The following is a 288,358-nucleotide window of genomic DNA, read 5'->3' on the forward strand; positions in this document are numbered from 1 at the left end:
AAAGTTCTGAAAAGACTGCAGCTTGTAAAATAATTACAAATTGATTTTCTTGTTCATGGACAATTAACTGCTGATATCACTCTTTGGTTCCAGACTACATCTGCCACTCTAAAGAATTCACAGATGAAGAAGTGAATAACTCTCCATCACCTCACTCCAGGACCTCTGCCCTTGCACCTTGCCCTCCTCTCAGCTTCAGCCTGGCAGAGGCTTTGTCCTGGGCTTCCCAAACCACAAAGCTTCAGCTTTGTAGTGTGCTAGAATATTTTTAAGTAAGGGTCAGATAAAAATAAAGATGTTTTCATACAAAGTATTCGCAATCATTCTAACGCCTACAGTATTTATTAAAGGTACGCATTCATTTGGTACACAAAGAAAATTCTGGGGTTTAAGAATTATTTGAGCAACACCTACCTGAATATGTAAAGAGATGAAAATGAAGCATCAAAAATCATTAGATACTTAAGCAAAAGAAGCAGTATATTTTTTGCTGGCATTTGATGTTATACCGTAAATAGCTTCCCAATATTCCTTAAAGGAAATATTTTATGACTGAATAGGAATAGATGCTGGAAAAATAGTTGTTTCTTTACACCTTCAGAAATTGGAGTTGTTATTTTAAATGTTTACAAAGGCATGGACTGGAATACAGTTTCACAGTTTCTAGTGAACTAATCTAGAACAAAAATGATTGCTCATTTTCCCACAGGAAGAAATCCTTATGTTTCACCCATGCTCCCTTTCCTGCATGATTAATGGATACTTCTGAACCAACAACAGATGACCTCCAGTAACCATTCACAAGGGGCTAAAGTCATAAATAGATACAGACTTAAAAACACTTATCTAAAAGAAAAACAACTCTCAAATCAGCTGAGTGACATGATAGGTTTGCTTGGCACGTATTAAGATATAAGGACTGACTCTTCCCACAGCTTAGAGCCTGTGCAATTTTCTCAGCTAATCCATGCAAGAAAAGCAATAAAAGATCTAACAACTAAGAAAAACAAATCAGATACAGTTATAAATATCTAAGCTGGTAATGAATACAAGCTGGTTATATTTCACTGAGAGCAAAAAATAAAATTGCAGAGAAGCTTTATCATGACTTTCAAACAGTAGTGCAGAGCGCATTATTAAGCTCAGATCGCAACATTAACAGAAAACTCATTTGTATCAGAATCAACAAAGTCTATATTATATATACATCTATTAATAATAAGCAACTACACCAAAGGCATAGATAAATATAGCAAAAGACTATAAATAAAAAAGACTGCATATAACTGCCCAAATAGGCAATGCTGGAAGTTAAATCTTATTAATGCCTTAATGAAATTAAAGTTACTTTCTATCAGCACAACAGTCTCTAAAAGTTAGGAAGCACCTGGAAATGCCTGTTGTGGGTACCAGCTGTCCTCTGAAGAGGCAATCTATCCCCAGAAGCTGTATTCCAAGCAGATCCATTTTTTCAGTTTTTCCCTTAATTCTATGATTGTTGTGGTGACAAAGCAGAGTTCAAAGGTTTGCACTGCCCCAGTAATTCACTCTGGGCTTTATCCTGTTGCCAGTAACTCACATGTCAGGGTTGCTGGCTCTTCTCTCCTTTATCAAAGTGAGGCAGGAAGATCTGCACAGGCAGGTGCTATGAGTGCTGCCTTGATTTGGTTTGGCAGAGAAGGAGTAATGAGTAGGGGAAGGTTTGGGGACCTTCTAAGATATTAGAAATATCTTCCTCTCTAATTAAGGAGCCATATATGTATTCCAGCTCAGCTGGAAAAGAACTGAGCAAGAAAACTGGCCAGGCTCAGAGAGGTACAACAGCATTTACAGTGTAATTCACATTAAATACTGGCTGGTGGGACACCAAGATGGAACTTATTTCACTGATGCTTGTGGAAGGAGCTAAACAAGTAGGCAAAGGACAGAAGAGTAAGACTGTCATGTCCCTGACTTTCTCCTATCCATCTTTCACATTCAAACTTTAGAGCCTGCTTGAATTTAAACCATGGATCTTGAAGCTTTCTAGTACTTATGGCAGAGGTGACATCAGATGTTAGATGCAATCATCCTTTATACAGTGAATTATGAAGGTCTGCATACCGCAGATGTCTGGCATCTATTCAGGAATTAATTGAAGTATTTTGTTGAAAATCACAGGAGACTCAGTGCAAAGTTTAATGATTATGTAGCTGGCACTCTTCAAGCACACTCGTGGACTGGCTGATGAACATGTCAAACAATGCAAGATACATGAATTTATGCAAAACATAACAAAGAAAGTTAGGTCCGGACTTTAAAATTAAAATCGTCGTATTCCACAACCTTGAAACTAGATTTGAAGTAACTTCTGTGCTTAGAAGTAATCTAAAAAGTAATTATTTCTTCTAAGGAAAGAATTGAACTCCTAAGTATAAAATGTGGCTTGTATTTCTGCTATCAGCACACTGAACCGAACTGTGTCTGAAAAATAAAGAAAGTATGGAAAAGAAACCTGTCCTGACTAAGGAAAAAGATTTCACAGAACTAAAAGGAGTCAAAGGGTGAAAGGACAGGGGTTCAAAACACTTGAGGGGATAAAATGTAAACTGATGTATTCAAAAGAGCCCAGGGAAATTAGACTTTTGTATTCAAACACTGTCAGAAAACTAATTTTTCTGTTGCCATGGAAATTGAAACAAAACCAAAACCCATTCACAATCACAATGGAAGGGCAGGATTTGGAAATTTCCTCTGGAAGAAAGCTTCCAGGGAAAAACAAAAAAACTAATTCAGAGCCATAAAAATACATTGCTTCTGGCAGATGAAACACATACAGGTAAGGCTCAGGATTTCTTTTCAGTAGTCCAGCTCACCTCAATTTACATAATTAAAATGTTAATAGCTATATGATAACAAATAAACTATAAAAAATTTCTCAGTAGTACATGCAAATATGTGCATGATAAATTGAACAGATCAAAAAGAAGGGGATTGATTGCACTTTGACTATTAAAATCAGAGAGGAAATAGGATTCTTAGTGATTCCTTACAACTGTGCTGAGGGCAAGACAAATCATGTGTGTATAGTGCTCACATACCAAAAATCATCTATAGCAAGAAAAATTAGGCAAATACATTGAAGACTGGTAGTAGCTGTAGAATCTGCTCTCATGGCAGATTGTCCCTGTGTCTCACTCAAGTTCCCAAGGACCGTTTTACTGATTAAAAAATTATTTCACTTTTTATCGAAATGTATTCCCAGTTTTATCCTCAAAAGTCCTTCTTCCTTTTCCATGGGAAAATACTGGCCCATACCACCAAGTACATGAACTCCTCCCTCGGAGTCAAGACAGAGCGACAACAGCAATGCAATGTACAAGGCTGGGTCCCATCATCCACCTGTTTTATCCTGGGCACAACTCAAGTTCTGAGGCCAGGGACACCTCTGGACACAGGTAGGTAGCCCAGTGAAGTCCTTACTGAAGCCACAGAGTCAGAACCTCAGTGGCTCAGTCAGAACCACATTTTCCTACCCCCACTAAACTGAAAATTATTCAAGTCATATGTCAGACTCAATGGTCCTGGTCAGAGGTGTTTTCCAACCTCACTGATTTTGTGATTCTGTAATTTGGTCTGCTGCTGCAAGTATGGAGTCACCGAAAAAAGAGTTGGGTCTCCATCAAGAAGGCAGTGATCCAAGGCCTTTTCAACTGTTCAGACTCACACCTGCCTTCTCCCACTCCGCAGAGAATTATTATTGTTATTCTAAACGTGGGTCATTGCAGCAATCTGCTCTACCTTTACACAGATTTGGTTCAGCTTGACTGAGATAGCGAGCAGCTGGAGCTGGGGCTGAGCAAGGGGCCCCAGGCAAACAGGAGGAGTTCTTGAGCCATTTCTACCACCAACCCTACATCTTCAGTCTCCTTGGCTTGAGCTTTGTGCCCTAAACAGTGCAGGAAAAAACCACAAACCTATCGTTTTCTTGCAAAAGGCTTTCATATACAACAAGATTACACTAACTGCCCAAGCCTTCTCTTCTCTAGACTAAACAGCATGAGTTTTAAGTAATAATATTATAACATTCCCTCTTGAGCTGAGACATCCATTTAAGAACACTACAGTTTACCAGCCATTAAGCAGTTACTGGTTGGTGCAAGTTTATTTTCTGAAGAGTACTCTATTCAAAACATACTTGCTAATTAATGAAGAATACACATACCCATTTGTAATTATTACTTAAAAGAAACAATGAATTTCTCTCTGATCAGCCTTCAGTTATATTCCCATCAGAGGAATCATATGAACAGATGGGGTCCACCAGGCTTTTCATGTGTTTTCTTTTTTTTTGCTTCATAATGAAGCTCTCCCTCATAAACTTGTTAAAATGGACTCACTTCCTTTACCAGGATGTGATTTTCTGGTAACTGCTTTTCATTTTCTGCCTTGAACAAAGCAGATAGTTCATTTCTCTTTACCAATAACCTGAGTGATTGGTAAAGTGTCACAGACATCAATGGATCCATGACAGCAATCATGGAAGGGACCAAGATTTTCCTTTTTTTTTCTCTGACTTCTCCAAGGAAAATGAGCATTGTCCAAAGAATACAGCTAAAACTGGATGAGAACAATTTTTTGTGAATAGAAAATTCATTGAAAAAAGCTGTGACAGAGAGAGAAACTGTATCTGAATCCAGCCCACAGTTGGTGGGAATTTTCTACAAAACAAACAAACTGAACAAAAACAAAACAAAAAAGGCAGGAGGGATTTTGGAACAGTGCATATTTCATTGTGAAATTTTCTGAGAGCTTCTTGTTTCCAATGATGCTGAAATCTTGCATTTCAACATATTCTAAAAAAAATACTTTTTCATTGTGAAACTTTTTTTTTCATGTCAAACCAGTCTAAGTTTAATTAGATGCAAAAGAATTAACTCCTCCAAATCAAATGAAACATTGAATCAAAGAAAAAAAGCTCAAAGGGTCTTAAATTACAGATTTTTTTTTAATGAGTTGGTTCAGCAACCAAGCAAAAAGAAAAAAATCTATTGTATGGTGTAATCAATTATACTATTTTTTATATAACTATGACAGGACAGCACAATTACTTTTCTTCCCCCTCAAACTAGTATGTCTTCCTTTTTTCTCATAGACATTTCATTAAAGACAGTTAATGTTAAATAACTTGGGAAAAGCAAAAATCAGTTCTTCCAATAAGCATTCAACCCTTTCCACTTCTCTACACCTAAGTCACCGTTTTCCCAGTGATGAGCACTTGACTGCCTCACGTTGGAGCACCACATACCCCTGCTAGGGATGGAATGCACAGACTGAGATCACGGCCACCCTACGTAGCTCAAAGGTCAGAAACAGAGGCAGAAGACGTGACAGAGACCAGAAGTGTGAGATGACAGAATGGCTGGCACAGGATCACATGGAACTTCAGGCAGGGCTGCAGTTTGGTAGCCCTGAGCTGTCTCACCATGGGAAGTGATCCTTGTTCCGGATCTGTCCTGATGCCCTGAGCCGCTGTATCGCAATTCCCACCGTGGTCTCCTCCTGGTGGAAGCAGGATTGGCTGCTGATCCCTTCAGTACTCTTGTTCCCAAAGGACCACAATAAAATGCTTAGTGTCCACTTTTCCAGCAATTGAGCTGCCCTCACTCTGTCAAAGATAACTTTTAATTAAGGTGCCAAAAGCTGACAAGATTGATCGCAGAGGTGGTTTCCTCCAAGCTGAGCTGTCTCAGACTCCAAGCTCCTCTTTCAACTATACCTTTCAACCACTTAATTAACAAGTGGTTCATCATCAGACTTGCCAAGAAAAAGGAATCTCAATCTCCACAAAAGGAGTCAGAGAGAGAAAAGAGGCAGCAATTTTTTTTTTACTTTTCCTTATGTTTATGTTCAAATGTCTATATAGCTTCTTTTTTGATGATTTCACCAAACAATGATCACTTTCATAACTGTGGAATTATTTGGCCATGAGAGTTACTATTCAAATATTTTTGCTTGCCTTTTTGCACCCCGAAGAAGCCAAGCATTTTTCTTCTCTTTTTCATCTTCATCTGCAAATAAACAATCATTCAGCCCATGTAAGGCCTATTCAAATTTTTTTTTTTTTTTGTATGGTGGACTAGATTTTTGATGGGGAAGTCATCTGCATTTTAAACGAATGGGAAACTGAAATTATATGCAGAACAGGATTTTAGCAATACAAAGCATTTCTTCTGACTTTATTCTCTTCACTCTTTCTTTTAGTTTGCTGAATAGCTGGGAACATTGGATGGATTATAAAGCCTGGCACATGCTGCAGGCAAAGAAGGGGAGTGTTTGTTGCCAAAGCCCACTTGGATGCAAAGAAGTACAGAGGCAAAAGGAAAACAAAGACCACAGAGTGAGCTAGACTGTTCCCTTCCCAAGACAAATTTATCTCCCAGGTTACATTCCACAGTGGTTTATCTGTTCCATAATGACCATAAGAAGGGAGAAAGCACTTTGCAAAAGCTGTGCTAAGACACACAGCCCTTTTACTTCCAAGCACAAGTGCAGGCTGGGCAGAGATTGGATTTAGAACAACCCCAAGGGGAAGGACTTGGGGGTGCTGATGGATGATAAGCTCAGCATGGCTCTGCAATGTGCCCTGGCAATGGCCAATGGCACCTTGGGCTGCAGCCAAAGCACTTTGGGCAGCAGAGAGGGAGGGCAGCTGTGCTTCACTCTCATGACACCCCACCTGCAGGGCTGCATCCAGCTCTGGGGTCTCCAGCAGAGGAAGGACATGGACCTGCTGGGGCAGGTCCAGAAAAGTCTACAAGGATCATCAAAGGGCTGGAGCACCTCTCCTGTGAAGACAGAGAGAGAGCTGGGTTATTCAGCCTGGAGCAAAGAAGGCTCAAAGATGACCTTAATTGTGGCCCTGAGTAGACAAAGGGGAACTGCAAGTGAGCTGGAGAGGGACATTTTACCTGGATAAACAGGATCAGGGAGAATGACTTTAAACTGACAGAGGGTAGATTTAAATTGGATGTAAGGAAAAAATTCTTTACTGTGAGGGTGGTGAAACACTAGCACAATTTGCCCAGAGAACCTGTGGATGTCTCATCTCTGGAAATGTTCAAGGAGAGATTGGATGTGGCTTTGGGCCACCTGGTTTAGTGGAAGTTGTCTCTGTCCATGGATGGGACTGGGAACTGGATGATCTTTAAGATCTCTTCCAATCAAAACCACTGTTTGATTCTGTACAGAAGATGAAGAAAGGAAAAGCTTCAAGACATAGAAGATAGGATTTTCCAACAAAGCATCTTTGCAGCATGTCCTCTCCACAGACATGGCTCTTGCCATCAGCCCCTCTTTACTACTTCAGCAGCCTTTCATCTCTTGTCTGTTTTCAGGTCTGAGGAAGCATTTTAACACTTGCAAAAACTGGCATTGGACTGAGAAGGACATTGTGGAGAGGGCTCAGAAGGCTGCAGTAGTCAGCGCCACCTGAGCAGCAGAAATCCAGTGGTGCAGAGATGTTTTCTTCCCACCCATCACCTGGAGCACAGAGCACAAAACAGCTGTGTGGCACATCCTGCACACAGATCCCCTACCCCAGTCCCCAGATTCCTTCACTGCTTATTTTCATAGGGAGTCTCAGTGGCCCTAAAGTCTCTTGGAACTCTACAGTTTGTTATGCCATTCCCTTTCTTGCCCAGTCATTACTCCTATGACAAGGCAGAAAAGCCAGGGCAAGAGAGTTTTGAGCCACCTCTCCAGCCTCAGGTCAGTATTTGATTTCAAGGAACACTTCTGTTTTATAAACCCTTTCCAGATACCATAAATCCTCTTGGGATTAATTGACACATTAAATGGAGAACAGAAATGTCTTCAGCAGGTGACAAGACAGCGAAAGCAGGCCAACAAAACCCAGCAGTTCTGCTGCAAGTGCCTTTGGCAAAGCCCCACAGTCCCACTTGCCTGTTCTCCCTGCACACCTCTGGAATGCAGCAGCTCCTGGCAGAAGAGCAGAGGTTACCTTTGCTGACAGGCAGCTAAAAGCCTGCACAATAATGCTCTGACAGCTGTCCAGTCAGTCTGTATAAGGCTAGATACATGAAAATCCAGAAGCACTAGACTCCCATTTAGAGGCAGCCTAAGAGCCAAGAGTACATTACTGCACCAGAATATGCAACTAGAACAGAACCAGATTAACAGCTGAATTTTTATTAACCTTTCATTCACTGAACACTGCCAGAACTTTAGCTTTGTGGCTTGAGATACATTAAATGTGTCATACTTATGTGTAAATTTTATGTTGCTTAGGAATGCTTCGGATGAATTTTTAAATTCACTGTCAAGACTGAAATGCTGAAATCTAACTTTTCCTTCACATTCAGTGGCCTAAAAAAAATCTACAGATAAAGACTGTCTATTATTTATTTTGATTCTTCAGCCAATTAAAAAAAAATCCAGTGCAAAAGTGTGTGATGCCAAAGGCAAAAGCATTGAATATAAAAATAAATTATAAAAATTCCACACACACATACCCCCCCTCCCTCCTACCCACCAGCCAGCTCTCTTTCTATAACTCTAACTGGAGCTAATTTAATCTTTAAAATACCCAGCAAGGAAAACCAGTGGGGGTTTGGGTATCTGTGTTTTTGCCTTAAAGAAAAAAAACCTTGGAACAACATGAAAATTACTGTCCCAAGGGAAGCAAGGTGTTTACAAAAAAGTCATGCTCCCCTTTAACCACCTTAAGTTCATTGTGCCCTTCATTTCATTCAATGTTCTCCATCACCACAGAACAGCAAGGGTGTTATTCCACACCCCCAAGATATTTAGAGAAATAAGGAAAGTGTTTTGCTTTCCACAGAAGAGACTCATAAAGCCATGCTGTCTGACACCAGGATCATTCTGGTTCACAAGGAATTTGCTCAATGTGCATTCAACCAGCTTTTTGGCACTTGGAATTATTTATTCACTACTTTTTCCCCCAAAAATACACAATCCAAACATGTAAGTTTGAAACTGTGTAAACTGAAGAAATGAATACTTAGCTGTGTACTTGAGGTTACACTGCCTGGAATAAAATTACATCTCAGGACCTAAGCTGCTCTTAAAATACTTTATTTTAAAAAATACCTAATGTACAAAGTTCAGGAGCAGGGAAAATCTCTTTCCATGAAATGCATGTCATTTGGTGCTGTCAAAAAATAATATTGAACCAGAGAAACTACTTTGCGCTCTTTCATGCTTATAGTTTCCAGGTTTCTAGGAAATGGGGTAGAAGCTGCAAGGATGATTTATGGCACATGCAACGCTTCAGAAAGATCCAAAGTCCAGTCAGCCTAAAAGGCAGCAACAGCATCACATCTAGAAACTGGCTCAGAGAAAAGCACATACTGTAGCTGTAACTCAAACACTGTGGGAAGACAATACATTATTCCACCTCATGGAATGGGTTCAAGGCTAAATACAGAATTCTATATTACCTGTGATTCAGTAAGAGCCCTTGGATTAACATAACACAAAGTCGCCTTCAAATGGCTGCTGTTAAATATCTGACCCTTCAACTTCTTCCTCATTTCTGCTTTCTCTCCCAGGTCTCATAGGAGGGTGGCAACACCAAATTCAGTGATACTATTTTACCTCCCCAAAGGCTATTTCATACAGACCTCATTATTTTCCTGCACAAGCACATTCCTCACTAGGGACAAGTGGCTCCACACTGGGCCCCAGGAAGGGTCTGCTGAGCAGCCCTTGATGCTACAGGGGTCTCTGAGCCTGTATGTTCAATGTTAAACAGGCAATGGAAGAAAGGGAAGCCTGCATACCACTTGTGCATTGTCCCTTGCTCCTTCTCAACACTGATGCAGCCGACGCAGCTGCAACAATAAAACAGCAGTGGCAGCTAAACAGTATTCCTGCAATTTCCCCAAGCCAAGATTTTTTTTTTCCCCATCTTTAATGCTGCAATTCCAGGACTTGGCTCCATTATTCTATTTGTATTAATGCACAGTGGCAGATTTTGCAACACATGACAAAGTAAGAATATTTTATATGGCTTACAAGCCAAGAAACAATGCAAATTTGGTTCATAAAAGTATTGTAAGCATATTGCGCCTGCCTCTTTGCCAGCACCAGTTTGCTCCCTCTCATATTTTATTATGTGTTTTTTAAAATTACTACAGGAGGCTGCAGTAATTTCCTACAGGAGGAATTTCCACTTGCAGGTCATTACTGACTCTTAACAGACAGCTTGCTTTTTGGGGGAGTCCAAATGAGATCACATGAAACCACACAGCATTGCTTCTCCCTCACTTAATATTCCCCCCAAACCACCAGCCCTCATCCTGGGAACCCAAATCTTTGGCTAAAGGTTCATGGAACTGTTGGGGATGCTGCAAAGTCTCTCCCTCCCAATGTGATTTGGAGAAAACTGATGGATGTGTTATGAGAAAACTGATGGATTAAAGAACCCTTGAGCTACAGTCCTTGACCTGATAAAACACAAGCAAAGGTTTCTCTCTGCAATATATTCATTAAAAAGATATGAGATGTAGGTGTTTTCTCAGCAAAAGTGTCATACCTTATCTGATACTATATACCTAAATGAGCTCTGTCCAGAGGGCAGATACAATTACATATAAATTACACCCATCCCCAAGGAGCCCTGCCTTGACTCACCTACCTGTAACAGCCATCAGCCCATTCCACAGTGAATTACCACTCTGTGCACCACCTGAGTTGTGCCAGTGAGCCGGGAGGGCATTGCCCTGAGTTAAAGTCAGGAACATCTTTTAACTTGTCTAGAAAAGGTCACACACAGTGACCTTTTCTTCTGCTAGATTGTGCCTGGACCATAGGCTCACCAGAAAAAAATAACTACAACTATGCACAAAATTAAAAGAGAAGGTCTCAGCAAGCCATGACATTTTGCTGTGCTTGGAAGAGATGCTGCAATTCTTGTGCAGCTGGAAAGTGCTGAGATGGTTTTAATGGCATCTGCTGTCTCTTGATTGACAGAGCATAAACATTTCAGAAATACAGGCAACAGCACTGCAGCCACACAGCACCAGACAGCATTATTTACTGACTGTGACCGAGCTCCTGCTATCAGTCACAAACTGCACATCCAACTCAGGGTTATTGTGATTTCATTTGAGAAATGTCCTCTTCTGGATGAAGAAGTATTAGCAGCTTCACAAACACTGTCAGCTAATCAAAAATTATTAGAGAAGCTCTCCACAGCTTAGTGGTTTTTTGTCACTTGCTCTAGATGTTAGGAATATGGGGAAATGAATAAATGTATTAATACACAGCAGCCTGTCAGGAGCCCTTGGCACGCTGTGAGCCCATGGACTGCATTTGCCAGTCAAATCTGCCCAATACTCTCAGCAGTCCCTGACAGCAACCCATTCACATGGGAATCAACAATAAGTCTGCTTTTAAATGGCAATATCTGGCATTATCACAGAATCACAGAATCAGCTGAGCTGGAAGGGACACACAAAGATAATGTAGTCCAACTCCTGCCCCTGCACAGGACACCCCAGTTATCACATCCTGTGCCCAAAAGCATTGTTCAAATTCTTCTGGAGCTCTGTCAGGATTGGTGCTGTGACCACTTCCCTGGGGAGCCTCTTCAGTGCCCAACCATGTCTCTGGGTGATAAACCTTTTCCTGATATCCAACCTAAACTTGCCCTGACACCACTTCAGGCCATTCCCTCTGGTCCTGTCACTGTCACCAGAGTGAAGAAATCAGTGTCTGCCTCTCCTCTTCCCTTCAGAAGCAAGTTGTGGACTGTGAATTTCTACCTAAGCCATAAGTGGTATTTCATTTACAGGCCTGACACAAATGTGATGTTTATTTACCCCACATTTATGTTCCACAATGTGAGCAACACCCTGACTCTTCCTACAAAAAGCACTGCCTCTGCTTGCTAATTACATGCTGATAAATTCTGCTTGCTGCTACCCGGGTGGATGGAACATGCCTTTCTGGATTCAGAAAGACATACATGTATTTTTGGACATAAACAGACTGCTGGAGTACAGGCTGGTTGGGAAGGGGGGCCAGGGCAGGAGCAGAATGGGATGGAAGGGAGAAGGAAGGAAAGGGGAGAAAAGCACTGGTGAAAAAACAAAGGAAAACAGGAAATAGTGAAAACAGTGAAAAAATATGAGGACTCTTTCTGTCAACTTCTTCTTTTCCTTTCTTCTGAGGTTCTCTCATGCTTCTCTACTACCCTTATTGACTGCTTCCTGCCTTCTCCCACTTCTCTTTTCTAATTCCTTTACACGGAATTTTTTTCCTCTATTAACATACCCCCAAGACCAATGCCAATGCCAGAGCCTGCCCCAGCAAGGCAAGAGCTGTGGGCAGTGGGGTGATGCCCCTGCCAGCTGGAAACCTCTCAAAGAGAGCTGCAATGCACTGCAGTGCTGCCTTCCCTTTATACACTAGGGAAAGCCAGGCAAAGGTGGATGCTCCTGTGGAAATGATTTGTGGATATCAAAAGGGAAGAGTTTGGCATCAGAACAAAGAAAGCAACAACATGCCAGTAAACTGTTTTATATAAAAATGAACAAATCTCTCCCATACAAAAAGGGATGCATGTCTAAATGGAAATCTCTGTGCTTTGGTGTCTGAAACAGAGCAGCTGGGTGGTGAGAATTTAGGAAGCATTTCTAAAGCAAAAAATGTTGTTCAGGAAAAAGAAAAACAATATCCAATATACTTCTGTTGACAATGATATCACAAATCAACAATATGCCACTGTAGACCAGGGAAGAAGAAAAATTCAACAAGAAACAGCCCCCTAGAATGTGCAGTATCTCAGATTTTGCTCTCATCTCTTCCTTCTGGCACTCGAGGCTTGTGGCACTGTCTAGCACTAGTGCATGTCAAGCACTGCAGTTCTGCCTTGAGAGGAAAATCCTTTGGCATGAAACACAGCTCACATCATGCTCACAGTCACACCTGTGTGAAAACAAGGCGCTGGATTTATTCCAGCAAGGGGTAAGGATACAAGGAAGCCATTTTTAAGGTACAACTGATTTGAAAAAGGCCAAGATCTCATCACAGAAATCAAAAGAGTGTACACAAAATGATACATGGATATGTACTTCACCTTCTGATGTGTTCCCAAAGATATCTCACTTTGCTGCAAGCTGTATCAATGCATAAAGTCAGAGCACTTAAAAAGTGTAACAGCCTTAGAACTGATTCATGAGATCAATCAAAAGCTTATCCATTTTAGGAAAAATTGCCAGTCATAAAATTTAATCCACAAACTTGTATATTTAGTGAACCTTGAGTAATGCCTGATACACAAAACTAAATTTTTCAGTAGCACTTTTTCAACTATTTAATACAATTTCTTGCAGGTTTTATTGCATTACAGTATTTTCATCACTTTTGATCTTCAGTGGCAATGTAAGATATATATATATCTATAAATATATCTTTACATGGACACCAAAGAAAGAGATTTTCTTTGGACAGTAACTTTTTGCTGTTATTCTGTTGGTTCCTATTAGATTCACATGAACATACATATTTAGTATTTTGTTATCATTGCATCTTTTTAATCTTAATTGTTCAGCAAGAACAAATCACATTTAGGCTAACTTTGCCTTTTGCTATTCCTACAAGAAATATGGGAAGAATTATCTTTAACTGTCTGTGAAGCATCACATACCCTTACAACAGTCAGCAAGTAACAAACCAAATTTTGAGATTCCTCCAAAGCTCAAAATATTTTCTTTAAGTTCTACATCACTACATTGATGCACAGCAGTCCTGAGAGACACATCTTTACAATGTATAGGTTGATCCTGTTTTCTTGTTTCTCCATCTCAGAAAGAGGTTAGAGCTGGTGTCTCAGCAAATTTAAGTGCACCTCAGTTACTTACTTAATGCATTTTGCAATAGAAAATCTGGCAGATACACGAAAAATCAAGTTTCTGCAGTGGCCAAAATCGTCATTTTCTGGCATCTTACTCAGTTCTGAAGTCAATTCCTATGGAGCTTAATCTTCTTGAATAGAAGTTCAGTACAGGCTTCTATATTTGACCCAATAATATTTAAAAAAATAAAATAGTCAAACCTCTCTTCAAGGCAAATATTGACATCACAGTGTCTTCGTTTCTCCGTTGCCCAGCATCTGATTTAGTCACTAGACAAATGAAAGAAAATGAGTGTTCAGAAACACTATGGACTATATGGTCCGTCCACATGACACTCTAAGGTCCCTGAGCTTCTCCAGCACTGCTTGAAACAGAGCAGAGCAAGCTGGCTGCTTAAGAAATCCCTGGAGAGGAAAGGAATGCACAGAGCTGCAGGACTCTGCCAAGCAATGAGCACTGCTCCAGCACATGGCACACAACAGGAAAGCTGCCACCACCAGCAGATGAGCTTTAGGAAAATGAGCTGAAATAGTTCCAATACAGATGCCCAGGTGCAATTCCCACCCTAGGTCCCTGATGGGCAACACATGGCAGAGAAGAGGATGTCCCGCATCTCCACTGCTCGGCACTTCAGCCCTGGACAGAGACCCAGCACAGCGGCCGAGCTGCTGCTCCCACCACCGAGGCAGCAGCCCCCAGCAAGGGGCAGCTGGGCTGGTACTGGGGAGCAGACCTTTAAAGACCAGCACAGATGTTTGCTTCAGTGCCCAGAAATCAAAGTCCCTGGGGAAGCCACCAAGGTGGCCTTAACCACAGCGGGATCCCCTCCAGGCACCAGAATCGCTCAGGGTCACATCAGCATGAGAGGTGGCTAAATGGAATAAAAAGCTTCTATCCTGCTCACACTTCATGCTGGGACTTATGACTAAAAACCTTTAGGACCTGATAGAGCTTGGCCATGGCTGGATCCTAGGAAAAATACAGGCACAATGGGAATAATTTATTTTAACAAACTAAAAATGTATTGTGCTTTTGGAAAGAAATTAATAAATATTATGCTTCCATGGAGTAAAAACAATATGTACCAATATATTTTCTGCCCCAACTTAGGAAATGGGTTCCCAACTCTAAAATTACACAAATTTGTTAGTGAACACAGTTTTACATGTACACAATTCCTTCATTTATCTAATGTATTTGCAGGTGAAAACTTCACTAACTTGTGCAATAGTTCTTACACATTTTTAATGTATCTCTACCAGAAGAGCAGCAAATTATAAAAGCAAATTCTGTGTAAGATATGAGACTGCTGCAGGGGAAAAACAATGAACAAATCAAACAACAATATTCACAAATCAAAAAGACCCCACTTATGTAAAACTCTGTAAAACTCTTTTCCCAGCTTTTTGACCCCAAAAATGCATAACACTATAGTTGTGTAAAAACTAAACCACTATATGAGGCATATTTTAAAACCTCATATAAACAATGAAGCTTTTATGGCATCCTCAGAGCAAAGAATGTCCAAATATGGCTGAGAGTTAAGTACCCTGAGAATCAACTGCTCTTAATGAATTCATTGAAGTCTGTCAGTCCACATTTACCAAGAATCAGAAGAGAAATAAAGAGAAGCAAACGTGATCCAACTCATTTTCCTGTACCATTCTCTAAAGATACTGTGTTATAAGCATCCTCCATATCTTGGATACTGGAGGCATCTGTTGACTCTTGGTCGCTGACCACAATTCCTACTGAAGAAAGGCTAGAAATGAAGGAGTGCATCTTTTTTGCATAAATATCCCTAATGTTAAAATAGGGTAGGTCATTGCTTTTCTCTTTGCAATCATTGTTGCACTGGTCTCTATCAATAGCTTTTTGCTTTTGGTAGTACTTAGAAAACTTATTGAAAATAATGGTGATTGGAAGTGCTACCACCAGAATCCCACAGATGATGCAGAGGGTGCCGAGCAGCTTTCCAGCAAGCGTGACCGGGTAAGTGTCCCCATAACCAACAGTGGTCATGCTGATGGTTGCCCACCACCAGCAAATAGGGATGCTCTGCAGCTCTGATGAGTCATCATCTTTCTCCACTGAGTAGACAAGCACTGAAAAAATAGAAATCCCAACTGACAGAAACAAAAGCAGAAGTCCAACTTCTTGGTAGCTGTGTCTCAAAGTGGCGCCCAAAGACCGCAGTCCTACGGAGTGCCTGGCCAGCTTCAGGATGCGAAATATCCTCATTAACCGCAGGATCTGAACCACCTTCCCCATGTTCTCAATATCTTCACTCTCTTCTTCCTTCGTGTCCACAGCCAGTGTGGCGTAAAATGGGATAATAGAGACAAAATCAATGATGTTCAGTGGTTTCTTCCAGAACTTCTTCTGACTTGGAGCAGTGAAGAGCCTGATCACAAGCTCAGCAGTAAACCAGATGATGCATGTAATCTCCACAGCTTCCAGCACCGGGTCTCCAATCTCCCTGTCATTGGCATCCAGCCTTTGAAATTCTGGCATGCTATGAATGCACATGGCTACAATTGATGCCAGAACAACACTCAGGGATGACACGGCAATTAACTTGGCAGACAAGCAGTATGCAGGATTTTCCATCCTGACCCAGATCTTCTTTCTTATTTCACCAAAACACAGATTATCAAACTTTTCTAGCTCTTTGTCAAATATGGATGACTCTTCATTGGAGGAGTCCATACTGTCGTTGCTCTTCTGATCCCAGTCTTTTTCAGGACCTTCCTCTTTCCGTTCTTGGTACCGATTGCTGCAGCAGGAATCAATAAACAGCTCGTTTATCCCCCAGTACTCTATTTCCTGGCAGAAGGAAAAGACACAAAGTTCTTCCATAACGTGAAGTTTGCCCGTATAGTAGAAGTTCAGAACATATCGGAACAAGGAAGGATTCCTGTCAAAGTAATATTCCTTGTCTGCCACACTATAATCATCACACAGTTCTAGAATAGCCTCTTCTGAATGGCATTTGAGAAGTTTTCCAAGTCTGGTATGGGGAAATCGGAGCAAGGTGCTTTGATCCACTGATTGCTTAAAGCCACCCACATTCAAATTGATAAGTTCTGCATCTTTGCCAGGTCTGCGGAAAAATTCACCATAAACCATTTTGGACAGACGAATTCCACTGCTGTTGCCCAATGAGATTACATAGAACCTGAAAAGAACATAAGATATTGTTAGAGCATTTAATTCAGTTTTGCTCTTGTGACACATTCTTTTCTCCATCTCTGGGTACTGTGAAATGCTGTAACAAAACAAATAAAAAAAGAAATAAAATTAAGAATACCCTTATTCAGCATTTCACAGGTGTAGTTTTAAATTAGGTTGGTTTACAGCTTTAGCAAATCTGAAAGCAGTAGGTTCTGGTTTAGGTCTCCTTTTCACCAGGGTAAAGGAAGACTGCCAAATTCATCTGCAAACCAGTCTCTGTTTCACTACCACACTGAAATTAATAGTCACAAAATCCATGTACTTCAGTTATGCAAAAAATCTTTAAAGAGAAAACTTATCAATCAATCAATTTAGGATCAAACTTTTGAGCAGGTTTCTCTCAATTACAGTTTCAGCTGAGTTGTATTCATTTACATGATGTTGCAATTTATAATCCACTAATTCCAATGTTATTTCCTTGAATGTAGACTGCAATTACTTTTGCTGACAATTCATTTACTTCTAAGGTGATCCACACATCAGCATTCTGTGCTCTTGAAAACATATCACGACTTCTTTTGAAGATTTTCAATTCCTGACTTCAGAATGCTGTGGCAGATATTTGGATATCTGCACTCCCTCAGGTATTTTTCTATCTGCCTTCCTACTCACCTGAAGTGTCACAACCCTCTTACAACCTTGGTCAGTTCCAGAAGCAATTCCTGTTCTGCCACAGCCTAGCTACAACCCTACAGCAATGCTGAAAAGTTGGAAATATCATCTCTGGAAAAGGGGCTTTCAGAGATGGAACTTCCACAGTAATTCTTCCTCAACAACTAACTGTGGACACCTGCAGATGGACAGAAGGGCATTTAAATGTTTCTGTAGTTTACTATCAGTATAATAAATAAATATAAATATAATTCAGCTGAAACTGAATTCAAAAGGCAGTTACAGTTACTAGTGAGTAAGTTAACTTTTACAGAACTGCTTTCTTGCTTTCCTTCCAAGGAGAAGCTGTTGTAAAGCCAAAACTGGCAGTTCTTACACTTGCCATCAGATTATATGTAACTTAAGATCATGAGGAGAGCAAATGTTTTTGATCTCTGACAGGTAAACACTAATTGATGCACACTAAGCTAATTTATTTCAATTTAGTATGCAAATCAATTCATTTTAAATGTGACAAGATAGTATCAAAATTCTCCTGTCCTAAAAGAAGACACCTTATGGTGTCATGCTCAGCATGTAGAGCTGGGGGAAGAAGAGGGAAAGAGAGGTGACACTCGGAGTGATGGTGTTTGTCTCCCCAAGTCACCATTAAATGGGATGGAGCCCTGCCTTTCTGGGGATGGCTGGACACCTGCCTGCCCATGGGAAGGGGTCAATGAATTCCTTGGTTTGCTTCACTTTTGCTTTACCTATTGAATGCTTTTCATCTCAACCACAACTTTTGCCATTTTACCTCTCTGGTTCCCTGCCCCATCCCTCAGGGGGTGGGTGAGCATGGGGTTGAGCTGCCAGTTGAGATTAAATCATAACAACATAGAAATGATTTTGCACCTTTAGATTTAGTTTGAAGGCAGGTATTTGCTAGCTAATAGAGTGGTTGTAAGACACGTTTGCTCCAGGCATTTCCCAAGGCTCCAGTTCTTAGGAATCATTAAGAGGTCAAATAAGACCATTGATCTCTCCTCACAGAGGAAGGGCAGCAAGACTCATCTGATAAACATCACCACACTTCACTCATGATCTAGAGCCAAGCTCTGTTTTATAGCACTATAAATAATAAAAAAAAAGACATAAATCTGGACTGGGGTGACTCGAAGTCAAAGTATATTCAGACCCAAGAAACCTCTAGTTATTGATTCATTTTAGTCAATAAAATCTCCACTTCAAGCAACTCATTAACATGAGAACCCTGGCAGTGTAAGTGAGCACTATAAAAACCAGGCAAGATCTCAGATCATGGAGTCATGGACCAATAGAATGGCGAGGGTCAGAAGGGACCTTAAAGATCATCTCAATCCCACCCTCTCTGACAGGGCCAGGACCACCTTCCACTAGACCAGATTGCTCAGAGGTCCATCCAACCCAACCCTGAAGAATTCTGGATGAAGTAGGATGAGACATCCACAGCTTCTCTGGGCAACCTGTGCCAGTGTCTCACCAACCTCACGGTAAAGAACTCCTTCCTAATACCCAATCTAAATCTACCCTCCTTCAGCTTAAAGCCATTACCTTCCTGTCTGGGGACACTTCTGATCATGACAAATAATGACAAATACAAAGCAAGTTTTACTCAGAAATAACTAAATCAAGAACTTAGTGCCCAGTAAATTCTTAGTACACTACACTGACTTACAGTTGAGACAGCAATATAAAACCATATCGATGATGCAGATTATATTCATAATGGTGCCTCCATGAAATTGTTCTGTATAATAAATTCAGTGGGCAATATTTTACTGCTTTATTTTGAGGGTACTGTAGTCATAATTTGTGCAAGATACAGAAAGAAAGTGGATCTTGCTTAGTAAGACCATGGTCCAGAACCTCCTTAATGTGTTACTACTATGAAGTGATTTTTAGACTACAGAAAGAGTGTACAGGAAAGATTCACAATAACTGTGTCAAGAGGAGCTTGATCCTCTGAAGAATGTGTTGTTTGACTTGCAGAGACCCTGACTCCTCAGCCATGGACCGGGACATTGTTCTGCTAGTTACTATCAGAACAACTTTAACAAGTGACTCAAGCCACAGGGCAATGACCACAGATGACAACTCCTGTCTCAGCACAAACTGCTCTCTACTTAAGGAAACCCTTCATTCACTCAGGAACCTTTTTTTCCTCAAGGGTAAAACTGTGTTCAGCTGGAAATGGTATTTTCCTGGAGTGCCAAGGCCTGTGTCATGAACATCCTAAGAACACAGAACTACCACAAACTTTGCAAATCTCAACTTGATGTGCAACATTAACCTCTTTGACCTTCTTCAAATATAGATAACATAATGAACTGGAAACCATTCCAAATCACACAATTCTTGCCCTGGAGAGAGTATAACAGAGCAAATAAACACATACCAGATGTTAGTTACTTGTTTGCTTTAATTGCTTCAGCTTTTTCAAGGAGCTACTGGCTAAGAATTCATATAGAATAGAAAATGAAACAAGACACAGAAGAAAGATGGTAACTGGAAGAATGAACATTATTTTCCATGATAACGAAAAAAACCCCAACAAATAGAAGTTCCAAATGTTAAGCTTCAGGGCTAAATAAAAGGCAGTCATTAGGAAAGCTGTGTGAAAAGAATACTAACTTTAGAATAAAAACCAGAATGACAGGATCTTCCCAGTCCAATTTGGAGATGGGCTCTAGCCAGTGCTTCTGCAGTCACACATGGTTGGTGAGGCCACAGGCCCATTGTCTTGGAAGGGGAGTTGCAAATTTCTGGGCTTTTAGCACACTGTGAAATCCCTAAAGCTCTCAAAAGAGGAGTCACAGAGACAGTTTGCAAATACAGTCCCTTTGAGACAGCTATGCCACAGATGTGTAACACATCACAAAGTGCTGTGGTTTCCAACCTCCTCTGGAACAAACCACTAAGAGATTTTTACTGACCACACGGATCCCCATACTACACATTTATTTGTCAGCAAAGTTCCTCTTTCTCAGTTATGTTTTGCATAGTATCTGCACACAGTCTCCATTCTTTGTGAGGTCATACACCACAAGCTTCAGAACATTTTTTTTGACGAGCTGAATTTTTGAGCATGGTACCACTTTGGTACCACTGGTAACTCCAAATTGGGGCAGTTTCATCTTTTGTTAGCATTAATCTGTGATTATCCAGGCACAACAGAAAGGAAGTTAAACTGGTTTACAATGGTTGAGCTTGGCTACTTAAAATACTCAAAGAGAGCTCATGCCTACAGATTTTCTACCGGTTTCTTTCAAGGCTATGTTGTCTTAGCCTCACCTCCTTCTTCCTGCACAGTTACACTCCATAAAACTCTCAAGATTAAGTTCACATTTTAGCATGGTTTCCTCTAAGTTGAAGGAACATTAATTAAAGGGCCTAGTCCTGCTCACAGTGAAGTCACAAGGGATGTAACACTGATGTGAACCTGAAAGGGCATACAAATCCTGGTAACTCTACAAAGTATTTCCACAGCTCAAAGACATTTTTTCCCTAAGGAATCTGATGATCTTGGCAGATTTCCATTTTAGGGTTCCAAACTCAGGAAATTCAGCTGTGAGTAAATTCCCTCTAAAGAATCTTACTTTGACGCTCAGCCGTGCCCAGGATGCAGATTTTGTCTCCTAATGATGCAGACAAGCACCCAGGCTGTTACTTCTGCTAATTTCCCCAGAATTGAGAGCTTCTACCAATCATCCAAGCTACACACGTGCAGATTTTGACACCAAGTACTTCTAAAATGCTGTGGATAACAAACCAAAACAACCTTCAGCTCAGGATCAACATTTCACTGATTTTTTAAGTGTCTGAATTTCTCCACTCATCATAGGGCAAACACTTGTCTAATGCACCACCTAGAAGTACTGCCTACATTTTCTGACTCACTGAGCAGAGAAAAACATTTAAATGCATGTATAATTTACTTGATCAATCACAATTAGGGATTTGGACTGAAATCCAGTTAGCATGACTTAAGTTGTTGTCTGTCAGCTGGACAGTAGTAACTGCTTTAGCACACTTAATTAAGCCTGGAAAAAAAAAGTAAGGTAATACTGGCACAGCCTCTTTCACTATGATATAAGCTGCAACACTCAATTCATTGTAATACTTGACACAGCTAATTGCAAAGTCATTCACAGACTATGGAGGTGGAGGTTAACTTTAAAAAGTCATCTAGCACAAATAGCAAGACCATCTGAAGAAACCACTCTGTGGTTATGGACACTCTGTGAGGCAAAGAGGATAAATTAGTCAGCTAAATTATTTTCTCAGCTGTAATTTATTTTTTTGTATTCCACTGGCAGTGCCATCCTTTATCCAGAATATTGCATTAAAATGCCATGAAAATAATAAAATTATGCAACTACATTTCTTTTAAAATTGATTCGGTACAACCTCCAGAAGACCTCAGGTAAATAAAGTTTGAGTTGAATTTTGTTCTGATGCTACTCCCATGTAAGCCTATTTGGCTATAGTCACCCCAGTACAATTCTACTGTCACCAGGCTGTTTCAGACACTGAGCGTGTGCCAAATGTTTGTGCAACTTTGCAATACAATGAAGATCAGAAAGAGATGATCATCATCTGTAAACAACTACAGCTGTTAGAAGCACTACAGACATTCAAATGTAAAATTATTTAAATATTTATACCATTTTATTTAAATATTCATACCTGTAAAAAAAAAGGTCTTCAAATATAGGGGGTTAAAAAAAAATCACTTCCACCAAAAGACTGATTAGGAAGAAATTAAGCTGTTACAACTGAGAGTAAAAGAACACAAGCAAGAATAGAAGAAGCATCTCTAGCCCATGGTTCCCACCACTCATCCAGGCACAGGTTTTTGGGAGTGAATCACCAGAGGTGGGGCTCACCTCTGCCATGACTAGATAAGCAGCCTATATGAGCAGTGCCATAAGGGGTGTAACTTCCATGGGACTAATACAACGTAAAACGAATCCTCCCAAAGTGAAATTCTGCTATTTCCACTATGAGGACGCTGGTAAGGACAGAGGATATGCCAAGGGTTGGATATGAGAAAGGGGCAAGGGAAAACACACCAGCTGTAGCCTGCACATGACAGAAGCTCCTTGGGAAAGCAGTATGTGATCTGAACTCCTTTCTCATATACATAAAGAACAAGGAGCAACACCTAATACCACCCAGTTATCAGAATGTCACCTTGTAAAATGATTAAAGTAAAAAAAAAAAAAAAAAATTAAAGTTATTCTCTGACTTGAAAAGGCTCTGGAGATACACATTATGAGAGTTAACAAGGCTTGCACCTTGCAACATTCCCAAAGGCTCTGCAATTTATATTCTGTTCATATAAATTAAAAGATCATTATCCCCAACTAAGTGGAAGTGACAGATTAAAATGTGCTGGCTTGAGAACCAACCTGTAAATCCCCACACTGAAGCACAGTTAGAATGCTGCAGTTCCCAAACCTGTTCCACAGCCAGCCCAGACAGACAGCTGGCCACACTAAACACTTCCTTGTGTTCTATCATCCCAAGGGCTGAAGTTCACAGAAATATTTGAGAAGATACCAAAGGCATTGTTACAAGCAGGTCAGCACTGCTGTGGTTGATGGTGAAATAAATTGTTTCTCTCCAGGTTATTTTGGCAATAATCTTGTTTGACAGGTCATACTAATGGCACCCATCAAGAGCACAGCCTCAGAACACAAAATACTATCTGAAGTGGACATTGCAACTTGTAGGTCTAGGTACCTCTGTAATGAGCACAATTTCAAAGGATCCCTTCCCCAAATTATTTTTTGTACCCCATTTTCCACTGAGTTCTCAATTTTTTCCATTCAAGTACTTCTCCAGTGATCACAATGAACATAAAATCCTATTGTTACACTTACTGGAGTAATTTGTTGTCAAAAATATTTGATACATGATCCCAAAGTCAAATACTTCCATATAGGAAAAAATGATGCAGAATAAAAATATATCATTATACTTCTTAAAAATAATTCTTCATTCTCCATCACTGATTAGTCTAGAATCTAAGAAGAACCTCAGTGAAACTGTAATTCACTTATAAATGTTGTTTGATTTTGGAAGGTTACCTATCTAAGCAAGGAAAATAATGCAGATACCCAGACACAGAGAGCAGTGTCCCTGAAGTCACACAGCAGATCAGCTGCCCACAAACAAGCCCACATCCCTCTCACACCATTAGCTCCTTCACAGTCTCCCTGAAAGCTGTCACACACCACTCCAGGTACTGGTACACTGAGACATGTGGGCCTAGAGCTGCATTCTGACAGTTCAGCTAATAAAAAACAACAGAAACAACAACAATATTTATCTAGCATAGAAAATCTAAATACCATTCCTGTATTTACAGGGCTGTTACAATGCCCATGGTTGTATCCAGGGGCTATGATGAGAGAGGTGAGAAACTGCTCCATCTATCCCACCACAACTCCTCCAGGTCTAACATAAAGGGATGAACAATTAGACAGGATGTATTTTCTCCAATACACAGGTCCATGAACCACTGAAGACTCCTGAGTTTTTAAGGAGGGTGTTAATGGTTCACAAGCACAGTGACAAATTTTACCCACATAGAGCCATAACTCTTCCATGTTTAGGAAAGGAATGCTGACCTTGGTGCAATTCAGAATACTCTTATCTCTTGTGAAAGGCATACAGAGTGTTGAAAATAAGATTTAGCTCACTGCCAAGAAGACTGATCTGATACTCAAAATCTTCTATTTGTTTGTCCATCATACACTTTCTGATTTCTCATTCTGGAGTCTGAGGACCTGTCCTCCTATTCCTAGTACAGATGGCAGAGCTGTTGATCAATTCTGCTCCCAAATTATCTCTTCCCACTCCTAATTTCTTTACCTTTTTTTAAATTTTTTTTTTTTTTTGGAAGCAAGGTAATATTTTTAAAGGACACAAATCCAATCACAACAGTCAATTGCACTGGGTGAAAAAGTTGTTCTGAACAATCTAAAATCTATACAGCACATAAAGCAGGACTTCTCCTCCTTAAACTGGGAAGAGACAATAACATAAACAGCAGGATTATGTTGCAACACATTACAGCAGTAAAAACTGCAAGGGGACCTGAAACCAGTCCTGTCTGTGCTACCACAACACCTCCACTAGCAGCAGCCACAGGAGCAGCAAAGCTAAAAGGGCAATTCAGCTGCAGAGCACTCACCTGGCTACACATGACTTTTGAATCCATTAAACCTTTATTCTGCAAAGTCCTGGCTTTGGGATAAGCTGCTTGAACAAAATTTATCTCACTGCAATTCTGTTCTGGGTGTACCTCAGCCCATTTGTTGGAACCTTTTTAATTTATTTAGAAATAAGATGCTTACATTAGTAACATACCCCTGAATACAGAAAACAGGCTTAGAAGGGACCTTGAAGAGTAATATAATTCAGCTTCTCCCCTTCCTCAAGGCAGGATCAGCTACTTCTAGACCAATTTTGGCAGATGTTTATTTTATGTCCAATGATAAAGCCTCTCCAGAGAGGTTTTGGAATCTGGTCCAGTACTCGAATGCCTTTGTTCTCCCAAAATTATTTTTCTAACATCTGTTTAAGTACACTGTGCTGCAGTCCAGGCCCATGGATGTGTACATGTCCAGCAGATTTGGAATGGGATGGAGTCACTGAGGATGGACAGCAGAAACTGACTATCTACAAATTCTCCACAAGTCAGTTCCTTCCTTTGCTATATATTTAATTTTACTTGGCAGCCCAAGTAGATAAAGTTACGTTGTATTTATTTTTTAATGTGTTGAAAAAATTCTATTAATTTCAGAGATAAACAAAGGTTTTCCTGACCACAGTGAAGTTCTCCAAGATATTCATAGTCTCTTAGGCAACAAGAACACAAGCAATTGTTATTGTGAATATTCTGACTGAAACCTTCAGCTGAAAATCTGTAAAAACACTTGTGTTTGCAGCATGTTAATCTCACTAAAGGAGTCAGTACTGTTCAATATAAATTCTCTTGACCCCAGACAACTCTGAAGCAGAGCTCTAAATCTCACTCATATAAAATTTCTGCAGTCTGCTGTGATCCAACATTCACTTTCAAAGCATCCAAGTAAGTTTTACAATGTGCTGGTATGCGGGATTTGAGGCCACAGGCTAAGGAAGGATATGTGGAGGCAGCTGGAAAAAAATATCTGCAAGGGACATAGGGTTCAGAGCCACACTGCAAATCTTACCCACACTGAGGCCTCTAGGAGCCTCCATTTCTTGGAGCACTCAGATTTTGGTACATGCTCAGCACTCAGATTTTGGTACTTGCTCACTGCTCCTACACTGGACATCATTTGGTTACACCACTCCCCTTGACTTTCCAGGAAGCATAACAAACGAATTTGTGGTGAAAGGATCCTTTGGAGGTCATCTTGTCCCACCCAGTCTCAAAGCTGGTTCAGTGAAAGAAGGCTGCTCAGGGCCAACTGTTTTTTTTTAACATCTCCAAAATTTCCCAAACTCTCTGGTACCCTGGTCAAGTCAGACCTCTCTTACAGGGAAAATATTTCTCCTAAAGCCTAGTTAGACACTCCTCTGCTCCAGTCTGGGTTCAGTGACCCCTTCTGTGGACCTGCTGGCTACAGCCTTGCTGACAAAGCCCAGGAGGCAGCTGGCCCTCACTGTGAGGGCACAGTGCTCACTTGAGTTCTGCATGCTGCCTACCCCAATGCTCATGTCCTTCTCTGAGAGCTGCTTTCCATTCAGTTAGCCTCCAAACTGCTGCATGGGGCTACTTCATCCCAGATGGAGTTTCTCCAGGTTGCTGACAGCCCTTTTAACAGCATCCCATCAGTCAACCAGTGTATTATTAGTCATCTCAGTCCCCAAAAAACAAAGGTGTTTTCCCTGTTTGTTTCAACAGGGAAACAAGGCTGTGCCCACAGAGCATTCAGGAAAAAAGGACATTTGCCAGAAAATATGTGAAGTGAGGACGTGACAGGCTAAGACACAGAATTGCACCACTATTCAATTGAATACTCACAGAAGCTGAGGCATTGTCATTGAACACAAAAAGGAACAGCCAGCAAGTAAGTTTTTTTCACAAAATAAATGTCAGTCCTAACTACTGCAATTCATTTCAGCACTTGTCAGCATTATTACCCATTATTTTTTCAGGAAGTGTTGAGTGGACACTATCACCTGGATTTACATATGCAAAGTAATATCACACATTGGCACAATTTGTAAGGTACTGGGGGTGCTGTGTGTGTGGGCTGGATTCTGGCTAGTACATGTGTTAGCACAGCCCTTAACAATACAGCCATTTAACTCAAAGGCAGACCTTATAAAATTACTCTGGTGCCATTTTCGCTATTGTCTTCCAATGGCAGAAAGTTTGGAACGGATATAAAGCCCAACCAGATTAGAAGAAATTTCAGAAGTCACAATCCAGCCCCTTCTCTCCTTACTTCTCTCAACTTTTTTTTGCAAATATATTTTTCTAACTTTTTAAATGACCCACACAAATGTCCAGAGAGGGAAAACTGAAGGTGTGTGGCTGCATAAATCCTAATCCCACAAAATTAGCAGATGTTTTGTGGAAGACTTTACCAGGACAAGGGATTTCTTAGGTTTTTGCCTGGGCTAAACATCAACAGATAGATTCATAAACTCCCACAACAGGCCCCCAAGATTTTGAAGGCACCACACACCAAGAGGTCCAGAAGAAGATTTGAGATCCTAACTACATGTCTTCCAAGAAAGAATTAAGAGTTTATTAAGCATATATGCAGTGCATTAGAAGAAACTAAGAGCAAAATAGATTTGGGAGTTGTTGGTAGTTCCCCTTAATAAGCAGCTGATGGAAGCAAAGCACCACTGAACATCAGTGTAAGCAAAAACTTGTTTAGCCTTAAGGGCAGTGCTAATCTAAAACTCTCTAGAAGAAAAAGAAGATAGAAAAAAAGTATAATTTCAGCTTTCTATCGACGTTTGAATGAGGTACTTCATTCAAATTCAATGAGGTACATTCACTACAGTATGTGCTCAGTAAAACTATGGAGAGAAAAATAACAACTTCTGCTTCTCACTTCATTTGTGAGGCAGTTTTACCACAGCCCTCAGACATACTGTCTGAATATATAAACCCTTGATATCATCTGAAATCAGTAATACTCATCTAAGAGAACATGTCTGATTGCCTAAAACCCAAGTCTCGAGGCCAGGAGCTTTTAAAGATGCCAGCTGAGACTCAGTCCAAATTTTCCAGAGAATTGGTCCACGGTTTTCAAATAGAGTTGAATACACACAAGCAAAAGGAGACTTCAAGTCACGTTGGACTTCTTACAAGTCTGTGCTTGAGTATTGCCTCAAGCCAGGGCTTTTGCTCAGCTCCAAGGATAAGTGATAGCCTAAGAAGACTGAAACACATCCCCTGCCTCTAGCAGTTACAGAAGACCTCAGGAAAGAGTGGCTTCATGGTCAGGAAATGGAAGGAGCATGTCAGAGAGCCAGGACCAAGCACTTTGACTACCAGCAACTGCTTGCAGATTAAGCTTTTCTCACTTTCAAGATTCACAGGTTTCAATGTGAATCCACAATAACTCTTATTTGACCACCAAACATGCCATGAGCTAATTTTTCCTTTGTTTTGTTCTTTTCTGTCATCGTAACAAATTAATCAAAGTAAGTGGGAAAAACTTCTTTCTGCCTGGCCTAACATCCAGCAAACTGTAAAACAAAATCATGACTCCCTAAAAAGAACAGCTTACAATGAAAACATAAACACCATTACTGTTTCCAGACTAATAGCACTGAGCTAAAATACCACCAAGAACTCATTCTATCCCCCTTGTCCAGCTCAAGCTTTTACCAATTTCATGGGCGAATTAAAAGAGCAATATTGATCTATGCTGGCTGCCCTTTTCAGAGCAAACATTGCACTGGAGAGGAAGACACACAGATCTTCTTAGCTTAAGAAGAATATACAAGGCAGCATCATTTTCAGCAGCTTATTCAAGGGAAAAGGTGTCTGCCCCTAAAATGTGATGCTGAAACCATCATTCAATGCTTGTCACTAGCTACAGCTAAACCATGGAGGGCTGATTTACATTTGTGCTGCAGTAATGAGTGAGCTGTTTACAAAATGAAAACCTAACTTATGGTTCTATTTGCTCTTCTCTCAATGGGCAATAAAAGGAGTTCATAAAATTACCAAGCAGCTTTGGAATGGTAACCCAATTAAATAAGCAGTAACTGATTGAAATAACTGAAGAATTATATATATCTATATAAAAGATAAAGCCTTCAATAAAAAGGAGTCTTCTTTGGGACATACCCAGTCTTCCACCAGCCCTGTTTTAAACATACTGATTGACAACAATTGTCCACAAAATAAATAAATATTGTATATTTATAATTGCATCTCACAAACTATGAGGGTGATTCTTCTCTCACTGAGGCCAGGAATGAGAACCCGCTTGCTCCCTGTAACACACACCACCATGGTACCAAAAAGGTTTTAGAGCTGAAGCCTCCACAGCAGTTAACACCACTGGAAGCAGCAACAGCTCCTGTCTGCTGAAGGAGAGGAGGTAGAAGAGAAGCAAGAAGCATGGCAGAGCAATCAGAAGTGCTTCCAATTTTTATGAAACTACCCAGGCTGTGTTGTAACTCCTCCATGCAAATCAAAGCTGTTATAGATTCTTCCTGAGTTGGTTATCTGCCTCCCACAGGTAACCTGCCTGTACTTATATGAACATCAACAGTCAATTTGTTAGGCTCAAACAACAAAAAAACAGAGAAATATGAAACTCTATTTGGGGCACAAAATTGCCAATACTAAGTTTTACAAGATTGATGTACAAGACAGTTTTTGTCCCTAAATCTCATAGCACATTATTAAGAGCTGTGAGGCAGATGCCTTGGGCTCCATGCTTTGGAAGCTGCCCCTGAGACTTGAGATGTGACCTTCTCGATGTCATGTAGCAGGTCAACATGTTCTACTTCAACATTGCCAAGTCCATGAAGTCTGCCATTGCTTTGAGGAGAACACAAGCAATCTTCTGCACAAGTTGAGCTCTGAGCCTGTCATTAGAGCAGCACTGGGCTAGAATGACTAAACATGTGGAAGAATCAACCAGTTTTTAAGACATCAGTTGGCATCTGAACTGCTTGTCCAAGCCGATGAACAAAGGAGAAAAACATAAAAAAGGAAGAAAAAGGAGGAAGCAACATTCTGCCTCAGATCATAAATAACCTGTCCTCCTTAAACCACCCACACTCCATTTTGTCCATGTGGCCTTTGCTGGTTTTTACTGACAGGCTGGTAAGACCAAAAAATTCCAAAAAATGGAAAAAAGAGAAGTTAATTTCTTAGCCTTTACCCTGTTCAGAGCATACACAGCTCCAGCTGCACAGATGCACCTCCAGAGAACTCACACAGCACAACACCTCACAGGACAAGAAGGGACAACTGCATCTCTTGCTGCTGCTGGCACAGGACCCAGGACATCCCCTCTGGCTATCCTGAGTAGCCAAGACCCCTGCCACGGGGCTCAGAGACCCTGGCACAGGGCCCAAAATGCCTGTGGTTTTGATTATGACCCGTGGAGCAAGTTACCAACCTTTGATGAAGATCTGCAAGCCATGACAAATTAAATAGAATGATAGTGAATTTAACTCAAGGTGAAAAAGTAGATTTTGGGGTTTTTAGAATGGGGCTCCAGAGGGGCAAGATGGAGGGATCTGGGCATGTCCAGCCTTTCTTCTTCTTCTTCTTCTTGGCCTCCATCTTCTGCTGTGATGTTGGCACTTTTAGATTGGTTTAGAGTAGAAGCCCACTGTCTAACATAGGTGATAGATATTGGAAAGCAATTGTAAACACTGTATATGTAGTTTTTAGTATAAAGACATAACACTGCCCCGGGGGCAAACAGGATGCCTCGGACTGTCTTGCTGAACGGACCTCGGCAGGCCAGGAGAAAGAATTTTATAGATAACGTACAATAAACAACCTTGAGACTGAGAAATGAAGAGCCCTGACTCTTTCTTCAAGTGCCGGGATGGGAAAGAGACTTTCTAACTTTTCTCGGGGTCACTCTGAGCATCTAGAGATCCCGACAAGGATGGTGCCAGGCTGCCCATCTGCCACCATCTGCCCGTGGATTGATTCTGGATTCACAGTCCAGCAGCTCTGCATGTCCAACATCAACCTTTAAGACATAAACCTTCCTGGAGGAGATGGCAACAGACACTGCAGGCCAAAGTCAGGCTGATCTCTGCAGCCAGGGCAGGTGGCTGCTCTGAACAAAAGGGAGTCTGAATGGCTGAGCTGCAGTGGCCTCTCCTGGAGCCCCCTCCCAGAAATTCCTCAGCAGCTATGAGAGCTGGTACACCAAGACCCCTCACCTCAGTCCCCACTCACCTGTCAGGGATGGGAAGGCAAAATGGGTAAGACACCTTAGTGTGAAGGGCAAGAAGGTGAGTTGGAGAGTTTGTGGACAAAAGAAAGGAGAACAGAAATTTATGCTATGACAAGGGACATCAGGAATATCCAGCAGACAGACAGCAGTGACATAAACAATTTAGAGAGGGCAAAATGACTGAACCCTTCCACACCTTTATATCAACCTAACCAGCACACAGAGACCAATATGTTTACTCCAGACTTACCTGAGCTCCTTGCTGAAGAGTGCAAGAAAATCAAGGTCTCAGGCTTTACCTGTAACACAGCAAATGGCCCCAAATGTGCAGCAAAGTAGGCAGAACAAGAACAGTGACCACAATGGGACCTTCTAATACAAATCATAAAGCTCATCTTGCCAGAAGACAGATGTCTCTTGAAAATTACTGTGGAATGAGCTCCCTCAGAAACTAAGGACCAACACAGTCAACATCATCTTCCTTTGCAATAGAGATAAATATTCTAGAAGTCATCTCCTTTAAAATAGAATGAAAAAGCAAAAGAAAACCATTACAAGCAAGTGTCACATGCAGAACACCCTTGCAAGAGAAATGAGCCAGTTATCCACAAATGACAGATGACAGCAGTTTAACACACTGCAGTTAGATCGTCAGGTACAATATGAATGAGGCAAGACGAGCAGAACACATTCCCATAAAATGGAAAGTACAGTAATAAGGAAAGAAGCATCAGTAAAATATGGGAAAATGAAAAGGACCAGAAGGAAATGAGGTATAAAAAAGAAAAAATGGTAAAGAATGGAGCAACATACTGAGGTAGCATATTGAAGCAGATGACCCTCTAGCATTAACTGGTGCAGAACCATTGTCTGGAACAGGTCAAGGACAGTTTCTGTCAGCTGAGCATTTGGTCCTCCACACAGAACCAGGCAATGGCAATGACAGCATCCTGCCTGGTTTCCTTGGGATGCGTTCCCCCTCAGAAAATGAAAAGACAAGGCAGGAAGAAAATAAGATGATGCCATAAATTAAAAGGCAAGGCTTAACAGAAATAAAAAAAATATATGAAGAACAAGAATAAAAACAAAGGGATGGGGGAAAGGCAAGATAAAAAGAAAATATCCACAGATTAGTGGAGTACATTTTATTTATTCATGATCTCTGTTTTATTATGTGTCCTTGGCAGATGTCCCACAACTGAAAATTTGCAAGGCAGATATTGATGCGAGTTTAGAGACTTGAGCCTTGTTTCTAGTCATTAGCCTTGGGCAGATCTTTTTAATAGATGTGCCCCAATAGGAAGTAAACAAGTTCCTTAAATCAAGAGTCTTTGGACAGGAGACACGCTGCAAACAAATGGGCTGAGACGGGGACTCCAGGAGGTAAGACCAAAAGCACAGTCTCGACCTGTTTTCAAGTAACCAAGCTGAAGGTCAGGCTGCTCATACAGATATTGCCTATCAGGATACAGACTGCTCTGACAAACTCACAGCAGACCCTGCCTGTCACACACCCTCCCTGTTAAGCAGCACTTATTTCACCTGAGAGGTGCAGGCTGAGCCTGCCCAGCTGGCAGGACAGGGATGCCAGCACAGGCGGCCATGGCAGCCGTCTCTGGAGCCATCCCAGCAGCGAGGCAGGACACGGCAGGACACTTCAGGACACGTGTCCAGCACCAGCCTGGCCAGGGCCCAGCCAGAACAAAAAGCTCACCTCTGGCAGAGGCAGCAGTGCTGAGAGCAGAAAGCTCAGCTGCCTCACTCCTCAGGCAGGTTTAAGGTGCCTCAGCAGCCCAGTCACTGCAGAACCTTGTTCTGCACTGAGGCTGGATGGCCTTGGCACTGCGTGTGAGTAGTTGATTTTATCCTGCCTGTGGGTGTAATTGCACAGCTAAGGTGATACTGGTGGCCAGACACCCATTTACCATATTTTCAGGTTTAAGGTGGTTTTATTCTTCTTGCACTGGGCAAGTTGCTAAGTGCTAGAGAGGGTGAGCAAAGATCTGCTCCTCCTTCAGGACCTCTCTGTTTCTACAAAGGGCATTCTAGTAAAACATCCGACCTCACCTGTCCCAGGAACAATTCCAGGGGTCACACTGCAGTTTGTATCAGCTCAGCTGAAAGCTGATTATTGATTTTCTTTTGCCCACACTCGCAAATAGGAAGTTGAAAGGCTGCTACAACTTCTGTGGGTTGCCTTAGTGCTGACACAGGTAACAAGACACAGACATTTATAGACAAGGAAAAAGGTCTCTCAAAAAAGAGCTTTAATGTCCTCTGCAATGAATACATATAGATTTACTCTTTTTTTAATTGCAAGACCCACTTAAATCTGTCCAGACAGTATAAAGTACATCTAATAGACAAGTAAAGAACCGTAATTTAGGAAATCTGATATTACTTCTGGACCTTCCCCATACTTTAATTCCTGAAATTGAAATAAAAATCTAATCATACTGTGCCTCTTTTTAAAGAAAACCGTTTTGAAATCTACAGCTAAGAAACACCCTTGTAAAAGCTAGGTATGACTACTGTCAATTAAAGTTCTTTTATCATCATTTAACTACCTACCTGTATTTAAATAACTTACACAATTTCAGAACATAAAATCATTTTTGTCTACCCACAGTGCTATCTCAGCAGAAATTTAGATACAGAAGCTAAAAAGTTTCTTCCTTACAAGCCTTATAATTGTCTTTCATTCCCCCAAATGACTACTGGTTTCAACACTACTGCAATGGGCAGCTTCCCCCCAGTAGCAGATATTAAATACATCATGCAAGGTTGAAAAGCCACCTCTACTTCATGGCTTAGGATATGAACTCAGATCAATTCCTACCAAAATTCTACATTATTTAACCCTAACTGATTAGAGTAGAGAAAGACTATGGGAAAGGCTGCAATTTTGACTGAGGAAAGCAAGAATGAGTGGTCCAGGACATGTTTCTGAAAATGAGGCCTGCCCCAGGTATCCCAAGTCAGACACCTAGAACTTGACTCATTCATCCCCTGTGGAACTCCTGGCTCCCTACAAAAGGCATCTCTCTGCTCCCTCTGTCCCCTCAGGACGGTAGCCTGAGTGCCTTATGCCATCTATTGGCCTAGACCAGTGACAGGCGCTCGGAGGAGAACTTTAATTCTGGGAAAGCGACTGTGTTAAAAGGAATCTGTCGGCAGATCTGTAAACCCCGCTAATGGAATCAATACACTGCCGCTGCTCAGATCTTGAGATCTACCTTGCCTAGCAGACACACTGAGCTCAGCTCCCAGAATAACCAGCAGCTGGGCTTTGCATTAGGCAAATGAAAAATGGTACACAGCGATCTCGCAGGCAAGAAAATTCAGAAAATCCAAAAATAAGCAGAGAGAATTTTCACTGTCCTACACATGAACATTTAAAAAGTCATTCATAAAAAGAGAAAGTTCCTTCAAAGTCCACTTAGTTCCAAAATCTCGTTAACTATCCCAAACTCAGTAAAGTCTACTTTAAACAGGACGTGCACACTTAACAAACTTCTTCCACGTTTCCTTACCCACAGAGGCTACTGTAGCCATTCACGGCTGCTTAAATCTAGTTTACTTTTTAACCTAAACGAGTTTCTAAAAGAGAAGGCAGAGCTGTGCCATGCGAAAGGAGTCAGAGGCATCGCTATTGACCCTCTCCCGCGCAGGCCATTACAGAGCAGCCGCGGAGACCCCGGCAGGACGCGTCCCCTCCGAGGGCCAGAGCGGTGCCCGCGCCCCCGCTCCGCAGCCGCCTCCCTGCGGAGGGAGTCCCGAGCAGGACGGTGCAGGGCAGGACATCGCCGGGGCAGCGAACGCGCCGAGGCTCCCCCTCCCCAGGTGGCTTCCTGCGCACCCCTCTTCTTCCTCCTCCTCCCCCGCCTGTTTGCCCCGCGAAACGCAAGGAGAAGACACCGCGCCGCACTCCGCGCTGTCCCCTCCGAGCCGCAGCCGCTCCCGGGGCAGCGCTGCCTACCTGGAGCCGCGGCCGCCGCCGCCCCGCCGCGCTCCGCCAGCTCCGCGGGGCCGCCCGACGTGGGAGGGGAACACCGGCGGCGGCAGGCGGGCTCAGCCGAGTCCCCTCCCCGGCCCGGGCATCCCCCGGCCCCGCTCCCGTCCCGCAGCCCCCTCGGGGGCCCCGCTCCGCTCCCCGTGGTTCCGCACCGCGCCCGAGCGGTGCCGCCCTGCCGGTCGGTGTTCCCCCCCAAGTCCCGCTCCAGGCCCCGGGGATCCCGCTCTCTGGCGGAGTCCCACCCCCACGGTTTCCTCTTCTCTCCCGGAGCGTTCCCGCACTTCGCCCGTCGGTCCTGCACAGCACCCCTGGCGTCTCCCCCGCTCCCCGGGCCGTCCCGCTCGGTTCCCCGGGGCAGTCCCGCAGCCGCCCGGAGCCCGTGCCCGGAGCCGGCGTCGCCACCTACCAGGCACGCCCAGGCGGCCCCGTTTCCCCGCGGCTCAGAGGGGGCAGCCGGTGCCGAGGGGCGATGCTGCCGAGGCGGAGGGGCAGGGCAGGGCTGGGCTGGGCCGGGCGCCTCCCGCCCGGGGCTGCGGTAGCTGTGCCCGCAGTGCCAGCAGTGCCGGCCGTGCCGCCCGTGCCGCGCTCTGGCCGCGGGGCTCGGCCCGTCCCGCTTTTGTGCGGCGGCGGGGCCGGCGCTGCGCGCTGAGCTGTCAGCGCCGGGGGATTGATCTGCCATCGATTCCCAGGCGCTGCGCTGAAGTGGCACACGCGGCTTGATTAGCTGGCGGTGCAGCCTGAGATGCGGAGTGCCCTCCGCACGCTGCAGGGGGCTCCGTTTTATGGTTTGTGCTCCGTGTTATGCCCCAGAGTAGTTGCCTGCTTGTGTCGGGGCTCAGTTCTGCCCGAGTTAAAGTCAGAGGGCAATGGGAAGCCAGGCCAGCTCCCAGCGTAACTCGAAAGCACAGCTGCGACAGCGTTCCACGATTAAACACTTTGTCTGTTTCAGTGGTGTCGTTTCGAAAATTGCCGATAATGAACGGGATGGTTTATTCCTTCATTACAATTTCTGCACTTTTGCCAAACTTTTCAAAACTTTTCACTAAGAAACTCTAAAACATCATCATCATCATCATCATCATCACTAACTGCAGGATTAGGGGGGAAAAAAATCTGTTTCATAACTATTTCTGTCAGTTATTTTTCTAATCAATTTTAGCTTGAAAAAAAATCTTGCACAAATATTGCATAAAATTCTCCTCTATTTTAGGGGGAGATTTTGTTGTAGTGATTGTTTTTAGAATTCATTACATATTTCAAGGAGAATAATTCAACAACCTGTTTTTCAGAAGCAACACAAATACTTACTATGCTGATGTGTTCTTGTTGCGGTAATAATTTTTTAGTCTTATAAGAGTCCTCAGTTGTGAAGACTGAGGAGAGGGAGGATCCTAAGAGAATACATTTCTCTCTGTGTTTACTGTTGTTCCCTTAAGATACTATTGCTCTGCAGAGGGAATTCATTTTATTACATGTTATGGTGTATAACAGCATTAATAAATTAAAAATTTTATATCATTTCTCTTTCATTAATCACAGAAGTTTTAATCACTGCAGAATATGTCTTGTCCAGATATTACATCAACCCTTCAATGTTTTGTACAGCAATGTGCATTTATGCTACACATCTTTTTCAAAAACCATAATTAAGCAGGAGTACCAAATGACATTTAGTTACAGAAAGTTCGTGAGAAAGCCATGCCCTGAGTGCAAAGTGAGTTCCTCAGAACTGTTCAAATACAAGAATGTGAACAGAATACTTCCTGAAGACGAATGAGGTCATCTTAGTGGGTCATTTGGAGATTTCATCATAACATTTGAAAGATCCTGCAGAAATATTGTTACTGACTCTTGGAAATGACACTGCAGCACTGCAGCCCATCAGATGGTTACACAACCTCAAGTCATCACAGGCAAGAATGAGAGATGCTGGAAATTGCCCAGGAAGGTAAGAGCTGCAGCTGCCTGGGCAGCAAGGACACACATGTTTCTAACACACAGGGACATCTGTAGTGACAGAGGGGCAAAAGGTAAGTTTATTGCCTGTGTCAACACGCCTGGTGACACTGGTGACTGTCCTCAGAGCCTTTTGTGGGCACTGGATGTGTCCCATGGTGCTGCTCTGCCTGGCAGGGAGGGCAGAACATGCTGTCTTGGCTGCTCATCAAGCCTGTCGAGCTGCAATCTGCATTATCATAACTTAGAGCTCCTTACATCAGCATCATTCTGCACTGCTGTTTTCTAAACAACAGACCCAGTCCCCTGAGGGCAGCACATTTAGAAAAGCCAGTTCTTTCCTCCCAGTGTTCTGCAGACCCAGGCATCTTCTCTATTTTATCTGCATCAAGAAATACCACAAAACATAGGGATTGCATTTATTTTTGTATTTGATGCATCATGGTTTCTTTTTACATAAGCAGTGTCTGAGCACTGAGATGTCTGAGGAAATATCTTCCCTTTTAAAGCAGTTTTTCACGTGCTTCCTCTAAAACACAGCAGCTCCTCTGAGCTGTGATCATGCTTTTACATGGAGGGCTGACTTGTGGGGTTCTGGCAAGTTCTAGCAACTTCATTTTAAAATATGCCCTGGAATTTGCTTGACTCAATCATCTGGAGAAGGAGAGATTTCTATCTTCCTGATGCAGAAAAACTTATTGGCAGCTGTTTATGGTGGGCATGAGCCTAGTTCCTGGCAGTGAGAAAAAGAACTGAAGGGAAATCTAAGCTATAACACCATCATCTTCATTGCCCTGCAGTGGTTTATAATATTGCAAAATGGTGTTAACTGTTGCTCACCAGCTTAAAAGGACTGTAAGACAAAGGCTGTTAAGGAAAGTGGCATGCATAAGGATGGCTCATCTTGTGCTCTAGCCAAGGGTCAACCAGAAATATTATTCAGGAACAAATAATTACAAAATGTCCAGATTAGTCTTTAAAAATATTAACTCCTTCAAAGTTGCTGTAAGAAGTTAATTCAAGACAAAACTGTTGCTTTAAATTTCTCTTAAGAAGCTTTTCACCAGTGGAGTGAATGGAGTGAGGAGTGAACATATGGCTGCATGGGAAGGGATTGTGACCCCCCATAAAATAGCTTACATCCTTTTTATGGCTCTTTAAAGCACGCAGTGGGTCTATCCAAAGTCAAGCTGCCACTGGCTAATCTAAACTGGAAACAGCAGTGCCCTGCCTGAGCACTGTTGTGCCTGTGTTTGTTGTGTTTGTGTAACATTTCCATCCCTAGGGACTGGCCATTATCCCCCCCCCCCCCCCCCATTTGTTTTCTTCCCTGAATTGCCTTCATCCAACCAAAATATGTCAGCAGTTACACCAGGGGGACTCTATTAAAGACAAATGGACTCAATGTTCTTCCTGAAGAAATACTCATAATTTAAGCTGCACAGCTGTGGGACAAATTTAGAGTAACTCTGCCTTAGGTACTTTCTTGGAGGGAAAAGAAAAAAAAAAGGTGATTAGAATGGCAACCCTCCTGACAGTGAGAGCTGAATCTGCTCCACTCTGCCTGCTGCAATCCCACCCTTTCCAGCCTGCCAGGGACACATGGGACAGGGACTGCAGCACCACTTGCAGCCCCTGCAGTGACCATCCACAGCCACCACAGCAGCCAGCACAGGGATTTCCACTTGCTGCACAGAAACAGACACAAATAACAGCTTTTCACATTCCCACTGACTTACCTGTGCCTCAGTGCAGGACTCTGGCTTTCATTTGCACCCTGTCTGGATGAAAACCATCTCATTCAGTGGAGTTTTAAACGGGGTTTGCACTACCTCCTCCAAAAGCTCAGTCCTGCCTCTCATACAAATCAGAGGAACTGTTGTTGCAGTATTTTGTTTTTGCATTGTCACAGGTAAACTGACCACAGGTAAACAGAGGTAAACTGAGCCCTCTTGTACTTGCTTTGGTATTCCAGACCCAGGGACTGTCTTACGCTGTTTTGATTTAAGAAAGTCAGTGGGAATTTTCAATTCATTTTATTCAGTTCAAGAAGATAAAACTTTATCTGTGAATGGCAGGGCCTCTCCTTAATTATCCTGAGAAAATAACTTCATATAATACAACATAGTGCCTTCAATTCATTAAATAGAATATTTCTAATAATAAAAAAAGTATTACCAGAAGAAAGTCAAAGGGGTTTAAATGGTTTGTGTGGCAGCATGATCCAGTAACTTGAGGAAAACCTGCATCTGCTGCAGAGCCAGGAACAGAACTTGGAGCTCTGGGGTTTTTTTTACTATTTTTTAATGCTGAAATTGTTAGTAAAGTATGAATAGTCGGAGGACAACACTGCATTTGAATTTAAAAGCATCTGCAAGTGTTGCTAGGAATATGTGAACCATAACAGATCTTCAATTAAGCAGAAGGTAAGAAATTTATCAGTGTCAGCTCCCTGGTTACCAGGCGATTGACACAGTTCTTAGAAAGATAAGTCAAATGTACATGTGCATTAAACATATTGCATTTCTGAAAATTATTTTTTCCATTAATTATGAAAACATATTAACACAGAACCTTGTTTAACAAAAGATGAACAGTAAATTACTGAATCACTACTCAGCAAAGTAGGTAGGAAATTCCTGGTACATTTTCTAACTCAAAGCAATCTCAAATTACAATGTGACCTGTAGCAGGATGTGTCTAAAGTGAGCACAATGTATAAACAACTCCTGTGGAAATGTTGAATGCAGCAGCTGTCATTACACAGGCTACCAGTACAGTAATTACACTTCAGATGTGTAACCTGACTTGCCTGTCACAGCTGAATTCTTGTTTACAACAAATACACTGGGGTTTACAGAGCTGTGCCTTTTTCAAAAATAATGGGAAAACATAGTTCCTAAGGTAAAAGATGAAAAGGTCTTTCAGTGGGAAAAGAATGTCTATAAAGAATGGTGAAAATGGCTTGTATGTAATCTTTTAATTCCTATTTACGCATTTATGGCAGGGGAAGGAGTGGGTGTCTGTGCTTAGGAAGCTGCAGCAGAAGGTGGGGGCTTCTTTTGTCAACCTTTTTTCTCTTACTTTTTCTTTTCTCCTTTGCTGTCTTTCTTGTCCATTTTCAACTCCATTACTATTTGGCATTACTAAGGTAGTCCCACAGGAACCTCAGTCCAGGCACATAATTTCATTTGGATACTTGGGATACAGTCAAGTACAAAGGAAGAAATTCTGAAGATTGAATAAGACAGGGCTATATAAGAAACTAAAGATCAGGGTTTGGAAGGCAAGATAATACTAAAATGAATAGAACAATAGTAAAGCTACAGCAGTGTTTCAATTTTCCTTAATTATTTTCTTTTATTTCTCTTCAAATCTATAATACTTTTTCTTCTAGTTTCTTTTCATTCCTTGTGGGGATTTTTCATTATTTTGCATTTATGCTCAGCTCCAAAGTCCTTGATATGTCCATTTCTCTGACTTTCTGTCACCACCTGTGTAGGTGAAAAATAGGATTGCAAAGATTTTCTTCAGTACTTCAGAGAAAAATGGGCCAGGAATCAATATTGCTATACTGGCATAGTAAGGGTATTTACATCTGAAAGCATTCTACCTTGCTCTTCTCATGAATAATGAAAGAAATCATGGCATTTTTGTGGGGCTGGGCTAGCCAAAAAAAATCTTTGGAGAACATGAAGGGACTACTACATTTTCATTTCCATCCTTTGTTCACTTATTGTGTTCTGGGAAAAAAAATAGAACACTAAAAGGTAAGAATTTTGTCCCCATTTTGGAAAGTTTATATTCTGAAGAATCTATGGATGCAGACCATTGACACCACGACTACAGAAATTCCAAAGAGGTTTGATACAGAAGTCTTTCAGTTCTAGAGACACTGCATTTTAGTGAAATGATAAGAAGTTCTCCTATTTGCATCCCTTCAAAGGCTAGGTCTTCAACCTAAGATAAACAGGACCTTATTTTTATCAGTGATAAGTGGTTTATGTATTCTATGTATCTTAAACATGCCCCTGATAAGAAGAATTGTTTTTTTGGGGGGATGCTCATCTTCATGTGATTGAGTACAGGACAAGCTTTAGCCTAATGTCTTGGGCTAGGAACTTAAAATCAAAGGATTAAAAGTAATGTAGAGGAAATCACGGTCTATGTGATTAAAAAACAGGGAAATCTTTTTCTGATTAAGACAAAGGATATTTACATGACTTTGTTTTTGTAATGAAGCAGTTGCACAAGAAGCACTCTCCAAAAAAGGCAGCATCAACAAAATGACTGCACAGCTCGTTGCAGATGAGACAGTAACATGTTCTTCATGACAAAAGAAGAAACACTGACATTCAAGAAGGAATGCTTGTTCTGCCCTCAAAAGAATTGATAACCATCGTCATCACTGTATCTACAAACAGGGTTAAAATGTAGATGTTGAGTGGAGAAAGTGGATTAAATGAGGTGTCTTACTCTGCTTTGCCAAAGTCTCCTTTAGCTGCTATCTAATTTTCCACCAAACAGCAGTATAATCTGTTGCATTATGCTTTACAGTCTCCCCAGAAATCTCCCTGAACCCAGGACATGAACATTTCTGAAAGCCCAGCTTTAAACTCGTGTCAGGTCGAATTCCCAGCAAAGAATGACTAAGCAGGACACAGTCTGGTGGTCAAAAGGACTTATAACTGGCTTGCTTTACATAGTTCACATGATTTTTTTGTGGAGCCTCTCTGTCCCTTCTTGTGTAAAGAAGCTACATTTCATACAGCTTTATGTTTAGCACAGCATATAAAATGTTTGTTACAGTTTTGTGCTGCTTGAAGGTGGGAACAATTTTTCATGCAGCAATTCAAATGCAATTAGTGGAAAGGCCTTTTCAGGAACCCATCTGCTCAGAGTTTAGACTTGAAAGAGTAGAGAAAGGTGTCATTAAGGTAACTGGTCACCCCATGGCTATGAGCCATGAACAGAACATGACCATAAAAATCCCAAGGTATCTTCAGCAGAGAGAAACTTTCCTATCATTATGCACTGTTCTGGTAAAACCTCATCTGTGCTCTAGTGAACTCTGTTACAGAGAAACATGCTACTAGGATGCTCAGATGAATGGAGAATCAAGTGTAAAACAGGATATGAAAAATTAAGGTGCTTCAGTCCACAAAATGAAGAGTAGCAGTGTGAGTTCTCCTATTGAAAATGAGGCAAAAATCAGGAGGTGAATAAGAGTAAATTGGACTCACAAGCTGTATTGGTACAAGAATGAATCAATATAAACTGCTCAAGAACCCAGTCTAGAAAAAATTACAACATTTCCAAATGCCAATGAAATAAAGGTCTGGAACATTCTTTCATTAGAGAATTTGGGGGAGGAAAAAACTTTAATGGTTTTTTGAGTGGATTTTTTGAACGTGGTGAAAATGATTGTCTAGAGGATTGCCTATAATATTGGGGTACTAAGTAGAGGGATTTATGCACTCACAAACTTCTGAGATTTTTAAGGATTCCACTGCAAGCAAATGTAGAAAACCTCCAATTTAAAGTAGCACCATAAAACATTTGCACAAAGAAAGCTGTGATTTGTCAACATGATCAAAAGTGCTTTTAATGCTATATCCAATTCCTTGTCCTGGTAAAAATCAGGTACTTTAAGAACTGCTTCCTTCAGCAACAAGCATCTATTTATATGCCCAGTTTGAGTGTGAAAGCACTAGATAAACATAGATGCAAGCAATACATCTAATGAGACTGGTCTTACCAAAGTCAAAACAGGCAGGCCAACAATAAATCAGGTATAGAGCAACCTGATTCCTTAATGGAAAGACAGATGAATCCCACAGTGAGCTTGGGTTTAATGGCACTGTAGCACCCTCCTGTACAAATGCAATAAATAGTACAGAACTCAGTAAAATATTTATCTGAATGAATTATGAAGGTTCTAACACAGTACCAAAACATGAGCTTTCATACCTTTCAAGTGTGTGAAAAATATTTTCCCTATAACATTTGGATTTTTCCAGCTGTCTGAGTTAAAGTAGTTGCAGCAGAATCTGTTATTTTATTAATACTTACTTGAACACCAGCCACTGCTCATTGACTGCATGAGATTAAAAAAAAAAAAGCCACCTATCACCTTAAGGGGATGAAGATATTCAAAGCACATTGAAAAAAAGTAAACATCAGTGCTGCTTCCTAATGCTGAGCTATAAAGAGGCAGCAAGGGAGTTTAAAGCAAACTGCTTTGCAAACACAGAATTCAGTTGCTACGCACAGAAATTCTAAAATCTGGGACATCATCTGGATTAACATGCAATATTATCAGGATGATGGATAGTTTTGAAAGCTCCATCCTTACTTTGATGCAGATGTCAGAGTGCTGCTCTTTAATTTAACTATGGTACTGGACAGGATTTCACCTTATGTAAAATTAAGTCATATTACAAACTGTACCATGATTTTGTTTTATTGTAGTAGTCTTGTCTCTAATATGTATAAAATCTAGAATAGCATACTTGTGTGTTGTTCAGGGCATGGCAATGGTACCATAAAAACATCAAGCCAGTACTCCCCAGCTGGAGCCCTCCCTGGCCAGGGCATTGCTGCTCTTTAGTTCTGCTGTACTGAGCAGGCTAGAACTCCAGTGGGAACTTGATCTGAAGGGACTGTGGCATGAATGAGCCCATGATGGAGCAGAGATCCACCTGCAGTCTGTGGAGAGTCCCCCACCAGAGCAGGTGGATGCCTGAAGGAGACTGTGACACTCAAAGGATGAGATGGGGATGTGTAATGAAGTTTTATGGAACGGTTTGGGACCTGGGCATGATGCAAATAGTATGGAATAAGGAGTGGAATGTGCTGGTTTGGGCTGGAGTAGAGTTAATTTTCTTCACAATCCCTGGTGTGGGGCTGTGTTTTGGATTCCTGCTGAACACAGGGTTGATAACAAATCTACTTTTGTTATTGCTGAGCAGGGCTTACACAGACCCAAGGCCTTTCCTGCTTCTTGTACTGCCATGCTGTCAAGGGGGTGAGGAGTACGTGGGAGGGTGGGAGGAGACACACCCAGGACAGGTGACCCAAAATGACCAAAGGGATATTCCAGACCATGTGGCATCATGTTCAGTATATAAAGTGGGGGAAGAAGGAGGAAAGGGAGGGATGTTTGAAGTGATGGAGTTTGTCTTCCCAAGTCACTGTTACCTTGATGGGGCCTTGCTCCCCTGGAGATGGCCAAACACTTGCCCAACCATGGGAAGAAGTGAATTAATTCCTTATTTTGCTTTGTTTGTGGATGTTGCTTTTGCTTTCCCTATCAAACTGGTTTTATCTCAATCCACAAGTTTTCCAGCTTTTACCCATCTGATTCCCCAATCTCACTGATGGGGGAGTGAGCAAGCAGCTGCAAGGGGCTTATTTGCTGGCTGGGGTGAAACCCCATCAGGGCTACTGCATGAACAACCTCCTGTTTAATTTGTTCAAAAGTTTGTTGTTGTTCAGAACCCCACTTTAAATTTTTCTCCCATTCCACATGATAGAGCAGGTTTACAATCTGACTCTGTAGTATGCATCCTCCAAAAACCCTCACTGCCTAGGAAAGTTTGTCTTTCCTGTTTTCTGTTTGGTGAGGGCATAGTTGCTATTTCATAGATCATGTCCTTTAGAGTCTGGCAACATCCATCTTGTCATTTTACTCGTAAAAACTGAATCACCTGGGGAGGTCCCTTGACCTTATTCTGCTTTATGGCAATACCAGCCTTTGGGAGACTCTGGATTATCTTCTCCCCTTTCTCAAAAACTTCTTTTGTAGTGTTGCCCCATATGATGGTGTGGTCAATTCACCGCAAGTGTTCTGGAGCCTCCCCCTTTCCCTGCAGTCTGACTCAGCTGCAGCCATGCCAGCCCAGCTGCTCCCTCCACCTCAGAACCAGCGTTACCCCACAGCTTCCCCTGCCACATTTGCTCTACCTGAAGGAACCCCTTCTCCCCGGAAGAGACTCCCTTTCCCTGCTCCCAGCAATGACCTGAGATGGCAGAATAACCTCCAAGTCCTGGCCATGCTCCCTCCTGGCTACTGCAAAAATTAGCTCAGTCCTGGCCAGAACCAGGACACTGCAAAACTACTAAGTGTCCATGGAATTCTGAAATTATTGGTATTGGCATTCTATCATCATCCATCATGGTACCCTGTGAGAGCTGTGGTTCAGTTGCTGAATATCTTCAGTTTCTCTCCATGGAAAGGAGATTGGACAAGATGGGGATATTCCCACACCTTATCCATGTGTTTCATGGTCCTGCATAAAGGTCATTCATCATTTGGTTTTTATTATTAAAGTCTCTTTCCACAGAAGAAGGAAATCTGGCAAAAATACAGAATTGTTTCCTACCCATCATGAGAAAATGCAGTGAAACCTTTAACTTAACCCTGAACAGGTGCCAGTTCCAGGAACAGGAGATGCATCATCTGAATTTAGACTTCTGCTCTCCCCACAAGCAATATGGAGCTCTGTAAGCAATGCAATACAGACAAACACTGATGACATTGAAGACAGTTATTCAAATTATTCAAATTTTCAAAAGAAATCAACCATTGAACCCAAGTTTTTCACTGATTACAGTGTGCTAGGAAAACATCCTCCATATTTTGGGACCCTAATCTGAAAGTCACCAAAATCAAAGAGGATCAGATTGTTTTTCATTCAAGACTGTAGTATCAAACATAAGACTTCAATAAATAAGCACAAAAGTGTATTTAAATAAATTACAGTTAGACTTACAAGTTACATTTTATGAAGACACTCTGGGAGGATTACTCTTCACTTGCTTATGTATGTTTTCATTTTAATTGCTAAGAAGAAATGGAATTACTGGAACAGATGGATCAAATTTGTTTATTTGCAGGTGATTACACACTATTTTCACTTGCTACTTCTATTGCTACAAAGTCTAATTAGTACTGGTGTATGGTTGTACACCAGAGAAAATTTCCTAACTTCTTACAGCACCAAAGACTTACTGGAGAACTAAAAGATATTACAAGGTCTCCAAGATTCTACATAAATAAAGACAAGTTTCCAAATCAGTGAAATATGAGTAAAAATCCAGAGAAGTATTGATAGTCACCAAGGAAATCTGTCTGAAGAGGAGGAGGATTGAAGATGAGCTAAAAATACTGAAAGGTTCTGTCTGTGTGACCCATCTGTATGACAGGAGCTACTTTATGTGTCCGTTAGTTTGAGGGATATAAATGTGCAATAGCATCTTTAAATATAGACAAAGAGAGAGAATGGAAGGGAAGAGTAAAATATGTTTGTCTATATTTGAAATGGAGCTAGATCATAGATTGTATTTTCAATTTAAGAACGAGCCATTCTTTCCTTGTTTATTACACTCATCAAGTAACCATATATAACTACATATAGACAAAGAGAGGGTTGTGTGGGGGCAGCAATTATTAATGGACATTACTGAATGATAAATAAAGAGCTAGCTCAGAACTGGTATTCATTGCACACAGATGTCTGGATCATGGGCAGATGTCTTAAATCGTCTACACAAAGCGCTTTTGTGCTATCACAGTAATCTAAATTGCTTTGCATTCGGTTCCAGGCATTTCCACACTCGGCTCTCCACCACACATAAATTCCTATTCTCAAATCCCATCTAGGCTTCAAGGACCAAATTACTTCCTGGTGTAACTCTTTGGCTTAATTTGCCTCAGTTTTATTGATGCAGACAAACGTTAGCCTGGTGTTCTCAGTTACAGGAGATGTTGTCCATAACTTAGGTTATGGTGCTGGCTCTGGGGAGGGCATCCACTGCTCCATGTTGGAGGGCATGAAAGCACAAGCAGGAAGGAGGAGGGGTGATGCCCTGGCTTCTTGTGTGCTTTGTGTGAACTGTATGGTCGTGACCAGCACTCCTGGGGGAAGCTTGCTTCAAAAGTCCTGCTGTTCCCTGTTCAGAGAAGAAAGGACTGCCATAGCCTGCCTTCTAGAGCTTTAACTCAGAACCTCTGTCCTTTTAAATTCTGTCAATCATCATACCTACTGCCCTGGGCTACAGGGGAGCTCTAAGAAAACCACTCATAACTCTGAGACAGGCACTTTCCTGACTCTCTGAGGTCTTAGAACTACTGCACTCCCACAGCAGGACTGTGCTTCACTGCAAATCAAGTCAGTGATGATTTAGGAAATAATTTGTATCCCCAGAGGAGGCATATCTTGCAGCAGAGACAGCCCACCATAAGTTGCTGAGTTTTAGTTAATGGCCTGAGTCTATCTAATGTGTCTGCTCTTAGAGATTTCACTTACAGATGAACTGTGTGTTTTCTGTCTCCCCGTTTGTTTTTTACATGGAAAACATTTGAATTAGGCTAGCACATAAACACACTGTCTAGGAACAGAATTGTGGGAGGAGGAGTTAACAGAGAGAGACAGATGGAGTAGTAGTTTGAATATATTATTTTGCACTGCAACCCTGTGAAGAAAATAAGTCATGCATTTCCTGGTGCGCATTTTACAAGGGTCACTTTATAAGGGTGAGATTGCAAAATCTCTCTCACTTTTACTATTCCTATTAACACAGAATTATCTTTGTTGTTAATTTAGCATGCATTTTGGCATGCAGTCAGAATAACTTTCAAGGTCTATTTAACAGCCATATTAGATTGTATGGACTGCCTTTTTTCCTTCTTGCTCACCTGCTTGCTGTGGGAGAGCTGCCAGGTATCAGCTGAAAGGCTGGTAATTTTAAGATACCCTGTACATACTTGTTGTTAGCACTGAGAGAGTGTATAACACCACATCCTTTCTCCCTCTTCTTGTCCTGATACAGATTGAAAGGCCGAAAGGAATTCCTTTTCTGTTATGCTGGACATTTTGACCATACAGTTTGAGTAAAGCCTTTTAGATTTCACTTGATCTTTAGCAGCTAAAACTGTGACAGACAAGACTTCTTGCTTTCTTCCACAACTCACAAACATAACAGTGTACAGAAATTAATCTACAGTTGATAGGTTAAAAAAAAAAAAAAAAGAAAAATAAGAAAACAAAGACTGACTGAAAGTGACTGTGTGGGTAAACTAGCTGTGTGATGTTTTCAGTAACTCTGTGATGAGGCTGTGCTGTAGCAGACTACTGCAATTCTTCCATTCTGGTAAATGGTTGTTAATTATTGTGATGCTGTTTAAACTGCAAGGAGTGAATAGGACACCTCTAGAATGCCATTTTGCTCTATAACCTCGGCCTACATGTGAAGAATTGAAGAATTGAAGGCTGGTTGAAGAATTAAAGGAAACCTGGCTGGAATCTGTTTGGGATGGAAAAGCATGAGCAACCTTGACACTGCCCTGAGCCAAGGCTACCATGACTTGTGATGTGCATGTCAACAGTGCAAATCTTCAAATGTCCAGTGGAGTTCTTGCAAACTAGGCAAAATCTCAGGCAGTTCCTTGATGGTACCTAAGATCAAATTCAGGAAAAACTGAGTAACTCTTTTTTAATATTGTAAAAGCACACTGCACAGTGAAACAAATCCACAGCTCAAATGGTCTCAGCTCTAACAATAGTAAACAGGGTCATGCTGTCCAATATTTAAGACCTGCCTGCCTAATCATGGGCTTATTTATTATTAGAACTCATTATTTATATACTACCCTTGGTGGATAGTGCTTCTGAGGAAAACACCTTCTAAAGTTAAAAATCTATCACATAGGGAATTTCAGAAGGAAACAACTGCAACACAAACCAGTTGGGAATAACACTTGTTTCTGGAGCACGGCAATTTTGAGTTTCACATTCAATTAATTTTTTTTATACTCTTGAAGATGTGCGAGAGGTTCAGTGAGGTTACCTTGATAGCAGCACAAATACAGGGCAGTTTGAAACGATGCTGTGCAATGTTTGTCGGGACCAAGAGCGAGCCCCGAGCAGCTCCCGCCGCCCGGGAAGGCGCCGGGAAGGCGCCGGGAGCGGAGGGAGCGGCCGGGCGATCCTGCGGCTCCCTCTCCAGGACATCGGGCTTAATTACAAATAAACCCTCCGGCTCTGCGGCTCCTGCAGCCTTCTCACGGGCAAAGGGAGGAGCAAACCCCGAATGTCACAGGCGTAAGCCCAGGACAGGAGTATCCCCAGTATAAGGTTCATTTCGATCCGAAACGCAGTGAGAGAGGGATGCAGGCAATTCTGAGCACTCCCTAGGAAACACTGCCGAGCACCTGCAGTGCTCAGCACTCACAGACAATGTGAACAGACACCACAATAACCCCTTTGTTCACTGTGTGACCTGGCCATGCTCTGAGCATCAGCAGCCCCAGGAGCATCCTGGTCACACACGTCACTCACCTGGTCCCATCAGGTCACTCCTGCTCACACGGTGGGATACTGTCACTCTCCTGGACTCAGGGCCCAAGGTGTAACTTCTCTGCCTTCAGCATGCAGCAAAGCCAGGGTCCTTTTCTCAGATCTGTTTGTGTTCAGATTCACTTCTCCATTGGGTTAATTTTCTCCAAATTTGAGGACCATTTCCACTCTAGGTGTTCTACACATCCCCCAATAAGATAGTTTCTTCATTTAGTTCTTCATCAGTCTCTAGCTATGTTCCCTTTTACTGTTAGTTTTGACCTCTTATTTTAAAGGTCAACTGTTTCTTCCTATTTTGTTAACCCAATTGCCTTAAAACTGCATTTTATTCATTTGCTTCTGGCAGACTTCAGCTGTCCAGAGAAGGCTATGCAAAATCCTCCACAGAGGAGACAGGACGAATTGGCTCTGGGTAACAACATTTTCCTAGCAGGAGGACGACAGGGGTGCCTCCTGTGAGAAGCTGCCAGAAGTTCCCCTCATGTCCAACATCCAATTCCAGCCAGCTCCAGGACACATGTGCTGGCCAAGGCTGAGCCCATCAGGGATGATGAGAGCATCTCTAGCATAACAGAGTTAGGAAGGGGAAAGAAAGCCCTATGCCACTGCAGCCAGGAAGGAGGAGTGAGAACATGTGAGAGCAGCAGCCCTGTAGACCCTGGAGGGGCAGGAGGTGCTCCAGGTGCCAGAGCAGAGATTTCCCTGCAGCCCCTGGTGCAGCCCATGGTGAGGCAGCTGTGCCCCCAGAGGTCCTTGGGATCGGAGAGATTCACCTGCAGGAGGATCCCACCTGAGCTGTGGGTGCCTGAAGAGGAGGCTGTGACCCTGTGGGAAGCCCCTGCTGGAGCAGGCTCCTGGCAGGACCTGTGGCCTATGGAGAGAGGAGCCCACACTGGAGAAGATTTTCTGACTGGCACTGTGGGGGATAGTCTTTTCCTGAAGGACTGCATCCCCATGGGAGGGACCACATTGGAGCTGTTTGCAAAGAACTGCAGCCTGTGGGAAGGGCTCATGTCAGAAAAGTTCACACAGGACAGATTTCTATGGGAGTGGCAGAGGGGAAGATTGTGAGAAGTCCAGTTTAGGAAGGACATTGAGACACTTGAGTGCATCCAGAGGAGGGCAATGAGGCTGATGAGGGGAACACAAGCCCTGTGAGGAACGACTGAGGGAGCTGGAGGTGTTCAGCCTGGAGAAACGGAGACTCAGGGGTGACCTTATCACTCTCTACAGCTTCCTGAAAGGTGGCTGTAGCCAGGTGAGGGTTGGTCTCTTTCTCCCAGCAGCAACTGACAGAACCAGAGAACACCATTTTAAACTGTGCCAAGGGAAATATAAGTTGGATATTAGGAAAAAGTTTTTACAGAAAGGGTGATAAAGTACTGGAATGGTTTGCCCAGGGAGGTGGTGGAGTCACCATCTCTGGATGTGTTTAAATAAGATCGGATGTGGCACTCAGTGCCATGGTTTAGTTGAGGTGTTAGGGCTGGGTTGGACTCAATGATCTTAAAGGTCTCTTCCACCCTGGTGATTCTGGGATTCTGAATCCTCCCCTGAGGAGAAGGGAGTGGCCACAGCCACCATTCTCTGTTGTCCTGTGCTGCTGGTGGGGAAGAGGGAGAAAAATTGGAAATGGAGTGCAGAAAGAAGGCATAGGTAAGGGGAAATTACTTTTAAGATCTAGTTTTAATTTTTCATTATCATACATTGATTTGATCAGCAGTAAATTAGACTAATTACCCCAAGTCTAATTTTTTTTCCCAAGACAGTCACTGGTAACTGATCTCTCCCTGTCCTTATCTCAGCCCAAGAGTCTTTCCTTATATTTTCTCTCCCTTGTCTAGATGAGGAGGACACTTGGCATCCAGCTAGGGTCAACCCAGCACACAAGAGCACAGTAGCTGCAAAATGATGGATTACCTTGTGCTTTATCAGAACAGCACCAATTTCACAGAATACCTCTGAGTAGGAAGAGCACCACAAGGATCATCAAGTCCAACTCTTAGGTGAATATCCCATAGGGGGAATCAAACCCACAACTTTGGCATTATTAGCAACCTGCTCTAACCAAATGAGTCTTGAGAACTTGATAGTTAGGAGCTGACAGACATAAAAATAGAGAGACCTGGGAACCAAGTAGGAGCAGATTCAATCAGTGAAACAAATAATCAGGTGATGTGAATTACAGGTTCATAATTAGGAGGATAAAACAGCTGAAAAAGGGTCTCATCAATATAAATGTGGCAGCCTTTCTATTTAACCCAAGACTGAAAACTCAGAAGGGCTTTCATTTCTATGCAAAACTGTGAAAGGAGATTTTTTTTGTGTGTGTGTGTGGTACTATAAAGGAAAAAGCACCACACATAGAGGCTGAGCAAATGAATGATGAAGCTGAACTTGGTGCAGAGGTGAGAGCTCTATGACTACTTAACATAAATGATCTTACTTAAGGCATTAAATGTATTCACTTTTCTGGTTTATCTTCCCTAATTTTCTAATGATTACTAAGGAAAATTCATTTTTCCAATTGCCTAGTCTAGAACTATTGGCCTAAACTCAAGGCTAATTTAATATTCTGAGGAGAACTTTCTGAGCAAGAAATTTGTTATCAACTTGTCACAGCTGAAACTGCTGCTAACCCCTGTCTTTTCTTATAGGTTATCACTAATAGTGATATTTTTTTCTGGGGTATGGACTCAAGAGACACAAGGTAATGTTGCTGCAAACTGATTTCACATCAGTTTGCAGGCTTTTCCATAGGTGTTATCTAGGCTTATGTATGTGCTTTAGAAGAGTGAAGCTCTTGTGGCAGCCTTACTTGCATGTTTTTCTGTGACATTTTTAACATGAAAGGATTTGCTGGAAATTGCATTTTTTAATTTAATGTGTCACTATATTAAGCAAATGTTTCTACCTTTCCTCACTCTGGTAACAAATACTGATGAATTAATAAGGAATTTATTTTTATTCTCTTGAGTGTAGTTGTTGTTAGTCTCCATACAGTATCTAAGGTCTTTTATCATAATTTAATCTAGCTAAGTAGAAGGCAGCTGTTGCTCATTCCTCATCCCCTCCCACTCCAGCAGAATGGGGAGGGGACTCAGGAAAAGCCTCAAGGATTGAGAACAATATTTTAATAATTGCAACCAAGTAAAATATAACAACACTAATTATAATTTTATTTTTTAATGTTATAAAGCCTAAGAAAAATTTGTGATGCACAATAGTCACTCATTACAACTGACGCCCAGTCTGTCCCCAAACAGTGATTGGTGCCTCCAGCCAATTTCCCCCAGTTTATATACAGGTCATGACAGTCTATTGTATAGAATATACATTTGTCTAGTTCGGGTCAGTTGCCCTGGCAGTGCTACTTTCTGGCTTCTTGTGCAGCTCTTCCCTGACAGAGCATGAGCCATTTAAAAGGTCTTTGCCTTGATGCTAAGCACTGCTCAGCAGCAACCAAAACTTCAGTGTGTTATCAGCATAATTCTTGCACTGAATCCAAAATACAGCTCTGTACCTGCTACTAGGAAGAAAATGAACTCTATCTCAGCCAAAATCAGGACAAAATATTATAAAGATAGCAGTGATTCATCTCAGAGGAAACAGTTTTCCTAGCCAAAAGTCTTTCCTTACAAAATAGAGCTGGAACTGGAGCAGCAGATGCAGAGAACTGTTTCTAGGACTGTCTGCCCTACTCACTGTGGGTCCTGTATAAAATGCATTGGCCATCCCCAAAGATCAAAGTAAATAGGTACTGGAGAAGGTTTTATCCCACTTGGAGCAATTATCTAGCTTCTGCCCTGAATCCAGTTGGTAGCTTGGAGTGGAATAGGGTCATGTTCACCAGCATCTGTCTGTGCTCCTCAGAGTGACCATCTCTGACATAGGAATTGCAGCACTAGTAAATGTCAGCCTATGGTGCTGAACCCTCTAGGAAAAAGAATCCTCTCAGCTCCTAAAATGCACCATTATCATAAAAGGTCTACCTAGTGTTAGCTCATGATGCCATAGAAACTCCCGTTGAGGCAACAAATCCCCATTTATCAGATGTGCATGTCAAACAAGAGGCCTTCTCTAGTCCTGCACTTAGGACATTGTGTTCCTGCCTCCTGCCTGGAAGAGGTTTGGGAGCCATGGCCTGGTTTATGCTGTGGTGATAGCTTGGGACTGGAGCTGTTCAAGCCATTTTCTCTGTTCCTGTGTGGTCCTTTCCCAGTTTGAGCCAGCTGGCTTCTGGTCCTGGTACTTGGGCAAGTGACCAGAGTAGGCTGAATGAAGGGCACAGCTTATGTGGCTGCTCTCCACCCAAACTGACTTTTTGCTCTTCTGAATAGAGGGGTACAGGTGGAAGTTACTGGTTATTTTGTGGTTGGTTTGTAGTGTTTTGTTGGTTGGAATTTTTTTGGTTTACAGGTTGGGTTTTTTTCTCTTTTCAGGAGTGCATGGGACTTTAACATTTTGTTTTACTTCATCTGAGGTGTTCAGATTGGGGCAGCCAATGTAGTACCTTTTTGACCATGTTCCAAAATTCTATTTCCATGACCAGCTGTTGCAGGTGGCATTGCCAAATCATTGAATGCCATTAGTAATAGGATACTAATTTTGGAGCTGGCTTTTCTCCTGGAATTACTGCCAGTATAAACACAACCTCTCACCTCTCCTGACCAGAGATGTATGACTGTCACAACACTGACTTTACAAAGCAATCTGGGAAATAGCAGATTTGTTTGTATTTTATTTTGAATCCCCATCTTACCAGCTTTTCAATACATCCAACACAGGACCCATGAGTTCAGAGTGCTTGGGGGACTTCCTGAGGATAACACTGAGTGCAGAATACTTTGAAGACAAATACTTATCTCTTTTTGTTGTTGGTAAGTTGATGTAGAAGAACTTGGTGAGAGAATTACATATGGTAAAATGTTTCAAATACTCTGAGGTGCTTCTATACTAGAATTCCCTAGATACAATGCTAGATTATTCTATTGTTATAGAGCTTAGTAGGCTGGATCTCATTGTAAGTAAACCAAACTGCTACCTTGATTTCTGAGTAATCTATGTTGTTGACTTGTTTTTTGATACCTTAGCCATGATCAGACTTGATTTTGGGCTCAAATTGAAATGCACATGGTAGTTTCTAGGCATGTTAAAGCTGGATCTCATGGGTTTTCTTTGTTGTAAGAATGTTTTTTGTTAACAGCACACATACTGTTCTGAAAATTCACTAGCTGAAGCTGGCACAACATTATTTATTTTTGTACTAGTGGCTTCAGCTTGGTGGAGTCATATACTTAATGAAGTTTTAAGAAAAATTAGCTGGGGCCTCTAGCTATGGACTTAGTAGTCAGCAAGTGGTACATTTCTGTGAAAAGCATCACAGAATGCCCTGGAAGGGCACAGTGATGATACTTTTGGGATATAAACACCTGCTTTAAGATTACATGTATAAATGTAAATTTGGCCTTGAAAAAGCTCTCCATGCCATCCATTTTTCTAGAAGTGGGTTTTGTGTCAAAATCCACTTAAAACGCTCTTTGTTCAGACATCACACACAAAAACGCTCTGTAGCTGGGATACATATATCTTAAACCATAAAGAGATTATTTTTTTTTTAAGGAAAAACCCAAAACAACTAAAACACAAAACACTAAAAAGCTCAAAATCATAAAAATGGTTTTTATACTCAAAACATCCAAGCTAATCTTTAGTGTGTTCAACATCCTGGTGGTGTGTCTCCTGAAGAGACTGTGCTGGGCAGGCATCAGAGAAATATGAGCTGCACCGGCCACAGGTCAGGGTCCTGATGTTGCTGTTGTCATCGGTCACCATATTGGTGGTTTGGGGTTTTTTTCCATCTCCAGTGCTTCAGCTGCAAGTGTTTCCTGTCTCAGTGTGCCTGTAATTTTACCACTCTTTTTTTCTTTACACTTAGTCACAGCTCTTTCCCCACTTTGCAATCCTCTGAGCCCAGGAAATACAGCTGGGCTGTATCACAGCAAGTTCGGCTGAATCCTTATGCCAGAGCAGGTTTCTCAAGGAGTTAGCAGAGCAGGAGTTGTACTTGTTAGTACAGTTAACACAGTTCTTTGCTCTCTGTTTGCCTGTAGATCAGTCTGGCACAGCCTGGGAGCTGGATGAGGCCATGGCAGCCCAGTGTGGCTATACAGTAACTCACACCACCTGCAGGAGCATTCAGCTCCGTGCCTCTGCACTGAGCTGCCACTCTCACTTAGAGGTGAGTCTGTTACAGACACTTTGACTACAGTGCTCTTGTACACTAACTTTATGTGAGAAATTACTGAACTAATAATGGACATTAAATGAGGCGTCATAATGTGTTGAGTATCTGTTAGCAGAGAATAATATCATTTTCTTCAAATGTATCCAGAGGTCTGAGAATATTCCATGGTACTGCCATTTGGAGTACCATGTACAGAAGAACACATGAAGTATATCATATGTGTCCTTAAAGGGCAACTATTTTCCTGTGGATTACAATATGGAATTGCATCTGGCAGCTGTGTTGCACTCTGCCCTAACAATATTTAATGTCTTGAGGCACTTCACAGTAAAAACTAAAACTTTGGTTGCTGGCTCACTTCAACTATGTCATAAACCACAAAATCAGCTATCTCTTAGGTTTGTTTGTTTATTTTCTTATTGTTCAGTTCTGGGCCTGTGCAAAAGGAAGAAACCTGCTGCCCAAAATATTTATGTTGCTGTGTAGCAATACACCTATGTGCATATATCTTGTGCAGTTAATGAAATTTTAAGTGATAATGCTTCAGTATGGCCTTGCTCTTTTGTGCAGAGACTGGTGGGTGTATTTTGTAATTTAATTTAAAGTCACTAGGATGGGTGGTGCCCAGCTAGGGAAAAGCAGTCTAACAGGCAAATGTTCCGTTTGTCCACACAGAAAGATGTGTTCACAGTAACTGTACAAATCAAAGCATCTCACACTCCTGATATGAGCAATGCTACAACTCATCTGAAAAGTGCAAGTTGCCATTATGGTCTGTGGAGTCCCAGAGAGATAAAATGTGAAAATAACTACATGGAGGTAAGTACTTATGGGAAGTGCTAGAAGTAAAGAGGTAGGTACTGCAAGATGCTCTCTTAGATTGTGTTTCCAATGCATATTCCTAGAATTTTGTCAGCTTCAGACTGCCTCATCATGAGCAGCTTGTTAGTGAGTGCACAATATGCATCTTAAGTGACACATTTATATTTTGATTGTATAAGTTATATTAGCAGTAATAGTTAATAAAGCTGTAAAATCACATCAAAAAGGTTAAGCTTGTAGATTGAACTCCTTGAGTGTTGCCCCAATAAATCTTATTTGAGACAACAGAGAATGTACACCTCCTGAAGGAAGTTTGCCTGCTGGGGAGGAATGCAGAAGGGGAAATGGACTCCTCTTGGAAGAGGATGTTGGAGTCAAGAACAAACTCTGGTCTTAAGTGGAAATAGAAAGTAGAAGATAGGTGGAAAAATAAAAAGAAAATTAAACTAAGCAGATTATAGGTGAATCACCAGGCATGGTGGCATCTCTGTCTAGGAAATTCTGGTTTCCCTTGAAAAAGGCTTGTAGGGTGTTGAAGACAAGGAAATAAGTGCTATCAGCAAACCCCTTACAGATGTTTTTTCTCCTCAGGTTTCTGTCAGGAGGGAGGTTCCACAGACCATAAAAGACTTTGTTCAAGATGAACCTGAGGACTGGGCTCTTGTATTTCCAGAAGTAAAACTACAGGTTTTCTTTCTAGCAAAAGCTAGTGCTACCTCTGGCACAACTATCTTTCTTTTCATTAACCAGGCAGTACTTTCAAAAAGTACTTAAGTAACAATAACAGAACTTCTGTATCAAGTGGTTTTAGTATATTTTTATAGATTAGAAGTACAGTTGTAGGCTATGTCTCCAAGGAAAAAATCAAGTCTTCCGCAGGCAAGAGATTGTTTTGGTTTTAGTTTTAGTAAAAACTAAAACTAAGAGATTGTTTTTGGTTTTAGCTTGTCTTTTGCACAAAAAAAAAAAAAAAAAAAAACAAACTAAAATCCCATGGCCCATAAAACTGTGAAGAGGCTTTTTTCTTCTTGGATTCTTGTATGTGCAGAGTCTTCAGCAGTGCAGTTAGTGCCATCGGTTATTCTCTGTTGCTCTTAATATGGAAAGTTTTCTGTACGCATGAGGTGGGGAAAGCTGGAGGGATATCCCACTAGTAAAGTTCAAAGTAAGGCAACAAAACTGCTGGGCAATTCAACGCAGTAAATCATTCAATGCTATAAATATGTTATTTTTAACATTATGTTTAAACTATTGATACATTTCTCTGGGTAGGCAAAGGCAGAAGAAGCCTCACTATGGCAAATAGTATTTCATCAGCCAGAAGAAAAAAGGGCTCTGCTCGTGAGCAATGCTTGGAGTGCAGGCTATGGACTCAACACCTCAGACTCCAGGGTTCTGCTGCGAGTGCCATACACTGCTGCCCAAGTTCAGCTGGTTGAGGTTGGTGTGCACCTTCTGGCCCAACAACCTGCCAGGCTGTGCAGGTCTAACCAGATTCCTTCCTTACAGGATCAAGGAATTACCTTTTCTGTGCTGAGATCAAGTACGTTTTACAAATACCAGTGGGTGATCCTGATGGTGGATACTGCTGTGGCATGTCCTGTAGGTAAGGAGTGTGGTACCATGCTCCAATGCCAAAATGTACAGGGACAGAATCACAACCAGTGAGCTGAAAGCTTTCATCTCTTGTCCCTAAGATGGTGTGGACTACACAAACAAAACAATCACCTGGACTGTTCCAAAGTATATTCCACCACTGTCTGCTGGAATGACTGGCTTTAAGGATGTGCTTGTGGAAGCTGGTGTGGATCTACACAGGCTCTCTGCCAAGGAAATGGCTTCCAGGAAATATGTGTTATTGAATGAGTTAACAATTACAATGAAGATTCCAATAGGTGCAGAAGGTGGTTATTACAAGGTTGGTTACTTATATTAGGTGCCAGCAATATGCAAGCAATATTCTGGGATGTATGTTTGTTTTCTGATAAGGAATAATTCTTCATCTTGTGCCTTTCAAATGCAAGATGGGAGTGAGGGAGAGCAAAGGATATGTTAAAAACTCCAGAAGCCCTGACCAAAGATAGTATTTGTAATCACCACTTTATGAAGAATTTCTTTTCTTGCAAGCCCAGGTAGACAGAACACTACACAGAACTATTGATTCATTAATTACTCAGGTCAACATGGAGCTTTCACCTATTCCTGATGTCATACTCCTCTGAGATGGTTCTAACTGGATTGTAAAGCATTGATGGGTTCTGTTGTATTTCATACAAACCACTTAAGAGAGTGGGAATAACCCATTAGTCCAGCAGACCATGTGCTCTTGGATGGGTTGGGACTACACATCTAAATCGAGCTGCTTGGGGTGAACTGAATCCTGGGCAAATGTAGCAACTGAACTTCTGGTGAGGTTGCATAAGCAACCCTATTCACTGTGAAATAGTCCCCTGCTGCTTAGAATCTTGGGGAGTGGGAGATAATTTTCTAAAGGAAGTCTTCTGAGTATTCTGAGATAATCTAAACAGGGATACCAGAGTTCAGGATTCCTGAGCAAAAAGAGCAATTGGTTGGGGCTGTAGATTTAGCTGACCTTGAGATGCTCCAACATAACTTTAATGCAAAATCAAGCTATACTAAAGGGTACTGATTTGAATTCTAGACTTCTGTGAGCAATGGACAGTTTGGAGTAAAATACACCATCAACCTGCTCTTGGAACACCAGTGGGAAGATAACAAATGGGGACTAACTAAATATACTATCATCAAGGAAATAGAAACACCATTTGAACAAGCAGAAGTTGCTATAACCAATAGTAAGTAGCTGAACATTGAATTTACCAAAGGTTTTAGTACATAAGGTTAAGAGCTTAAATGCTATTTTTTCCTTTTCAGATTTAAATCTGAGTGCAGGACTAATGAATGTTACAGTGGGAACATTCCTCCCAGATGCAGAGCTTTTGAACTTAACCATTGAAGGGGTTGTTGTGGCTGTACCTGAAGCTGTTCAGCATGGCTTCTTAATACACAGGACCAGCTATGCTAATGGAAGCAAAGCATATGTACTACAAGTCTCACTTGATGCACCAAGTGTTAAAAAAGAGGTGTGTACTAAGGCACTGCAGCATCCCATGGTATAGAAATGATGGTATCATTTGGTGATTTTTCATGTCTAAATATGATTTTCCTAGTATATGGGAGAGGACATGAGAGCCTACACCCTGAATGTCGCACTCACATTCATCACCTATCCATCAAGTGAGACCTTTGTTGTCCCAGTAGTTGCACTGTCAGCTGTGAAAGATGCAGGTAAACGTTGTGGAACTTAGACAAAACTGCACCAACCTGGCTGTGAACTCTGGCTGTGAGCTGGGCTGATTTCAGCCAGGGATGCTGCCAGGCCCAGGGAGCTGCACTGAACTGATGGCAGCTGGCTGACTCTTGGTTGTTTTGCAGTACTGCCCAGTGCCACAGGGTTTTGTGATGGGAGGAACCTTCATCTCATTATCACTCGTGGGAATGTGGACCAAAACTGGCTCCCTTTCATCTCAGACTGGCACCTGACCCAAGAGGCTGCACAGAAGTACAATTACATTCTGAGGGACAATGGCACTCACCTGGCAATCTCTGTCCCTTTCCTTTCTCCTCATGTGAGCTATGAGGTAAGGCTGCCAACATGTAGCAATTGAAAGGCATATTCTAGCTATGAGATATCAACAAGGCACAGTATATTGCTGAAAGCACAATAAAACTTCTCTTTGAAATAGTCTCCTAAGGTATAATGGAGGATTATTTTCTGCCCTTGTAAGAAAACTTTAATTTCCCGTAGTTAATATTGGCAGAAACGGGCAAGAAAAAAAGAAATGTGTTCTGCATTTACTGTATGGCTGAGCATTTTTAAGGGCAACTATACATGCAGTGGAGTTTGTATTGCATTCTTCTGCAAAACAACTGAAAAAGCTCACCCTGTGAGCTTCTGGATTAAAATCATCCTGTTTAAATACATCCTGTGGATCTGACTTTGCTCAAGCACCATTATCTTTGGCTTGTGATAACCTGCCCTCTTTAGTTTTTGAATGCTTTAGTTGAACAGTGTGTATTCTCTTGTTTAACCTGTGATTGTCATCTCTAGGGCTTTCATACCTCTGCAATAAAGGCTTCATTCTACTTAACCTTGAAGGATGACATCACCTTGGCTCAGAGGAGAGATTTCTCAGTTTCCTGCTTATTTTCACCTTCAGAGCTAATACGTAATAGCATGTTGGGGATTAGCTGTTAATGCTATTTGAGTTGCAAAACTAAGCCATGCAGTCTGAAATGTTTCTAGGTTTTAGAGTTGTGTGGCACTCTGTCTGCTTGTCACATTTCCTACCAGTTAATATGCCACAAGGCAGGTATAATTAAACGTTGGAGTGGCTATCCTGCCTAGTACAGGAATGGGGGAAGGAAGTGGGAAAGTCTACTTCCCCACACACCTCCAGAATCAAGAAGCTATGTAAAGGGTTTTTGTGGTTGTTTTGAGAGTTGAATGAGGTGGGGAGGGGTTTGGTGGAATGTGGGGAGAATCAGCATATAAAACAGTCATTCTAAAGATGTTAGAACCCCAGATACTAAGAGTTTTAACAACTCATCAGTATTAAAATGTATGGAATATCTTGGCTAGAAAAATCCTTTTGAAGAGAGTGAGAGCTCCTTGTGGGCTGCCAAAAGAACTTGCCAGCAAATCTATTCGGAACTTTGTTGTTAGGCTACAAGAGGAGGTTGAATCCTGATTTGTGTGAAAATGTATATTTCTCTTTCAGAGTGCCTGCCCAATGGCACTGTGATTATTACTGCAATCAAACTGGTAGGTGGTGAAGATCTGGACACTGCTCTGCTTGTCTTGAGGGACAGACAGTGCAAGCCCAGTCTAGTGACAGAGAGAACTGCAACCTTCAAGTTCAATGTCAACACTTGTGGAACAAGTAGAAAGGTAAGGACTTGGTCACATCAAGTTTACTCTGCATTGGGGTAGGGTTATTGCTGGACCTGGCAGAATTTCAGAGATGAGCTCAAAGCTGCATGGAAGTCATAGCTGAAACTAGCACAGTAGTACATCTATGCTCTTTCTGAGCTTACTAAATTCAGTTGAGCAGAATTTCTTACTGAGTGGTAAAAATGTTTTTTCAAGATCAGAGGTGCTTTCTGAAACTTGCCTTCGGTTTGACACCTCTGAATTGTTTCATGGTTGGCTTGAATGGGAGTTTATGCTGATCAGATGTACTTGTGTGCCTTGCAGAAGCTCTTTGGGTATTGCTAATGACTACATGGCCAAAGACTAGAGTGGGTATTATTTGTACCACCAAATACTGTACAAATAGAAAACAAATGAAACAACAAATAACCAGAGCATGCCTAAATTCAGATCATCTTAAATGCAGTTTGTTCCTGCATTGTTGCACTTCATTCTACTCACTGATTCAGTAAATAAGCTCAGCTGTTCTTTATCTCAGGACCCATGCACTCCTTTTCTACGGTGCTCTGTCATATTCAAGCTAATAAAGTTTCTTCTTGATGGCACAGCTGTCACTTATGGTCAGCTTTAGTTCAGTGGGCATTGGGCTTTTGGCTTGTAATTTCTGCCTATTTGTAAGCATACTCTGCTTAGTGCAATCTGGCAGTCAAGCAGAGGGATGTAGATAATGTGCCAAACACAAATCAGACTCGAATGTGACTGTCCTGTTTGTAATGATGTACATCCTTCAGTTCAACAGCACAACTGTGACATATGAGAACGAGGTACTCTATTTCAGACCTGGCGATGATATTCCCATATACCAGTAAGTGTCATTCCCTAACAAAAGGTTGTACGTGTTATTTTGGCTGTAAAACATCTAATGCTGAACCCTTTCTTTCAGACTGAAATGTCTCTGCTTGTATCCAGTTGAGCAGACTGCTGATGTTCCATATGAATCCAAGAAGAACCCACCACCCAGTATTCAGCCAGGGTCTGGCTGTCTCGCCCTTTCATTGAAGCTTTTCAAAGGTAACAACTATGATTAGACTCTATAAAATCACTGAATGGCTGAGGCCAGAAAGGACCTGAGATTAATCTTGCTCATCCGCTTTACTCAAGCAGGGCAGTGTAGAAAATGTTCCCCAGCACCATGTTCAGATGACTTTTAATTGTATCAAAGGATGAAGAGGAAAATTTTTAAGGCCTCTGACGGGACTTTCCTCTTCCAAAATTGGACACAAATGGTCAAATATCAGTAGAGGAGCAGACTTAGCATCACTGACACATGTATGGTTTTCCTGCTTTGTCTGGGCATGATGTAAGTTTTGTGTAGTGAATGTGATGCCAGCTTCTCTGTCCTATGAGCTCCTGAAGTGTTGCAACTCCCTGCAATGGCTGTAACCTGTGTCAAAGATACTGCTTTAAAGTGGTACCTATGCCAGCATAAAGGGTTAACTGAAGCCTGAACCAAACATTCATGATTACTGGAATGGCCATTATGATTTTTTTTTTTAATTCATTTTCCCTTCTCACTACCTTTGAGACAATTTTGAATAACAATATTAATGGCTTTTTGCAGAAGGAGTGTTTCATTTTTGAATCCTCAGAGCTGGGGAATATGTTTGAGATTTTTCCTTTCATGGCTGATCTTGCTCTCTTGCCATTCTATCCCCAATTCTTGACATTTGTATGCTGTCCCAGGTTTTAGTATTACTGTATCAGACTAAATGGTAGTGGAAAAAAGAGTGAAGCAGAAAGGTTGTGAATATTTCCTCCACAAAAAGGAAGCTCCTAATATCAATACTCTCTTGCAGAGAAATCCTATTCAGAGCCCTACCAGGAATCAGAATATCCTCTGGTAAAATACCTGAGGGAGGCTCTGTATTTTGAAGTTGAACTGCTCCAGCCTAAAGATGCAAGACTGGACCTAAACCTGGATGACTGTTGGGCTACCCATTCCCAAAGCCAGGACAGCCTCCCCCAGTGGCACATCCTTATACATGGGTGAGGAAGGCTTCCCTCCTCTGTTTGGTAACTGCTCAGCACAGGGTGCTGACCTCAGGTGGGAGGAAAAGGCAGAGGTGCAAGTGGCAGAGGTCACCTTGGAGGCAATTACTGCTAATCTGTGGGGCATGTGTTAGTGTCAGCACAGTGGCTGTGCCTTCTGGGGCCAGAAGGTCATGTGGGTGGGCAGAAGTGCTTCTAGCTAACAGTTCTGGCTGGAAATAAAGAGCAAGAAGCAACCCTGACTGTGGGCAAAGGCAGGGATCATGAACTGGGGAGATCCTATTCATTCCCCTACAGCCCAAGGAAAATGGAGAGGGAAGCTCTGCTGTATTTCATCTCTTTGCTGTGTTTGAAGATCTGGTTGAAGGTTTAGATCAAATACATTTCCTCTCATATATTTCCCAAACAGGTGTGAAAACAACAAAGACTCCTACAGAATTGTCTTCCACGAAGTTAATTACAGCCTCAGAGTAAAATTTCCCCAGCACCTCAAGAGATTTGAAGTGAGGATGTTCACCTTTGTCCAGGGCACATCTCTGTCACAAGAGCAGGTCAGATGTCTCTGTTCTGCCATGAGCTGTTGGCAGTCCTGACGGGTGAGCCCAGGGTGATGCATGCAGCCAATGCTGTGTAAGGGTTCAGCTGGCCAGTGCTGCCTGGGGCTGCTGGACACCTCCTTGAAGGCATAACACCCTCCCAGGGATGAATAAAGGCCATCCACTTTTGTTCGGTTCACAAAACAAAATTATAGACTCATTCAGGTTGGAACAGACCTCCAAGATTCTCAAGTCCAATCTTTGACCATCATGCCTACTAAATAAATATTATGAAGTGCCACATCAATTCATTTTTGAACACTTCCAGGTATAGTGACTCCACCACTTTTCCTGGGAGGCTGTTCCAATGCTTTGTCACCTTTTCAGTGAAAAACTTTTACCTAATACCCAAGCTGAACTGCTCCTAGTGCAATATGAGGCCATTTTCCCCTTGTCCTGTCGCTAGTTGCCTGGGAGAAGAGGCCACCCTCCACCTTGACACAACCTTCATATCCTTTGGGATCAGTACACATTGGATTCCAAATAAGACTTCCCTAAATAATCTAAATATTCTTGTCTTGTAGTTGTACTTCCACTGCAGTGTGGTGATCTGCAATACTAAGCAACAGCCTTTAGACCTCTTTTGTCCAAGGAGATGCAATCCTGGGAAACACAGATTTGGTAAGAAAACAGACATGTCTCTACTCTCTCCTGTGTTTTTGCTCAGCAATTTGGCATGTGCTCTCACTAATCATGCCAGGTTGCAGACTTCTAGTCCTAGGTTATGCTGTCCAGGGAATTAAAAGCTGAAATGTCTTACAGCCCACAGTGCACATCCACATGGGCAAGTGTCATCTGGACCAGTGCTTCTTAGGAAGTAAAACAATAAGGACAGGTTGGTGTCAGTCTTAAATTTCACTATTGGAACACCGAGTGTACTGCTGCTGCAAGGTAACAGATTTGTACGTACGTCTCTTCTCCCTGCAGGTGAATGCACCAACTTCTGACACACTGAACAAGAACTACTTCATTTTATGAAGTCACAGTTAGGTGGCCTAAGCAACCACAGCGTGCTGCCCAGATTCACAAGTAAAATTGTTTCTGTGGTATCTACTGGGAAAATAGATTATCAGAGTCTATGGAGAAAAGGGTCAGTTAACCCATATTGGGTGTAACTCTAAGTTAAATTATTGTATTGTTCTTTTCTGTTCCTCTACAACATTAAATTCTTAGTCTTTTGTGTGTTCATCTGACCTAGTCTGCTCAGCTAATATGTCTGAATCTTGTGTTGCTTTGTAGTTGGAAACATCTGTTTTGGAATAGGGGAGGAAGATGGCAACAAGTGTGAACTTAATTGTAAATTACTTCAAGCTTTTTTTTTTAAGCTTCTGTATGAACAAAGGACTGGGAGAGCTTAATGTCAGTAAAAGAATGTGGGTTTTTTTGGAGTAAGATGGGATGAACATCCTTGATTCTGTAGTGGCTGTTGACAGGAAGGCTCTAAACTGAAATTCTTGCAGGAGTGTTGTGGCTCTGCAATGTCAAGTTGCCTTCCCTAGGTGGGTCAAACAACTCACAGGTAACATCAGTGACTGCTTAGCTCAGTATCCTCACTGAGGATTAGCTGAGGAAAAAAAATTTAGCAAAGACTTGTGATAGTAATAATGACAGTACATGGACTCTATCTGCAAAGTGTTAAGGATTTTTCCTTCCTAGAGAATGTGATGCTTAGGGGCTCCTGTCAGATTTTCCTTTGTGTGTTTTGTTTTGGTTTTTTTAATGGATAAAAAATTTCTTGGTTTCCTCTTTGCCTCTGAACAGTGGTGTGAAAAGAGTTTGGATTCAATATTACATTTTTCCTGTTCTAATGAAAGTTACTGCTTAGCATGAATCTTGATCCCTTAGAAGGAAATACACAATAATGGGTGTCTGCTTTTTAACTTTAGATTAGGAAGAATTATACAAGAGAAACTTTCTGGGAAAGGTAACGAGCAAGAACATGTTTTCTGACTCTATTAGCACTTTGTGAGACAGCATGGAGTAGGAAAAAATGTATCTCTGTTGCTACCTGTACAGAGACCTCACTAAACAGTTTGTGCTGTAATTTCAGCTCATTTAAGTCTTGTCTTTTAGTTGCCTGCTAAGCATATCTATAGTAGATGTCTTAGTGTCATTTCTGGAGAAATCTCTGTGGGCTTTGTGATGAGAAACATGTCACAACTGTTTTCCAGCAGAGAAGGCTATTGTGATGAAGGATTCATTTTGCTACCCCTGTTGTAGGTGAAGACTAAAGCCACAGAGTTGTGATATTGAGGAATAGCAACATGGGAATAGTGGGAAAATGCAGAACACATAAGCCTGACAGCAGATTTTACAAGTCAGTGACTTGGTGCCCAGTGCTTTCCCCTGTGTCAGCCCACTGGTCTGAGGACTGGGTAATGCTCCGTCTGCAGGGAAAACCCATTAGGAAATCAAGGGAGACACCTCTACTGTGCTGCCAGGGTTTTGCACCTAAGAGAGCGCAGCCATGGGAGCTTTAGGTGGTGTGGTGCCTTCCCTGTGTCTTACCTCGTGCTGACAACAAATGAGAAACCTTGTGTCTCTCCAAGAAATTAGACTGTTAAGCAGTGTTTTCTCCAGCTGAGTGAATGACAACCTTCATCTGCCTTCACCAGCACAGCAGAGGCTGCCTTGGGGAGCCTGAGCCACTTTCTTATATTTGTGTGGGGGAAAAGTGTAACATTTAGAGACTGCTGTGAGAACCAAGCCTGCAGTTGGGCAGCCCAGTTCAGTTCTGTTAACTCTTTGTTATGGCTTCCTGGGTTTACAGGTTTTTTCTTCAAACCAAGACTCAAGGACATAATCAGGCATAGAAATCTGGTAATTACGATCTTGTCTAAGACATGTTCATTTATTTTCCTAGCTTAGTCAACACCTTGACATGCTTTATCTATTGATGGGCTTTCAGGAGTTGTAGAAAAGCAAGGTGATGCCCAGGTACATTGTGGCTCTACTCTTCAGCTCTTCTAAAAGCACTGTTTAGTGCCATTTTGAAGGATGAGTTATGTAAAGAATCATCTTTTCTATTAACCTTTCTGATATGTGGGAAAACTCAAGGACATTTCCCTCTGTGGCTGGACAAGGATTTATATAAAGCTTCTCGTCAGATGTTCCAACAGCCTGTGAGACACACAAAATCTATTTGAATATCAGTAAAATCTTTTAAAGACATGACAGTAGTACTCTCTCTACCTCAGAGGTGTCTGTTTATACTAAAATTCAGGAGCTGCCTTCCTGGTTATATATATAAAAAAGAAAAAAAAATCTTCAAGTGTTTTATCAACACCTCTTTGCCTTTTAAGTGGATATTTTATGACCACATGCTTTTCCCCTGGTATTTGGGATGTTATTTTTATATCCCTGTTAACACAAGTTGAAAGCAGATCAATCTTCTTTGTTTATGCTTAAAGTCCTCTGCAATTCAGCAGGTGAATGACAAAAGTGGTAAGGGAAAAGACAAGTCTGGTGTGATTTGTTTTTATAGGAAAATAGGAACAATAACAGAAATATACTGCAGATAGTTATTTCCATTTCAAGTAAATGTTGATAAATCACTGCTAATAAGTAACCTCATATCTGGTTACTGATGGGCAGAAATCTCATCTGTATTCACTCATCTGTAGTCTGTATTCAATGACAGCCAGTACTTTAAAACTTTACTCTTTTGGTGACTTAAAGTAGCAACCACTTAATATTGAAAAACTAAGAAAAGTGCCATCTACTTTTTTGTCCCAATTAATTTTCTCTCCCTGGCATATTCCTTTACTTTCTTTTACATGCCAAACTCTTCAGTAAATGCTATGCACTTCCATCCAGAGGAAAACATGTTCTGACAATGCTCTAATGATTTGGAAAGCTTAAGGAAATTTAGCTCCTGGCTTCTGCCACAAATCTATCTGAGTTTTTAGCCACTTCCACATCATTTCTTCTCTTATTTGTGCCTGTGAGCCTAGAAACACCTACAGTATTGGTGAGAATGCTGGAAGGACATGTGCTTGGAGAGAAATGCTTTAAAGCATAAATAAGCTGAGTTTTCCTCCTTATCATGACATCAAGCACTGTAAGAGTGCAAGCCTAGGCTGATGTTGGTGTATAAAGAAACAAAAAGTCAGGGGCTTGATCAGGGATGGAGGCTCAGAAGGATCCAGCTTCTTAGAAATAGACAGATTTATTGGGATCTGTGAATTCTTTCCAGTTTCCTGCCTGTTAAAGGCAATAAGAGGATTTGTGGTTGCGTGGCAGATAAGTTGGGGAGCAAAACTCAGTCACTGGGCCCTTAGAAGCTGGAGGTGTATTTATGTTGCTGTGGAGTATTTTTTAGCTACTGCTAGGCAGAGCTGAAGCATAGCTTCTGGCTTCCCTGGTCAGAGAGGATATGGCAGCTCCCAGAGAAGCAGCTCTCCTAAGGAACTGGCTGAAGCCCATTTGCAGGAGGTTTTCTTTGTCCCAAGCACACCTATGTGCAGCCCAAATGTGTCACCATAAAACCTCTTGGCACCTACATGGTGCTCCTCAGCATAGAATTTCAAAGCCCTGTGTGTGTGCGGGCGGCCCTGGGCTCGCCTCTGCTTTGGGGGGTGGGGGGTGAGTTCTGTGGATCACAGAGCTGGGGCTTGCCTGGGGAGCTTCTTCCACTGTGAGCCCTTAACCACTGGGGAATATTCTCTCCAAGGTACCTATTCCTGTCCTCAGGAGGTGATTTGACCTCCTTGCCCCCCTCAGGGTCTATGTCTAGGTGTTGCTGCTGCTGGCAGCCAACACTGCTGTACAGTCCTTTGTACAGAGTGGGCAGAGAAGCTGTGGGTTCAGGTGGAAAGCCTGTCCTGCTGAGTGAGGCTGTGCAAGCCTCCTGAATCCTGGGCTAATCCTGCCTGCAAGGCCGCCTCCTTTGCACTGCTGTGCCTCCTGCTAAATAGAACAGTATCTTCTCCTTCCAGCTGCCCCAGAACAGCCCCTGGTCCCTGAGGTAGGAAATGAACCCAGAGTCTATTGTCATATCCTTGGTACCAGCAACTGCTCCTTCCAGCAGCAACAGCTGGCTCACGGCACCAAAGGAGTTAACTGGTATAAAATCCATTATATGTAACTGCCTGTTCTGCCCTTTTTCTTCCCTAATAAAAGGTTTAGGAAGGATGTGGGGCTGCAATCCCTCTTTTCCATGGCTTTTGAAACTTTAGCACTCTGTGGTTACACCTGGTCCCCCCTCAGCGATTCAGCCAGAGAGGAGGCAAGGGCACAACTCTCAGCATGAAGAACAGCTCAGGACTCAGCTGCTGGGGTCCAGTTTTCTCACCTGATTTGGTGCCACTTGCTCATTTCTCTTGCCCTCAGCCTGCTTCTGGGCTGGTCTCTGGCTCAGTGAGAAGTGTGTATTTTAAAGTGTGGAAATACTTGTTTAAAAGGCAGAAAAAGGCACTTATGTTCAGCAACTGATGGTAATCACCTCCTCAGTAAACTGAGAGTAATGGACTGGTAGTTCAACCAAATTGCAAGGCTGCCTGTATCTGAAGGCTTCTCCTGAGGTTCTAAAATCCACTTCAATTAATTAATTTCTGTAGAAGATCTTATAATGGACTTTATCCATTTTCTCTTTAGCACTTAAGGATTGTCCTGCTGTCCTTTCATTTTTATGGCTAGTATCACTTAAGAAGTATGATTTCATGTACCTGAGAAGATTTGATACAGTAGAAAACTATATTTTAGTGCTGATGGTTTCTTCTTTAGGATCCACATTCTGCTCTCCAAGTCACTAAGGAATTTTAATGACATGCCAACCTGCAAAAGAGTGAGCTCTTGGGGACAGAAGAGTTAATTTAATTGTGTAGAACTAACCCCAGTTGCCTCTCCTGTGTCTTTGCAGCATGCTGAACTCTATCAGACAGAGTATAAATTAATTTTTCAGCCATGGTCTTTCAGCTATTTTAGCTTTCTTTCCATGTATATTTTTAACACATGGTGTTGAGAGAAGGTGCTTGTATGTGAGAGATGTTCTCTACTTCTGCGACTTTTTCAGACTGAGGTTCACATTTTTGCCTCTTTTCTTCAGATTATTGCTGTTAGAATTAAATACAGCTTATGGACCTTACTCTCCTGAAAGTTAGATCTCATAACCATAGGTGGGGAATCTCTTGATCCCTTTCACATCACTTGGATATCCTAAACTCCTGGGCCTAAAGGAAAAAGAAGATGAACCTGAACTGTATTCAATTTTATTGAGAATAACAAAATCCAACGTTTAATAGCAGCAAGCCTTGTACCATCTTGTACTGTGAATACAGTAATTCAGATGATTTTCTCTGGATCAGTGAAATGTGTGTCAAGGGGAAGAGTTACAAAAAGTGGGGCTTATAGAGATGTTGCATGTTAGGCAGAGGAAGAATTAATTTCTTTCTGAAGGGGAGGAACAAATCTGTCACATCCATGGGCAGTACTAAACCTACTTTCTCCTATTCCCACACCTAAGTTGGTCCCACTATCCCCACAGGTGAAAGGAGAGATCCCCTGAGAGAGGATCAAACAAATTAAATTGTGCATGAGCAGAACCTATTCTAATTAACTCTCTGCATTGTGGATGTGGGCTTTGGCCCCACTGTGGCACAGGGAGTGATTCAGTGCAGCTCCTTCCCCAAGGTCAGCTTAGATGCAGCCCTGTCCTGCTGGGGCCATGGGAGTAGACACAGCCAAGGTCTGGCTCACTGACACAGAGCCATGTCCTTCTGGGACTCACAGCCTTGCCTCATGGCTTACCTAGAGCTGCTGTTCCACCTTGCACTTGCAAGGAGAGGAACTTCTTGGGCATGTAAAAAGTTACAGCTCAGCTGCTTAGGGCCTTTACCTCCCCATTTCACTGGGGTGGTGGGGAATGATGACTGAGCCACTTCTCCAAGGTGCAGGGTACCTCTTCCTGGGCCTTTCTCCATACAGCATCACCCAGCTTGTGAGCAGCAGCTTTGAGGCCATTAGTCTTTGTTTGCAGATAGGTAAACTGAGGCAGCAATGCTGAATGACCAGCCAAGGTCATTAATAAAATAACAATTAAAGCAGAGCCTTTTAACTCCTTGTTTCTCTGTTTTAACCATGACCTTATAGGCTTCCATAGCTGGAATAATCCCTACCTGTAGTTTCAGGTGTAGAACATTTAAAGGACAAGGTTAGAAGTCTTCCCACAAATATGTCTTTGAGAAAGAATCTGTGATCAGACTTTCAGTTATAGTTCTATGCAAGTTATCATGCAGTTTCAATCCTTTGCAAAATATTCAGATTGACTTTCCCTATGTGGCAAATCTGCTGAAATCTGGATAAGCTGCACAGATTTATACTGAGGAATGCTCTCCTGACATCGGTGTTGCCACCTCATATTTCTAATTTGACAATTTTATAAATTTTATAGGGCTTTAAAAATTATTCTACTTATACTCTTGCTGGATCACTAAAGCCTGTAACAAATCTAACATGGGTTAGTTACAAACAGAAGCATATGGGATGTGCTTAAATGTGGATACATCTGAGTGGCAGTAGTACCTGCATAAATTTGAGGGTAGTTGCTTATTTGTGATAGTGCTGGATTTCATTCTGATTGCCCCAATATGCACATACTATGTGAGAAGAGGAATGAATCAGCCTAGGCTGATCCTTGGAAGAAAAAATGTACAAAGATAATTGTAATTCCTTCTAAACAGAGGGGAAAAAAAGGGGAATGAAGTTTTAGCTTTGTGGTTCTCTGCTACAGGATTTATCCACAAATCTAAACCAGCTGTCCCACAGAGACAGGCTGATCTGTGGAGAGACAAACCTGTTACCTTCCAGCTGCTGTGTGCTCCATGCCTTACATCTCCCCTAGCAGAAAAAGTTCATATTACTTTTATGAGTAATTAGCTCCCCACAACTGGGGTTTGCTCCTCTCTGGCTTCTTTCATAGGCCAAGTCTTATGACTCAGCCAGGCAATGAGATTTACAGAGCAGCACATACTTTCAGTGGTGTGGTGCCCATCACCTGGAAGTCGAAGTCATTAAAATTAAAACCACATCCCCAGTTGTTTTGTTTCTTTGGGGTTTTTTAATCCTTTGTGTGCATGTGTTACAGGACTGTGACTGGCTGTAGAAAACAGCTGATCTTTGATTGGCTTTTAATAAAATTACATGGTTACCAGAGCCCTCCTAGCTTTCAGGACACTTTGAGAATAAAACTTCACATCTTTGTGAAACCTAAATCAATTTATTTCATGTCAGAGAGAAAGATATCTCAATATAATCTTATTTGTTTAAGAAATTTGATGTAAAAGTCTTCCATCATTTATTGGCATTGAATAAGGGGTTTTTTACACATTAAATACAGAAAATTATATACTTCTGTATATATTAATAAAGAAGAGCGGACTTAGCAGTTTATCTATACAAAATGTCAGTTTGCTTATATTTAATTTTCAATATTTAGCAGTCATCACTAGATTTTATTTATCTATCAATCAGATTTATAATACAGGATACAGACTATGACATATTTATTTGTTTACATGCAGAGATGTTCTCAGTTACTTCATTTTTAGGTACAGCGGACAGGTGGATAAATAGACAATACATGAACTAAATACATGTTTTTCCTCATCCTATGATTAAAGTGCCTACAAATCAATACACTTAGTATTCTTGTGAAGCTGTTGTCATTTCTTTAAAATCCAGTTTAACACCTGTGGATTTACTATTGTCCTTATAAAACAGGCTCAGTCAGAAGAGTGATACGTAAATCCTAGGAAGATCAGCTGCCTCTTTTTTTTATTTACTTTTGTATCGGACTAGGTTTAATGTTTCTCAAACGCTTATTAAAACAAACAAAAAAATTGAAAAAACAAAACAAAAACCAAACAAAAAGGCAGAGAGCAAGAGTTCTGTCTCAGCAACCTGCAGCTCAGGTTTTCAGGCAATCCTACATCACCTTCCAGCCTCGCGTCCCAGGTACGGCGGCGCTTCCCCGTCCCTCGCACCGTCCTCCTCTCGCACCGGGCCCCGCCGTTCTCTGACGAGGAAGAAGTTTCGACGTTTTCTGTTTGTAAAGACCCTGAGCGTGCCGGGGCTGGCGCTCCCGGCCGGCTCTACGCCCGCTTGACGCTGTTGAGGAGCTCGGTGAGCTCGCCGATGTACTTGATGGTGTACTTCAGGGTCTGGATCTTGGTGAGGGGCTGGCCGCGCTGGCTGTAGATGGGGGGCAGGTAATTGCGCAGCGTGTGCAGCGCGTCCGCCAACGTCCTCATGCGCAGCTTCTCCCGCTCGCTGGCCTTCCTGCGCCGCTGGGCCGACATCCGCACCTTGGTGCCCTTGGGCAGCCGGGCCTGCCCGGGGCTGGGCAGGTAGGCGGCGGGGAACTCCACCAGGCCGTAGCCCGCCAGGCCGCTGCCGCCGCCGCCGCTGCTGTAGGGCGTCTCGGCCGCCGGCGGGCACGGGGACGAGGAGCAGGATTCGAAGGAGGGCGTCGGGGACAGGCTGTGCGGGGGCGAGATGGGGTGCAGCTCGAAAGGCCCAGCGGAGCTTTTCCAGTCCCAGGCCGACAAGCAGGCGGGGTGTTCCGAAGCCAGAGCATCTTCCATGTTGATCAATGTCTCGTGCAGCTTGTCCATGCTGGAGGAGCGCTCGGGAGAAGCGGTGCCCTCGGCCCAGCAGCAAAGGCTGGAGCCGCCGGCCGCCGAGAGCTTTTTATGATGGAGGGAGGAAAGTGACAGAGTGGGAACACGGGCTTGGTGCGAGGAGTTCAAAGGAGCGCCAGAAGTGCTAAGATAGAAAATGAACTCCTGATGTGCTAGTATCTTCTCAGTGATAATTATCAACCTTCAGCTAAAAAGCCTTTAAGCTAACAGGCAACAGCAAGAAAGGGAGAAAAAAAGATTATCTTCTCGCAACTAAACCGATTAAGGCTGCGCATCTACATTGAGCGTTGGGCTAGGGGGAAAAGCGCTGAGAGAGGAAAAAGAAATTTAATCATTTTGCAAAACAGTTTACAGATCTAGAATTTATTGGTCGCTAACACAGACCCTAAATTTAGGCCGTTGAGCCCTGATTTCTGGGTGACTGAAGGTGATGGCATACAGCAGTGATATGTGACCCATGCTGACTGCTGCTGGGCTATCTCTTCTCTGCCTGTTAATTGTGAAAGTCAAAGATGGCTTGTTTGGATTTGTGTGTGTTATGGCTCTCTGTGGATTTTTCCTCTCATGAGATTGCAACTCACGAGAAACCAATCACTCTGGTTTTCAATATGAGAAAGGATGAAAGAACTGCAGTACATTCCCCTGCAGTTTGTAGCTTTATATGCTATTTTAATACATGACTGGGAAATCAAAAAGGAAATGCGTAATTGTAAACAAGGTCAAAGTCCCATTAAAGAATAGGAAAATGTAATTAAAAAGAAAGATCTAGGAAGCAAAATATACAATGTATAAACTTTGGGTCCAGACAAATGTTTTCCATGGAAATTTAATTCAAAGTAATATACAGACTATATGTGTGTTAGAGAAGAGTAGAAGCTACTTCTGTAAAATTTTCTACCTTTAGGAATCTGTTCTTCTGGCAAAAAAAGCCCTTTTGCAGCCCCTGTTCAATGCAACAGTAGTTATATGTTACACAGTTCAAGTGAAAATGTATAACCTATAAATTAATATCATTAATAACAAGCACTTTTCATCTCTAGGCTTCAGTACAGCTTCCAGTGATGATTAATGGTCTCAATTACTCTGGGGAAATGGATAAGTGGAGGCAAGGAGGAGCTTTCCCCAAATCACACGGCAAAGCATTAGGAGAGCCAGGAAAACTGTCCAAAACTCCTGAGCTCTGCAGCTGTTGAGCAGCTTGGTTGCCAGCCATGACTTTGTGTTGGCACACAGTGGAAGCAAAATGTAATATTTAATGAAAAGAAGGGGAGAAGGAGTGTCAACCTGGAGGAAAAATAAAAGTAAGATTTATTTTAGAGTTTCCTTCTGTGTAGTGATCTCTGTATGCTCCGTAATCCACTCCGAACAAAGGCAGGCAATGCCTCAGAATTGAACACAGCCTGCTGAGGTTTTCTGGAACATGCCACATCTTTCTGTGGAATCCTCACTGCAACCACATAGAAAAAACCCAATCCAATACTCAGCGTAGTCACTGGGAAGGCTTTTGTGAGTTTTTCTGAGTTAGGTATCAAAATGTTAGGAGGCGTCTTATGGTTTAAAACTTACTGGGTTTATCCTGAGATGAATAAGAAAGTACCAAAAAGTGAAGGATTTTTGCATTTCAACTAGGACTGAGAAAGTTTGACTATTGTGACATCTACCCCACACAAGAACTCACGGCACAGCTCCTGCAGACAGGATTGCTTTGTGTTTTCTGGGTACCTCATCATATTCTGAGCTCTTCTCTGGTCCTTCTTTAAGGAAAATGACATTAAACAGTCCTAAGAAGTACAGAGATGCTAAAACTGCTAAAAAATAAAATTAAGACAAGATGACATGTATTTTCTGTAACTTCAGTGATCTAAATGGTTTCACCAAGTATCCAGACAATATCACAATGTCACAATTTAGACATAGGATCTAATTTTACATAAATAGGGAACTTGTTCTTTCCCACTCTTTTTCCTTCTTCCTCTCTGTATTTGTGTTTATAGTGTCTTTTTCATTTGATAGGGCCCCTGCTCTTATTTCATGTCTTTTTTTTCCCCTCTCAACACAGCAATTAAAAGACTACAAATACAGAAATATAAGGAGGGGGAGGTGGAAAAGGAGGCACTTTTGTCAGGGTGTGAAAAGGAAAAGAAGCTTCCCAATGTATGTGTTCATATATGTGTATATACATGTCTACATGTGCATAATATATACTTACGGAATATATAAATTTATTATGAATACACATAGTGAGCACATATATAGACTGTTTTGTACAGCAGTTTCATTTTGGAGCCAAATAGCAATTAAAGCAGTCAAATTTAGAAGCAAAAACATCAACCAGTCACTTGTTTGCTGACTATAAATAATGTACCTCATCAGTTAATTTGTGGGTTAATCATAGAAAGTGTTGGTCAGACACCAAGGGGGGAAAGGATTTTGTGCACATCTAATATTTTGTACAGATTTTTGCTGTGAATGAGAGATTAACTCATTCTGATTTCATCTCTCTGTTATATATTGGGATTCAGATGAGATTAGGCAGGGAAGAGGAATGCAAATTATAGCAATAGCTATATGTTTTCTTATGTCTTATGAGTAAATGTTTAAAGCAACCAAGGCAGGTTATGAGAGTATGTAGATGATTATTCTAATAATTGCATGAAAAATCACTGGATCTTTTAAGTTTATGCTCCTGTGAACTGTTATGCATGCGAGAAAGTTTACAGGCTTTTCTATATTAATAGATATTATGGGGCTAATGCCTTGCAGTTGTTGTGCATCCTTTTTATGACACTGTGCTCCCTGACACTGTTTTAGCTTGGGCACACCTATTTGTGTCCCAAAGGCTGCCTGGCTATGGTCCAGGAGAGGCCACCAAGGGCACAGGGGTCAGCAGAGGGCTTCCCCAGACTAAAGCAAGCCTTGCCACAACACATCTTCAGAGCCAAAGGCAGGGCTGTGCCCTGTTTGCTCTGCTGGTGGAGATGCAGACAGAGGTTCTGTTTGGAAAACCAGCCCCCCATTTCTGGCCACAGCCCCCATGTTCCCTACAAAGACTCAAATGAAGCGTGCCTCAGTTTGGGCTGGATTGGGAAGTTGTGTAACACCTCTCCATGATCTTGGTGTGATCCACAGCCTGGATAAGTCAGCAGTGTCTCGTGGCATGTGGCTGTTCTTTTTGGACAATTCTACATTTGCACCCACGAGAATGAGAATTCTCACTTAGGAAATTACTTTGCAAAATATATAAGAAAATTATAACACGCAAAAATCGATGGGAATGGTAGAGCAGTTCTCAGTGTTATTTATAACGCTTTAAAAAGTATTATACAGAGGAAGGTAAGGCTACAGGCTGGATACCAGGTTTATTTTTCTAAACCCTATGACAACTGGCTGCTCTCATTGAAGTACTAAGAAAGTCTAGTATTTCAGGTGGCCTCTTCCTAGACATTAAATACACAGAAAAAGGAAAAAAACAAAGTTTTGCAATCTTTATTTTATTCTGCCTCCTCAAAATTTTAGGAATTTCCTTTTTATCCATTAATAATGTCAAAACATTGAAGGAAAGTGAGATACTAGGCTAACACCAGTGAAATATGAACTGACAAAAAAACAATAAGGCATTTTCTTCTTGACTGTTAGTTTGGATTTTCATTTCAATAATCTATTCTGCAGTACAAAGGCTAACATCTCAATCTTCATCTCCTTTAAAATGAAATGTTCCTTGCTCATATTTTTGAATTCATCACAAGAAAATGGATGCATGAAGGAGCAAAAATTTTTTCATTTAAAAAACCCAAACCACCGATGGCATAGAAAATTTCTAGACCTTCAGGTTTTACATTTAAAATAAGAAGTCAAGGTAACATGGTATTATTATGTATAGTAAAAAAAATGCATTTTTTTGTGCAGTATTTTACAACTGATATATTTTTTCTATATTAGAATGTATTTCCACCATTCTGTGATTTTGATAGGAGAAACATATAGTGAGTAAAAAACTATAGTGGCTGGGAAGAATGCAGGCTGAAACTGAGATAACATGGATAAAGATGTTTAAATAACACTAATCTCATCACAGTCAGCCTCCTTCACAATCAGGACAGAAGTCTAGGCTTATTATTCACAAGAAGTAGATCATACTAACATCCTTGTATGTTAGGATGACATCCTTGTATGTCATCCTTAGATGATACAGTCTCATCTTGCAGTTTGTAAGGTGAAAAAAAAAAAACCATCTCCCAGAAGCTTTTAAAGTCACTTTGCCTCCTCTTTTCCAAATGGCTCCCCAAGCATTGGCTGCAGCGCTGCCCGCTCGCTGTGGAGCTGTCTGTGGCCTTCCTGCACAAGGAGTCAATCACCACATATAAACTGTGGGGCAAGCAGCTGCAGGTCTCACCAACTTCAGCAGACGCAGCAGGTGTTCAACACTTCTGAAAAACAGTCTTGAACACCTCTGTTTACATCCAAGCTGGCAATAAAGGAAGGAAAGGATCCATCACATTTGTTATCCAGACTCACCATTAGTCACCAGACGATGCTTCTCTCCTTTTTAAGACTTTGCCTCTGTTTGGGTAGAATAATTTTTTTTTTTTTTTTTTTACAATTTTTAGACCTTGAAGCTCCCTTCCTAGTTGTGGAAGAAGGTTTAATCCGGGTCCAGCCTCAACTGAAACAAATAAGACTTCTGAATAAGCAAGCTGGTCAACAAATCCATATATTTGGGGCTTTTTTAAGGTCAGTATGCTGAAGAATGCAGATGCATAGCCATTTACAGTTCCCAAAGAGAAAAAAGGCAGTAAGAGTACAAGGACCAATTCTAAGTCCAGTCGTATAACAGGGAGGCCAAAACCCTTCCTATAATCAATGAAAATAATATGTAAATTAGATATCTAATTGTTAATAGACAACTAGATTTGGTCACGCAAATCTGGGCTAGCACAAAAGAAACTGTTGTTATTAATTTGTAGTAAGATCAGAATGCTGTTAAAAATGTTCTAATGCTGTTAAAAAATTCTGCCATAAAGATTTAAAACATTTAATGTTCTCAAGGGTGCTACTCCAAAATACCCAGACTGGACTCTGCTCATGGAGAAGAAACAGTCAAGTGAGTGATCACTGATTTCTCCAGGGCTTTGCGTAGTGAACAAGCATCTCTCTGGTGTTGGGTTGGTAGGATCAGAATTTATCTATTTGCTTTACATCCTTGAATGTAAGTATTTGATCCTCCAAATAGTGTCAGTCCCCATCGACTGACAAGTGACATCAGCTCCGCAATTCATTTAAAACATCTGATCTCCAAGCAACTGGCTCCCCAGATGAAAAGCCCTACGTGTGGAATTTACACCTACCCACCTTTTAAGTAGAGAGTTTATTACCTAGTGGTTTTCAGCTGATATTTAGGAATGTCTTTTTAATACCCCTGTTAACAGAAGTTGAAAGGAGTTTCGACTATGTGGTTGGTCTTTAATGTCCACTGGCTACTTCAGCCAGAAGGAAGGGGGCAAAGCTGGGGGAGGAAGGAGAGCCTAATAAGATTAATTTTGCTCAGAAATGAGAAGTAACAGATACTATCAAAATAATCAAAGCCGTTTCTGCAGGAAAACTCTGTTAGCACTTAGTGCAGCTAATTATGTCAGTTTTCATATTTAGTTTTAAAAACTGTTGTGTGCTGTAATGGAGGAGATATATCTCAATTTTTCATGGGAGAGGTGGAGGGTTACCTGTTGAGAGTATTTCAAGATCAGCTATACCTCCTTTCCTACCCAAAAGCATACATTCAAATTTAATAAATTGTGAAGTACAATATATTTTATCCCCAAGTCTTTCTCTACTGTCCCATGAACAGTGGGATGATTGCCTTTGGTATGTGTAACAGTGGTTTCACAGGCCTTATTAAAAACTGGGATAGCACCTAAGGGTTTGCACTCTTGTTTTCCTGCTATTAATATGGGCTTTCATACATTCATTTTGCAACCTGATGAATTTTGCAGAACTAGGTAAATATTACAAGAAATTCCAATAGCCAAGAAAATTGTATTGAAAGCTCAGTTGTGGCTGTAGTTGAGCTGCAGAGCTGTGTGTTTGTGAAGGGAGCTCTTTTTCAATTTCTGTGATTACATTTCAGCTCAGGCTGTTCCTTTTTGTACAATGAACCTCCTCATCAGTGTCTGCTCATTTCTTCCTCCCCCACATCTCAGCACTGATGGGCAGAATTGCTGTGTGCTGCTAACAGAAACCATGTTTCATCTCCATGCTAAATGAAGTTATGCTCTGGGCAAAGTCTCAATTCAATAATTATAAAATGGATCAATAGTCTGGATAAGAGACAACATACAAGTGTTAGATTACAGATTTTATTTAGCACTTACATATTTCACATTCTGAAATAAAATGTTGTGTGTCTGTCTGAGCACCTTTCAGAGCACGTGGTTAGCCCTGGGTGAGGACCATTAATTTCAAACTGCAATAATAGATTTCTTGACAACTTGCTAAATCTTAATTTTAGTCACATTCAATCTCACCAAAAAGCCCCCAAGTCTGTCTTTCAGGCTATTGATGAATCTAAATAGGATGTTAATTTGGGTTTGTTTTTTTTTTTGCATTTCCTCAGAGTGCTTCCATTTTCTACCCCTTCTCAATTTCTCTACTTCTAGTTTGTTCCATCTGTCACTAAATATTATTCCTTTTCCTCTTTGTTTGTCGTTTACTCTCTCTCTCTTTAAGATTTCATCTACTTGATTTTCTGTGTCTCACTCTTTTTGGTTCTTCTTGGTACTGACAGTAGAAAATTATGCCTTTTCTTGACATCTGCTCATATAATCACACATCTCTCTTTATCTACTCAGTTGCATGGATAAAGTTAACTTAGAAGCAGGAAACGTGTAATTATCCACTTGAAACAAGTTTTTAAGGCAGTTCTAAGCACAGCTTATCAAAGAGGTATATTGTTTTAGCATATAGTTACAGATAGGGACTCAGTTAAGGTTGTAAAGTCGAACATAAAATTTCTTTAGGTCACTGTTGTTTAGAAAAATATTTTTTAATTTCTGTTTTAAAACACTAAACTCCAACCAAGAATACTTAAGTATGGGCCAATAAGTTAAACTTAGGAATCTATCATCAGGTCAAACAGAAGGTAAAATGTAGAACTAGAGGGAAAAAAGGATTACCCATCAAACCCTCAGCTTGCCTTCATTCTGAGAGCCCATTTAGCTGTGTGCTGCTGTCCCCATCACTCTGAGGAGACACAGACATCTGGTTTGCACCCTGCCTGAGTTCCTGCTTAGTTAATGGTAATTGGATGTGTTAAAGTGGTGCATGCATGAATAAGCAGGTAGATCTCACAACAGCAGGTATGCAAATCCGGGAGGCAGCTGGTCCTGGCTACCACTCCACTCCCTGAGCATCCACTTTGCTGCAATCCAGGAAAAACAGTAAAGCACTTTCTGTGGAGGCAGCGCAACCAGGTCACAACCAGGATGGGAAATCAGGTCACCAGTGTCCCGTTTTCCGCCCTGCCACTGACCTTCATGATCACAAAAAGGCCCTGTCTTCTGCTCTTGCTCCCCAAATCTCTCCCTTCCTTGGATGGAGGCTGTGCCAGGGGAGGGATTGCCTCTGCAGAGATCTCCACAGTGCCCACCACAGCGGTCAGCTTAAAAGACTATAAAATGGAGACGGAAATAGAAAGCAATTAAATCTAAATTCTTCGTTTGATACTGCTTTAAGCCAGTTGAGCTTCCAGAGAAGTGATTTTCTATAGTAAATATTGGCAAATGGGTTGTAGCAAAAATAAAAACAAAGGGGAAAAAAAAAAAAAAAAAAGGAGAACGTTGATTTCCCTGACATTGACCTGCCCTGTCAGGCCGGGATGTGCATTCATCAGTGTCTCGCTCTTATCTGGTATCTGACATTCTGTGATCAGTTGAAAGCAAAGTAACACAGATGGATGGCGTTCCCTTTTGAAGAACAAAATGTACCGAGCACTGAATTTTCAAGTACATTCAACTTGAAGTTAACTCTTAGATTGAAGGAGCATCTTTTAAAGGAGAGGCAGGGAAAAAACAAAACCAAAACCAACCAGGAACTCAGAAGGGCATTTGGGGTTTCCCTATTGATGTGCACCAAAGTAAGCTAACATTTACATAGTCCCTGCTACCTTCAGCGTGCTCCAGACAATGGCTAATCAGTACTCATTACACAGCTTTAAAAAGGCCGAGTATTCTGGGGTGGTGACCTGCATCCTCCCAAATAAAACCTGGAGCCTGAGGCTATTTGGCCACACGCCTCCATCCTTGGAGCTTTCCTGAAATCAGACTGGCTGTCCTCCTCCAAGGAACCTACCAAGCCTTGTATTCTCTCAGAGGAAAAGATCAATTTGTAGAGATATCATTTGCTAATGGAACAGGAAGGAATTTGATCCAGGGAATTTTTAATTAATGAAAAGACTACTTTAGGAATCAAATAAGATGAGAATGAAATGGAGCACTGGCTCACACACTTGGAATTCATCATTACGATCCAGCGAAGGAATCAGCTAGTTATGTGAAATTTTAAAAGATCATGAGGGATACAATGTTCCTGTTTCAAATTCTAAGCTATGTTCCTACTAAATCCTTAGACCTCCTAATTACATTAGGGTCAGATAGTAAATACTAAGAACATCTTTTATATATCCTAGAGTTGTGTGTTAGATTATGCTCATGGTGCCAGGAGCACCCTGATTTTTTATTTAAACGCTTCCTCTTCTAGCCCAAAGATAGCTCTCGTCCAGAGAGTTAATTTTTGTTTTCTTTTTTTTTTTTTAGCAAAGCGAAAATTTAAATAATATTTAATAAGTGGCTCCATGGCTGCCACAGTCTTTTCTCACTTGGTGTCAAAATTCTTCAAGTGTTCTGCAGCAAAAAGTTCTTTTCAGTGATAAATTCAAACCTGTGGAAGAAGCCAATCTTAATAGCTAGTGGACCACCAGATTGTATTCTTTAAAATTTTCCATGAGGACTTTCTCTAATTTAAAATAAACTCTAATAACAGAAGTCTCAATGTCTTTTATTTCCAGTATTATATAAAGGCCACTCAAATTCAGCAATAAAGTATTTTCTGGACACAAATAGTTTAATTATTTTTTCTAGTTTAGATCTTCAGGGTGACTCTTAGAGCTACTTTTGCTCTTAGATCTTCCACCTGGTAAAACGTGATCCTAGGTGTCCGGCCAGGGGCACAAGCACTGAGGGGAAAAGATCAAAGCCTATAAATGTGTCAAACTTTCAAATGCAAATCACCTGCCATAACTCTGCTGAGAACAAATCCTTCATTATCACCATTCTGTGAAAGGCTTAAATTAGCCTGAATTAGCTGAAAAGAACAAGAAAAAGAAAGCCATCTATCTTCCTGTGAGTTTTATTACCTTTAGATTTATTTGGCTAATGGTTTGATAGCCCACTAATCCGAATATCTGCATAACCGATTCTTCAAATAATCCATAAATAAAATACACGATCACATAATGTTGTTATTAAAGTGAGATCTGTGATAATAAATTAATAAAAGAGCACTTAAAATAAGCCACTCCTTTTTATTGCCAAACTATGAGCTACTGTGATTGATATAATAGTAATTATCAACTGGCTTCTTAGTTTGAAATACATTTAGAGGAATTTTTTAATGTGCACTTCCTAAATTGTGTGTTCTCCAGACAGATGCTGCACTCATCTTTACTATTGGCTGTCATTCTGCAAACATAATTATTTTTCTAAGAGGTACTATGTCTTGGAGTTTTTTATTAATAGTTTTAGTGATGTCATAGAATATTTGATCAATTTAACTGACTAAAAGAGCAGGAGTTATAACCCCCCACAATCACACTGTACTTTATTAGGGAAAGTCCTAGCACTGTATTTTGTTAAATGAACTGGAGAGAGGTTTTGTTAAGTGAACTTTATTTGGAACTTGAAAGAGGAGAGACTGCTGTGAGAAAGCTCTTGGTTGGGTTGGACAAGGCAATGTCTGGGAGGAGCTGGGTGGGGACCCTGAGCTCCACAAGCTTCTTCACAAGGTGTCCTTGGGTGAGTCTGGTGGGACTTCCCAGAATATCTTTCTGGTAAATTCTGCCTGCACCATGGACACTTTGTACCTCACTGGCTCTTCTGTTGGTCAGATTTTTAATATATTCCCTCCCTGAAACATTCATCCCACAACAGTCACTTGCTTGGGTTGTATTTCAAGTTATCAGTACAGTTAATCACAATATTCCAACTCGGGTCTTTTCTCCAGGCAGGAGTAACAAGGTTCTAAGATGTTCATATAAGAGGGCTGTACCAGATCATATGGATGAGGACCCCACAATTTTGAAATCTTCTTGTTCCCTGTCATGTCAGAGCAGCTCCAAGTCTTTGGCTTTTGTGGTGGGAGTGGCCTTGCCATTGGAAGACACCAATGATTGTTGATAGTGATTTTTCCTGAATCTGTAACTTAGAGCTTCCCAGCACAGTTTGTGTTGTAGTAGAAAAGAAAAAAAAAACCACACTTAAATTACTGGTATCTTACAAGGTAAACATACTATCACAAAGAAGTTTTTGCAAGATAACACCTCTGTTATTGGTAGGAATATAATCTTGGTGGACTTGTTCAGTTCTCTGTAAAAATTCCAACATTTTCAATGCCAGAGCCACACATCCATTTTACACAGTTATTCTTCAGATTATCACTGTGGGGAGAGGAATGTTCTCTCAGTAAAACCTCAGTGGTGAGCTGTTGAGAACAGAACAAGCAAAGAATTACTAGCCTTTTAATATTTTTTATTAAATATGCTGGGTTGTTATACAGAAACCAATAGGTTATCACAAGATATTTTTCAGCCCAGTTTCCAAACCACTAACACCAGAGATTACAGTGTGGAAGGTGCTGGATTAGAAGGTTCTGGATAAAGGTTTGTTTGGTAAATAGAAACTTGGCCTTTGAAGTTGAAAAAGTCACCATGAACCCCAAATAGAAAATATCACTGTTCATCCTGCTTGGTTTCATTATTGTATCTCAGAACTCCTTATCTATCTGATTATTGTAGCATTTTCTTCTGGTATTGCTAAAAACAATATTCTTAGAACAGCAGAATAACATGTTCTATGAGTTTTACCATTACCATCCTAGAAACCATAGCAGCCAGCAACTGACTGTAATAGGGGGGAAAAACAACAAAATGCCATCAACTGAAAACAGTATTTCTTTAGAAATCACAAACAAAAATCATGAGGCTACAACTTTTCCCAGATATCTTTCTTGCAAATTCTAAGAAATCTGCAAGAAGAAAAAGGATTTTTAGAGAGGGAAACAAAGTAACATCCCCTTTGATGATGGCATTTCAGTAGGCACCAGAACAATGTTGTATTTCTGCTTGGAGATGCTTGAGCACAAAGCCATCACCTTCCCTTGGACATGACTGATAGGAAGAACACCTACAAATCCCACACATCTCATAATAAATAATAAACACAGAGAACACAAATCACTATCTGAAACCATGCCATAAAATCTTGTATTTTTCAGGTTAAAAGGTAATAGAAAAGCAGGGGTCGATACTGGGCTGTGCATGACTCACTAAAAATCATTGTAGGAGCCATAGACAGTGAGGACAACAGTTTGGCTGGGTTTGTACGAAGGAGTACAGAGCTGCTGATCTGCATGCCTTGGGCTTTGCCGGGAGGTTATACCAAATCTGGCAACACAAGTGCTTGGGGATGCAGGATTCATATATGCCCTGTGCCACCCCACTGTACTATTTCCTGCTTTTCTATTGGATTTCCTAAACTTCTCTCTAATATCAGCACCCTCTTTTTCAGTTTTTTGATTACTCCTCAAGGCAAATCCTTTGCATCCTCATGTACCCCTGCTGTACCCTCTGTATTCTTGGATGTGACAAGACAGCCCAGACACAGCCCACATCCCAGCTTAGGGCAGCACATGTGAGCTGGCTGCCCAGCAGACTGTCAGCAGAACCACTGCTGATTTCTTTCCATTAGGAAGGCATGGCCCTAATTAGCAGAAATCAGACTCTACTCCACATTTCTAACTGGCAGGTCTGATTTGGTAAAAAGCCACTCAATAATTAGAAAAACAAGTACCACATTAGTCTGGAGATAAAGTCCTATGAAGCCCCTGTACATTAGGTATGCATGTGGATGTCCATTTTTCCAGTTTGTTCCATTAAACTCCAGGTTTTGGGGATTCTGAGACTGAGTTCAGGGCTCTTTCCCACGCAGCTGTAGATCAAGCAGCAAATTTAACTCTCCAGTGCAAAAGCTTCAAAGCAAATGTCCACAGTATACTGCAGTGGGCTGAGAGACAGAAGCTTAAAGGCTAAATCTGCTCTGGGATGCGGCAGTCATGTTGGGCTGAAAGATAGCCTGAATTCAGCTTCAAAGGGGGCCACAAATTTCATGGTTTTGAGGCAGTTAAAACTTGGACTGTTTCTAGGGTTTTGAGGCAGTTAAAACTTGGAGTTTCTAGAGTTGTGCCTATCTCATCTGTTGTTATGTGGTGTCACTGCCAGGGCAACACTGGGATCTTGGCATGGACAACTAAGCATGCAAGGGCTCATCTAGTTTGCCCCTGAAATTATCCAAAACAGACCACACTCACAATTCCTTCTACCATGTACCAAATAATACCCAAAACTTACCACAGATCCAATGTTTGTGAAAAATATTTGGTGAGACAACTAGCTGAGCTTCAAGCTGGCTGCAGAGGTGCTCTAGGAGAGCAAATCGCATTTTAAAATAAGATATTCAAATAACAAATGCTAATGTAGAGCTACTTCTACACTACATTGGCATTTAAAGTATTCCTGATTCTTTTCCTTAATTGATTTTTATTCAGGCAGCTACTGAAAATTAAATATCCATCAGGAATTTTAGTAGGGCTAGCTGTTTCTAATGGAGAAGATTTTCAAAGGTATGTCCCTTTCTCCAGTTATGCTCAGTCCCTGAAGTGGCAAAACCTGTACAACTTGGTCAAGGGATATTGGGGTAGGGGTGGACACAAGGCTTGGGCTTAAAGAATTTTAAAGTTTCTTATGTGATGAAATTAAATTCAGTACTGATGGTAGCTGTAATGCAGGATACACGAGCAGGAGAAATGTGCAGAGTGGTTCTGTCACCAATTGTAATTTTGTTTTCTTGAAACAGTTAAAGTGTTTTGTTTCCTGAAGGAAAAAGCGCCAAATCTAGCGCCGAGTTTACGGTTTTGTCAGTAGCACTTGGGTTTACAACAACTCCCAGTAATATTCTAACTGCAGTTTCCTTTTATCTGCTGTTATAATATGGCAGGGCCTGACACCTTTTTAGACATGAAAAGACTATCTTGTCTCAAGTAACAGCTGCCATTAGTCGCTTTTGCCACTCCATTTCCAAGGATCTCCCTTGACACAAGAACACAGAGCCAATGCTGTGTAAAGTTAAATAAATCCCTTCTCAAATTAGGAAATTTCTTGGTTGACTATCAAAACATTTATTATATTCATCAAATTTTTGTGTTTGTTAGGTAGGTTCACATGTGGGTAAGTATTTCAGTAATCTCCACCTATGGAAAAATGACAATGGGATACAGAGACATTGAGAAGTGATCTTTTAAATTATATTTTTTTTCTAGCTCTCTATGTATAAAGTCTATGTAAGCAGCATTTATTTTCCTTTCTTGTTGATTGTGGACAAGAAATAATAAGTTACAATCCTGAGGAATGCCAAGTAAATGTTTCCCTTTGTCAAGCTGTGCTGAACAAATGAGCTGCATTTAGTGTTTAGTACTGTTTGTAAGTGGAAATATTTACCCTGCTAAGACGGAACCTATGGCTCTGCTCTATATCTCTGTGAGCATCATTCAAGCTAGAGGGATGCCAGCAAGAGCAAAGTACTCAGGCTGGGACAACAGTTGTGCAGAAAACCTTTCAGAAAATGACTTTAAGAAGGATGAGCCCCTTACCTGCCCCACCTCCATGGTAGGTACATTTTTATTACTTTGTATGAAGCACCCTGGTAGAGCCATTTCACACAGATCAGGACAGATGATAAATGAAAATCTGTTCAGGCTCATGAAGTTGATGCATCAACTGATTTATTCTTACAGGCAGTTTAACACAATCCTGGAGAAACATTCTCTGCAGAAGAAAGTTATGTTACACCCCCTCAATTTACTTAAACATCATTCTCACAAGTGTGAGAGGTTGCAAAGCAGTCAGCACAGTAAAAAGCTCCAAAGAAAAACCATCCCTAATCTTTAGATTGAGTAAATTACATAAAGATGAGAAACCAAAACAATTTAAAAACTGTAATTACCCTTCTGTAATGAATCACAAGTTTAATTCAAGCAACAGTCATCCCCAATGATAAATGTTTTTATTTACTGTAATGAGCAGCTACAGCATAAATAGAGGGAACATTCTACAGTTTTTTTTTTCCCTACATCTATCGCTGCTTCTACAGCAGTGGTAGAAAACTGGCACAAAATTTGGATGCATTACATATGAAAAAATGGAAAATTTTCTGCTTTTCATGCTTGACCCGTACTTGTGAAATCCAATTAATTAGCAGGAAAAATCAGCAACATAATATTTTTTCCTCTGCAGTTCTTAATATATCTCATTTCTGACTTTCATAATTCACATAATTCTGACAGTATTTTCACCTACTCATCCACTGAAGCAGTCATCTCAAGCAGACTTGGAAAACAAAGAAAATTCCCTCCAAAATCCACTCTGGCCCCTCGATTCTAAAGAAAGCTCTAAATCACAGAAATCCACACATTGTGGATGAAATTTAATAATCCCCCCAACAAAAGAGCACATTCTCATACCCTGGGAGGGAACAAAAGTGAGTGTGTTCACATGATGTTGGCATTTTTATTAATCAAAATTTAAACACTTGATTTCAAGTTTCAGTATTCAAAACCATCAGCAAAAAAAAAAACAAAAAAAAACCCATACATAACCAAAACCAGTGTTTTTCCACAAAAAAAACCCCCACTCAGATCTCTCCATTACTGACCACTGCATAAGGAATTGTTCCCTGCCCATAGTACAGGGGTTGGAACTGGATGTTTTTAAGATCTGCCCCAACCCAAATCATTCTGTCATGCTATGAATCTCTCCCTTTAAAATTCCCAGGTGACTCTTACTCTCTTTCACAACTCTGTTCTTCCAGCTACCTTCTCACATCAGCTGGGTGCTTAAGAGGTTCCAGAAGTCAAAGACCATCTTCAAAACTAAGTTTCCATTATTTTCGATTTTTTTTCTCATTTCCAGAATACATCTCTCATTTGGAAAATCGATTATAAATAAAACTTTTCCATCTTCCCACAGAGTAAACTAAGAAAGTACCATTTTGTCTAATTACAGACTATATTGGCTATAGGCTACCTATGTCTTCCTTATACACATCTGGAATTCAACTTTCAAACTTGGTCCTTGACCATGATGAAGAACTGACATTTTTACTAAGGCACAGATATTCTAATTTCTCTTGTTAACAATATGTCTTGGCAAGAATTGTTTTCCTTTTGGCTGGTGCACAGAAGTTACAAACACCTAATACAGACAAGGAGGTATTCCTCCAACAGGCAACTGTTGAGAACAACTTTTTTTGGTGTATGAACAGAGACTGCTTCTGCAGTAAAGAGGTAGGAAGAGCACTTTCAAAACTGTACTCAAGTTTCCCCTTTTAAAAAACACCCAAACATGATATTCAAAGGACTTGCAATATGATAACTAGATTGTAACTTAACTTTCACTCTGTTATGAATGGAAGTGAATTTTAGATGAGATTTCAACCTTCTTTAAGAAAAAATGCCCTAAGTAAATTGAATTAAATTAGTCATCAAATTTCTTTAAATATTAGATATGACAGCTACAACACCAGAATATCCTTACATGGCTTATCCCACTCTTTGGAAGAGGTGCACCTCCGAAGAACAGCTTATTATGGCGCATGGCAGATATAAATTCAGCTACTCTCTGAGGTCCATCTGCTGTGTGTCTCTATCTGGTCCTTCAGAGATGGTCAATACAACCAGAAACACAGGATTTCAAAACCCATTTCAAAACTTGCAGAATTAAATTAGTAGAGGAGAATGGAGAATTTCAGTTTAAAAATGCTGCATCGTTTTGTCTTATTAGGAAAGTTCAACAGCACTGCAGGCACTGTTCTAGTAAGTGTTTTTGTAAGCAAGACAAAACCTGCACAACTGATTGGGAAAAAAACCCCTTTTTCTTAAATAAATCTCCCTCATCCTTGCATACTGTATCCTGATGCTTATGTATCAAGTTCAGAATGTAAACACACACAGAATGACTGATACTTGCCTACAATCAACCGTTTGGCACTTTTGTTAACATTTTTGTTTCAAACTTCAGCTCAAGTGCCAGCACTTCCTATTCATTAAAACTGTGTCCACATAAGATTGATAGAGCATACTGCAGAAACTCTGAGAAAGAACTCTTCGAGAACTGACAGTTAATTGCTATCATAATCTATTTTATGGAGAACCTAATTCATTTTGATTCTTCTTTTCAGTCTTTCAGACAGGGGAAGGGGACTGTCTGCCCACGCAGAAGTCAGAGCAGCGCTTTTCTCTTGCTGTGTGGGATCAGAACCCAATCTTTCAATTGGTCTCTCTGGACTTTGGGAACAATTAACTTCCTCTAAAGAGGATGGTTTTGGAGCTACTTGCACTGAGAAACCATTGGCAGCTTTCTCTAAATTGGTCATTTTATTCTTCCCCTTAATTGTAAGGGCTGAGTCACTGTTTGTCCTCTTGCTAGTAACAATGCTACCCTTTTTCTTTGTAAAACATTTCTTAAACTGGCCAGGGTTCAGTTGCCTTTTCTGCTGCTCATAAACCAGGATTTTATCCACGTGCCCATCATCACTGTCTTCGCTGGAAGAGCATCTGTTCTGACAGACACTCTTCTTAGAAGAAACTTTCCAAGTAGTTTCAATACAAGCTTCTTTAATGTGACAGCCAGTTGCATCTGCTGGCTTTTGAGATGCTGGAAGCATTTCCCACCCAGGATGAAGTGTCTCTGTTGTTTTCCCACTGCAGGCTAGAGATGCTGAACCACTTCTGGAAGGGTCTTTTTGCACCATTTTAGCCAGGATGTCAGCTTTTTTGTATGCATCTTGATAGATATGTAGGCTGGATTCACTAGCAGAGTTTTCTGATAGAACATTTTTATTATCCTGCACTGGATTATTTAACTGACATGAGGAAGAGACATGATTTCTATCAAGATTCCATGTTTCTTTTGTTTGTTTAAAACAATTCAAAGACTCCAGTTGCACTGCATTTTCAGACAAAGGCTGTGATGGAATGGAAGCCTTCTTAAGTATTCTCTCGCTTAAAGACCACTCCTGAATTTGTCCCACAGCGTAATTTGTGAACAAATCATCTTCACTATCAGAATGCATACCAGACTGTGTAACATCAGAATACTCTGAGCTGTTTCTTACTGTTTCATGACTTAGTGGATGTGAGTGTTTTATGCATGTGGTTAAGTCAGCTGCTGGATCATAGTCATCACCTCCATGGGCTGGTGTGGTGCTGAAGGAGGGTCCTTTCCCACCAGTACTGCTCAGTTTCAGACCAGGCACAAAGGAAGAGGATGACATCCCTGAATACTTAGTGCACTGTGAGGGCACAGATGAGTCAGCAAGAGCAGCTGCTGATGTTGACACATGAACTGATGTTATGCAGGAAGCTGAAGGTAATGCTACATCTTTTGATGCAGTACTTCTCTGCTGTGTCTGATCTTCTGGAGGAGATTTTGTATCTGACATGAAGTATTGCACAGGAAGAATTCTGTGTGTAGGCTTTAAATTAATTTGAGACAGAAGGCTGGTAATTTCAGCATAAGAATCTGGCAATTCCTTTTCTTCTGATCTGTCTTTCTTTTCTGAAAAGAAAAATAATAAAAAGTGCACTTTGAATGGCATATAAATCACATATTTCTTAGTGCAAAAGTATAGAATACTAAGATTAAACCCAGTCCACTCATCTTGCTTTGGCATTATATTGTTCAAGAGTGGAAGAAATGTTTTTTGCATTCTGGCAAGACACATAGATTCACATGAAATAAGCTTCTGGACTTACTTTTCTGTTTCTTCTGAACAATGTCTGACTTTTCCACTTGATAGAGGGCAACAACATCAGGATAAGCAGCCTGAAACAAAGACTCTTCTTCTACTGTGACTACAAACAACTCCACAGGCTCATCTTCTGGATCAACATAATGTTCTGAAAAAATAATGAATGTACTTTTGATATGAATATACACATGTCAAAGTCGGGAATGAAAAACCAAACAGCAAAGACTTGAATACAAAGAAGGTACATAAAAAGTAAATAGTATGATAGTTGAGATTTATCTACAAGTGAGGTCTTTCTCTTCCTGCCAGTCTCCTGGCACAAATGCACACACTACATGGAGGAGTCTGGCAGCACAGAAAATTTTGTGGCTAGTAAACAGTGACAGCTTCAGGTACATAGTGAAATAAGGTATGAAATACACAGTTTAGGTCTTATTTACAAGTACCAGAACAAGCAGCTGAAGACTGAGTCCCTTGCTTTCTAGGTAAATTTGTTTTCTTTAAAGCACTGCTTTTTCTTTCAGGATATGTGGAATTTGATGCTTATTTCCTGTTATTTCCACAGAACAGTTTCCAATCTCACCCACATTCCATTGCCTTAGAGTGTTGCCAAACTCTTGTCCTCTTTAAAGCTTGATTTTATCTTTTTCTATGAACTGTTTTGTTCCATAATGTACATAGAAACCAGACCCACCTGGTTTTTGCCATTCAATTTCAAAACAAGGAATTCCATTTTTAACACGTGTCTTAACAATCCTGTAAGAAGAGGAAGTCCATTAAAAGACTGAAATCTAGACTTAAATCTAAAAATATTTCAATATTCTAATTTGGAATGATTGAGAGAAATAAAAAATCTTCTCATGAAATTGAAATTACTACATCTTTAAATAAAATACACTACTCTGTATACAGCAAAATCTGGAGTATAGATTTGACCACTGAAACATTTTTATTTGACACTCAGAAGAGCATTCACACAAAATAAAAAAAGTTTTTCTGTAAGATACAAACATAATGCAGTCTCCTACAAACATCAGTTTGGTATCTTCAGCTGACCTGCCTGAAATGCATGTCCTGCTTGCCAACCTGATCTCCTTCTTTGACAGGGTGACCCATTTAGGAGATGAGGGAAAGGCTGTGGATGTTGTCGGCCTAGACTTCAGTAAAACCCTTGATGCCATTTCCCTCAGCTTTCTCCTGGGGAAACTGGCTGCTTATGGCTGGGATAAGTGCACTGGATTAAAAATGGCTTGGATAGTCAAGCCCAGAGGGGTGGTGAGTGGAGTTAAATCCAGCCGGACATCAGTCACCCATGGGGCTCCCAGGGCTCACTACAGGGGCCAGTCCTGTCTAATGTCTTTGTCAGTGACCTGGATGAGGGGATCAAGTGCACTCTCTGTCAGTCCACAGACAACACCAAACTGGGCAGGAGTGCTGACCTGCTGGAGGGCAGGAAGGCTCTGCAGGGGGATCTGGACAGGCTGGACTGAGGCTGAGGCCAATGGTGTGAGGTTCAACAAGGCCAAGTCCTGCCCCCTGGGTCATAACAACCCCTGCAGTGCTACAGGCTGGGGAAGCGTGGCTGGAAAGTGGTCAAGAGCAAAAGGATCTGGAGGTGCTGGTCTGAGCATGAGCCAGAGTGTGTTCAGGTGGCCATGAAGACCAGTGGCATCCTGGTCTGGATCAGCAATAGAGTGGCCAGCAGGACCAGGGCAGTGATCATCCATCCACCTGCACTGGTGAGGCCACATCTCAAATCCTGTGTCTATTTCTGGGCCTCACCACAAGGGGTGGTACTGGATGTGCTGGAGCATGTCCAGAGAAGGGCATTGGGGCTGACGCAGGGTCTGGAACACAAGTGTGAAAGGAGCAGCTGAAGAAGCTGGGGGTGTTTAGTCCTGGGAAAACCTCATGGCTCTCTGCAACTGCCTGAAGGAGGCTGAAGCCAGGTGCGGTCAGTCTCTTCTCCCAAGTAACAAGCGGTAAGAAAGGAAACGAAACAGCCTCAAGCAGTACCAGGAGAGGACTAGATTAGATATTAGAAACAATTTTTTCATGGAAGGGGTTGTCAACCATTGGAACAAACTGCCCAGAGCAGTTGTTGAGCCACCATCCCTGGAGATATTTAATTTAAAAGATGTGTAGGTGTGGAACTGAGGGACACGGTTTAGTGGTGGACTTGTCAGTGTCGGGTTAATGGTTGGACTTCTCCAAACCGAGTGATTCTTTGATTTTAAGCTACTAATGCCAGAGAAGGCTGCTGCCCTGGACAGTAATGTTCTGAATGATCAGACAGGGTCATTTATCCTCATGCTCTCATGCAAAAGATAGAGACAACTTGAACTGAGCACGGGACAGTCAGTCACTGAGGTTTTTCTAAAAAGTCTATCTAAACCCCAGTTTAGTAGCTTCCTGTGCATGAAGAGTAGGATCATGCTGATCCTGCTGAACCATTACTGCATTTTTAAACACTTGTTAACAAAAGAAATCTTCCAGTGCATGCACCATCTCTCTTTTAAACTCTTGAAACACCAGAAAGTGTTATAAACAGAGAATGTCAATGAATTAATTCATAAAGGTAAATACTAGTAACTTATCTTGCCAATCTATTTTAAAAGCATTCTCCAACCAATCTCCCCAATCTTTTGAAAGGTAACACTGAATACATCAGCATTTCTAAAAGTACTAATTCAAGACTATGACACATCAACCTAGAAGTGATACTATCACACTGCTATTGATGGTTCTCCTGTGCCCCAAAATTAATGTCTAAAAACCGCGACTAGTGTGGAAAAATTACTAACCTTCTTCCAATAAAAGAATTAGGGAGGCAGGGAGAATTTGGGTTTCATTTGGAAAACAAAATCATCAGATAAAGTTAAAATAAGTCACAATTCCCTTCACAAAGTGAAGTTCAGATTTGCCAACAGACACTGTAGATTCTAGAAGTTGACTTAAGTTTAGGAAGAGATTAGATCATTAAAAAAATCAATTACATTGAGGGCTGACAGAATAAGAAACTGCTAATTCTGGCTCAATAAATTCCTAAGTAACAGAAATCTGGATGGTGGGAAAGTATTCTGGGAGAAAGTAACTGCATGCTTATCTTGCTTTTTCTTCCCTGCATGTCCATTTTTAGTAACTGTATACTTGGCCATTTTTCCATTCCTCAGTGTAGCAGTCCTGAATGAAAAGTAGCGTTGACACATAATACAATGACAGCTGGTAGGTCTGATAAGCAATCAGAGACTATGACTAATTTTGCTGATGTGCATTTCTAAGCCTGAACCCTTATTTTGAGACACAGAATTCAATCAAATGTATGCTAAAAACCTGAGAAGAGGACTGAGACAGATCTAAGGAAAAGGAACAAAGAGCAAGCATAGGAGAACACAAGCACTGCCAGTTCAAATGAAACTGCTCTATGTATTTGTGCAGTAGTAGTAGAATTGGTGCACTGATCTGAATTTTTACCTCTATTCAAAACAACCACAAAGCCTGAAACAAAGATGGAAGAAAACCATATTTTTTTTTTTCAGAAAAGCTTTGTGGTTTTTATCTGGCATCAGAAGTAAACATTTTAAGTTCAAGAAATCAAGCCACATTACCGTATTGCCTGCAGTTGTTTTGAATCAACGTTTCCAGATTTTCTCTGGATCATATCATAACGTGTCAAAAGTGCTAACAGCTTCTTACAAGCATAATGCTTGGTCCATTCCATCTTCTCTGCAGCAAATAGCTGTTTGTATAAAAAAAAAAATCCCAAACTTTAAAACTTTCTTTATTCTATTAGATAACATACTTAGATAGTTATGTAGTTGGGACACTGGGTTAAATACTTAAAACATCTACAGTACTTTTGTATATTGGTGTAATGCCCACCAACACCTCACTGCCAAGGGAGGGAACAGCCACCCCTGGCAGGGCACATTCATCAGCTGTCAGTGACAAGCCAAGGGAACAGTTGTGTGGTGGCAGCAGCAGGGATAAGACAGTTGTTAAACACCTTCTCAGGTTCACATCAGCTCTACCAGGAGCTGTGAAAGTTACGGATTTCACATGTGAGACAATGAACGTGGATTTTCCTTAAAGCCACATTGTTTAAGTGATCTACTCTACTATCTGTAATTCTTACACTGTCATCAAACCAAAAAAATGAAACATTGTAAGAGATCTGATTTTGCCAATCAAAAATAAGTAAAAAGCCTTCCTAGAAAACAATGCTAATGTACATATATTAACACCCTCACCCCCACCTAGCATTATTGGACAATGAAAAACAAAACAATGACAGGTGAGCTTTCTCTTTCTTCTTCTTTTCTATTTAGTTATTTACAGCAACTGATTTTTTCCAAAGTCTTCAACTTTAGGCTTTCAAAACAGTGAGGTATACTAGGATGTTGTAGCAAGATTCTTTAATTCTTATTTCAAGTAAAATTACCAATGAAGATCACTATGATCACTTACTTAGGAATAAATAAAATACTACAAAGCTGAATATTCAATATTTTGTTACATACCTGAAAGGACAATAAATTTGGCCTTCGACATTCCATGATCTTGATCAATTTATTCTTGTTTACAAGAAACTCTTGGATAACCTTGAGATACAACATAAAAGAAACAATTTATGAGAGGACAAATAGCTGAAATTTAAACTAATTGATTAAGGCAATTGATATTAAGCAGGCTTGTTTGTTACCTCAGAAAATGGAAAGCCCTCACAGCTCATGGCTTTTCTGGAGGTAAAAACAAATGTGTTAGGAACTGAGAAAAAATGGAAAAAAACGATGCATCTAAATGCTCACCCTGCATATGAATGCAGGGAAAAGCAGTTAAATTTTCAGGCCATTCCTACTTTCTGATACTGTCCTCCAACGCATTTGCTTGTTTCACTCGCTCCCACTGATGCCATGCACAGGGGCAGCAGTGTTTGGAGTCACTGGGTTTGCAGCATCTCACACTTGCACAGAATTTACATCCATTGTGCTCATGTTCCTTGTGAGATCCTATAGCAACAGACACACAAAGTGAGGAGGAAAGGGGTTCCCAAAATCTCCAAACCTATAAAGGCAGTATTACAAATACAACACTCAGAACAAGTATGAATGCGATGTGAATGGCAGCTGTAAGCAGATCTGCATTAGTTGCATTTATGAATCTATAGTAAAAACTGAAAAAGAAATGCAGGCTTCCATTTTTCTGAAGACTTTTTCCCTCAACAGTTCCAGCTCTTAAGCTGGAAACTTATTATCAAAAAACTACAGAAGGAATGTGTGATAACCTGTAAAACACACATAAGTAATATATTTGAATCAGGCTTCTCCTTCACCAAATGATGGATTTGAATGAGTTCACTGATTAAAGATGATACCAAAATCAGGGTACTTGGGATTAATTTCTTCTTGAAAAAACACTGCCACATACCTCATCAATGATGAGATTTGGTCCTCTTGATGCAGGACCAGTTCAAGCAACTAAAAAAATAGCTGCTAGGCAATATAGAGTACAGCATGCTGTCTTTACTGATCATGTTAAAAAGGCAAATATCTGGGATCTCACAACAGCATTATGACAACATTACATCTGCTCTCAACTAGTTTCACATTTGAATAAAATTAGTCCCAAGCCTTGAAAGTGTTTATATAAGGGCACATATACACAATATTGAAAACGTGAAGATGGAAGCTGAAAAGCGCTTTTAATGCTAGCAGAAAATACCCCAAAACCCAGTAAAACAAAATCCATCATCCCAAAATAAAAGTAAACAATGAGACTAAAAGTACAGCTCAGCACTTTTCACACTGACCTGGATGATGGCACTCTGAACAGTGAATTACCCTTTTAACAACCAAATGTGGATTATCATCATGCCGAAATTGTTCCTTCCACTGCTCAAACCTGAAAGGATGATGTTAAAAGGATCAAGAAATATTTTTGGCTTTCACACTTAAACCACTGAGAAATAATTTCTTTATACTTGTCAAGCATTTATCCAAGAGACAGTGTTTCAACTTATGAAACAGGGGTCTTTTACAGCATTTCATGTTGGATTTCTAGCAGTGACACACACATTATGATAACATAGAAAGCACTTGGTATCTCAAATCCTAATCCACAACCCAACTAAAAATCAGCAAGTCTCATCAGTCCCTACAACTTCCACTCCAATGTATCAACTTATACCTGCTAGATCAAGACTTAGGAGCCAGCTCATGTTTAAAACAAATATGAGACTTGCCTAGCAAAACAATTCCTTTAGCAAACAAAAGGTATGGAATGTGGTAATATTCTCCCTAACTTAAAGTATTACAAACTTTATCTTGGAGTTGAAGTACAACTTAGTCTTAAGTCTTGGAATAAAAAACACTTAGGGAAATTTCCATTTTACCTTTGCAATAAGTTTTGACCTTGCAGAGTCTCAATTAACTTTAAAGCTTGCTCCTTCCCAACTCCTGGAACCCCCTATAGTGAAATATGAAATATTATTTAATTACAAACAAAATATTAATATTCTCACAAAAACATCTTTATTACATAGTGCAGAGGAATGACAACAAGTGATTACAGATGTTGAAAATAAATTGAGAAAAAAATTTTTGACCAAGTTTAAGGGCAGAGAAGGTGACAGATTACAGCTGTATTGCCAGTGTAACACACAAGCTGTTCTTATGCTGAACAGCACCTGAGATAAAACAAGGCAAAGGAAGTAGAAAGCAATAATAAACTAAAAGAAGTTCAATTCAAAAAAGAGAAGTTACAATGAAGTAGAGAACACTGGCACAGGTTTCCCAGGGAAGTGGTGGATGCTCCATTCTGGAAATATTCAGGGTCAGGTTGGAATGGGGCTCTGAAGGACCTGTTTTAATTGAAGATGTCCCTCACTGCAGGGGGGTTGAATTAAGTGAACTTCAGAGGTCCCTTCTGACCCAAACTACTGTATGAGTTTATTAAAACACACACATATTGCTTGCCAGCTCTTTCCATCTTCACCCTTTTTTGCAAAGAACCAATGCACCTGATTATGAAGACTGTATTGAGTGTACTGCATCCAGAACTGCTTTTACTAATAACTACAGCTCAATACCATCACTACTAAGTCTTCCAAAGAGCACAGACAAAGCCCTTTCTTCTCATTTTCCACAGCTCCTCTGCCAGGGATGTACTTTTATGTGACTTGTTACAAAGCATCCTCATAAACAATGGAGTTCTCACACCTTGCCTCAATGTAATCAGCATCTAAACTTCTGCCTTCCCCTCCATTATAGAAAAGGTTTGGAACAAGACAAAACACTCTTTGACTGATGTTCATGAACCATTTTTAATATCGTTAGCCTTTTAGAAGGCTAAAGAATAAAATTTACAAATAAAATTTACAGTGACTTCCTACACTTCTTCTGCTGGATCTCAGTAATCATGCATTGCATAAGCTTTCCCAGCATGCATATCTCCCTTGATAAATTTTGTTTTTCAAGACAGTGTAAGCACCAAATAAAAAATAATTATATTCCTTACCTTTGGAAGATAATCACAGCCCAGAAGAACTGCTAGCCCAATCAAAGACTCTCTGTCACAACCAAGTTTCTCTTTAATAGAGGACATTGTGTAACTGTCAAGATGTGGATCCTGCAAGAGAAATTTATTACATATTATTTCTGTTACAGGGAAGGAACTGCCCTGAGTCACATTCAGTTGGAATTGCTTACTCACCCTATTCACCCACATCCAGAGCAAAGGGTTCTACCCCATAAGAGGGTAAATAGAAAAAAAAAAAAAAATTGCCATTAAAATTTATAATGTAATACATGGATACCACATGAACAACTACAGTTCTGGAACTTCAAGTATGGGCATCAATTGTTGAAAGAAACTAAAATAAGCCAAGAGGTTCAACACACAGCTGGATAACCATGTTACACGAGGGGTGAGCACCTGCCTCACCGGTCAGGCACAAAGAGCCACAGTGGACAGGGCTAAATCAAACTGGCAACCTCTACAAGAGGAGTTCCACAGGGGTCTTATCCTCAGCCCACTTCTCAACATCTTCATTATCATCCTGAACTTGATACCAAAAGGGTTAACTCAATTTCAGGACTGGAAGGAATACTAAACAAGTTTACCAACAACACTAAATTAGGAGGAGTTGTTGACTTCCTGAAGGGCAGAAAGACAAACTGGAGAGATGAGCATTCACCAATCCTATGGAGTTTCACAAGGGAGGTGCTGATTCTGCACCTGGCACGGGGTAACCCTGGCTGTGTGCACAGAGTGGGCAATGAGAGCCTGGAGAGCAGTGCCGGGGAAAGGGACCTGGGGGTTCTGTTTGATACAAAGTGGAACACGAGCCAGCAGTGCCCTGGCAGCCAGGAGGGCCAAACCTGTCCTGGGCCATCAGGGACAGCATGGCCAGCTGGGCACGGGAGGGGATTGTCCTGCTCTGCTCTGCACTGGGGCAGCCTCACCTCCTGTGCTGGGGCAGCTCTGGATGCCACAATATGAAAAATTCATTAAGAATTCATTAGAGAGAATCCAAAGGAGGCAACAAAGATAGTGAAAGGCCTTGAGGGGAAGCTGTAGGAGGAGTGACTGAAATAATTTGGTCTGTTCAGCCTGGAGGACACTGAGGAGAGACCTCACTGCAGCCTTCAACATCCTCACAAGGGGAAGGAGAGGGGCAGACACTGATCTCTGATCTTTTCACTCTGGTGACAGTGACAGGACTCGAAGAAGCAGCATGAAGCTGAGTCAGGGGAGGTTTGGGTCAAGCATCAGGAAAATGTGTTTCACCCAAAGGGTGGTTGGGCACTGGCACAGGCTCCCCAGGGAAGTGGTCACAGCACCAAGATACACCTGACAGAGCTCAGAAAGGGTTTGGACAAGGCTCTCAGGCACATGGTGACTCTTGGGCTGTCCTGTGCAGAGACAGGAGTTGGACTCAATGATCCTGATGGGTCCCTTCCAACTCAGTATATTCTATGACTCTAGGTGTTTTTATTGTTTCTTCCCTGTAGAAAAAATGTGGCAAAACTAACATTATCAGATCCTAGTGGCTGTGCCAAGTCGTTTCAGGAATGCATGTAATCCTAAATATTAAAATGCATGTAAACATTTCAATGTACTACTTAAGTAAAAGAAAAGAATAAAAATGTTATCTAACATATTAGGCATAAACTAAAGCAATATTTGAAAGGTAAAGGGACTCGAATACAAAATGGAATCAAGATTAACATGAATTAAAACATAGGCCACTGTCTCCTTCCTCAGTCATGACAAAAAAATCCCCCCAGAAGCCAACAAACCAAAGTGATCCATTTTGCTGGAACAGCTGCCCCTGACAGTGTGGCCCCTGCACATTCACAAATTATTCTTTATGCTGAACTATATATGTACCTAAGTACACCTGAAAGATTGAGCTTGCCTTCTTCACTGTTGGTGATAAATGACAAGGAAGCTGAATGGAAGAACCATGTCAAGGAAAAACTCAAACATGGTGTCACCAAAGCAAATAACCTTCCATCAACCCTAATTATTTTTTCGGAGTTAATTATTTGTAGTGCACTTCTTTTGTTCTATTGATTTTCTCATATCTCCAATGTATTTTTTCAACAATTCTTTCAGATGAACATTGTAAATTACAGAAATCTGGAGCAGCCTTTCCCTATTTCTGGAAAATTGTATTCTTAACAAATGAACACTTCAGTTTAAGGCCATAAATTATTTGGTTTTTCAATGATCACAAAAATTGATTGTCATACAGAGATACAATCCCTACACTATTCACATCCAATTGGGGCAAACAGCATTAATTGCAAGTATATTAATAATAAAATGATCCTGTAAGATGCAAGTATGTGAACACTTATTAGACCCAGGAGGCTGATCACTCTCATATGACTTAAGGGTAAAATTTATAGGAAGTAATTAAATCGCTCAACTTCTCCACAATAAAGAAGGAAATAGGAAAAAAATTGCAATTTAACTTTATATGAGACACCACATGGTACTACAAACACAGGTAATATTACCCTCTTCTCAGTAGTTTTCCTCTCACAGCCAATATAACAATTACCAGTGAATCAAATAAAATGTTCCTGTCTTATATACACTATTTTAAACAAACCCAACTACTACAAGGCAAGTTTAATAACATAGAAATATTTTTTCAAGTCCTTTCCTTCTATTTACATTTTTGTAAAGGGTCTATAGAAAGGGTGGGAACAGGGTGAGATACATTACCTTAGCATTCATGGCAAAGTTTCTATAAACTGTTTGAGCTCCATACAAGAAAACATCTCCATCATTGGTAATGCAGCCATCAACAAGTCCTTTTGCATTTAGGTAGGCACACATTGCCTCTGCCTCTCCAGCTGCTTGAACCCAAGGGACACCTAAACACTCCAGCAGTTCAAGACACTAAAAGAAGGAACACAAAAGGAAAGAGGTTGAATGTTGAGCTATTGAATTCACTTATTAGCATGCATTTTCTCAGACACAAGTGCCTCTAAAAACTGCTGCTGTTGTTCTGCTTATGTAACACCTCATCAATGAAAGCACTACTTTAGCAAAAAGTAATTTCCTGTAACAGTGAAATAGTAGATATCCACAAAGAGCTAAGTATTAATTAAAGGACTTGAACACAGCATGATTAATGGCCACTCCTTCACAAAAATCTTTACACTTTAAATAGATATTTAGGATGTTTTCTGAAGAGTAGTATCAAAGGAGTATTTATCTTTGAGAAGTAATGCTGTTTACTCAAGCAGTAATGCTGAGCCAGAACAAACATCTTCCAACAGGTGCCAAACTTCCCAAGAGTATCAAGCAGAAAAGTACAATGCTGTCATCCTACCAAGACTAGACCACTGTGCAAGACACACCGATATATACATACAAATTTCAGAGAAAATACTTTATTTTAGGATTTTAGAATAAAGCATGAATTGGTATGTACAGTCCAGTGAAGCCCTGAACGCCCATAAATTCTACTTCATAGAATTTTGAATAGACAAAAATGGTTAATGGGGTTGGGAGTATATGAAGCAGTATGGATACTAACACCGTAAAAGAACAGCAAAGTTAAATTTTGCAATAAATCCTGTTATGGTTGTCAATCACAACAGCACAACATGCACAGGAACATATCAATAAGAAAATTATTCTGACACTGTTTGTCTTCTATAACACTTAACAGATGCTGTAAGGCCTGACTTCAAAGGTGCACATTCCTTCAAAACATTGTTTACATTTGTTGTGTATAAAGCTGTGAGACACTGAAATATTGGGGGTTAATAACTCAAACAACTGGTCACTTGAAAAAGCAGCAGGTGCTTTGCTGAGGCCATGTTTGCACCCCCAGCCAAAGAGCAGGAGAATTTTTGGGTGTGTGATGGTGAAACCTCTGATGCAGTATGACACAGGGGGTGCACACCCACCATGGGAGGATGCCAACAATAAACCAGCCTTTGTTTAGCAACAAGCTGGTTTTTGGGCTGGGTGAGGCCAACAATAACCAGATCCTGTGAGGTGGGATAATGCTTTTTTTAATCTTGCCAATTTCCTCCTTTACACAACTGGCTCAGATGTAAAAAATGTACACACCAGTCATTCAGTGCCATTCCACCCTACTCTGCCCTGAAGCAATCTCTTAACAAGAACCTCAGTTACCTGGCCTTCAGGGGTGGGTTGTAGCAAAAGCTATCAATTATTTCAAGCTCCTGTATTTAATTTGGTTAAGATTTCTGTCTATCACATTAAAAATACTTCAACACTCAGTTACCCACCTCTTTTAACATGGCTGTAAATAAAGATCTCCCTGTTCTTACAGCTCCAGCTTTCTTCGAAGGCCCATAGCGCATCTCATTCCTCTTGCTCATGGTGTCTGCTTTCAGCCTGGGGGCCTCTCCCTCCATGACAAACACGAGTTTAATTCCCATTGATGTAAAGAAAGAGAACCGAAAAAATAGGTTTCTGCAATAAAGCAAAGTGTTCCATAAGCTGAACTATTTGTGAAGACTGATTTCTTCAGACATTTTCAGACCCTACCACTGGAAAAATCCTAGCATTGCCTTTACCTCTAATGATACTCTCAACCCCAATCTAAACAAACCTCTGATCTATATTCCTGTCTTTGGCTTGTGACAGAGTAAAAATCCATTTTGAATTAGGTAAAATGTCTAGGAGAGGTGAAAAGTCTGTGGAGCCAAAGCTGAAGGGAAAAACTGCAGGACAGAGATAGTGAGGAGACAGAGAGAAAAAACCAGAAAGATCACAAGGTCGATCTGCCCTGACCTACAAATTCTTTTGATAAAGAGGAACTGGTGATAAATGTCATACAGAATGAATATGTATGAACCTACTGTGAAACTGTATGCATATGTATTTGGAAGGGGAGATAAAAGGAGATCTGAAATCCTCAGAGGTACGTGTGCCTTTTAAGGAGAGCATTCTCCGCATGTGTCCAGCGCCGTAATAAACATACCAAGCTTTACAACTTTTATAAAGTTGTGAGGTTTCTTCTTTTCTCCACAAAACAGGCTGAAATTGTCATACTATGAAATTGTAGCAGCTTTACAAAACTCCCAAGAAAATACCATATAAGGACAGAAAGGATGTTTTTTTGGGTGTAAAGATGTAAGCAAACTTAAAAGGCTTAATAAAAATATATTCACTGCCCAAAATCTGCCTCCAAACACGTATTTACATTGATTATTTTATATCAAATATTAACCCCAGATCTATCAATACAGGTACACCCCAAGTGACTGAATGCTGTAGTATTGGACTGACTTCTAGATACCATTACAAAGCCAATTTTTCATATGCAAACCAGCACCACTGAGGGGTGGAGTTTTACAAGGCTGCAGTAATAAATACTTGGACCGTAACAGTAAAATTAACAGCAGTCATATCAAACAGCCTATGCTTTAACCAGTAATTCCACTATCAATCTTTCAAAAGGAGTAGATCAAACATTTATATCACTTTGACAGACATGGAGAGACCATGACACTAGATTTAATTTTGTAGATTTAATTTTACTACTAGCAAAAAACAGTAAGCTGGTCTTTTGAGGTTAGTTCTATTTTCACAAATTATATAAAAAAAAAAATCACTGTAAACAATAAGTTACTTAAAAATAAAAATTCTCAAAAAATAATATTTTCAACTGTCTGAAATAATTTTTTTGGTAGCAATCTGTTCAACTCCTTGTCTTGCTTTGGAGGTCTGGACTGATGCTTCCATTCCACTGCACACAGGACATCCTACCAGACTAATGTAATGACTTTGGTAATCCTGCCAGTTTTATAGTTAATTATCCATCTGAGTTTGTAAGTATAAAACATTTTAATACATTATACTCAGAAAATTCTGAGATTTTGTATCATGCTGATATTTTACATCGTGCTGAATTCAACAGAAGTCACAGGAGTGTATAACACCATCTAGTAACTTAGTATTCTACACTGATAATTAACAACAACCACTTATGAAAACTTGTGTGTGTTTTCATTATTATTAGCACTGTTTGCAGAGAACAGTGCTTTGAAATTACAGATCCTTAGACATGCTCATTCCTTAGACAACTCATTTAAATTAAAAATATATCCATTTTCCTTAAGTTTGTTCAAATGCCTGAAGAATGATTTAAACATATTTAATTCAACATGGGGGGGGTCTACTTAGAACTAACTTAAAACCCTTTACATATATAGCATAAGTGATAACTGAATCAAAACACCAGTCATATCAGAGCTACTCTTAGAATTCTATTGAATAAGTAACATATTTAAATTATACAGCTCAAAGACATTTGGCTCAAATAATTTATATGGATACCTGAGATGTGGCTTGGTAACTACTCCAACCATCTTTTTAACAGTCTGTGCTTCACAAACCCACAAACTTAAATCAACAGCAAGTGTTTTCCCTCTGAGACTGCTTATGTTGACAGGCTGCCTCACAGGTTCAAGGATTTGCCACAGGTAAGTCACTCCCATTGTTTTCGCTTCCTTGTTGTCAGAAGGTAGATTTTAACTGTGGAGACCAAAGAAAATAAAAGTTTCAGCATATGGCATGAAGTGAAGCATTATGACTGTGAGGTTCAGAAGAAAAATATATTTGCCACTAAAAGTTCGACTCTTTTGAGGCAAGAACACTGGCAAGTCCAAGTCCATTTCCAAATCTTCTAAGTATAGTGACTCCGGTTCACAGATGGTTTATTATCATCTTTGGATGGAACAGTTGCATTACTGAATAAGCTGAATAATAAATAAATATAATAATAAGCTGAACATAAATAAAACCAAACTCAGGGAAAAGAAAAAAAATAAACAAAAACTTATTCATTTCCAAGTCTTACGTGTCCCTTACACAAACACAATCCAAGTTTTATTAAAAAAACAAACCACAGAATTCTTAAGGAACTTACATCCTGATTTGAGGTAGGATTCGCATTAAAATTCTCTGTTAAAATAGAAGTAGCTTAAAGCTACTTAAGGAATATTTACAATGACAACAGAATTTAAACTTTCCTTGCATTCCAAGATGATACAAGAGGGGTCAACACCCAGAGATTCTGGCTTAGGAAATTCAGGTTGGAGTTCAGGAAAAAAAAGATGGTATTGCTGCTGTGGCTGCTCACAGGTTGCAGACATTCTTAACATCCAGCTGCCATACTGTCCTACTTTCAATCCAGTGCTGATGGAAGCCTGTCTGAGCCGGGAATCAGCAGTGACTGAAATTTGTGAAGAGACCTCCAATGCAGTATTAAGGAGGCAGTACTTTATTCTGGCCCTGGATGCCTGGGGAATAGCTCCCTGCAACATGCACACCTGGCTCAGGATGGTGCACCTCTTTCTTGGCCAGCACATCCACGTTCATCAGAAAATTGTTACTTTTCTCAACTTCTTACTTAGGGTACAGAGTCCAAACTTATCACTTCAGGCAATCACAGAGCCCTTAAAAGGGACTGGGCCAACTTGTTACTAAGCTCTCAGTGCAACATGATGACTTCTGAATTTGCCTTCCAAACAAATGTCCTGGCATTTCTAACACTGTGACTGCAGGAACACACCAGTGTGTTTCACTGTGCCAGCTTTGGTACTGCGGGACTAGCACTGCCTATAATGCACACCAGTGGAAAACATACACCCACTAGGAGGTGTATCTCTTTGTCTTATGTAACTTTACTTACACAGCTGCACTCTCCGTGGTACCCCACTACCACACTCATTTTCTTGTTTTCATTATTCTTCTGGTTTTCACATCTTGCCAGTTTTGTACAAGGCCTCGAGCACGTACTCTGCTTTCCACGCTCACAATACCAATTTATTCCTGCACTGTCTTACGGTACAAAGTTTGTCTCATGTTTATTTATTTTCTCTCTTCTCTCCAAATATTAGAATATAAAAATCAAATACAACGTAGAATGTTTTGTATTTCTTTCTTCTTTTGACACTACTGTACAATCAGATAAATTAAAATGCTCCTTTGAAAAAATCAGACTAGATGACCTAGTAGTGCTCAGAGATCTGCTTAAGACACATGAGGAGCTAAGCCACTGTGTGGTCTCACAATTAACACCAGAGTCTGTCAGGACAGCAAGCCTGCCTTTGGAGGGTGCATTCTTTCATACTCTAATTCTGTTTTAAAGCAAGGCAGCTATTCAATTCCAGGTTGTTTTTAAACCAAGTTGTCATATTAAGATTTACTTTCAACAGAATCCAGACCTCTAATCCATTTCTTTAACTACTACAGTGACTGAACCTCATTTTAGTTGTATGCAGACAGAGTATTGTTATTGTTGTTGTATGTCAAGCACATAAAAATTAGTTAAAAATACAAATCAAGCATACGGCTACAAAGTGCAATTTCTTGAAGTCCAGGATAATCAGTTTCTCTGATGCACAGGGGAAGTATCCAAACCTTCCCAAAAGACAGGCACAATAATTCACTTTCAGTGAGAGAACACCTAACAAAGAAGGGAGATGTCTTTTTGGTGTTATAATTTGGTTTCTGCTAGTCTGCATCAATACAATTTCTTAAAAAAACACCTGTTAGTTTCTAAATATTATTATGGAGTGTCACATAGCACTTAATTAATGGGAAAGACAAATACACTGCAAACACCCTACATCTGGTTAGATTACAAATGATAATAAAAAAGCATAAAAATTGAAAACTAAAAAAAAAAGTCGACTTTTTTATTGTAATAAAGTATAGCTATTTAAGGACTTAAGTTTTTCACATCACATTGAATATATATCTAACAGTGAGTTATGAAAGCCTGCAAGACTGGTAGCAGTCTTTGGTTTTTTTGAGTGTATTTAATAAAATATTTAAATCTGAATTCAGTGTGCAAATAGCTCAACTACTCTTAACATGAATGATCTGTCTACTCGGATTTTATTTAACAGCTTCCTTCATCACAAGCCTCCGACCCTAGAGAGATGGCAACTTCCAGAGAAGCAAGACCGAACTTGATTTATTTGCATATACTTAGAAATCACTGATGGTTAACAGTAAAAATAACCACTCACCTACAAAAGCTTCTCAATGTCTCTTCAGGCCAGAATGTGCTAAACCTATGAAGCTTTTATGCCGTATATAGTGCTTTAAGACTACATTCTGCTCTACTAAGTTTTTTTACACTGCCAGAAATGCCAGTTACTTAAAAATAACCACAGAAAGCATTTAGCGCTGAAATTCAATTCATACAGAGATACTTTCACACATGACCAAGGTAACTTGCAAAGACAGCTAAGCATACATTTTACGTCTCACCCTTTAAAAAGGAGGAAAGACACGGCAGACGAAACACGAAAGCCCTGACGTTTATAACAACTTTCCCTCTCTCGGCGTTACCCCAGCCCAGCTTTGCCAATAAACCTGCGCACCCGAAGGACAGCAGCGGCGCGCTCCAGCATTTGCCGATTCCTCCTCAGCGCCGGCGGATCCTTGCGGCGGGACGAGCACAAACAGCCCCGAGCGCTGCCGGCGAGCCGAGCGCGGGCTCCCCGCACGCAGCGTTTGAAACTCCCGCCCCGCCGCGCCCACAGGAACACGCGTGCCCGAGCTGCCCCGGGCTGCCCAGCCTCGGCCCGGGAGCGGGCCCGCCTACGCGGGGAGCAGCGGGACCGCCCGAACCCGTGACGGCCCCGTGAGAGCCCCGCCGGGCCCGCTCGGAGCGGCTCCGGAGCGGCGGGCGCTCCGCCCCCCACACCCGAAAATGGCGCGCGCACGGAAACGCGCCCCGCGGGATACGGAGCGCGCAGGCGCCGCACTCGCGGAGGCGGCTCTTCCGCCCGCTCCGGCCCGTCCTGCCCCGTCCGCCCCGCCGTGTGGGCATCGGGAGCTGTCCCAGGTAACGGGGCGCGGAGCGGGCGAGGGGCGGAGGGAGGGCAGACGAGGGATGGGCGACCCATGCCGGGCGAAGATGCCGGCGGGCGCTGTCCGGGCGCGCCGCGCTCTCTGGACGGCTGGGAGGGAGGGCGGCCTGGCGGCCGCAAGGCGGGGGGCAACCGCTCCTCCCGCTGCCCCCGGCCTGGCTCCGCGCTCCTGGCGCAGGGCGCTCTGCGGGGCCCGTTAGCGGTCGGAGCTGGCGTTTGTCACCCGCTGCCCAGCGTGGGCGCCCCGCCAGGTGTGAGCGCTCCCTCGGGTGCCCATCTCTGACGGCGGAGAGCAGGAGCGGCGGCCGCACGCGGGCGTTCCGGCCGCCAAGGGACCCGTGTCTCTTTTCTGGGGGGTGGGGGAGCCTTCCGGGTCGTGCCATGTTGAGAAAAGCAACAGGTAATGGTGGACTTGAGGGGATGTGTGCCCCGCTTTCGTTTTCGCTGTCCGTAGAGGAGGAAGAGCTGCCCTGTGTGCTGCAGTGCAGCTCTGGGCTCCTCAGCACAAGAGAGAGGTAGAGGTCCAGTGGAGGGCTGTGAAAGATGATTACTGGACTGAAACATCTCTCTTATGAGGAGAAGGCTGAGGGAGTTGGACCTGTTCAACTTCGGGAAAAGACTGCTGAAAGGGGACCTCAATCTGCGTAAATGTTTAAAGGGAGGGTGTCAAGAGGCTGGACCAGGCTCGCGTTGGTGGTGCCTAGCCGTAAGACTGGAAGCAACGGGCAGAAACTGATGTTCAGGATGTTCCATCCGAACACGAGGAGGAATATCTTTGCTGTGCAGGTGAACACGAGCTGGAACAGATTTCCCGGAGAGGCTGTGGAGTCTTTCTTACTGGAGATATTCAGAAACTGCCTGGACACAATGCTGTGCTATGTGCTGTGGGAGCACCCTGCCTAAGCACGGAGGTTGGACCAGATGTTCAACCTGTGAACACTATGAATCTATGAACGTTATGTTCACTTCCAGCCTTACCCTTTCTGTCATCCTGTGGGTCAGGCACTGCTTCTCTAGTGTTTGATGGGATGGTATAGGCTTCTTATGTACTGGCTGCAAATGTGTTAGGAGAGGAGTTGTCAACGTCAGACATACAGTCTAACATAGAACATCTGGCTCAGATAGTCCCAGAAATGTAGAGTGCTCCACTCTTGTGTCCTGAGACTGGGCTTCTGACTTCAGCCCTCTGTCATACCTCCCTTTAACTTCTGTTTGTCTGCTGTAAACCAAGTTGTCACTCCTGAAGTTAATGTTACTGAAATTCCCTTAGAAACCTCCTCCCCTCAGCATCCCCCTCACTGGTTCTATGACCTGGATATTAATTTGTAATTTCATTGGTATTTTTGTGACTGTTAAATGTAGTGTGCTATACATCAGCTAAAGACCTCAACTGTTTTCTTCCTCTCCTTACCATAACTTGTGTTCATCCTGCTGTAGGTCTGTTCTGATTTCTTTGCTTTACCTCTGTTTTGCCAACTGGGTGGGAGGCAGGGTTAGCCTGGACTCAGCTGGGCTGTGTCCAGAGTGTTTAAAGTGGATGGTCCCACAAGACACGTGGGATACTTTCCTACCTTATGTGGACACCAGGCCAGTGAGGGCTGCTAGAAAGGCACTCGTGTGGGTTTGGTGACAGCAGGTTGGTTGTGTCAGCCCTGGATGAGCCGAGCTGTGACCAGCCAGGCAGGGAAAAGGGAAACAGTTGTGGAACTCCATAGCAGTGAATACTTTGGAAAGATAGGCCATTGATTAAGTTGAAACATGGGTGAATATCAGTGGATGCAGCCTCTGCCTTCTTATCCTTTAATGTGTACAGGGTAAGTACTTTTCTAACATGTAGCAGTCATTTTATAGAGGGCATTTGGGGCTTGCATTTTACTTTTGTGCTTTCATTATATGCATAACAATTGCTTGTTGTAATTTGGAGTGATTCTTTGATTTTATAATTGAAGCTGTCTTGCTCCCAATTTGCTCCCAATTATAGATCCAGTTTTTATACCTAACTGTATACTCTTTACATTCCATGATAGTGAAGTTTATTTTTATTGAATCAGTACTCTTGATTTCTCTTCCTGAATGACTGTTGGATTCTAGTTTGAATTATTAACTTGACTTTGTCATCACAAGTTTCCATTAACATATTCTTACTTTATATTGTAATATACTAAAGTATATTTTATACTTTAGATTTTAGGTATGATACTTGTTCCACTAAAAAATCCTTTTGTTAACATTTGTCAATAATGTCCTTTGTTGGCTTCTCAGTAGTATATTATATGTTTTAAAATGTATTGATGTATTTTTTTGCCAGTTTGTTTCCAGTATAGCATTGCATACTTTAATAACCTTCAGAAAGCTTGGATCAGCTGCTTTTCCTTTGCCTTGAATAGTTATTCCCAAACTGTTGTTAAAGTTAGGCTAAGTAGTGCAGAGACTGAAAGCAACATTTTTTCCAATTAAAAACTTAATGTAGAAAATTAGGGGTGCCTTGGTGCAGGAGTTTTGGGAGCAATTAAAGTTAAAAAAATTATTTTCTTGTCAGAAATATCAAGATGACATGAAGAAAAAATTGAAACATGTCATTTTCTATTTATTTATTTTTTAAAATGTTGATTATTTCTTCCTGTGCCTTTTAAAACCTTGTTTCTTGTAAAATCTTATTAATGGGTTCATTGTGGTTGCGATCAGTTTCTTGCTCCTTTTGGGTTTTTTCTACTCAGGGAAGGTTCTGCATTCACTGATATTTGTCATAATTTCTGGGGCTGAGTTTGCTTGTAGTTCCAGTTAAGTTTTGTTTTCAGTACTAGCTCTTTAACAGTTTTGAGGTGCAGATGGTTCTGGCTTTTGCTTTCATCAAAGTTAGATTACATGAGATTATTTTGTTCTGTGTTTCGCTCTTATACTCTCTTTTCCTTAAATGTTCAAATTGTATAGCAATGGAACTCATAGCCCTCATCTTTAGTTTGGATGTTATTAATTAAAACATTTAAAGCTTATGTTTATGTCTTCATATTTGGGTGATGGATGCCAAGAGCTTCCAAGTGACTGATTCCTGGTCTCAGTAATTTGGCATGAAGGCATGTTTTTGTAGTAAAGCCAGAGTAGCATAACAAAAGGTATGTAAGCTGAATCATGAAGTGTATTTGCTCCTTGATTTCCTTGTGTGTTGTATTAAACTACATAACATAAAGTGGATATGATAGTTTTGCTGTAAATACTTAATGGGCATCATCATTATAACAATAATTGTAATAATAATAATAATCAGTTACAAACATCATCTTCCTTCTTCTCTTGCTCTTCTAATATTTGATAAAGAAACACCTACCATACAAAATTATTGCAGGAGTGTCAGATGGCAAGTTTATTGCATTTCTGCATTTGCTTTGAATTTTGTTCATTCCACATAATGGAAAGGGATTGATACTGTTTTTTCTTTATATTTTAGATGCTGTGTCATAAAAATTAATGAGGGGATCATAAGGCACTGTATTTTATAAAGCAGCCAACAAATATGTACACTAGAAATTAGAAGGTCTTTCTAATGATGTAGAAAATTTTGATGTCTTGTGTATCTCTTACAATAAATGCTGTTCTCTGTGGTACATGGTAGTATAAGCTTTCAGACCTCTCATCAGTTGAATTCAGGCAATAGTTTGACCAGAACATGAGGCTGCCATGGGGAGACTGCTCAGAGAAGCCACTTGTTCTCCACAGTGACCCACAAATACAGAGCTTCATGCTGAGGTGGTTAGGAGCTCACCTAACTAATGTTAAAAGAAAGAAGTTCTTTCCTGCGTTACTTTTTGGTAGAATCAAAGACTTGAGGTGATTTATTATTTTGTTGTGTAAAGAGCTGCTTGCACTCAGAGGAATGAGAGGAGGGAAGAAAGACTGCTCCCCTCCATTGTAATACAAGTTCTTGTGACTAAAGTTGTACTTCAGCAGTCTTTATTTAATTCAATTCTCTGTAGATTCTCCAAGTAACTAATCTTAAAACAGAGAGGATGTGGAGCAAGACTGCTGAGAAGCTCTGGGAGAGCTTTGACAAGGGGGCCCCTGGGGATCCTGAGGCTGTGCACTGCACAGCTGGACCTGCTGTGCTGACCCACCCAGCTTTCTCACAGAATGTGCCACCTCCCTCAGGAGATCGTGGTAGGGACTGTCAGGCTGACCTGTATGACTTCTCTCCTGGATTATCCCATCTGTCCTGAGGGACAAGGAAGTGCTTGCTTGTTGTCATCACCTGTATTCATGACGAGAAGTCTTTTGACCTCCAAGTCCCCAGTGTGTTACCAACTTTGGGCATGCTAGGTCTCTAATGCTGGTCATTCTTTCCTACACCAAAACCAGTATTTTTATTAATTTGTTTTTATAAATAAGCAGCTCATTCTTAGGCCATGTGTCATTCAGTGATCTTTCTATAGGAGTGAATGTTAAGTACATTTATTGCCTCAGAATTTTCCTCGAACTGGTGCTGTGCATTAGAGTTGGTTGTCATCTTTTTTACAGGGGAGCTCTAGATGAAATTCCAGCAAACAAAGCTGAGTAGGAGAACATAATCCATTTCAGAAAAGTTTTGATGTCAGAAAACTGTGCAGCTGGTATTAGTTTTGGCCTGTTTTAGGTACTTAGCATAGCTGACTTAACTGCTGACAAATAAAAAGATTGTGTGTTGCATTTGTGCAAATAGCACCTTGCTTCTGCTTAGGGCAGGTATGTCAACTTCTGTATTTTGTGTAGGTCTTTGGGTCTGTAGCTATGAAGAATGTAATATGTACTTTGAGGGAATAAAAACGATGCCATAAGCATATGATTACAGAAAATCTGAGATTTTTGTATGTTTTAGTAAAGCTTGTTACTTTTGCAAGATTTGTTTCAGACCAGTCCTATTAGTGCTAGAAGTCTGTGCATTATTTATTGATTTATAGAGGAAATTTATACATGTGTCCTCTTTATAGAAAGAATAGTTAGTTACCCTTTATTAGGAGCATTTTGTTTACTGTGATCATGTTATACTACCTTGTAGTGTAAGAAACAGCTCAGGAACAGTGCTATGAATCTAAATTTCCTGTTATTCTACTTTGAGGTTGATTTTATTTATTCAGCTTGATTAGAATAATGAAGCTGTGTTTCTTTTGTTTTGATGCAAATCCTTCATAGCAAGCATAGCCTTAAATTACTGAGGTTTCAGTTCTGGGAAAGTATTTGCTGCAGTGTTTGCTGTGATTTTAATATTTGTTTTACTGAAGTAAATAATTTGGTATTTCTGTGTTATCACCTGTGGGTATGTTGTCACCTAGAAAACTGAAACCTATAATATTTCATTACTTTAATTTTTCAGTACTCATGGGTAAGAGAAAGGAAGAAAGTGTTCTAACTCCTGGGTCCCAGAAAAGGCAGAGAAAAGAACACACAGCTATACATAGTGATGACTCTGATGAAGAAGAAACTTTAGAGTTCTCAGCTAGTAGCGGTGCCCTTTCACAGGCGGTAAGTACAAAAAGTCATAGAGATGAAGATACAAGAAAAGTTCTGTGCCTGTTGAAATAAATGTCTTGGATGTAGGCATCAGTAAAACAGAGATAAAAGAAACTAGGGATACTGTCTGTGGTGAGGACTTCTGCATGAGGCTGTTCTTACCTTATTTCTTTTGGGTCATCTAGTTATAAGAGTCAATCATAACAATATTCTGATTTAATAGAAGGAATACTACTGCAGTTGTGAAGTAAATGAAGGAAATGGATTTGGATAGAACTATGGAATGTTTCATTTATGGTTGTTGTAAATGCAGAAAAAAATATTTGCAAAACTATTTATTTACTAAAAGAAGTGCCAAATATATGTTTCTTTTGCATTTATCTGACACTTACAGATATCTGAAAAAGATCTAGTATTTGAAATGCAAATTTTGATGGAAAAGAAACTCGAGAATGGGAATATTATTATTTTCTGCTTTTCTTTTAGTAGTTGAACTTTAGCTTGATGGAAGACTTAAAAAAATATTTTTGAGATTGCAAATACTGTCCTGTGTATTTCGATTGAACATTAGGAAACATTTGTTTACCAGTGGTAGGACACTGGACCAGGCTTCTCTGGGAGGGTTGAACCTGTCTGGGTAACAGGTGTGCACCAAAACCACTTTCACTGCCCTCCTTTCCTGGACAGGGGAGAAAAAATACAAAATGCTTGTGGTTGAGATAACGGCAAGGAGAGATCACTCGCCAGTGACTGTCATGGGCAAAACAGCCTCAGCCTGGGGAAAGTAAATGAATTTATTTACAATCAAATCAGTATTTGAGAGACAATGAGAAATGAACCCAAATCTTGAAACACCCTCCCTCCTTGGCTCTTCGTCACTCCCAATTTTCTTCTTCCCCCAGCCCAACAGCACAGGGAATGGCGGGGCTTTGGTCAGTTATTTACATGTTGTCTCTGCCACTCATTCCTCTTCAGAGGGAGCACTCACACTCATTCTCCAGTGTGGACCCCTTCCAGAGGATGCAGTCCCTCAGGAACAGCCTGCTCCACTCTGGGTCTCTCATGGGCTCACAAGTCCTACCAGCAAACCTCCTCCAGTGTAGACTTCCCATAGAGTCACAGCCTCCTTTGGGAATCCTCCTGCTCCAGCACAGGGCTCTCCATGGGCTGCAGATGGATCTCTGCTCTGATGCCTGGAAGACCTCCTGCCCCTCCTTGGTGTCTGCAGAGCTGTTCCTCTCACATGTTCTCACTCCTCTCTTCTCTGGCTGCAGTTGCTGTAATTGCAATTTCCCTTTCCTGGCTCTTAGCCTGGAGGCACTTCCACTGTTGCTGATGAGCTCAGCCCTGGCCAGCAGTGGGTCTGTCTTGGGGGTGGCTGGGGAATGGCAATGGCTCTGTCAGACATGGGAAAGCTTCTGGCAGGTTCTCACAGAAGCCACCCCTGTAGCTTCCTGTTCCTGCTACCACAACCCAAAACCAATACAGCTTCCCAGAGAGATAGTTGGTGCCCCAAGTCTGTCAGTATTTACAAGACATTTAGGCAATGCCCTTAATAACATGCTTTAACTTGGTCAGCCAACTATTTTGGACCTTTTGCCTTAATATTTTATGTTGTATTGATGGTAAGTTAATAATAGGGAGAACTGTAAGTTACTGTGTGTGAGACATCAGCTTTGGTAGCTTTTTATTTTAATAAATAGTTGCTCTATAGCAAGTGACTTTACACAGTGTCGTGAAACCCTTCTGTTTCCTTGTGGCTTATATCAACCAATGTTTTATATCATACTGTCATTTTAATTCCCATTGTCTTTAAAATATACAAACTTAATCTCATTAAAATGCATATATAACTTGAGTTTTAATTGTTCATTCTTTAGTCTGACGGTGAGGTTGGGATAATTGAAAGTATCCAGCTGAAGAACTTCATGTGCCATTCAAATCTGGGGCCTTTTCAGTTTGGATCAAATCTCAATTTTGTTGTTGGAACCAATGGAAGTAAGTATTAATTGCATAGAATCTTTTTCAAATAACACGTCTTAATAATGTAGAAGATGTAGATTTTTATTTGAAAAAGAATTTCTGGCCATCTTTTAGGTGTGGACAAAGATTCACTTTTGAAATGAGGTACCACACAGGTCTATCCCAGTAGTTAAAGGCTGGTGAATTAGATCTTAAAATTGGAGATTTTTGCAAAAGATAATGTGAATATAAATATTTTAGTAGCTAAATAATGCATACATTTTTATTTGAACTAAATGTACTTATTATTAAATGCACTATAATTGTCCAAGTGCCTGCAGTGCCCATCGCTGAGTTTGGAGGAACCACCGTGGTTGTAATGGGGGTTGAAGTACTGCTGATAGTTGCTTAATGCTAAACTAGACCTAAAAGCACGTTCAGCAACATGCTGCTTCCCGAGGACATCCAGCATTTTGAAAAGCTGTTGGGGTTGAGGAGGAGGCGTGTCCTCTCCCGGCTGGCTCTCGGCAGGGCGGAAGGTGCAATTGTGAGCCTGTGCCGCTAGATGGCTCCCGCAGCCCGGGGTGAGGGGTGCCGAGCGCACGGACCCGGCGAGTTCCGCGGCCGGCGGGTCCGTCATGTCATTTATTACATCAGGTCATTTACCGTGTCATATCTTATCAGCCAGCATTGCACAGTACTTCAAAATTATTGCCTTAGCCCAGGCGCCACGGGTGATAAACACCAAAGCAGGGAGTGCTTGCTGTGAGGAAGGTGTTACATAACGCAGCTCTGAGAGCCCGCACAACAGCTCTGAGAGCAAATAAATCAGCATTGTGATCAGCAGCTATTAAGCTAATATCATGAATGCTCAGAGCAAATTTGTTTTAACATACTCTGGTCAGTTATATCAACCCTTTGAGCCCCACAGTGGGTGCTAGAAAGGACTGTTGTCATTTAATCCCTTTTAGCAACTAAATATGATGCAGCCACTCACTTCCCCATGTCCTCCGGTGAGATAGGAAGGAGAATTGGAAAAAGGTAAAACATGTGGTTTGGAATAAGAACAGCTTAATAATTGAAATAAAATAAAATACAGTAATGATTGTAATGACGAACAGAAAGAAGGAGAGGAATAAAACCCAAGAGAAACAAGTTATGTGTAATGCAGTTGCCCACAACCAGCCCATCCGTGAGCAGCAATCAGTGGCTCCTGGACAGCATTCCCCAGTTTATGCACTGGGAATGATATTGTATGGAATATCCCTTGGCCAGTTCCGGTCATTTCTCCTGGCCAGGCTCCCTCTTGCCTTCTTGTGCATCTCCTCAGTGGCAGAGTGTGAGACATTGAAGTGTCCTCAACTTTGCTACTTAACAACAGCCAAAACATGAGCATGTTATCAGCATTATTGTCATGCTGAACCCAAAACATGGCACTGTACAAGCTACTGGGCAGAAAAGGAGGTCTATCCCAGCTAACCCAGGACATAGAAACTATTATAGGAAAAGGAAGTGATACCTATTTATACAATCCTGTTTCTTCTGGAGAAATAATTTTTAAAAATAAACATAAATTTTGAAAGAGAGCTTAAAACCTTTCAGGTAGTTAGATAAATGGTAATGTGTGTTTGATTTCTTTTGTAATGTATGTCTTTTCAGTATGCTTTTAAGAAAGAGGAGGTTCCTTCCTTCTGACTTATGACATGGTGGATGCAAATTGCTAAACAGAAGTAACACAAGTTTGGGTCAGCATGTTGGGTTTTTTTTAGGGAGACTCTTGAAAACGGCGTTTACTAGCATTATTGTTATTTTATATGTTCAATAAGGACAGAATTTGGACTTCTAATGCATGAATATATAACAAGTCAAAAACTGTAATGTGGGTGGCGTAGAAATTACAATATCTTCTCTTTAAAACAAGTTCAATGCTTCAATTACAGGTGGAAAAAGTTCTGTATTAACAGCACTAATTGTTGGACTTGGTGGAAAAGCCACTGCAACTAACAGAGGTTCCTCATTAAAAATGTTTATTCAAAAAGGAGAGACGTAAGTTAAACTTTAATCTAAAAGTTGCATTTGTAGTTTGCTGATTGTCATTGAGGTTAGCTTACTAGTTTTCTGTTTATGATAATTTTCTGCATCTTCTTATGGGATCCAACAGACTTGAATAAAAAGCATAACATTTAAACAACACTCCCCTCGCACAAAACCCCCAAACCCTGAAAACAAAAAACTTCAGAAGTTTTACCACTTGTATATCATTATTCCTGAATGTTGTATTTTGAAACCAACTGGAAATTAAACTCCAAACAGTTGGTCTCTGTCTCCTCCAGTGAGAGAGGGATAAAGGTGGAGATTATGTGTTGAAATAAAAATGTATTGAATAAAGCCATCAACGACATAAGGAAAACGAACAGTAACAGCAACAATACTAATAACAGCAGTGTATAAAAGAGGGTGATTGCAAGCAAAAATGCTCACTGAGTCTGATGCAAGGTGACTGCAGCACAGCCCAAGTCAGGCATCTTCTGAGACAAAGAAGAAAATGGCAAGTGGAAGTATTTGTGCCCATGTTGTGAAAAAAAGAAACAATGGTGGACAAATGTCTGCACCCACACTCCCTCCCCAAGCCCAAGATGAGAAAAACAATGACATACCAACCCCATTGTAGGACTGGAGCCACTCCACTGCTTCACTCACCATCCACTTTCCCTGGAATAAAGGAACAAAATGGTAGCAGTTCCACTTTGTGTTCTCCTCTTCCAGCTGAAGCTGTGTCCCCAGGGATGATGGGTGAGGTATAGAATAACAGCACTCACATGGCTCTGGGCTCTGCCCTTCACAGTAATGGCAAGAAAATTACCTCTGTCCTACCTGAGGCTAGCACACTGAACTAGCTAACATAGTGATGTGTTCTCTATATTCCCTGCTCTTGTGTATTACTTCCACTCTGTCATTGAATATCCTACAGAAAAATGGGAGTCCACTAGAAAAATTCATAGGTAACTAGTTATCATTATTTTGCAAGCAGTGAGGTTAATTATTTTTCAGTCTTTCTGGTGATGTGAGTGAATGTAAAGACCTTGACTTACAGCTGGATATTTGAACATGCAAGAAGTGGATTCATGTCTGCTGTGAGATTGGGGGTAATGTGTTCAGGGAAACCAATAAAAAGATAGGAGGCTTATGAGTTTACATTTACATGAAGCTGTTATTCAGAGTCAGATATCCCAGTCTTTTCAGAGGTGCTTAAGAGTAAAATTTTGGTAGTACTTGCCTTGTATGTATTAAGTTAATGTTTCAGCACTCACTTGAGAAATGGGAAATAGGAATTTGGAACTGAAATCACATCTCATGTTTTCTAGAAGAATGGCTTAAGCATTCTGCTGTATATTACTTTGCTTAGGCTGTAGAAGCCAGACAACTGTTTCATACAGAAGCCAATTTGAAAAAAGGAGAACTACCAAAAAGCAGCTTGATTCTGCAATGTAAAATGAGCGTACTCAAGATGAGGAGGGAAGATGGAAGAAATCTTCTCTCACAAATACTGCTTTTGGCTCTTTATTTAGGTGAAGCATAGGAGGTGCAAGCAGTCAGTGTATGGCAGCAATGTGTCGTGGTTATGGAGAAGAGGGCTGGACTTTGTGGCGGTGTTTGATTCCATACCACCGATGTCGTGGCAGGGCTGTGCTGTCAGCACAAGGAGGCCGGGGCCGGAAGAAGCTTCTGCTGTCCCCAGGTTCAAGGGAGGGGGTGTGTAGGTGTCAGGATCAGCCCAGCAGACTTTGCCCATCTCTGCCACTGGCAGTCTGTCTTGGTTTAGGGACAGATTTAGGAAAAAACACTCTGGAATGAGTGTCTTCTCTGAAGAGAATGGCTTCAGTAATTCTTTTTGCCAATAGGAAAATGAATACCAGCGAGTGAAAGTAAAAAAACCCGTTTATTAACCAGCAAAGTGCCTGCACAGCATGGAAAAAAATTGAACAAATGCTAGATATTGAACTTCCAGAACCTTGCCTCCCCACCCACACCACAACAAGAAAACCTCAGAATGCCAGGGGAAGAAATAAACAGTCTGCCTGCATGGCAGAGGGGGGACAAAATGGTGGCTGGCTTTTGTCTCAGGGAAGAGGAAAAATTCATGCAGTGGCTTAGGCAAAACAGATGGAGCCTATTAGCTGGCATTGATCCCCTCCTCAGAGCAGATGAAGCTGATGGATTTTGGTGTCCTTTCTCTTGTTGGTCCATCTTTGCCTGAGGTTTCAGGCTGGCTGGAGTGGCCCCCACTGCTGGTCTTGGCAAGTATCTGATCTTGGACCAAAACCAAGCTGAAAAAGTTCAAGAAAAACTAAAAAAAAAAACACCTGCAGAAGGATTGCGGCTGCTGTCCAGGGGAAAGGTGGTGGGGTCGGGGGAAAAAGGAAACTTATTGCTTAGCTACTAAAAAATCGAGTTAGCTAAGCAACAGAGCAACTGCTGCTCTCTGCAGCACCCAGCATGCTGGGGAGTGAGTCTTGAACATGAAGTCTGTGCAGGAGCCCCCCAAAGGCTCGTGCCCCTCCTCTGGACCCACCTTAAAGCCACAGCAGCCATTTCTGGGCATAAAGCAGACAATCAGGAATAGAGCATCATCATGAAATCACCCCAAGACTGGGCCCCTTTCCCCGTCCTCCGAGCCACGGCTTTTCTGGTTTGGTGCTGAAAGACAGCGCCGGCAAGCCCAGATGCCACTCAGAGAAAAAGAAAAGGGAGGGAACAGCAGCAGCGTGGGGCAGAGCCCAGCCAAGCTGTGTGGAGCCCCAGCCACCGTGACTGCAGTGCTGCAGCACCACTGCTGCCAGAACCACTGAGCACTCCAGTCCCGTTCATGCACAGTCTAGCCCAGGAAAAGCGTCCCCTGACCTGATTGAGAGCCCTGTCAGATCCCACCAGGTTTTGTCTTGTCCCTGTTTTCCTGTTGTTTTCAGGCTGGGGAAAGGGGAAGTTAAGCCATGAGCATCCCTGACACAGTATCTTTGATTTATCATACACTACAGGGCCCAGCACAAGGCCAGTTGCCGTTTTGCCTTTGTCTGAGAAACCATGCCAGGTGCTGTCTCAGGGACGCATTTTTGTTTAGTCTTGAATACCCTTCTGTGGGTGAAACACTCTCTGTTTTGTACAGTCTTACTAATACTGTTGTGGTTTTGAGATTTTGCAGTAAATTGGGATTTCGTTTTATAATCTCTGCTGTTGTTTCCTCCACTGTGGGAAGGGGGTGGAGGAAAGGGGACAGCTTGAGTGAGTTTACTTTTCCCTTTAATTTACTTTTATTTTACTGCTGGGTACTGCTTTTCCTTTTACTTTCCCTTTACTTTACTCCTGAGTTTTAAACCAGCAATGCTTCTAATGGTGTTATGGCTCAAACCAAATAAATATATGTTTTTCTGACTGGTACTGTGACTGACTTGCAGTTGTGACCTGTAGTATACATGACAGTTTGTATGGAAAATTAAAATGTTCTGACTTTTTTTGTTGTTTTTAGATTTGAAATTAATTTCAGGGTTTTAAAATTATTTTTGTTATTTTTTTTAGCTCTGCAGATATTTCCATAACTTTGCGAAACCAAGGAAGAGATGCTTTTAAACCAGAATTGTATGGTACCTCTATTACTGTGAATCAGCACATTAATCAGGATGGAAGCAGAACTTGCAAACTGAAAAGCAAATCTGGTTAGTGGTAGTTTGCTTTGTTCTCAGTCTTAGAAGTTCTCTAAACTTGTTCATGTTTGATGATTTGAATGCCTTGATGTCAGTAAAGGATGTTGTTTTTCTTTTCATAAAACCACTCAAGGATGATGACAATGTCCATTTTTCTTGTTTTTATCCCAAACTAAAAATATTTTAGTATGTCTAAAGCAATTATGTATTTATTGATATGTATTATTTAGTATGTCAGATGTAACATTATGTATTTGTTTTCACAAAAATCTGCTTGTGTGATGAGGCTGAACATAGTTTTTAGTCTTTTTTGAAGTTTTACTGAATTTGCTGATTTATCTAAATTCTGTCACAGAGGGTTTATGAGGCAAAGAGGGACTTCAAGTAGAAGTCTTTCTGTGCAAATGAAAATGTATTGAAAAAATATTTAAAAAACCCCTGATGTTTCTAGTTCAGGACTAAGTCTGTGTGACAAAGAGATGGAATTCATTTCTTAGATTCTCTACATTGAAGAAAGTACTCCAGGGCATTGTACCTACTGATATTTTTCATTTCTTTTTTTTTTTACCACTAGGGACCATAATTTCTTCAAAGAAAGAGGAACTCATAGGAATACTGGATCACTTTAATATACAGGTAGTTGTTGTAGTGTTTAAATTCTGTGCAATTTAGGAAGACATTGGTATGTGATATTGTAATTCTTCAATTAAAAAGAAATGTACTATTCCTTAAAGGAGAGAGTTGCACCTCTTCCATATCATTTAAAGATCAAATTCATCAGCAAAGGAAAATTGAAATATATGCCTCATGCAATGCAGAATAGGATTCTGCCCCAGACAGATAAGTATTTGCTGTCATTTGTGAGCTGTGAGTCATGTGTCCTGTTGATAAAAGTCTTGACATATGTAGGTTTCTTTTGTATCTGGAGAGGTTTTTTCTGCTGATTATTTCAGTTCTAGCTGTTTCAGAAATTTGAATGTGATTTTTCTGCCTAATTGATTAATAAAAGATCACGTAGTGCATATGAAGTTTAAAATATTCAACTGAGAATTTCAAATAATAGGAGTTGCAGTTAGTATGTATTGATTTTATTTTGTGGCAACATCTGTAAGAATAATGAGTCAATTAATTGCATTTATTGCCATACTTTGACACAACAAGAATTTCTAATGCTGATTTTGTTAAATAACTGGAACTTACAGGTACTGTTTTTATAGAAGTCACACATCCTCTTGGAAGCAGTTCCTTAGTTGTCCTTGCTGTGGTTCTATTTTATATTAGATATAGTTGGGATTTTTAATTTTCTGTTTATTATTGGTTTTGTTTGTTGTGTTTTGGTTTTTTTGAAGATGTGAGAGGATTAGCAAGCTTGATTTTACCACATTAGCTTAGTAATAAGTTGCAGGACTAAAACAGGGTTCTCACTTCCATGGATTTGCAGTTACATGGTAACTTGTAATTAAAATAAAATGAAAATTATTTATTTTTGCAGGTAGATAATCCTGTGTCTGTTTTAACCCAAGAGATGAGTAAACAGTTTTTACAGACCAAAAATGAAGGGGACAAGTACAAGGTAAGAAAAAAATGTAGTGTAGTCATAAAACATTAAAATACCAATTGCAAATTTTTAGAGCATTTGAAAAAAAAAATCAAATTCCTCGATTTTAATCACCTGTTTTGTGCTAATTCAGGTCAGTAGCTAAATACCACACAACTGCTTGCTCACTTCCCTTCTGTGCTGCCCCCAAGCTTGGGCTGGGGGAATAGGAAATAAAGAGTAAAATTAAAAAAAATAAATGAGAGGGATGAGATAAAATTTGTGTGATAACTGAAGTGAAAGCTGGAAGGAGAGAGAGAGAAAGAAAGTGAAGCAAAATAAAAGATGCAAAGGGAATCATTCACTACCTCCTGTTGGTAGACTGAGGCCCAACCAGTGCCCAAGTAAAAGATGGCCAATCCCCCTAAACCCTCTCTTACCTGTTTTTATTACTGAGCATGGCTGTGCTGGTTTGGGCTGGGTTAGGATTAAGTTTCTTCATGGCAGCTTGTACAGGGCTACTTAGTGGGTTTGTGCTGAAAACAGAGTTTATAATGGGGAGATGTTTTCCTTGTTGCTGTTTGGGTAACTGCTGAGCAGGCCTTACACAGTCAAGGCTTTTTCCTCTTCTTTTTCCACCCCACCAGCAAGGAGGCTGGGGGTGCCCAAGGCTTTGGGAGGGGTCACACCAGGACAGGTGACCCCAGCTGACAAAAGGGATATCCCCAGACCATGTGGCATCATGCTGAGCATATAGAGCTTGGGGAAGAAGGGAGAATTGGGGGATGTTTTGCATGATGCATTTGTCTTCCCAAGTCACCATTAGGCATGATGGAGCCCTGTTTTCCTGGGGATGGCTGAACACCTGCCTGCCCCAGGAAATGGTGAAGGAATTCCTTGTTTTGCTTGGCTTTCATGTGCAGCTTTTGCTGTTTTAAACTATTTTTGTCTTATCCCATGTGTTTCTTGCTTTTACTTTTCTGATTCTCTTCCCTATCACACCCCAGGGGAAAGTGAGTAAGTGGCTGGGGCTAAACCATCACAATGACATTTTCTGAGGTGGCAGATCTTGTTGGCTGCTTGGAATCATTTGCCTGTTTGTATACCTCCCCAGCTTCTTGCACACCCAGCTGGTCTATTCACTGAGAGGGCAGAGTGAGAAAAAGGAGGCTTCCATGCAACAGCTAACATATGAGTGTGTAGTCAGTATTTTTTTTGATCACATATCTAAAACAAAACACTATAACAGTTCCTGTAAAGAAATTTAAGTCCACCCCAACCAGAGCCAGTGCACTATCTGATTGCACCAATTATCCACTTGCACAAACAATGTTTTTGAAGATTCTTCTCTCTAAAGAGATGGATAAATTTAAATTTTAGGGCTCTGCTGAGTTAGTTCATTGTTCAGAAGTACCCCTATGGGAAATGAGTGTTCTAAGTCACCTGCAGAACCACTGGCACAGGTATCAGCAAAAGCAGGTTTAATATTAAAGTGAAAGTGTGGCTAGGTTTGTTGGCAAGGTTCACTCTCCTACTTACATAGATGCACAAGAGGAAAATTGGACTAAAACCTGAAATTACTAAATCTAAAACCAAAATCAACATAAGTTATCTATATGGAGGTTGGAATGGGAAAAAGGTATGGATAAAAAGGAGTAAAGGAGACCTTCCCATTAAGTCCCAAGGTTCAGAATGGATCCCCTTGCCAAACCTAGCTCTGGACTTGACCACACTTCAGGCCTAAAGGTTTTGACAGTGCATTAATTTGACAGTACTTAATTAGTAGCCTGTTTTAAACAATTTGACAGATGATTCTTAGAGAGTTTACAATACTACAATGGTAACTCACTCATAGGCCTAATTTTCTTACTAATCTGAGTACTTCAGAATCTTAAAAAACATTCATAATACAGTTGCTATACCAGATGCACATGTCTACATATGCAGACCTAAAGACTGTGTACAAGTTGTATACCTGTGAAAGATTTCCCTGCAACTCAGAGAAAGTACTTATCTCAAATGCCTTTGGATCTTCTCAGAGGATGAAGGCTGATCCTTGAGGAGTGGGGGTATCAGCCCAGGATCTGGCAGCTTCTGGCAGCCATTCTCCAAATAAACGTGAGGGTTCTCTGGCTCACAGTGGTGTCTCACTCAGAGAGAGATGCTATAAATGTGAGGGTTCTCTGGCTCACAGTGGTGTCTCACTCAGAGAGAGATGCTATAAACGTGAGGGTTCTCTGGCTCACAGTGGTGTCTCACTCAGAGAGAGATGCTATAAATGTGAGGGTTCTCTGGCTCACAGTGATCAGAGATGCTGCCACAGCCCATTGTGGTCCAGGAGAGCTCAGGGGGTCTCGCTTGCGACCATTGTTCATAGGGTCACAAGAGGGTGGGCTTTAGTCATAGTAATTTTTCACCCTGACCACAATCCAAGTCAGTAACTTTCTGTAACAATTCGATAACAAAAATGTTGTTCTATTTGGGTTTTTAGTCAGGCAAGAAAAACAAGTTTCAAAAGCTCTTCATTTAGAAAGAGGAGCTTGTCAGACAGTGTAAGTTCCTGAGAGTAGAGAGTGTTTCTAATAAACTCAGGAGGGGCTGATCCCAGCTTCTGTTCATCAAGGCTGGGGCTAACAAACATTTCAAATACCACATTGTGGCCTGAGGAGGGGTGGAAGTTGTACCACCACAACCTGACCAGTTTTTTCACTTTGGATATCATTAAGCATGCAGGGATCTTGGGATGACTGGTCATTCTGTCATAATTATTGAAGGTCCACTTAGATAGGGTGCTGATCTCACATCTGCATCTTTTTATTCCTTTTTAGTTTTTTATGAAGGCAACTCAGCTGGAACAAATGAAAGAAGATTATTCATTTATTGGGAAAACTAAAAAAAATACCCGTGTTCAGATAGAACAAGGGGAAGAGGTATGTAAAAGTTAAAATAATTATTAGGATAGATCTGAGCAGTGAAGGAAGTACAGGAGTTAAACTGCGTAGTTTGGTTTTATTAGATCTCAGTGACATTAAATTTCAAAAACCCAAATATTTCCAAAATTTCATGTTATATCACAGCTTTTCACAGTCATGATTGAACCCTTATTTTCTTTTTTAAGCGTCTTGAAGAACTTAAGCAGCTTTATTTGGAAAAGAAGGAATCTTTCAAAAGCATCACGTTTGTGAATGACATGCAAACTCGTCTCAAAGATTTGAAACATCAAATGGCGTGGGCAGTGGTAAATGTCTTGCTAAAATATGTTTGTTCATGTGAAATGTGCTTCATTCCCAGTCTCCTGTGCATATGCTAATACGGGCTTTTTTAGGTGAGTGAGATGGAAAAAGAAGTAGAGCTGCTCAAAGATGGTGTCAGAGCTGAAGAAGGAAATACAGAGCTCCTTCAGAAGGTCGAAGAATGCCAGGTAGGTGTATGGTCTAAACCATATAGCACTCTAGCTGTAGTCACCCCCCAAGTCAGAGATCTGTTGTGAAGGTTTTCGTGGGTATCATTGCCTTTAGAGAAGAGCAATGATTTCAGGAGACATCTGGAAGTTTTGGGATGGTTCTTAAGACTTCTGTAGGTAGCAAGAAAAAATAATTTTGTCATACATTCTGATTTGCATATGAAACACATTTTGTGCAGAGAATCTGGCATCATTATTTTGAATCTATAATCATAGAATAGTTTGTGTGGGAAGAGACCATGAAGATCATCCAGTTCCAACCCCCCTGCCACAGGCAGGGACACCTTCCAATGGATCAGGCTGCTCAAAGCCCCATCCCACCTGGCACTGAACACTTCCAGGTATGGGGCATCCACAGCTTCTCTGGGCAGCCTGTGACATTGCCTCACCACCCCCACAATAAAGAATTAATTCCATATAGCTAATCTAAATTTTTTTCTAAATAATTTTCTTTCAGTTCAAACCCATTATTCCTTGTCATATCAATACAGATAATGAAGAATCTCTCTCCAGCTTCCTTCGCCACCCTTCAGATACCAAAAGGCTGCTATGAGGTCTTCATGCGACCTCCACTTCTCCAGGCTGAACAGCCCCAGAACTTCTCAGTCTATTAAAAGTCCTCCAAACTGTCCTTGTAGCACTTATTTTCCTTTTTTTTTAAATGATTTTATGGTTTTTTATGTTTTTTTTTCTTTATTTTAAAAAGTACGTGCTTCACAATTTCACATTTTTTGGTTTCTGGTCAGCATGTCTATGTAGCAATGAAGGAACACTGTCTTGACACTGGTTTAATTTCTTTTGGTGTCATGGTACTTGACCTTATTGTATTAAAAGTCCTGAGTAAACATTGAGATAGGAAAAAAGTTTGCTATCTCTGTCACAGATTTGGTAGCCTGTTGATTCCCCAAGAATGAACATTTTTGAGTTTTCATCTTAGCATATCCATGGTGGCAATGTCTTGCTCTTTTTTTTGAAACCCAACAGAATTTAAACAATTGAAATGTGTCTGATGGATTCTTTTGAGAGATATTTGTCTTGTAACATTAAGATGTTTTGAAGAAAATTTTGTTCCATTATGACTTTTGTTGTTTTTTTCACCAAAGGAAAAAGTGAATGAAGCAGAAAAAAAGTACAAAGCAATACAGGACAAATTGATAACAGTAAGTGAAGAAGCACAAGGCCTTCATCCTCAGTGTATTTCTTTGAAGGCTGAAGTGCAGGCAAAAAGAAAAGCAGTCAATGAAGCTGAGGTAGGCAAAAAAAATGCTTTCAAAGTTCATACCAATTTAAAGCTATAAACTTATCCATGCTCTGCCCATCTCTAATTCTACACCTGTATCTTGGCTTCTTAAGTCCATGGTGAGTTCAGAACAGGTGCAATTTCCTGCCTGACTGGCAAGTAGTGTCTGTTCAGGAGCTCTGGTGTTTATGCCTTTACATAGTTACTAAACAGTGTTAAGCTTAGGTCAAAATAAATAAATAGATGTAATTTCTGAAAATCAAGTTATGTTTGTCTGATTTGCTGCAGTTCTGTATTTACTCAAAACTGTACTTCTTTCAGAAATTATTTCTTCTATTTCTTAAACCACTGTATCCTGTTTCCTTGATAGATCATTTATAATCGCTCCAAAACGGAGTTAAAACGTCTGGAAAAAGACAGGGAACAGCTCCATAAGCAAATTGAAGAACTGAAAAGCTGGTAAATATGGTGTATGTTTATTAAGATATAGTTGGAAAAGAAGTAAGCTTTTCTGATTACTGAGAAAACCTGCAGTAATAGAAAATATTTATTTAGTCTTTAGCAGGGTCCAGTTAAATACCTGAATATTTCTGATCCTGCTCCTTTACATACCAAGATTTTGACTAAAAGGTCAAAAGAAGAGGCAACTGGGTAGCAAAAGTGGCGTTTTTGTTTGTTTTGGGGTTGTCTTGGTTTGGTTTGGTTTTGGTGATAATAGATATTCCTTACCTTTCCATGATAGTGCAAAACCAATATGTCCTAAACCAATTGCAATAGGAATGTAACTGGGAGGAGTTACATGTGATTAGAAATATAAAAAAAAATTCAAATTGGCATTATTGCTATGTATATCTTGCAGCTTAACAGAATCTTAAATGTAACTGATGAGTAAATATTCTCTACACTACAAATAATGAAGTTCATGTCACTTTTAAATCATCAATATGGTTTTAAAATATGGAACTATGTTCTTTTCTAGTGCTAATCAGGTTTCAGAGCCTGAGAAATTGGAAAGACAGAGGAGAATTGCATACTTAAGGGAACAGTTGAAGGCATTCCATGATGAAGAAGTAATGATTAGTCAGCAGTTGGATCAGTTTCAGCAGGCTATATCTAAGTGTAGGGAAGATCATTCTAGACTCAGGTAAGTTACGCTTTTTGAATGTAATCGTTTGCCTCTGTTTCAAGTTAGAGGGAATCCCTTCTTTTATGTATCCCTTCTAATGTACCTGTGATCCCTGAGGTATTAGACTCCAGTTTATTTTTCACATTATAAGACAATAGATACACTTAGGAGTAATTGCTGCTTCTATAGCTAAGGCAATTCACAGAGGCTTTGAGGCAAAGAGGTTCAAATATGAATTTAGCCCATACCCAAGATAGAAAAAACAAAGCACTCTGGCTTTGATTTGAAAAGATGAACTTTTATTGTCCTAAAGGATTTGAGAATTGTTCCTTATTGCACCTGGTGTATTAATGTAAATGGCTCTTATCAATTATTACAACCAAGGCTTACTCTATGTTTTGTTGAAGATCTTTGAAGACAGTGAAATTGAAAAAGATAATTAGAAATAAAATAAATTCATTATAATTCGTTAGAAATAAAAAAGTATTGTAGAACTGTTGCAAAGTAGTATTTTTATCTCTTGCTTTTTTTTTCTCATGTTTCTTGAAATTATAAAAATCTTACAGCATGTGTGTACCTAGCTTTACATTGAACTACTGATACCTTGATACACAATCCTATTAGTAATTGAAAAACAAGGCTTTATAATTATTTTAGTGTAATTTAGGCTCTATAACTACTGAAAAAAAAATCTGTTTTCTTAGGAGAGAAAGCGCTGAAGTGCAGCAAGCACTGGATGCCCACCAGAAACAGATGAGAGACCTGAAAGACAGTAAAACAAACGCTTTGAAAAGATTTGGACCATATGTACCAGCATTTCTTGAAGCAGTTGAAGTAGCCCATAAACAAGGACAATTTAGAAAGAAACCTCTTGGACCTTTAGGTGAGAACAATTTCTGAAACATACTTTCTCATGGGATATTTTTGTATGGTTGCTAATCTAACTAGTGGTCTTTTAGAAATCTTTGTTCTTTATGGAACTTCAGATATATCTTTTTCTTCTGTACTTCCTGGACTAAAGGTTTTACCTTGGTATGTTACCTTTTGCTTCTGTTATGCCCTCACTTACATCTACTGGCTTTCCTCATTTTCCAGCCATTTTTGTTGAGATATTTTACAATGGTAAACTTTCAATGCATCCCTCCAACTCCCCCACATCCTTAAGGCATCAGAGAACTGTGCTTTGCCTGCTTGTTCCTCAGTGGATAGCACTGTCCAGATCATGGACAGATTTTGTTCAAAATGTCCAGTGGCTGACTTGTGGGTTTCTCAAACGTAAGATGTTTGGAAGGAACAGGTCAGACAGACACAAATGAGATTCTCTTGGAAAGCTGGCTTTTATTTGTCTTCTGTCCAGCTCTGACAATGGCTGTTATTTTCAGTTTGTGAATGGGAGGAAAGGTTTCAGCATATTCTGGATGTAAAGTATGTGGCATTTACTGCAGGGTAAGAGAATATGTGCCACTGAAGACAGGTGATATAATGGAAATCTTCGTGTTTGTTTAATTTGCAGTATAGCTGTTCCACTGCCTTCATCCTTAAAGTGATAAATTGTTGATTAGCTGTCTTTGCCTTGATATATTTCTGCTAAGCTATTAGAAAATTGGTACCCTAATGGAAGAAAATACAGGCCTCCAACTATGTGTAGGTGTCTCTAGGCAGAGCAATTATATTTTTGTTGAGTCTTTTAACTTTTAGTCAACCTCTTAAATTTTTTTTTCTACCTATAAGAAAAGTTTATTTTAGACTTAAAAAAGGTAGATCTGTTGTAGAGTCTTTGAACTTTTAGTCAACTTCTTAATTTTTTTTTCTACCTGTAAAAAAGGTTTATTTTAGACTCGTTTAAAAACCTGAAATACAACAAAACAAGAACCTTGAGTGGTAAAAATGCTCTACTGAACATTTTCTCATGGAACACAGCACCTAAAGCCTTGCTTCTTATGTTTATTTAGGTGCTTTGATTCATCCAAAAGATCCTGAACTGATCTTGGCTATTGAATGCTGTTTAAAAAGCTCTCTTCAGGCATTTTGCTGTGATAATCACAGCGATGAAAGAACTCTTCAGTCACTGATGTCAAAATATTATCCACATGGACAGAGACCTCAGATAATTGTAAATAAATTTCAGAATAAAATTTATGATACTAGTCAGAGGTAAGTATGTTGTAAATTTTATTTCTTAGCCTTGATGGTTGAAAAGAACTATTTGTATTTTTTTTTTTTAAGAATCTCATGGGAGTTTTATGAATGTTTTTTTTTTCTTTTCTTCAGAGCTGTTCATCATCCAGAATTCCCAACAGTTCTGACAGCATTGGAAATAGAAAATCCAGTGGTTGCCAATTGTTTGATTGATGTGAGGGGTATAGAAACAGTCCTGCTGATTAAAGTAAGCTTTATGCTCCCTGTTGATCTTTAAAGAAAGAGCGTGGAGCATTTATGATGTCTTCACTGGTAGTGTCTGTAATGAATAAAAGAGGTCGAGGAAGTTCTGCTCCCCTCTCTGCCCCATGTGTTTCAGGACTTTCCCTGTTTGTTTCTGGGTTGTTTGCCACTACCTTTCTGGGCCTCTAAGTGGTGTAATTTCCCAGTCTAAATAGTCCACATGTGGGTAGTCAGCCTCATAAGTGCTGGCTCTGTCTCATGTCTCTCTGTTACTTGGTGGGTTCAGGATGTGCTGCTTTTGGGTAGTCTGGGAGTTAGCAAAATTTCCAAGCTGCCCCTACCAGTTGTACCTAGAAGCTGGTAGCTAAGTTTTCTGGCACTATCTGATTTCTGATCTTAATTGATTTTTGATATTCTGTTAGTACTGAAGATACCAGCTCCTGCAGATAAGATTACAGATAAAGTATTCAAAGATAAAAATAAGGCGTATATTTTTATTTAGAGAAGGCAGGATATTCTCTAAGTAAGCAGAACTAATGATCCTTACTTTTTGTGAATTTTATTTTTCTCCAAAATCTTTTGTCCCAGTTTATCCTCTGACGGTCTTACTGGGGAGAGGTGGTTCATGCTCTGTCTGAGGCAGAGCTGACTGTTTATCAAGCATGGCTGTCACTGAGTGGGTTATATAACAGCTGAATTTTGTAGGCTTTTGTCATGGCAGGAATATTGGGACTCTTCTTCCCCCTCTGCCTGAACTAATCAGTGATTTTCATAACATTATTACCTTTGAGCCCTACCTGAGTAATTTCAAGTGAATCTGAAAGAAGTATCCTGTGGAAAAATTAATACATTGGAATAGATAACATGGTTGCCTTGAACAACGGCACTTAGTCTGGCACTGTCAATGTTGGGATTTTTTACCAACATCTTTCCCTGAACTTTAATTGAATCTTGTTTGATGTCCTTTATCCCTTGCTTTAGAAGCTTCTTTCCTCTATGTTTATTTACTTTTGATAGTTGAATATATCTGTGCATAGTGACCTTCTGGTTAGTGATTTTTTTCCCCCAAGGCAAATTATAAGGGACTGATTAGATTACAGAATTCACAAATAAATGACCAATTAAACTTACTGGGTTCTTGAGAATGTCTTACTCAACTAAGAAAAGTAGATTCTTGATGTTATAGATAATATTCACATTCTTTCATTAATGTATTTCTTTTCATTAAGAATTGAAATTATTTCTGGGTGAAAACATCTGGACAACTTTTAAACTCTTCTCTTTAATTATGGTTGCATTTCTGCTGGTGTTATAAGGGCATTTTGTTTTTCAGGATAGCCGTAGGGCTCGTGAGATAATGCAGTGCAATCGGCCCCCGAGAAACTGTAGAGAAGCTTTCACTGCTGAAGGTGATCAAGTATTTGAACGACGCTATTACTCTTCCAGTTTTGTCAGACCCAAGTTCCTAAGTCAAGATGTTGAGGCAGAAATCAGGTTAGTATCTTTTAACACGTTTGTAGAAAGTGCACTTGTAGGTATGAACAGTGGAATTGCATATTTGTCTATTTGCATGTACACTAGTCTCTAATCTCCTCCATTTTCTTTCTGATATTTATACTTCCTTTCTGAGAATTCTAGAAAATCTCTTCATTTCAGTGACTTTTTGTGATAGGAACAAACTTGCATTGTATTTAGTTGTCTTTCAGCTTGTGGCATGTAGATCTTACCCACCAAGCAGGGATTTTCTTTGCTTAGTACTCCAGGAAATCCAGCTACCTTCTTTTGTATGCTTGGTCAAAAAGAGTATGGAGTCAAGGCTGTTTCTTAAAGATATAATACTTGAACAGAGATGTTGTAGTTTACTGCAAGGGAGGCCTGACTATTCAAACCAAAGTTGTTATCACACATCCTCCTGTTGGTTTCAAACTTTGCACCTGTGTTTCCTCAGGCTTTTGACTTCATTCATGGTAGGTATCTCTGAGAATTCCCTCACCTTTTATATTTTTAGGGGTTTTTTCTCTCATTGCTTTCAAAATGGTAGATGAAAAAGCAAAATATACTTCAACGATTACAAACTCTTGCTGTCACCAAGGAAATTTGTGACAATAGAATACTTTAATTTTGAGGCTCAGATTATATTAGAGACATATTAGGCAATTTTAGTATTAATAGCTGATAGTATAAACTGAATTGAATGTTGAAATTCATTTTTATAAACTCAGAAGTTTTAAATGTGTCAGTTACTTGTAGTTTGTTCATGTCAGTATATAATGAATTCCACTCAGAAATTATTTTAACTTTCAAGGTGTTACAGGCATTCCATTTCCGATTTTGCTATGGGGGAATGACGTAGGCTAGTTAAAAAGAAGTGCATTTTTACCCTTTGTCTTGTAATGCATTTAATTTTTTTTTGTGTATTTCTGTATGTGTGTGTCACAAATAATATCTGTGTAGTATGTAACATCTCAATATCACTTTGTTCATAAAGTCACTTGAATAAGGAAATTGAAAACAAACGGGCACAGTTGACAGCCTCTCAACAACGCTTACATTCCATTGAAAATGAGATCAGGCAGAATGAAGATCATCTCTATGGTCATCGGCGACACCAAAAACAGCTACAGGTAAAAATGGGTACAGTGTTAGTTTTTAGAAACTCCTCAGTCTTTCCCTATTTCATTTTGACTTCTGCAATCTATTTGGAGTGCCTGATAGTTTTTAATTTTTCTCCTTACTTTTCTTGTTTGCTTTTTTTTTTTTTTTTTTTTTTGTTGTTGTTGTTGTTGTTGTTGTTGTTGTTGTATGCTCTTACAATTGAGGACAGAATGATAGAGGCCACATCAATCATTACACATGCTGTTGTTTCTGTTCGGTATCTTTCCCCACCTTGTGCTAAATCTTACAAATTTATACTGCTATTTTTGACACTAGTAGTAAGTTGTTGCACAGAAAAGACACTTTCATCATATAATACTTTTCTCTCCTTTATTTCTGTTGTGCCTTGCCTCTTCATTCCCAGAATCTTATCTTCATGCTCTTCTGGTATATTCTTAACCAATCTTGATATGCTGAATATTTCTTCTTTAAGTTCTCTTCATTTTAATTTCTTTATAAACTATTTTACAGCTGTTAGCCTCCTTTCTGTGGTCTGGTCTCTGGTACTTCTAGGTAGGATATATATTTTTGGTGGCCAGTGGTGCTCCTGGTAGGCAGTGTAAGCTAATACATATGATATAAGTTTATATTCAGTAAATAATAAGTAAGAAGCAGCAAAAAAAACCCTAGCATGCAGTCTGAAATGCTGAAGATAAATTCTTGGAGAAAAAATAAAGTGTATTTTATTAAATTGTCATATTGAATGGAAATATGGTAACTTAATGAATTAAAGCACACGACTTTCAGAACAAGTTATATCTCATGAAAATAAATTCCACAGGTGGGTGTGAAGAGTTGTGTATCTTGTTAGTCACTAACAAAGCTAAAAAAATAAAAGTATCTTCTTTCCTGTGATGACTTAAATAAACAAATGTGAATTTTTCTCTTTAGTTAAGCTTCAGAACATGTATTTTCTTTTTCTTCCCAGGCAAAAATAAAAACAGCAAATGCAGAGATAGCAGATCTTGAAAACGTGGAAGAGCACCAGTCAGCGGACATCCATATATTAGTAAGAACAGATTATGCAATTATGTCTAATTAGCATATGGACAATGTCTTTTAATGTTGGCAGTGCTTTGAAATAAGCAAAGCTGGATTGTGAGGAATGGAATGCTTGCCATAATTCTAAACATTTCTGTAAATGGAGGGATTTTATTTATTTTTGGTGATTTAGTTTTTTTCCCAAGGTTTTGCAATATTTTTCTTTTTGAATCAGAAAGTATTTATGATGATAATTTAGGAATGATGTTATTTTCTAGGAGACAATAACAATTCACTTACTCTTCCTGCATTGCATTGTGTATTGGATGTATATTGGCCACAGATCCAGAGGGAAGTTACCTTGTTCTTTTCAGTCTTTTCATCACAACTCCAAATAAAATCCTCTTAATTTTCAGTCACATAAATATGAAGTTCCACTTTTATTTTGCACTTTGATTTAGTGGTCTCCTACAAGGTCTATAAGTCTCTTCCTTTGGGCTTTAGTGACACTTACATTGAGCTGCTCCTATTCTTATTAGAGTTACAGAGAACTTAATGTAATACTGTACCCTGATAGTGATAGTTAAAAAAATCTGGTACAGTAGTTTACAAATGTGTCTCTTTTTATTATTCTTAACTTCAATACCTTTTGACAGCAAGAAGAAGCTGAAGAAAATAAGGGTAGGATAGAATCTGTGAAACAAGACATGCAGCTACAAAGCAGAGAAATGGAAGAACTGAAAAATAATCTCCACGCAGCTGAAAAAAAATTAGAAGAAGTGAAAGAAAAAATTCTTCAAGTGGAGGAAATTGCTGGCCCAATTAAGGTAACAATAATTTTATATTGTATTTTGATTTGTTCCATTTGTGCGTCAAGGGGAATGAGGTTAAGAAGAGGTGAGGCAGGAGAAGAGAACTTGTTGTTGCCTGTTATACTTAAGGTCTACCTAGAAGATGGAAATGGAGCATTCCATCTAGAACATGTTGGGAAATGAGCTTGGCAATATTTTAAAAGTGATGATGATTGTTATGTGTAGAAACTGTAGTGTTTTATGTTTAAAGAGAGTTCATTTTCAGGTATCTTTAGTCATGGAGTAAAAAGGCAGGAAAACCAGTTTCCTTGACTTTCCTTTCTCGTGCATCACATTTTTTGTTTTGTTTCTAAGAAACCTTGGCTAAGAATGTTCATAACTATTCATTTCTCAAAATATCATTTGAAGTTCTATATGAATTGGTTGTTATTTTATGAAGTTACATAATCACAGAAGGTACCAGTATATAGTTTCAATTATTCAAGACTACAGAAGGCACCTGGAAATAGCAGAAAAATACCAAGAATTAAGACAAATAGCAGAATGGTGACATGCAAAATTTGATATTGGCAAATGGAAGGCAATCTCACTTTGGCAAAAAGAACTTACAGTTTGAAAATAGGAAACAGAAATAAGAGTTCAGGACATTTATAGTACTGTAAACTTGTAGAAGGATGAAATAAAGAAAACTTAAAAGATCACTCTGGCATCTCTTATGTGTTTCATTTAAACTGTAAATTGCTGTGTAGTCAGCCCAAATTAAAAGAGCAAACAAAAAGAGTAAGAAAACAGGGCAGCAAAGCAACAGATAAATGTGTTAGTTCTAATATATCTAATATGGAAATTCTAGAGATATTATCTATTTTAAAAGAACCACTCTGTATGGAAAGAGAAGAGATTTATTCAGAATATGAAAACATATCTTATTATTTAGAGTACTGAATGCAGTTGAGGGAAGCGATGAAATTCCTGAAGAGGTTTTAAATCAGATGTGTTGTTAAGTGTTCTACAGTTGTTTAATTAACTGTTGACATGTAGCAAGTTTTGGTTTTAAGATAGAATTAGAAAAAAGTAAGAGCATATATTATTGTTGTTGATGGTTGGTTTTCTTGTGTGTTGTTCTGGGGGTTTTGAGTTGTTTCTTGTTTTTTTTCTGTTTGGTTTGGTGTTTTTGTCTTTAAGACAAGCCATCTAGTTGACAGAGATGAAGAAGAAAATGTGTCCTAATTTACGTCATTCTTCATACCTCTTTGCTTCTCTGGAAAGATATGTCACTTCAATGGTATCAGTACTTACATAGAATAGAGGTTTCTGGTGAAGGGTCTGGAGCACGGTTCCTGTGAGGAGCAGCTGAGGGAGCTGTGGCTGTTTAGCCTGGAGAAAAGGAGCTTCAAGGGGGACCTTAGTCTCTACAACCACCTAAAAGGAGGTTGTAGTGGGGTGGGGCTCAGTCTCTTCTCCTGGGTAACAAGTGACAGAAGGAGAGGAAATGGCTTCAAATTGCACCCCAGGGGAGGTTTAGTTTAGACATGAGGAGAAAAAATTTGATGGAAAGGGTTGTAACCCACTGGAACAAACTGCTCAGACAAGTGGTGGAATCACTATCCCTGGAAGTGTATGCTGTTGTACTGCAGGATGTGGTTTAGTGGTGTGTATGGCGGTGGTTTTGGGTTGATGGTTGTACTTAATGTTCTCAAAGGTTCCAGCCTTAACTATGCTATGAGTCTATGATTGTGTATTACAGCTATAGCAAGATACTGAATTTCCACACAGAAATGCAGTTCTGACTGATATCACACAGGCATCTGAAGTTCCAGATAGAATGTAGTGTAAAAAACAAATGCATTTTTTTCTGAGCTTTAGGAGAAAGCATAGCTTTTCTTAAAGGTTAAAACATCACCTCAAGATATAATTCCTAAAATCATTGCATGTATTTGTTCCTTGTCGGAATTGAGCATAGACTTTCTCATAAGCTCCTGTTACAGCTCCCAGACTCTAGAAGCAGTGTTACTGAAACCAAAATAAGTTAGAACAACCTCTGAGAAGTCAGTAAACACTAGAGAGATTCTCAGGAATCTACCCCAAACAGCTCACATCGTGATTTGTTCCAAACAGGCTGAATTAAACCAGGCTGAGTCAGAAGTGGAAAACAGTAAACGCCATTTGCAGCACTATGAGGAGAAACAGAGAGAACACGTGGCTTGCATAAATAAGCACAAAAATTTACTAGTTTCCAAAGAAAAGGAATTAGAGGTATGTGTGGTGGGGTTTTTTTTAGCTATTGAAGTCAGATGGTCATGATTCTTCTAATATTTAATCATAAATCATTCTACTTGTATAACATACAGACCATATTAAAATACTCAGCTGCACTGAGTATTCTTTCAGCTATGTCCTACACTGACTATCTAAAGCAAGTAAAGGAATTTTGTGTAAGTGAATTGAGACCTCTTTTTTTCTGATAGGACACCAGTTCTCTCTTGACAGAGAAATTAGAGTTCATCCATCTAGGAACGTTTCTTCCATGTTTTGCAATAAGAAGATTAAAATTACTTAAAATTTGTGGCTTAAGTTAAATTGAATAATACTGTTTTGGTTTCTTGGGTGGTAGGGTTTTCCTTGTACAGGCCCCATATCTGGTCTTTTGAAGACTTACCTAATCGAGCCTTATTAAATAACTCTGAAATCACATCCATAAAGACATTTGGAAGATTGCCCTATTTAAATATGGTGATTTTGGTTCCTTATTTGTATGCATTAGTTAAATAACTGTGATTGTATTAAAAATCTTGGATACAGTTCTTGGCACTGAAATAACTACTCATGTATAAATGTTGTCAATAAAATTGTTAACTGGGTTTGCTGTAATGAAAACAGAAAGAACACAAAAATATTGTTCTTGCTTGGAGTTTGTAGCATAAAATACTTGTCGGGAAGAGTAAACAGATTTTTGAAAAATGTGACAATTGTTTGAGTTTCAAACATTCCTTTAGGAAAAAACAGCAAAAGCAAGGCAAATCTTCTCGGAGCCCATCAGGGTCAGCAGAACTGTTAAAAGTCTTGATGCAGAAATGAATCGCTTGAGAGAGAAGATAAATTTAGAAAGCAGTCACCGTGGAAACAGAGAAGAAATAATCCAGTAAGTCATGTTTACTGTCTAAAACAGTTCAGGTGGGATGGAAAAGAAAGGGGAAAGAAGAGTTTTCTTACTGACTCACTATGTGTTTATGTGTGTTTTTACTACTCAAGCTATCTATGAAGCTGTAGAAACGTTTTGTACTCATTCTCCCAGTACTGAACAGGCTTAAGAGTCCTGAAACACCTTCCAGTGGTTTTTCAGCAGCATGTGTGCCACATATATGATGTTACCAATAATCAGACACTCTCTTAATGTTTTGAAGTATCCCCGGTTACAACAAAACGAATTTAACTCGCCACATTGTTTTGTGATGCATTGAGTATTAAGCATAATTGTAGTTTGAGTAACTAATGCACAAGCTGGGAAGCTCCTTGAGTGTATTTCAAGGAAGCACTCCCCTCAGATATTCTTGACCGTGGAGAAACCAGTCATTCATTTTCCCTGGTGAAAGAATTTATTTTCAGAAGAATTAAAAATAGAATTAAGATTCAATTTTTGTCCACATTTTATTGTGAACAGTGTCTTACTTATCACATGCATTTAGCTTTCACATAAATTCTCACAAGAAAGTTTTCATTTGAATATTTTGGTTATCAAAATTATTTTCAGCATTTAAAACAATTGCTCAGTTTTAATGTAATGCATATTGCTCCAAACCTTGCTCCTAACAGGCAGTTTCAGCATGCAAAGGAAAGGTACGAGGATGCCAGCAATAAAGTAAAGAACTTACGGAGATTTATTGGGGTGCTGGATGAAGTGATGGCAGAGAGGCTCAAAGTGTATCGGCAGTTCTTAAGGTGAGTTTGAGACAGTGTTCACAGCAATCTTTTTAACCTGTGATTGCTACCACTTTCAAGCTTATTGTGCCTGAGAGTTCAGAGGCAGCCTGGACTGACAGCTGGAAAAGCAGTGAGATAGTGGAGCCTGTATTTTGTTTCATCCGAAAGACCTCAACTGTGATGACTTCATCCAAGGCAGTTCTGTTTGAATGCTGGTTGTGGTCAGTAAAATGTTAACAACATACTGGAACTTGAAATAATCTGGGCTGTCAGTCATTTTTATTGATTATAATCACTAGTGCTGAGTCCTGTAATTTCATTTTAGGCCAAATGATTCTCCTCTGCTCTGTGCTGAAAATTTTGAAGCTCTTGATTGAGATTCTATAATTCGACAGCTTTTTCTCCATTAATCTGTGTACACCCCTTCTTTTTTGCTTCAGTCCCTTAATATCTTATGCTTATCCATGAAGATTTTTGTTGTTTCCTTTCTTCAAAAGGATTCTCTCCAGTATGTCTAATGTTGCCCGCTTGAGAGTGCAGTTGATTTTTGGGGGAATACTGTTATTGGAGGAGGGCTTAATACTTAATGATGTGGAACTGTTGATGAAAATCTGTTGTACATGAAAATCGCTTTTCATGTATTTAGAAACTTGCTCCCCTAATGTTTGTTTGCTTGATTTAAGGAGCCTTTCTATGCGATGCAAACTCCACTTTGAGCATTTATTACGTGTTCGAGGTTGCTCTGGACATATAATGTTTGATCACAAGAATGAGACACTTTCCATAACAGTAAGTTATTTTATATTTCTTCAGTTACTATAATATATAATGAATTATTATCTTTTTTAGTCTCAGATACTAGAAGTGCATTGCAAATGATAGCATAAATTGCTTTTCCCTTTGCAAAAGGTGATACACGAAGTCGTAATGTTATACATATTCTGATCAAGTAATCAATTTAATCATATAAAAGAGGTAGTTATGATTACAAGTAGAAAATTGTGAAGTATAAGGTGTAGAAATGTTAGGAGTGTTGTGCTTGAAATATGCAGCAAGAAATTGCTGGACTTTTATGTTCTGGTTAGGAAACTATGGAGATTGTCACGCATACCAGTCATGCTGCTGGGAATCCCCCTACCCTACCCATCTTGGTTGGAATATTCCAATCAGTAGGCCTCAGTAGAGATGACCAATGATTGTTTTAGGACAAGAATGCTGATGAAGTTATATAACTAACAAAACCAGTCATTGCAAAGGTTAAATTTAAGAGTGGGCATATTATGCATGCATAGTATGTAAAAGAACTTATGTAACAATGATTCAGCAGAAAAAGCATGTAAAAATGGCTGGATTTTGTCTGTGGAGCGGGACACACATTGGAGGAGTTTCCAAAAGCCTCAGTGAAGAAGTGTCTGCTTAATCACAACAAATAGGTGTTGAATAAGTTTCTTTAGTCCCATTTGGTGACAGTAGGATGTTATTGAAAACAAGCAAGGACAGAAAACGTTGCTATTTTAAATGGTTGCTAGATGAAAAGGAATAAATGTAAATTGGTCATCCAGTTTTTCAAAATAACTCATTCCTGGATCATTGATAGGAAGTTCAGCAGTATTTGTGTGGTTCTTAATGGCTCTGGCGGTTATTTAAACAACTTAATGCAGGTAAACTTTGGTGGGTTTTTCTCTGTGTATCTTTTAACGTACATCCCAAAAAGTTCTATCATGGATTAATTTACTTTTGTTTCTGTGGCAGACTTCAGTTTTAGGGATTAAGGGGAAAAATGTGCAGTGACAACATAAATATATGTCACAGTCCTAATTAGACAGGTGAAGCACATGTATCTGAAGAACTAAACTCAGTCCATAAAATATGAGGTCTTTATTTGGCTTTATCAGAATATATTTTTTCAATGGCTGATGTGTCACATATCTCACAAAAGAGATCTGTGTTTAGTCAAGGAATATAAGTTGCAAAAAGCAAACAATTCCCTGCAAAAAAAGATTCCACTTCAAAAGAATCCCTATTTGCCTGCTTAACTTGTTAAAGGCAATGCAGTTAGCCGGGCAAGAAAATGCCCTAGTTTCATCTTAGAGAAGGAGCACCACAAGATGTCATCATAATCAATGTAACCAAATGGCTGTTCACAATGTTTCCTGTATTCCATGTAAAGAATCCCTTCCTCATTTAAAATTCTTCTGTAAATCAATTACCTGTTCTTCTATTGTATTTGGTAACCACGGGAGTTTACTCTTATGTAAACATTTATGTTGACATTTATTCAACACCGTGTAACAGCTATTAGAAATAGAGATTTGAATAACAAAACTCTGGCAGAGTCATTTAATCTGTTCAGTGTGTATGACTGTGATTGAAGAAATTGCAGTGATCTTAGAAATGTGTTACTAAATGGTTAGGGGCCATCCCATTCTAGAATGGCAGTTGCAGTGAAATGCAGAAAAGTGTTTTCAAGTGATCTCTGTTCATGTATAATGTCTTTGCTGTTAAAATTATGGTTCTGTTAGTATGTCTTCATCTCAGATTTAAAAACTGGTCCACTATTTTTATTTCAAGGTTCAGCCTCGAGAGGAAGAAAGAGCTGCCCGTAGTGATCTGAGATCCTTATCAGGAGGTGAACGTTCCTTCTCCACAGTTTGTTTCATTCTTTCTCTGTGGAACATTTCTGAATCTCCTTTCAGATGCATGGATGAATTTGATGTCTACATGGTATATAGTTTAAACTTAAACTATATCTTCCATTCTGATTTGTGTAAATTAGTAAAATAGTTGGGTTGTTACTTGTATTTGATTAAATTTAAAACCACTATGGTTGACTGCAAATTATAAAAAGCTCCCATACCAAAATCAAAATCCCCCAAAACAAAATTTATTAGTGATCTTGTATACTTTGTTTGATGAGTTTTGATGTTTATTGTGTTTCTGAAGTTGGTATCCAGAAATATGAGCCTTTCTGTTAATTTACGTGCTCAAACCATTGTTCAGCACAAAAATAATAAATCAGCTGGTACTGTGTTGTCAGAGGTTGACTCTGCAGATTGCTGGGACATTCTGGGCTTGACATGTGCTTTGATTTCTGCCAATTTTGAGGTCAGTGTGGGTTTTTTTCAGAGCAAATGTAGCAATTGGGTTCACTGCTGCTACTCATTTTATAGAAACTCATACTTCAGCTAGGAGCATCTTGCAAGATGCTGGAATGCAGAATAATGAACAATAAATACTAATGTTGGTAAAACTGATAAATCGTATTTTTGTGCACAACTTCTGTGGACAGACCACTAACCCATTTTGAAATTTACTTTCTTTTTTTTAAGATTTATTTCCTATTTATTAAATATGCAGGGTGGTATGAGTTTGAGAAAATATTTACGTCTGTGAGACAAAGATTTGATACTGCCTTATTTAATTTTGTCTCAGTGTCCCTTCCTCATCAATTATTTATTTACTAGGAATCACTTAGAGGGAACAAAGATAATACAGTTTCTATTAAAGAATTTTAAAAAGGACAGTACGCATCTAAGGTAGTGAAACAGTCATTTTTCAGACAACTTTCAAATCTTAGATCCTCTTGTAAAAGTTAGTTGTGGAGAAGTTTGTCCATCTTTTCAGAAAAGGATGGATACTCAGAACTGTAGGCCTTGCAAAGAGCTTGCATGTCATCTATTCCATAAATTATTCCAAACAATTTGTCTTTCCACCCCAATGCCAGTAATGCAGCCTTACTGTCCACACGTTCTGTAGTCTTGGTGTAGTCACAGAGGCCCACCACATGAGGACTCCATGGTGTGTTTTCATGGGAGAGCTGTGCTTCCATGAGGAGCAGGGCACAGCAGTAGAGCTTGGTTGGTCCCTCCTAGTAACAGCTTCCTATTGTGCATCCTTTTCAGTAAGCCTAATGCATGAGGTTCCATTCAAAATAGTAATAGTGATATTAACAATAATAATCCTAGTAAAAACAAGCTCCATAATATCATAGGTTTCATGGAACACTTAAATCCTTTCAGGTGATTTTTCAGACAGGATTTTACAGGAAACATTATTCAGCTAAAGTACAGTTCATCTCAGTATACCAATAAAGTAAGAAGTACATCAAAGTATGTATGTACATCAAAGATAATAGAAAAACACTGTAATTAGATGAATGTGTGTTGTTTCTAATCGAAGCTTTCCATTGCCCATGTATGCTAAAAAGTACAGTCTAAGAATTTCCCAGGCTTTTAGATTTTTACCCTAATGTTTCTCCAGGTTTTCTTAGTTTTTATTAGTCTTACTTAAATATTTTCTTTAGCTAGCCTTGACTGTATAGCAATTAATTCTGGTAGGTTTTCTAGAATCATGCTTTCTAATGTATTTTTTACTGTCAGTACCACTACCTGACAAATCTTTTGTCTTTAGGATATGGTTAACAGAAGAATTGCCATCGACATGATTCTGGAGAGGGCTGATTTTCAGCCCTATCGACAGTTCATTTTGTTCACCCCCCTGAGCATGAGGTAATACTCTTGTGGTTTATCTCAGGATAAAAGAATTGCAAGGAGTGAAAGTTGAAAAAATTGAGGAGAAAGAAATTTCGCTGTTTGTCACAGTAGAACATAAAAATTGAAGCAGGTCTGTGAATTTAAAGGGTTTTTTTAACATAATGGTAATTCAGTGGGACTTGGAACAGTTTATCTGAAATAACAACTTTTAGAAATGTTTTATTTTGTCAAACAGGCTCTTCTTAGCCTAGCTTTGTATGTCCCTCTCCTGTCCCAAAAATAGGAAAAGAAGGAATTTTTCAGTTAGTGCTATACTACTTTAAAGGGGTTTGTCATTTGAGTTGATTTCATTTTCTGGGTTTTAATGTTGCTGATCTAGAGAGTCATAGCTTACACCATCTTTTAAATTTGGCATCTAGTGGTTCAGAATTCTTTCAAAACCTCTGTATTAAGTTAGAGCCATTCCCAGTTTAAGGGGACAGTTATGTGTCTAACCTGGTGCAGCCAGCTCCTCTCTATTAACCCAGTGTAACTAGTGAAGCCTGGGAGGGTAATTAAAGCAGTCTTCAAAAAGAAGTTGATTTATTCCTAATTGTCTTCCCTCACTAAAGTATATAAAAAGCAGAGTAGTGGTATCTGTTGTTATTTCAGTGGAAATGCTTTTGTGGAGATTTTCTGAAACTAGTAAACACACAGGATTTTTTTGTATAGTTACTGTTTACATTGTTCCATGTTTCATGTTCAGCAAACGTTAAATTTAAGAAAAATATGGGGGCAACTTCAGGAAAAATCCATGTAGGATAATCATTGGAAAAGCCTGTGTGAATTTATGTTTAGTAAACTAGCTCATTCTTGGTGTGTTGGTATTGATTACATGTGTGTATAGTGTGTGCTACTTCAGTAACTGTAAGGCAAATCCTTACTTGTATTTCATCATTTGTTCATTTGGAGGTTTTGGTAAAAGAACCTTTTCTCTAGTTAAGGCAGTCTTAATTGTTAGAAATCACATGATTGAAATGAGTGTTTGTCTTTACCTCAAGATTTTATTCAACTCGGGCCCAGGATCAGTTCAGTGAACCCTAAACTTCACCTTATGTTACTGTTTTTTAAAACTGTCAAAGAAAAAAGATGGAGTTATTTAAAGGAAAATACGTAATTTAAAGAATCAAATGGAAGTACTAAAATTCTCGGAGAAGAAACACTGTTTAAATGATGCATCCTTTATTTTTAGTTCTCTGCCTACGAGTCCCCATATTCACATCCTCCGTATGCCAGACCCTCCAAGAGACCAAAGAGCACTGACTTTCCACAATAGGAATGACAGAGATGAAGATCAATAAGTATTTCTGTATGAATATGGTATTATATTGAGGACAAATGTGTAATAATATATGTAAAAGTATTGCTTCCTGATTCTGAAAAAGATGTTAAATTGTTAGATACTCTCAGGAAGATATTTCTGTATTGTTATTAATTATTTTTTAAAGGATTACTGTGTGTACACAGAAGAAGAATAAGCACAGTTTGGATAAGGAGAAAATTTTGAACATTCTGTTGATATTTTTAGCTACCAGTTGTAGAATTTTTTATCTGTTGTTCTGATTTTTCTTCTGAAAATATTGAAATATATTTTGTATAACTATAAATAATATTTTAATAAACTGTTTGAACTGTTACTTGTGGTAATGTTTTAGTGTCTCTACACACTTAAAATCAGCATTAAGTTACAAATACTGTTTTCTTCCTAGCTATGCTTTATTTCTTAAATGTGCATTAATATGTGCAGTAAAATATGTTTCAGTTATTTTCCAGTGAAACCACCCACAGTAGCTGAATATGAGCAACTATTAGAATTTACACTTTCATAAAGAGAAAAGGGAAAATTTTATATGTAGTATATTATCTTGGTGGGAAAATAGTTCTCTCATTCCTTTCTTAATGGGTTTGAGTGTCTTTGGACATGAGCTTCTAAAACCCAGCAAGCTGTGTCTTTATAAACCTAGAGTCTTAATTCCATTGAACTGGTTCTTACACACTCTTGAGTTTCCAGGTACAGAATAAGTCTCCAAATATTAATTTTATTATAATAAATTACAGAGACACAAGTCTTTCCAATATATAGGAATGAAGTAGAATAAGAGTTTTGGGAAGTAATAATTTAACTTTTCTACAGCATTGTAGAGCTGTGTTTTGTTGGGTCTGCTGCCCTCTCTCCCCTTCCACATTTCCCTGGGACCAGAGTACTTAAACTTGATTTGTTTAGATATTGCAAGCATTTACTGGGGATAAGATGGAGAAAGAAGCAGCAGATTTTTCAAACTCATTCAAATTAACCTGTTTTTCTTGTCCTGTTCTTTTTTTTCTCTAGGAACTTGAAATTTTTGGCAACTCTTCAAAAAAACCCCCACTTTTTAGAGTTCAGCTGCATTTCTTTTTGGTTGTTTTGGGGGATTTTTTGTTGTTGATGTTACATGGTTACAGGAGCCATTGAGCCTACTCAGAGAACAACAATCAGCAGTTTCTGCACTTTCTTACTGAATAGCAGTTCCTCAATAAAACCTTATTACAGTGTAAGTTTTAACTTGACTTGGTAGCGTAATTTGTTTTCAGTCGCAGCACGGTATTAAACTTGTAGGTTTCTTTAAAATATGGAAGCTAGGTAGGAAATCCACCTTAGAGAATCATGGATCCATAAAAAATGCTGATTTGTAAAGGACCCACCAGCTGACTTCTGGCAACTTGTCCCTTATTTGTTTGTATGTCCCTTGATTCTTTCTTAGAGGCTTGCAGCTGTGCCATTTCCAACTATAGGCTCCATCCCTGACTTACAGTGCCATCCCGGCCACTACTGCCCTGCCCATCCCTCCTGAAAAGCCTGTAACAATCCAACAGGGCACTCCAGTCACAGGACTAAGCCCACAGTTTCACATATGCCAGTGATACCAAATGTCTGGGATTGGGCCAAAGGCTTGAGATGGTCTTGTTCCTCATGCTATGTGCATTACATTCAGCTGTGGTGCTTTGCAGCCAACAAACCTGAAGGAGGTGGAGGGATCCCATTAGTTTTCTCTGAGAAACCACTCCATTCCATCACTCCCCACTGGCAAGCCTGTTTTTGTCTTTCCTCCTTCCAAGCTGGTTTAAATTTCTGTCAATGAGCCCTGCTGGTTCCTGTGCTAGAGCTCTTTCCCCCGCTGAGATAGGTACATCTCATCAGGTGTCAGTAGAGCAGGTGTTCAATAGATCGTCCCATGGTAAAAAAAAAAGTTTTTTTGCTTACACCAGCCTTGGAGCCATGTGTTGACCTGGTGGATCTGCCTATTCCTGTCAATATTATTCCTTGTTACCAAAACAATTATGGAAACTATGTGTGCTCCTGATCCTTCAGCCTTCAACTCAAGCCCTGAAGTCTCTTTTGATTGTCCTTGCAATTCCCTTTGTTTTTTCGTCATTGTTGGTTTGAACGACCAATAGTGGATAGTAATCAGAGGCCTTACTAGACTGGAGAGTTTTCCAGTAATTTCTCTTATCCATGCCCCTGGGAGCCAGCAGAATTCGCCATAAGGTGGGTCTGGTATGCATGTCAGGCCCTCCCTCACCTCCCTCCTCTTAAAGGGAGTTTCCTATTACTGCTGCCCTTCTTTTGCTGTTATCAGAGGAGGTCTTGATGCAGGCTACAGGAGGTGTTGCTTTAGGAGGCCCCTCTGCCCCAATAGAACCTTCGCCCACCTCATTGTCTAGCCTTGCTCCAGAGCCTCATACCTGTTGTAGAAGGTTCCAGTCCTACTTGTTTTCAGAAGGAGAAGGAGGAGGAACCTCCTCCCAGTATGTGGAGTGACCTGCTTCCAGCCTTCATCTTGAGCAGATCCTTGACTAAAACACCCTTGACTAATTACCCTGCAGGGTTCTGAGTCCACCTGCTTCTCCACTACAATGGAGGTTTGAGACTCCTGGGAGTCTTGATACTGTGACCTCTCTGTAAATAACTTACCTGGTGCTTGTTCACTGGAACACCACATAGCCTGTTCACTTCCTCCTGAAGCCCCTCCACCTGGCAACAGCTCCTCAAGCATAGCACACCCTCTCCAAACTTTTTGTCAGCCCCAGCCTCTCAGAGAGGCATCAGGCACCCCTGTGACCTGCACAGCCACCTGTGCCCTCAGCACACCCCGCTGTCCAGAGGCCTCTGGCACAGCTTCAGGGATCCAGCAGCTGCAGGGGAGCAAGCTCTACACCGTCATCCATAACTGGGGAAGCTTCCACTGCTACACAGATACAGCTGGGGCTGAAGGGAGCTTTCTGTGCTCTTCTTCACCAGGCCCTGAGGCCGTTTGCCTCTCCTGGCAGACTTCAGACAGCCCAGGGTAATGGGCAGACTCCCGGCACTGTGAGGATGTTACTGACAAACAGGACCAGGCTTTGTTAATGTGCATGCTGCAAGAGACAGCAGCCATGGATTGAAGTGGGGAGGTTCTGCCTGAGCAAACCAGGAGGGATTGTTCATGATCAAGGTAAGAGGCATATGAGCATGTTACACAAGCAGGCTGTGAAATCTCTGTCCTTGGAAGTTTTTGGAGTCTATTGAATAGACTCCTGCATCTCCTTCAAGCAGGGAGCTGGGAAAGAGATCTATATATGGTCCTTGCCTATCTGAACAATTCTATAATTCCATAATTCAAGGTACTTACACCTTTAGGACTATGTGAAGTGCATGCTTGCCAAAACTTGTCTGGAACCAGCAGGTTGAGGGAGGTGATTCTACTGCTCTACTGTTGTGACATCCTGCATCTAGTACTGCCCCCAGGTCTGGGGTCCTCAGCGTTGGAAGAGCATGGACCTGTTGGAGCAGGATCAGAGGAGGCCACAAAGATGCTCAGAGGGCTGGAGAACCTCTGCTATGGAGACAAATGAGATTTTCATCTATTGAGTCCAGAGAAGGCTCCAGAAAGACATTGTGGCACCTTCCAGTACTTAAAGGGGCTATAAGAGAACTGGAGAAGGGCTTTTTACAGGGGCCTGTTGTGACAGGACAACGGAGAGTGGCTTTAAACTGAAAGATAGTAGATTTAGATTAGATATGAAGAATAAATTGTTGTGAGGGTGATAAGGCACTGGAATAGGTTATACCAAGAAGTTGTGGACACCCCATCTCTAGAAGTGCTCAAGATCAGGCTGGATGGGGCCCTGGGCAACCTGTTTTAATGCAAGATGTGCCTGCAGGGAGTTGGAACTTTAAGGTCCCTTTCAACCCAAACAATTCTTTGATTCTAGGACATGATCATGAGCCACATGTGGAGCTTGACTTGATTTTATGATTAAATTGTGGTAGGTTTCAGACCTTTTTACAGTATATAATAAAATGGCATCGCATTATTTCCTCCTGATTCTCTTCAGCATCCAAAAAAAAAAAAAAAGGCAAAAGTGCAGAGGCAGGAAAGAGTAAAGCATTTATCTTCATTAGTCTTCTATAATGAGTTGTGTGGAGAAAAGAGATTAAGGAAAATTAATGCATTCCTATGGAGCTAACACTTCAGCTTTCCCCCAAGCTTTTATAGACTTACTTGAAATATTGGAGGAGCTGTCAACAATTCTGGTCTTTCATTCAAATCAGTACTTTGTATTTATTCTACTCTACCTCTGTACTTGATGAAGATGTGTTCTTGACTGTATAATTATTATAAGCATATTTTCATGGTAGAGAATGAATTCTGAATAAACAATTACTGAAGCCCTTGCATGGATGCACTTATTTCTGCAGTGATCCTACTAAGGTCTCCAACCTATCATATTCTTGGTTCTTTAAATACATAATTTACTATAGTGGCTACCTAGAGAGAAGATTGCAGTGCTGATGTTACATTTTTGAGTTTGACTGTGTTTTTGAGTTGTTGGCCATTTTGGATGGCAGTGCATCTTAATGCTGCACTTAAGTAAATGGAACCTGTCTAGCTACATAAATTCAATGTGCAGGGAAACATAGAATGAGAAATTGCTTCTCATGTATGCAAACCAGAGGCATAAAATATGAGAAGTATTCAATGTGAGCATATAATTCTCAGAAATATGTAATTTCTAGAATGTGTATTTTAAGTTACAGCCGAACACATGAAGTGAGTGTACTTCTCCCTAATTTGCTAAGACTATTATATGTGTAGTCTGTAGTAAAATTCTAGTGTAAAAATTGTAGTTGACATTTGTGCTTTTGCTGTTTGGAATACAAAGCAACCCAAAAATGATAGTATGGCTGTGGTTGTGGCAGCCATCGATTCTGTGATCCCCCCCACAACAACTCCTAGCAAGTTATGTAACACTGCTTTTTGTTGCTTGTTTCCTTTTCCCTTTAAGATAATCTTTGCTTTTTAAATTTGAAAATACAGAGAATTATTTGGTTTGTGTCATGTTTTATTGTTTGATTTTTAGCTATTAAAAGTACGGTCCTGTTTCTTCATAAGGTAAGGAAGAAATATCAAACATGCAATTATAAGGTGTTCAGATTGCTTTTTTTTTCTTTTAATCCAGCAAGCAACCAACTGTTTAAAGCATCAGGGAAATGGGGCATAGGGAGTTTTTTCATTTGCAGTTTCTGCAGTCTGATAGTTCTTCATTCTTTCCCAAGGCTGTGCAGAATTTGTCACAGGATAGAGAGAAACTTGATTTGTGCACATAGAACTGAAGAGGAAGTTGGGTCGTCTCACTATCCCTCCTTTGTCATCATACGTCATGGTTAATTTATCAGTAGTGATTTTTAACATCGTGTCTGTTTATATTAAACACAGAGTAGTTTAGTATCAGATGGTAAGAGGGAACTCTCTTACTTCAGGAGGGAAAAAAACATTAAAAACAAGGTTTAGGGTGATCAAATAAACTGTATTTCTCTTACACCACTTAAAACTCAGCACAGGTTTAGTAGCTGCGCTGGTAAATCTTAGCAGTAGCATCTTAGAGCATCAACAGCTGCTCCAGCCTTAAATACAAGAACTACAACTTTTGGTTTTGTATAATATGACTCTTCTAGTGAGTGAGTGTAAAGTAGTTTTTTCTTCATGCTTCAATAATGAAATACATATTTCCCAGTGTGCAGTGACAGATAATTAAAGAGATTGAACTTTTTCTTTTTTTATTACCATGCTGAAGACATGAAATAAGAATTAGGGGAAAAGGTCAAATGTTATAAATTTATTTTGGGACATATATATTGCAACCTCTGTGGAAGCTTTTGAAAATTCTGGCAAAGATCAATACACTTCCAATAAAACCTTTAAACTTGCAATAAAACAATATTTTAAACATTATATATATATATATTTATATATATTCTTAATTAAAGGGTTAATTTTAGCAGGATTTTCTTTTTTTTTTTTTAATATACTGCATTCCTCTGACATAGCTCTTTCCATATTGAAGGGATGCAAATGAGGTAAGATTTAAGGCAAACCTAAAAGGCATGCAAATGAAGTACATTTATATCCACTGACAATACAAGCACGTGTGGACCAGACCTGGGAGCCGAGAAGCTCTTCCCTTCTGTCTGTCCAGTACTACTTTACAGCAGAATGGTGACATGATTTATAATAAACAGTTAACATTACCATGGGAATTCAGTGTCACTAACATTACTCAGTCTAGGAGACACAGAGCTAGCATCAGTAAAACAGGAACAATAAATAATATAATTCACTGCAGCACAGGCCTGCTGCACAGGATTCAGAGGAAGAGGGTTGTTATGAAATGACATTGCACACATCACGTTGTGGCAGTTTATTTTTATAATATATACTTTTAAAATTCTTTAGCAAATGACATTCTCATGCACACAAGTGTTTCAAACACAAGAAGCAAGTCCATTTATAGGTAGTCCAAGCAAAATTTTGTGTGTGTGGAAATAGCTGCAAACTGAATGGAACATTAAACTTCTGTGCAGTCTATGACGCGTCGTACACGAGCTCATTTTTGAATGTCACACTGCAGGAGTAATACAATGGACGGATCACTCTTTGCAGCTTCTTTGAACTCATCCAGTGTGATCTGATCGTCTTTGTTCTTATCCATCTTACTGAAGATCTTGTCTACCCGTTGCTCAGGCGTCAGGCCATCCTCATTCATTTTCATCATTATCACAGTGCCCACCATTTTGTAGATGGCCTTTGGAAAAAAACCAAATGGAAAATTCAACATGAAATTCAATCTAATTCTTGGATGTGATCAAATTCTGGAAATATGTTCTAACAATAAAATGATTGCAAGTTTCTCTAAAGATTGGTTTTAGGGTTTTTTTTTTTTTGCTTTTCTTTATAAGGATCCAAAGTCCAGATACGTAAAACAAGGAAGAATATATTTTACTTTCTTTAGATGTAGGTTTATTTTGATGGTTACATTTTGCATCCCAGAATTAATTTCTTTGGCTTCCTGTTTCACAATGTAAAACTCTTGTAACTTACTCACTGTATCAATTGTTCAGATGAAATATTGCACATAAATTCTGAATAATTTGTTTTCGAAGTCACCGCCCTTAAATAGGTTTCTGTGTACAGGTGGGCACAATCTGGTATTAACTACTGTGGCAGATGACAAAGGTGGTAAACTTTATCCTTCCTCTTAGAAGTTGTGGTCATCCTAAAGCCCACCTGTGAGAGCTCACTTAAAATAGCGTGTTGTTATCCCTGCAAATTTCTGTAATCATCTGAAGTTAATCTCCAGTAAGGCTTCAGCTACTTGGGCTGTAGTGCAATAATTTCATGGGTGTCAAGTGACTGAGATGGGCTTTGTAAATCCTGTGCTGTTCTTGTGATTAATCCATTCATCAGGGGAAAAAAATCTTTGGATATTTAAAAGCTTATATGCACATATGCACTCTCTGCAATTCTCCAAGATTGCATCTATTAACAAACGTGAGTGTGCTTGGGCACCAGTCAGTGCAGGAATAATGTGTAATGTGCATTTAATGTACCCTACAGCCTCTGGTAAACCTAAAATCTAAAGTCTGAGTGAACAAGGAATCAAATTTTATTAACATTGTGACGTTCATGAGTGTCATATTGATCTCACCTCTATAATTTCCAGCATTTCCACTCTTGTAATTTTACCATCACCATCCAAGTCGTACATGTTGAAGGCCCAGTTCAGCTTTTGCTCAAAACTGCCTCGTGAGGTGATGGACAGGGCACAAATGAACTCTCTGAAGTCGATGGTCCCATCTCCGTTTTTATCAAAGGTTCGGAAGGCATGCTGGGCAAACTTAGAAGCATCTCCATATGGAAAGAACTGCAAAATAAAATAATATATAGACTGTGTTAATGCAAAGGAGAGAGTTGTATACGTGACTGCAAAACACCAAAGTGAGGCATTTATGAAGAGTGGCTGATGAGCTTTGTGGGAAACTGAGGATCTGCAATGTAAGGTTCCCTAACAGTAACACTGGAATGATTATTAAAAACTTATTTCTACAACCTCAGGTTTCCACAAACTATAATACAAATATATATAATGCTACTTTAAAGCTAAATTAACTAGATTAATCTTAAAATGAAGTTGAGTATGAATGGTAGAGTGTAATATTCTCTGACCATGAAATAAAGAAGCCAGGGTGCATTCTAAGAGAATTTTAACCAGCCCTTGAAATGTTGCAACCAAGTATATGTGTGGGATTGTTGTTATATAATTTCATTTATTTAAAAAAATAATCCACATGTGGCATAAAAACCCACATGAACATATGTTCCGTTCTGCAATCCAGCATTCAAGTACACAAGATGAAAACACAGATTCAGTTAAACAACACAGTGCAATGCTTTTCATGTTTAATATCCTAATATCCTTCAGTGAACTCTTCAAATGACTGTAGCTTAACAGGGTATTTTAAATGACCATAACATGTAGGTTTTCAGCTGATATAATCTTTTCCCCTCAGGAAATGTATGGTTTAAGACATTTGAGCAGGTAGTTGTTATTTCTGTGGGCCAGACTCAAGAATACACACCCCTGAAGAAAGGGAGTTTTTAAGTGATGAAGTGCTATTACAGTGCAGGGACCATACACAAACAATGTTTGTTATTATTTTCCCAGCTCAATTTCATGGAGGTTTTCCTGCTCCTAAAGTATAAACATGCATTACTCCCCATATGAGAGCCATCTTATTTTGTTCTTTTTAAAATTCCAATTAAGTACTGCATTTATAATGTAAGCTTGAAGGAAAGTCTGCAGTGACAGCTGAAGTGGAACTGCATTTTACAATTTTCCATTTCCCCATCCAGAGCTGTGTCCTGCCTTAAAAATGCAAAACTTAGAGCTCAGCCAGCTGCTTGCACTATGTGGCCATGTGGATCACATCAGGAGCCACTCCTGTGTTGCCACAGGGATCTCAACCTGAAAGTTTCCTTTCAACTTTCTGTTTTCTCTGAAAGAGCATTTGGTATTGTCTCCTCCTGAAAATAGAACTTCTGTCCCTGTACTCAACTCAAGCCCTATTTCTATTTTGATAATCATAACTGATGGAGAGATCGAGGTGCTGCTGCAGATCCTTCTGTACTTTCTGCTTTCTGGCCATTAAAAATGATCATGATTGGGCTCATCAACAGATACAAAGATCTTTGGGTTCTCTGATACAACTTAGGATTTTAGTGGCTGCAGATACCAGACCTTGCTCAATTGTTCTTCTAGTGACAGCCTCACCCTTTTGTCAAAGCAAGGAGAGCTCCCTCCGTGGGAAGGCTCCTTGGGCTCACAGCCTGGCATTCGGGGTCAGAACAAAGTTTGCAAATGTTATCCAAAACCTGAAAGTTATTTTCAGGTTCCTCATTGCTTTCTCTTGTCCATGACCCAGCTCCCCCTCCAATTCCTGTTCCAGCTCTGAATGTTAACATCGGTGATATTTAATTTTATGTGTATGTGTAGAATGTGCACTTCTTCAGTCCCCTGCTGAGAGGTTAAGAAATGGCTGTCATGGCCTGTATGCCACCATGAATTCCATGTCCCCCACCTTTTATTCTTGAGAGTTTGCTGGCTGTTCAAAGCTGAAAGGATAAATCTTTTGCTTTTTAAATCTGTGCTGATGACACTGTCGTGTGATGCATATGTAACAGAACAAAACACTTCAAAATTTTACAGTCTTTCCAAGTATTTTTGCTCAGAGCTGACTTCTGCCTGAGGTTGCTGCCTGATCTTTGCTCCTGTGACTGTCACTCTACAGTCTCTATAAAAGAAAAGTAAATACCTGGAGAGAACTGAGACTGTTCTTTTCACTGCCCAGAAAACCAAAATACAGAAATGGTGCAAACATATTGGTGAGACCAAAGAACAAAAGTACGATGGAAAAAGCACACCTACACAAAAGGGAAGAAGTGTCAGACACCCCAAAACATGTAAGAGTCCAAGAACAAAGTGGGGAATTAGGTTGGGTCAGTGGCTGGAGATCCTGAAAGCCATTTTTAAGTTGTTCTGGAACATATTTTTCAGTGTCCCACTGGAGCAGCATCAGCAAGCTGTGCCTGCCTCTTTGCTGGTCAAGCCATTAGTCTCATGTAGCAGTTAGGAAAACATCCTTCTAATTTTTTATCACATACAAGACCATGCTTTTTTTATTTTCTGAGAAGACAGTGGCACTGCTCAGCTAAGTCTTGGCCTTTATAGCATCATATGGAACTGCTATCTGGTTTTAATTTTTTTTCTATTCGTCTTCCTGTAGGGAGTAAATGCTGTAAAATGTCCTTTAGGGACTGAAGGCACTGTTCTCCAGTCTGTACCTGCTGATTTGTATTATTTTTAGCTCAGAACAACCCAAAAACATTGTCAAAACTTGTTTAAAAACGTACTTGAAGATTTCCATTGGCCTGTTTTGAAACTATTCATAAATAAGACATGAAGTAAACTAAAACAATAACAGAGCAAAAGATGCCAGCTCTGGTAAAACATTTTTTGACTATTAAAACACAGTGAGACCTTAGTAAAGTATAAAGGCACAGGCTTTAACTACTTTCAGAGCAGCCTAAGCCAAGTGACAATGGGAGACAGGGATCTCTGAAAGACAAACACTAAGTTTTTGTCAGAGGGAATATGAGGAGAGTGGTTTAGTTTGCCTCTTGCATGAGCTCAGTGAATACTTCAGAAAAAAAGTAAAGAAACACAACTGGGATTTTCAGATACAGCTTCACCTTTCAGTGTTCCATCAAAGCCTTGACCAGGTGATCAATCCACATTTGAAAGCAAGGAGTTCCCTTCTACTGCAACATGCCACTGAAAAGGGCGCTCCATGCAGCAGCATTGTCTCCTGATTTACCCTTTTTGTCCAAAAATCAAGACAAACTATACCAGCCAGTTCCATGGGTAACCCAACACTGTACACTGCTTTGTTTCTGCTTCTCTAGCCTTATCTATCCCTGGTCTAGAGAAAGGTGTCCCTGCCTGTGCCAGGAGGTTGGAAGTAGATGATCTATAAAGGCCCCTTTCAACCCAAACCATTCTAGGATTCATCTCTTGCTTGGCCTGTGTATTTTCTAACCAGTTGGATCAACATGTTGGGGTGTGAACAGTGTTATCTCTACAGTCAAATGCCAATTAAGAAAAGAAAAAGGAAGATTTAAAAAAATTCCCTTATCTGCTTCTAAATTTTGTATGAGGATTGTCTTGCAGATTCTTAGCTCCCACTGGGTTTCTGGACACTTGTCTGGTGTTTGGGGGACATTCAATCAGTCCTGGAATCAGAATAGCTAATGAATAACACCTACAAATTGTACATAACTCTTGGGGAAACTGATGAAATACCTGGAAATATTTATCTGCTTGGCTGCAGCTGCTTTAGCCTCTTTGAAGTGATGCTGTTCACAGTGAACTCAGTGATCAATTCATTCAGATCATCTTGGGGAGGGAGTTATTGCAAAAGCATGAAGCATATGCTAAAGCATATGGCTAAAATTTTAGCATGTGGCTAAAACAAAATTTTAGTATGGCTAAAGAAAAATACCCTCAAAACAGACTTCCCCAAATTCCACAGTGATAGGGAGGGGTCAGGAAAGAAAAGGTCTCTCCATCCTTAATAGGACGGGGTAGAGTGAATCTATAGACTGGCCTGAGCAGTGCTTTGTTTTCCACCTGATGTTTTATCATGGGATATTGGGATGCATTTCTATTAAAAGGGAAATTCTGCTATAAAACAGAGAAAACTAGAATTTCACCAATGTGCAGAAAGCAGGGCATGCTGCCGACACATGCCAGGTCACTGATGTGAGGTGACAGCTTGCAGAGCTGGTGTGGGAGCTGGAGCCCAGAACAGGAGGTGGGAAAGCTGGAGATGGCACAGGGCTTTGTAGCCCAGGCTTGGAGAGGATGGAAGAGGCAGCTGCTGATTCCCCTTTCAGAGCCCCATCTGGGGCTCAGCACCACCAGCTCTGCTGAGAGCTGGAGCAGAGAAGGGGAATGAGGGGGCACAGCCTGTGCAAGGAGCAGAACAACCATTGTCAAGGGCCAGCGCATAAAAACAAGCCAAGCATTTGGCTCTCATGGGAAAAACCTGAAACATTTAATGCTGCTATGCTTTAGGAAGGAATAACCAACTCTTCTTATCTACTTTGTTAGTGTTTTATTTTGTAAGTCTGCTAGGCATCCATGTTAACTTTGTAAGTGAAGAACACGAGCACTTTGAGAATTAGAAAGTTTGGCTGCTTTTGGAAGCTCAGACAGGTATTTTTTAATAGCCAAACCTCTTAAAGTTGAACCCAGATGCAGACAGCTGTTGGTCTAGCCTGGTCTTACAGCTGCTCAGAACTGTGCTCACTGGGGACAATGCCTGTGATGATGGGGAGAATGTTTCTCCTTGCTTATTTTCCAAGAAGATGAAGTTCTGGATTCCTGCCAGCAGCACAACACGGAAGTTGATGAGATAAGAAAAAAGATTACTCTTTAGCTGTCTCCTTTAGAGAAAAACAAAATAAATTTACTACAATGCACTGTACTCTTGCACTTCTGTTAAGACACCAGAAGGGGAAGAGGAATCCAGGCTGTGACTGCCAGGACCTGCTGGGAAGGCTGTGCCACTCTGGTACCAGGGTGACCTGCAGGGCTGCAGCCTGTCCCTGCCACCACCTCTTTGTAAAAATGAAAACTGGTGTAACAAGGGCAGAACTAGGCCAGCACAAAAAAACACAGCCACACATCTGTCTTTGTTCTGGAAGAGATCTGACTGCTGCACTCTCCAGCACATCTGCAGTGTAAGGTAGAAATATCCTACCTAAGGCAGAAATATCCCAGACACCTGGCTTCAATCTGCCAGAGGGTCCCAAGGAGAAGGGACCATCCACAGCTGTGGGTCTGTATTTCTAGCAGCAGCTAAAGCACAGGGCTGAGCCTCTGGAGAGGATAACCTTGTAGACCACCAAAGAATCTAAATATAAATCTAACTCCAACTCCAACTCCAACTCCAACTCTAACTCTAACTCTAACTCTAACTCTAACTCTAACTCGAAATCTAAATGTCTCTTTAGACCCAGGACTCAGCTCTCCCTGTGTAAATCTGTGAGCTGTCCCCACCTCAGAGGTGCACTGAGGATAATACAAAAAAATATTTGTGATGATTTGAGATGCTGCAGCAGGGGAAGTCACAGAGCTGGCAGGAACTGGAGAGAGCAGCCAAACCTCATGGATGTTTGCTCATGTCTCTGCTCGGTAGCTTTAGTGCTGTGAACACGTGTGCATGCAGAGACATATGAGGAGGTTTATTAACAGCTGTTAGTTCTTTACATAAAGAAGAAGTATTTAGATGTACCAAGAAATGTAACTTCTTCTGCTAGTTCACCTGGAAAATTCCCAACTTGTACAGGCTGAAGTAGGATCAGCAAAGAGTTTGTGTCTCACCTAGACCTCACAGACTGTGCCTAGCCCTCAGATTATGGTTAAGGACTAAGCTGCTCTGTCTTGCAGGTCTTTTAACCACTACAGAAATGCTCATTTGAAGAATATGGAGAAGAAATATTTGAGAATTTAGGAGCTGACCATGAATTATCAATAGCAGCTCCTTTCAATTGTGTAAGGCTTGAGTTAAGAGACCAGAGAATAAGCACAAACCACAGGCTAAGAGAAGACTCTAAATAGCTGGAATACTCCAAGAGATTGGAGGAAGATGAATGGGAAAAGAAGAGCCATGCTTCTTCACAAACACTCATCTGGCAGGGTCTACCTCTAAAAAAACATTCAACATGAAAAGTTAATCTTTATATTCACATTTGTGGGGAATTAGTCATTAACTAGCAGGAAATGAATCGATTTTCAATCCCAGCTTTTCTCTGATTAGATTTGGACAATAAGAAACTTAATTGAGCTGTGGTAGTGCTATAGGTCAATACACCAGCAGCTCAGCTATTACTCAGTGCTAATAAAAAAAATCTTCAGGGAGAATTCTCATCAAAACAATTAGTATTGCTAGTGCTTAACACCACAACTACCACTGATTAAATGTTATTTCTCTTTGATCTTCCTTAACTGAGCAGCAGCGCTGGAACACTTTATTTATTTTAAGTTTGGCATAGTCTTGCACTACCCCAAGGTCAGCGACAGGGCTATCAGGATCCTACTCTATTGTGGCTCTGTCCTGGCCTAATTACAGCTTCAGTTTTCTTGACACCATGGTATCTCTCCAGGAATCTGGGAACATACCAAATGGAGGATACACTGGGATATAGCCTTTTTTTCCCCTCCTCTTTTTTCTTCCCCCTCCAGTAAAGATCATCTGATTTCTTTTTATTTCTGAAAGAGACTTATTTTTTTCCAGTGAATTTTAGTTCCCAAGGTTCAGAGTATTGACTTGAATGCTATGCCTGCTGTGTTATGAAGTCCTTAGTGCAAATTTCCCAAAAGAACAGGGCTGTTGAAGCATCAGTCAGTGCCATTTCCAGCCAAAAAGGGATTTGAAACACGAGTCACTAAAGTCTGAGACAGCCATCTCATGAATATACAGATGGAACTACAGGAAAAAATACTTGTGCCTGAAATATCTGACTGTCTCATATACTTATGTAATGTGTCCTCCTAAAATTCCTCTACATATGGAGTTGTTATAGCCTGGTACTGCAGAAAGGAAACTGCAAAGAGAGAAGGAAAATGGCTGTAGCTGAACCTATCAGAGAACTGATACTTCCCAAAAGGGAGACGAGGTAAGAGAATGGAATGGACCCCAAAAGGGGAGAGCTGGATGGCAGCAAAAGCCGCAATAGTTGAGATAATACAGAGGAGACAGGTGAGCAACAACTTGGTGTGGGCATTTTTTCCCTGTTGTCCCTAAGCATATCCTTTTGACTTTGAGTTTCAGTATTGAGTTTGAAAGCAATCCAGCAATTCACAGAGGAACTGTGCTGAAATGAAGTCCTGAATAATTTAAAATCAGGCCTGCATTTTTAACTGCTGCAAGGTGTGTCTTAAAGCTTTTCTTCTGCAATAAGGCTGAGAGCAGATAGGTTTTCAGGTAGCCTTGCAAAAATTCTGTACAGCCTGACCTATGAGATTCATCCCTCTGTAATACTTCCAATTCTTTTCTTATGAAGAGTAATATTAATAAAAAGAGACTCTTTTACCACAGTGCAGTTTTAAGAAGACAGCTTTCCAAGATAATTTATTTTCGTCCATATCTATCCTTTGAAAAAAATAACATAAACCCTTCTAAAGGGTTTAGAAGGGGGTTTAAAGGGTCAAGTCCAAGACTTACAAGCCCAACAGGATATCAGCAAATATCAGCATTCTGGTGCAATGGATCATGCATCTATACCTATACGTACACCTAGAGAATCTGTATGTGTGTATCTATAGAGACAAACATCAAGGAGATGGACTAAATGAGTTCTTGTTTAGAAATGGGACAATACTGTTGAACTCAGTGATGTTTAAGAAAACCCACTTTTATTTACATGAAGTTCTGTGCACATCTGCAATTCCATATGGATAGCTGTTATTATTGCTGTTATTGACAGTCACTGTATATAGGAATCTTGGTGGAGCAGCATTTGGATAACACCTGAAGCTCAACATGTAAGAAAGAGGAAAATACAGTGCAAGGAGGCTGGAAGAAGTTTATTTGTGACTCGAAAAGATTTTCACAAGGCTGGGAAAGAAGACAGGAGCAGTGCAACCCTTTGTGTCACCTCCTGGTAATTAAGAAGCTGCATGGGCAGGCCTAGGATAAACCACAGGAATTCAAGCAGTGAGAGCTCTCAGGTACCCTTGGCTTTAACCTCACAGACTAGCTCCCCTAAGGGGAAGATGTCTTGAACAAAGACCTTCAAAGGATGATGTCTGGAATCATAAAAAGGAGCATCACACTCTTGTTCCTTGTGTGAAATGGTGCAAGAAGGGAAAATGCTCATAATATACAATTTGTTTCTTTCTGTAGAAAGAGATGTAGAAAACCTCCCTGTGGGCCATATGGGTAACTGCTTTCACACAGAGATGCCATCTCCCTGAACAGAACATGCTGGTGCTGTGCTGGTACTGGCTGTGCTCAGGCAATGGAGATAAAATGTGGATATTGATATTAGTGATGCTCAGTACTAGATGGCTCCCAAAGTGTCTCCTTTTGAGGGAACAGGCCAGCTGAAGAAGACAGTGTCATGCCACAGAGTAGAGTTCCTCCCAGATTTCATCCCAATCAACTCTTGGGGGATGCAGATTTTTGTGAATTCCATGAAGTGGACCTTCAGAGGGGGAAAATTACCCACAGATTCTGTTTCCTCAGTAACTTTTTATCAGGGTAACTTTGTATTATCAGCTTCCAGTGGGTTTCTATGGGCTTATCCATTCTTCCAGGTATCAAACACAATCACAAGGGCTCATTTTAGGGAAATCCATAAACCTGAACTATGAACTGGAACATGATGCTGGTTGACTCACTGCAAATGAGAGTGCCTCCTCTCCTGCATTTGCCTGCTGATGTAACCTTAAATCCTTCAGTGCATGGTAATTTTGCATTTCAGCTTCTTTTTCTCATTATTAAACTACCACTGATGCAAAAAAACCCCTATGAATAGAGTAACCCCTTCTGTTACAGAAAAGTCAACCAGCTATGGGCTTACCTGCCACTAGGTTCCTTCAAGATCTTATAGTTATTTATATACTTAGTCTATGAAAAACTTAACTCTAGAATGCAGTAAAACCATAAAAAGGGATAGTATAAGACAAATTCTAAAATCTGGAGAGAATTAAAAAAACTTTTTTTGGTAAAATGTGAGAAGGACTATACTCACAAAAAAAGCATCAATATGCATGCTTAAAAGAAAGCTACTATCCATGCCCATTCTTCCAACACCAGGATATCTCATTGCATGCACTATTTGACATCATTACAGTGCCCAAAGTTTCAATAACATAATTGGGAGTCATCTGTAAGGAAGACACAACAAAAAGTACTTAAGCAGTACACTTCTCTGGTGTTGAGTCTTTGCTGCTTTATTTATCACAGGAGTTCAGTGTAGCTACACGTTTTCCTTTGGATTAAGTTTCCCTCTGTGCACCAGACCAGCTGAAGGTCCCTGCATCAGCTGAGCACAAAATTCTAAGCCTGACAAATGTAAAACTGACATCTTCACTGCACTGGTGAATGAAATTGCTTTTCAAAATCAGATCCATAAGAATTTTTCCCATCATTTTTACTAAAAACCTGGAAGCCCAACTAAATAAAATTGCAAGTAGCAAAATACAAGATCTATTTATAGACATGGCAAAGCATAGAAGAATGTATTATAATCAATGATAGAAGGATGTATCATAATCAATGTTTCCCATTAACAAACATTACCTCAAAAACACGCTCAAAAATGTAGAATGATGCAATTTGAACTGCCCAGCACTATAATTATAGCAACTATCTCACACTGGGGAGCAACTTTTACTTTTCCATGCTGATTAATGAATATGAGTAATAGATTTGTGCTCCTCCGCCCCCTCCAAGTATTCTGGTAAACATGTTCAATAAATCAGACTTCAGGGTTTCATGAATACACAACAACAGCTACTCAGTCCTTAGCAAGCATGCAAGAACACAATAACAACAATAATGGCAAAAAAGGAGTTCAATATGGGGGTGAGAACTCAAAGGAGGGTTGATTAGTCATATGTGCCTTCAGAGAAGTTCACTCTCCTATCTTGTGAGAGCAGCACACTGTGTCATCCTTAATATTCTCCTAGCCCAGAGTCAATGAAGGTGATTAGAAAGCTGTGTAGACATTAATGGGTGAACAATAAACAGCATAATCACAGCCAACCTATTATACTACCAACTGCTTTCCTAAAGGATTCTGGTTTATGCTTGCCAAGAGGGAGCCTCCAGGAACACTGTTCTTGGGAAGCCAGTTCCCAAAGCATCCTTTTAAAGTTTACAGCTGGGACATACAGCCCATCTCCTGACATCCACGAGTTCTTTCATATCTCCTCTGTGAGCTGCCTGCATCTAATGCTCTCTAAAGACAAATTGTTTCTAGAGGCACAGTAACTACATATATTTTACACTTACTTGATGGACTCACGTTTCATACCAGATGTAATTAAGAATAAAATATAATGAGTTTATTCTAGAAGGGTGTTAAATTCTCAAACAAATGAAAAATATCAAAACCAAAGTCACAAGAAGATGAGAATTAAACACGAAAGCTTTCTCTCAATTGTTTGCTATTTCATAGAGGTGAGGGGTCTTTTCTCCAGCAGGGAGGCTTTTATGAATTTCCTCCTCTATTTCATTTTCTCAACACACTCCTATCTTAGAGTCTTCTTGATGATCAAAGGATTTTAGAGGTCAAAGACTCTAAACATTTAATAACCCATTTGTAAGAGGCATTCAATGAACAGCCACTCTCTTATGTCAGCTGTCTCTAGATTGTAATGAGTTTCAGAGACACCATGTGACATCTTATTTAAAAATATATGACAGGGCTGGCATTTCAACTGCTTTAGAGTTCATGTTCTTACAAAAACAGGGCAACCTCCTCCTTCTTATAGCATGAGATCTTTATGAAGAAGTGACAACATCTTCATAAATAAACTTATAATCAGATTTCCTTATAAAGAAATCTCAAAATTCTTTACATCTTTCCTCAGTGACATCCAAACACCTAAGGGTGAAATATCCCCAGGAAATGACCTTCTACAAAGCAGCCAGTCTCTGAGGAAGTAAGAAATACTGACTGAACAAAAAATACAAGAGAATTGTGTCTAGTCCCTGTTAAAAAATAGGAGAGAAGAAACTTGAAGTATGGACAGAATGTGTCTAAGGAAAAACAATAGCCTAGCAAGCCAATGGGTGACAATACTTTCCAGTGCAGTCAAAACACAGACAAGCCCATGTGCCAGGCTGGGGTCTAGGGTCTAACTAGAAATCACAACTCTGGCATTTCGTGCTGCAGCTGGGATGGAGCCCAGAGGATACCTGGTCCAGCTGCCAGGGCAGATTTAGCAGCATCATCTGCTGTGACCCTGGGAACAAACACTGCATGAGAAAGAAGGCAAAACCCTAAACCACAGCTCCAGAGCTCTCAAATTCAACATTTTAAGCACTCACCCAAGAAGACACCATTAGCAGGTAGGAACAGTATTTTAATTCTCTGAAATCTATGAATGTCAATCAGAGACTGCTTTCTGAGGTAGCTCTGCTCTTCCTTTCACACACAAGTGTTGGCAAAAGCCTGCACCTCCAATGGCTCAGTCTCTCCTGTTAGAATGTCAGCACACTGCCAGCTCTCGGGAAGCTCCCAGAGCTGAATGATATTTTCACAGAAGTCTGCCAGCTGGAGACTCCTTGTGTCAAGGTTTTGGCTCTCATCATTTGGGAAACAGTGAGCATATACTCAAAGCAAGCACTGAAAAAGGTAGATTTTTCACAACTGTTCAGATTATTCTTGAAGAAAATTGTCTAAATTCAATCTAAATAAAGCCCTGCTGGCAGAGAGAGAAGGTCTCAAATTTAATCACTTCTACCTGCAGTCAGCATCAATACTTTTCCCAGACCTAACCTAAAAAATGTTTATATCTAACTTCTCTCATTCAGAACATTTTGGACACCCTCTCAGCTGTGGAATAGTCCTGGTATCCAACTGGTGCCACAGGACCTACACATCTCACCTGGGAATATACCCTTTTTCCTCCAGTGGCACTGTTCACCTAAAAAAACTTTCTTGTGAGTTGATGTGTTTAAATGGTTTGGCCCATTTAGCCCAACAAACACCAATTCAATGCTCATTGCTCAATGGAGAGATGTGCTGCCTCAGTGGGGTGATGAATCCCAAGATGGGTTATAAAGCCCAACATAGGCATGACGCAAATCCCATTCCAGGTGACAACTTAAGAGATTTCTTGGGGTTATGAAGATTTGCATGACTACAGGCTGAATATATGAACATCTCTAGTAAAGAGTAGGATTTTAATTCTCAACTGAAATATAAAGTGCTATTTCCTCATTCTGTCCTCAACTGATGATGTACCTATAGTTCTTTCAGATTTACCAATGAACATCAGTCCTGTTGCATGTCCAGAAATGTGCATAAATATCTGCAATCTACAGCTACCTATTTCATGTGCTGATCTGAAATTACAGGGAGAGAAAGGGATGGATGAAGTGGTGCTGAAGCTTGAGCACAATATAAATATGAGGCCACAGCATCATGTGTTTGAGACCTGTCACGAGGCTGAAATACAAGTGAAGCTGTCACAGCAATACAATGACAGCACAGTTCAGCATGCTCATGAAGAGACTAAAATCCAGGATGACTGCAGAGCCAAGGGGAAAAAAAGCTGGTTTTTTCCCTACCCTGTGTACATAAATAGGAAAGATCTGGTTGTGTTGTCCTGTGTCACACTGAGATGTCAGTCTAAAGCAACAACTAACCTGAGCTATAATTATGGAGTGGCAGAATATGTTGACTTTTCAACTGAAATGTATCCTTGGCTGTTTCCCTTGCAGCAGAGCTGTGTTTTCACAAGAGGGCAATGTACATTTTCTAGTCACAGCAAACCAGTTTGTGCTTTTCCCCTGACAGATATCAACATTCCCATTGTCTCAGGAGAGACAACCATCTGTAGATGCAGCCAGCTATGCCAATTTGTAAGATGTGTACTTAATAACAGGTTTTCAATTTAAAAAAGAGATGTTTTCACACCTACAGAACTCTGAGTGATCCCAAAGTGCTTTGCTGGCATCAATCTAATCCCACAACCTACGCACATGGGTGGACACCAGAGAACCTGCAAAGCCAAGCAACAAAACAAATGAGCTCATGGGATCACACATAAATAAGCCATCTACCAGCTTTTATGCCTGACCTATCACTTTATTATTTTTTGGATCCATCTGCTTGGGACTATCAGGTGAAAACAGCATGGAATTTAAGTAGCTATTATGAAAACTCTAATTCCAGATAAAGCATCATCCTGCATTTGCAGGCTCAGTCCCAGTGAGGCACAGCCAGTATAACACGTACCAGGAGCACCAGGGTGGCTGCCCAGGCACTGCAGCCAACAGCACATGAACAATATGCCCAGGACTGAAGCCAAAAGGTGCAAAGCTGCTGGTTTCAGTGCAAATCAGTTATACAACATACAGACATCAGTTACACAACATACAGACATTGGGAGGAGGCACCTGCTATTCACACTGCGTGGTGTGGAAGCATGTAACTCTGCCCTGGAAGATTACTGAGAAGTCCAAATGCAACTACAAGAAACAGCATTTTTGGAATTTGGATATTGGAAACAATTATCACATCTGAATCATCTACAGCTCTCAAGCCATGAAAGCAAATAGCACTGTACTGAGAGGGAAGGCAAATTTCTGGCTGCTCTGAAAAGCCCAGGAATTACAGTTTCCATGTAAAGCAGGTGAGATCTTGCTTTCCAAATACTTTGGATCATGAATCTGATCTTCTTCCAAATTCTCCATGGAAAGATTGGTTTTTGGTTTTAGGCATTAGTAACAAATGCCAAAGCCAACTGATGAGCTAAGATGAGGCTTTTATGTTTCTGTTATGTTTCTGAACAAGTCCCAGCCACTTACTTAGTCATTTACATTTGAATATTGTGCCATTCATTGCTTTCCATGGCACTGTTTAATGCCAGGTTTTCAGCTTTACTTAAAGATTGTCCAAAGGTGAGGGAGAGTATGAAGTGTGAAGGACCTTCCAGGAGCTCCCACGGCAGGGGGCCAGTTTCATGCTGCCTCAGCATCTGATGCTGCTCAACACTTCTGGGCTGCTAAAAGCTAGGCAGCATCCCAAGAAGCTTCAGGGAATTGGCAGAGCTCTGGGGCCCTGCAAATAGCGACCATTTTCAGTGGAAACATTTATGACACTGGAAGGAAGGTCGCCCCATGATGTTGCTTGCATCAAAATCCTGTGGACAAAATCCTGCTCTTCCCTGCCTGGAGAGCGGATGCAAGGAGGCTACAGCAATGCTGCACCTTCAAAAGCCCCTGCCACCATCATCTCTTTTCAGTTTAACTTGAAAAGATAAAAGCAATTTAATCTTTCCTGCCTTCAACTTGAAGGTTTTATTCTAAATATATTTTGACAGCAGAAATAAAGACAAAGTTTTAATAGAACTAACTGAACCACAAACTGAATTATGTATTTCCATTTCAGGAGACAATCTTGCTGCTAATAACATCACTCTCCTTCCAAAAGCATGCATGACAAAACTCAAAGCATTTCTCTGTTCCTTCACGGCCTCTGGTGTCTGGCAGCAGCTCTGCAGCACAGAGGGCTGCCTCTCACACGTGTGTGTGTCATGTGTCACACACTCTGGCCAGGAGCTGGGGTGGAACCACCTCAACTGCTGAACCAGTCTGTCTGGAAAATTTGTAAGCTAGGGGATTGAAATGCAGGCTGAACCCTGGCAACGTCCCTGCAACACTGGATCTCTGCCTAGAACCCTTATTTCTTCAGTGTTCTCTGGAAACATGCAGCAGCTGCAGGCTTTCTGTAGGACGCCCACACCAGCAATCTTCCCCCTGAATGGAAGCACATGGCAAGGCAGGTCTAAACTGTACTGACAGCCTGGAGCATCTTCATTTTTCAGCAGTGGATTCTTCATTTGGTTCCCGTCTTACAGAAACAATAGCAGTCAAGCAGCTTACTAAACCAGGGTCAAATTCTGAATAGATGCCTTGCTCACAGATTTGTTCTTAATTAGCCAAACTCTCTCTGAAGTCAACAAAAGTGCCAATCAAACAAAGACACATTTTATTTTGTGACCACAAGGAGAGGGATTGAAGGAATTTACATCGGCTGCTAAGCATATGCTCTAATGACCACCACTAGATTATTAGAAGTGACCTAGATGTAGAAAGCTTTGATCTTCTTACTCCTGGTTTATTATCCAGTTTCTAGATCTCTTAAGGTCAATCAGAGTGAATAAAAATTAGGATGGGTAGAAATTGTGTGTGATCCAAGAAAAAAGACCATGAAATATCGATCCCAGACATTTCACTGACTAAAGCAGGCAGACACAAGTAAACGTGATTAATCAAGAGCAAGCCAGGAAATAGCATTACATTTCAAAGAAGTCTAGGGGTGAATAGCTTGAGGAAATGAGATACAAAGTCTTTCACATGTAGGTCAGCCCTTTTAATCCAGCTCTGCTCATAGCAAACCCCAGTCATTAATATCTGACAGCTGCCTGGCAGCCTAGTAGAACGAGATGGTGGTCTTTGTTTAATTGCCAGTGGTATCTGCAAAATATAACATATCAACAGAACTGCAATGCTGAAAAAAGTCTAAGCAGGAAGGTCAAGGACTGACTGGGCTTTGACAGAGGATCTCTACCCGCTTACCAAAAAGCTTCATTTCCTATTAGTGTCAACCTGATATATCTCAAGGGTAATAAATCTTTGTGGGTGAACAGAGGATAAAGAGAGCAAAAAACAGTTCAGAGAGAGCTGTGGTAATTCTGCTGCCTTGAACTCAGAGCAAGGGCCAGCTCCCCAGCTGGTGGTTCCACTCAAGTGCCAGCACAACGCCAGTCCACCCTGGCCCAGGGCTGCTCCCTGTCCTTCCAACGAGAGCAGCACAAAGCCAGGACCAGCAGATGCAAGGGCAGACACAGGGAACCAGGGAAGGAAGGCGGACAGCAGATCATGGCCTCAGATAAGAGACTGAGAAGAAAAAAGGTGCTCTGAACAAGACTAGAGGATGGCAGTGCAGAAGATGACCTTAGCATGGGCCTTTCCCCATATGGAGCTGGTTTTCACATCTTGGTGCAGAAAGAATTGAAGATGTGCACTGTTGGTCCCACTCTGTCTCACAAGGGGCTCACAGGGGGCACCAGGGCTGCAGAAAGAGCCTGACCACGTGTCACTGACCCACCCCTCGGCCCAGGGTCCCTCTCCTTGCCAATTGAGTGCAGTGTGGGGAGAGGTTCAAGCTGGAATTCATGTGATTGGAATAAAGGGTCCACACATAAATGATGAGTAAACAGAATTCCTTACTGCTGCCTTTTCAAAGCCTTTTCTTTACAATAGGAGAAAGGTCTGGATTTCCAAAGCCCATGTGACACACCTGACATTCACCTCAGGTAATGACAGAAGAGATTATTTTACAGCTTGCAAGAAAAATCCTCCCAATTGCATATCAGAACAGAAAGCTCTGATTTCTATGCTTAACTAAAAAAAATATTATTTTGGTGGGGTTTTTTGGTTTGTTTTTTTCTTTATTTTTTAATAAAGGTCAGATTTAAAAATTCAGTTTTGACTCAAAAGAGCAATGGGGATTTTGTCTTTTCATTTTCTCTAATAACTGTGCCTTTGTTTTTTGGACAAAATTTATCTCACTTTATCTGTTCCGAACCCAGGTATTCCATCTTGGCTACTTATCAAGCTTCCCTCAATAGTGAATGAAGAGAAGCAGTCACCTCCAACAGGAGATTGTTCTTCTTAAACTAGGAGGATGTTTGGAATAGGTAGGATGAATTCTCCTCTCAGGTGGAGGTGCCCAATGTATACTTGGTTTGGACTTCAACATGACAAAGTAAAGTAAGTTGAACACAATCTTTCGTAACCTGGAGTGACTCTTGAAGCATTTTATGGACCTTTTGCATGTGTATTTTGGGTTCTGTCTTGATCAGTGTGCACTTGATGCTGTTATATAAAGCACAGTACTTTTAAGTGTCATAGATAGATTGTCTGAAGGGTATTTGTTTGTGAAAATGAAAAATCAAACGTGTCTAAAAAGGACAGCACAGAGTTAAAAATGATGGGTTTAAATACTTCTTCACAACTACCAATGTTGTTTAAACCGCTCAGAATAAGAAACACGCCAAAAAGGGAGGCATGGGTTTTGTTTGGATTTTTTAAAAGTATTTTCATTTTAAAACTCTTCTACTTGCTTTTGGAACTGTGTACATGACATTCAAGAGTCACATTTGCAAGTATTTTGCATTCAGCAGTATCTTATAAATACCAGTGATCTTTCATATTGCATTTTTCATTCTATACTGATCATTCACACGGCCTCTCCTGCTGTTATACAGGGATAGACTTCCCAACAGATTTTTTTTTCTTTGAATGTTTTCATTAAGTAAACAAATAAATGATGCAGAAATGTATTGAGGTAGAATAGCCCCAGGTGAGAATTTTCCCAGTTTCCAGGATAATCCTGCATAGTTCTCTCCAAAGTGCTGTCCATCAGAATGGGAGGTGACCACCACTAGATGGTGGTGGTGGATGCCACACACGGGGTACCTGGCACCTCTTGTCTGGCTTTCTCACAAGAAACACTTGGGCACGCCTGGAAACTTTGGAAACTCCACTGTGCTGTAAGTCAAACATTATCCTGGATCCCACTCCAAGCAAGAACCAAGTGCTTTAACTTACTACAGGCTGTTGTATTACTGTCAAAAGCTGCATAATGGAAAGTCTTAACACTTTGGAAAAACGTCATGCCCAGTGTGAGACATCTGAGCACTGCAGGACATTGACAAAAACAAAAATCAGGAATTTGGGAGTTTCTCTAGATTTCATTTAAAATAATCACACTCTGCCCTGTCATGGTTCAGCTGCCTTTGTCGCATTTAGCTCCATAATTGGCAGTGGAAACCTCTTTGCTTCCTCTCTTATGGAATTTACATGTTCTCCTGCTCTTCCTTCAAGCAATGTAATTAAAAAGCCTGCTTAGCATAATTAATTTGCAAACAGGTTGGATGAAATGGGATTGTATCCCAAAGGCTTTTTCAGCATTAAGTAAAACTACTTCTTCAAGTATACTTTAATCTAGAGTCTCCTCTACATAAATTTCTTGCGTTTTGCATTTTAGAAGCTCTTCATTTTAAAAGGTGCTACAGTTGGCAGCCCAGCTCTGACTTGTGCTTCTGCTATGGTCCTAGATTACACAGCTCATCCTGCAAACCATGTCCCAAGAGCACCCAGTCCCCGAGCAGAGGGAGGCTGTGCAGTCAAGAGCTCCTCCATGCTGAAGAGGGGTTTTTTTCTGAAAACAACTTATGTTCCTAAAAAATCCTCTCTCCAACATCATCTGAAACAGCAACATGGCATTTTAGATGTTAATGGGAATATTAAAATCAGTCCTGCACAGCCAGCCAGAGGAATACGGAGGGAACAGGGAGGGAGGAAACCTTCCCAGAGGGAGCAGCTGGGACCTGCCCTGTGCCACCGCTCACATCAGCAGCTGTCGTTCCCCACCGAGAGCTGTTCTGCTGCCTGCACCAACACTTGGTATCATTCCTCCTTCCTCTGCAGGCTTTATTTTAAGTTAGATTTTTAGTTTTGTTTGTTTTTTGTTGTTTTTGTTTTGTTTTCTTTTTGTTTTGTTTTTTTTTGTTTTGTTTTGGTTTTTTTAACTGAGAATTTGTCCCCTTCACTCTACGCCAGAGAGATTTCAGCACCCTCCCATGATAAACTCATTTCCAAAGAGTGATAATAAATCAATCATTTATGGCATTAACAGCTTAACTCCAGAGACTTTTAATTCCAATACAATCGCCAGTAGCTGGCAACAGAAGGCAAATGGAAAGCCCTACCCCCCAAACCTCACTTAAAGCTTATCATTCCAGATTAGAAACAAAGAAGATTATTTCAGTGATCTAACCTGAGAAAAGATCATTTGGGTAGTTTGATAAAGAGGGAAGTACACTTGTGATGTGACAGTAATGGGCAAGTGATGTAATAAACAGTCCAGTCTCCATTACAATCATTCAACCACTTGAATTTACATGGATACTAACAGAGTTGGCCTGTCAGTGCAAACAATAAAGATTATTCTCTGCTAATAAAAACTGAGGTGCTGGAGTGAAGCACCTATTAAACTCAGCAGTCACACAACACAAGTCATTTAGCAAGCTCACAGTTTCTAGTGATTATTGATATTACCAGCCAATATTATCTCTATTCATGCCCTAATTGTACTGCTTTTATAAGCAGTTATTTTCTAATACAAGTTATACAGTTCATCAAGTAGTGAACTGAGTGATTGTGCTCAAGACATCACCAATGGAGAATATGGGGAGAGAAGTCACTGGACTTCATCTGTTGCTTCATGACTGGAAGCAAGAACATGCATGATGCTGTCTGAGGCATGAACTGGTCATTCCTCAGAAATCAGACATGAATCCCAAATAAATGTCAATCTAACAATGCTTCTAAAACATGCAGAAATTTGAACAAAAGCATTTATAAGAGCTGCTGCCTTTATTAATGAAGACCACTTCCACACATAATCACTGTAGCACATCACTGGAGAGTTACAGGATATGTCACAACTAAAAAGCCATGAAAATAGTCTGCAGGGCATACCTGAAGCCTTGAATTACACACTTATAATAGACATGAAGGTTTATCAAGATCTGGATATAAGGCATAATCATAACCTATTATGGTTTAAGCAATGAATTTAAAATCATAATGATAAGACAAAAATAATGTAATACATTTTATCTTGTTTTAAATTATTAATAGAATGGGAGAGAAACAAGTACTTGATTGCTTCCGTAGGCTTCATAATCTTAACTGGTTAATATCAAATACTTTATTGAAATCGTTAATAATTTAGTTTCATTATTAAGTACGATATTGAACAAGTTATTAAGCTTGCTAACAGGGGAAAGATAACCTCTTGAGCATCAGGCTCAGAGAAACTCATCACTGCCTCTCACAACTGAGTGCCCATGGGAATTGCCTGACACACCAGAAGGTTGCAAGCATGCACACAGCTCAATCACATCATCTGCATTTTCCTAAGAAAGGAGACAGCAAACATTGCCCAGACTGATATGACAGACCGACTCCAGGCCCAGCCAGTGGCCTTGGCCAGCAGCTCTGGCCTAGCACAGCCCAGCACTGCTGCCTTTGCTCAGCAGCACAGAGAAGAGGCTGAGGGAGACTGACAGAACCACATTAATGCCAAGTGTCAAGGAGAGCTGAATGGGAGCCCAGAAAACTACACTGAAGTAATACTTCCCAGTGGTGCTAAGATTGCATCTCAACTCCCAGGATACTTCATGGCACTTCTTTGTGTGCTCTAGAGGAGACACAAACACTGCTTTTGTGGAAAGGTTTGATTTTGCTGTGGTGCCCTGCTCCAGGAAGGGTTCTCCACCCCAGGAATCAAAAACTGACAGACACAGCTGTCCTGAATCCCATAATTCCTGGGAGCACTGCTAGATCTAAACCTCCTCTCCTGCACATTTTTCATTGGAAAATCAGCTCTTCCCTGAAAAGACTGGCTCAGGTGACTGAGCTGACTCCCACATTGAGCAGGCACCTAGAAACACACCTTGTGTGAAGAAAAAAAATTAAAATATATTTCCCCTTGAATCTGCCCAGTTAGATCAATTGTACATTTTTTGTTTCTTTATTATCTCCATTATGCTGGTACACTCAGGATCTCCTGTGGACATGCTGTTTACACAATTTTTTCCCAAAAGTGCTCTTTATCTATACAGGCTGTTCATGCTCCTTTTCCCAAATTAGCCCACTAGAGCAATTCACAGCTCTTGCTGTGGAAGTGCTTCATTACTTTGAGACAGACTCAGCACCCAGATTTCACTTCTGAATTCTGAGTATAACAGAGGGATGCTTAACTCATAGACCTTCTTATCTTATCATCCATCCTGGGTCCCTTTATCTTGGCAAAGGCAGACAAAGAATGGTCTTCTCTCATGCTGGCACAGAGAGAAAAAGATCAAACCCAAGCACAGATGCTGTAATAAAATGGACTCTGATTTGTAAAAAATAAGGCTTACCATACAGAATAGCTACTGCTCACACAATTTATGATTACAGACAAATGTGTTGAGTCCACCACTAGCAGTGGAAGGGAAAATAACAACCACATGCTCTTGGCTGCACATGGTGGAGGGACAGCTGACATCAGTAAGCCTTCTTGCCAGAAAGATTCTCTTATATGCAAGAGGAAGATATCTTTTAAAGACTAAGCCAAAGAGAGGAGGCCATCCTTTAAGAGTTAAAAAACTGTCTCACAAGACCAGATAATCATTTATTTCTTCTTAATTTAGTGATGGTTGGTTCTCCAGAGGAGATCAAGACTGTTTTGGCAGCTGAAACCAGCTCAGCTTTTGGACTTTTTCCTCCAACCTGTTACCAGAACTGTCCATCACTGTGACTTTTCCTTGTAGCTGTAGATGGGTCCCATTTCACCAGTGGACCATTTCAGCAGGAGGTTGCTTCTGTTTCCTTTGCAGGTGAAAGAGCATTGCCAGCTTCACAGCACTGTTCCTCACTCCTTCAACACAGAAGAGCAATTTGCAAAGACACTTTTGGGGGGCAGCTGGAAGAGGACAGGAATAAAAGCTACCTGCTCTTTCTGGATCTGCCCTGTGGCTCAAGAGTGACATTAGCCCTGTCCCCCGAGGAGTCCCAGGTGGGGGTCATGGTGAGCACAAATTCTGCCAGCACAACCATTGGCAAACACAAGTTCCCACTGTCAGAGCAGGTGCAAGGGAGGCTCTGCTCTCATCCAGAATCAGGGGATTAATGGATTCATTCTCCTGGATGCTTACCCCAAGGACACAGTTCCTCCATTCCAGCAGCACTACTGGAAAGAAGGATGAGTTGTTGCCATGATGGATGTCATCCAGATGTGTTTTTATGGAATCATAGAATCATTTAGGTTGGGAGAAACCCTTAAGATCATCAAGTACAACTATTAACTTGACTCTGCAAGACCATGACTGAATCACTTCTCTAAGCACCACATCTACATGACCTTTTTTGGCTCTTTTGGTTTGGGTTTTGTTTGTTTGTTTGGTTTTTTATTGTTTTAGTGTTTTTGTTTTGTTTTTGTTTGTTTGTTTTTGTTTTTTGTGTTTTTTTTTTTTTTCTTACAAGTATTTTATTTCTGACCCATGATCCTATTTCAACTTGTATTTCAACTTCTCCCCGGGTATATTAGCTCAAATTCCTTCAGTTAAGTTAAAACATGTGGGCACAGGTGAGAACATTCATTGCAAGTGCTAGCATGAGGAATAATCAAAATATTAAGAGATTTATGTTTTCTCACGGTTTTTCTCCACTGGTGCTGATGACACAATCTCCTTTATTCCAAGCACTTCAGGTTGGCACCTTCAGGTGCTGCCATTCAAGAAGTAATATGATCCTCCTTTATGAATTATAATGCATGAGAAAAGATAGCCCTGCTCTATGAGATAGCAATTACTGCTCTGAGAAGAGCAGTAAGATTTTCAAATGAGATAGCCATTGCCTCTCCTTACAGCTTTAAACATATCCTTAGGGGAAAAAAAAAGTTAAGACTAAGAATACATTGCCTTTCAAAACAGCATTAACATATTAGAGTAAAAAAAAAAAAAGGATTGTGAGGCACAGAAATCCAGAAAATAAAGACCCTGTATGGATGTTAAAGTGAGCAGTTGAAAGTCTGGAGTTATCTGAGGTGGACTTGTTTCTCAAAGTTCCTCTGCACTCAGTAGAAATATTCTTGTTCTTGGTGATTCTAGGGAGAATTTTTATCTCTTTTCAATAACTTTTCTATAGGAAATCTAGGAGACACTTCGGTCTGGTGAAGGTCTTTGCTAGATTCTTTGGAAAGTCAAGGAAATGGTATTAATCAGATTATCTGAACAGAGATGTTCACCTACCCCATCAGACACCTCTAAGTGGTAAGGAAAGAATGTTGTCTTGACTCTTCCCCAGCACACTGTAAATACATAAATAGCAATAGATACATTTCAGACTTCATACTAGTGATACTAGGGGAAGTATGGCTAAATTGGACAGAGTTACCTGAGTGCAAAAGAAAAAAAATTGTTCAGTCAGACTGAGCCATTAATATAATCTGAATTTGTGTATGTCAATTTTCCATGGCATTTGCCATTTTTTTCCTAAAAATACAATGTGTTTTTTTTTATAGAAAGATAAACAAATCCTAAGTTTTTTGAATTATGTTAAAAATCCAGTTCTGTTCTTATTGTGCACAGCTATAAATGTGAATGTGTATCTTTTTTATTTCTGCATAAAATTTTTTTCAATGTTTTTTCACAGTCTAAACATTTTGCCCCAAATGTCACAACATTTTTTTTGCCTCATTTCAATAGTTTTGTTAGTAAAGCAGTGTGTACCAAAATACAAGCAATACATGTGAAAATGCTTTGTCTCTTACAACAGTATTCCTAAGGGATTGCATGTATATAAGTTGGTTTCTAGACAACCAAGGGAACTAAAGAATAAGGAATTTATCTCATAAACTGCCTGGCTAAAATGACATTTTATGATGTTATATTGTCATCAAACTCTGTCTTGAAGTGCAGGAAAATGCAACCATTTTTTAGGAACACTTCCCTTAAAGGCTTTAATAAAATTTTAAAAGTTCAATGGTATATAGTGTTATTCTAGAGGAGGGAATGCCTTAAGGAATTACAAAATGCCTTCAAAACTAGGGAAACATATGAACAAATTTTAGAGGAGAATAAAGAACTCCTGCTTCTGTTGAACATAATGAAAATCTGTCACTTTTGCTGTCCAAACAGTTTGGACTTGCTGACTGAAATTTTTCTCTGTCCTACAAAATTTGTCTTCCTGCTGTTAACACCATGCCAACACTGCTGCAGAATTAATTTAGCTGTCCTGCCAGCTGAACTGCAGCCTTCATGGGACCTCTTTCTTCATTCACCCTACCAAGGCACAAATGCAGACTGGCTCTTCACTTCAAGCAGTGGCTGCAGCCTGTTGCCAATTACAGTTTTGCAGCAAGCAGCATTTCCCACTGCAGGATGGCTCCTCCTTTTCAAATGTCCCTTTGGAGTCTCTCTGCTCTTACCCAAGGCTTGACAATGAGCCAGCTGGCATTTGGGCTGTGACTTCTGGGGCTCTTGGTGTTGTTTCACTCTTCACATTTATTCTCATGGTCCATTCCTCCCTGTGCACTGCCTCCTCCTCCAGTGCAGGCTGTTTTGCAGGATACAGACCATCTTTATGCCTTGTGCCGGTACCACACCACTCATCATGTGCCCTTAGACTTAGATGCTAATGCCATTAACTGCAACAGCATTTCTAGCATCCAAACCATTTCCCAGAAACAGTCCCACCCAGCTGAGCCAAAGCTGACACCAAAAACACCAATGGAAAAGAAAGCCAATCAAGCCTTTGAAAAGCACTTGAGACTGACTCATTTCTTATCCAAACATAAATACATTTGTCTCTAAAAGAAGAAGCAAAATCACTATGCAAAATACTATGAATCAAAGTTGGTTGGAACTAGATGATCTATAAGATCCTTTCCAACCCAGGCCATTCTGTGATTCTACGATTTAGAAATACTACATGCATTAAATTAAATTAAATTTTCTTGGTGATGTTCTCCCTATTCCTTACTCCCCATTTTCCAACATTGCATATATACCTAACACTTCTTGGTAAGGTTTGGCAAAGCAAAGCTAATCTGACCACAGTGTGTTTTCAAGAACAAATCACCAAAATACAATAAATTGCTTAATTTTCTTAACTTTCTCTAACACATTATATAAGCCTTAGTCACATATTTCTAGAATGGAATTGTATTCTTCTTATACCTCCACATTTCTACATATTTCCAAAACCACATTCCTCACTTGTTATTTTAAGTATATTATACATCTGTGTTTCTATCCATCCTCTTTACAGATCTGGGATTTAACTCCAGGCTTTTGGCAGGTAACAGCCCTGTTGCTTAGCAGCAGCTGAGGCACATGTAAATGCCATAATGAAAATTCTCATGGTTTCAAAAGTGGAAAGCCTTTGCCTGCTGAAAATTGATGTTTATAAATCGTCTGGGAGTGGAGTGAGTGGCACCATTTCTTTCCAGCAAAGTACAGTTTTGAATACATATCCAACTGGCCTGACACAAGTAATAGAGACTGAGGCTAAAAAAGTAAGAGTCAATATTTAATTATGATTGCTTTTACATATTGATTATTCCAGCATTTTAACCATCATATGATTACCAGTAAAATAGGCCACTCTTAATTTCATTTCATGGGTGAAATAATAGATTCACAAAAGTCAACCACAAAACTTTCACCACCTTTATAGAACTGGGATTTCTAATTTTCTAAATCCGTTTTCATTAACTCTTATTTTGAAAAGCATTGATCCAAGTGTTAATGTGGATCCAAAGCCAACTGCTTAGCACTCCCATCTTTGCTTAAAAAAATACCTGTTTTAATCTGCATTTGACAGATCCATGTGCTCACAGAAACATGCAGATTACAACCCAAGCTTCTTAATTCTACAGTACCAGCAGCAGAAGGGAACCTAAAATGCTCTCCAAACTGAAACAAATTAACATGAGCATGATCCCTGTCAATGATGAGAATTGTCCCTTTCTACATGTACTTCAGTGTAAAAAGGAACAGTTTCTGCATTGCTGGCATGTAGCATGTTGAGGGGTGAGCCCACACTCCTCATGCCATTTATCTAATTTGCATCCAAGTTGTCTAAGTCTAAAAAACAGATATGAAACATGAAAATCCCTCTATAGTGGAAGGAGAATGCTGCTTCCATAGCATCATTAATTTATTTCACAAATAAAGGTTTATGGTCAGATTAATTCCTTTGAGAACTCTCCTTTGGTCCAGCAGCTATTAAAGAAACAAAGATGGTTCTGCATAAGGCAGACAAAATTAATAATCCCATGGAACTACCTCTGTCTTTCCATTGACTCTAGTGCAGCCTAAATAGCAAACTGGCCTTCAGATGACAAAATTAATCCCAACCCTTGATTCTGTGCTGAAGCTCAATGGCAGAGGTGAAGGTGACTAAATAACCAATGATCTATTGGAGAATGCCCTGGATTTTAAATGACAGGCTCTGTATATCATCCCCAGAGGTGCAAGTAATCTCCTGAAAATTAATTTATATCTATTTCCACCTCCAACCCAGACTGATTCTTACAGTGTGTGAAACAGTTATTTTGATACACATATTTTGTTCAGGACTTCTTAGAAATAAAGACAATTTGAAACCTCGTATTTTGCTCTTCAGCGCCACATTCCCTGAGTTCTAGCTCCATTTGTTGTTTATACATTGCATATTTATATATGGCACAAGATTGTTTTTCTTCACTGAACTCTCTACAAGAAAAGGATGAAATAACAGATTTTCCTACTCTAAATATTTGACAAAAGGTTTTATTTATTTCAACAGAATGCTATTTATTCATTATTTTTCCCCCTTTCTAAGTATGATGGTTTGTCAACTTGTGACACTCATTTTCTATTTATTTTCATCAGCTGTGTCTCTGGCTCCCATGAGAACACTTTAATTTTGTTGCATGGCCCAGAAATATGATAATCAACAAATATTTCTAGGCCAAATCCATTGTCACAGTGTCAGCAGGCTCATGTGAAATACTGATGCAATTAAACACTGATTTGCCACTCCATCTCCCAGCAAGACAGATATAAAATACAGTTTGGTTTACATAGATCTTTTTAAATTATCCCCTTTAAAAACCTTATGAAAGATAATTGGTTATACTGAAGCACTGAAACAGGAAAAATGCTTAATACTTTTACGGTGTTTTGCATTTTACTGCTGTACAAACATTAACTAATTAAGCCTCACAATACCCAAGTGAGGAATGGAAGGAAGCATTATTATGGTTATGTATTATAATTATACTGTCTCATTTAGAATTTCCTGGGTTTTGACTTTTAAAGTAATTATTGTAATTATCACAAAACTAATAAAAACTCAGAAACAATATTTTTTTTCCCAGCATGAATATGCTCTAAGCTAAGCAAATAAATAGTTTACAAATACCTAAAAGCACACTTTTTTCCATGTATCTCAGCTTTTGCTTTCCCTTCGTCCATCTGAGTCTACAGAATTTGATTTTGTTTCCAACAAAGGGGAAGAAACTCTTTCCAATGACCACAGTGGATGCTTGAATTTAACAACAACAAATATATAAAGAATGTGTGAAGTGGGATTATCTCTGGGATTTTTACCATTTGCTAAGAAAGTATTATGAGATCTTGATATAAAAATGTTTATACATCCCAAACAATATTATAAAATCTATATGATAGTTTGAAATTGGGATAAAATTAATTTTAATTATTATTGTTATTATGCAAAATTGCTTTTCTCTCAAATACCTCTTACAAAGGTCTGGGTTCCTCTTCCCAGTTGTAGACATCTAAGAGCTCACTGGCACCCCTTAGATACAGGTAGATGGGTTCTTTCCAAGAATGATTTCTGCCATGTCTCTCATACATCTATCCTGTAATGAGATGATTTCCCACTGAAAATGCCTTTGCTCTCTCCACTAGTAGCCAAGTCCCATGCATTTCTCCTATAATCCTGGAATTTTCAAGGTCTATAGGGACAAAATCCACTTTATTAGCTATATAAAATTGTCATACAACATTTGAATATTCAATTGGCTCCATCACAAATAGCTAGTCACTGCAAATTCTTATAAGTCAATCACAGCTTGATTATACTCTGGGAGAATATTCCTTATAAGGCCATAATGAACCAAATGATAATTTGGAAAAGGATCTCAAGTAATTTCTGTTTAGTTGGAGAGATAGTTTCCTTCTTCTTTTTTAATTATGTGGGAGAGATGTAATATTAATAATGTTTGTAGAGTGGATTGAGTAGAAGAGAAAAAAGAGAAGTCTAATGAACCCAAAATATGCACAATACTCTTTTGTTGGCAAGTGCTGGAAAAATTAAAAAAAACCCAAACAAATAAAGATCTGATAATATATCAAGCAGGTCAGGCCAAGATTAATAAAAGACACAACAGAAGGATGGGATCTCATCCAGAGGGACCTGGACAAACTTGAGAAAGCTTGGCCCAAAAGAACCCATGAAGTCCATTAAGGTCAAGTGCAAGGTGTCACACATGGGTTGAAGCAATCGTAGATATGAACAGAGACTGGGAGCAAACTCACTGAGAGCAGCCCTGTGGAGAAGAACTCAGGAGTTCTGCTAAACTATTAAATAGTTTAGTCTTCTAAACTATTAAATAGTTCTTCTAAACTAATAAATAAAACTATTTATTGTGCCTGTGCAGAAAAAATTTCTTGTGTGTGAGAATCTGGACAAAAGCACAGCCCCAAAAGCCAAATGTGCCCTGGGCTGCATCCAGAGCCCCGTGGGCAGCAGGGCAGGGGGGGATTCTGCCCCTCTGCTGTGCAGACGCTGATGAAGGAATAGAGATAGAAGCAAGTTTTGATATAGAAGAAAAGAATTGCTGAGCTAGTCTTACTGGATAACCAAGAAGGCAAAGGGTATATTAATTAGAAGGGTTTTTTTGACTTAGAGCAAAGGATAAACCCACCTCAAACAAGAAGATGTTTTTACCAAGCAGGAAGATAGCACATGCAAACAAGCCTGCTGATGTGGCAAGAAGAAAAAAGTCTCAGAATTTTCCACTGCAAGAAAACTGAAAAATATCATCTAGCTTAAACTGTAATGTACTAACTTTTAGCGATTGGAGAATAGTAACATGAATATGGTAATTATAGTAGTTATAATAGGCTACAGATATTAGTTAAGGTATAGATTGGTTCTACTGTATTAAGATGCTAAGCAAAGTACATAATGCACTGTAACCAAAACCAAAGGGTCTCCAGGCCTGCCTGCAGCTGGAGCCGACAGCTCTAGGCACAGCTCTGTCGCCCAGGACCCTGGATTGCTCTAACCTCTTGGATGGAATAAAATGCATTTTGGAGAGCTGCCTGGAGTCCTGCATCCCTCATTTAGGCTCTTACAGGATGAGGCTTTGAGCAAGCTGATCTGTGAATGGCATCCCTGTCCACAGCAGGCAGGTTGGAGCTGGGTGACCTTTAAGATTCCTTCCAACCCAATCAATGCTATGATTCTATTATTCTAATATATTAATAATATATTAAATAGATTAGTGTTCCCACCTTGCAATCTAGAAACCAACCATGTCTCTAACTCAGCTTCCACCTACCCAAACCATGGCTGGAGATGGTGCTCAGCTCATTTGCCTGTTGGAAAAGGAAACTGCCATCAAATACCATCAACAGGGGTTTTCTGTAATGTAACTCCTTTTCTGCATCAAGTTGTCAATACAATCCTTGATATAGACAGTATTTTGACTGCACTTTCCTCATGACACTAGAAAGACCATCTGGCTAAACAGATGTGGTAATCTGATTTGTTTGGCCAATGAACTGAAAAACCCACAATGGCTTGAATGGGAGTTCCCAGGAGTGCCCAATCCAGCATCTTCTCTTTGCTTGCAGATATTATATTTATAACTTCAAGAACAGTTTGGTAATGGCTTATTTGCTTGTGGGAGTTACCAAGAAAGCAGGATTTCCATACAAGAGACATAAAGTGACCATATTTTCATCACAAAAAAAGATTAGTCATATGGCCATCTGTTATTCTTTTGCAGTGTTTCATATATTATAGAACAAGAAACTGGAAAAATGCAAGCCAAACCTTGGTCCCTCAGAAGGTGTCAAATCTCCCATGGATTTGAACAGCACCATTGGCTATTTCATCTGTTTATTTACAACCTTATCTAAAGGCTGCAAGTGCAGGTCTTCTCACAGCTATGTGTTTTATTATAGATGTACAACCATAAATATGGAATGGCTTGTCTAGATAATGTCCCCCTGACAACATAATCTTCATCATCTGTCTTAATTTTTAAACCCATTAGGTTCATAAAAATAAATGTAAAAGTCTACAGCAAATTTACACTTACCCAAGGCCAATTTCTTCTCTTTCAAATTTACTTTCATGTCTAAAGCCTGTTCTGCTTGATACCACCTTGTATATCACTTGCATTACTGCCAAATTAGTTTAAAAAATTAAAAAATTACAACAAATGACCCCCACCCAATCTTTGGCTTTATAAATTAGAAATGTATATATGTTTAAAGATCAAAAGGAAGGCATTTCAAAAATCTTTCTGGACACATTTCATTTTAGTTCAGGTAGTAGAGTCTGGATAGTTTCTTTCCTCAAGTGTTTCTCAGCAGCATTACAATGAATAACAAACATTTATTATGCCCATTCATTTTGCTTTGCTATGCAGCATCTTGCCAGAGCTTTTAGACATATTTATTTTAGAGAAGTTTCCAGATATAAGGTTCTTCTTTGATAAAGGATTGGGCTGGCTTTCTGATATTGGACTGCCCTTGTCTTGAAGTAAGGAGAGAGACAAATGAAAATGAAATGGCCAAGCCCCAGTCACAGGCTGAATGAGCACAACTAACAGCAAGCTTCTCATTATGCTGCAGTCACAAAGCCCAGTTTGCAGAAATTCAGAAGCTGGAGAAGAAAAGGACAGAGGTACAGACATCCCATCAGGCTTCACCACTCACCTAGCTAGTGCTCTAGGGAAGAAAGATATGAGCTGGCTGGGAAAAAAAAAAAAAGCACATTACAGTAAAGAAGAAGGTGGGGATGCATCTAAAGATTCCACATGCCTGACAGCCACAATTGTACAGGAATTTGGAGATGCCAAGGGTGCACCTTCTGGTGCACTACAGGAAGAAGGGGGGTACTTGGTTCCTTTAGAAGGAAAACATTTATTTTTTCATTATATTGCATTCTGTCAATTTAGGATAGCAAGATAGCAAGAATTGAGGCTTTCATGTAATAAATGAGTTCTGGCAATTTAAAAAAGCACATTTTAAATCCATCATGGATTATATCAATGGAACTATCCTCACTTTGGGCAAACTCTTACCCTGCACCATAATGCTCCCACTCCACTGCAGAGGTGACATGTCCTGTTACCATTGCTTTGGTTATGCAGGAAGTGATCCACGCGGTAACTAGGGACTGCATTTCTTGTAAAGAGTTTTCCCTTTGTTTTTCTTTTGGCTCCAAGAGATCCTGTCTGCACAGCAAAACGACTTCAGCTGTCCCTTGACCCAGCCATTGCACCAATGTGCCGGCAGTAAAAGCTGTGAGGCTTCTTCAGCCAGGGAGCCAAGTGAGCTCACTCACAGCACCCACCCATAACAACGCCACGGGGTTGGTTTGTATAGCGTGTCTACACAAAAGGCAAGGAGAAAAGGTACAAGGTATCCTGGCCCACTGATGTGCTCTGCAGTGACATGGGCCACTCCACAGAAATCAGTGGCCCCTTTAGGACTACGTGCTGCCTTTCACAGCATTATATATGTAGAACAATATTTCTATGAAGCTGGAAATGCAAATATAGCCCAAAGTACTCTGGCAACACGCAAGATGCACACGCACGAACCCAGAATAGATGGGAGCAAAGAAAATGATTGAGATGAACAGTCACGTGGAAATAAAAACACTGGCTACATGTATAGAAAATGGAAACAAATAACTGAAAACTGCCTGAAGGCAAGTACTACTGGTGATAATCCAGGGATAATGTTTTTGTAGGGATTAACTGTTCTGGAGCACTTTTCCCATGTGTAAAGCACAACATACTTTTTATTCAGATAGGTTGATTTGGCAGTCTCTTTATTTCTAGCAAAAACTATTTATTTATTGTGCCTGTGCAGAAAAAAATTTCCAGCCTTGGACAGCCAGAATAAAGGTTTTTTTTTCTCTCCCACTGGCAATTGCCTTCTGGATAGAGCTCAAGAGCTAATTTCCCACAGATAGTCCACTTCTAAAGAGTTATTAGAAGCTTGTGTGCCAAACTAATAATTTTGAATCTTGTATTTTTAATAAATTTGGCTACAAGTTAATGTAATTTTTATACTGAATGTGTTCAATTCATTCTTTGGAAACAAATTTCATTTCTTTGGCAAAATGTCATTATTCTTACAGAGAAATAACAAAGAGGTACATCACTTTACAAGAAACTGCTGTGCACAAAGACCAGCATTTACCTTTTGTTAGCAGTATTTTTTTATTCAGTTTTATTGCTGTGGACCTGCTGGTGATTTTCTGTATGAGAAACTAAATTTCCTGAGAATGAAAATATGTTTTCATTTTAGGTTGTTTCAGAGCATGTGCTCTTTCTCATGATTTTTCATGTTTCAAAGATACCCCAGGGTAGTAGATACAGGAAGTAGAAATATCCTTATTCCTACAATTCTTGGCTGTACATTAGAATAACCCCAGAATTTATGTCTCTGTGAAAATAACCTCAGGCCCATTAAACACCATTTTTGTGCTATACAGAAAAGCTCCTGGGGAAAAGAATCTTAAAAATAAATGAGTGGATAGACTAACACACCATAGGGGCTAATTTGTGGCACTGAGCAAGCAATTCTAACACAAGGTCACTAATTTTTTGGGTTTCCCTTGTCACATACTTGCCACAATTGTGGCAAGAACTAATCAACAGATAAATAATTGCTTCTTCAAGCCAGGACTCATATAGCACCTTTACAATTAAATATGATTATTATTATTATAAACCACAATTTTCAGCATCATGTTCTAGACTTTAACCACAGGTTTCTTGCTGAGCTTTTAAGAACCACTATATAGAACTCAGAAAGTGTACCCTTCTCAGTCCAGGTGTTATTGAAGTATTACTTTGTTAAAAAAAAAATCAAACAAACAAACGTAATGCATGAAAATTATATTTCAAAATAAATAAATATATAAAATATTTAAATATGAAATATTGGGAATTTTGACTTCTAAGAGTAACAAATATAGTGTTAAGACATCCCTTGTTCTGTACAAATGTGCAACAGAAGAGATGAGATGAAAAACAATTATGCATGAGTTCAAAACTAATGAAGTTCAACTGTTTGCTTCTGTGGCTCTAGATTTACTACAACTGAATTCCTCCAAGAAAACTGTGGGATTTGGTCTTCACTAAGCAACTGTGAGCTCAGAAGTGATTGCCACCTAAATCACTTGTCCTAATCAAGAAGTTTAATGTGTGTATAATGTTTGTACTGAGTATACCAATGCACATGTGATAAATGGCTCATTGTGCTGAAGGTGCTTTGTACAGAAATGTAGAAATTGATCCCTGAGGAAAGGAGATGTGTTTTCCTCCTGAATGAAATTAACATTGTTAATTGAGCACAAGGGACAGGACCTGACCTGCCAAGGTGTTGGGGAGGAGGGTAAATGGGAAGCAGAAGGTAGATGGGCAGCAGTGATTTCACAACTCCATCCTTTCCTGCCAAAGCTAAGGGGTGTGTGTGTGTGGATAGAAAGGCCCAGAAGGAAGCTAAGGACATCTGCATTTCAGCAGGACCACATCCAAAGAGCATCACCTCCCAGCATTCAGCAGCTGGATGAACGGCAGCTGCATGGAGTTTATTCTGGTGAAAACAGATCCATGCTAGGAGGAACTCTAAATTCATCTGCATGCCTCTGATGTCCTGGGAGGCTTTCACAACACAATTTCTTGTTTTAGCTGATCCATTCTTAAACACCCCCATCATTTAAATGTTTTTAGCTATAATTATCTCACCAACACATATAATTAGGGCACAATAATTGCTACATTAATAAACACCAACACAAAGTTTTTAAGAACCAAAAAGGTATTTAGAAGAGGGACATAGGTACAGCCAACATGGACATTAGCAGTACAAGCTGGAGCCTGTGAACACAAAAGCAAATTCAAGGACTCTTTCCTTTGATCAGTCCCTGTGTATCTGGTGTTGGCACCAGGGACAGGAACCACATTGCCAAAATTCATATATCTTGGATTAGGGCTTCATCATCTCCTATCCTGATGGTTTGACAGGGAGGAGCAAACTCGAGGATATCTGTCAAAGAAAGCTCTAGAGTCATAAGTATCCATACAGGTGTGTAATATCCTAATAAGGGATAACAGCAACCCTAGGGCATGTCCTAGGGTATAATGAAAGGGGAACTCTAGAGAGATCTAGAAATAACTTCATAATTTAAATAACTTCATGTATTTCTTGTGAAAGCTGCTGACAAGGTCCACATAAAATTTTATTTCAATTAACAGGAATTTTTAATTCCTTTTTTTGTTAACATGGAAATAATCCCCAGTTGATATTCACTTTGAGGTGAACTGCAGTATTTATTTAGACTTTTGTTTATACTGCTCTTTCTCTGGACTACTGGGGATTTTATTTAAAGCTGCATGTTCAGTTTTGGGCTATTCATGTAATCAGGGAGCCAACCTTCGCATCTCCTTCACCTGGTGGATTTCACACCACATTTTTCTGAGAAAGTTTCATATGTATTTTAGTAAAATGGCAAAATCTCCTTCTGTCTAATTTTCCTTCTGTTGATTACTTTATCTTCCAAACCATATGTTTTTCTCATTTTGTTTTGTTTGTGATTGAATATAAAATTAAGATAGTTACCTAATTCTCATGCCAGGTAGCAGTAAGTCAACTCAATTTGGCAATCATAAGGTTTGTCAGTACAAATAGTCTATTCCTATGAGCTGTAATTAAACATGAAAAGATGGAAATTTACTCTCATTGAAGAAAAAGGAAGTTGATATCCCAAGGTACCAGAAGCGTTCAGACTACGAGTAGTAGAAATCTGACTGGAATGGCAACTAATGAATACATGATAATAGAAACTGTGTTTGACTTGATAACTAGCCAAGCTCCCAGATGCTTTCCCATTCCACAGTACCCTGGAAAAGCACTTGTTTCATGAGCTGCATGGCTGTAGCTTCCCAGAGCAGCACGTGCTGCAGCGCTAACAGTGATTTATTTGCCACCTCAGCACGCCACAACAGGAGGAGCAGGCTGACACAGGCTGTGCCTGCCGGTGAGCACCACAGTTCACTCCAACGAGTCCCCTTTCATTTTTGAGATTTTCACACTCAGCTGCAGTGACTCACTCCATCAAGTACATATTAGCATGGTAAATTAACTTTCTGCAGGACTTATGAGTTTCCTGGGAGGAGAAGGTGAGGCAGGGAGTCAGAGACAGCACAGCAAGGTGCAGGACTGTGGTTCAGAGCACCAAGTTCTTGTCCATACCTTTTGAAATAAGAATGTTGTTTTCAGCTCCAGGCCTGTGTGCAAGTGAGATACTGAATGCATACTTTGATACTAGAGGAAAGCACTTTAATGTTTAAAAGTAAAAAAAAAAAAAAAATTAAATCACAGTAATTTACTCCAGTGCTGAAATGAAGTGCCCTGCTTTAATACTTCCTTCAGGAACCCTGTAAAACTAAACAGGTTTTTATACATATCTTAAACAAACAGCAATGTTTATAGTTCAAGAAACGTGACAAGAAGAGGTCCCTGAAAGACTCTAGTTCACTTGGTCTCAAGTAACAAAAACACATGATTTCTAGCCTGCAGAATAAGGCTGGTATCATCCAAAAAGGAAGATCTGCATTTCAAAGTCCAGGTCATTGAAGACCTAAAATACAGGTTTCCACTAAGACACGGTCAGACTTTAGCTACAAGGCCCAGAAACCAGTGTAGATCTCAACTAGATATTTGATTAACGTCTGGCTAGAAATGCCATACTGTTATGTGCATGTATAACTCCAGGAAGGCATTGCTAATCCATCCTATAGGAAAAAAAAACAAACCCTCACTCCAAAGAAATGAAGTACAGGACACTTATATTTTGACCATGAAGTAATTGCAACCCTGACTTTGCTGAAGACATCAACCAAATGGTTTAAACTTTCAGTATTTCAACTGTTCATACATTATATAGAGACTTTGTGTGCTTTGTTCATGACAATTTTATTTGATTGAAGAGAAGATCTCTGAAAGAAGTACAGTCAATATTACCCCTCTCTCTCTCACCTGTGCATCTCCAAGGATCTTCACTGGTTTTGTGAATACTCTTCCTTGGGATGACAAGGAAACACTGAGGTGGGATGAAGGGAGGGAGGAAGCAGAAGTTTCAGGATGACAAAATTCTGAAACACTTGACTTTTGCAACAGATTGTGTAGAGGTTGTGAACCACTGATCAATCTTGATAGCTGCTGTGAGGACCATGTAACAATGGCAAAATAAGCATTGCTACACAGCTAGTAGATGTGAACATGATAACAGCTATGGGATGTGATACTGACTTTTTCACTGTTTTTTTTTATCTTGAGCTCTTTCATTCTCAGCGTTAGCAATGGCTCTCTCCATCCAAGCTGCAACACTTCTTTATTACCCTCCAGATAACCTTATTAATGAATTCAGCATTTCGCTTCAGAAATAATCACAGCATCCCAAATTCATTGTTTTGATTTCTCAGAGGAATAAAACATAGATCAAAGGTGAACTGCAAAGGAAGAAGGTCCCTTATAAAAATGCATGACAATTTTGGGAACTGGTGAACTTCCTTCAAAATAAAAGATGAAGTGAAAGTAATTTGCATGTTATTGTTGGGAAATTTACCCAGCCTACATTCTTTTATCAGGCTATGCTGGAAACTGGGGCATGCATGTAAATGGTGATATTTTTAAGCATTCCAGGCTGGATCATCTTGTCCTGTCTGGATGTACTCTCTTCAGTGCAATGGAAGTCAGTTTCAAATGCCTCCAAGAACCACATATAGCCACAGAACTACAGATATATTCAATGCTTGGTAATAATCAGAATTTTGGACTAAATATTTGCATTCCCACACATCTGCTAACTCTGTAAGCCCTGAAGATGCCTTTGGACAATTGGACTGTGACCATGATTCCTGCCTCTTCCAGACAGAGTGTAAGTATATCTTACTGATTTGTTCAAGCATTAGGAAGATTCATTCCACTAGCCTGGATACTCCACAAGCTACTGTTCAGAGAAATTAAGATCTAGGTGTTTAGATTTCATCTCTTAAAATTGTCTGACTTCCTCATTTCCCAGATTTAGAGTCTCCAGAGGAGACCGTCTAGAGGACATGAGCCATTATATGCTCTGCAACAGAAGCAGGAAAAAAAAAAAGTATTTTAGCCTTTAAAACTAGCCACTAGCACTAATACTGCAAAGAGAAAAGGACTTGTCTTTCTTTACCTGTGAAACTTTTTTACCAGCTTTAGGACCCTTAATTTCACCCTTTTCGTCCCAGATTTAGGTTTTAAACCATTGCTGCCTTTAAATGACAGCTCCCAGCATGCACATCTTCACATGTGGTGAGAGAAGTTCTCCAGACTCTAGATCCAGCTTGTAGGACTGGACACTAATGGTTAATGGAGCTTGCAGCAGACTTCACAGCACTCGGGTCTCACAAAGATAAACAATTTCGGGAGCTCAGTACAGTCCTAAGCGCTTAAGTAAGGATCAGGAATGAAAATTCCCATTAGCTTCACTGAGATTAGTGTTTCAATCTAAACTGACTCCATTCCACATTGTTAAAGGCTCTTAGTATCCAGTGTTGTGATTTACAGCCATATTTTCAGAACTGCTTGCTACCCAGCATGCTGGTCCTCTTCTGGAAATTACTGTTTTCAATTTGCTTTGCAGCTTAAATGAGAATCTGTGGTTTTTTACTCTGGTTTGTTTTTTTTTTTTTTTTTTTTTTTTTTTTTTTTCCTATATGGTTGCTCATCTTTAAAGCCCTGTTTACTAAAGACAGATTTTAAAATCTGTTCCACAAGATGATATGAAGCCCAGACATTATTTTTCCTGGGATAAGCAGAGAGACAGAAATGCTGCAGAAAGGCACATTACCAATATCCTCCCCTTCCCTGAATTGCCCAAAGTCAGCTTCAAAGTTAATGCTGCCTTCAGGGTTTGTTTGATTTTGGTTTTATAAGTAAGGAGCATTCTGGCCCTTTGTTTTAAAATTCATGGAGCACAATGTCAGCTTTTCTTTGAAATATATAATAAGCCTTTTATGTGGTTTAGAAGTAGACCTGCATTTTGGCACAGAACCTGCCTATTCATGTCTATAAGGAGAAGAAAAATTATAATGGCAAAAGCAGTTTTGTATGGAAAACATCCAGGCAACAAGACCATGCCTTTTTTTTTTAGCCAAGTCCTCTTTGAAAAGCAGTTGCAATCACTTTTGGTTTTAAAGTTACCAGAACCCAGTTTTAATACAGCTTTGGAGCACCAAGAAGATTGCTCACCCTGAAAAGCACTCCCCAGTGATAGTGCTGGGCCACAAGCCCAGTTGCTTTTCAGCACACTGCCATTTAGATTCTCCTATATTTATTTCTTTTCATAGCAACTTCACTGGACCTCTGGTGAAAAAGTGATTTTTTTTTCCTAACAATTTATAGTAATTGTCTCAGATGTGCAGATCTGTATTAAGTGCTTCAGGAATGCATTAAGAATCTCTACCTCATCAACTGTTTTACTACTCCACACAAGCAAAGCTTCTACTGAGGCAAATAATGTTACTGTCATTCCTTCCCAGACTTACCTGCCCATCTAGATATGCACTGCTCCTTATACAGCCATATTGTGATGCTCCCAAACCAGTGCTATTTGTTGCTCTATTGGTTTGCATCAAATTCCTCAAATAACAGCATTAGTTTTATTATTCCATATCAGTTTGAACAATTCAAAAAAAAAACAGCAGTAATATTCATAATTTTAAAGAGTTTCTTTAAGTAATCTTTATAAATAAATACATATGATGTTTTCTGTGTTGCAGTTAAGTTTAGGTGATTCATGCAAGCAAATATCCTGTCATACTGTCCAGGAATACTGCTGGCACAGCAGATGTAATCTTCTGGAAGGTAGCAACTAGGCTAAAAGTATTGTGTGGGTAGATAAATCAATATTTTTTATAATCTACATTATTTCAAGACATGCTGAAGTTCTATAGCAACACAGGATTGGTATAATATGCTAAATATATAAATTATATTTGGTGTAATACACTTAACATTGGTATAATATACCTTAAAAGTATTCTTGTTATAGGGAGAGCTCAAGTGGCCAAGGCACACTCATAAAACCAGCACAGCTCTACCAGTTAAGAGATGATCCCAGGAAACATCAATTTTTGCCAGTACAATTCCATCTATGTTTGGGACATCTGTAAACACAGCTGTGCCATTCTGGAATCCTACTTTTTTACAGCCACTGAAAGCCTGAAATCCAGCTCTAACCTGATATTTTGAGGAGCTCTGTGTCATCTTTAGAAGGCTGCTAGTCTGTCTTGAAAGAGGCTGCAAATACACCAACTATAATTGCAATAGATTTTTGAGATTCTTTTGTTCTACACATATTAAAATGAAGGACTAAAAATCAATTCCCTTCAAGGTCAGAAATGTGAGATAGAATCCAAAAACATGACAAACCATTGGATTCCAATTAATGAAATAACTTTTAAATGAAGGGTGTAAAAATAAAAAAAAAAGAAGAATGCAATCTATAAAACTCCAAAACATATCTAAACAATATAGGGGCAATAAATTTACAAAGTAAGTTTCTTTATCAATGTTAGCATTATATTATGATCATTCCTATCTCTACTCTTCCAGCTAAAGGACCATTGGTTCTTGTTTCTATTAGAGCAGAGATATGCCTCTCATGTTCAGTGACCCAGTTCCAAGAAGTATCACAATATAGAAGCCTATTTTCCACTTAATAAACATGCATAATTCCTGTGAATATTAGCAGCAATTATGCACAGTTACACACTCTAGGGCATATTCATCTAAACCCAGTGAATTCAAAAGATCTGAAGGAAAATGTATTTGGCCCTTCAGAGTGCAAGAAACCCTAAAGAATGATAGGAACACGCAAGAGGTTTTTATTAGTATCTTTTATTTTAATGACAGGTTTGTATATTAAATTCTTAGCTCTCTGCCTGCAATGATAATTAAGTTTTTTGCAAGATAAAAGAACTAAGGACTTTTTAGGAGAGAAAAAGGAAAATTAAGACAGCTAGTAGGGATTAAGCTTAACAGTTAGGATATTCTCTTTGAAGAAGGAAATTTTAGGTTTCAGCTTGTCTGATGCTATTTCCTACAGAAGAATAGGTTAATTGGGATATTGCCAGCAGCCCAGAAGGTCACATCTCATCACAGGTACATAAATGAGAGGGCAATCAGCACAGATTCAAACAGAGACATGATAATTCACAGAACAGGTAAAGTTGGAAGACACCACAGCAGATCATCTGCTCAAGCAGGGTTATCCCAGAGCACATGGCACAGAACTGCATCCAGAGGGGGTTCTGGAATATCTCTAGTGAGGGAGACTCCCCCGCCCCTCTGGGCACCCCGTTCCAGTGTGTGGTCACTGCACTGTAAGGAATTTCTTCCTCATATTTGGGAGAAACTTCCTGTGCATCACTTTCTGCCTCTTGTCCTATTGCTGGCTGCCATGGAGCAGAGCTTGGTGCTTCCCCTTGACACCTTCCCCTCAGATACTGATAAACATTGATGAGATCCCCTCTCAATTAGTTCTTCTTGAACAGCCCCATCTCCCTCAGCTTTTTTTCATAGCAGAGATGCTCCAGTCCCTTCATTATCTTTGTCCCCTTCTGCTGGACCTGCTTCAGGAGCTCCATCTCTCTCTTGCCCTGAGAAGCTCAGAAATGGACACAACTCTCCAGATACATCTCACCAGGGTTGAGTAGAGGGGCAGGATGACCTCCCTTGACCTGCTGGCAATGCTCTTCCTCTAATTGATTCAGTTTTATACAGCTTAAGGAGTACATAAACCACTGTGATGATGGTAAGGCAATTACATTATTTTTGTCACCTAAGAGAGAAAGCAAAAGGCCTCCAGCCAGGTGATTTTGCTTTTTCTACTGTTCTAGATAGTTCTCTGCAGTAGGAAGATGTAACTCCCATACCCTGGAGAAACTTAGAATTTAGCACCAGCTCCTGTCCTGAGCAATACCTTGTGGTTTTGCATGTTACTTTACAAAATGTTGGCTTTAGTTTTCTCAGAATGCTATCTACAGATTTCTCCTCCTCCCATGCTCTCTGCAGACTTTGAGGACAGCTATCTCAGTGTTTCAGTATTGAGGACTCTTTGTGGCTCTGGGCTTGCAGTACATAACCAACACTTCAATAACTATTTAAAAAATTGCAGAACATTCACTTCATTCAGCAACATGGAAGGAAACATGAGCCCTAACAATTTGCCATGGATTTTGTATCCCAAGAAGAATCTATCTACCCAAAGATGGATTATTTTCAATGAACCTACTATATTGCAGAAAATGTTAAATATGCAACAATATGAAGTATATTTCTGCTTATTAGCTGCTTATTTAAAATAAGTACTTTTGGCTGAAAATTTTTATAGACACTTGCATTAAAAGTCCATTGGTGAAACTATTTATTTTAAGCACTAGATGATTTTTATTCATAATGGAAATTTCAATAGCAAACGTTCCCAAGCCAAACTAGAGTAATTTCCCCTTTAGTCAATACAGTATTTATCTACATCAGTAAACAGCACAGTACAATTGATGCAAATATGTAGAGCTGGAAGGGTTCGTGTGGAGGACCTGACATCCACATCAGACATGTTCTGGAGGTTCCCTTTCAGACTAACTCAAGCTTATTAGCAGCCATTAGATACAGCAACACAAGGTGTGATCCCAGGACACATCTAGTTATGTTTCACAAAAAAACTCCAAAACGGTTTCTATGCCCTAAGATTGTGCACCTCACTCCATAAATCTGATGGAAGAGAAGTGCAGATAACCAGGAAATTCCCTTCAAAGTATTGATAATATAAAATGTTTTGTCTATTTAAGTTGATAATATTTTCTATTCTGCATTAGCAAAAATAAAAAAAGTTTCCTTTGCACTTAAGTTAGATGACCAACACCTTTCTATCAACACACATGAAAGTGCTCCCCACAGGTCTCACAAACAAAGAAACAATGTCACCTTAAGTCAACCTGAATTGGAAATGGAAGAAAGTCTTTTATTTATTTTCAAAATATATTGATCTATGGAAATCTTCCTCAATAAAATCCAGTTCAGACAAACAGATGAACGTCATCCCCTCCCAACTAGAAGTTTATGCAGAGGAATCACAAATCAATACATGTTTCGTGCATTTTCACCCTGAATATATTTTAATTGAAGTGAGAAGCCATAAATGTAACCACAAAGATTTGAGTCTCCTTCTGGTGGCTCATCCTGGAGAGATGAATTTCACATCTGGGGGTTTATCTGCAGCCAGAAGCTGGGGTAGACGGAATGTCCAACACAAGAAGTTGCCACCATGGCCAACACTCAGACTATGAGCTACTCAGAGACATTATTTTACAAGCATTTCTGTGACATACACAGAAGTACAGCTCTGGATTTACTACAGATAATCATATTTCTCCTCACAAAATTAGTATTTTGCCCCATATGGACATTAAATATAGGATGACAATAAACTAGACTAAATATATGGCAGTGCCATTACATAGCAAAATCAAATCCCACAACTACCAAAGCAAGGCAGAGAATGACATTTCATGTCCATGTGTAAAGATACATGAGGCCATAAAACTAAAAGCTGGATATTGCAGCTTAGTAAGATTACAAAGCTGTCTTCAAATTTCAGGAGCAAAATACTGCTTGTGCTCTTGATGTTATTTTTTGCACTACCATCTCTGAAAACATGATATTGAATTTACTCTCTGATATGTCTTCATGAGTAAGGTATCTTGTGAACTATCTATGAATGCTTCAAACACCTGTTTGAAGGAAGGAAGTCCTGGAAGTTCTGAGTTATTTCCTGATGTTTTTCCTCACAGCATACAAAATCATAAAAAAATCCAAACCAAATCACCACCCCACCAAAAAATCAACCAAAAAACCCCCCAAAAAGCCCCAAACAAACAAACAAAATAAAACCAAACAAACAAAAACACAAAACAAAGCAAATCACCAAAAACCACCTTTACTGTGATTTTCCAAAAAGAAAAAATTATTTCTGAAGAGTTGACATACTTTATTAAGAATTTTTTAAAGAAGGTTTACTTTTTCCAGAAACATGTATGAGCAACGACTGAATGTCTGCTCTTGTTGGATGTGCAGTGAGTACTGTTTAAAATGGAACTTATAAATGATCAGTCAATAACAAGTAAAACACCTGAGGCTGTACAGATTCTTTCACCTAAAAATATAATTCATTACAAACTCATTTGTTACTTAAGAATAGGATTGTGAGGCAACACCTTTAGCCATGAATAATAAAATATGAAGACAGAAGCTTATTTTGTAAGCTGAGTTAGAAGTTTATGCTAGAGCCATTCATTAGAAAGAAAAATTGTCTAGGTAATACTTTGCAGAGTGATCTGGTTCAATTTTGAAGAAATTTAGGGAAGAACTGCAGAGTGCATCTGAGGAAAACAACAGTCCCACTTGTCTGCAAAAATTGCCCGTGTGCTCAACAGTAACTACTTACAATGTGAGGCTGAAGAAAAATAAAACAGCCTTTCAAATGTATTTATGATCCTACAGTTCATCATTGCCATTCAATATTTGTCCTAATTAACAGTACTTTGAAGTGTCTGACCTTTAGGTCAACACTCAATTCTGAATTAAAATATAATTATCTTTTTAACATGAATACATTTTTTATGCTTCCCCCATGTTCTTCTTGTTACAGAATAAATACATAATAAATGTAAGGGAAAGACTGCATTGAACATGACAAAGTAATGAAAAACAAGAAGAAAATAAACAGATCAGCTTGCTTTCCCTTCCCAATAAAGTGAGAAAAAAGTGACAGCAGAGAAAAAATAAAGGCAATATCTAAAATTTATGGAAGAAATTCTTTGTGCACAGTGCATAATTTATTTGCAAGTCATACTGCCATAAAAGTTCACCACTTTTATATAAATATGTCCAGCAATCACATTGTTTATATTGAACAGGACCATGGCCATCCTTTAAAGGTGAACAACGTCACCTTTAAAATCTGAAATTCACATCATGAATTTCAGAGCACAGAAAATGTATTATATTTCTTGTGAATAAATCACAGCTTTTTTCCTAAACTTTTGGTTCCTGTCACTATAGTTACACAAATCACTGGTGTGATGAGGGTAACACTTCCCACTCATTGTCTCATCTTCACCACTGCTTCTCCAAGCAAAGTTATTCCTCAGTCCAAATGACCAGCAGCTCTGGACCATATGTTTGCTTTACATTACTTCATAACTCTTTCCACAGTCAAACAACTCACTTTTAAGTTAACAAATAACTTAGTAAATAACTTACTTTTACGTAGAGCTGCTGAAACTCCTCAAGGTTCAGTCTGCCACTTGGACAGTCCTTTAGAAATCCTTTGTACCACTGTTTTAGCTCATGTTCATTGAACTCCGTGCTCTTCACCAGATCCTCCATCACCTCAGGGGCCAGCTTACTATTTTGTTTCCCCATTTTTTGCCTTAGGAAGAAATAAATGAATACAATTAGCCAAATGTGAACATATTAAACTGGAAATAGCCACATAACTTGAACAATTGTTTTATATTCACTGCTGCCTTCAGGCAAAGGTAACTTCACAGATTTGCTAGTGAACATGAACCTAAGTTATGCTTGATTATTGGAGGCTGAAAATAGTGAAAAAGGCAACGTTCTTCTTTCATTCAGGAATCTTAAGGCCTGGAGACAGAGTACTCTCATTTGCCTTAAAATTAGGCAATTTACAGCTTTTCTTTACAGTAAGACTGAAAATGATTACTTTTTTTTCTTTGACCGTAACTAGAAAAAGAATCACAGATTCAAGGATGTCCACAGAATTCCTCTTTATCTTGAAAATATCTTCTGATATGACAGCTACATTAGCAGCTACTCCTCACATGTCCAAGGCTGTGGACAGACAGGCTTGTAACATACAGCATTAGGTATTCCACCGGGAGGAAACAATGCAAGAGTCCACAAACTTGGTCTCAAACAATGACAAAAGCAAACTGCAAAAATAAATTTAATTCATATGCATTTGTACATATACATGCATACATACACATATGTATAAATAGATGTGTATTTATATATTTAATGCATAATCGATAAACAGACTGCTTACATTTCATCACTGTTTACATTTCATGATCATTAACTCCAAAGATATTCACTGCATTTGTTATATACATTTTGTATATATTTCAAATATTAAACAGAAATACAAACTTTGCGTGTCTGTATAGATAAATACCGCAATTTCACTACTACTCATGTTGGCCCTTCGAGATACTTTCAGGTTCTTTGACATTTGACCAAAGAGGTCCTTTGAGAGAACTTTAGAGAAAACCTCATCTTTAACATTTTCCAATTTCACCTAAGTTTTTTCATTATAGATCTTTTAGTTTCTTTTTAGTCAGATGATAGACAACACTTCACTTGTCCTGTAGAGAACTGCAAAGCAACAAATAATTTCTTTCCAGAGCCGAGCTTTACATTTCCATTTTTATCTCCAGTTTAGCATCTGTGTCTAATGACTGCATCACACCATGCATTGATTTCTAGTCCATATTACCACCCACTCCCAATTTTAATCTATTGCTTTTGGCATCTTCCCCTATTTCAAAGCAGAAGTTTTTTTCTCCTCAAAAGGACAAACATTGTTCTGCTCCAACAAATCAATATATTTATATAATTAACTTTATGGGAATATTCCTTGAGCAGGTGCAAAGTTAATAATTCCTCCTGGTCTCTGTGTGTGGTGAACATGTCCCCTGGTGCCACAGTACCAGCAGCACCAGGTCTGCTCCTAAAAGATCTCATGGCACCTCTCCCTTCTGGCCATGGTCCTCCCTGGTCTAAACTTACTCCATGCTATAAACTCACTTTGAGGCTCTTCTAAGCTCCTGTTCACAGATTTCAGTAAACTTAGCACAAATATGTGAGAGTTCAATCTTCCAGTTAAGTGTCACAGCTAAAACTGCAGATGTCCAGAAATCAGCTATTTTGACTAAATGATGGGTTTGCACTTTATGGTATTTAGAACAACTGCCCCAGCCTTATCTCTGAAGTCCCCATTTTCTCATGTATGACAATGACCCAATTTGGCACATTCTGAATTTAAATCCCATGGAGATTAAAGTACACTAATGCAGTTATTTCTCTAGCTCCCACTCAGACAGGTTTTACAAGAAACAGTGACTTAAAATTTGTTTTATTCTTTATGGGCTGTGTTTTCTTCCTCTTTTATTTACACACTGTTATGTTATCATACAGATTGCAAGAGTTCCATTGTCATTACATTGCAAGGGTTCCACGTTGCCAGAGTTCCATACCTCCTTGATGTTTCTTGCAGGCAGCTCCTCCAGGCACTGACTCTTCCTTGCCCCCACAGCAGCCACTGACTCCAGTTCCCCTCAGCCACCCAATCCACTCTTTTATAACACTCTGCTGACTGGCTGCAGCTGCGGCCTGTTAACATCAGGCCTGCTCCTAACCCTTAGTAATTGGCTCAGCTGCAACTCTTTAGGGGGTAAGAATACATTCTATACCACCTTCATTTACCCATACTGTATCCCCCTACACTGTTACCTTTTGAAGTCATAAGGTGCTTTGCTTAGGATCCAGAAAATCCCTAAAGACACTCAGCAGTTATAGTAACTATCCTAGGTAGATTCAAAAAACCATTCTTCACCAGGATTCATATCCCCATAAGTATTTAACTCAATATTTATGGATGAAAAAAAGCATCCTCAATGGGCAACAATCAGGTGGTTTTGACTGACCATTTTTTTGTTATAGCAGCTTTTTGATCTTTTTGAGCCATGTTAGCTTTACAGCCCTTGGGCCTGGCACTACAGAGAGCTGGAACAGAACAGATGTGGTGAATTGGTGAATCTCAGCCACATCTGCCAGAGTTACCTTTGCTGTTTTCAGTGATGGGAACATAATCCACTGTACAACACTTACAGAGCATGGAGTGGGCCTGCATGTGTGTAAGAATACATGAATAAAGACACACATATCCACACATAACCTATCATCAGAGTCAGAGAAACAAGTCATCAGCCTTTGCCTCAGTGATCCTGGTCCCTAATTTTGGGCAGCTGCCTGTCACAGGTTGTCCAGCAAGTGCCAAACATCTTTCAGCCATTTCTGATGTACCTCACCACAGAACATTTCCTAGTAAAGGAAACCACAGTTGGCATTTTGATAAACACACAGAAACTACTTTTTCCACAAAACCAAACCAGTATTTGAGAAAGGTACAATTTGTGATTTCTGCGTTCTGCATTATTTGCTGCTCCAGCATTATTATGGTGAATAATCTGCTGGGCTCTGTTTGGGACAGAGTCAGCAAACTGACCAAGCCTGTCACAATGCTTTCCTGGAATTAGAAGCACTCATTCTTTCTTCATGTCTTAAAGCTCTTTTCTCAGAGAAATTGAATTACAATCTGCAAGAAAGCTCAAGAGTCTCATATAATTATCAAATATAAACTCAGACTTCTGGCTCTGGGAGATCCATCTTATTTGGGAATAAAATTCAAATATGTAGATTATCTAGTTAATAATATCCTAACATCTTCTAAAGCTTCATTGAATCTCTTATTGTTACTGAAAAAGTACAATCATCCATTAGCAATGAGTATGCTACTACCGACACATTTAGTTTTCTAAAATGAAAACTATTATTAATTAACTTACAATCACAGTTTCCCAAACAAGCTTTGTCCTTGTGAAAATCTACAAATATGCCTTAGGAAAAGACAGGAGAGAGCAGCTGCACAGTGTTGTCATTACATTGCAAGAGTTCTATTATCATTACATTGTAAGGGTTCCATATTGCCAGAGTTTTGTGCCTCCTTGATGTTTCTTGTAGGCAGCTCCTCCAGGCACTGACTCTTCCTTGTCCTCACAGCAGCCACTGACTCCAGTTCCCACCAATCCATTATTTAATAACACTCTTATGACTGGCTACAGCTGTGGCCTGTTAACATCAGGACTGCTCCTAATCCTTAGTAATTGGTTCAGCTGCAACTCTTTAGGGGGTAAGATTACTTTCTATAGCACCTTCATTTACCCATACTGTATCCCCCTACAGTACAGTCACTAAGATTTCAAGAATAGGAAAGATCACTCTGCAAGCATTTTTTTGTTTAGTAAATTTTATAATTTTCAACTATAAATTTGTTTCTAAGTGCCATATTTCCAACCAAGCGTTGCTATTCATAATCGGTTGTGTTTTCTGGCAAAAAATCACAAAAATAAAAAAATAAGGTCTTCATGTGGGGGAGAGATTCCCAATAACCAAGGAACCAGGTATGTGGGTGCCACATAGCATGGACACAATGTCAGGTCTATTCCCAGTGAGATTACTCTGGCAGGAGAATGCTTATTAACACTAGCAAGGACAACACAATCCAAATTAGAGATCAAGAAAAACACTAAAACTCTACTGTTGTGATACAAGTAGCAAGAGCAATGAAGGATGAGTTTTAAAACATATCACTTTTCTGAAACACTTGAAAAGGCAGTCATCCATCCAGAGAAAATTGCTTTTCAGAAATACTTGGTAGGCTACTCCAGTATTTCATTAAGTAACACCTTAATTGCTGCTTGTACAGGCCTACAGAAAAGTCAGATTTTAAAGATGGAATTTTGTTAAACAGCCAATCCCCAACCTAAGGCAGTCCAGCAGCAGGTGGGGCAGTATGAGGATGGATCTGCCTGTGTTTTGCCTTGCTGGACCTCAGGAGGCTCACACCAGACAGCTCCTCCAGCTTTGAGGCCTGATATTGTTTGTGTGATGTATTCCCTGCAATGCTATCATGTCCCACACATGCTTGTGTTGTTTCAAAAGCTCTCCACTCCATCATCATCCAGACCTCCTGGACAATGGCAAGGCTTTTTCCCTAAAATATTTCACAGCAGGTCCTGCACAGGTTTATCAGGTCTGCCTCTCCCATTTGGCTTGCCAGCAGTAAACTGTCAGTGTGAGCACAGTTTCGCAAAAAAAATTTTAAACTGCACACCTAAGAAATAAAAAATTTAATTTGAATAACAAAACATGACTTATAGAATATTGTTTGCTTTTTAATGATCTCAAAAGACCTCCCAGCTGTTGCTTACACAGCTCCATTCCCAGTCTTCTTTCCCCTCCTCTCATTCCCCTTCGGCCTCCTTGGCATCTGCTCACTGTTCAAAGGGACCAAGAGCAAACAAATTAAATTTGTCTGTTCCTAAGGAAGAGTGAACTGTGTGCTGCCTGAGATCTCCTATTTGTGCTGAAAAAGAACCCAAATTCCACTGAGAAGACAGCACCAACAACGTCCAACAATATCCCTATAACCCAGCTCTGTGTTGTTTTGCTTGCTATCCTTAGACATAGTTACATAACCCATTCTCTTTCCAAGCTGCTTTAGGAAAAGTGTTGCCAGCAGTTTGAGGGAGGTGATTCTTCCCCTCTGCCCAGCACTGGTGAGACAGCTCTCACCATTCCTCAGGTTGCTGTGTCCAGTGCTGGGTTCCCTACACTGGACAGACATGGACTTACTGGAGTGCAGCAAAGGGCCACAAAGGTGATGAGCACTGGTTATAGGAAGGAAACCTGAGAGGGCTGGGGCTGTTCAGCCTGCAGGAGAGAAGGCTCAGGGGGTCTTGTCAGTGTGGGTCTAAATACCCAATGAGGGGAACAAAGACAGCAGAGCCAGCCTCCTCTCAGTGGTGCCCAGTGAGACAAGGGGCAATGGGCACAAATTCAAATTCAGGAAATCCTCTCTTGATGTAAGAGAACATTTCTTCACAGAGCAGGTGATTCAACACTGAAACAGATTACCCAGAAAGGTTGTGGAGTTTCCATCCTTGAAGATATTTAAAACCCATCTGGAGCAATCATCTATAGTGGACCATGCTTCAGCAGGGGCTTGGACTTGAGCATCTTTGGAAGCCCCCTCCAATCCTGGTGATTCTGTCATTCTGTGAAACACAGGGAATGTGTTTCACACATACATGGGCCAGTCACACCACCTATTTTTGATATCCACAGTAGCTGCTTAATTTCACTCAATTCCTACACGGATAGCTGAGAAAAAAAGTGCTCTTTCAAGGCAACCTTTGGAGAAGAGGTACTGGTGACTCAAGCCACCTTCCTCCTGGTTCCAGGAGTGCAAAAAGATTCACCTCATAACCCTGGGCAAAAGCACCAAAGTGATTTAGGCTACCCAACTTATTCCCATGTACTCTGGCTGCTTTGAAACGTGCCCATTGTTCCCATGCTCACTTTCCCAGTAATTCTGCAGGAGTTAGGTAGCTGCTAGTCAACCAATACCTCTGCAGCCTCGTGAGGTCTGTGCATTAAATGAATTCCCTTGTATGGTGCATGTTTTTCTTGCTCTTCCCTGGCTTTGAGAAGTGGGAATGAGTCGTGTGGACTATGCCAGAGGCAAATGACAACACTCACTTTGCCAGCTCAGCTGTGCTGGCAGGCACTCATTAGGCTGGAAGGAAAACTGTGGTTCATCCCCACCCCTGTGCCCACTCCCAGCCCACGGGCTCCCACAGGAACGTGCTGACTCCTGGGCACGACATGTGAAACCCAGGCACTGAGCAAGCAGGAGTGCTGGGTGCCTTTGCAGTCTTTCACCCAGTGCAAATCTATAAACAGCACACCTGTGTATAGACTCCAAGACACACACATATACACAGGCAACAAAACCCCGAACAATTAATGCTGGGGAAAGCAAAGACATATGTCTATAATCTACAGTAGCAGAATAATTTCCCCAAGATTTTTAAGCAGACTGTTTATCAAATTTCCAGCCTTGTGCTGATAACTCCTAACAGCTCCCAGCATTGTTCCTTTCTCTTCCGGCTGTGTCAGATACTGCCTTTTCTCTCCTAATGCCAGCATGAGGGATAGATAGAAAGGCTATCAAGCCACACAGATGCCTCATTCCTTCAAATACATTTATTATTTAACAGAAGAAGAAATTTGGAGCTAAAGTCTGCCTTTCGCACACAAAATAAACAACAGCCTCACACCCAAAGTCCCATGGAAATAAGTATCCAAGGACTGATATGTTTGGAAAATATGAGGAATTTTGCTATCCCCATGGAGAGAAACTCTTTGCTGGGAGCTGCAATGACATGACAAGGGACATTGGTTTTCAGCTGAAAGAAGGCAGATTTACCCTGGATATAAGGAAGACATATTTTACAGTAAAGGTGGTGAGGCACTGGAACAAGTTGTTCAGAGAAATTGTAGATGTTCCATCCCTGTAAGTGTTCAAAGCCATGTTGGATGGGGCTATAGGCAACCTGTTCCCTGTTCTAGGGAAGGTTCCTTGCCCGTGGCAGAGGGGCAGGAACTAGATTTTTAAGTTCCCTTCTGTCCCAGGTTGTCATACAGTGATATTTTCCCTAAGCAGATAGTGAAGCACCTCTTCACATCAGTTGTTGATACAGTTTCTAAGTCAGCTTGCATGTAACAGGGATGATGCTGAGCCCTCTCCTAACCACTCAGTAAAACCCTTTTTTCTCCCAACACATGCAAAAGATGAAGGAGGTTCTGGCACGGTGGCATGATATCAGCTCTTAAGATTCTGACAAAATATAAGTCCCTACACTATGATTAAGCCTTCTGAAAAAGGGATCAGCCAGCCTAGAAGGGACTTTCTCCTTTCACTGTCTCTCCTTTGAGTGGCCTTTACTTCATGATGTCATGGCATCTGCAGCTCTCCAGATTCCCACAGGACAAGAACTGCCTCACTCAGCTCAGTCTCATCTTCCTACTCTTTTCTCAGAACCCCTGGATCCAAACCCAGAGCAGCTCCACACCTGCACTTTGCCCACGAGAAAGAACCACTGCTACAACCTGTAGGAGTGGAAGATGAAAGCAATCCAGCTGCAGGTGTTTGCTGTCAGGACAGAAAAGGCAGGCAAGGAGCAGCATAGCAGACACTGGCAGAGGTACCGGGGCAGAAGGTGCCCAGCACAGTGACAGCCAAATGGGGCAATGCCAAGCAATGGCCCTGCTCTAGCTGACCCTGGGCCTAAGCACCACACAGTCTTCAGAAGTCCCTCCCAACCTTCACAGTTCTAAGATTCAAGAACTGCAGATATCCTTTCAGTAGCTGTTGGGGGAGAAAATTGATTATCAGGTATAGGTAGATTTATAATTTATAGACTTTCATGTTGTTATATAGGCTGTAGTGATATCAGGACCATGGTTTTCCTTTTACCCAGACACAAAACTGACCCTGAAGCTCCCTGCTTCATACAAAACTTAGGGCTCTATTTTAAGTTTTTAACCTGCCATGATCAAAAAATAAGAATTGACATGTATGTGTGTATGAGGAATAACCTCTTTGTCATGTAGGTGACCAAGCCCTGGAACAGATTGCCCAGAGGCTGTGGAGTCTCCCCCACTGGAGATATTCAAGAGCCATCTGGACACAACCCTGGGCTATGAGCTCTGGGATGACCCTGCTTGAGCAGGACCAGATGATCTACTGCAGTCCCTTCCAACCTGACCCATTCTGTGATTCTGTGTTTGTGTAACACCATACTGAAATTAGAAGCAGCCATGATTAACTGATAACATAAACCTCAAACTACAGATGAAAAAATAGGCTAGGTTCCAATTTATGTGACACTACAGCAAAAACTGGAATAAATCCAGTGATTTCAGATTACTTTACTGGCTTTACCAAATATCAGATTCAGGCCTGTAAGCTCTCTCTGTAAAATAAATGGGGGAAAATAGAGAGTAATGGCATTAAGGAATGCAATTATCCAACCAAATTGAATAATGAATGCAGAAAAGAGACCTAAGCAAAAGAAGAGAGATATATTTTTAAATTTTATTTGAAATGAGATGGATATTCAATTAGATTCAAGCAATAAAGAAAGCATTTGAAAGGGTAAAACCTGTACAGGGGGATGCTCTAACTTAACAATGACTGATATGTAGGGTTTTTCTCTCTAGGTGACTAGAAAGCTAATATTGAACTTATTTCATTAAAAGCATGTATTTGTTTTCTGTTAATTGTGGAATAAAGCAAAAGAGTGTTCTCTACATTTTCAACATGAGAATCAAGGGCCATTCCAGACCCTCAAGTAGCTCCACTGTTGATGCAGCCCTGTGAATCACAGCAGGGATCTATCCACAGCCCGAGGCTGAAGCCAGCAGCTTGGGTAGAAACAAACCTGCAGACAATGGTCTGAACGACATGGCAGGGTCACATTTCTGCTCCCTTTTCTCATTTGGATTGGGAAATTACTTACAAAAAGCCATAGCTGGCTTTCCTCCTTTACAAGTGGACAGAGATGACAGGACAAAGTGTAACTTACTTGCATTGTCTAGTGAGAAACAAGTGCTTAGAAGAGTTTCCAGGCTCTACCAGTTAGTTTCAAACTTGGAAAGACAGGGGTTTGTTCTTTGGTTTGTTCTTTCTTTCAGGCTCTTTTAGATAACATGGAGGAGTGTCCACGTTTCTGGAGAAAGCTTAGACTCTGAATGCTCAGTCCTCTTTAAGAAAATTTTTGCTTCCCCCTAACCTCCGTTATTTGGCTTTGATACATCGTAGCTCAAACTTGTTTGTTTCTGGTTTATTTTCTTCCAAGTCCCCTTTTGCCCAATATTTCAATAAAATTTAGTAATTTATATATTCTATATAGTGAATTTAGTGATTAATTTCTGACAAGAACAATCAGCTTGTTAATGTTGAGTGTCAGACGCATACGTGAGTAAATCTGTTGCCATAGTTTCATTTTGCTATTGGTCCAGTGTCTGTAGACAGTGGTGATAGTAATTAACAAAGAGGTATGATTTGAAGAGGAAGACTGATTTTTCAGCAATGGAATGAGTATTTTCTTCACTGAACCATTGTCCAGTAAATTCTGTCCTTGTAAATAATAATCTTAAAATGCCTGCAGAACATTTACCTTTCTCTAATAATTCATATGATGAATAGCATTGCAATCACCTAATTATCCACAATGCTCCAACATCAGAGCTTTGCTATGACAGATTTGTTTTGTACCTTATATGAAATATAAGAGTTTTTGGCTGCTTTCTCTGAGTTTTTATTCTAGAATATGGTTTCCAATAGTCTTTCCCTCATGAGATGAGAAGTCTGTAACCTCCTGGACATTACAACTTCAAAGTGGCCACAGGAGAAAATTGCACAGCAGCATTACATAAAGGTCACTTGCTGAGCCTTGCATTTCAAAGAGTGTTTTATACAATTTTAGATATGTCAGAGATCTGTGCAATATTCAGTACTGAACCTTTTCTGGGATAGTTGCTGTAAACATCTCTTTTTTGAGGGAAGATTGACAAGGCATGCCTGAACATTATAGCTTCCCTGAGCACGTTCCAGTGTTCTGGATCCATTCTACACTTTTATAGACTATAAACAATTATTTTCTTTTGCTATGCCAAAGTGTATCAACATTTCCTCTGCCTGAGACACAGATTTTTTTGTCAATTTGTACAGACTAGTGTCAATTCTAGCATCAATTAAAATGCTGCTTTTCTTTGAGATAAAGATTATTGAAGGTTCACGCTTGGGGATACAGTTTTTTAGACTTTAGCCACTGCCTTGACTTCATTTACATGTATGCACAATTTTTTTTCTTAGTTTTCATTTAAAAAAATAAAATAATGTTATCTAAAAAGTTAACATGTGCTTTCTCTCTTAAATTACAGGATGTTTTATTTGCTATCAGTTTGTTTTATTGTTAGTTTGAAATGTCATTTTACTCTTCTGTCTGATACATGCAAAACCAAATTCCCTAAGGTGATATGCTTACCAAGAAGTACTTTTACTGTTCACCTTCCAGCCTCATTTCAATTTGAGTTTGACTCCATCAGGTGCCTTTTTAGAACTCTGACTCATAAGTCATTGTCTTGATAGTACACGCTTCAGTCTTCTCTTATATACATTTTCCTCATCACAATAACTGCCCTGACTCCTGCAAAGGTAGATTAATCAAATCTTTGCTGTTTAAAAAGTCAGTTGTCTTTGGTCCCTCTGCAGTCAATGGAGAGGGCCAGAAATTTCAGTGATTCACCCCGTGCAGAAGAGACATCTGAAAGAGGCAGGATGAATACATGTGTGTGTATTTTAAGACAGAATGAATCAGCAAGCATCTCTTTCCTTCTGCCACTTGTAGAGGCAGCCCTCTAACCCTTCTTGGATCTGAAACTGGATTTCTAAATGCTTAAAGTGACGCAAGAAAAGTCCCACCTTGCTCATTGGCAGTGGATAACCTAATGCTGTTCCTGATCTCGCTAGGAAAAACATACATTTGCCAAAGTCCATTGCTATTCCTATGTATCACAACACTTATTCAGGTGTGATTAATGCCATTACAAATACAATATGCTGGTGTACCAAATGCAGTCCTTCCCACAATGCTATTTATGTCCCTCAGAGCAGTGGAAAAACTCTCTGCCGCTCTTTTCCAGGCCCCCACAAAACAAAATAGTTTTAAATAGCTGAACTGCAGAGATCAAATTGTTCAGGATTGTTTCATTATGCCCTTGTCATTTCCTGCTTTTTCCTCAATATAGTTCTTAACCAAGTAATGTACTGATCTCTAAGAAAAATCTTTTTTATTATTATTAAATACAATATTCTTTTGCAACAAATTTCACTCTGACCATCTAAATGCTATATTAACTTCTCCCTCCAACTCATCTCTAATATCCACCTCCCTCTTTACCCAACAGAGTCCCTTTAGCAGCCCTGTCCAGTGGTGCAAAGCCGTGTCTTACTGCACTGGATTCTCAGGGAGAAGCAGGTATGGTGAGAACTGTATGGCCCTCCTCCAGTCTGCTGGGAATAACAGCAGCCAAGACCACTGCTCAGACTGGTTTCTCTCTGTTCCCAACTCACACAGTAGTGACAGGATCTCTTTTTCATCTAGCTCATGCTCCTGTGTCCTGTGATGACAACTGTGATTCGCAAAGGGTGGAGTAAAACTGAGCAGTGATATCAGCACACGGTCTATAAATAGTGTTGTGATAACTGAAATAAATATAAGCTAACACATACAGACACACTTCAAACCTTCATTTCCATTCCATTTCTGCATGAAAAGGAGCACCCCAGACCCTGGTGTTAGCTGGCTTTTGCACACCCATGACTGCTGTACATGAGCTGATTTCAACAGATCATTTTGACCTATGGGCTAAACTCTACATTACGAAAAACCACGTGGCTGTGTTACAGCTGATGTTAACAGGAGTGGTTAGCAGAAAAGCAGATTAAAGCTTTTTATTTTTCTAAAAACCTTTCAAATTCAAAATAAAGTGTTTGTATCATTGTGGCTAGCGACTGACGCAACGTTCCCCCCAAACTCGTTACAAATGAATCTCCAGAACTGTCCCTTGTGACTGCTTCAGATGGAGCCTGATTAAATGCAGAGGAAATATATTACTGAGAAGATGAATCATAATTCTGCAGAATGAAATCAATGGCTTTACACCTTTGAGTTGTACACAGGGTTGATCAAAAATGTTATTCATATAAATGAGTGAACAGATGAATCGTGTACACAGCTTGGACAGGAAAAAGGTTGCTAAAACTCAATCAGAAGTAGCCTTGACTATGACAGAAAGCCAGAAGAAAAATTGAAAATGCTTTCCCTAACGTAGAACTTTCAAATAAAAATTCTTTCTTTGCCCTGCTATGAAATGCAGGTTTTTTTTCATCACTTTTGATACTATGGTTTGGAATAAATGCACAAATTTTACTTAGAGTGGTGGGATGGCTCATTTGAAATAACATTTTAGTTTCTCCAATCTAGCTCTAGGCTGACAGGTTGTTAACAAGGATGAGATGCCCTAAGAAGCACCCACCGGTATGACTTCAGCCACTCCAGTGAACTCAGCTGCTGAGACACAGGGTGGATGTCTCAGACACCTTAGGTCCTTTCAGGTGGCACTAGACACCTCCACTTAAGCAGATGGACCAGCCAAATGAGATCTTTCCCTCCAGACTTAGACACTTAACTTTGAATCATAGAATCTTTAGCTTGGAAGAAACGTCTAAGATCAATTCCAACCTTTACCCCAGCACCACTGTGTTCACCACTAAACCATATCCCCAGGTGGCACAACCGTGTGCCTTTATGACACTTACAGGAATGGTGATACCATTACTTCCCTGGGCAGACTATTCCTATGTCTGACCACCCTTTGAGTGAAGAAATTTTTCTTCATATACAATCTAAACTTCTCCTAATGCAACTTGAAGCTATTTCCTCTCACCCTGTCATTTTTACCTGAGCAGAAACCAACCCCCAACACCAGCTTGAACCTAACAGTTAAATGCTGCAGTGCCTTGTTTCCATAGCAGAGAAAAGTCATTGCAGAGAAACCTTGCTCAGTGAAATTGATTCATCAAGATTGCATCTAAAGGCTCTCCCTCTGGAGTTTATGAAAAATGTTTGCCTTCCCTTAATCCTCATTTATGCCATGCAGGCAGCATCTGAGAGCTGGGAGGGAAATAAGGTGTTTCTGATGCCACTTAACACACTGACACTGCTGTGCAATGCTGTGCTAGACATCAAGCTGTGAGCCCTCCTGCCCCCTCCAGCAGGCACACACCCAAGCAGCAAAGAGGGCATGTGCAGCCAGATGCTCTGCCAGCAGTGCCCAACGCAGGGCTGCCAACTCACCTGCTCCCTGTGCCTGCATGGATCCAACCACAGAACCATGGAATTGTTCAGGTTGGAGAAGATCTTTAAGAACATCGAGTCCAACCAGCACCACCAGGTCCCCTCTGCTGTTTCACAGAATAATGCACAAGAGGTCCAAATCACAGCTGACCTCATTTTTCAATGTTGACTACGATCCTTAATGGATATTGGAGCAAAAAGGTCAAAGCTGGGAATGTGTGAAACTGAACTAGTCCCACCAGGTCTGAATTTAGAAGTATTTACTGACAACTGTGCTTCCTCCTCTAGGACATTCCCTTTCCAGAGCAGCCAATCCCATTTCTGTCATACAGCACAAAATTGATTCAAATTTTAATATGGCTTTAATGCAGACTGAATCTATTGGAAAACCCAGCATCAAAAAGCAATTATGCATATGGCTATTAGTTTGATGTTTCCTCATTGTTAATTAACAATTAATATGTGTTAATTAACACCTATTAGTAACACTTTGAAATCACTCATAGGTAATATAGATGAGCCTCATAAACCCTTCTTCCTGGAAAAATATAAGTATTTTTACAGGTGATAGAACTACTAGCAAGGTTATATATTGAGAGGAAAAAAGGTTGTATATTGAGAGGAAAAAAGAATGCACTCTGACATTAATATTGATAGAAACTGCAAAATGAGCAAAAAGGACAAAGCAAAAGGAATGCTGGCTGTCTCAGAGGAGACTCTATGTCCCCAGTACAGGAACCTCATTATTATTTAATGACCTTAATGGCAAGCCTCTGAGCCTTGTGTATGTCCTTCATAACTAAAGACTAACTACAAATACAACCCAGTAAATCTCAGCCATGAAGCATTTGAAAGCTGTTAGCTATTTCTTCGGGTTTTGACTTCATTTATACAGTACAATAGTTCTGCAAGACAGCATGGTAAAACATGCAACATTCCATGGGTCCCAAATACGAATCACAGCATATGGTCTTTCTGCTAAATGATGCCAGAGGAAGACAGGGAGGGAGAGAGAGAAAGCCTCTCGTGCTAAAGGACAGCCCAATTTCATCATTTCATACATTAAAAGTAATTGAAACAATTTCTTCCAACTGTTTTTCAATGAGAGCTCTACTGGAATAAATTTGTATAAAAACTGGCTACCATTGCTGTGCTAATAAAACTGATAAATTGCTCAGCTGAATCCATGTATGTGCAAACATGTTTTTTTTTTTTTTTTTTGGTGGGGTTTTTTTTTTTTTGGTGAAATAAGAAAAGGTATACAAAATGAAAAAACAGAGAGAGATACAGTCTAAATTCCAGCAGCATTTACCATGGCTAAGAATAATAAAATCTATACCAAAGAAAGAAGAGAAAACAAATGAGACCACACAACACAACACACCACACATTTGTAGTACCACATCATCCATTTTCATCCAGCTTCTGTGCCTCATCCTGTAAAGGACAACAGGTTTGTTGTGTTTTGGGCTTTTTTAGTTTAAAAAGATGCCTATTTTTCAGACCACTTTGTAAAATGCTTGTTTTTCTAGGACACAGAGTTCAGGAGTTATATTTTTGGAGATGACATAAAAAGGTAAGCAACATTTTAATCCGGGTTGATATCAGTGTGTGCAGAACTCCTTCAGCAAAGCACATGGAAAACTGCTACAAAGGAACAGCTCTGGGACAGGCCATAGAAATACATTCAACAAAACAGAAAAAAAGCAATGGTGAAGCAGATAAAAATATGGAGGGAAACAAATAAAGTTACATAAACTATGAAATTCACATAAACTGTTGTCTGAATTCCTTCAGTTTAACAACCATGAGGATAAAGCAATTGATGGAGGTTGCTAAGCACAGACAAGCTGACTCAGAAATCTTTCCAAAGGTCTCAAAATTGCAAATCTAAAATAGCAGCCTACAGTTCCATTAAACTGTCTAGGAAAATATAATTTTGTTCTGATTCACTGTCCACCTTTGGTAGATAAGGACCCACTGAGGAAACTATTTTAGAAAAACAAGCAAGAAAAAGACATTATTATAGGCTATGAATCCTGGAAAGCATGACATATAACTCTAATTCTTAAGGGACAGGATGTTTTTTCCCTAATTTAGGGCTGTCTGTCACTGAATTGTCCATGGGAATAGTTGAGGTCTGTGGAACTGAAATACAAAGGTGCTGGACAAAAAAAGGAAAAGTAACCACAAAAAGGCAGTTTTATTTTCTAGCAGACCTGCATTTGCAGAGACAACATCAAGGCTTTTGCCAAAGCTGATCAAGGAGGATCTCTCCAAACTGAGGGGGAATTGTTGGAGGTAACAGGCAAGGACAAAGAGCCTGGACATGGCTGAGCCTTTCACAGCAACTGCTGCTCCCAGGTGACAGGAGACAGCAGTGGGTGCAATATTTTTATTCCCAACCATGATACTAAGCAGGAACTGCACTGGCAGCTACCATGGACTATTTCAGTCTGTTGAATCTGGAAAGCTACAAATATCAAACACTGCCTTCCTTGGCATTACCTCATGATTACTTCACTCATCACTGGAGAATGTGGAGGTAAAAAGGTTTAATATAAAAATGGTTGTTGCTCTCTCTAATGATTCCAGAGGCTAGGAATGATATAATCTCTTTGGAGATGATATAATCTCTTTCATATTTATTATACTTCTGCTATAAAGCATACAAATGAAACTGATTGCAGGAAAGAAAAAGAAATCTTGAGTGACAAATAGGAAAATATCCTTTCTTTATAATCAAACACCCTCTTCACCACTGGGTTGTACCCACATCTTTTTTAATTGCAAAAATGCCCCACATCTTTAGTGCAGGAAAATAACATCTATCGTGGGATTTAAATCAGCTTGCTTTAATGCTCTCAAAATTTTTGTGTCTGTACTAAGTTAGTAATTGTGACCAATAAAGACACAGTCATCTCCAGGTAGAGACTCAGCAAGTTCATCTAAGACATTTCTCCTGGGTTGGGATGAGTCATAGGTTGGAGGCGCTGTCCTCTCTCCATAGATTCTCCAGACTATCATGGCTAATAATCACTGATTAAATTAGCTCTCCTGAATTCGTCTGATCCCTTTTTGGCCACATTTATATCTTGGTCTCCACAGCATCCTGTGGAAATCAGTTTTGTAATTTAATTAAATGTTATACAATAATTTCATTGGTGACCCTCTTTCTGGCACTGTGAGAGTGACTATTTCTTATTCACTTGCTCCTCATCAGACATGAAATAGCCAGACTCTGTCCAGCCTATGTGCCACATTTCTAAACCACTTTACTCCCTTTTTCTAGGCTTTTTACAAACTTACTAATTCTTTACCATACAAGTGACTATAATTACAGATGGAATGCTCCACATGCTTATAAAACAGAATACATTTCTACGTTTTCATACTAGTTCCTAGATATTTTAGCTGCTATTTGATAGGAATTGATAATTTCAGAGATCTGTCCTCATTGATTTCCATTTCCTCTCCCAATTTCTACTTGTTATAGTCATCAATGTATTTTGTCCCACAGGCATTCCCTTCCTCTTATTACCAATAAATCCACTTGACATTTTATACTCCCAGTATTCAGTATTTTATAATCATGTTGTAGCAATTTATAGTCAGATTTAAATCCAATTGTTATGAGTAATCTCAAATCATACACAAACCTCACTTCACTAGACAATTCCACAAGTAATTTATGAATACTTTTCCTTTTTTTATCCCATTCTTCATAAATTGCAACAATGTGTGATAACTGTTTTTATATCTACTACATTTTTTCATATTATATGTATATAAGCACTACCCATAACTTGGAAAATTTAAAACTAGAAAGAAAATGCCTTAAACATATTGTTATCATTAAAGGCTAAAAACTTGATAAAATATTTCCTACAGTCCTATATTTTAACAACCTAGGAAGAAGTGTTGCAATCATTAAGGGTAGAAAAAGTATGATTTCACACCAAAATTCCTCGCTCATCTCTAATATTTGTCATTGAACAAGAATGCAGTTTTTGGCTAGGCATCTGGTCTTGATTCAAAGTCTTGATTGAAAGCAACAGATAATCCACAGGTTAAATGCTGTGCTGGTAGAGCTGTTCATTCTCTCTGGTGTGACAACACAGAATAAAAGTTAAAATAAATTAAGGCTGCAGTTTAGGAACAAGACAAACAATGGAATAGAATATGATAATAACAAAAACAAAAAATCCTCAAATCCCCAGAATCCAACATCACAAAGCACAGCAATGTTAAAAACTGTAGTGGCACTTTGCAGGAGTTTGGAACACGTACTAAATCAAATCAGAGGACATAATATAAGAAGAGTTCCCTGCCAGAAGGCAAAACTGTTTGAGGTAGTTATACTTGTAGCAGGGTTTGGGGTTTTTTTCCTTTTCTTCTTTTTTATTTTTTAATTTTTTTATTTCCCTCAGCTACTCCCAAAAGATTCAGTATAAAAAGAACCTGTTACATACAGAATGGCCTCTGGAAGTGAACAAGGCTCCAAATGATGGGCTTCTGATAGTGGTATTTTTCAATCTCCAAGACAAAAGGGAGTACAGAACAAATGATAATCAGGAAACCTGCTGTTCCACAGTGAAAAACAATCCCTTTATCTTTCCTGATCAGAGTAGCCCTGTTACTGTGACCAAGCAAGAAGGGAGGGGAGCAAGTGTGTGTCAAGAAATAGATTCTAGAAAAGGGATCAAAAATCTCTTTTTTTGCTTATAAAAATCTGTATTATTATTTTTTTGTGGGAAATGTGTATATCTTGGAAAGGAAAAATGTAGACTTCAGAACAAGTGATATAAGGCCAGGTTTACAAAAACATGTAAGTGCTTCTGTGGGTCTGGACTACTGGCTAATGTAAGTACAGTTGCCTAATTGCACTGGCTCATTTCTATTCAAGTAAATCAAGGTGATGCTCAGTACAAATGTATCAAGCATCCCTCTGGCAGCTTGAGTGCTCTTCAGAAATCTCACCAGGTACCTAAATAGCTATGCAAATCTCATCTCAAGTATTTAGTTGCTGCATTCCCTGCTCAAAATGCAACTTAAACTCTGTCACCTTTACTTTCTAAGAATACAACACCAGCATACAAAGCAGGCCAGACACTGAACTTTATAAGGCTGTGAATCTGTGCCTTGGTACCTCACGTGGTACCACTTCTGAACATTCTGAAGGTCCCAGTTTCTCACACACTGCCACTGCAAACCTGTGAAAATTCAGGTTGGCATTTTATTCTCCATGAAAATAGCCAGGCCTGTGAATAATCCTGTATTCTATCAGTGTTATTCCTGGATAACTGTGAGTGCTGAGCTGTGAGTGCACATTGACAGAGTGTGGCACAGCACGTGCCTGAGCAGCCTGGTGAAAGGATGGGCTATAAGCGCTGCTGAGAAACAAATATCACATATAGAGATGTACACACACAATAAATATAGGCTAAGGTGGTTTTATTATAGAGATGTGCTTAGCATTAAGGGTGCCTGCACAGCATTACCATGGCTCTGCTCTGAGACAGACAAGTAGGTAACAGCAAATTGATTGTAAATCCCAGGCCCAGGTTGTCCCTCTTCTTCTTCCTTGTCTAATCCTTATCCTGCACTCCGGCTCCCTAGATTGCCAAGACAGTCCCACTGCATCTGTACCAACCAGCTCATCCTGACTCTTTCTCCCACTTTCCTTCCCTGCATCCTTCCTATCTGGTTCTTACTCCCTACCCAAGGCCAATTCTCATCACTCTTAGTGTTTTATTTGTACTTTGTCTTTTCCTTCTCTGACTTTCCATCAGCAAAAGCACTGAGAGCAGTGATGTTCACAGCAGGCAAGATGGATGCAGAAGGGCAAAAACCCAGGTATGCTTGTTTAAGCTACAGTGGAAATCACCTGGGCAACATCTTGTTGACATTTAAAGTCTTGGCATCTTCAGGCACAAAGATAACACAACCACTCCCAGAGAGCAGAGAGGGATGCGTGCCCAGGCTGCCAGCAGGGCTGTCAGCATCACTCCGAGAGGCAGAGGCTGAATGGGAGGCATGACAGCAGGATGCAGCATGTTTAAATGATGCTGAAAACTCTAAAATACTGGAGAGAATTTTATGTCAAAAAATAGATTGTGAAGCTTAGTGAGTTATGTTGTGTAAAGCCTAAGAAACCCAAGCCAGCCAGAAAGAGAAAACACCATGGTTTACAGGATAGGGTAGGGGTGCAGATGAAGCTGGGAGGTTGAGACTGATAGGAAATGTTTCCCTCACACATGGGCAAACAATCTCCAAGTACCCTAAAGCACCACAGGCTGGTCAGAGGAGAAAACACTGAAGAAGAGAGCTGACATTTCCCAGTAGAGGCTTAAACTGGTTGTGTTTGTTTTCCCCAGAACAAATACAGAAATGAACCTGACTTGCAGGTGCTGATGCCAGTCTGCCCTGATCAAAGGACATAATGAAAATGGAAAAGGCAATGAGGCCACAGATGTCACATCACTAGCATTTGTACTTTCTCTTTTAAAAACTAACTATACTTCTAAAAAAACAAAAAAACAAACAAAAAAAAAAAAAAAAAAAAAAACCCCAAACTTTTCAGAGCATCTAGGAAAAACCTTTTTTAGGTTAAGAGCAGCATTCAATTTACTCCTTTGGTCTGTTTGCCATATAGGTCTGTTTCCAAAAAAAAAAAAAAAAGGAAAAAAAATCTTAGATCTGACATGCATGGAAAAGCCCTGAGGAGCCACAATCTCCAGAATACCCAAATAATTACCATATTGAAGTTTCCATGAAATTAATGCCTGCCTCCAAATAAAGCCATTTGACGGTTGGCTTATTCTTCACTAATGTCATGGTCCCACCCTATTTCACTATCTGTGCTCCAAACTTTATTAAAAACATTTTTTTCTTTAACTTGAAAAGAGTTACATTGATTTATGACTCCAAGAAGCTGGCCAGAATCCAGAAAACCATCCAACAACCAGTCTTTAACTTAATCTGTTCCATCATGAAAATGAGTTAGTGCTTTTTACAATATTATTAATGATTACAGTCAATAAGAGAAATGCCACAATTTAAAAAACTTTTATATGATCAGGAACAACAGAAAACTGAGCAACTGTACTATTAATGACAAACCATTTAAAATTACTGCAAAGAAAAACAAGAGAAGACTCTACTCCTCTAACACAGTATCTATAAATCATACAGAGAATAATAACAGGGAAGTCATTATAGTCAGTAGCAGGGAACTTGATTAATCCAAGTTATTCCTACCTGGGTGGTAGCCATTAGAAGTTGGATATCTAATCTAAACTAGTCATCAAGGCTCCAATGTGCAATGGAGAGAAACAAGCACCCATTTCAGCAAGAAGCACTTCATTCCATGCTAAACTATATATAAAAGGTGACTGGCATTAATTGCTCTCTGGAAATACTTACTCTTGTTTGACTAACAAAAAAAAAAAAAAAAAAAAATCTACACAATTAGTTTAAACATTTAACTCCTAGACAGCTAGAAAGGCATGAAAAAAACATTCTACCCCCTGAGCTCAGACTGGTATGACTCTCCCAGTTTGGGAACAACTGCAGAGCCTTCAGCCAAACTGTGCTTCACACCTTGTGAGCCAAACCTTGGCACTGCCTGGCTGGTGGAGCCCAGTGAGGGCAGTGGAGCTCTGCTGAGCCTGTGGGACAAAACACCAGCTCAGCATTACAGCAGCCCCTGGGAAGAGTTTCTTCCCAATAAACTCTTTCTACCAATACAGCCCATGACCAACCAGCTTCAAACAGCAGACATACTAAAAAAAAAAATCACACAGATTTCTCTGATTTCTCTGAACCAGGTCACATATTCATGCAGATAATAAGCTTCTCTTAGATGACAGGGGACTACGTTAACTTAATGATCTTTAAAGGTGTTTTTGGCAGGTTAATACCATTGCTGGAACTTCCATGGGGAATAACTTAATATCAAGGACTGGTTCCAGTCCTTGGCAATTAATCTACAAAAAATACAAAAGAAAGAAAACAACCATTTCTACAGTATTCCATTTCTGTAATTCTATAAAATATTTTTTTATTAATGCCTCAGTAAAAGTTAACTTTAGAAAACAGCATCTATCTGGTGTTACATAAAGAATTAGTTGTGACATCCTCACTGCATCTACAATGCTTAGTTTGGAGCACCAAGAGATAGGGAAGTATCCTGAAAATCCTATTTCTCCAAACAGCACAGGTCATTTTGACATTTTTAAAGAGGACTAACTTACTAGGCATCTGAGCACAGTGTAAATTAACTAAATGTGTTGAAGCACATCCAGTCACAGCCAAGGGTTCCAGTCAGACACCATGTAACTCCACTTCCAATTCTTGTGACATGTTTCTCAAGATTCTTGTTTTTCTTCAAGAATTGTCCTCTGAATACAGAGGCATGCAACCATCCCTAACTTCAGCCTTACTTAAGCTTCTCTGACTTGCTTTCAACCATGACATATACTCACTTTGTCCTTGCTTTTGTTCTCTAAAGCAGTTTATGAAACTTGAAAAGAAAAGGAGTGCTTTGTATCATATGGAAAATAACTGTGCTGTAAGGAACAATACCAAGGCTGAAAAGCCTAAAATTAGACCTGCAAGCTTTGCTTTCATTGGCAGCGATGTGTGAACATTCATATTGTCCCAATCCCACATTCTGCCTCTTTATTCTTGCTAAACACACTACTTTCTGTAAAACACTGAAGTTTAAAATTAGCAAACCTGTCTGATTCAAGGGTATACTGACCTTGGTGATGGGCTATTTTGATCACCTTTAGGCCTTAATAGTGAATTACAAGATCAGCTATTTTCAAACGAAGCAAAGAAAAAGCACTTGCAGAACAAAAAGCTGAACATCTCTCAAATGGTGCCTGGAATAATACTGCAATTTCTAGCTCGCTTTTTTTTTTTCCTCCTAAGAAAAGTCAAAAGCAAATCTAATAGCTGTATTTTTGCTGAAAGCAAGCTAGTGAGGAGATATGCACTGTATAAAGTTCCTGGGGCTGGGCAATGTGGGACTAACAGGGATAATTTAGTCATAACAGCTTAGCATCTATGATGTACCCATTCCCTTCTCAGCTATGCTCCTTCAACTCCTACTGCAGTCAACAGGGGAGATAAATAAGAGCAAAATGTATTCAGAAGGTCAGACTTCATGGATTTTCAAGAAAGCCACAGAGAGGCTAAAGTGCAACCAATGTTTGCTACTGCCTTAAGTATAATTCAAGCAATTGCTAGTGCAGTGTTTATTTTGAGTGTCTCCTTGTGGAATTTCAGGATAAAATATGAGATTGGCAGTGAGCCTGAAGGGGGTATAGTCAGAGCAGTCCAATTTCAACAGACTATCAAGATGAACTGTGGGGAGCTGTTTTACAGGTTTATGGCTATAGCTCACTTTGAAGCAGAGTGTTATTAATATTTGTAGAGCACTATGATATAAATAGCAACACTACATCCACCACCTAGATACCTGTGGTATGCTCTGACAGAGCACTTTTTAGATTACTAAATACCATTAAATGTGCCCCAAATGCAATACTTGAGATAGGATCTTAGATAGAGATGTAATGCAACAGTTATTTATGCATCAAAAATGCTTATGCAAAAATGCAGCACTAACATTAGCAGCCTTAGGCACTAACTCCAGGATGATTTTCTGTCAGAAACCAGAATTAATTCTAACACTGTTACAGCACAAGGAGCCAAATAGTTTCTTGGAGTTAGGACCAGTGGAAGCCTAGATAATGCTGGTCCTGAACTGTATTCAGTGTTTCCCATTGGAAAATCTGTGGCCATAAAAAGTAATGTTTTCAAAGTAAGACAAAGAGCAGCTGGAGAATTCTATTTATTTCATCACACTGATCTTGTCAGTATTTCCTAATGTTTCCTACACCCTGGAAACAGCATAGGCTGTCCATCAAGCTTTGCTTACCAGCAGCAAGCTCCACGGGTCACATGGGGGCATTTCAGACAAAGCTGAGCTTTTGGAAAAAGAACGGAGGCTGATTGTGCCACCGAGACAAAATGGAGATGTTAACTACCAATTAACCACCAATTGCCTCAGGAGCAGCAAGGAAACCCTGAGAAAGGTAAATACACCTTTCTCACGATCAGAGAGTTTTGTCCTAGTTCCAACCTCAAGATGAGGTAATTTCTTCCTGGGACAGCCCTTCTTTTGTGCCTAATAAAGCCAGGTAATTGCATCCTGGATTTTGTGGGTAAGAACATGATGTGCAGCAAGACCATTTATGGTGCTGTGGCTTCAGTCTCAGGCTTAGCTTTCTATTCTTACATATAGAGGAGTAATTTTACTCCCTTGGTAACTGGCATTTTTCAAGTTTCTGTAATTTCTTTAAACACTTCTAATGATTTAATCGTTATGAACATGCCTATACTTGAGCAATAGTTCAAATTAAAATCAGTAGTGGATATAAAATACACAGGGCATTTCTGAGAAATTCAACATGACAATATTCTCACTCCTTCCTTATTCTTCAGAAAGCATCTTGTTAATACAGTTATGTTTCCAACGAATAATAATTCCCTATATACATGGAAATATCTTCGAATAGCATTTCCCAAAGAATATCTGGAACAGGAGAACTTCTCTTTGCAATTCACTTTACTTCCAAAAGCGTGGGCTCTCATTTTTCATAGAATCATATAATTTGGCTTGGAAAAGACCTTAAAGATCATCCAGTTGCAAGACCCCTGCAATGGCCAGGGACACCCTTTACTAGATCAGGTTGCTCAAAGCCCCATCCAGTCTCCTTGAACATTTCCTGGGCTCTGGGCAACTTCTCTGGGCAACTTATTACATTGTCTCACCATGCTCATTGTGAAAAATCAGGTGTTGGCACAGCCAGCCAGCATGAGATGTGAAAAATTAGTGAAAAACTTCTTGCTAACATCTAATCTAAACCTGTCCTCTTTCAGTTTAAAGCCATTACCCCTTGTCCTATCACCCCATGCCCTTGTAAAAACTTCTGCAGCTTTACCTCTTTTGGTGCTGGAAGGCTGCTATAAAGCCTCCTTTATAGAAGGTATAAGATACACAGACCTAGATTCTAACAGTAATAAATTTCATATTATTTACTAATTGTTGTAAGGGATTGTCAGTAGTAGGATTCTTTACTGTGAGGGTGGTACAGCACTGAAACAGATTGCTCAGAGAAGTTGTGGATGCCCAATCCCGAGAAGAGTTCAAAACCAGGCTGCATGGTGCTTTGAGCAACCTGGTCTAATGGAAAGGTCTGTTCCACTCCAAACCATTCCACACTGGAAGGAGAATTACCACATAGAAATAATCAAAAGAGTTAAAGATTCTGCAGTGAGCTATAGAATCCTTTTGTAAATATTTAAATTAAATTAAATTAAACCTACTTTAAAAGAATCCCCACAGATCCCTAAATCCCCACACAAGCTATGCACACTGGTGCTGAATACTTTATAAATTTATATACTCCATACCATACCATATGGAGGTTCTGCACAAATGTTGGAGGTAGATCTGCAAATTCCTTCATGAATAGTGTAGGTAAATGTAATTTAGGCTCTCCCAGAGCCAACTTACAGAGCAGAGGTAATGGCACAATATTCTGTGTGTGACCCAGACATGCATGGAAATTTTTCTCCAAGGTTCACCCAGACCTCAGGAAAATGCAAGGTTAAACTTGTGACCTGGGCATAACTGATATGGGATGTTTATATCTTAGGGAAAAATGAGTAATTATTCAAGGTGTCTGTGCAGTCTTCAGGTCTGCAATCTCTTGGAGGACCTTCATGGCAGGCGCCAGTTGTCACCAAGTGGTGGGTGCTGAGGTGAGTGGCACTGGATTTCAGAACTGCACTGCATTTCAGAACTGCACTGCATTTCAGAACTGCCCTGGATTTCAGAACTGCCCTGGATTTCAGAACTGCCCTGGATTTCAGAACTGCCCCAGCTCCTGGGCTTGTCCCCAGCCCAGCTCTCCCAGCCTGCCCAAGGCACACACCTGATGCTGGCTGTACCCACAGCAGATGCAGAAACAGGACCTCAGCAGATCCTCTGTGCTTCACTGCACACCACCTACTTCCCAGCCAAGAAAATATGTATTCCAGTCAAAAGCAGTCCAGACATAAGGTAATATATGCAATGCAGATGCACAGGAGATTATACCTGACACAAAACTCAAAGAAATCATCTGATAAATTTAGGAGAAAAAACTGAGATAGGTTGAGTAAGCTAGTGACTATATTCCTATCATAATCTTTTTTAAAGCTACTTCATCTGCTCACCACAGGAAGAGTGCTTGCCACTTCCCACCAGCCATATTCTGCTTTTCCACTACTTGCAGCTGTTTTGATTTTGGCTGAGTGGAAGATAGATATGGAAAATCCTTGCAGGAATGCCAGAGTGCAGGGAGCAACCTTGCCTGCTAATCGATGCAAGCTGCCCAGGAAGAGAGGCAGGCTGATCATTTCCTCCCTGCTTGTTCATCCATTCCCCTGGGAACAACTTATACTGCAGTGACACATTAGGGCATGTGCTGTCAAAGTACTTCTGGCAGAAAAAGTCAGTGAAGTATCAAGTGACTGAGCCCTTTCAGCTAGCCATGGGATGCAGGGCTGTTCCAGCCAAAGCAAAGTCTCACTACAGCTGAAGCATACATTTAAATTTTTCATTTTTAGTGATAAAAAAATCCCATTGAATAGTCTGCTACAGGAGCAGAGTAAAACTAGCAAGTTTGTTTGTTAAAAAACAACCAAACTTTGCAGATCTATTTTAGAATACACACCTAAGCTGAAAAGTTTTCTGTATGAGCTCCTGAGTCCTAATGTGCTGAAAAAACTGTATAACCAACTCTTAAACATGGCAAATCTTCTTTTGTCTTCCATAATGTGGACTTGGACAGCACTTAATAACAACTTGATGGAGCCTGATGGAGTTGAATTGGCTTATATCCAGCATGACTGGTGCTCAAATGACTCCATTTTTTAAAATTATTTGCCATAATAATAAATGGAAAGTTATGATCACCCACAGCTGGCCAAAGAATAAGGGATTTTTCAAAGGAAAAACAGGAAGTACACAATTTAAAAACCATTCCATATAAAATACATACCTTTCATTTTCTTCTCCTCTAGTACTTTTAAAAACACTATTTTTACCAGGTATTAGGCTTTACATTGTCACACCCATGCCCCTCTGAAACAAGGAAGACTGGATAATAGCCACTCCTGCCAAGGCTTACTGCAGAGACAAATCTCAGGCAGAACCCTTGGATTAGTGGAACCCAACTGGTTATGCCTGTTCTCTGCATTGTACTGAGAAATCCTCACATTTCTCTTCATTCACAGTCAAACTGAGTTCCAGGTAATGCCAATGTCCAAGGGGAAAAGCTACAAAGCCTGTCTAAAATGGATTTTTTCTGTACATTATAGAGCTTTACCATTTAGCTGTATGGTGCAAAGCACAGGGATCAGTCTCATTCTTCTTTCTAAAGGATAACTTCAAATGCAAATGAGAAACTGGTCTGACCTTATTTTTTCATAGTACTTTTGACAACATTGCATACATGTGCAATGAGCATGTTGACACCTGTATTTTTTTATGCAAAAGCCTAAAGAGGAAAAATATGTCAAGGATTATGGCTTAACTAATAATTGAAACTGACATAAGAATTGTATGTAAATGCAATACAATGACGTAATTAATCCAATGCAATTAAACCCCAAAGATAACAGAGAGGTGCACCTCCTCACTACCTACCTGAAGAGCCCAGTCCATGCTCTGCAGTTCACCCCTCATCAGATTTAGTCATTATCACAACACCACCCAACAGATCTCACCAGCAAAAGCACAGGAAACTGGGAGACAGGTAAATACCTGCTTGTTTCCATCTCATAAACATTCCAAAATTAGACTGCTGCTGCTACTAATGATTTAAATGTAAGCTATACAATATTTATTATTTTTATTACTTGTTACTTACTATTGTTATTCAATAATTTTGTTAAATCTTTAGTTCATCAACTACACACAAGCACGTGCTCCCATAACAATTTATAAGGTTTGCCAATATAACTAAACTGCAATGTTTAGCTTCCTACCAAATACCTCAGAGAGCCAAGAGGAAAGCCAAGCCTCAGGAATGGGTCACAGGCTGATCACAGCTCTCTATTGCTCCCATTGCACCATGGGATGATTACATACTGATTTTAATCTGACACAATCCAGCTCTCCTGCCAAAAAGGGTTATACTCTCCAAAGAACCATATTCACTTTTGAAAAGAACGCCTTACCTAATGTCTTGTGTATATCCCAGGATTTGTGTGGCCATGGTTCAGCTTAAGCTGGTGCCATGTTCCCCCTCCTGCTTCCAGGAGCAGAGATCACCTGGTGCTGGGGCAATCAGGCATAGCCCAGACAGACTGGGGCACACCAGTGTCACATCAGAAATCCAATGGGACACTGCTTTCATCCAAATTTCTAGTCCTGTATCTTTTTTCTTTTAAAACCCCAGATGTGGTCACACCCCCAGCAAATCTTGTGCTACTTGTCTCTGGCAGAAGATAGTCATAGATATGGGAATGATACCAGAACTGTGTGAACAACTCTTTTGAGACAAAGATTGACCTTTACTTATGTATGGCACTGAAATAGTTAGAACTGAAAAATTTACACAAGTTGCCAAATGCTTTTCCACCTTGACTTGTAACAACTAGAAAATGTTTGAGGTTTTGTACAGCCTCTTTAAATTTATCAGTGCTAACTGAACTCATCCCATGACAGGAACATCAGTTTTAGCACTGTGGTCAAGCACATGCATAAAACAGGATCTACAGTTCTCTGAGAATAAGGGTTTGGGATTCCATCCCTGCTTTGCCATCAATTCTCTAAAAGCTCTTGGACAAGGTACGTTTCTGCCTTCTGCATCATCATCACGTAATACTAAGTTAATGAAATCATGTTAAATTCTATAAATTCACCAATATTGTAGTTGCCATATCCCATTCAAAACTACCATCAGCAGTGAAAAAATACATGGCACATAAATACAAATGCAAAACAATGAGCAACTTGTCACATAAATTCTTCAAAATCAGCTCTCCAAACAGAAAAGAAGAATTTTTAAGAACAGCTGTTCAGTCATAAGATCAATGAATCATATGATGAGAGAACATATAAAGTCTTATGCAAATACTTCACATTTTATTTTCCAATCCTTCTCCCCACTTAGTTTCACATCCCAAATGCCTTTGGATGAACAAATTCCCCTGCACCCACACAGAGCTCACTGTCAGAGAGAGCCTGCACTGGGGGTGTTTCTGTGGTCATTTTTAGGACTTGTATGCGACTTAAAACCATCTCAATTCTCCTTCCTTTTCTCCAACAGCTACATCTATAACCCATCTGACACACAGTTATCACAGAGAAGTTATCACAGCTCAGGTAGGCATTGGCAGGTCAGTAGGAGCTTCCTCTGAGCACCTAACTCAGATGCTTCTGCCCTGGCACAGCTCTCATTCGGCTTTGTTACTACATCAGAAGGAGCAGTTCAAAGAAAAGTGGCAAGAATCAGATAGATTTATCATTAAATTCAATGTTTCCTGCAAATTCAAATTTTCCCTATGGAGTTTTCTCACAACACCTAAAAAAAAATCACAAAAAGTAGTGCATCTGTTAGTACTTTTCATATTAATCACCCTTTTGGTGAGAGACTCCACTCAGTGTTTCCTAGATGTTGACACCTTTGCCTTCTGCTATCTTCAAATGTTATGCTACTCCTTTTCCTTGCTCCCTCCTTCCTTTTTGATTCATTTAAAATGAATCTCCCTAGCACTGAAATCCTCACAGATCTGATCCTACCTACATCTCTGCATGATTCATGATCACACCTTCTCCTTTCCCCGAGTCTCATCTCCTTTAGGCTAAGAGCTTGCTGAACACTTACACCTACATTTCCAGTCAACTCTGTGTGTTCAAAGCAACAGATTTCCCCATGTATTTAAATCCGCTTACTCACGGACATGTTTTGGTGGTTTAGCATGTACTCTGCAGTATTCAAATCCATTCCTTGATCCAAATTTTTTCTAGTAGGGATCAGACAGATCAGCTCAGAGAAGAGTCCTTACATTTGTCCAGAGGCCTTGGACTTTGGTCCAGTTACTTCAGGAAGGGATTAACCCAGAAGTCTCCATTTCACATTTAACTCTATGGTAATTTTTTATAATGACCACCAAGCCATCTCTTCATGTGCTCCTAAAGACTTCCTGATGTCAGTATTTGTCAATAATGCTGCTAATGTGTCTGCCCACTGATGGCACAGATTTCTTTTCACTGTACAACCACATGTAACTTACTTTCACTGTAATCTGAATTTTTAAAGCATGGCAAAGTAGCATAGCATAGTTGTCAGAGGGTGACTTTGCTTTTATAACTTGTATGAATTTGCTACCTTTTTAGTTTGTTTCTTTCTTTGACCCAGACTCAATGTTTATGGCAGAGTACCTCATTAGTCAAGTGCCCACAGCGATGCCACTGACTTTGCCCGTTCAGAACAAACCAAAAAAGCCAATTTCTGCAAATGTCTTGAAGGTATTTTCAAAGAAAACAGAAGTACAAGACTGAAATGGCTGCAAGCTGCCGTGTACTCTTCATAGACTTGAGAATCTCGTAAGTTAAGAGTGACAAAATGCAGAGTTGGAAAAATAAGGGAATGTCTTAGTTGTCTCACACAGCTTCAGATGTTGAAGACCTTCTGAATACATCAGTACTGTCAACAGTAAATGGATGGGTTTACTGGGCAATACAAGAACTACAATCTCCAGCTATCTCTGCTACATACAACAACAGAACAACCTTGAACATTTCATGAACTTTCTTTTATCTGGAGATGAGCTGACATTGATATATTGTTATTGGTCTTCACTAATATACTCCTGTTGGCAACAGGGAGAAGCTAGCAGCTGAAATGAGTCATATACTGCAAGACCTTGCAATTTATATGGAAAGAAAGTGCAATTTAAAAAATATCTGTCTCCTCCTCAGCTGACTGTGCAATGCAAGACACCCACTAAAACTCAAGTCAGACAGTTATTTTTCATGTATTTGAAGCACAAGAAGTTGCAGTGTTTTATTTTAAATTGACTAGCTTTAATTCACCAACATTAAAAAAGCAATACAAAGTAATGCTAGGAGCATTTGATACTGAAATAAAAATTGGTCTTGTATTTTATATATACCATGGATTTTTTAAGCAACAATTCAGATCTTTGTTACACTGTTTTCATTTATTTATAGTTGAACATTATGAAAAAATCTCCAGTTGGTTACACATATTTGAAGAACATAATAATTTAAAATATATCTCACAAACAACAGAAGAAACTAGCCAACTGTTCTTTAGCGCATTCTCATCTAAAGAAAGCAAACTGCTTTGTAACTGAAGGACTTGCAGTGATAGGTTTTGTTAAGCAAATTGACAACAATGGCGTTAGATGGTAGGTACATACAACAGAACTATTTATAGCACTGTGCAGGAATAAAAACCACAGAGAATGTTATCATAAATTACTGTAACATTTTCAGTCTCTATTGAATATTTTTACCCCAACATTCCCCATCCCAGGAGAAAAAAATAAAAAAGAAAAAGGTATATAGGCTGTGTTTCTACTCTGCAGATTTACAAGAACATCTTGGGTCTTGCACTGTGATAAAGAGTTAAGGCGCTGGAGAGAGTGATTCAACAGAAAAAGCAGATAGACAGACACACAGACAGAACACAGCTGTACTCAACATCTGTTTACATTGTACTGTGACTTCTTACAGACTTCTCTTTGAAAGTACCAGATACCTTGTACATATCTAGAGCTATCTATATACAAACCCAGCTGTTCAGGACATATTCTAGGGTATATCTACACCACAGCCCAAGAGCCGTAGAACAGTGTGTGCCTCAGCCAGCTCTCCGCTCTGGCTTTGCCACTGTGAACAGCCCCATGGGGGGAAGCAGAACATGTATGAATGTATCCTAATTAGCTCTGCAGGAGGCAAAACCAGTCCCTGCTAGCAGGCATGGATTGGCTGAAAGTCACTCCATTCCACCCCTGTATTGCACCCTATCTTTCTGCACAGGCTGTAGGCAGAGTACATGTCTTGTATGTTGTTAGAATTTTAATAAATTTACCCTTATAGCACTGTACATACAGCTGCACTTTCTACAACATATGCAAAGGCCAGACCCTTGTTTTATAAAGCTCACAGTTTAAAAAACAAACACAAAACCACAGCTAAAATGCAAGATGAAGGAGGCATCCAACACAGTTAAACACGCACAGCCAGTATTGCCAGGGAGAGGGAGGCTCTTAGGCAACAGGAGACTTTGGAGCAGAGTCAAAGACAGGAAGCAGAGCCAGAGAGGGAGGAAAAAAGGGATCAGCAAAAGCTAAGGATGAGATAAGACATGAGGCAGTTAGTACCTGTTGACACTTCAGCATTATATTCTCATATAACAGAGTAGGAAGCCTGACTGAGTAATGTCCACCTCTTAAACAATGTAGAAACAAATGTTACTTACTGATCCGTGTTCCAGTAGCACCTCTTTGTGGCAGACACATGAGAAAAATGTAAAAACATCACAGCCCCTTCCAACTGTGCGACCTTCCCAAACAGGAATTTAAATGATTAAACAATAGCCACTGAACTAAGTAGCCAAGAACTCACCCAGTGTGGGGACAATTCTTGCAAACAAAACCTATTTATGAAGAATGATCAAGGCTACTTTGTGGTCTTCTTACCATACCTGAGGAGGAAAAGGAGCCTTAGAAGCTACTTCTGTTAAGCACTCTGACATTTCAGTAATAGTGGTGTGTTGTTAGGATTTCACTGACAGACAGCAAGAATATTTATGCACATGGAAAAAACAGTTTGTGATTATCTGGCTCTCTTTATTTAAGAATGCATGATATAGTTTTAACATGTAACATACTGATTTCATACTATTCTTCTAAATGTTCTCATTCTGTATGGATGGCAAGGACCAGTTCCAAATCACCTGGAGCTCAATGTCGAGCATTGTTCAACCTTACAATGTGGTTGATGTGACATATCTAAGATTAAAAAAAAAAAAGACCCAATGATCCCCCAACAACAACAAAATCCTCCCCCCCCAACCCCCCCTTCCCAAAAACAACAGATCAAACTTTTTTAGACATTTGAAGATGCAGTCCTTTTGTACAAGCCAGTCAGGTTAGCAAAAATCATCAGTATCATCAGATGTTTCATGCAGCAAACTAAAACCACTTTTCAGGCTATCAGTCTTCCAAACTGAAAGCCTTTTACGCCATTCAAAACATGAATTTTAAGAACATTCACAAATACTCATTTGTATGGTTTAAAAAATGTATATTTAAAAAGAAAAATGACTGTTTAAAGAATAGCATATATGCTGGTGTAATGAAAGAACATTGGCTGTAATGAAATTGACTGGATATGCACTGGATGTTAACAATAGCTGCACAAATAATTTTTTGCAGCTTTATCCATTATGTAAGCTGATTTTATTTTCAATGCTAAAAACTTTCTTAAATGTTCACTTTCACTAACTTTAGAAAATCGTAACTTTTTCCTCTACATATACCAGCTTCTACTAAAAAACAAAAGCATTTTAATTCTAACTACTAACTGATATCTCATATTTCATTCTCTAAGAGTCTTCAGTTACTTTGTATTTCTAAATATAGCAGATAAGAGTACAGAGAAATATGCTGTATTGTGAGAGCTTTTATAAACAACAGTTTCTAATTTTAGACTACTCCATTCTGAATAAAGTCTAATTAAACCACATATATTCTCAAATGCAGTTCACAAAAAGGATAATATTCATGTCTCCTCACTGCATTTGATTCCATCTTACAGTGAATGACTTAATATCTACTTTTGAGTAAAAATGTTTTCTATAAAGTGGAACACTAATCTTTCATTTAAAAAATAAAATTTCGGTAACATATTACCTTTGTGAAATTATTTTCAGATATTAAAACCAAGTCATAGGTACTCTACACACACCAGGCTCAACAGCTGATCTATTTTAAGATTTTTTTTTAACTGCTTTGGGGATTGATTGTTCAAGAACTCGTAATTAAGTCCAGAACCATCACATTCTAACACTAAGGATAATTAATTACTAAAAAAGCTTAGTGAGAACAGAGATACATTTTCCATTCTCCATGGTCTTTAAATCAAGACTGAATTTTTTTTCCCTTCCTCCAAATTTGTATGTAAAAGGAGAGCAAAGGCATGACTGAGTCAAATGCTATGGCCTCTGCTAGACATGCTTAAAATGGTCATTAATCTTCCTTGTAGATTTAAACATTTATGAACCTAAGAGCTTTCTGGTCTAACATACAACTTTCTATTTAGCTAGAAGTTAAAACTAATAAGAGTAATTTTCATCAAAAGTTTTAGAGCCTTATATTTATTAGTCTAAAAACTCTGTAAATTTCTATCACAATCTGTTTTCTTTTTGAGTATATAGTTTGACTTGTACAAAGTTTGAGTAATCAAATTAATCCCACTGGTTGATATTATATTGGTTGATTCAACTCATTAGAAGTTAAAACAAAATATACTATTTTTTATGCCTAACAGCTGTATGAAAATACCTTGAGAGGACCAAAACCAAGTTTTTCAACACCACTTGTAAGTTTTATTATTATGGATCTCCATTTTTAGATCTTTTCATAAATGAACTTTGAGAAAGTCTAAGTTAGTGAACAGGACATTAAGTAAAATGTTTTTTTTCTGTTATTTAACAGTGCTGCATGATGCTTCTCTGAAATCATCAATTATTCAAGATTAAATCTGCTTTAAGCCAAAAGTGATAAAAGGTCATTTAAACCAAGAAGTTTAGTATCTTATATTTATACTGGTGTAAAAGCAATAGGAATCAGCATTACATCTTATTTCCTGCACATCAACTCAGACTTTTTAAATACAGATTATGTAGATAATCTTCCTCAAAAGGCTTTGTGATGGTAAAGTGATGTTAAAATTTTTTATCTTCCTATTAAGAAATTCTGTTATGATAATTATCTTAAAAGACTCACTTGGTAATCTTAAATTATCACTTCTCATTATTTCAAAGCTTGTAGGTTCTTGACAAACTCAAGAATGTAGCAAACTCTTGATTTTTCAAAACAGTGAAACGGAGAAAGTTATTATACATTCCACTAATTTTTACAGTCTGGGATTATATATATGACTTTATTAAAAAAAAACTTCAGAAATATCTGTAATGTGTATTCCTTTGTCCTTGATATCATAATTTCAGAACACATAATGCTTAGTTCAAAAAAAGATGCAGTTGTCCTTTCACTCCCAAGGAGCACAAATTATTTCAATTAGCTGTGGTTCTACAAGTTATTTTACTAAACATATTCTGTTCCTTACTTTCCTCAGGGGAATAATCACAAAGAAAAACAGCTTGATATTTTATAAACAGTGAATTTTTCTATCAAGTGGCTTTTATCTTTTTCTCCTTCCACTGTCACCTTGAAACTACTTGCTTTTTTCAACTTTCATCTATGAGACCATCTCTAATGATCTGCCTTCATTTCTTACAAGTGTACTATTGTCCTTTCAGTCACATTCACATCCCAATGTGGAAAAGCTCTTGAAAGCAGAGACCCTGTGAGTAACATCGACATAGTTAAAAAAATAAAAAATACATACATATTTTAGCTTAAACTTAAAAAGCAATAAAAGTTTGTAGCACTACTCTGAAATTTTGCATTACATGAACAAATATCCTTTTTATCATCTGTTTAATTTTCTTTGAAAAGTTTTATAGCTATTACTCTCAGACCAAGAGCATAAAAATAAAAATATAAGATTCTCTCTCTATGAATAAAGACAAGTAGCTGGAGCTGAGGTAAGAAAGCGCCGCCCTGTGATGGGAGCCCATCTAGACCCTGACATCTTCAGCACAGCAAATGCTCACAGCCTTCCTGTATTCCTGTACCACACAGAGCTTTCAGCAATGCCATGGAGAGAAGCTATGGGGTAAACCACGGTCTTTCCCAAGAAAGAAATATACAGCAAAGAAAATAACTGGTCAGGTGGAAAGCGATCAAAAAAAAGCAATGAACATGCACAGAAAGAAGGAACAAAATTACACTCTGAAGGAAGAAAAAGCCCAAGCATGTAGAGAATGGCAAAAGGTGTGCAAATGCAGGTAATAGTAACCCAAAAGAAAATGGGGACAGATTAAATAGTCTAGGCTCATTATAGAGTAGTCTGAATCAAAATTAGGCATGAGAAATAATGCAGGAAGATCACACAGTGCTTTTCTCTGTTAATGTAAGACAAAATTAAAGAAAGCAAAGTATCCATGGGCAATCAAACCCACCTGGAAACAAGCTTCTTTACAGACCATTCAAAATCAAAGGGTATTTAGCCCCAATGCATACTGCTAAAACAATACCTATTAAAAACAAAAGGATGAAGACCGGTGCTGACAATGTTTAACATCACAGTCAAGGAACACAGCTGCTCAGGGTAAGTGCTGCGTGTTTCAATTCCTAAGACTTTAAAACCAGATCTGTCTACCATACTTTATATTTTCTAACTCTATCTTTAATTAGTGTACATTGCTGTTTGATTCACAATTAGAGGATGAGCCAGCACTTTTTGGCCAAGTGACATAAAATTCTGGAAACCTATGGGAATCTGCAAACTGAATACCTAAAATGGGAGCGTGAGGCACAGATACAATACAAAAAAAGCTTAGGAATCCATTGCGCAGACAGACATAACATTACAATTCCAAAACTGAAAAACAGAACCAGGACAACAGCTTGAAATGTAAACAATTACAGAATCACCCACAACAAAGTTCACCACGTTCATGTGTTTGTTACGGGAACCTGTATCCTTACATTTAGATCCTGCAGCCATACTGAGTGTATAGACAGAAAGAAAAGTCAAGAGGCCTGTAGCAGCACAATGGTGCTGCAGCTCTCTAGGAGGACCCTGCTGGAAGGAACATTGGGATCCCCCCAGACCCCAGACACGCTGCAGTCAGCAGGATGTCGCAGCCTGGGACACGTGGCGCCTTTTCCAAACAGCACCAGAGCCAGCGGCATTGCACCGCTTCCATCCTGCACAGCCACCTCATTCCCCGGCTCTGCTCTGCCCTAGCCTGCCCTCCCCACCACATCCCAGTCAGACTTGGCCTCAGCATTCCGGCCAGAGCACAGTTTCCCTTGGGCTGGTGCTGTGGGGTGGCATCAGCTCCGAGTGTTCTGGTACACTACAGCAGGGGAAGGCACACAGGGAACCGCACAACGGAGCGGCAGAGACATCTCTGGCATTTGCTCTGTGTTGTGAGTTACATAACGCTGTGATACTCCGGAGTAGATGCCGCTTGATGACACAACTGATCTGCGGGCAATACTGCATGTTCCAGAACAGGGAGCACGTTGAAAAATCAGTGTTATGCAGGTATACCTTTGTATCAATCAAGAAGACAGGGCAGCCTAGAAAACTGGTTAAATATTGCAGCCCTATGTCATAAAAGTTGTGGATAAATAACAAGATTAAGGCTTCAGTCCTTAATTAAAAGGCAGGGATAACACATAACCAAGATGAAGAACATGTTTCCTTACTTTTCCTTGACAGCAACATCAGCCAGACTACTTCATGCTTTGTTGGAATGGAGAAAAACATAATTAAAGTTTTAATTAGAATTGATCGCAGTCCACAAACCAGAAACGGATTGTGCTGTATGAACACTGTACTAGGAGATCTTTCAAGCAAACTGATGTTCTTAAATGAACTATGGTCTTTAAAAAGGAAAGGCATTCTGTCAAGTAATAGGGTAGTAGTGAAAACTAATGACTCTGAAAATGTGTGACAGAAACAACTACAAGGAAGTACGCATTCTGAAAGGGACAGTAATTGTGTATTCTACAGAGACTGAGCTTCCACATACACTTATTTCTCTGTGTGACTAATCTGTTGCATATAATATTCTGGTTATAAAATATGTCCATCTTTTTATTCTTCATAAAGAGATAGTGATACCTCTGAGATGTGAACTTTCCAATATGTGAAGGAAGAGAATGTCTATCCAAAGCCACACTAATAACAAAACCTTGCTAAAAATATATTGCCAGCAGAATTGTTGAGAGAAGTATCTGTATTGCTTAAACCCATCTGTTACAATAACATCTTCTGTACAAGAACACGGAATTTACTCATGTATTTGGCCTTTTGATAATTGACTATGGGTTTAATGCCTCAGCAATCACGCTTCAATTTCAATGTAAAGGGCAGGTGTTTTCATCACGCTGTTATCTGCACGTTTGCTTGTCAGCCGAAAAGCCTGGCGGTGCAGGTAAGCCCCCCTCCCCGCCTTGCTGCACCGCTCCGGGTCGTGCGGGATTCGGGAGCGCGGTACCTGCGCGGCAGCGGAGCTCCGCCCGCTCCGCCTCCAGCCGCCCTTCGCCCGAGGAAGCCGCAGAGCCCCGTCCCACCTCCGAAAAGCCCCTGGACAGGCTCCTCCAGGGCCGGGAAGCGGAGGGTCTGCAGTTGCGTAACACCAACCCCCCCCTCCCCTTCGCCTGTCCCTCCCAATCCCCGACGGTTCCTCCGCAGCCGGAGGCCGGAGCAGGCAGCCCGGGATGGGGCAAGCCGGGGAGGTGCCGGGGGAACCCCCAGCAGAGGAGAGGGGAAAGGTCTTGGCTTTGGGGACGGGATGCGAAGTTGGGGCGAGGGGAACCTTGCAAGTGGCTCCATGCGGGAAGGGGCCCGCCTGGCTGGGGCGGGAGGAGGGAGGCGTTCCCTTGTGGGGACAGTGGGGAGAGCGGGGGACTCCGGGGGGTGGGGACACCTCCGGGCGGGCGGGAAAAGCCTCGCACCGGGGGAGCCGGCGGCACGGGCAGCGCTGCAGCGGGCAGCGAGCGGCGGGACCGAGCCGTGCGGGAGGGCGGCAGTGCTGGGGTCCCCTCTGGCAGCGCCCCGCACGGCGCTGAGCCCCTGTCCCGGCGCAGCACCACGGGCGCCGGGGAAGCGTCCCCGCCGCAGCGCTGAGCACCGCGCTCCCCCCGCACCCCGCGGCCAGGACCCGCTCCTTCCCGCCGGGGGATGGAGGAGGAGGGCGAAGAAGCCCTCGGGGTACCGGCAGGCGTTCCTCCCCTCGCCCCACACAAGCAGCGCGTCTCTCCGGGTGCGAGCAGCTTATTTCCAAGCGATGCTGGCGCGCAAAGTTGCGCCGGTCGGGCAGCCCCCGCCCACGCTCCCTCCCTCCGTCCCTCCGCAGCCGCGCACATCCCGGCTCCCGCAGAGCCCCCGCGCTCCGCTCCGCTCGGGTCAGCGCGAAAATCTCTTCCCTCGCTTTCCGCCCCGGCTGCTCACGATCTGCCTCAACCTGCTCCACCTTTTGTTTTGATCTTTGGAAATGAAATTCTCTCTCCTGCCGTCTCCTTTCCCTCCTCCTTCTCACGCCTTCGTGTGGGAGATGCCCAGGATCGCACACCAGCTTTTGTTATCTCCTCCCACCTCCATCTTCACTCCGATTGATGCCCTAGTAAATAGCAGGAGCGCGGCACCTCCGCCCCGCACCTACCCCGCTACCACCTGCAAACACCTCGCCTGTTAAATAAATTAAACGATAAAATAAAAACATCCCTTACAGGCACTATGAAAAGCGATACAGCGATCGCATGGATCGGGAGCACTTTTGCCTCCCTCGTGGTGTGATGACCTTGCGAGGGCTGCTCTGGCGCTTGGTTTCGCACGGTCTTTTTTTCTCTTTTATTTTTTTTTTTCCTTTCCCTACTGGAAAAAAATCACGCCCTTTTCGCTATCCCTTTTCAAACGAACACGAGCGCCAGACTCCCTCTTCCACCAAAGCGTTTCCAAGCGCAAATTGTTACGCGACAGCTCAGCTGTTCCTTTGGATGCTGTCGGTGCTCATATCCGGATCGGTGGGGGATTCGGTCCCATCTCTCCACAGTTAACCGCAAATCGCCGCGGAACAACTCCCGCACATCGACCGCACACACCAACTTTCCCGGTGAGGATGGTCTCCGACCGCCGAGCAGCGCCGAGGCCGCGCAGCCCCCGCCTCAGCCCCGCCGCGCCTCCATCCCGCCGCCTGCCCGGGAGGAAAAGCCCCGCGCGCGGCAGCCCGGCAGCCGGTTCTCGCCCGCACCTCGCGGCTGCGGAGCCCGGATCCCCCCCCTTTCCCCCTGCGGGCCCTCCCCGCACTTACTGCGGGCGGGGGTCTGTCCGCGGTGCGGAGGAGGGCGCAGGGCCCGGGGTCCCGCGCGCTGCTGGGGCCGGAGGGACACGCGGCGCCGCCTCGGTGCGCGCCCGCCGCCGCTCGCGCCGCAGCTCCTGTGCGCGCCCCCGCTCCGCCCCGCGCGCCGCCCGCCGCCGCCCCGCACTGCAGGACCGCCGCCCCGCGCGCCGCCCCGCGCTCCGAGCATGCGCGGCGCGGGCGGGAGCGGGGGAAGCCCCGGGGCGGGCGGGAGCGGGGCCGGAGCCGCGGGGGGCGCGGGCTGATGGGCACGGCCCGGCGGGGTCGGCGCCGGCACCGCGGCCCGCTCGGCCCCGTGGCCTCGGAGTCACTCACGGCCGAGCGCGGGCTGCCTGTGCCCGGTGTCGTCCGTGCCTTGCCCGGCGGGCTGCGCCTCGCTCGGCGGCTCCTTCGCTCCACGCGTGGAACCGCGCTGCGCCCGGCGTGCGGGGACAGCGCGGGCGGCGCGGCGTGGTGGCAGAATCACAGAACCAGTTAGGTCAGGAAGGACCTCTGAGATCATCTAGTCCAGCTTGTGACCAAACATCACCTTGTCAAGCAGACCGTGGCACCGAGTGGCACGTCCAGTCTTTTAGCACCTCCAGGGATGGTGACTCCGCCGCCTCCCTCGGCAGTCCATTCTGTTATCTAATCACCCTTTCTGTGAAGATTTTGTTCCTAATGTCCAACCTAAACATCCCCTAGCACAGCCCAACGCTATGTCCTCATACCCGCAGTTGCCTGGGAGAAGAGGCCGATCCCCATCTGGCTCCCATCGTGTGCAAGGCGAGGGCAGCGCTGTGCCGCGCCCCGAGCCGCCTGTCGCTGTCACACGAGTGCGTGTAGGCGTCACCTTCCATGGCAAGGCACGCTCACACCTCTTGTCCACAAGCTTCTTATACTATCGTGGAAGTTGATGTTATATAGCTTAGCTTTAAAACATCATTCAGCCCCTAAAATGTGAAATTTAGGTGGTTTTGCCCTTCAATATAAAGCCCAACTGAGGCTGCCCTGCCCTCGCTTTTGTCGCTGTCACTGCAGCAGTTGCTTTGGTGGTAGGAGTAAACCATGAGGGCTCCTTCACAAGACGCTGCACAGTGTAGCTAACCGTAGGTCCTTTCTAAGGCAGAGACATACATCAGTGTTTACTTTCATGCATGACAAGCTCTGTCACTGACTGTTTACATAAATTAAGCATATTTAGCATGTCCTAAGCACAACACTGCAGAAAGCAGATGGATACAGCAAGGAGGTGAAAGGGAGGCAAAATAATGACATATATAAAAAAGAGTGAATTACACCTTGCCTGTTTTTAACTATCTACTCATTATTTCAGAAAGACAAAAGCATGAAGATTGTGTAGTAAGTGATAGATGGAAATAATGTTTCATTTACTGTTGAAATGCATGAACAATTAAATTATAACACAAGCTGATGTGTACAAATGTACAGGAAATGACAGTATTTTCAGTATGCTGATGTAGACAATTGAATTCATGGGTTATCTTTTTGTAATTGGTGAAAGTCACCAATTTTGCTCCCAGAATTAATTTTTTTTGTGTAAGTCAGCAATTTTATGATTTTGTGCCATTTTTTTTTTAATTTCCCAGTGCACCCCTCTCTTCAGTTCATGTTTTGATTTTCTAGATGTGTAAAAACCACCTGAAAATGCTAAAAATTTACTTCTATCCCAGGCTTAGCAGAAAGAAACAGGATTTGATACGCTTCACTGGGTGTCTCTGAAATTCATGTTTTATTTGTTCAGATTAATTCAAATTATTTTCTGTCATCTTCATATTGTGCTGCCTCGTTGCTTCCTTGGCCTGGCAGATCATTAATAATCATCTCTAGCATAATGAAAGTTAGAATGCCATAGCATCTGCTTCTAAGTTTTAACCGCATTGCTCCCTCATATTTTCTGTCTCTTGCTCCGTTCTTTATAAGTTTGTCTTTTACCACCACAGTGCAACACTCACTCTGTGTGACCTGTTTTGATTTTGTCCATATTGCAGTTATTGCATGACTTCATCTCATCTTTGTAACTTTTCTAGTGGCAGCAGCTTAGCTATGGAAGTGCAGAGCTCTGGGGTGACTCTAGACTCAGGGATGTACTTGGTGTCTCAGCTGAGTTTTGTGCCTTCCTCCACAACTGCCAAGGTAGCAATATTTCAGGCAGCTGGCAAGAAAGCTGCCTTAGACTTGATTGTCTACTGTGTGACTGGGACATAGAGAAGATGCCCATTTCCTCATCATTCCAGGTCATCCTTTGCAAAAACTTGAACATTTGCTTACCCTCAAAAAGCAGAAATAATAGGTTGAATTAAAAAAAAAGTGGATAAAAGACATTTAAATTGGACTTTTAAAACATCATAGTATTTTTTAAAATCTAATTCAATGGCAGAATTCCCATCAGCTACAAAAAAGGTGTAGATTAAGCAACATAAACTATGTAGTGTGTTTTTATTTATGACTTTTCCTGTCTACATTTATGTAATTCCATATAAAATCAGGTTACTTAGACTGCATTTTCAAATGCATTTGAAAACTAGATCATCCTAAAAAAGAGGTACTCTACAGTATTACTCTAGAAAAATGGCTTATTTTTACATGTACTACATCACAGAAACAATGCAATTCAAAGTCCCATTTGAAAAGTGTATATACTTAGAAAACCTCTCCTTTTGTATTACTAGTGCTTAGTCCAAAACTCCCATAAAAAAGCTTCATTTTGGTGTGGATCAACAATTTAATAAGTTGCCTCTATTCTATTCATGGTGTTATCACTAGAAGGTAATAAGGACATTACCAGTGTGTGCTGTTATGACACGTCTTACGTGGTGCTGTCCTACACTGCATGCAATTCCTGAAGGCTTTTGTAAGTTGGTTGTAAAAGTTTACCAGTTCAGATTGTTGGCATTTTCAGCCACTTAGCATTCATTTTTTTATCTGTGCAAATACTGTTGTATTTTAGACTGTGGAGAATTACATTTGCTACACTTGTTTCTCAAGATAGATAATGGTAGAATTTTCCATTTTCTTGCTATACAGTTCTTTGGATGTTGCAAATGCAACTTATTGTTGCCAACTAATTGTTGCAACTTCAGATGATTCTTTAACCTAAATAACATGATGCTCATAATGGGGCTACAGCAATTTAAAAGAAGTCAGGGTCTGACCCAAAGTTTTCTATTTAAAGTGTATATTTTTTATTTTACCCTCATTATGTACAGTGTAAATATAAGAATTCTTAATTTATGAATGAATAGCATAACAATGTGGGTACCTGCTCTGTTACAGTCTTCCATGCTTTACATGGGTCTTTTGGCTTTCAATCTCCTGAACATGCTGCTTGTACCTTTGAAAGGAGCCAAGTGAGGCCCTAAGACTCTGATCTTGTCAAGGGAGATAGATAGGCACCTCCAGAAGGAAATTCAAAATCTAATGAAATCGAGGATCCTCCTCCCCTTTTTCCTCTCCCTCCTCTGCACTCCAGAGTAGACAATTCAATATTAAAAGACACAGTAGTCTGTGAGAGGACTCACTATCTCAGCAGGTGGCTTACTGGTAATGAGATTTTTTTTTTTAATTTAGCATGATCTCCTGTTTTGCAGACATCAGTTTAATTGCAGAATACCATTTTGGGGTTTGTATTTTGCCCTCTCTCTCTAATGCTAAATACTTGCTAAGAATATATTTGCATATATATTTTACGAGAATCAACAGCAGAAAAAAATATTATTAGAAGGAGTTTGAATCTCTATCTACATCTCTAGCTGTATGCTTTATGTTCTGCCAGGCCTTTTGAAGGAATTATTTTCTTTCTTCCTTCTGTGTTCCCTTGGTGCAGTTTTTGCACACTGAGATGTACTTGTCTGTTAGATGGGGAGCTGAAAGCAGCAATGCGGCTGCAAGGATTGGCAGAAGGGAGCTGCTTCAAGGCTCTGTGATTAAAGGAAGCTGCTGCAACACACTGCAGTTGGAAAGGGGTGAGATTCTTGATGCTCAACAGCAAACAATGAGCATGGCTGATTTTATCACTTTCAAAGTGACTATAGATTGTCTTGCTTCTTAATGTGCTATATAAAATTACATGAAAATGACATTTATATATATTTATATATATATATATATATATAGAATCTTTCATTTTCATCTCTCATTTTAAAATATCTTTTTCAAAATAATGCCCCTAAGAAAACAGATAAAACAAAATGAACTTGTTTTACTAATAAATGCACTTTTTCTTTGTGAAATGTAGTCATTTGTACAGATCATCTTTGTTTGTGTCAAACAAAATAAATTATAATTCAGCCTTTTTATTAATAAGACCATTTCATAGTCTTCAATTTCTTAGGCTCATGAAATGAAATGCAAAGAAAATACCATTTATGTAACATCATCTCTGATGTTGTATAACACAGCCACAACTGGGGAGTGTGTGCAATGCCTGACTTTAGAGCCTACATTTGATAGCTAAATACTTGTCTATTTGCTTGAATTTTCTTTCATGTCAGTGAAAATAAAAAGAAACTGTAATAGAGTGATTCAGGCTGGGAACCTGGCTAGCAAGAGTCAAAAAAAGAAATATTTAAGTTCTGGCACCTAAATGAAATGTCTGAAGCTAAATGGCATGAGCCCAGGTTTCACTCCAGTGGGCTGCTTCCCACAGAAGCTCTTCCAGTTGTTCTTCTTAAGTGAGGCATTTGTTCAAGCAGAAATAAAAGGCTGACATTCTGGACCTGAGAAATATAAGCTTCAAATAAATAATGGGTGTTTAGAAGGATAGGAATGACAAAACTTAGAAGCATTTCATTTCTACAAATGTCCTAAACATAGCTTTCCTCTGCCATTTAGCTCAAGGCAGAACTTTTACATACACAGAATAATTCCTGTGAAGTCACGCTGGTCATGTGGCCTTGAGATGTTCCAAATTTGTTTGGACTTTGTTTGCTTATTTGATCTGCGAGTGATTGTTCTTAGCTAAAATATTATAATGATGACATGGAAAAATTGGAACACAGCCGTAGAAGTAATAGCAAATCATTAAATTAAAAATAGAGGAAAAGGCCACAAATTGCAGCTAGGTTAGCAGATTTATTACTTATGGAATTCTTACTTTAACCAGCACACATCAAAGCAAACAAGAGTCTACCTAACCTTTTCTGACACCAGATTATCTTCTTACTCAGTTTTTTCATTTGTGTCATTATTTTTATTATTAAAGTTTTTCATAGATCTGTATAAATCATAATACACTTCAATGCTGTGATATGAGTGTATTTTCTACTAAAAATGGTGGGAAGGGTAAATGGAGTATAAGCAGACTGTTTATTATAGACAAAATGAACTCACAACTTGGTGGATACATAGGTAGTTACCTTTGTGTAATTAAACTGCCCTGTGAGACATGATGACTTCATATAATAGTCTTTATTTCAGAGGTAATACTTTTTAATATGATTTGGTTTGAGAGAGCAGCAATGAATCAGCACTCTTGGACCATAATCGCAAGAGCAGGATGTACTGCTGAGAGCAGAGATGCATCTCAGAAAATGGGCTACTGGACATAAAATCAGTTCAGAACCAATAGACAGAAAAGAACCATCAGAAAAAAAGAGATGTAAAAAAATGTTGAAAACTTATTTCATAATTCTATTTGCAATGAAATCTCTCAATTTCTAATGCTAGGTCATCTTTTCCTTCATCTGTTAACGCCTAACATAAGTGCAGTCCTCTGCCCACACCTTTCTAATTGCCAACATCTCTATTTGTCAAAATCCTGCTACTGCTTCTCTCCCCAGAGAACATCACACAGTATCTGGTCTTGCACCTGGTATCAGAGCTTAAGAAAAGTCTTAGCTTAAGAAAATCTTATCAAAAGCAAAACAGTTACACAATGTTTCTATTACAAGAACTCCTCTCTTTTTAGTAGTTTCAAATTTAGGAGCATGCAGAGCTGGAGTACACTTTTGGATCAGGAACCTTAACAGGTAACTATAAACTACTTAGTAATGAGACAGACTCATTACTAAGTAGTTTATAGTTACCTTTCTCATTACTAAGAAATTTATGTCTGTGATTTCTCTAACTTCCTGTTGCAATGAGTTTTACATTTAACTAAGTTTTAGATATGTGAAAAAGATGTTTACCCATACCATTAATCTAGAACCCATTTTTCATATTCAGTGATGAAAAATGTACTGTCACACTGAAAACCTGCTGAGCAATAACAACATATTAATTTGAAGTAATGTTGAAAACGCTAATTTATAAGTATTTATTAAAATGCATAATATAAAAAGATAATATATTAATACTGAACTAACTGTGCTGATTCTGATTTTAAAAAAAAGCTTCAAAACAAGTGTTCTGTAGTTTATCCTGTCACCATCTATATTTGCTACAGAATTCATGGGCCTTAGCCCAGTCAGACCTCAAGTGGCTCCTGGGGATTGATTTATTTGTTTGATGTGGGAAGATGAAGAGGGGAAGATGAGGAGGGTTTGTGTTCTCAGAACCCACCTCCTAAAACACTGTACTTGAAAATCATTTCTCTGTGACAACCATCCTAGGCAGTTTAGCCAAACATCAGACTCTGTTTTGAAGTGTTTTCTCTTCCCTGGGCCTCCCTGAATACATTCCACTCCCTTTTGAAGCCCTGTGGGTAGCTCTTGTTAAATTTCCATTCATTGTGACTTTTGTCTCAAGTTCCTGTCTGACCATCCTACATCACTGTTTGCTCCTTCATCCCTGGCATGTCCTGTGCTCTCTGCTGCACTGAGCAATCCCTTTCCATTCCCTCTTCCAGAACAGCTGCTTCCTCCCAGAGGAGACAAAGTGAGAAAGGATGACTATGTACATATTCTATTTTAAATTTAAGATATAGCTTATTATCTTATGTATGTATCTTGTTATGCAAGAGAAGGAGAATTTTAATATTTTTACTTGCTCTTGTGACTTTTTCAACATTGTTGGAAAAGTAAACAAAGCTGAAGGGAGAACAGTCAGGTGTGGCTGTCATAAACAAATAAATATGTAGCAAGCCAGAACACTTAAAACAAATGCAGCAGATACTTTGCAAAACCGTTGTCTCAAATATGCATTCTAAACTTCTCTAGTTATATTTATTGGTCTGAGATATCTCAAATGTCTCTGGAGACTACTGAAAAATATTCACATACTTGCTAGCTTATCCAATTTAGGAATAATATAGCAATAATAAATATTTCCTGTGTGCATTTTTTTAAATTTCAACCTGGATACTTAGTTATATTTTTAAATTTGGTATTTAATATTTGGTAGGTTTTGGTATTTTATATTTTATTTGGTATTTTATTTTTCATTTAGTTTATTTCTTGTTTTACAGCACTGTACACTGCATTAACAATTTTCCTCCAATTTTCAGGCCATTTTCATATAATCATTATTTTTGTCCCCATAATTATTTTTTATGTGATGTGTAATGTTCTGGTCAGCATATTTCAAGTCATTCTCAGGTGCTGTTTAGTTCAATAATGAAGCCATCAGTGTCTGTAATTTGGGAGGTGAACCAAAAAATCATGGAGTTAGCTGCATTAGTTTAAAATCAACTCACTGTGAAAATAAGGTTGCCCCTAGTTCTCTATTATATCACAGCAGGCTGCTACTAACTGGGCAGTACATTGTAGCACAACACTGTATCACAGCAGGAACAGCAAAGAATTGAAAGCAATGTTGACTTGGATGAATTTTAATTTTAATCTAGATCATTCTTACCAGAATCATCCCTTTCAGAAGCAACATTATAAGAAAGCAGAGGTTAGGTTTTAATATGGTGTATGGTCATATGGTGTTCTAGATTATTTGTCTTTACAAAACAGATGCATTCATGATCCTTAACTGTGATGCCATGTCTAACTGTGATGCCATGTCAAACTACTGAAAGTCCTAATAAGCGTTTTGTCCCATTAAATTTAACATGAGCAGTAGTGTAACTGAGATTCTGTTGCTTCTCTCGAGAAATTTATCTCATGGTCTACACGAGTTGAGAGAATCACCAAATGTGCCAGGCTGTTTAAATGTGGGTTAGCGTATATACATAATTTGTGTGTGTATATGCACATAAACACAAACACACACATACTGTTAAAGCTGTATTATTTACTGCCAAATTTCATGTGTTAAATGATTTATTGTCTTCTTTACAAAATTTGTTTAGAATTTTTTAATTGACTACTTTACAAAATTTGTTTAGAATTTTTTAATTGACTACTTACCCCCCTCTTAGTTGCTCTTTAGGCAGATGAGTAATTTAAAATAGGCCTTCCTATATGAATTATCTTTCCTATGGATTGATCTCTTTTACCAATTTGTTGATGTTTAACAAAATATCTGAGATATTTCATATATGTTTTACAGGACATCTGAGCTGTTTCATAGATATTTAATCAGCTTTCCTCATGTTGAATCTATTAATTTCTATCCACAGGTGAATTGGGGGTTGAATGTAGGAATTTTGCAAAGACTTACTGGAGAGTAATTTTTAATTTATACATGTGTTTACACATAAGAATGTCTCATATAAAATTGTATAACTGTACATAACTGTGATATACAAAAATATCTATGATAATTTCATACAGGTATAAAGCCAGCATATATGTCAATCTTCTATGTGAGACTAGATGATCATTTTACAAGATATTTTAGAATAAACACCTGTAGACTTTCTCATGTTGGTAGTTGACCATGCTTAAGACTGGGCCAAGCAGGAGCCAGAAACTCTCTTATTTTGCAGTTGTTCAGCATGAACCCCCAGAAAAAATTTCACACTTTTAAGGAATTTTACCCCCTAAGGCTTTAATTCAACACATAGTTCTGATTCATATTCTTGAAAAAAGGACATTAAATTCTTCCTGTATTTCCCCCACTAATATTTTTTTCCTAAGACCTAAACGTGAAAAACATTTAAAACGGAGATTCTGTTTTAAATAATTAACTGATCCCTATTCATACCATGAGTATTAATGAAAATCCATGTCTCTTTCAAACTAGCAGCACCTGAATAGATTAAAATAGATTAGGAAGAATGATTGCTGAATTTAAAAGCGAACTGCTTATTAAATCAAAGTAGTCTACGAGTTGTTTTAGCAGGCAGTCAGTGTGGAAACCATTTACCAGTTGCTAGGATGTCTCATTTCTAGTGTCGACCTTCAGCTGTATCGAATCACTGCCCGCTGTGAAAGAGAGGAGAGGAGCAGCTAGCCTACCTGTGCTCTCTGCCTGATTCCTGGGGCTTGCTGAGCACAGGCACAACGCTCTGGCACTTTACAGCAGTGCCAGGCATGCCTGGGATCGCAGGAAAATGTATTCCCATTGGAAACTGCACTCCCATCCAGCCCACTCAATAGATGAGTGGAACTGAGTGGACATTTTACCTTTGTGTTTGTCTACTTCAGCAACTTTTCCTGTCTTTCAGTGTTTTTCTGTGTCTGTGGAGAAGACTTTTGTAAATAAATAGATGTGTGTAAATCAACACTACACTGTGATTTCATGGTATATATCAGAGAGCATCTTCTACATGAAAACACATGAACAAAGGGCTGCTATTTTTTCAAGGTAATGAGACAAAGTCAGTAATTTTTTTTTAATATACTAACCTATTATCTGAATACAGAAATAATGAAATAAAACCACAGAATCATGTATCATCTTGTTTTTAATGTTGTATAACTGGTATTTTACACTGTTTACATCCTAAAAATGAATATAGATTTTATTTCTTTTTATTTCTTTTGTATGTGTTTTTAACCCATGAAGTATGACTCATATGAATGGGCACATTTTTATCATCATTCCTATTCCTTAATGTATCATGTTAGTAGTTTATTTAGACTTTTCAATCTTGCACACTAATAAGTTGAAACAAGCACTTTTATCTAAAGTTTTATATGTGTTATTAAAATTAGACTATCTTATTAATATCAAATAGCTTTAAAAGATGCTTAGAGACATCCACTATGTTTAAAATTGATCTGGAGAAAAAAATTTAAACTCATTTGGTTTCACCTTACTAATACTGCACTAGAGGTCAAAATCTTATCATTGACAGATCATTTTGAATTGTGCTTTCACAGGGAAAAAATATTTGGATTTTAATTATAAGACATTTAGAGTATTTCATCGTTATAACCTACAGTTTCCTCAAATACTATCAACAGTGTTCCTGCTTAGGAAGTTAGGGGAATTTCAGCTTTGCCAATCTCATTTGCATAATTCATCTTTTAGTCAAGATTTTAAATATAGAAGAAAATTTATTCACAGTAAGCCACAATATCCTTCCAGTGGTTTCATATTATATTAATAAAAAGGTGTATGTTACTGAATGTGTTTTATGCTCACATTTTATGCCCACAATTAATATTTTGTGTTAGATCAGGAAGGTGAGGGAGAATAAAAAAAGAAAAATAATGCATCTATTGGTTAAAATGTGCCTGTTCCCTGACAGTATAAACATTTAATTAAAGAATTCAGAAAATATTTATCATTGCTACTATATAGGGACAGAGGAACATTTATTTGGAGGAGAGCTTTAGCCATGGATTGCATATGTAAATAATTGGGAGTAGAGATTTTGGTAAGAAATGCGATTTATTAAATTGTAATCCCATTACAGGAAACAGTTTCTGAAGTCCAAATAAGAGATTTTAATTTTGAAAAACCTATGGGATGTTAATATGTAATGAAAGCTCCCTCTGAAATATTTGCCATGGAGTAGTGTGCTCTTCAAATTCCAGTCAATTGTTCTCAAAGTCAAAACTGTCTGTCATGTCTATCATGAGAACAAAATGTACCAGTATGCTGTTCTGTCTGCTGAACGATCAACATATCTTCTTTTTGTCACTAAAGAGGTACATTTTTCAGGAAATTTCAAACAGGAATGATCAAAAAAGCAAGGAAGAACTCATTCAAAAATATTTAACAGATTTAAAGAGGGATAGATATTCAACCTGTATAATGGACATTGGGTTTTTAAGGCCAATGATTTATTATTTCATAAATATTTAGGCTTGATTACTTTTCATTAGTAGCACATTTCATCATACAGTGTCTTCTGAAAATGAAAAAATACAATTTCAGAAGATACAAAAGCACAATTTTGAAACATAGAAAAAAATCTGAAATATGTATCTAATTAAAAAAAATAAATGTCCATAGTGGATCAGTTGTTTGTATTTGCCTTGGACACTGATGGCACAGTACATTGTCTCCAACACTGACCAGAAGCTGATGTTTAGAGGAAATGTGTGAGAAATGATCCAAATATAAAGTAATCCTTCACTTGGCACCTTGTAGCTTCTGATGATCAACATTTTGCAATTTTTTAAATCTCAGTTTGCAATCAAATCATTGTGTTTAATATATTATGGAGGTCTCTTTCCTGAATTTAATTGCTTTTTAAACCTTTCATATCTTTGATCCTCATAACTACATGCAACCATGAGTTCCACAATTTAATTATATATGAAAAGTATTATATTTTGTTTGCACTAAGCTTCTGAAGCAGTAGTTTTTGTGATATGTCCCAGCTCTTGCCCTGCAAGGAATATGGAATGCCTTATTTGATTCATCCAGAATTTATCTGAAAAGAGGAATGCATAGAAAGGTGATTAGGTTTGCTGATGATATTTACCAATTTAGAGTAGCAAAAAAGACAACCACAAGTGAAGGACTGAAGAAAAACCTTGTGAGGTGGGGCAATAAACTGGGAATTGAAATTTTGTTTGAAGTAATGAAAAATGCAGCAGAGAGGAAAAAATAGTCTTAGCTTCACATTTAAAATGATGGGCTCTGAAATGACCCTTACTGCAGAGGAGCCAGCTCTTCAAGTTATGATGGATGGTTCAGCTAAAATGTCAGTGATCATCAGCAGTCAAAAAAATCAAGATAAAAGTTAAAAATTATTGGGAAGAGAATAAACCTTAAAATGAAATAATATTAAAATGCAGATGCTTAAATATGTGAAAGACCTGCAATTTTACTATTATATATACTTCTGATCCCTCATCTTACAAACAGAATGGTAGAATTTAAAAGGGCTCCAAGAAGGGCACCAAGGATTATCAAAAGTGTGGACTTTTTCTTGTAGTTGCCTCAACCAAATAAGGCTCTACTTCAATCTGTAAATAGATTCCTCATCATGACGTGATAGAGGTCCAGGAAACATGAATAGCCTGTCAGGGTTCTGTAGGGATTGAGTGTTCGCTGTGTATTTCTAATGCAAGACAGCAGGGTGGTAAAGCACAGCACTGGTTTCACATGGATAGAAAAGGAACTTTTCATAAAATTGTTGAGGTGAAGCTAGTACTGCAGTTCTTTGATCTTAAATCTTGTAGGTGCTAAAAGTTTATGTGGAATTAAAGGGAGATTGGAAAGAAATCATAGAATCATAGAATGATTTGGATTGGAAGGGACTAAAGATCATTTAGATCCACCCAACCTGCCATAGACAAGGACACCTTCCACTAGACCAGGTTGCCCAAAGCCCCATCCAACCTGGACCTTCAATACTCTCAGGAATGGGGCATCCACAATTTGTGTGGACAACCTACTCCTGTGCATCACCATCCTCACAGTAAAAATTTTCTTCCTGATATCGAACTTAAAGCTACCCTCTTCCAGCTTAAGGCCATTGCTCCTTCCCCTGTCACTACACGCCCTTGTGAACAGTCCCTCTCCAGCTCTCCTCTAGGCTCCCTTCAGGTACAGAAATGCCACAATATGGTCAGCCCAGGGCCTTCTTTCCCCCAGGCTGAATAATCACAACTCTCTATCTCTATATCTTTCTACTGAATATAGAAAAGAAATCCATGGAAATCCTGATTATGTAGACAGTAACTGAACTAGAAATGATTGCATCCTCGGAGATGTACATGCTGACCCCAGGCTTACCCTCTTTACATGGGCCTGAGTTTTTTGTAGCTGTCAGGATTCTGGGCTGGACTGACCTTACTATTTCCCAATATGGCCTCTCTTCATCTCTATGAATACTCCTTTTCTTGTTCTCTATTTTATACTATCAAAGATTTTATGGACCCATATCTTCTTCACTACTGATGATCTCTCTTCTTCAGTTAAAACATATACATTCAGTTAAAATATATATTCTTTTTTCCATAGGAAACTTCTTTTACACTGATCATCACTGTTGCTTTTTCTACATTTTCCAATTCTATTAATTTGGGGTTTTTTTAAAGGTGGGATGACTGGAATAAAACTCATTGATAAAGATTTGAACATACTGTGGATTTTAGAAATATAATTTTCCTGATAATTTCTTATTTTTTCTCCTTTTTTTGACTACTTGTGAGTGTTGACTTGCTGTTTTCAGAAATTTTCTGTAGAATGCCCTATATATTTTTTTCAGACTAATAAATAGCTAATAAATATATATTAAATGTACCTGTAAAGAGAGGGTTATATTTCTTTTATATATTAACTCCCATTTTTCAATGATGAAATTGATCAATTTTATTATTTTGCTGTTGTTTAATATTGGAGGATGATTCTGGGATTCTTTCCAACCAGCGATATCTTTGAGTACCTCCAATACCTGTGATCTTTCTTACATAGTAAGTAATTTATGAGTATGTCAAACAGCATAGTTCTCAGCACAGGTTTTTTGGAAATAAAAAAAGAACTAATAAAGGGTTTGTCAGGCACATCAGTTTGTTTTCATATGAAGTTTGATGCTCAAAGGTAAACTAAATACACAATCCTCAAAAGTGCACTTCAGTTTTTTAGATTCTCCTTCAAAAGGCACTTTCATCTTGCACACTTAATTTTCATCTGTTCTTGCCAACAAAGCAGGTATTATAATCCGGATAATTTTAAGAAGCTAGATGGCAAGTGGCAGAACAAGACTTCAGAATTCCCCTGATAAGTGAACTAGAAGAGTTGATTATTTTCCTGTTTCTGATACAGCCCCAAACTATCATGAAATGATGCATAATACACTTTTGCCAAATACCTTTGTGTGAGAGTTCAGGGACCCAAGTAATTAACCTGCAGTGTTTTTGTAAGGCAGTAGAGTATCTATATTAGTTGTCAATTTTTTTTATATAGGAGCTGAGGTGCAATGGATGTAGGGAAAGTACCTTGTGAAACTCCTCTGCTGCCCCATGGATACTTTGCACTGTGATTATGTGCCTTGGAGGAGCATTTTGTGGGTGCAGATCAAACTTTTATACTGCAGACCCCCCAACATAAACTGTACTTCCCAAGAGTTTCTGCATTACTTTATTACCTCTTGTCTGAGAAGCTGCTTGAGCAGCTAAGCCCTGCAACTTCTACAATATACCTGGCTAGTAATGGCAGAAGTGGCACCAGGTTTGTTGGCAACCAGGCTTATTTCCAGGGGGATAAAGATCTACTGATAAGCAGATATGGCTAATACTAAGCTTTACTATTTGATTCTGAAACATCACTCATTAGCTGTAAAGAGTATTCAAGAGCAAAATAAGAAGTCCAGATGTTTTATATCTTCATGATGTGCTTAAAGAAAAAGAGATGATTTTTAAAGGTAATCTGTTATTATTAAAAAACTTGTGATCAGAAATATTTAATTCTGTAAGACTAAGAGCAGAGCTGTGTGTATTTCTCGTGTATTACACATGGTTTAGTTAATCCATATGTGATCAGCACAGACTAAAAGAATTGAACAACAGTAGAAAAGAGAATATGGATTACTTAAAATTTAGCACTATAACCAGCTTTAATAGCAAACACTTCAGAGGCACTGGGGAATGTCTAACCCTAGAGATACTCAGATCTAGACTAGAAAGGCCCTAAGCAGCTTGATGATGAAGGACTCAAGTTATATGCAACTTGAAAGCTGGCTATGCTCTAAGCAGAGTGGTCCAGATGATCTCCAGAGATCCCTTCCAAATGAAATTTTCTGTAGCTCTATGAACAAGCCTTACATTCTATGCATCTAGAGGAAAAGTAAAATAGGATTAGGGATCATATAGACTGAGTTAATTGTCCTGCTAGTATGAAAGAAAGAATGCTGCATCTCAATGCCTCTAGATGTGTGTGACCTGAATTCAGCAGCACTGCAGACTTTCAACAAACAGGTTTTGAGCCGTCTGATAGGCAGAACTATTTTCACTGCCCTTTAAGAAGAGGATGGATAGTAACAAATAAAATTTGATGCAGAACATTTGTATCTCTATGTTTAGTGCTCTGTATACAAAGGGCCGTTTTTGCTGCTTTTGTTTTGAAATTAAACTGCAAACAAAGTGTTTTAGCTGGAAAATGAAAACATCTTTGAGATGTACAGGGGCTCATATAACAGAGAATGATATGGTGACAGCAACGGAGCAGTATGATCAAGCAGTGTATCAGGTGAAAGATAATGTGTCCAAAATATCAAGTCCAATAACCAGCAGTTTTTATTCAACTTGACAGCTGTCAAATGAATAGGACAATGCAGTCATGCAGCAACTTCATTGCAGTGGACAAAATAAAGGGGTCATGGAGGGATATGAGTCACCCTCCAGTTCAATAGAACTGATTCAAGTTCCTAAACACCTTTTAAGTGTGTTCATTTCATAGCCCTCAAGATGAAAAAGAACTCCCTTTGAAAGCAATGCTGGAGCCTGTTCCCATTGGAAATCTGTGGGAGTGGTAGTCACGCAACAGTGAAGACCAGTGCAGGGAGAGGGTGCTGTGGGCCCTTTTCCCAAAAGTTAAAGAGGGAACTTTGTCTTGTACTTCCCTGTTACTCTTGGCTTTAGACACAGTACCTTCTGAATCTCCTCACACGCTTTGTTCCTTAATCCAATTATATATAGCAAAAGTGCTTTACTTGGGTTGTGCCAAGCTTCTGGAACAGTGCTTTTTCTTATATGTCCCAGTTCTAGTCCAGAAAGGAATTCAACACAGCCACAAATTATTTGGAAAGGGTTATGCATAGCAAGGTAACAAAGTTTCCTGATGATATGGACTTAGAGGAGTAAAAATGAGAACTACATGTGAAGAATTGTAGAAAGACTTCGTGAGATGGGGCAGTAAACTGGGAGTTGAAAATCAATTGGAATAATGTAAAATGCTGCATAGGGGAAAATCTAGTCCTACCTTCACATTTAAGCTCATATTTTACATAATTCTAAAATTCCTTTGCTTGACAGAGTATTTTTCTTTCATTTTAACTTTATATGGAGCTACAAAAAAAAAAAAAAAAGATTTATGGAACAGCTTCCTTCTTTTATGAAAGCTACTTTTGTGTTGGTCATAAAAGGGTTTATAAAGACAGAAAAAATGAAAATGGGAGGAAATAATAAAATAATAGCATCTCAAGAAATGTTACTGAGCTGTTAGTAAACTTGTACTAAATAACTTTTCAGAGAGTCTGTGATTTTCAGGGCAGTTTTATTCCAGACCCAGCTTGGAAGGACTAACATACCACTGAATCATTGCAGGACTGTTTCTTGCATATACATGGAAGCTGATCATACCACAAAGTGTCTTCCATATGATGTTTTTTCTTTCTTAATCAATATGGATACTCTGTTGAGAATATGGAATTAATACCTGCAGTGCAAACAGAAAAAAATTAGCTTCCTTACGATTTAAAGTACATTGGATAAAGATGAGATTATTCCTCTGTTATAGCAAATAAAAGGTTTATTACCAATAAACAAGTGTGTCAGTATTAGTTATTGGGGACAATATGAAATGTTCTTGAGCAAAAGTAAGGACTAAAGTTTTTATTTAAGCTATTTCAAAATTACATGGATACATAAGAAGCATGTGCATTAAAGCTGCAGAAAAGGTTGAAAGTATTTTCACATCCCATTTTTTAATAACTATTTTAAATAATTGCTTAATAAGAATGGTGGTTGTGTGAAGTGTCAGTAAGATGACTTAAAAAGGTAATTTATAAAATGCAACTTCATACAGTTGATGACCAATATCCTGTTCATAAAACTAGTATCAAATGGAACTTTTTCCTAGTAAAACAGGAAATTCCCAATGGAATATTAATAATGACCTTTGATGAATCAATGTTACAAGGTGAACTACTTTCAGAGTGGAAATATTAGCATTACAGTGCATGATACAAACATGATGGATTACAACAGTCCTTCAGCCTTGAAATTTCAGGTTCTGAAAAGGCAGTTTACTCACTATGAATTCTAAGCACAAGGCTGCAGTCATTAAGCCAGCACAGCTAAATTGAGACAAAGGGCTTGAGCCAAATTGCACTGTATCACTTGACAAATCAAGATTGTCAGAATTTAGTGTCTTACAGATCACATTGAAGAGCATAATTGGTTTTGGTGCTGTCTTTGTGAATAGTTAACTTAATTTAAAAAAAGTTATTCCTGACCTTTCTTTTAATATTTTGCAATGCTTTCCTTTGCTAGTTTCCAATAAAAAGAAAAAAAAATATACAAAACCTTTTGTAAGTTTTAAGTAATGGTTTGAAGGGAAGGAATTGGCTGCTGCATCAGTACCCAGAACTTCTTGGATGTCTTTGTCAAGAGACTGCTCTACAACCCACTTCATCAACTTGCAAGCACAGTGTAAGGGTTGAAAGAAAGCAAAAGCTGGAAAATAGCAAAATTCTACAATGAAAGCATGGTGTTTGCATCCTATTAAAATACTATTGAACCAAGTAGTGGGGAAAGCAATTATGTCTTTTTTTCTACTCCATTACAAAAAATATGCTATACCCAATTTGTACTAGAAGTAAACAAGTGTTACAAATAAATCTTCTTCATGAGTTGCAAATTGGAAATTGCAGAGCATGCAAGATATGCTCTACTGTAAGTCTGTCAGATGCAGCAAAGTGAGCCATGGATGTGGAATAGCTGGATGGACTTTCATAAACAATTTTAATTTATAGCTGTGTAGATGCAAGAAAAAGCTGGTTTCTTTATTGTTCACATAATTCTGGTTGGTTTAACTGGCCAAACACCAGAATAATTTTCAACTGGTTCCTATTTACTTGCAATTCACCAAACACAGTAAGGGACTATAGGCAGGTGGGAGAGGAGGGCAATATTCTGTTCAGAATATGTTAGAAAGAGTGGTGAAACCTCCAGCATTTCTGTTCAGAGAAATGCAATACTTTGCTTCAGGAAAGTAGATGCTATTCCAACACACAGGAGTAGAAAACATAAGCAGCATAGTAAATCTCTCTTATACACCTTAAAATCCTGTTTCTGGTTTGTATGATGACCTTCATTCCATATGGTATTTTAAATATTTTAAGATTTGTATGTAATCTTGATTTAATAGGATCTATATTTTGTTAAGCAAAGATTGATTAATTAATTATATTTTTAACTACAAGAAGTAGATATTTGACTGGCTTTGCTAATAAAAGCAGAACTGTTAAAGGAAAAGCTATTTTAAGGCTCAGTTCTATACAATTCCTGTGTGTAACATTCAATACCAGGGACAATGGATCTGTTGGGCTTCAGTGAATTTGTTTACTGTAGTTTGGATGACAAACCTTAAAAAACCATATATTTGCAGCAACAGGCCCCCAGGATGTTTCTATTTTTACTGCCCATCTGTAATGGTATTACAGTGACCTGCTAGTTTAGCGCCAACTTTGAAAAATAACCCTTTGGACATTCCAGTGTTTGGAGAGGAAATGTCTGTTTCAGAAGCCCGGAGCTATATGGATACTGCTTATTTTGGGAATAAACTCCTTGGTGGATCAGTGCTTGATACGGTGAAGATCAGGGATGCAATATCTGCTCTGGAAAGGAACGCGGACATAACCTTTCGCTCATGCAGGACCTCATATTTTTGGAATCAGGGCAAAATACATCCCGCTTGCGGAAATAATCAGCGATGCTCCGCTCTGCTCCGGGGCACGCCGTGCTTAGGCAACAAATGAAGGATTTTCCATCCCAGCCGCAGCCTCTCGGCCGCCGGGCGCCTCGACCCGCAGTCTTTGGCGCATGAATCCCGACCGGCCCTCGGTGCCCGGGCCGAGGAGAAGCCGCCGGCCTCGTCCCCGGGGCAGGGACACCGGGACAGGGCCTCGTCCCCGGGGCAGGGACTCCGGGACAGGGCCGCCCCTCACGGCGGGCGGCCGGGCGCGGTTTTCCCGCCTCGGAGGCTGTTCCCGCCGCGGGGCGCTGGCGGCGGCGGGAGCCCCCTGAGGGTGGCGGCAGGACCCTGGCCCGCGGCTTCGGCTTCCAGCTGGGCAGTCCCACGCCCCGAGCCTGAGGGCAGGGGAACGCTGGGCACCCCGAGCCCCGGGAGGAGAGAACGCCCGGGGGAGGCGGGGGAAGCGGCTGGGCAGCGGGGGAGCCCCTCGTCTCTGAGGGATGCTCCGCCGGCGAGTGCCACAGGGCGGGACCGGGGCTCTCGGATAAACACTGCGGAAGGCTTAAAAGGGAAAGCTTATCAGAGGTTATACAAACCGAGAGGGAGAGACGGCTGCCTTCACACGTAATTCTCAGAGAGGGAAGAGGGTGGGTGGCTGCCAAGAGGGAAATCACCTCGGCGACAGGACAGGGGAGCCCTGTCCCCTGCAGCGAGGGGAACCCCTCAGGGAGGGACAGAGCAGCCTCAGGAGAGGCGGAAAAGCCCCGAACGTGAGGATTCATTTTACAGGTATATCCCTCAGTCACTGTGCTTCTTGCCAAAGTAATTTTCCTGGGCCATTAAAAAAGTAAATCTGTCAATTTAGGAACAGTACGTGATTACTGAATCCCGTAGTCCTGGTTAAGAAAATTATTTGTCTTAATTATGAAGTTAATGAAAGGTTTTGAACATGTTCCTGTCGTCTCTCAGGTGTCAGCCCTGCGCTGTGACTGGGTTGTTCAGAGGCATTGACGAGGCAGGCTGATACAAGTGTGATAAATCCTCTCAATCGCTATACAGAATTTAATTCAAATTATGTTCTTCACAAGAGGCAGATCACTTTTTAAATTAAGCTGATGAGTACATTTACATTGAAGAAACATGCACTATACATCACCAGCACCAGGACATTTAACAACCCAGATTTTTGCCTGCAACAGCACTGCCTCTTTGCATATGAGGATAAAACCTGATACAGTGTTTTGGCATACCTGAGAGCTTTTGATCAACTTTCCTACAGTTGCACTTTACAACTTGGCACACAGTGAAGACAAGAGTGGAAATTTCTTTTAACAATCGAAATTTTAAGAGTTTGAAAGAATCTAGTCTCAGATTTAGAGGAGTTCATCAGTGGTTATTACTTTCTTGATATTTGTTCTTAGTATTCAGGGTTTTTTTGGCAAAAATACTATGTAACAAATGCATTAGAAAATGGAATTAATCTCTCTAACTTGTCAACATATCAAAATATCAATTTTATTTTTGCAAAAATCTGCAATTTTAGTAAACCTTTTTTTTCTTAAGTTCTACATCTTGGCTTTTAATGTTCAGTGATTCTGCCTTTATCTCAGGTCTGTAATATATATATACATATATATACATACATATATATATATATATATATGTATGTATATATATATATATATACAGCCACATATAAATGTGGTAATAGATTCTATAGATGATAGAATTACTGATCTTTTTTTTTCTTACAGAGTTAGGAAACCATTAAGATACAATTTATGCCTAAAACTTTAATATTTTTAGCTTTCAGGATTGTCTCTGCAAATATAGTACTGATTTTTGTGAGCATGAAAAGTGCATATTCCAAAAGATTTTTATCTGCATCGCCAGATGAAACTGAATGTTACCTTTATGCAAAGAGAAATAAAGCAGAAAGTGGTCAAAAAATCAGAGAGGAAGAGGAGCAGCAAAAGCTAGAACAAAGCATACAGTATGGGAGCAAACACCAAACATCATCACATGAACTCCTCTATTCGTCAGAAAGACAAAGCAACTGGGCATTAGAAAAACAGAGTTGTGATACAGCCACAAAAACTTGTATGAAGGAGTTTTTCAGTTCTAAAACTTGTAGTGATGAAGGATTAGCATGTAGAGTATCAGAAAATGAAGCATTCACCAAAAAACAGAGTCCTGAAAATGAAGACCAAAGTCCTATAGAAGATGACATGTCCCTGAATGTAGGTGGACAGCCCCTTGAAACAGAGCTGCTCAATGTGTCAAGCACTGCTGACACATGTCAAAATCCACCGGCACTAAACCCACCCCAAGTGCAGCAGAACAACAGTGCAGAACAAAGTAATAAAAGAAACGAGGATAATGAGCTCAAACAAAATTCTTCAGTTACATCATTGAACACACACATGTTTCAGACCGAACTGTTCAGTCAAAAGTCTGTCTCCAATAAAAAGTGGCAGCGATACCAGTATTTTCAAATTCCATTTTTGAGTGGAACAAATTCTATGTTTTCATGCGTAGAAAATAAAAAAAGTAAATTTCTGAAAAATGTATGTTTTGCAGACTATAAAAATTATTCCAGTTGCAATAAGGAAACTACTGCAGAAAAAGATAATAAAGAGAAAAATAATTCAATGTATATAATGCAAATATTGAAACCTCTTAAGAGTATACAACCACTGGAAATCCCTAATTTTCAATTTCCTAGGATTTCAAATAAAATAAAAAGTAAACAATCATCAACTAACTTCAGGGAAACAGACTGGAAGAATTTTGAAGGCGAACCAACTTTAATGCAATCTAAACAGATACATGGTGTGCAAAACATGTCTGAGATAGGGAAACAAAAAATGCAAAATTATAAAAGCAGTATAAGTGCTTCAACTGTTGGTTCTGAATTAAAAGAAATAAATTGCCCCCCCGTTAACAAAGAGGCGCACAGCACTTTGGCAGAAGGAGAAGTATCTGGAACTTATGTCAGATGCAACAGCACTGACACTGAATGTAATAAAATATTTGCTGAAAATGACTTCAAAGATAAAATAGTGGAGAATTCAGAGAGTGGTGATGACCAGAAGTCAAAGATTCACATTTACATTAGTGCTAAAAATGTTCAGAATGAGAAATGTGTCAGCTCTAATGATCTTTTGCAGAGAAGGGGGAGGCAGAGCACTAATGAGAGTGTGGGAATGTTTCATATGCAGATGAGTATTCCAGTAACAACAGAAGCATTAGAGAAAAATAAGGTAAATGTACACTGTGGTGTGCATGATTCCAACAGGGATATTTGTTTGTATGAAGCAGAATCAAAACTCTCCACAAAAAAACCACTTGATTTCCAAAGTTATGTAACAAAAATAATTATAGTTAAAAGTAATTATTCTTGCATTAATGTGCAGGATTTACCATATAAGAGAGCAAGCTGCAATGTATTTATGGGGAAGGAAATGCTCAAATTAAAGTTTTCATTTCAAAACATGTTGTTTGGGTGGGTCAGAGTGTGGACTGAGTCTTTCCATGAAGATATGCCCACGTGTCAGGATGACAGTGTTACACCTTGGTCTCACTGCCGTGCCACATTAAAAGAGCAGTGTGTTGCTCAAGAATTAGTAAGGAGCACTATAAATAGGAGCCACAATGATAAAATATTAATGTGTTTGCTGGCTGTTGTTTCAAAGCATCTGAAGGTGGAGGTACTAAAGAAAATGCTTGCTTCCTTTTTCAGTAGCACAAATACTATATTGACAACTGAGGGGAAGTCTGTGCGAGGAGAGAAACAGTCCTTATGTGGCAGAAAGCAAAATCAGTTAAACTCATGCACAGATGATTATTTGAGGCAAACCACAGGATTTTTTAAAGAAAATGAAACTTATCCAGGATTTGTAAGTTCTAAATTTGTGGAAAGCATTGAGTTGCATAATGGATACCAGAGAAGATGCTTTTATAGAACTTTAGGTGAAGAAGAGTACCCTTTCCTTCAAAGAGGAGCTCTCTTTCGTAACCAAAAAAGCAGATTATGTAAGGGAAGACATGTCAGGAAACACCACCTCTTATCCAGAGTGACTGAAGGGTTTAGCACTGATTTGAGGTCAGTCAGTCACAAAAACAGTATGAAAAGGCAAATTTTACCTGCTAAATACATTATCTTGCTGCAGGGCTCTTCTGATGGTTCTTCACTACACAAAACCTATTGCTGCAATATCATAAAAGTACAGTTTCTGATAAGAGCCAGTCTTGGATACCAGAGTTACTTTCCTGCTGATTCACAACCAAAATTTGAAAAGATACATAAGAAAAGTACAAATCAGGAAATATCAGTAAATACTCTAAAGCAGGAGAAGAACAAACCAAGCATAAGGCTTAATAGCTCTTTTCATGTACAATTATTTAAAACAATCCCTTTCATTTTATATGAAAATAAGAAACACAAAACAACTGGATACAGAAATGGTATAACTTCTACAAATGAAGTTACTAATGAAATAACATATACAATGAAAAAATGTTTGAGTTACTCTAGTTATAGAAATACTGATGAAAAAGAATGTATTAATCAAAAAGAGTTGCAAATGAATTGTCATGATTTTCTTTATAAAAAATATTTTTCTATTTTTGACACATATGAAAAAATTCCCCTAGCCACTGATTCTGAAGATTTTGACCAAATCCCACTTGTAAAACAAGACAGTTCTATCCAAAAAAAGTTGTGTGAAGAAAGTGCAGTCACTTGTTCAAAAGAAATTCAGTGTTTGCCTGTTAAATCAAACGATGTCTTAATTCCAGTTGAGCAGCCAAAAGCAACCACAGAAGAATATAATTCTCTCCTCTTGCTAGATGGACAAATAAACAAACAGGAGAATTGCAAAGACTTAGATACTTGTAGCCCACATCTAGCAAATGAAAAAGTAGACAACCAAAATACTTATTTATTCTCTGAAAATTTATTTCCTAGCTCCTCAAATATTTATCAGTCTGTCACTTTGCCACTGGATAGCAGCTCTTTTGTCAACAGAGACATAAGTGAAGATGAGCACGGCAGGAATTCCTCAAGTGCAGGCAAACGAAAGGCAAGTGAAACAATTCCTGCCGAGGTACAGTATCTATCCGGAGACAGTCCTGCCATGACAGATACAAACTTGCAATTACAGGGGAAAGAAACTGCGCCGCTTTCTGTACAAGGCCACAAAGAGACAAATGAGACAGGCATTTCAGAGCCACCAACTTTGAAACATCTTGAATATGTAAAAGAACAGGAAGAGAGAAATGATGAACAAATGCATGTAACTAATGAAAGTCAATGTGAGACTGTAATGAATAACTTGATTATGTCATATTCAGAAGATAAATCTGAAACATTCATTGCTCCAGATGAGGAATTAAAAATGCCTTTATCCATAATGAACAATGGATGTCTTGAAGATGCAAAAAATAAGTATTTACCCTTAGAAAATAAAATCACCCACGAATTTGAGCTGAAGAGAAAATTTGATTTAGTGCTAGAAGAGCTACGTATGTTTCATGAAATTAGCAAAGAAAATGTAAACAATTTATCTAGTTTGGAAACAAACTTGCCCAACACTTACTGCAAATTAAAAAAGGCTGAGGGAATGGATGAGAACATGGCAAGGGATTCTCAAAGGAAAATAGGTATTTCTTCTCCAATCTGTGGTACCACAAAAGAAAAAAACATAACTGACATTAATGAAAGTTCACTACATGAAAAGATTTTAATTGAAAATGAAGACCAGAAAGTATCTAAGGAATGTTCTATTTCAAGAATGTCAAGCAAAGAATTGCTGCACTCTCCTGCAGAAGGTAAGCACATGGAATTACAGTCTTATGTAATTCAGAAAATTTAAATGTTAGGCAATACTTAATTTGCTTTAAAGGTATATTTCTCAACTCAAATAATTTTATGTTTTCATGGAATTCAGAGTTTGGTGGAGAAATGTACTTGCATATGAATAGCCAAAACAAAAAAAAATCCCACACTACTGCAGCTACCTGCACACTGTGCTGTAGCAGGTCTAGCTCAGAATTCAGCTGGTCAGCTCCAGGCTTGCTCCAACCTGTATTAATACACATTCTGCTTTCTATTATTTATTTTGTCTGATTTCATCACAATGAGCCTAAATTCCCTAGAAGAGTCAGAACCACATCGAAATGCACATTCAAAGAGAGAAAAAGTCTCGAATAAACCAGGATACAATGTTTACAAAGGAGACAATTGTTTCATTTCACTGAAATGAATCAGTCATGGAATAGTTTGGGTTGCAATAGATATTTGTAGGTCACCAAGTTCGACCTCCTGCAATGAACGGGATCATCTGCAAATAGATTAGATAGCTCAGAGCCCCATCCAACCTGATCTTGAATATAACTACATAATTCATACAACTTATATAAATATAGTTATGTTTGTTCAAAATTTAGATGCTGCTGGTTTTAACACTTTAAATTTTTTTTCCCCTAGAGAAGCTCAATCCCCATTACAAACAGGATGTGGGGAAATATGATTCGTAAGATTTCTTAGAGCCATAGGACTCTAAGACTTCTACCCCTTTTGCTAGATAATCAAGAAGTATTTAATGAGTAGAGGAAGGACACTGGGAAGAAAACCCGGTGAATGCTTTACCTTCTTGTATAAATAACTCAAAAGTGATAAGTAAATTATTCAAAAAACCCTCTTCAAACAGTGTATTTATCAGATTTTGGACCATTCAGTTTGCAGAATTGATGAGTTCTTACAATTGCAAACAAAATTGGTGAGGTTCATGCTTTGGTCACATTTGGTAAATTACCTGATGAAAATGCAGCTATCTCAAAATTGTTATCAGAACTAAATTTCTCAGAGATTTGGCTCTAAATTTATAAAGTGAACATTTCAGAGGGGTTATGAAAGTAAGTAGTGTCTGGGAAAAAATTGTTAAAGTGTCACAGAAAAACCCCAGAAGGAATTCTCTTCAGTAGAGCTTTAACAGTATAATGTGCTGCAAGTTACACCTGAATGCCTTGCAGAGCATGAAAACCTGACAGATACTGGGAAAATGGCTCAGCAAGTGATCACTTTTCTGCCTAAGCCTGGAATAAGAAGATCCAAGTAGAGAATTGATATGTCAACAGAGGATTAAAAACTGCATTATTGCATTTATGCAAAGAGAACTTCATGAGGTGTAGAAGCAACTTTTTGCAAGCCTCTGAGAATGAGACTTAGTAGTTTTGTTAACATTACCTATAGTGTGCACATACATGTTTTAATCACATCAACAAGAACCACAAATTAATTACTAGATTATTTGTTTCTAGTGATCAAATATAAAACTTAAATGTATTTATTTTTTTGTTTTAACACTATTTAGGTGCAGCCTATAGAAATTCATATGTATGGGATCCAGCATTTTTACCCGGCGCATTGTTTAAGGAACAAAGCTATAATTTACAGAAAGAAGGAGGTAATTGTTATATTATTCTGCAATTTATACCACAAATCTCAGTGCTAATAGACTTACTTCTCAAACATTTGTATTTGTTTTCTTCCTTTTTTATTTCTATCTCTATAGAAATCACATTTGGTTTAATTGTAGGTTACTAGAAAAGTGTCCTGTCTTCAGCTTGGTTCACAGAACAAGCCATGCTGATGAGTATTTCTGTTCTTTGGAGAGAAGAAAAGAACTTTAACAACATGAGGTTTCCTTTGTTGCTTATTTTGGAGCCATTTGGAACAAACATCTTTGGGCCTTCAATCATTGAGATAATAGCCAAGATATAATACAGGGAGAACATGATTCATTATACATTTTTTGAAGATCCACAGTTTTGTACTGATTGTGGAAGGAAAGTCAGAAGGATATTGTGAAGTGATCTTTTAGCATTTCAAAAAGCATGTTTTGGCAGTTAGTCCAACATATGGAAACAGTAAAATAAGGCATTTGGTTTATTCTGAAATGAAATTCTAAAATTTTGTCAAGGAAAGGCTATATATAAACTTCTGTTTTATTTAATGAAATCATCTACTGTTATTTTCACTGTTATTTCCCATTGCATCTCTTAAAACTGTTGCACAACTTACTGGTTTGAGAATTCAGAAACTGTTTCCTTCACTCAGGCCATTCTGGGAAAAACAGAGACTGAAAAACAGTTAAAGATTACCTCTGGTGTTCTTTTCACCTATATTTTATTGAAGTTATGTCATGTTGTGAAAATATTTCATGTCCCAAATGCAAAATGTTACAGAACGTTCTACTTTACTTCTTTGCTCTTTGTCACTACTCTCTAAGATTTTATATTTTTTGTGATGTGGATTCTAGTCTCTGACTTCCATAGTAGGTATTGTTATTGCTTAGGGAAATTCAGATTCCAGAATGCTGTATTGTGCTTAACACACCAAGGGAATTGATATTAACATCTTCTTGGAAGTCTTGTTCAGATGAGATTGAAGCTTGCTAAGTGAAACATTGTTCCTCCCATGACTGAACCTGGATGCTTTTCCTCTTCTTTCCGTGCTGTTTTGGGCTGCAGGGACAAGGGCAAAGGAAATTATATGTTTTCTCCTTTGCTGTTATGTCTATTTCCTTTCCTCTGCTTCATGGTGTTCTCTAAATTCCCATCTGAGCTTCTCCAGAAATGTTTGGGAAGAGACCTTAGCGATGAGTGTCTCCTTTTTTCCACCGTGATTGCTGAGGAATTGTGCAGGTTGTTAGGGCAGTGGCATATTTCTAGGGCATTTTATTCCTTTTTTCCAGTGTTTTGTCAGAATCAACAGGAACCTAGTATTCTTCCAGTAGAAGAACCTGAAAAAATGGAACGTTCCCCACATCATCCTTCTCAGTTGATGGCAAATAGGAAACTGTTGAGTATCATCTTTCCTTGAGGAGGTACATTGGCAGAGACAGTTCTCTTCCATTTACACTGAAAGTTGCCTTGGAGGTTATTCTGAAACCAGGTTTTGTCAGGGGAAATACTACTACACTTACTGTACTGATAGGAGTTAATGTCAGCAGCTATGCTGACTGTCTCCCTCCATTTTTCAGTGGGATTCTGAGCCATCACATCTTGTCACCGAACCTGTGGCTGCTTTGGAAACGAGATACCTAGGTGGGACAAGAAGATTTATACTCCAGCATCTTTACAGTTTACTGTGAATAACAGCTATGTTTTCCTGGCTACCTATAAACCCACAACACTTGACTGACTTTCAGTGCATGCCTTTCCTCTTCTAGCTGGCTCTTACAAGTCCTAGAAAAGACATAGCAGCACTGCTGTCTCATCATTTAATTTGGAATGGAACTCTGGGATTTTTTCTCATCCCACCATTCCAAATTCCTGTAAAAGGCTTAGAGAAATTGTTCTCTCCTGTTACTGGGATACCAGGTGAATACCCAAGGCTCTTATACACACACGATTTTATGTGCTGGCTAACTGCTCAGTGCTTCATCATTTTATAGACTAATGCAAAATAGAACTGGAAAAGATCTTGCGAAATGTGACCCTTTCTTCTTCCAGAAGAATCATTGTCCTCATCTCCAGTTAACAAGGTCACGGTCTTCTATTTTGCCCCAGTGACTAATATTTTATGCAAAACAAAACAACTTCTAAAGGATGACTCTTGCTACACTGATCAGTGCTACAGATCACTACTTGGTGCACACCTTACCTCGTAGAATGTGGAACAGAAAACAGACATCCTCCTACCCTGCTTTATATAAAATGAGTGGCACAGAGCAAGACATCAGACTAATTGTGAGTAATAAAGTACATCCACCTCAGCACGTCCACTCTGTCCTGAAATGTTAACCTGTATCAAATTGTGTGCCTTTGCAGTCTGTTAGGAATGTTATGTAATGTGGGTTGAGGATTATTCTAATCAGAAGGAGTCTGCACATGACCCAGCTGCCAGCATTTCCTTCTCAGCCCAAGAGAATCTGTTAGATGCTCTGCAGCAGAGTGTAGGTGGGATAGGATGTAGTAAAGGATTGCTTAATTAATATTGGTCTAATTAATCTATCTGGTCAGGATGTAATTCTTATCTATATCATACAGAATTATGAGTCTTCTTTCATTTTTTATTCTTTCTTTTAAATATAGGATACTTTTTGTCTCGTGACATCATAAGAGTACAGCCTCTTAAAACATGCAAGGGCCCCATCAGGATTGGGCTGTCAAGAAAGGCTCGGCCAAAGAAGCTTCATCCTTATCTGAAATGACTTCCTGGATTCTTTTACCAACCTTCACATCTGGGATCACTCTGCTTGAGAACTGTTGAAATGTTTTAACGTTAATTTTTTGGTACTTTGATCTTTGTGGTTTAAGGGGGTTTTAGATATTAATATTTCAGTATTTGCTAGTGATTTATTTAGGAATACTCCTGTGAATACTTGATAGCAAAGGGATTTATAATGAATGTTTACTAGTAGAAGTTTTAATGGAAGGGTGAATTCCTTTTAAAGTTTATGTAAAATTAATAAAATCTGTCATGTATTTTTCATCTATTAAAATATACAGTTGAAATTTTCTGTCACATCCACACATCCTTAGAATCCTCTCTGTGTTTATGTAGTTTTAAAAACTCCGTATTTTTAAACAGATTTGTTACAAATGTTTAGAGTGATGTAGAAGAGAATTTAAGGAGGTTAAGTTTAGATTGCTAAAAGGAAGATTATGTTTTAGGCTTCAGTGGCAGTTTCCTTTGAGGTACTTCCAGTTCCATGTACTTGTCCCATTAGACAAAGAGTTGAAAGGAATAAAGCTATAAATGCTACAGACAGATTGTCTCATTCTGAGGGTACTGAATACATTGCATACATCATGGAGGCAAAGTAACAGTGCATAAATTCTGGAAATTATGTATCTTGAGAAATAGGACACTTGGAATGCTCTGAAGCATGCAGATCTTGGTTAGGGACATCTTCTAATTCTTTTTATACTGATATTTTTGTTATAAAGAATAGAGGCAGTTTCAACTGAATAATAGCACAGCAAGAAACAAACCCGAGTGAAGTCTGAAAAAATTCCTGAAGTGTCAGAACAAGAGTAATCTAATAACAGGTATTCAGAAGAAAGCTTTAAGCCCTCTGTGATTGCACAGAGTGTTTTAGATGGAGAATATTTCTCCCTGCAGCAGATAAGGGTATTCCAGTGTAAAAAGTGTTACGGAACAGTGATGGAATGATGATCATAAACTCCTATAAAAATAATAATAATATGTGGTTGCAGCTGACAAGGAAACTGAGCAAGCTGAATTAATAGGGAATTTATCTGCAGATACAATATTTCATATAATATCTAGCACCAGTGCAAAGACTAAGTAACTTCAAAGTTATTTTCAAAGTTAATTTCTTTAGCAGTGATATTCAGAATATATGATATGTAATAGTAAGCATATCAGTATATTTACGTTGTCAGGATCTCAAGAAAAAAATTCAGTTCATAATATTGTGAGAAATCAGTGAAACAATGAAATCTAGAAAAATAGTTATAATTTGGTTCATAGTTCCTTTTCTATGAAATAGAAAGAATCTCAGATGAAAATTTGTTTCTAGGAACAGCTGGTTCTAAAATAAGAGTTTCTAAACTGATCTATTGACCACAGATTGTCTAAAAGGTACAGTAAATGGTGTGCACCTGGTTTAAATTTTAATATAAATTTTAATGCAATTTTTAACAACAAAAGTTGCTAACTTTACCACTAAAATTTGGTGATGCAAATGTAAAACTGTACTTGCTAACTGAAAGCATAATTTTGGACAAGACATTATCCTTCAGCAGTATAACTAATTTATGAAAAAGTTTAAAAGGGCTAAACAAATGGATGACTGAGACACATGTTCAGAAGCAGCTCCATTAGACAACTCCCTTGGGAGTATGCAAATGAGGCAGCAGCTGGACAGGAATGGATGGATGGATGGATGGATGGATGGATGGATGGATGGATGGATGGATGGACGGATGGATGGATGGGTGGATGGAGGATGGATGGGTGGATGGATGGATGGATGGATGGATGGATGGATGGATGGATGGGTGGATGGATGACTTTTGAACCTTCACCATCAGCAGCAGACATCTGTGTCTCAGAGAGGGTACCTTGGCATTACAGGGTGACACTGTGGAGCAGCTTGAGGGCCTATGGATGGTAGCAACCTCTAAATGTCCGCTGAGGGTCAGTAGAGGAATTCTGGTTTCTCAGAGCTTTGCAAGAAGTATCAACTTAAGTTTCTCTGCATCTCAGAAAGAAGAAGCTGATCACAAACCTTTAGCTGAGTGCTGTTAATTGTGTGCTGGCACAGAGCAAGGGAAGCTGGTCTATAGGCATTGGAATGTTCCCCTGGAGTTTTGTCCTCACAGCTGGGCAAACAGTTTTCAAGTGCTGCCAGGTATGAACTGGCTTTAAGGCATTATGTCTTATCAATAGCTTTTTTAGGTCATATTTCTAAAGGTTGTTGTTTAAAATAGGAGGATTTCTTTAGATTTGGGAGAGATACTTCTGTATTTAAAACCCATTCTAGGAATTCTTTGGGAAAGCTTTTCTCTGTGTCATCTCCCACAGAGATATATCTTTACCCCATAGAGTCATTTTCCTATATCCTCTTGTTCCATTGGCCTGTGATCATTAATGATACAGGGAATACAATTAAAACACTGCATTTTTAATAATTGCAGGGAAGCTCTGATGGCCATGGCTTGGAAATAGGTATATAATTTCTGTCCTAGTACATCTGTGCTGTCACTGTTCAGAGCATGGCAATACCAGGTTTCAACTGCCTTGAAAAGCCATTAAGCACAGAACTTCACAGATCAGGGCAAGGATGGCAACCCGACCATGTGTGTCTACCGGCAGCTTCCACACCACAGAGTGGTCCAAATTTGGAATGTCCGGGGTTCAAGACCTTAAATACCTATATGGAAGCTTCATAACTTTGATTCCTAGTTAATAGTGTCCAACAGACCCAAGAAAATGGCCTTTGTCATTCTGAAATCAGTTACTTCAATACAAAGTCATGTATGGAGATGATGTGACCCCCATCAAAGTATACTTGCAATGAACATTCACATAGGTAACTCTGAAACTGAAAGCTAACTGTTCCTTGAAATACTTGGGCAATTTTATTCTGCCTTATAGTAAAATTTGGCATGCCTGGAAACTCAGATTAATCTAAAAACTTCAGAAATTAATATCATGGAATGATTACGTGAAATGACCTCAGAATTATTTATACAGCTAATCATCCTTCCACTGAAGAACACCTTTGCCTATTTTTAAATCAACGAACTCACCTGTTTTTAAAATATGTCAGTTTATCTGATGCTTCTATAAGAAAATACTACATTGCTCTTGTCTGCAGAAGACAGAGGTACACGGGTGACTTTTTCAGGACAAAAGATAAAGTCTTAATTCCCAGAATTTATAGTCAGTAGCAAACTCCCTTGTGTTTAATGATGCAGCTTGTGCAAGAATGTCCCCAGATATCCTGGAAAAGTCTGGAAAATATCCAAACACAAAAACCCAGACAATAATAATAAAATGAAACAACAAAAATTGGACCATGCAGAGAAGCAGAATAGTCCAGCTGAGATATTATGTAAACTTTATGTCTGACTGCTCATTCAGCTGCAGAGAGCTACTAACAACATGCCCTCATCTTAAATAACAGAGGAAGGGTTGGCACTGGGAATGCTGCCTGGCCTTCTGCCAGCTTCAGCTTCCCCAGCCACCATCAGTTCAGGTACCTCGTTCTGCTGGGGAGCAGCACAAGAGCACTCAGCTGTGCAGAGCAGCAATGGAAGCTGGCACCATTCCAGGCACTTTGGGAATTGCATGGGAAAATGCCAAACCAAGATCCTGCCATATGTCTTTGAATATGATTGAAGCAGTATGTATAGATTTTGAATTTTTCCATCACAGACACCATATCTGGTGGTGTTTTTGAATTCTCTAAGCTTGCTAATGCTGACTGTAACAGAAATGCAGTTGTTAAGTGTCATTATACTTTAATAATTATGCAGGAAAGCTTAAATATAATTTCTGAATAATTTTGTATCAGCTGCTAGAACAATAGATATATCTTGGGCTTGTTTAACACAAAAGGATTCAATTATAGCCTACTGAAAACCTTGAATTCCATTATATCTACCAACACATGTGATTTTTTAATAAATAGTAATTGAATGTATTTTTTTCGTCTGCCTTTTGAATGAGTGGATGCAAAGCTAAAACTGCTCTTCTCAGTGTATTTTGAAAAAATGTGGGCAATTAATGAGTGAATATAAGCAAGACTATTAAAATCCTGTTAAAATCCATTAAAATCCAGTTTAATAACAACAGCTGTATATAGAAGTATGGCTGTTGTCTCTATCAGGGAATTGAATGAAGTAATGAAGGTAATGAAGTAACAGGTAATGAAGTCCTGTTACTCCTTTTACTGTTGGAAGGCAGTTGCCAAACTAAAACAGATGGCAAATTTCAGGGAAGTCCATTTGGAGGAATGGTTCAAATGACTGTATCTATCAAAAGGTTGTGCATTAAGGAAGATGGTGCCAAGGCACTTTGTGAATACACTTTACCAAGTTTCATGTGATTAGGGAGGACTTCCACTTTTGGTCTTACAATTCATATTCAGGTTGGATTTAAATGGAAAATCCAGCATGGCAATCCCATAATGGGAATCCCATCATGTTATTCCCACACACCACTGGAGAAAACCTGCTGTTTTCCCCTAGCTAAGACACAGAGGTCACTTCTCCTCCTGCTGAACCAGAGGTAGAGCATTTCTAAGCAGAGTGACAGGTAAACTAAAAGTACATTTAAAAAATATCAGGGAAAGCGAAAAGTTAATTTTGTTCAAAATTATTACTGTCAATAATGGTTCAGGTAAAAATGTAAATAAGGGCATTCATTTCAACATTTGTCCATTGATAGTCTGTGTGGTAGATGAACAGTTGATAAATGTCTTTATGAACTGCAGCAATTTAACAATTTATGTTTAATTTCATGAGAAAAATTAATTAACCACAATCTGATAAAATAATAAAAGTAAAGAGATAATTATTTTATAAAATATATCCTACCATTTGGTATTTGGTCTGAGTCAATGCTACCACAGAAGTGTGTCCTCCATTATTTGAAATTTTCCTAGTATGAGGCCCCTTCAATGATGAAAATATTTTTAGCCAGGAGCAGTAGTGAAAATTCAATATAAATTATATTCACTGTATGCACTAAGATGCATAGAATAATCTGCTGTTAAAGCACTTTCTGTCAAAGCTTAAATATGCAGAAATATGCAAAATTTTCCAAACAAATGTAAAAAATAAGTGCATCAGCATGTATATATAAATATATAGATATATGTATATATATGCACATGTATAACCTACCATGTGTAAAGTATTATCAAAATATATATTCCTATTACCAATGACATTTTGAAGCCTGTAACTCAACACACTGGCAATGATAGATTCAGAAATTGTAACAGATGCTATGGCTGTGTGGGGAGATGAGAAGCAGATTGCATTGACTTGGGAAACCCCAGCTAATGGAGTAAGGTAGGCCCTAAGGCGACCTGAATTGCCTCTGGGACAGAACTGTCTTCCTCCATTGATCAGTGCGGGGACTTAGGGGAAGCTTTGCCACAGTCAGTGTTCTCAACAGACTGAAAGAGTTGAAAAAAATTTTTTATCTGTCACTTGGACCTAAGGGTGGAAGAATTAGCTGTTTAAAGTGCTCTCTAGATTGAAATTCTGTTATTCTTCGGTCTATATTCAAGCAGCATCCAGGACCTCTGCTCACAACTCACTGTTTATTGTCCAATCTTGCAACAAAGACTTGGTTTATGTCCCAGAGATTTTGCAAGTAATTTTTTAGTCTGTAAATTTACTTTTAGTTAGTTCTCATTACTATGATATTTAAAGCTGGCAAAATGAAAAAAAAAAAGTTTTTAAAGAAACCAATCTTTGGTTTATTTCTACATGGTAGGTAAAGAAATCTTTCAATTTTAAAATATCTCTACTTCTTTGGAGAAGGATGCTGATGGAGTCATGAGTGAAGGAATGGATTACATGTATGCAACAGGCAGGGAACTGTCCCTGGCAAAGGCTGTGTCCTATAGATAGTCTGGAGATGGATTCTGAGTTTAATTCTTCTCATCTGTTTCAAATATTCTCACACTTTTTGGAGAAAACATTTCCTTGAGAAAATGAATAATGTTTTATGTGCCATTTGGACAGTTTCTGTGGGCCTTATCCTACATATCAACTGTTCTTCTTTCATGCCTCACTTTCTTCCCTCTCCTTAACTTCTTTTATGCTGGAATTTTCTGAAGTTCTGCCATTATGGTAGAAAGCAAATAGTCAGACTTTCCCACACTCAGCCTAGTTCCAGCACAACTTACCTGCCTGTGATTGCCAAAGTTGTGAACTCACCTTGCTTGTGCCACAGACGTGCACTAGAACTGAGCAGCTGTCATGAACTACTGGTTTTGTCCAATATTTTCACTGTGACAGTGAAAAGAAAGTGTTTGTGAATATTTCTGTGCTTATTTCCTTTTGTGCATATATATTTCTGTTTTATATGTACATTCTATTATTTGATTTTAAAAATCCCTGTTATTATCAATATATATGTAAAAAAACTTAAGTGAAAAGGGAAAGTTGTAGAAAAATATATTTTGACATATTTTCAGAAGAGGATCTCTGTTGATATTTTTCAGAAGAGGAGTTTTTAAAACGATGATGAAAGCTTGAATTATGCTTGCATGCCACACTACACTGCTCTTCTTTTATCCCATAGATTTAGAATGCTATTGCTTGAAAATAATTATAGGGTACAAAGATTGGAGCCATGAGAAATGAACATTTGAAAAAAAATTCAAGATTGTTCACAAAACTGAAGACACTACGCACGACATGTTCATCCTTGTGAAAATTCTTCCTTTGTAAATGCTGCCAAGGTCAATGTCAGCTTGAATTCTTTAATGCATACTGTAAGTGCAAGCCATGCAGATTAGATCTGCCCAGAGCTATTCCTATTTGTTCATCCAGCTTTTAAAAATACATGTTTGTGCTCTTCTATTAAAAAAATTTCCATTAAAGAAATCAGTAGTCCAAACTTGTATCAGGTCTTTCATTATATTCATTCTCCACCTACCTTTCATTTTGCCCCAGAAATACATACAAAAAAATTTCCATCTGCACATTGCTGAATGTATTTTCACATTCAATAACAACAGCATAATGTATTTCCTGCATTTTCTAGATAAGTTAATGAAATTAGATTATGTAGGGAATAAAAATAGTTCCATGTTAGGACTCATTATGGGAATCTTAGTATTTACTAAAATGCTGAACTAATAATATTGAACATGAAATTGTATTTTAATTGCTTTTAGCTCTAGGATGAATCTTTACCTGCATGAACTATGTTATTAGGGGCACAAAGTAATCCCAAGTGCAGCAATATTTCATGCAGTCCAACTTATTATATTAAAGCTCCTATTTTTCTGAAGCTTCCAAGGAAAGAAGAGGAGGAAAACAGTGAGAAGGAGAGAGAAAATAGTCCCTCTTTGGGACTATTTGATATGATTTCTTAAATTGTGAAGTCAAATGGGAGGTTGTTTGGGTATTGAGAGATTTTAGGGCCAAATCTTATACAATTTTTTTGTATCAAGCTGCTTTTCTCTAGCAAAGAAAATATTGGGAGAAAATCTAAATCAGCCTGATTCCTAGAGATCCCTAGAAGACTCCTTAGAGATTCCTAGGTCCTTACGGATTCCCGGAGATACCTGTCAATATGACAGGGGGGTATGAGATGCTTCTGGGGCAATCACATACAGGAGGAGTCTGTCAGTGTTTGCACTAGAATTTGTACAGAGTCAGTTGCGGCTTTGCCCTTGGCAGTCTCTTCCAAAGAGCTCAGGAATGTCTCTGTAACACAGATGGACACTTTTGGACAATACAGGTGTAAAAATCTGCCATAAATATTAAAAACTTCTTTGGGAAAATTGTTGTGTCAGAGGTTTTCTATCATCAATTATTCTGGACTACCAAAGAAGGTGATATTGGGCTTCCCAAATTGAAAACAATTGATATTGTTTCACTGGCACTAAGACATCTGAATTTCAGGGAGATGATTCCCTTTGATTGCCATGTTAGTAAGTAACTCACTGTCTTCTGACTTTACTTTGGAAAAAAACAGTGGGTTTTAAAAAGTTTAAACTACTATTTCTTCTTTTTCCTGCTCACTCATCTCTCCTTGCTGTGCTCCTTGCTGCTGCTGGTCAAGCTGAGCCTGCATTGCCTGTGTCCACTGCGAGGCTATCTGTTGTGGTGCTGACTTTGACCCATGGCAGGATGCTGGATTTGTTGCTCCCACAATTTTCCCCCTCTGTACTGTTGTAGTTCTCACAGTGCCTCTGTGAGTTACTGACAGTTTATGTCATACTTTTCTCTTAGGAAAAATGATCTCTCTTAAGACTGTGCAAAAGGCTGTTTTTTGATTGGTGGTTGAGCCAAACTGGAGAAGTATTGCCTGAATTGGAGGGGGTTTTGTGGTTGGCTTTTTGGTTTCTTTTTGGTTTTTTTTTTTTTTTTTTTTTAAGATTTTCTTTTTGTAGTAGATTTATTTCTTTTTATAGTTTTTCTCATTGCAATGGAAGACTGAAAAACAGTCATTGTGGATCAAGTAATTTGACATCAAACATGACATTTTGTTTCCAGTGGAGGTTGTACTAACAAAAGTAAACAATATAATTACGACACTGAAAGTTAAGCATCAGTTGCAAAACTGGCCAGGAGTATTGCCTTCAGTAAGTAGTCAGGACATTTGTACAAAATGTAGGGGCCTTGCATTTAAATCCTCCCTCAAAAAACATCACTTCTTCACTTTCTGCCTGTCTGATGCATGCTCTAGATGTCACATTGTGTGGGTGTAACTTTACTCAGTCCTTCCACTGCAGACATTCTACTTTGTGTAATTATTTTAATAGGAACTGACAGCTGCTTGTTCTACCTTCTCAAGAAGTGTGTGTGTAACCTGTTACATCATTCTCAACTTATGAATTTTCCTCCCTCGTGAATATTTGCAAGATGAAAGAGCTTCAGAAGAAGAAACTGGAACCACTTATTTGAGAAAGCATTACCGCCACTGCAGTGGTCCCATACCGTGTTCTGAGATTCTGTTTCTGAGATCCCTATTTGAAATGCACACTGTGAAACTGCTGTTATCTCCTTGTGACTTTGTTGAACATAATTCCAAATGGCTTTGTTTGTAATAAAGAAGTTTTTATATTCCTGTGTCACTGAGTTCTAAACTGAGCAGACCACAGTGACCCCTGGAGCAGGAGCTGTGCATGTACCAAGAGAATTTGTTTTCCATCTTGATCTCTGTAGTTAGCATCAGCTCTTGAAGGAGGATTGATTTCTGATACAATGATATTAGTAATGACCTGTGACTCCTGAATAAAAAATTGACTCCTTACTGATTGTTTGATCACTTTCAGTTTTTAGACAACTGTAGGTTGAAGAGAAAACTAAGCACTCAGTCTCAGTTTCATTGGAATCCACTCCACAGAGAAGTCAAATCCAAGTATATCTGCTTAGAAAAGTTATGATTTTGGTGTCATTATGGTATATAACCTTTTGAAAAGCTTGCAATATATTCTTAACTAATGTGAGTCTCCAAAACTTTCTCCTTGTTTCAGTCTGATACTTCAAAAAATGAATAAAAACTCTTATGCTTACCTATAACTAAACTGGGGATATTATTCCAAGCCATGCTATTTCTGTTCACTGTCATGATACCCTGATATTTGCTGCTTAAGGTTATTTTCCCAAACTAGTTCTTTTGAAAACCCAAGCCGTGGGATAAATCTAGGTCTGACCCATTTTCACAGCCTACAGTTCTTCTCTGCTCAAACCACAGCTTTCTTCTACCTCTCTCATTCAAATGGTGAGACTAAGGTGATGAAGTTGAACAAATCCCATTATGAAACATTATTTTTCCTTTCAGTGACAGGAAAAAAATTTAATGTTGAAAGTTAAGTCCTCTAGTCATGGGTATTTTAAAGCAGAACTGCAACTCTCTTTTAACTTGCCCCTCTCATGAGCTGAGCTGTCTAAAGGAGCAAAGCTCCTCTTTTTTATATTTAGTTCAGCAATACCAGGTGATAAACCACAGCATTTGAGATTATATCCCTCTATGAAATCCTAATAACTGAGTCTATTAGAAGCTTTCTCCTTCACACTGCTTTCCTATTTAATTAATTTTAAAAAATGGTTTCAATTTCTCTTCTTTCCTTCTATGTCTTACTTCACATTATAATTTTTGTCCAGAAATATGTTATCTTTTCATGTCACTTTTATGGAAACATTTTAAAACTATTTTTTATTCTTTTGCCTGTATCAAATGCTTTTCTATCCACAGTTAAAAGCTGTGCTGAATTTAAACTAGTCTTTTGGAAACTGCTGAAATTATAATTTGTTTATTATCTGAATGTCATTCCTCAGACCATTCTTTTTGTTATGAAGACTGGGATTAAAGTGATCTGATTGTCAAGATCACTACTGTCATTATAAACTTCTCTGTCATTTTCTCAGTTTAGTAAACCAGTTTCAAGAGAGCTGCCAGGCTATGGCTCAGGTAAAAGGGGCAGCAATTGAAGCTCCTGCAGCACCTCCTAGATATGCTGGAACATCTTGATAAGCACTTTCGTAGTCTGGAACCTTTCTTGGAAACTGAGAGAGATGGAGTGGTTTATTCATCCTGTCATTTATTTGTGATGTGGAGCCTATGTTTGTCCTAATTTCCTGAACCTAAGGATCTAAGACACTTTGGTAGAAAGTATTCTTTTCTATAAAGGCAAGGAATTAATGATGTCCATTTAACCATCTCCCAGTCATAGACAGAGGTTATGTGTACTCAGTCTCTCGTTAAAGCAGGCTGTGGTGGATAATTCTGGACTTTGCCCTGGCATTATTGGCACCCTCCAAGGCCCTGTTCTGAATAAAAACCATCCTTCTTTGGGGATAAACACAACACAGTATGATAGTGATAACATTTACATAACATTATCTTGGGAACCCAAACCAAGGCAAACTTTCAGAATATGCACACTTGTATATCTTAGGGTGCTGTATTATTCGTTATCGGTTCCCTCATATCAGTTAGGGGATTGCTTCCATCAATAATGACATTGTATGAAAATTATGAATAACAAGATGATAGAATTATTCAGTATAGATTTGGGAATCATACAAGCAGTCTGAAAAAAGAAGGGCAGCAAAATAAATATCAGGCAAACATGATTTCAAAATACAGGCTCTTATTAATCTTTCCTGAAGAATAAGACTGAATATCTTTGCACAAAGGTCCAAAAACTATGTGTTTTCTGTGAGAGCACTGTTTGGCCAGAGAGAGCAGCGTGCTGTGCTGCCTGAGCATCAGGCTGTGCTTCCCGACTGAGAGCAGATGTGGAGCTGCTTACACTGCTTGGAATATTTTTTGCATAACACTGAAACCCAGCAAAACAGAGGAATATTCTGCAATTATTCATCTGTTCATCTCTTCGCAGATCTGCACTCTGCAGATGTCAGCCACATGAAACCACATGTTTAAAGTAAGAAAATAATAGTATGGAGGGGATGAAGGTAGCTGGTATGACCCAGCAGGTAATTTTATCAAAATTTTCACCTGACATGTCATAAAGTATTCTTGAATTTAAGATGAAAATATCTTTTTTTTTCAAATTTCATATAGATTCATGAGTGGCTTACATGTTATTTTACAGTAGATTAAAAAGGCTGTTTTTGTTTTCAGCTATAATACTCTAATGCAATCTATTTGATAAGACTAAATTTGGTTTTGATCCTGCAAAGTAATATGGAGGTTGAGAACCTGAAATTGTTCTGAGAGTATATGAGGATACACAAGCAAATGCCATGAAAAAGGATGTTATCAGTGTAGTCAGTATAAATCATAATTTTGTCTGCAGTGCTATAATGTATCCACTGTTTTTAAGCCCACAGCAGCTACAACATATTTCTTGTAAAATGTTTTTTTAGCCCAACACATTCTTCATGCAAATTTATTCCAATTTAAAAGGGTTTTTTTCCAAAATCAGCAAAATAAAACAAGCAGAAAGGTCTTTTGCTAGTACAGGAACACGACACATCAAAATATTAATCTACCAAATTCTTTGGCATTTTTTGACTTTTCCGTAACCATTCAAGCATGTTTAAAATGCTATTTCTTGATTCAGCAACTGATTTGGCTATTCCTTCCCAATTCTGATTGATGTTATTGATTGGCTTCTCAAGGCCTCTTGAAGTCAGTAGGACACCACTAATTTAATCTGTGTGCTTTGGATCAGTCCTGACATTTAATCAGAATAATTGATGCCTCTTTCTAGACATCTTGCTCTTCACTGTCACTGATTTAGTAACAAAGTGAAATCAGCTTTAGCTGCAATTAAACTATAAATTCTTAGTTCTTCTTGTAATTAAAACATAAAAAATATAAAATGAAAACATTATATAAATTATGAATAATAATTCCTACTTTAAAAAAATCACCTAATTATACCTTGAGAGGAAAATCATTTGGGCATACTATGATTTTGGTTTTTTGAGTGAGAAAATGAAACTAATATTAGAAAGTATAAAGATCATAGGGTACAATATTTGTAAATAAACTTAATGCAAATCTATATTGGGGTTTGAATGAAATATTTTTAATCTATCTTAAGTCTATTTCAGTTTGAAGGTCCCAATTTATCATGCTCTGAAACAAAGACCCCACTATAATGTTAACATTAAATATACATTTGTGGTCTTACTCTAAAATGTAGGAAATAGATTTATTAGGTAACAAGGAAGTAACTTTCCAGCTGCTAAAATAATGAGCTAAGTAAGTTCTTCTCATTAAATTAATTTTGGGCTGGAGATTCATTAATATTCATTCTCCAAAATCTAGCAAAGGTCAGCCAAAAGGTAATTGTGTCAGCACTGAATACCTTTCCTTGGAACTTTCTGTACATATTAAAGCCAATTTTTTTCTTTTACTTCTGCAAAACTAATTTGCAGTAGGATTTACTGTCTCTGTCAGATCCCTCTTACTCCAAGACAACCTTTTAGAAGCTGTATCTTCTGCAGACACACACATTCCCACCAGAGTGTTGTGAATTTGCATGGCTGTGAGGGATTGCCAGCAGCCCTGGGGAGCAGCCTGCTGTGAGCTGCAGGGGAGAGCACCAGCAGCAGCTGGAGGCAGCAAGGAATCCCACTGTGTCACCCAGAGACTCCAGTGGAGCTGGGCACAATTTTCCAAGCACCAAATTGGTGCTTGGCCAGGAGACTGCAGCAAAGCCCTGATTTTCAAAGGAGTAGCACTTGAGCATTAAGGAATGGAAGAATGAACCAAGGAATTGAAGAGCATTAGGGAAGAAATTTGTGCAGATTTCATATTTCAGCCAAAAAGTGAAACCTCTGCACATAAAGGGTACATCAGCATTTATATAATGAGGAATGGCTTCAACCTAGGCTCAAAATGAGAGTAAATTGTTATTTATTGTAAACAACTAGCTACTTTTAAGCTTATCTTAAAAGTTCAAGTTGAACCCTAGGGGACAATTAAGGATTGCTAACCCAAGCTTGTGTATCATCACTATTTCAACCCAAGAGCAATGGATAGTATTTAAACTTTTTGTTGGAGTTTTGTCCTAGGCATAATTTATAATCTGCTCTGGTATCATGGCAATGTCTGGTCAGCAAAGGGAGACCCCAGCTCACCTTTGTGTGGCCTTCACCCTCAAGAGGAGCTCTGTAGACAGGTGAGATTGCTCTTTCCTGGGGAGATAGTGAGGGCTCATGGATGGGAAAAACTCCTGGAGGTGAGGGAGGAAGGAGCAGAGACCACCTGGGAGCAATTCAGCCACAGGAGCAAAAGATGGGAGGTTCCTTAGCAGAGCAGGCACATGATCAGGCTTCAAGGTGCTGGCAGAGAGACTTTCCTAAGACTGCACAGGGCTTTTTCTTGCCAAATACACTGAAAAAAAAGGATAGGAAAGACAGGAGAAAAATTTGCTAATCAATCTCACTGAGCAGATTTGTTTCCTGCATATAAAAAATGAATTTTTGTTAATTTTCATTCGACTCAAACAGTGTCTGAGATTCAGAGCTTCTTGGTGGCTGACTGGAAGCTGACAAATCAGCTTATTCAGACTTACCCTTTTTCTGTAACTGCTGTGGAATTTCTAACCAAGCTAGTCAAATGCCAGCAGCTTCCAGCTGAACTGGCAATGATTCCTGAAAGGTCACTGTGCCACAAGGACACTGGGTGCCACTGAACCAGTTCTCTCTCATAATGAAAGAAATTTTAGATGGGTAGATAAAAGATTTTGCAACTTAGCAGTTACACAGAATCATTGCATTCTTTTGTCAAAACTATTTTATCTGGGCTTGCAAACACCCTGGTCAAATGTTAAAACTCCTTGCAAAAGAGAACTACCTAGTCTTTTTTTCAGAGAAAATACAGTTTCCTGTCAAATGCTACATGAGAACAAACCCAAAACTGTTATGATGCCAACCAAAACCACCTAGAGCTGGAGAAAAAAAGCTGACAAGAAGGGCACCTCTTAGGTCTTGGTTCTCTTTTTTGGTTTCAGATGTCTCACATGGGTTTACAGACCACCCTTGTCATTCTGTTCCATGCCTGGGAAGAAGTGTTCACAATTTGTTTTTGGATTCAACCATGCAGCAAATATTTTATCTACACAAGTAGGCAGCAGGGCTGAAGGAGGAAAGGTGCAGCTCATGACCACTGTCATGGTACATTGACAGGATTTCAGAGACCAACTCTTACCTTCCTCCCAGCTCAAAAAATGCAGGTTAGAACATGGTGCCACATAATTTTGGCACATATGCACGTCCATAAATACAGAACTGAGATAATGGGAACATTCCCATTTGGTTTTTTGCCTCAGATTTAAACCAGCTTTTCTCATCTCACTTGAAAATACTGTTACAGTGAGGGTTTTCCAGCCTTGAGGAGCTCCTTTTTATGTGTAGGAAGACAACTTCCTACACATAAAGGAGAGGCATCACCTCTTAGAGCTCACTCGTCCAGAAAGAAAATGTTTATAATGGCTTTTCTTATTTTTAAAATAATTTGACTAGTAGGCGCTCAACTCAAAGGGACCCATTGATGGTTTTGGGTGCAGTTTTTTTTCCTAAAAATTATTATATTTAATTAATAAATACACAAGTAGTTTCCAGGTAGTAAACCAAGACAAAAGTATCTTCTTTCAACTGAATCCCTTAAACATAAATTTACTTTTTGTTATTAACAATGTGGCCTAGAGTAATGTGAGTGGGTTTCTCACAGAGAGATTCTTTCAGGGGGGAAGACTAGGATATCATCCTCCATCCTTATTCTACCTTCAGGAATAGCTACCTGTTGTGGTTGGGAGATGGAAATTTTACCTCTTATGTCTGAAAAGAGAATTCATCCCACTTCAAACAGAAATGGCAGAGTGAAAGGTAAATAGTACTGCAACGAATGTGTCCTGCAGGATGTTTGCTTCTGTCAGCATCTGATACAGTCTGAGAATCACAGAGACCCCTCAGAGAGGTGTGCTGGTACTTAATCACAGTAGGGTGACTTGGCATGCACAGAGGTACTTTTTTAGCTCTTGGAGAGAAATGAAAAAGAAAAAAAAGGCAGAAAAAAAGAAGAAAAAGAAAAGAAAAGAGATTAGATGATTAGATTTAGCCAGCTGGTTAAAGTGGATTTTGAAAAGTGCATTCTGCCCCATATATCTGACATGAGTCAGGTAATAGTTACATTGACTGTGGCAGAGATTTTTGTGGTCAGATGTATCTGGAAAAAAAAAAGCATTTTGCATGGTCTGCTAGGAAAGAAAATTAAAATGTATGTGTCTATTCTTATGGAATTAAATAGGCTGATCAGTCTGATTCGGTCTCACATGCTGAGAGATATACTTCTCACATTGCTCATTCTTTCAAGGATAAACAGCATCTAAAATGAAGACTGTGAATAAATGAAACTGTTCTTTTGAGTATAATTCAAGGTAAGGCAGATGTCCAGTACAAGTATATATAGTACCTCTACCTTGAGAATAATTTGGCTGAGTTTTAAAAGATACTTTGTTATAGGTTTTATCAGTAGTTTTCCTAATTGAAGATATGAGCTGTTGCAGCAGACCCACAAGAAAATTGCTAAAGCTGATCTGATCAAAAGACTGAAAGCATTAACATTTTAAACAGCAGACTAATTGAAATGCAGACTTCTTCAATGCTAGGCATGGCTTATCATATTAAGAAACTGTTTCTTGTGAAACTGGCTAAGAAGGATAACAAAACCTGATGCAACAACAAAAATACAAAAAAAAAAGATGAATAATGTGTTTTCTGGTATTACTGCTGATATAAAAGTTCTTGTATTTATATGTGTAGAGATGTCATGAAAACTATTTTGAAGGGCGTGGGTGACATTTTTCTAATTTTTACTGGAAACTAAGGAAAACCAATCCAGCAGCATCAGCTGAAATCAATAAGATCTACAGCAATTATCTGCAATGCAGAGGATACAGGGGATGTGCATTTAAAAGCAGGCGGGGTAAAGAAAATTATACACTCATGCCTGGATACAGATTTCAAAAGGGAAAAAAACCCCCAAACATAAACCCCACATAGGCCAAAGCTGTCCTCAGAGCCTCTTTCAGCATGCAGCAGACAGCAGTTCCAAGTGTCAGGAATGGTGACATAAGAATTAGCAGCTATTAGACAAGCTTTGGATAGCAACAAGTACTTCTAAAGTAAGTCATCATATTATCTTGTTTTTCCTCCAGTTAATGTGTAAAGGGTAATTTAAAAGGAAGATCCCACTCTGCCAGTTATAATTGAGTTTTATTTTATCTGTTTCACATTCTTATTAGGGAGAATTAAAAATGAAATACGTACTGAACTCCTGTTTGTCTTAGGGCCCATCATGGCAGTGAGGAATACCTTCTGTGAACTGAAATCCAATAATTTAGCATCATACATCATGCTGATTTAAGGCAGACTTTTTTGCCTAAAGGACACTCTAATGATACACTCAAATGATACACTCACTCTCTGCATTTAAAGTTGCAAATGATTTCTCTTTGTGCCTGGGTTTTAATCTTGCCATTTAAAATGACCAAAACAAAATTAATTATTCAATTGATATATTTGTTTGTTCTAGAAAATTAAAACTGTGGTGAGAAGCTGATAAGCGAATTGCGTTAGTAAGATATGGCATTTTAATAAACTTTCTTCAGTAAACTTCTGACTTTTTAATGATCATTATGTCTGATTGTGGCACCAAGCATCATTAATTTTATTGATCTCAGAATTCAAAGTGAAACCTCTGAGTATTTTAAGATTGAGAAGTAGTTACTACTTAAATCATCCTAAACATATTTGGAGAACATAAATGAGTTTTATGACGTATGGAATTTAAGTTACGCTTTCTTTATGGAATCTGCAGATTTACTATAACATTTTATTCCTGACATGAAAGAAGACGGGGATGAACTAAGGTGCTTTTCATATAGCACTTATTAATCTTATTATTAAGAGTCCAATTCATGTCTAGGAATCCACAAATTTTATATTCCCAGGAACTCTGCCACAGAACTGGAGCCATGGTCCAAGGTATGCTCCACTTAACACCATGGTAAGAAAATCAGATGTAATTTGCACTGGAGTGGCTGGGTTGCCCACAGGTGATAGAAATCAGATAAAACAATCTTGTTCATCATCATTCAGCTGATGTCACTACTGACAAGTTTTAAGAAAAATTAATAAAAATCAAATGTCTTGGTCAGACTTTTTGGCCCACACCACTGCCCATTCAGTCGTGAGCTGTGAGTGATCACTCCTACCTCTTCAGAGCAAAGTTTTTATGTTCTTATTTTTGGGATTTCTGTTGAGCACTTACGAGCTGGAGAACTGCAGTTTAAGCTAGAAGCTACTTAGATTCAGAACAATTCTTCAGAAATCTAACCTTATTTCTGGTATGATTGAAGTGTATAATTTTTTTTCATTGCCTCAAATCTAGTCATAAACCTCACTCTTCAGTGCAGGCAAACACCCAGGCAAAAGACTTAAGCCACAGATTCCTGGTCGCTGTATGTTTTTGCTGCACATTTGCTGGAATGTCTCATATTTATTTAGATTACAGGATTGCACATGAATTATTTTGACTTTGTTCCCTTAAATTATTGCCATTCTTACAGATTGTGATCAGCTCCAAATATAATAAGAAAAAAAGACCGATGTGCAGCAGCAAAAACTGTTAGTGCAAAAAGTTTAACTGAATATTTCTAAACTTTCCAGTAGTTAGGATATTTATGTGGAGCTTGATTCTGACTTCAAGTCAAGAACAAATGCAAATGTCTTTATGAAATACAGGACAATTCAGACCTATCTATTTAATGAGCATCAACAATTATACAGAAGTCCCTCTGCCCATGTGTTAATTGAATGTTGAAATCCAAAAAGGAAACTATTCCTATTTTACTAAGGAATTTTTCCACAAATTCAGAGATTCAGGAAGTCTGCCCAGCAACACTTGAGATTGATTTTTCATTTTTTATTCTTATTGAGCTAAATATGTTGGAGAGTTGGCTTTCAGCTACATTTATGGAAAGTACAGCCATGCACCAAAGCAACAGTAGTGCAGTAACTACTACTGCAGTAATGTGGCAATGCTTAAGATCACAAATTATTTGGCACCCTGTAAAGTTCAGTGACATACTTCAGGCATATATTATGTTATTTAACTGTTAGACTTGAAATGCCTGGCACTAGACTTCAAGACTGCTGCAAGTAATAGCAGAGGCAGGCCTCTCCAATTTGGCTCTGCTTAGTAAACAATCCAGAAGGCCTTTTTAAAAAGATATTTTAAGCCATTTAAAATCAATAGACCAAATGGCTTCTAGGATCACCACTGACTTCATTGGGCTCAGGCATTGTATCACTGCTCTTCTGGTGCCAAAAAGATAAGTGAAATTACATTACTCCCTGTTTTTTTTACTGGTCTGAAAAGTGAATCAGAGCAGGAGTGCCTCACTTTCCTCAGCTGACTGCTGGAAAACTTTTTAAGGTTGTTAGTGTTACCAAAAAACCTTTGTAAATGCAAAAAATAATATGTATAGATAGTGACTTCTGCTCCTGTACTTTTTGAGTATTTATCCAGATAAATCCAGAGAAATGTGAAAAAGGCTCCCTGAAGGAGACAGGTTGTCCTCCTCACTTGCTCTCACTTTTTTCACTTCTCAGTGGCAGGATGGGAGGGCTCATTGCACCCCTATTAAGGGTGTGCGTGCAGGGTTCTGTAGTCAGTTGCTGAAAGAGTTTCACATTTCACTGGCTGTTTCAAAAAGAAGCTGTCATCACAGGCCAAATTCCAACCAGGTGTAAGTCATCAGAGAAAGGTTTGAGCAGCTACCGGTGGGAATTCATTAAAGAAATAAATTGAACAGGACAAGGAAAACACTCATAGCAAAAGGACCCAAAACCACTGTCTTGTCTGGCACTTACTTAAAAGTGGCTTTGTCCCTTTGCAAACATCAAAAATATTTCAATGGATGCTGCTCGTAGCCTTAGAAGAAGTTTCTCCAGGATAGAAGAGGAGCAGCAAGTCCATGGATCTGATGGAAGTGTTCTCCTTCTTCAGTATCTTTCCTCTCCAAGGTGTGGTTGCATCATGAGGAGCAGAGAACAAACTCCATCCATCTGTGCACAGATTTTCTAAGCTTGTAAAATAGTGTCCCTTTATAAGTGGGGCATTGAAACCATGACAGGGTAGAGATGAAGTTTAACTCGTGTTTCATTGTTGTGTTTTGTCATTATGGGTTGTATAGCTGGTTTATATTAATCTGTTTAACTTGAAATACAGCCAAGGAAGAAAAGTGTTCCTGCTGCCACACACCACTTTTGGCTTGGCAATGGCAGCAGAGATGAGTCCTCCTGACTCTCAGGAGAGACCTGCTAGCTGAGTTTCTCCTTTTTCACTTTTCTATAGCTGAAATATATTTGACTTCCACTATGAGAACTAACACATATTTTCAGAATAAGCTCTGTTGGGAATGACAGGTACTGGTGTTGCTTGTCTGCTGAAACCACTGTGATTTTAAATTAAGCTAGCTGCACTTTAACAAGAGTAGGAATAAAACCAAAGAAAAAGTTCTGCCAGCTGTGAAATTGGGAGCTCACTTGAGAAATGTATCCTGATTTGGTCTCAGAGCCAAATCACACTCTGTGTTGAGTGTTGGGATATTGCTACTTACAAGCATTTTTTTTGATCCAGGGTCTTCTTCGTAGTATCACATGCTTGATTCCTGAGAAATGAGTAGAGCCTGAATTGTGTGAAAGGTTCAGATTTCTAGGATAAGGTGGAAACTGAGCTTATCTTACATGAGTGCTCCAAATACAATGAAATACTTACAAAAAAAGTCAGACTCCAGCCTTTTCTTTGGATTTTGCTTGCTAAGTGGCCATACATTCATTTTTGAGACCCTAAATATTGAGCAGATGCGTTAAATGTGCTCTAAAGAAGACATAGTCATGTCTGCTGCACTACAGCAGAGCAGAACCAAATCTAATTCTGAATCAACCCTGGGTGGGAAACAGGAATTGCTTAGAGTCCTGTGGTTCTGGTTATGTGCAAAAGTGTGAATAACTCTAACAAAATGAGGATGTCTAGTTTGGGATAAGCTGTAGCTGACAAAGTCAGGTGAAATATTTCAATTAGATACAATTTATTTTGAATGCAAAATATGTTCATTATATTATTCCCCCAATGCATTTTCTAGGCATAAAAATGATTTCTATATTTGAAATCATCAATCCGGTAGTGAAATCATGTATCTCTATTATTCATATAAATAGTTCAGTGATTTTCATGTCCTTGCAGGTTGTCACAAGAATTAGCAGCTAACTAGCCTTTGTTTCTTTTTTTTTTAATTGCTTCTCTTAGTTAGTTAGAAGGTTTCTATTGAGTCCCAAGGGCTGACATGGAGGGTTTGCTCACCCAGTTCAGAAAAAGCTACTTGATTCAAGAACTGAGATAGAGGGACTCTAGTCTTTAATTTAGTCATTTTCCCAATAAACTTGCCAATTAAGATACCAAACATTCTCACAAACCCAGATTCACCCTACCTTATTTAGACATTGAACCAGAAATGCGTTTCCAGAGGACAGTTCAGCCTGGAGTTGAGTTGATTTGCTTTCAGTGATGTCTGTATTTCCTGGCTGGCTTCAGGAGATATGTAAGGCACCCAAACTCCTGAC

The 288,358-nt window shown here is 39.6% G+C and overlaps 6 protein-coding genes across 11 annotated transcripts; 2 read left to right on the forward strand and 4 right to left on the reverse strand.

Annotated features, from left to right (window-relative positions):
• Positions 1-14,914: 14,914 nt before the first annotated feature.
• On the reverse strand, positions 14,915-35,779 carry KCNS3 (potassium voltage-gated channel modifier subfamily S member 3). The gene is made up of 2 exons (XM_059468713.1): positions 35,572-35,779; positions 14,915-17,061 (listed from the first exon to the last, which is right to left on the reverse strand). The coding sequence occupies exon 2, from the start codon at positions 17,010-17,012 to the stop codon at positions 15,531-15,533; it is 1,482 nt and encodes a 493-aa protein (XP_059324696.1). The 5' UTR covers positions 17,013-17,061; positions 35,572-35,779; the 3' UTR covers positions 14,915-15,530.
• A 15,944-nt stretch (positions 35,780-51,723) lies between these two features.
• On the forward strand, positions 51,724-65,758 carry LOC132071171 (zona pellucida sperm-binding protein 2-like). Of its 2 annotated transcripts, none has more exons than XM_059468557.1 (22): positions 51,724-51,888; positions 52,138-52,190; positions 54,268-54,360; positions 55,594-55,721; positions 56,403-56,546; positions 57,141-57,236; positions 57,822-57,989; positions 58,059-58,155; positions 58,247-58,467; positions 59,212-59,365; positions 59,445-59,653; positions 59,741-59,858; positions 60,006-60,211; positions 60,682-60,799; positions 61,352-61,521; positions 62,295-62,368; positions 62,447-62,574; positions 63,360-63,549; positions 63,962-64,103; positions 64,673-64,769; positions 64,911-64,983; positions 65,076-65,758. In XM_059468557.1, exons 1-21 carry the CDS (start codon positions 51,863-51,865, stop codon positions 64,967-64,969), a joined length of 2,691 nt encoding a protein of 896 aa, XP_059324540.1. In that variant the 5' UTR covers positions 51,724-51,862; the 3' UTR covers positions 64,970-64,983; positions 65,076-65,758. The 2 variants fall into 2 exon arrangements, with proteins under 2 accessions (XP_059324540.1, XP_059324541.1); XM_059468558.1 differs by having other exon boundaries at positions 57,141-57,224.
• Positions 65,759-73,237: 7,479 nt separating this feature from the next.
• On the reverse strand, positions 73,238-73,759 carry MSGN1 (mesogenin 1). The gene has a single exon (XM_059469531.1). It carries the CDS (start codon positions 73,757-73,759, stop codon positions 73,238-73,240), a length of 522 nt encoding a protein of 173 aa, XP_059325514.1.
• Positions 73,760-87,959: 14,200 nt separating this feature from the next.
• GEN1 (GEN1 Holliday junction 5' flap endonuclease) lies at positions 87,960-108,889 on the reverse strand. The gene is made up of 14 exons (XM_059468493.1): positions 108,807-108,889; positions 105,748-105,945; positions 103,692-103,878; positions 102,148-102,324; positions 99,427-99,537; positions 98,303-98,376; positions 97,721-97,812; positions 96,770-96,920; positions 96,614-96,650; positions 96,432-96,512; positions 95,520-95,650; positions 92,606-92,667; positions 91,916-92,059; positions 87,960-91,718 (listed from the first exon to the last, which is right to left on the reverse strand). The coding sequence occupies exons 2-14, from the start codon at positions 105,906-105,908 to the stop codon at positions 90,313-90,315; spliced, it is 2,814 nt and encodes a 937-aa protein (XP_059324476.1). The 5' UTR covers positions 105,909-105,945; positions 108,807-108,889; the 3' UTR covers positions 87,960-90,312.
• Positions 108,890-109,141: 252 nt separating this feature from the next.
• SMC6 (structural maintenance of chromosomes 6) lies at positions 109,142-147,604 on the forward strand. 3 transcript variants are annotated; one of them, XM_059467818.1, is made up of 28 exons: positions 109,142-109,273; positions 114,640-114,788; positions 116,657-116,774; positions 118,679-118,784; positions 122,313-122,449; positions 123,012-123,073; positions 123,930-124,010; positions 126,803-126,904; positions 127,093-127,212; positions 127,300-127,395; positions 128,541-128,687; positions 129,048-129,136; positions 129,657-129,821; positions 130,508-130,686; positions 131,756-131,957; positions 132,075-132,189; positions 133,519-133,679; positions 134,674-134,809; positions 135,769-135,849; positions 136,478-136,648; positions 138,749-138,886; positions 139,627-139,772; positions 140,444-140,569; positions 141,235-141,340; positions 143,123-143,275; positions 144,962-145,059; positions 146,276-146,392; positions 147,413-147,604. In XM_059467818.1, the coding sequence occupies exons 2-27, from the start codon at positions 114,645-114,647 to the stop codon at positions 146,382-146,384; spliced, it is 3,288 nt and encodes a 1,095-aa protein (XP_059323801.1). In that variant the 5' UTR covers positions 109,142-109,273; positions 114,640-114,644; the 3' UTR covers positions 146,385-146,392; positions 147,413-147,604. The 3 variants fall into 3 exon arrangements, with proteins under 3 accessions (XP_059323801.1, XP_059323799.1, XP_059323800.1); XM_059467816.1 differs by lacking the exon at positions 147,413-147,604 and having other exon boundaries at positions 146,276-146,720; XM_059467817.1 differs by lacking the exons at positions 109,142-109,273; positions 147,413-147,604 and adding an exon at positions 110,892-111,112 and having other exon boundaries at positions 146,276-146,720.
• A 4,286-nt stretch (positions 147,605-151,890) lies between these two features.
• Positions 151,891-238,924, reverse strand: VSNL1 (visinin like 1). Of its 3 annotated transcripts, none has more exons than XM_059467993.1 (4): positions 238,731-238,924; positions 198,502-198,670; positions 154,090-154,305; positions 151,891-153,186 (listed from the first exon to the last, which is right to left on the reverse strand). In XM_059467993.1, the coding sequence occupies exons 2-4, from the start codon at positions 198,661-198,663 to the stop codon at positions 152,989-152,991; spliced, it is 576 nt and encodes a 191-aa protein (XP_059323976.1). In that variant the 5' UTR covers positions 198,664-198,670; positions 238,731-238,924; the 3' UTR covers positions 151,891-152,988. The 3 variants fall into 3 exon arrangements, with proteins under 3 accessions (XP_059323976.1, XP_059323974.1, XP_059323975.1); XM_059467991.1 differs by lacking the exon at positions 238,731-238,924 and adding an exon at positions 238,154-238,311; XM_059467992.1 differs by lacking the exon at positions 238,731-238,924 and adding an exon at positions 237,317-237,400.
• Between the last annotated feature and the right edge of the window lie 49,434 nt (positions 238,925-288,358).

Source organism: Ammospiza nelsoni, chromosome 3 (assembly GCF_027579445.1).
Source record: "Ammospiza nelsoni isolate bAmmNel1 chromosome 3, bAmmNel1.pri, whole genome shotgun sequence".
NCBI classification, from domain to species: Eukaryota; Metazoa; Chordata; class Aves; order Passeriformes; family Passerellidae; genus Ammospiza; species Ammospiza nelsoni.

Bases quoted from the DNA above. Each gene is read 5' to 3' on its own strand.
- KCNS3 (XM_059468713.1), bottom strand. From the start codon at position 17,012: ATGGTTTATGGTGAATTTTTCCGCAGACCTGGCAAAGATGCAGAACTT.
- LOC132071171 (XM_059468557.1), top strand. From the start codon at position 51,863: ATGATGAAGCTGAACTTGGTGCAGAG. The intron at 60,800-61,351 runs GTAATAGCATGT...TTTCTCTTTCAG, and splicing joins TTCACCTTCAGAGCTAATAC to AGTGCCTGCCCAATGGCACT. The intron at 64,104-64,672 runs GTCAGATGTCTC...CTTGTCTTGTAG, and splicing joins CATCTCTGTCACAAGAGCAG to TTGTACTTCCACTGCAGTGT.
- MSGN1 (XM_059469531.1), bottom strand. From the start codon at position 73,759: ATGGACAAGCTGCACGAGACATTGATCAACATGGAAGATGCTCTGGCT.
- GEN1 (XM_059468493.1), bottom strand. From the start codon at position 105,908: ATGGGAGTGACTTACCTGTGGCAAATCCTTGAACCTGTGAGGCAGCCT. The intron at 102,325-103,691 runs GTGGGTAACTGA...TCCTTCTTTTAG, and splicing joins TTACAGCCATGTTAAAAGAG to TGTCTTGAACTGCTGGAGTG. The intron at 97,813-98,302 runs GTAAAATGGAAA...TCATCCTTTCAG, and splicing joins GGTCAAAACTTATTGCAAAG to GTTTGAGCAGTGGAAGGAAC.
- SMC6 (XM_059467818.1), top strand. From the start codon at position 114,645: ATGGGTAAGAGAAAGGAAGAAAGTGTTCTAACTCCTGGGTCCCAGAAA. The intron at 131,958-132,074 runs GTAAGTATGTTG...TCTTTTCTTCAG, and splicing joins ATTTATGATACTAGTCAGAG to AGCTGTTCATCATCCAGAAT. The intron at 143,276-144,961 runs GTATATAGTTTA...TTTTGTCTTTAG, and splicing joins ATGAATTTGATGTCTACATG to GATATGGTTAACAGAAGAAT.
- VSNL1 (XM_059467993.1), bottom strand. From the start codon at position 198,663: ATGGGGAAACAAAATAGTAAGCTGGCCCCTGAGGTGATGGAGGATCTG. The intron at 154,306-198,501 runs GTAAGTTATTTA...TTTATTTTGCAG, and splicing joins TTCAGCAGCTCTACGTAAAA to TTCTTTCCATATGGAGATGC. The intron at 153,187-154,089 runs GTGAGATCAATA...TTTTTTCCAAAG, and splicing joins AAATGCTGGAAATTATAGAG to GCCATCTACAAAATGGTGGG.